The sequence below is a fragment of the Oncorhynchus nerka genome, linkage group LG15, assembly GCF_034236695.1.
Source record: "Oncorhynchus nerka isolate Pitt River linkage group LG15, Oner_Uvic_2.0, whole genome shotgun sequence".
NCBI lineage: Eukaryota > Metazoa > Chordata > Actinopteri > Salmoniformes > Salmonidae > Oncorhynchus > Oncorhynchus nerka.
In genome coordinates, this window is record NC_088410.1 from 32014702 (window position 1) to 32303059 (window position 288358).

The following is a 288358-nucleotide window of genomic DNA, read 5'->3' on the forward strand; positions in this document are numbered from 1 at the left end:
CAAATGTGCTATTATGTGGGGGGTTTTCCCGTTATTTGTAACTTATTTTGTACATAATGTTTCTGCAACCGTATCTTACGGCAAAAAAAAGAGCTTCTGGATATCAAGACAGCGATCACTCACCTCGGATTAGACAAAGATTTCTTCTTCAACAAGCAAGACGCACAGGACATTCTCCAAACACCCGACAGGGCCAACATCCCCATTATTTGCAAGAGGAAGTGACGCAGGTACAGAGGACAAAGAGCCGGATGCCTGGTCAGGACCCGGAAAAGGCAAGTGGGAAAGCTGCCGTTACCGTCAATACTACTCGCCAACATGCATTCATTGAACAATAAACCAGACGAGGTACGATCAAGAATATCCTACCAACGGGACATCAAAAACTGTAATATCCTATTTTTTACGGAATCGTGGCTGAATGACGACATGGATATTCAGCTAGCAGGATATATGCTGCACCAGCACTCTCCGGTAAGGCGAGGGGGGGGGGGGTCTGTGCATATTTGTAAACAACAGCTGGTGCACGAAATCTAAGGAAGTCTCTAGATTGTGCTCGCCTGAAGTAGGGAATATTGTGATAAATTGCAGGCCACACTACATGCCTAGAGAGTTTTCAGCTATATTTTTTCGTGGCTGTTTATTTACCACCACAGACAGATGCTGGCACTAAGACCACACTCAGTCAGCTGTATAAGGAAATAAGCAAACAGGAAACCACTCACCCAGAGGCGGCACTCCTAGTGGCTGGAGACTTTAATGCAGTGAAATTTAAATAAGTTCTACCAAATTTCTATCAACATGTTATTAAATGTGCAACCAGAGAGAAAAAAAATCTAGAACACCTGTACTACACACACAGAGACACATACAAAACTCTCCCTCGCCCTCCATTTGGTAAATCCACAGGACTGTTTTGCTATCACAGACTGACTGGAACGTGTTCTGGGATTCTTCCGATGGCATTGAGGAGGACACCAGATCAGTCGCTGGATTTATCAATAAGTGCATCGATGACGTCGTCCCCACAGTGACTGTACGTACAAACCATAACCAGAAGCCATGGATTAATGGCAACATTCACACTGACCTAAAGGGTACAGCTGCCGCTTTCAAGGTGTGGGACTCTAACCCGGAAGCTTACAAGAAATCCTGCTATGCCCTGCGACGAACCATCAAACAGGCAAAGTGTCAAAACTGGGCTAAGATTGAATCATACTACACCGGCTCTGACGCTCGTCGGATGTGGCAGGGCTTGCAAACTATTACAGACTACAAAGGGAAGCACAGCAGCGAGCTGCCCAGTGACACGAGCCTACCAGAGGAGCTAAATCACTTCTATGCTTGCCTCGAGGAAAGCAACACTGAGACATGCAGGGGGGGATCAGCTGTTCTGGATGACTGTGTGATCACACTCTCCGTAGCCGACGTGAGTAAGACCTTTAAACAGGTCAACATACACAAGGCTGCCAGACGGTTTTACCAGGACGTGTGCTCCAGACATGTACTGACCAACTGGCAGGTGACTTCACTGAAATGTTCAATGTCCCTGATTGAGTCTGTAATACCAACACATTTTAAGCAGACCACCATAGTCCCTGTGCCCAAGAACACAAAGGCAACCTGCTTAAATGACTACCGGCCCGTAGCACTCACGTCCGTAGCCATGAAGTGTTTTGAAAGGTTGGTAATGGCTCACATCCACACCATTATGCCAGAAACCCTAGATCCACTCCAATTTGCAAACCGCCCAAACAGATCCATAGATGATGCAATCTCTATTGCAGTACACACTGCCCTTTTCCCACCTGGACAAATGGAAAACTTACGTAAGAATGCAATTCATTGACTACAGCTCAGCGTTCAACAACATAGTACCCTCAAAGCTCATCACTAAGCTAAGGATCCTGGGTCTAAACACCTCCCTCTGCAACAGGATCCTAGACTTCCTGACGGGCCACCCCCAAGTGGTGAGGGCATGTAGCAACACATCTGCCACGCTGATCCTCAACACTGGAGCTCCCCAGGGGTACGTGCTCAGTCCCCTCCTGTCCTCCCACAACTCCATGGCCAGGCACAACTCTAACACCATCATTAAGCTTGCAAACGACACAACAGTGGTAGGCCTGATCACTGACAACGATGAGACAGCCTATAGGGAGGAGGTCAGAGACCTGGCCGGGTGGTGCCAGAATAACAACCTATCCCTCAACGTAACCAATACTAAGGAGATGATTATGGACAACAGGAAAAGGAGGACCAAGCATGCCCCCATTCTCATTGACGGGGCTGTAGTGGAGCAGGTTGAGAGCTTTAAGTTCCTTGGTTTCCACATCAACAACAAACTAGAATTGTCCAAACACACCAAGACAGTGTGGAAGAGGGCACGACAAAGCCTATTCCCCCTCAGGAAACGAAAAAGATTTGGCATGGGTCCTGAGATCTTCAAAAGGTTCTACATCTGCAACATCGAGAGCAGATGGTCACCGCCTGGTTCGGCATTTGCTCGGGTAGTGCGCATGGCCCAGTACATTACTGGGGCTAAGCTGCCTGCCATCCAGGACCTCTACACCAGGCGGTGTCAGAGGAAGGCCCTAAACATTTTCAAAGACCCCAGCCACCCCAGTCATAGACTGTTCTCTCTACTACCGCATGGCAAGCGGTACCGGAGTGCCAAGTCTAGGACAAAAAAGGCTTCCCAACAGTTTTTACCCCCAAGCCATAAGACCATCAAATTGCTAACCGGACTATTTGCATTGTAGGCCCCCCCAACCCCTCTTTTTACACTGCTGCTACTCTCTGTTTATCATATATGCATAGTCACTTTAACTATACATTCATGTACATACTACCTCAATTGGGCCGACCAACCAGTGCTCCCGCACATTGGCTAACCGGGCTATCTGCATTGTGTGCCTCCCCCCAACCCCTCTTTTTACACTGCTGCTACTCTCTGTTTATCATACATGCATAGTCACTTTAACTATACATTCATGTACATACTACCTCAATTGGGCCGACCAACCAGTGCTCCCGCAAATTGGTTATCCGGGCTATCTGCATTGTGTCCCACCCACCACCCGCCAACCCCTCTTTTACGCTACTGCTACTCTCTGTTCATGTATGCATAGTAACTTTAGCCATATCTACATGTTCATACTACCTCAATCAACCTGACTAACCAGTGTCTGTATGTAGCCTCGCTACATTTATTGCCTCGCTACTGTATATAGCCTATCTCTTTACCTACCTATTGTTCACCTAATACCTTTTTTTCAATATTGGTTAGAGCCTGTAAGTAAGCATTTCACTGTAAGGTGTAGCATTTCACACCTGTTGTATTCGGTGCACGTGACAAATAAACTTTGATTTGATTTGATTAGCACTAGTAGTACATTGGAATCGCTCTAAAAACAATATTTCCCAATTGGACAGATTACCCAGACCTGACCAATCCTGGAACATTAGTCTTGGACCCGGCAACCACGACAGTTGAGAGAGTGCATCTGGACACTCCCCTCAATCAAAGTGCATGTATTTTCACAAGAGACATGCAAGTGCATTTATGTTGCTATAAGAAGATGTATTAGTGTGGCATTCAGTGCTACTTCTCTTACGCTGTAGTTGATATGCTGTAAAATTAATTGAGATAGCTTAGGGTGACTAAGGTCAAACACAGCACCATTTCTGGTCACAGTCCAAAGATGATCACTAAATCATTTTGAAATTATTCATCTGCATACCAAAAGCTTCAACACACCATTTTTTTTACAGTTCTAAAAATCTTAAATGTTGAAGTAATCCCAGTATACGGTTGTTGTCTTAGTCCTAACTGGATCAAAGTAGGAACTGACAGCTGAGGGATTTATCTCCTAAATATAATATTTCCGGCTGACACTGAGCAAATAGATTTTTGCTGAAACGGCCTTATGGGCCCTCCTCGGGACATTTATAACCGTCCGTGTTATTCATCTCCTTTGAAATGCTCCGGACCTTCCAAATGGAGGGGGCAGAGTTCTACTCCACTCCAGGCCACTTCCCTTGGCGCTCACGACTTTCTGTTTTGATTGGTACCGTACAAAACCAAATGTGCCATATGTGTGACTGCCAGGGTTGTCTTTGTGTGAGAGTTGTGTAGGTTGTTTACAATAGCACTTATATAATAAAAGCTTGTTGTTGTGTGACCTGTATGACTACTTGTGATGACTGGTTTTCACTTTGTTACTCTGTTACAACACTGTTTCATTTGCATTATGAGACCAACTATTAACCTTGTAAATAATTCAATTACTTTGGATATTTACTGTGTAGCTAATATACATACTCTCCATTATGAAGCAAGGGGTTGAGAATCAAAAAGAGAACTCAACAAGGTCATCTCAAGGTAAAGCCATTCTCACAAGAACAGCACACCCCAGACTCCCTTTTATGTTGTATTACCACATAATTACCATTCATCATTTGTTAGATTTCACAGATGTGTACAGCAAACAAAAGTATCAAGCTATAAGGGGATTTTCATAAGGCCTTTTGTTTTTCTTATTTTTTCTTTCACCTTGAGCTCAGTGATCAGAGTCTGTGGCCCAACCCAGGGGAAATCATGGATTCAGTGTCTTAATTTTTTTTTTTATTAACTGTTTGAATAAAATTAATTGAAAATAAATTGAATAAATTGTTTGAATTTGAAAGCCAAAGTAATTAGGTTGTTGATGTATGGAGAGGCAGAGAAAAAATGAAATCCACAAATTCGCATAAGATGTTCTATACATTGAAACAAGAAATGTGGATGTGTTTGTAAACTATAACAGCTGGAGCGCGGTGGGAGAAGATTAATTATTGTCACCACGAACGAGTTGTGACTTCTCATAGTAATTTACATTGCATCCGAGCTGTCTATTTTAAAGACCATATATTTACTGTATATTTTCAGCGTCAACATCCATAAAGTGAAACGGAGCTCATTAGAAAGAACTAAAATACCTTGTTGGAACCCTCAGTCTAATTACAGGATAGATCCTGCATGACATGTTGCTCTTAGATGTCTCACCATGCTCTTTTGTCTTTAAATGAGATTATTTGTGTTAAGTAACACATCATGTCATTTGTGGGATTTAATGCCATTTAGATGTGAATACTAAACACGATCACAAGATTTGCCTGCAACTCATTCAAAGTGTTGTGTTTCTGTGATACCCAGAGGCTTAGAAATTGGCAATTGAGCTAATCTGACATATCCAGTAGTACCTAAAATGGCCACCAATATAGGCGATATGGGTGCCGGTGGTAAATATGTATTTAAATGTTTTAGTTTTTCTTTGGTTATAGTTGCTGCTACGCCCGAATTTAACTTTAGTTAGAGGATTTGCATTTAAAGATCATTTAATGTCAATTCAGTTGTTTATTTTCAGTAAAACAAACAGCTTTGTCCAAGGTATTAAAACAAATCTTAAAAGAAAGAGAATAGAAAGGAAAATTCGTAGTCTGCTGCCAGTACAAAATAACATTTTCCACTCTCACCTTTTTGCACTTTCTAGTTTCACACCCGGTGCCCAGAAGGTGTGAACAGGGAAGAGGACTGGGGCAGCGTCGGAACGAGTGGTGAGATGACTCAGAGACATGGACGTTACAGACAGAGAAAAAACACTATGGGTGAGTGTGCTGCCACATATATTGTGGGTTACAGCTTGATCTCTTATTAAGTGCATCCTAACAGGAATGAGTCCTGACCAACTGGTTTATCTATATGGATGGGAAGCTTAGAATCTTAGAATTCCAAATTCTGACTTGTACCTCCAGCTTTGCTTGTATTTCAACTTACCTGGTAAAGTAAGGGTTTAATGCCTTTATGGTACTTTGTCACCAGGTAGTTCAGCCTGAGTACCATACGTATGGGATGCCAATGTCTGTGAACGCACACTGTGCTCTACCTCTTATGTCAGAACATCCCATGTCAACAACCTGCTAAATACAGAAATTCATGACAATTCAAACCAAAACACACATTTGGCAAATAACACATTCTCTGAAATAAACAAAACAAAGCTGGAGTCGAAGGTCATAAATGGTAGAAATGACAACAAATGCCCCAAATGGAGCGAAAGCGTCAGTTGTTACTCTAATCAAACGGATTCCAAGCAGCTGCAGTGTCAAAGACCCACAGGGGGCGGCCATGTCTGGCCCAGCTTGTGAAATCACATCCATAGAAATATGATTACTAAAACTACAGTACAAGTCAATGTTCTGCGATGGATAGCCCGGCGGCCATGATGAGTGTACCCATGCCAGTAATTATATTTCTATGTTCATATTTGGATAACCAGTGGTTGAAACTCAACAAACACAGCATCTCTCAGAAGCTCTTCAGTGCCCTTTTCTCTCAGCTAATTATGTTTATCTCTAACAGATGCAGGACATATTGTATGCTAGAGGAAGTTTTGGTAATGCAAGACATTTGGAGAAAAAGTAATGGTTTGGTGACTTGATCTGTATTTGTGAATGGCTAGTACAGAACCTAGTACAACTGGACCGAGGGATTTTGTAATTCAATGTATTTTATTGGTATTAGGTTCAAATAGCTGTCTTTAGCTTACATTTACATTACATTTAAGTCATTTAGCAGACGCTCTTATCCAGAGCGACTTACAAATTGGTGCTTTCACCTTATGACATCCAGTGGAACAGCCACTTTACAATAGTGCATCTAGGTCTTTTAAGGGGGGGGGGGGGGGGGGAGAAGGATTACTTTATCCTATCCTAGGTATTCCTTAAAGAGGTGGGGTTTCAGGTGTCTCCGGAAGGTGGTGATTGACTCCGCTGTCCTGGCGTCGTGAGGGAGTTTGTTCCACCATTGGGGGGCCAGAGCAGCGAACAGTTTTGACTGGGCTGAGCGGGAACTGTACTTCCTCAGTGGTAGGGAGGCGAGCAGGCCAGAGGTTAGCTATTGATATAGATTTTATGGGAAATTGCCCAAAGGAAAAAGATGTGCTATGTCATCATAGTTGCATTAATGTTTTTGATGAAAATAAGAAGAAAGACAAGAGGAAATATGACCTGCAGTCACAGATATTCCCCCAATTTGATTAACTTTTTTAGCGGGTAGATCAGCTTTAAAATTGCAGATCGATTGTGGCTTCTATCAGTGTAATTGTCTGAATCATTTCAAATCTCCAATATACCTTTTCTAAATATATATATATATATATATATATATATATATATATATTATTTTAATTGTATGTATTTTTATATATTTTCCTTCTTTATTATTTTCCACTAATCCTATCACACCTCCAAATTGGAGTAAATCAATGGACAACAATACTTAGACTTCCACTTCCAGCTTATAAATACTACATATATATCATGGACAGTATATTGTACATTAGTTATCATTTGTTTGTTTTTAGTCCCAGCCTTCAGCTACTCGCAACCCCTCCCATCTATCTCAAACACCATCCAGTTTTGATTTCTACACTTTGCTGTGATGTTTAACACATGTTTTGAATCTTTATTTTCTCATAGTTTCTGCAGACTGGAAATTAAAGATAAACACATTTTCTAAGAGCATTATCATGTTGTTCATGTTTTTTGGAGTTAATTCCAATTAAATGTTGACATTTTTCTTCCGTTCCTGAAATTGCGACCAAAAACAAGCTACATATGGGCAGTAGCAAAACAAGTGATCTAATGATTCTGTCTCCTCGCAACAAAATCTGCAGAGCTGGGATGGTTGTATCCCCCATATATAAACTCAGCAAAAAAAAGAAACGTCCTCTAACTGTCAAGTGCGTTTATTTTCAGCAAACCTAACATGTGTAAATATTTCTATGAACATAACTAGATTCAACAACTGAGACATAAACTGAACAAGTTCCACAGACATGTGACTAACATAAATGGAATAATGCTTCCCTGAACAAAGGGGAGGTCAAAATCAAAAGTAACAGTCAGAATCTGGTGTGGCCACCAGCTGCGTTAAGTACTGCAGTGCATCTCCTCCTCTTGGACTGCACCAGATTTGCCAGTTCTTGCTGTGAGATGTTACCCCACTCTTCCACCAAGGCACCTGCAAGTTCCCAGACATTTCTGGGGGGAATGGCCCTAGCCCTCACCCTCCAATCCAACAGTTTCCACACGTGCTCAATGGGATTAAGTTGCGGGCTCTTCGCTGGCCATGGTAGAACACTGACATTCCTGTCTTGCAGGAAATCACGCACAGAACAAGCGGTATGGCTGGTGGCATTGTCATGCTGGAGGGTCATGTCAGGAAGAGCCTGCAGGGAGGGTACCACATGAGGGAGGAGGATGTTTTCCTTGTAACGCACAGCGTTGAGATTGCCTGGAATGACAACAAGCTCAGTCCGATGATGCTGTGACACAACGCAGCAAACCATGGCGGACCCTCCACCTCGATCTCACTCCAGAGTAGAGGCCTCAGTGTAACACTCATTCCTTCGATGATAAACGCAAATCCGATCATCGCCCCTTGGCGGACCCTCCACCTCCAAATCGATCTCACTCCAGAGTACAGGCCTCAGTGTAACGCTCATTCCTTCGATGATAAAGGCAAATCCGATCATCGCCCCTTGTGAGACAACAGCACTTTTTGACCGTCCAGTCTGGTCCAGTGATGGTGGGTTTGTGTCTATAGGCGTGACTCGTCAGTGAACAGCACTTTTTGCCAGTCCTGTCTGGTCCAGTGACGGTGGGTTTGTGTCTATAGGCGACGTTGTTGCTGGTGATGTCTGGTGAGGACCTGCCTTACAACAGGCCTATTGCGAACAGTCTGAGCACTGATGGAGGAATTGTGCGTTCCTGGTGTAACTCGGGCAGTTGTTGTTGCCATCCTGTATCTGTCCCCCAGGTGTGATGTTCGGATGTACCGTTCCTGTGCAGGTGTTGTTACAAGTGGTCTGCCACTGCGAGGACGATCAGCTGTCCGTCCTGTCTCTCTGTAGCGATGTCTTAGGCCTCTCACAGTACGGACATAGCAATTTATTGCCCTGGCTACATCTACAGTCCTCATGCCTCCTTGCAGCATGCCTAAGGCACGTTCACGCAGACGAGCAGGGACCCTGGGCATCTTTCTTTTGGTGTTTTTCAGAGTCAGTAGAAAGGCCTCTTTAGTGTCCTATGTTTTCATTACTGTGACCTTAATTGCCTACCGTCTGTAAGCTGTTAGTGTCTTTAACGACCGTTCAGGTGCATGTTCATTAATTGTTTAGTTTATTGAACAAGCATGGGAAACAGTGTTTAGGCCCTTTACAATGAAGATCTGTGAAGTTATTTGGATTTTTACGAATTATCTTTGAAAGACAGGGTCCTGAAAAAGGGACGTTTCTTTTCTTTGCTGAGTTTATAACATTCTATTGGTTGCAAGAATTTTCTATCAAAATGTAAATTGAAAAACTCTACATTTTGAATCCGGTGACATTTTGTATATCGGTACTTAAACCATGTGCCATGGAATCATTACATCAAAAATCTCCTCCCAGCTATTGTCCAACCTGTATGGCGCAGCAGTCAATTTTCAGAATTGGTGAAAATGGTGTTAGTTCCCACCCATTACAAACCCAATACCAAATTATACTACTGAATAGGCAACAAAATGGCTGCACTAACTATCTGAATGGATCCTTGTATTTTATTTAAATGTTTCTCTATGCACGCTCACAGGACTCTACACACTCACACACACTGACACTCCAACACACACACACACACACACACACACACACACACACACACACACACTTTTACTGACTCTACACACTCAAACTCACGTACAATAATCCTATATACACTGCTGGTTCTCTGTTAATCTAATACCCTGGTGCCTAGTCACCTTACCCCTATAAATATCTACATCTATCACTCCAGAATCCCTGCACATTGTAAATATGCTACTGGAATTGAACCTGGAGAGAGCTTCTCATATTTCTCATATTTCTATTTGTCATCTTTCTGTTCTACCTTATATTATTTTTAGTACTACATTGATATTTATTACTGAATTGTTGGATTTAAAGCTTGCAAGAAAGGCTTTTCACTGTAATTGTGCATATGACATTAAAACTTCAATCTTAAAACTAAGGCGTGCAAGCGCTCACTTTTGACAGATAATGTATAGTGTTTTTCCTCTTCGCAAGGAAACAACCCTGAGTCATCCACCTCCACCAAGAGAATCATTGGTGGAGAGGACCAGATAGTGCATTTTTAATTGCAGTGTCCCGAACATCAAGTCTCAGTGCATGTTTAAGTGTGCCATTCAGACTAATTTCAGACCCCATTTGGAAATCTGCTGTCGACTCGTTAGAAGTTGATTAATTACTCAATAACCCATTAGTCAGTCAGCAAAGGAGAGCAGAGGGCAAGACAAGAGTATTGAGATTTGTGAATGTTGCAAATATATGGAAATAATGTTATTTTGTACTTGTAACAAGGAATGACAGGGGTGAGGCACAAAATCCTACATCCACAGTTATCCAGGAGGAGGGTAGACCACCCCTGTGTTATGGTAAGTAGCATACTATTGAATGCTATTCCCCGTTCCCACAAATGTTACAGGTTGCATACATACACACCAAACACATGTTATGTAGTACTATCTGACAAACCTCTCAGAGCACCAGTGAGAAGACACTCACTGCAAACATGTTGCCTCTCATTTTCCCTCTCACACAAATGAAACATCCAAAGAAGAAGTATTATGTTTATCTCCCCTGCATATTAATACAAGTCACCTTTTGAACTAGGTACTTACCTTTAGAAGGCCCCGCTCATTCCCCAGATTAATGAAGGGATTACCATGTAAAATATGGGAGGCACACTATTGACGAAATGGAAATGGGAATGCTGACCCAGCAAGCATCACTCATTATCAATTTGAGCCCCCATGTCCCCCTTATCAGTCTTTCCTCGACGATAACTCAAAGAACAAATTCATTTTCATGAAATAACTTTTATTTTGACTCTCAATGACTGACAACAGTTTTTTTCTTTCTTTCTTTCTCTCTTTCTTTCTCACCAGTGAATAGTATTGGAGAAGTGGTTGTGGGTGGAAAATAACTGAATCTTCAAAACAGTATTTGGCGAAGTAGATGCTGAAATGCTTTACCATTTCAATGGACTGAATTACAACACCATGCATCTAAATTATGAAATACCTTCAAAAGATGAACATATTTATAGGATGAATATATTTATCAAGACATCATGCAGAAGGGAGATATTTTATATTACAGATGAAAAGTAAACATACTGTGCCTTGCAAAATATTCACCCCCCTTGGCATTTTTCCTATTTTGTTGTGTTACAACCTATAATTTAAATTGATTTTTATTTGGATTTCATGTTATGGACATACACAAAATAGTCCAAATTGGTGAAGTAAAATGAAAAAAAAAAACTGTTTCAAAAAAGTCTACAAACAGAAAAGTGGTGCATGCATGTGTGTTCACCCCCTTTGCTATGAAGCCCCTAAATAAGATCTGGTGAAACCAATTACCTTCAGAAGTCACATAATTAGTTAAATAAAGTCCACCTGTATGCAATCTAAGTGTCACATGATCTGTCAGATGATCTCAGTATATATACACCTGTTCTGAAAGGCCCCAGAGTCTGCAACACCACTAAGCAAGCGGCACCATGGAGACCAAGGAGATCTCCAAACAGGTCAGGGACAAAGTTGTGGAGAAGTACAGATCAGGATTGTGTTATAGAAAAATATCTGAAACTTTGAACATTCCACAGAGCACCATTAAATCTATTATTAAAAAAGGGAAATAATATGACACCACAACAAACCTGCCAAGAGAGGGCCGCCCACCAAAACTCATGGACCAGGCAAGAAGGGCAGTAATCAGAGACCAAAGATAACCCTGAAAGAGCTGCAAATAGCACATATTGGAGTATCTGTCTATAGGACCACTTTAAGCTGTACACTCCACAGAGCTGGGCTTTACAGAAGAGAGACCAGAAAAAAAGCCATTGCTTAAAGAAACAAATAAGCAAACACATTTGGTGTTCACCAAAAGGCATGTGGAAGACTTCTCAAACATATGGAAGAAGGTACTCTGGTCAGATGAGACTAAAATTGAGCTTTCAGTCTTCCAGGGATTTGAGACTGGGGTCGAGGTTCACCTTCCAGCAGGACAATTACCCTAAACATACTACTAAAGCAACACTCAAGTGGTTTAAGGGGAAACATTTAAGCGTCTTGGAATGGTCTAGTCAAAGCCCAGACCTCAATCCAATTGAGAATCTGTGGTATGACTTAAAGATTGCTCTACACCCATCCAACTTGAAGGAGCTGGAGCAGTTTTTCATTGAAGAATTGGCAAACATCCCAGTGGCTAGATGTGCCGAGACATATCCCAAGAGACATGCAGCTATAATTACTGCAAAAGGTGGCTCTACAAAGTATTTCTTGTTTGTTTCTTGTTTGTTTCACCCCAAAAATATTTTGCATCTTCAAAGTAGTAGGCATGTTGTGTAAATCAAATGATAGAAACACCCCAAAAATGTATTTTAATTCCAGGCTGTAAGGCAACAATATAGGAAAAATGCCAAGGGGAGTGAATTATTTTGCAAGGCACTGTAAGTATATTTAAAACCAAATACTTTAAAACTTTTACTCAAGTAGTATTTTACTGGGTGACTTTCCCTTTTACTTGAGTCATTTTCTGTTAAGTTATCTTTACTTTTACTCAAGTATCACAATTGAGAACTTTTTCCCCCACTTATAAAAGTAATACAAATAAAAGCTGGTTTGTTCATAGTGATCAAAGCAACGTCACGATGACAACATCTTGAGACCAAACTCTACTTAGCCTCCCAAGTACACAGGTGAACTGTGCTTGACAGATGACTTAAAATGCTCAGGGACTCAGGAAGTGAGACCTAAAAAATCCCCACTCATTGCTATGCCAACTGACTCTTCCCATTCTACAAGGCTCCTTTCTTACTAAATGTGTTTGTACCACTCTTCATACACATTCTGACATACAAAGCATCATGAATGTGTAGCTAACCATATGCAAAGCACAACCCTGTCAGGGAATCTTATATCAAAACAGTGTCATATCAATATGCATCAGTGAGGATCAGAATACCCACTCAGTTTTATGGATCTCCACGGTATTACTTTTGTCAATGTAGATATCCTGTTCATGAAAACAAAAACTAGGCTCCATTTTTCTTCTCTCACTTCACTGGTGTTGACACAGCTAAGCTTAAACTTTGTTGGTAACTAAACTTTAAGACAAGTCTTTGGTTGTCTATCTTCAACAGCACAGGTGGATGGGATTATAGTGTATTTCATATATATTCCTCCACTAAAAGTGTGTGTGAAGGACATATGTGGCGTTTAAGCCTACCGTGAATGTAGTCTCCGCGAACATGGGAAAATCGGCCTTAATTGTCAATCGTGCTTTAAAGAGTATCTTCAGCACTACGGATCCAATAGAGCCTTTTAAGAGTATATCTTCAGCGGCGTAGGTGGATTGGTTTATAATGTATTTCACATACAGGTAACTGCCAAAATAATGGAAACACATGAGTAGATGATGGATACAAAGTACATTGAAAGCAGGTGCTTGACTTAATTAAGCAATTTATATCCCATCATGCTTTGTGTCAAGTATAAAATTGCTGGGCAGGCCATTATTTTGGCTACCTAGGCTATGTCCCCACAGGATGGCATTGCCCCCATCTATAGGACACGAGGGGTCACTGAATGGTTGAGGATCACAAAAACTATGTTAACATATGCCATGGCCATCTCAGTCACCAGATCTCAACCCAATTGAACACCTGTGATAGATTCTGGATCGGCTCCTGAGATAGCGTTTTCTACCCCCAGAAATAACAAATTATGAAATTTCTTGTGAAAGAATGGTGTCACATCCCTCCAATAGAGTTTCAGACACTTGTAGGATCTATGCCAAGGTGCATTGAACCTGTTCTAGTTCGTGGTGACCCAACGCCCCTATTAAGACACTCCATGTTGGTGTTTCCCTTATTTTGTCAGTTACCTGTATCTTCCTCCACTAAAATTGCCTCCACCCCTGAGACTCACAGATACAAAACATAAACAAAAGCTGAAGTGATATTCATTTGTATTTATGAGCCTCACTGAATTGGGTTGTGTCTGGCACACTGAGAAGGTGCCATGCTAAAAATGCAGGTGAAACCTTGCAGCATTGTGTAAGGAGCTGGATGATCTGAATACACAATAGCTTCAGACACAATAGCTTCAGACACATTCCCCATGGTGTATGCTGCTCAGTGCAGTGGCGGGATGACAACCCCACTTACAAAAGGTATCAGTTATGTTTTCTCTCTAAGGTGAGTCAATTCCTATCATTGAGGGAAAGCAATAGAAAACAGGTTATATTATCTTGTCTCCACACACCAATATTAGACAGTGTAATGTGCAGCATTAGTGTGTGCTGGTTCTTTCACACAACTGTACAGGGATTTGTCCTTGAATATTGAACTATCTAGTTGGCCCAATAATGAAAAGCAGCTGTTCCAAATACGGTTAAAGCATCATATTATCTCTATTTGCACATTCACGTGCGCCTTCGCCATTTGTACAAGTATCCCAAAGCTCAGGGAGTGAAAATTATAGAGGGTGTATTCCGGGGCGGCAGGGTAGTCAAGTGGTTAGAGCATTGGACTAGTAACTGAAAGGTTGCAAGTTCAAATCCCTTAGCTGACAAGGTGCAAATCTGTTGTTCTGTCCCTGAACAGGCAGGAACCCACTGTTCCTAGGCCGTCATTGAAAATAAGAATTTGTTCTTAACTGACTTGCCTAGTTAAAGAAAGGTAATACTTAGACCCTCAGATAGCCACTGTGACAGAACCAGCAAGGCTTCAGAGCTAAGTGCTATCCTGCACTGTCATATGTTTGGAGCTTACAATGTCATAGTAAATAGTAGAGAGATCTGCCTAATTATATGTCTTGACATGTAACAGGTTAAATTTAATGAGGGGGATTTGTTCATTGGAATTTCGTGCTTGTTTTATCATTTAAAAGTGGAACACGAATTGCATCATCACGTCAGGAGTATGTCCCGAAGTTGTTGGTTTTATTGATCCAGTCACCACTCTCTGGATGTCACGGTCGTTGTATGGAGGAAGATATGAATACATACTTCTTTTAATGAAGAATAAACACTGAACAAACTATACAAACCGTGACGCTAGTATGGCTAGTGCAGACAGGCAACTAAACATAGAATACCAACCCACAAAATACCCAAGGAATATGGCTACCTAAATATGGTAAACGATAAACAGCTGCCTCTGATTGAGAACCAATCTAGGCAACCATAGACATATAAACACCTAGAATAGGACACTCCTGACATACAAAACCCCCTAGACAATACAAAAACTAAACAAACCACCTTTGTCACACCCTGACCTAACCAAAATAATAAAGAAAACAAAGACAACTAAGGTCAGGGCGTGACACTGAAAGTCACCCTCAGAGTGTCGCTAGGAACACGTGATAACGGAGGGCCCTCCGAGCGAGTTGATAGGTTCTCTCGCTCTCTCTCACTCTCAACTACATAAATGACAGAATATTACAAACTGGAGTGGTAGAAGTGAAAACCCAATAACAAGAGCATCAGTTGTTTCTCCAATCAAATGGCTTCCAAGCCGGAATCGTGCGTTCAGGTAGCACTGCCAACTGTCACGCTCCACAGCGTGTGCAGTGTTGAAGCCCTACAGGGGGGTGGCCATGTCTAGCCCAGCTTGTGAAATCACATTCATAGAAATATGATTACCAAAACTACAAGTCAATGTTCTGTGATGGATAGGCCGGCGGCCATATTTAGTTTTCCCATGCCAGTAATTATATTTCTATGTTCAGATGTGGATAACCTGTGGTTGAAACTCAACAAACACAGCATTTCTCAGCAGGTGATCTGTGCCCTTTTCTCTCAGCTAATGTTTTTCTCTCCAATTGATACAGGGCATACACTAGAGGAAGTTTTGGTAATTGTCACGAATATTACCGAAGGTGACTCCCCTTCTTGTTCGGGTGGCGCTCGGCGGTCGTCGTCGCCGGTCTACTAGCTATCGCCGATCCATTGTTCTGTGTTCCTTTAGTTCTGTCTAATTGGTAGCACCTGTTTCTTGTTTGGTTGTTAGGTAGGGTTATATATAGTCTGTTCAGCCCGCTTCTGTTTCGTGCGGGCTTGTTCGTCTGTTTTGTTGTTTGAGTGTATTTTTGTTGGCATTTGGGTTTCACACTGTCCGTTTATATTTCTGTTCATTTGTGTTTCCACTTTTGTACATGTTATGTTTCCGGGACATTAAAGCGTGTTGTTTTTCCCACATCTTTTGCTCTCTGCGCCTGACTCCACACCTCTTCACTCATTTACCGTAACAGTAGCCCGCACCTTATATGGAGTCAGCAGGAGCAGCGACCACTCCTCTTCCCACTATGGAAGAGAGAGTCCATCATCACACGTCCATCCTCCATCGCCTAGGATCAGCGATAGATCAGATGATGGAGAGGATGGATCGTTGGGAGAGGAATGGTTTCCCTACTACCCCACCGACCCTTCCACCATCAACTCTACCATCTCCCCCATCTGGATCCGGTTCCAGCGCTCTGCTCATGACGCCTCCGAGGAATTACGATGGAGCAGCGACGGGGTGCCAGGGATTCCTGCTTCAATTAGACCTCTACCTGGCCACCGTTCGGCCGGCTCCCTCGGAGGAGGAGAGAGTAGGGGTCCTCATCACATGCCTGACCGGTAGAGCCCTGGAGTGGGCTAATGCGGTCTGGAACGGGCCCGACTCGAGGGACAACTACCCGGAGTTCACCCGCCGTTTCAGGGCCGTGTTCGATCACCCTCCAGAAGGTCGAGCGGCGGGTGAGAGATTGTTCCATCTTAGACAGGGGACGAGGAGCGCACAGGACTTCGCGCTGGAGTTCCGGACCTTGGCCGCGAGAGCACTTAGCCTGGATGGACTGATAGACCTGTCGATCCGGTTGGACCATCTGCTAGCTGCTCGTGGACGTTCTGAAAGGGTCCTGTCAGTTCTACCTCCTGATCCTCCTGCCCCTATCCCAATGGAGCTAGGAGGGACCGCGTCAAGGGAGATCGGAGGAGGAAGCTCCTCCTGTACCAGTTGTGGCCGGAGAGGGCACACGTCTGGTCGGTGCTGGAGGAATTCATCTGGGAATCGAGAGGGCAGGCAGAACACTCATCGGTCACCCCAGGTGAGTAAGCACCACACTCTCCCAGAGTTTCCTGTTGGTCACATGTTCCTATTAATTTGTTTCCTTAATTATTCTCCTTCTCTCCAGCATAAGGCACTGGTAGATTCAGGCGCAGCTGGAAACTCTATAGATCGCGGACTCACTCAGAGGTTGAGGATTCCGTTAGTAAAAGTAGACCCCCCTTTTCCCGTGCACTCTTTAGATAGTCGACCATTAGGGTCAGGGCTGGTGAAGAAAGCCACAATTTCGTTGGAGATGATTACGCAGGGGAATCACAAGGAGCGAATTAAATTGTTCCTTATCGATTCACCTGCATTTCCAGTTGTACTGGGGATTCCCTAGCTAGCTATTCATAATCCTACGATTTCGTGGAAACAGGGAACTCTACAGGGGTGGTCTGATGAGTGTTCAGGCAGGTGTGTAGGGGTTTCCATCGGTGCGACAACGGTGGAGAGTCCAGACCAGGTTTCCACCGTGCGCATTCCAGCTGAGTATGACGATTTGGCTATCGTTTTCAGTAAAAAGAAGGCGACCCAATTACCACCCCATAGGCAGGGGGATTGCGTGATAAACCTCCAGGGTAACGCTGCACTCCCCAGGAGTCATGTGTATCCTTTGTCCCAGGAGGAGAAGGTGGCTATGGAGACTTATATCACCGAGGCTCTGGGACAGGGGTACATTCGGCCCTCCATTTCACCTGTCTCTTCGAGTTTCTTTTTTGTGAAGAAAAAAGATGGTGGTTTACGTCCGTGTATTGATTATAGAGGTCTAAATTCCATCACAGTGGGTTTTAGTTACCCACTACCTCTCATTGCTACAGGAGTGGAATCATTTCACGGAGCGCAGTTCTTCACTAAACTGGATCTCAGGAGTGCTTATAATCTGGTGCGTATTCGGGAGGGAGATGAGTGGAAAACTGCATTTAGCACTACTTCTGGCCATTATGAGTACCTCGTCATGCCATACGGTTTAAAGAATGCTCCAGCTATATTTCAATCCTTCGTAGATGAGATTCTTAGAGACCTGCACGGACAGGGTGTAGTGGTGTATATTGACAATATTTTGATCTACTCCGCTACACGCACTGCGCATGTATCTCTTGTGCGCAAGGTTCTTAGACGACGGCTGGAGCATGACCTGTATGTGAAGGCGGAGAAATGTGAGTTTTCCAAACAATCAGTTTCCTTCCTGGGTTATCGCATTTCCAGCTCTGGTTTGGTAATGGAGGGTGACCGCGTAAAGGCCGTGCGTAATTGGCCGACTCCGACCACGGTAAAGGAGGTGCAGCGGTTCTTGGGGTTTGCCAATTACTACCGGAGGTTTATCCGGGGTTTTGGTCAGGTAGCTGCCCCTATTACCTCACTGCTGAAGGGGGGGCCGGTGCGTTTGCAGTGGTCAGCAGAGGCGAACGGAGCTTTTCATAAGTTGAAGGCGATGTTTACTGAGGCGCCGGTGTTGGCACATCCGGACCCTTCTTTGGCGTTTATAGTAGAGGTGGACGCATCCGAGGCTGGGGTTGGAGCGGTGCTCTCACAGCGTTCGGGTGCGCCACCGAAGCTCCGCCCCTGTGCCTTTTTTTCGAAGAAACTCGGGCCAGCGGAGTGGAATTATGATGTGGGGGATAGGGAGTTGTTGGCTATGGTTAAGGCCCTGAAGGTGTGGAGACACTGGCTTGAGGGGGCTAAGCACCCTTTCCTTATCTGGACTGACCATCGTAACCTGGAGTATATCCGATCAGCTAGGAGACTGAATCCTCGTCAGGCAAGGTGGGCCATGTTTTTCACTAGATTTCGTTTCACTATCTCGTATAGACCAGGTTCCCTCAACACTAAGGCCGACGCGCTGTCAAGACTCTATGACACTGAGGACAGGTCCATCGATCCTACTCCCATCATTCCGGAAGCTAAGCTGGTGGCACCAGTAGTATGGGATGTGGACGCGGACATCGAGCGGGCGCTAAGGGAGGAACCTGTGCCTCCACAATGTCCGGAGGGTCGTAGGTACGTGCCGCTGGCTGTCCGTGATCAATTGATTCGATGGGCTCATTGTCTACCCTCGTCGGGTCACCCAGGTATTTTTAGGACAGTGAGAGGTCTTGAGAGGAAGTACTGGTGGCCCACTTTGAGGAGGGATGTGCGATTCTATGTTTCCTCCTGTTCGGTGTGCGCCCAGAGTAAGGCTCCTAGACACCTGCCAAGAGGTAAATTACAACCTCTTCCCGTTCCACAACGGCCGTGGACCCATCTATCGGTGGATTTTCTTACTGACCTTCCCCCCTCTCAGGGTAACACTACTATCCTGGTCGTTGTGGATCGGTTCTCTAAGTCCTGCCGTCTTATCCCATTGCCCGGTCTCCCTACGGCCCTACAAACTGCGGAAGCTCTTTTCACCCATGTCTTCCGGCACTACGGGGTGCCCGAGGATATAGTTTCTGATCGGGGCCCCCAATTTATCTCCCGTGTTTGGAGGGCATTTATGGAACGTCTGGGGGTCTCGGTCAGCCTGACCTCAGGGTATCACCCGGAGAGTAATGGGCAGGTGGAGAGAGTTAACCAGGAGGTGGGTAGGTTTCTGCGGTCGTATTGCCAGGACCGGCCAGGGGAGTGGGCGAGATATATTCCCTGGGCAGAAATAGCCCAGAACTCACTAAGCCACTCCTCTACCAACATGACACCATTTGAGTGCGTGTTGGGGTACCAGCCAGTCCTGGCACCGTGGCATCAGAGCCAGACTGAGGCTCCTGCGGTGGAGGAGTGGGTACAGCGCTCTAAGTAGACCTGGAGGGCGGTCCAAGAGTCATTACTCCAAGCGAGTATAAGGCAGAAGAAGAGCGCTGACCGTCACCGCAGTGAGGCCCCCGTGTTTGCACCTGGGGACAGGGTCTGGCTCTCGACCCGAAACCTGCCCCTCCGCTTGCCCTGCCGGAAGCTGGGGCCGCAGTGTATAGGGCCATTTAAAGTCCTGAGGAGAATAAACGAGGTTTGTTATCGATTATTACTTCCTTCGTATTATCGTATTAACCCCTCGTTTCATGTGTCTCTTCTCAGGCCGGTGGTAGCTGGTCCCATGCAGGAAGATGAGGTTCCGGAGGTTCCTCCGCCTCCTCTGGACATCGAGGGGTCCCCGGCGTACAAGATACGAGCTATTCTGGACTCGAGACGCCGGGTGAGGGGCTTGCAGTACCTCGTTGACTGGGAGGGGTACGGTCCGGAGGAGAGGTGCTGGGTTCCGGTGAGGGATATTCTAGACCCATCTATGTTGAGTGAATTCCATCGATTCCATCCAATTCCATCCACCATTCCATTGTTTGGTTGTTAGGTAGGGTTATATATAGTCTGTTCAGCCCGCTTCTGTTTCGTGCGGGCTTGTTCGTCTGTTTTGTTGTTTGAGTGTATTTTTGTTGGCATTTGGGTTTCACACTGTCCGTTTATATTTCTGTTCATTTGTGTTTCCACTTTTGTACATGTTATGTTTCCGGGACATTAAAGCGTGTTGTTTTTCCCACATCTTTTGCTCTCTGCGCCTGACTCCACACCTCTTCACTCATTTACCGTAACAGTAATGCAAGACATTTGGAGAAAAAGTAGTGGTTTGGTGACTTGATCTCTAATTATGCATGGCTAGTGCAGAACCTAGTACAACAGGACCGAGGGATTTTGTAATTCAATGTCTTTTATTGGTATTTTGTTGGTATTAGGTCTAATGGGTTTCTTGACCCATAGAAATACATTTTATGTAACATTACCCAAAGGAAAAAGATTATCTATGTCATCATTGTAAGGTTCTGCTTTTCTTTTCTTGGTCAACCTTGTGTCCTTTTTCTTTGTGTTCTGGAACGTAGCCTGTCTTTCATTTTTGTTCATTGATTTCACCTGTGTTTGTTTCTCACCTGGTCTCATCAGCTCCCTATTTAATGCAGTTCTTTCTGTTTGTATGGTTGTGAGGTATTGTTTGTTTTAAATGCCTACATGTGTTTGACCATCACCTGCCTGTGACCACAATTCCTTCCTTCTGCGAAGGCTTAATAAACATCTGCCGTGCTCTGTGTGTGAATCTACACCCTTTTCTCCCTGAGTATTCATTACAATCATTGTTGCATTAATGTTTTTTTTGTTAATACGAGGAAAGACGAGGTGCATTTTGACCTGCTGTCACAGATCCTTTTATTGCTTTATATCCCAAAACACCAATGAGTCATCATGTAGGAGTATTCTACCAGGAGATCTACACCACCAGAGTTACATGAAATCACTGTGACATTTAAATGTTTTTTTACTTTTTTAGCGGGTAGATCAGCTTTAACTATGCAGCTAGATTATTGCTTCTATCAGTGGAATGGTCTCCATCACTTCCAATCACCCATATATATTTGTATTATTTTCCACTAACCTTGCCACCCCACATTCCTGAACCTGCAACCAAAAACAAGTTACGTATGGGCAGTACCAAAACAAGTGATCTTATGATTCTGTCTCCTCACAGCAAAATCTGCAGAGCTGGGATGGTTGTATCTCCCCATACATATAACATTATATTGGTTGGAAGAATTTTGTATAATAATTTAAATTGAAAATCTCCTCCCAACTATTTTGCAACCTGTATGGCGCAGCTATTAATATTTTGAATTAGTGAAATGGTGTTAGTTACCACCCATTAGAAACCCAATACCAAAACATACTGCTAAATAGCCAACAAAATGACTACACTAACTATCTGAGTGGATCCTTGTATTTTAAATGTTTCGATATGCATGCCCACAGGACTCTACACACTCTGACACTCCAATTTTTATTTTTTTATTTCACCTTTATTTAACCAGGTAGGCCAGTTGAGAACAAGTTCTCATTTACAACTGCGACCTGGCCAAGATAAAGCAAAGCAGTGCGACACAAACAACACAGAATTACACATGGAATAAACAAACATACAGTAAATAATACAATAGAAAAGTCTATATACATTGTGTGCAAATTAGGTAAGATAAGGGAGGTAGGGCAATAAATAGGCCATAGTGGTGAGATAATTACAATTTAGCAATTAAACACTGGAGTGATAGATGTGCAAAAGATTAATGTGCTAAGGAGCAAAGGAGCAAAAAAAAATAGTATGGGGATGAGGTAGTTGGATGGACTATGTACAGATGGGCTATGTACAGGTGCAGTGATCTGTGAGCTTCTCTGACAACTGGTGCTTAAAGTTAGATAGGGAGATATGAGTCTCCAGCTTCAGTGATTTTTACAATTCGTTCCAGTCATTGGCAGCAGAGAACTGGAAGGAAAGGCTTTGGAGGTGACCCGTGAGATATACCTGCTGGAGCACGTGCTACGGGTGGGTGCTGCTACGGTGACCAGTGAGCTGAGATAAGGCGGGGCTTTACCTAGCAAAGACTTAGATGACCTGGAGCCAGTGGGTTTGGCGACGAATATGAAGCGAGGGCCAGCCAACGAGAGCATACAGGTTGCAGTGGTGGCTAGTTTTGGTGACAAAACAGACGGCACTGTGATAGACTGCATCCAATTTGCTGAGTAGAGTGTTGGAGACTATTTTGTAAATTACATCGCCAAAGTCAAGGATCGGTAGGATAGTCAGTTTTACGAGTGTATGTTTGGCAGCATGAGTGAAGGATGCTTTTTTTGCGAAATAGGAAGCCGATTCTAGATTTAATTTTTGATTGGAGATGCTTAATGTGAGTCTGGAAGGAGAGTTTACAATCTAACCAGACACCTAGGTATTTGTAGTTGTCCACATATTCTAAGTCAGAACTGTCCAGAGTAGTGATGCTGGACGTGAGGACGAGTGCGGGCAGCGATCGGTTGAAGAGCATGCATTTTGTTTTACTAGCATTTAATAGCAGTTGGAGGCCACGGAAGGAGAGATGTATGGCATTGAAGCTCGTCTGGAGGTTAGTTAACGCAGTGTCCAAAGAAGGGCCAGAAGTATACAGAATGGTGTCATCTGCATTGAGGTTAATCAGAGATTCACCAGCAGCAAGAGCGACACCATTGATATATACAGAGAAAAGAGTTGGCCCGAGAATTGAACACTGTGGCACCCCCATAGAGAATGCCAGAGGTCCGGACAATAGGCCCTCTGATTTGACACAATGAACTCTGTCTGAGAAGTAGTTGGTGAACAAGGCGAGGCAGTCATTTGCGAAACCGAGTCTGCTGAATAGAATGTGGTGATTGACAGAGTCGAAAGCCTTGGCCAGGTCGATGAATACAGCTGCACAGTATTGTCTCTTACCGATGGCGGTTATGATATAATTTAGGACCTTGAGCGTGGCTGATGTACACCCATGACCAGACCGGAAACCAGATTGCATAGCGGAGAAGGTACGGTGGGATTCGAAATGGTCGGTAATCTGTTGTTGGTTTTGAAGACCTTAGAAAGGCAGGGTAGGATAGATAATCGTCTGTAACTAGAGTGTCTCCCCCTTTGAAGAGGGGAATGACCGCAGCAGCTTTCCAATCTTTGGGGATCTCAGACGATACGAAAGAGATGTTGAACAGGCTAGTAATAGGGGTTGCAACAATTGTGGCGGATCATTTTAGAAAGAGAGGATCCAGATTGTCTACCCAGCTGATTTGTAGGGGTCCAGATTTGGGTGTCCGACTATCTGGATTTGGGTGAAGGAGAAATGGGGGAGGCTTGGGCAAGTTGCTGTGGGGGGTGCCGGGCTGTTGACCGGGGTAGCCAGCCATTGAAAAACGCTTATTGAAATTCAACATTATCGTGGATTTTTCAGTGGACAGTGTTTCCAAGCCTAAGTGCAGTGGGCAGCTGGGAGGAGGTGCTCTTATTCTCCATGGACTTTACAGTGTCCCAGAACGTTTTGGAGTTTGTGCTACAGGATGCAAATTTCTGTTTGAAAAAGCTAGGCTTTGCTTTCCTAACTGCCTGTGTATATTGGTTCCTAACTTCCCAGATAAGTTGCATATCGCGGGAGCTATTCAATGCTAATGCAGTACACCACAGGATGTTTTTGTGCTGGTCAAGAGCAGTCAGGTCTGGAGTAAACCAAGGGCTATATCTGTTCCTGGTTAAAAAAAAATTGAATGGGGCATGCTTATTAAAGATGGTGAGGAAAGCAGTTTTAAAGAATAACCAGGTATCTTCTACTGGCGGAATGAGGTCAATGTCCTTCCAGGATACCAGGGCCAGGTCGATTAGAAAGGCCTGCTAGCTGAAGTGTTTTAGGGAGCGTTTGACAGTAATGAGGGGTGGTCGTTTGACTGCAGATCCATTACGGACGCAGGCAATGAGGCCGTGGTTGCTGAGATCCTGGTTGAAGACAGCAGAGGTGTATTTGGAGGGCAGGTTGGTTAGGATGATATCTATGAGGTTGCCCGTGTTTACGTATTTGGGGTTGTGCCTGCTAGGTTCATTAATCCTTTGTGTGAGATTGAGGGCATCTAGCTTAGATTGTAGGACGGCCGGGGTGTTAATCATGTCCCAGTTTAGGTCACCTAACAGTACGAGCTCTGACGATAGTTGGGGGCAATCAATTCACATATGGTGTACAGGACACAGCTTGGGGCAGAAGGTGGTCTATAGCAAGCGGCAACATTGAGAGACTTGTTTCTGGAAAGGTGGATTTTTAAAAGTAGATGCTCAAATTGATTGGGCACAGACCTGGATAGTATGACAGAACTCTGCAGGCTATCTCTGCAGTAGATTACAACTCCGACCCCTTTGGCAGTTTTATCTTGTAGAAAAATGTTATAGTTAGGGATGGAAATTTCAGGGTTTTTGGTGGCCTTCCTAAGCCAGGATTCAGACACGGCTAGGACATCTGGGTTGGTAGAGTGTGCTACCTGGGGCGACAGGTAGCCTAGTGGTAAAAATATATATTGTTCTGCCCCTGAACAAGGCAGTTAACCCACTGTTCCTAGGCTGTCATTGAAAATAAGAATTTGTTCTTAACTGACTTGACTAGTTAAATAAAAATAAAAAAAACAACTAAGGGAGAAGGCTTCTAATGTTAACATGCATGAAACCAAGGCTTTTGCGGTTACAGAAGTCAACAAATGAGTGCGCCTGGGGAATGGGAGTGGAGCTAGGCACTGCAGGGCCTGGATTAACCTCTACATCATCAGAGGAACAGAGGAGGAGTAGGATAATGGTACGGTTAAAGGCTATAAGAACTAGTCGTTTAGTGCCTTTGAAACAGAGAGTAAAAGTAGTAGGTTTCTGGGCACGGAAGAATAGATTCAAGGCATAATGTACAGACAAAGGTATGGTAGGATGTGAAAACAGTGGAGGTAAACCTACGCATTGAGTGACGATGAGAGAGGTATTGCCTCTAGAGACACCATTTAAACCAGGTGAGGTCACCACATGTATGGGAAGTGGAACAAACGGGTATATTGAGCAGGGCTGGAGGCTCTATAGTGAAATAAAACAATAATCACTAACGGGCCAGGGTTAGCATGCTAGCAGAAGTCAGAAGTCAGTTGTAGCCCCCTCGGGCAGTTACGTGGGCAAACAGACTAGTCGTGATGGATCGGCAGGGCTCTGTGTAGTAAAAGGGTCCAGGCCAATTGGCAAAATAGGTATTGTAGCCCAAGAAAATTGTCTGATTGACCTCTTCAGCAAACAGTCCGATATGCTCTAGACAGCTAGCGGGCTGCGGCTAGCAGGCTAGCAGATGGGCATTCAGGGGACGTAGCGATGGAGGAGCCTGTTGAGAACCCCCTCGGGCGGATCGGTGGGGCTCCGTATCGATAGTAAAAAGGGTCCAGGCCAATTGACAAAATAGGTATTGTAGCCCAAGGAGTGGCTGATGGACCGCTTCAGCTAGCCGGGAGAAGGGCCTAGCATTGGCTAGCTCCAGGCTAATTGGTGCTTGCTTCGGGACAGAGACGTTAGCCAGGAGTAGCCACTCGGATAGCAGCTAGCTAGCTGCGATGATCCAGGTGAAAGGTTCAGAGCTTGCGGTAGGAATCCAGAGAAGTGGGGGAAAAGAGTCCTGTAAGCTCTGAGTTGAATCGCGCTGTGCAGACTGGCAGGAGTTGTCCGGGCTAAATTAATAAATACACACACACTTCATTTGCTCTCACACACAAAACATGCAGACATATTTATAATGACTCTAAACACTCAAACTCAAGTATGATCATCATACAATCAAACTCAAGTACAATCACGCTGCTGCTACTCTGTTTATCATATATCCTGATGCCTAGTCACCTTACCCTTATACCTATCTACCTATATCACTCCAGTATCCCTGGACAATGTTAATATGGCACTGGAACTGACCCTGTGTATTGCTTACTTCTCTTTTTTTATTTCTAGTTTTTTTTGTTCTACCTTATGTTATTTTAATATTACATTGATATTGATTACTGCATTATTGGGTTTTTGAGCTTGCAAGAAAGGCTTTTCACTGTAATTGTGCAAATGACATTAACACTTTAATCTTAAAGCTAAGGCTTGTAAACATTCACTTTTGACAAATAAAGTCAAGTGTTTTTCCTCTTCACAAGGAAAAAAGCCAGTCATCCACCTCCACCAAGAGAATCATTGGAGGAGAAGACTAGATAGTGCATTTTTAATTGTAGTGTCCCGAACATCGAGTCATAGTGCATGTTTAAGTGTGCCGTTCAGACTCATTTTGGCCTCCATTTTGAATTCTGTGGCCGACTCGTTAGAAGTTGATTAATTACTCAATAACCCATTAGTCAGTCAGTAGAGGAGAGCAGAGGGCAAGATGAGAGTTTCAAGATTTGTGAATGTAGCAAACATATAGAAATAATGTGCTTTTGATGTTGGACAATGTAGACAAAGTTGCTGACAATTTGTCTGGCAAGTACGTACTTGTATCAAGGAATGGCAAGGGTGTGGCGCAAATTCCTACTGTACATCCCCAGTTATCCAGGAGGAGCGTAGACCATCCCTGTGTTATGGTAAGTAGCATACCATTTAATGCTATTCCCCGTTCCCACAAATGGTATAGGTTGCATACATACATACCAAACACATATTATGTAGTACTATCTGACAAACCTCTCAGAGCACCAGTGAGAAGACCCTACCACTCACTGCAAAATGTTGCCTCATTTTCCCTCTCACACAAATAAAACATCCATAGAAGAAGTGTATGTTAATCTCCCCTTCATCTTAATACAAGTCTTCTGTCTTCTTTTGAAGTAGGTACTTACCTTTAGAAGGCCCGGTCTCTCTTTCTCCAACTTAATGAATGCACCACCTTGTAAAATTTGGGAAGCACACTATTGACGAAATGGAAATGGCAATGCTGACCCAGCAAGCATCACTCATTATCAATTTGAGCCCCCTTGTCTCCCTTATCAGTCTTTCCTCAACGATAACTCAAAGGACTAATTCATTTTTATTAAAGGACTTTTTATTTTGACTCTTAATAATAGGATAGCCGCCTTTTTTCAATTTTCGCCTAAATGACATACCCAAATCTAATTGCCTGTAGCTCAGGCCCTGAAGCAAGGATATGCATATTATTGGTACCATTTGAAAGGAAACACTTTGCAGTTTGTGGAAATGTGAATTTAATGTAGGAGAATATAACACAATCGATCTGGTAGGAGAAAATACAAAGAAAAAAACAACTTGTCTTTTTCTATCACCATCTTTGAAATGCAAGAGAAAGGTCATAGTTCTAGCCATCATTCTGGTTGAAATTCCGATAGTGTCCACAAAATGGCAGCAGTGTATGTGCAAAGTTGGAAAACAAAGATGGATAACTTGAAGTATGACTGAACAAAAATACTTTTACTGTGAAGTCCACAGGTACATTTGGGCAAATCGTGAAAGAGACATTCGCATTCATATTCCATTTTTCTGCAAGAATATTGTCAAATCTGTATACTTGGACTTTGATTTAGCATTCCAAGTATTAGTAGCCATATTATAAGTTCAACATTTGCAAAACAACCAGTTTTCATAACTTCGTAACTCCGAATATCCTTAATATTTGTGTCCAAAATGAAAAGGCATGCAGACTTAGAAGGTTAGTTGCTACATTTTAAGGCATATACATAGTTTCCTGATACTCCCGTAAAGCCCATCTCATTGTCTATCAAGTTAGCTTTGTTTGACCCCGATTGGTGCTTATTTGACAAAGATACAATCGTTCAAGTGATGGCCACCGGCGTCATGGGCGTGCCGTGACGGCGTCGCTCTCTCACCAAATATGGTGTCCTATAGGATATTCTACACCCCTAATGAAATAGTGAAGTCTTGTTACCTTCTAGGATCTCTGAGGAATAGATATGAATGTGATTTGACTTGTTGAAACAACGTTTAGGGTGAGATTTTCACAGATTCCTTTCTTGCATATTGAACGAGTGGAAATACAAAATAGATTGTGCATGCTATATGGACCTTTTTAGGATATTATCTAACAAAACGACACTTCATGTTATCTCTGGGACCCTTTGGATGATAAATCAGAGCAAGATTTCAGATTGTAAGTACACATTTCACCTTCAGAGGTGAATTTATCAAACCTATCGCGGTGAAAAAGTGTTTTGTTGTTAGGAGCTCTCCTCAAAAAATAGCATGGCATTTTTTCGCAGTAATAGCTACTGTAAATTGGACAGTGGAGTTATATTAACAGGAATATAAGCTTTCAGCCAATATAAGACACTTATATGTACTGACAGTTGTTGTTTCTCTAAAATCTGCGATCTTGACATGATTCGCTGCATGATTTACAACTGTCCAGTTGCCGAAACGCCAATCCTTAAATTAATCACACGGAATTATCACTGACATCAGTTAATAACTTAATCTTCACAACAATGTGTTGCGAAGTAGATGGTGAAATGCTTTACAACTTTTAATGGACGGAGTTCCTTTTTAAGTTCCTCGGCATACACATCACAGACAAACTGAATTGGTCCACTCACACTGACAGCGTCGTGAAGAAGGCGCAGCAGCGCCTCTTCAACCTCAGGAGGCTGAAGAAATTCGGCTTGTCACCAAAAGCACTCACAAACTTCTACAGATGCACAATCGAGAGCATCCTGGCGGGCTGTATCACCGCCTGGTACGGCAACTGCTCCGCCCTCAACCGTAAGGCTCTCCAGAGGGTAGTGAGGTCTGCACAACACATCACCGGGGGCAAACTACCTGCCCTCCAGGACACCTACACCACCCGATGTTACAGGAAGGCCATAAAGATCATCAAGGACATCAACCACCCGAACCACTGCCTGTTCACCCCGCTATCATCCAGAAGGCGAGGTCAGTACAGGTGCATCAAAGCTGGGACCGAGAGACTGAAAAACAGCTTCTATCTCAAGGCCATCAGACTGTTAAACAGCCACCACTAACATTGAGTGGCTGCTGCCAACACACTGTCATTGACACTGACCCAACTCCAGCCACTTTAATAATGGGAATTGATGGGAAATGATGTAAATATATCACTAGCCACTTTAAACAATGCTACCTTATATAATGTTACTTACCCTACATTATTCATCTCATATGCATATGTATATACTGTACTCTAGATCATCGACTGCATTCTTATGTCACTAGCCACTTTAACTATGCCACTTTGTTTACTTTGTCTACATACTCATCTCATATGTATATACTGTACTCGATACCATCTACTGTATGCTGCTCTGTACCATCACTCATTCATATATCCTTATGTACATATTCCTTATCCCCTTACACTGTGTATAAGACAATAGTTTTGGAATTGTTAGTTAGATTACTTGTTGGTTATCACTGCATTGTCGGAACTAGAAGCACAAGCATTTCGCTACACTCGCATTAACATCTGCTAACCATGTGTATGTGACAAATAAAATTTGATTTGATTTGATTTATAACACCATGCATCTAAATTATGAAACACCTTCAAAAGTAAAATATATTTATAGGATGAATATATTTATCAAGACATCACGTAGCAGTGGGATATTTTATATTTTAGATGAAAAGTATAGATACAGTGCCTTCAGAAAGTATTCACACCCCATCTCTTATTCCACATTTTGTTGTGTCACAAAGTGTGATTAAAATGGATTTAAGTGTCCTTTTTTGTCAACGATCTACACAAGGTACTCTGTAGTGTCAAAGTGGAATACAAATTCTAACATTTGTAAAATCTAAAAATAAAAACACAACACTAATATATCTTGATTAGATAAGAATTCAACCCTCTGAGTCAATACATGTTAGAATCACCTTTGGGAGCAATTATATCTGTGAGTCTTTTTGGGTAAGTCTATAAGAACTTTCCACATCTGGATTGTGCAACATTTGCCCATTATTCTTTTCAAAACTCTATCAAATTGGATGTTGATCATTACAAGACTACCCTTTTCAGGTATTGCCATAGAAAAAACAGTAACTAAGCCACTCAAGGACATTCACTATCTTCTTGGTAAGCAACTCCAGTGTAGATTTGGCCTTGTGTTTTAGGTTATTGTCCTGCTGAAATGTGAATTCATCTCCCAGAGTCGGTTGGAAAACAGAATGAACTCGGTTTTCCTTTAGGATTTTGCCTGTGCTTAGCTCCTTTATGCTTATTTTTATCCTGAAAAACATCCCAGTCCTTAACAATTACAAGCATACCGATAACAGCCACCACCATGCTTGAAAATATGGAGAGTACTGTATTTTTCACGATCGTTCTGAGAGACGGACCAAGGCGCAGCGTGTGTAGAGTTCCACATCTTTATTTCGGTGAAACTTCAAAACAATAAACCAACAACGAAACGTGAAAGTAGTGGTGCACATGCACAAACACAAAACAATATCCCACAAACACAGGTGGGAAAAATGGCTACCTAAATAGGATCCACAATTAGAGGCACCCAGCACCAACATAGAAATATTGAACTAGAACACCCCCTAGTCACGCCCTGACCTACTACACCATAGAGAACCAAGGGCTCTCTATGGTCAGGGTGTGACAGTATTTGCCCCAGACATAACACTTTGTATTCAGGACAAAAAGTGAATTGCTTTGGCACATTATTTGCACTACTACATTAGTGCCTTGTTGCAAACAGGATTCATTTTTTTGAATATTTTAGCTTTGAACAGGCCTCCTTTTTTAAAATCACTCTCTCAATTAGGTTAGTATAGTGGAGTAACTACAATGTTGTTCATCCATCCTCAATTTTCTCCTATCACAGCCATTATACTCTGTAACTGTTTTAAAGTCACCATTGACTTCATGGTGAAATCCCTGAGTTGTTTTCTTCCTCTCCGGCAAATGAGTTAGGAAGGACGCCTGTATCTATGTAGTGACTGGGTGTATTGATAGACTATACTTGCTCAAATGGATATTCAATGTCTGCTTTTTTTCTACCAATAGGTGCCCTTCTTTGCGAGGCATTTAAAAACCTTCCCAGTCTTTGTGGTTGAATCTGTATTTGAAAGGCACTGCTCGAGAACAAGTATTTGATACACTGCCGATTTTACAGGTTTTCCTACTTACAAAGCATGTAGAGGTCTGTAATTTTAATCATAGGTACACTTCAACTGTGAGAGACGGAATCTAAAACAAAAATCCAGAAAATCACATTGTATGATTTTAAAGTAATTCATTTGCATTAAGAATTCCGACTACAGTACCGAGATAAGGTACTGTAGTCATTCAAAAATAATGTTAAACCCTACTATTCCATGCAACTTTTAAGTGACTTGTTAAGCTAATTTGTACTGCTTAACTGATTTAGGCATGCCATAGCAAAGAGGCTGAATACTTATTTGTAAAAAATTGGAAAAACATAATTCAATTTTTGTAATGATCGATGCTGGAGACAGGAAGCAGGTACAGGGAGAACATTTAATGAACAAGGGGCATGAAACAGGACAGGCACAGCGTCTGGACAGGGGAAAAATATGCAGGGAATAACATGAGGAGCAGACAGATAAAGAGGGGGGTAATCAACAAAGTAATGGAGTCCAGATGAGTCCAATATTGTGCAGTGATGCGTAATGATGGTGACAGGTGTGCGTAATGAAGGGCAGCCTGGTGCCCTCGGGGCCAGAGAGGGGAAGCGGGAGCAGGCATGGCAATTTTGACATTATGGGGTATTTTGTGTAGGCCAGTGACAAAAAATTCTACATTTAATTCATTTAAATTCAGGCTGTAACGTAACAAAATGTGGAAAAAGTCAAGGGGTGTGAATACTTTCCGAATGCACTGTATTCACTGAATACATTGGTTTAGTAATTCAACCAAATATGATGTTAATAACACAATAGGGCAAACATTTGTTTGATAGTGGTTCAACAAAATCAATAGTGACTTCACTAAATTGATAGTGGTCAATAACGTCTCAAATGTCCACAAATATGCCCAACTGTGCACAAGTTACTGTGTTCTTTTCACAAATCGATTGACAAAAATACCTGACGGGATAACGATGGCACATAAATGTAGAAGGAAAAAAACAGTACTTCTCGGCTGAGTTATTATTCATACACAGAAGACAAGCAGAAGCAAATGAGCTGTGAACGAGGGGGCAGCTGTCCCTGCTGTTGCATGGAGAACTCTGGACTTGGAGGATACAAGAGGTAGTATTAGTACACAGACAAAGGCTAATGCTAACTATTAAATACTTCTCATTGGAGGATTGTGTGTCAAGGTAGGTGAGGGTGAAGTGGCGGTGAGGGGGACTCATTATTTTTTCTCAGATTTGACAGTTGGCGTATCGGCAATAGCGCCTCTCGTCTAGCTAAGAGAGACTTGATAGAGAAATTAAAATGGTTTGTGGCGTATCCATTCCAGAGATTCTGATTGAGCCTGACAATGTTTTTCTTATAGCTATTCATGTGATTGTAAACAATGGAGGGCCCTGCAATACTGTAGCGACTAAACAAACAATATGGAACAGAACAGGCTGTCGCGCTGGTATAAATTATTCAGGAGACAGGCGCAGGAATGCGTAATAGTTTTTTTTATTAACCTCAAATTACGGTGTGCTGTGTAAAGGCATGGGGACTAAGACCACCAAATACGTAACAAAACACAGGGTTGAAACCCAAACAAAAGAGTGAGGAGTACCTCGTAGAAATAACACACGCGCACAATGATTAACACACAGGATGAGACCCGTAATCATCTGCGCAATCCACAATGGTCGAAAACCAAAATGCACAGCACAGGTACACACACCACCAACAGACATAGTAGGAATAAATCAACCGCACCATGGTGAACAAAGGGCACATATATACAAATACTAATCAAATGGGAATAGGGACCAGGTGTGCGTAATGACAGTTCCGGAGGGATCCGTGACACACGCTTTCATTTGATCAGATATCATGAATGTAGTTTTTCTGAGCCAGGAGGTTGGTAATTCAGGCTATTCATGTTCAGGCACTTCCACAACTCTGAAAATGGAACTGTGAGACTGTGGCTAATGAAATATGTAGCTCTTGTCCTATCCTTCTGTAAAACACACATTCCCTGGTATCTGACATTTGAATCTGGCTCACATCAGTGTTTTATACCAGAACCCATGATGCTCCTTGGTCCTGTCAAAAAGTGCTTAAAATGTTCACTCCCAGCTATACACAAAGGGAGTGCTCTTAGACTGTTTTTAATAACAGGGATGACTAGATAACTGGAACGACTTTAAGCAGCAAAGTAACCGAAAGTCTCCTTTCACACAGTTGACCAGAATTTGGGGGCTATTAGAGAGGTCTCAGCTCAGCAAGGCCATTCCCCAAGTGTTTCTCAAACCTGGTGCTCAAGTACCCCCAACAGTACACATTTGTATTGTAACCCTGGACAAGCACACCTGATTCAACTTGTCAACTAAGTGTAACGGATGTGGTTCGCTGGGACGGTCTAAAGTTATACAGTTACATAAGCTTCAAACCCTCAATGAGATGAATGAGATGAGTTTGTCAAGAGCTACAACAAAACAGTGTACTGTTGGGGGTACTTGAGGACCAGGGTTAAGAAACACTGCCATCCTCAATAGAACTGTTTAATAAGTAAATATCCCAAAACCCAGTGTCAGTGTGAACACTTAGTTCAATTAGGCTTCAACTCAGCCACTTTAGCCATTCAAGAAATTGACCATTTACGTTACTCATGAATACCTCTGCATTTACTATCATTCCAGTTATCGCCATTCTGAGGTGAAATATTAAACGAACAAAACCAACCTCCAGGCTTCTGAAAAATAATCATCATCACTGACTCACACCATTCATCTGTCAAAATTATTTTTTTTTGCCCAATATAATAGTATTTGATCCAATGAACTCCAAAGTGCCCATAAGTGGCCAAAGTTTTATAGTCTGTTTCTGGTCAATCCCAAGAACAGTTCTGTCTGTGAACCCTTTTTTGTCATTAATTCAACTGACCCAGTAGAGAGGAAATCAAAGTTAATTGCCATTTAAAATGATATTTGAACACAGACATGCCCCCCCCACCTCTACGAACAAGACACCATTTTCTATACTTCTGGCCCTTCTTTGGGACACCGTGTTAACAACCCTCCAGACGAACTTCAATGCCATACAACTCTCCTTCCTTGGCCTCCAACTGCTCTTAAATACAAGGAAAACTAAATGTATGCTCTTCAACCGATCGCTGCCTGCACCTGCCTGCCCGTCAAGCATCACTACTCTGGACGGTTCTGACTTAGAATATGTGGACAACTACAAATACCTAGGTGTCTGGTTATACTGTAAACTCTCCTTCCAGACTCACATCAAACATCTCCAATCCAAAGTAAAATCTAGAATTGGCTTCCTATTTCGCAACAAAGCATCATTCACTGCTGCCAAACATACCCTCGTAAAACTGACCATCCTACCGATCCTCGACTTTGGCGGTGTCATTTACAAAATAGCCTCCAATACCCTACTCAATAAATTGGATGCAGTCTATCACAGTGCCATCCGTTTTGTCACCAAAGCCCCATATACTACCCACCACTGCGACCTGTACGCTCTCGTTGGATGGCCCTCGCTTCAAACTCGTCGCCAAACCCACTGGCTCCAGGTCATCTACAAGACCCTGCTAGGTAAAGTCCCCCCTTATCTCTTCTTGCTGGTCACCATAGCAGCACCCACCTGTAGCACGCACTCCAGCAGGTATATCTCTCTGGTCATCCCCAAAACTACTTCTTCCTTTGGCCGCCTCTCCTTCCAGTTCTCTGCTGCCAATGACTGGAACAAACTACAAAAATCACTGAAACTGGAAACACTTATCTCCCTCACTAGCTTTAAGCACCAGCTGTCAGAGCAGCTCACAGATTACTGCACCTGTAGATAGCCCATCTATAATTTAGCCCAAACAACTACCGCTTCCCCTACTGTATTCATTTATTTTGCTCCTTTGCATCCCATTATTTCTATTTCTACTTTGCACATTCTTTCACTGCAAATCTTCCATTCCAGTGTTTTACTTGCTATATTGTATTTACTTCGCCACCATGGCCTTTTTTGCTTATCTCACCTCATTTGCTCACATTGTATATAGACTTTTTTTCTACTGTATTATTGACTGTATGTTTGTTTTACTCCATGTGTAACTCTGTGTTGTTGTATGTGTCAAACTGCTTTGCTTTATCTTGGCCAGGTCGCAATTGTAAATGAGAACTTGTTCTCAACTTGCCTACCTGGTTAAATAAAGGTGAAATAAAAATAAAAAATTTAAGAAATGTTTCAGACAAACTCATAGAAAATTGGAAACTCATAGTTTTCCAACCCCCTTACCCATATTGGTAACTCCCACGGCATCCACCTTGTTTTTTGTTGTTGTTGTTCTTTTACAAGTCGCTAAGAATCCAGGACAAGCATCCATTCCACCAGGTAGGGAGGGAGGGAAGGAAGGAAGGAATACACCAGTTTGTCATATTATTTGATAATTCCAGATGCTTCATTAGGACTTAGCGCTCGGCATTTGCACTCCACTCAGGTTGCACTGTTTGTTTTTATGGGAATCGATTTATCAAAAATCATAAAAATAGGCTTTGAAAAATGACTAGAATATTTCAGAATCTTCCAGCAATTGCTGAAATCATGAGGGGAAAGATACTGTATAACGTTAATGTAACGTTGGCCCAATCATCTGGAGTTGGATACAATTCACAGCTGAGATGTGAATGTGAAGAATTGGCTTTTGTCACGCCCTGACCTTAGAGAGACGTTTTATGTGGGCATTCTGTGTGATGTGGGCATTATATTTATTGTTTTCTAGGTTTCTTTATTTCTATGTTTTAGCAGGGTATGGTTCTCAATCAGGGACAGCTGTCTATCATTGTCTCTGATTGAGAATCATACTTAGGTAGCCCTTTTTCCCTCCTTTCAGTGTGGGTATTTAACTTTGTTTGTGGCACTTAGCCCTGTAAGCTTCACGGTTGTTTCTTGCGTTTGTTGTTTTGTTGGCGACACTATATAAATAAAAGAAAATGTACGCTCACCACGCTGCACTTTGGTCTACTTCCAACGACACCCGTGACAGCTTTCTTTTTCCATTGACCGAGTACAACGGCAGGCAGATGCACATTGCATTCCATTTTGGGTTTGAAATTACAAAAAAAATTATGTGTGCAACACACTTTTTTACCCTTTGATATACAGTACCAGTCAAAAGTTTGGACACAGCTACTCATTCAAGGGTTTTTCTTTATTTTTACTATTTTCTACATTGTAGGCATCAAAACTATGAAATAACACATATGGAATCATGTAGTAACCAAAAAAGTGTTAACCTCACTAGGGTACGCTAGCGTCCCACCTGTCCAACATCCAGTGAGATTGCAGAGCGCCAAATTCAAATACATAAATACTCATTATAAAGATTCAGAAAACAAAACATATTTTACATAGGTTTAAAGATGAACTTCTTGTGAATCCAACCACGGTGTCAGATTTAAAAAATGCTTTATGGCGAAAGCATACATTACAATTATTTGAGAACATAGCACAGTAGACAAATCATTACAACCAGTAACCAGCCAAGCAGAAGAGTTACAAAACTCAGAGATAGAGATAAAATGAATCCCTTACCTTTGATGATCTTCATATGGTTGCACTCAGAAGACATTCATTTGTTCGATAAAGTCTCTTTATATCCAAAAACCTCAGTTTTGTTCGCGCGTTTTCTTCAGTAATCCACAGGCTCAAACGCAGTCAAAACAGGCAGACAGCCTCCCGGGTAGCGCAGTGGTTAAGGGCGCTGTACTGCAGGTTGCCAGGTGCACGGTGTACCCTCCGACACATTGGTGTAGCTGGCTTCCGGGTTGGATGCGAGCTGTGTTAAGAAGCAGTACGGCTGGTTGGGTTGTGTATCGGAGGGCGCATGACTTTCAACATTCGTCTCTCCCGAGCCCGTACGGGAGTTGTAGCGATGAGACAAGATAGTAGCTACTACAACAATTGGATATCACGAAATTGGGGAGAAAAAAGGCGGTAAAATTCAAAAAAAATATTTTTAAAAATTTAAAAACAGGCAGACAAAAAAATCTAAATTGTATCTGTAAAGTTCATAGAAACATGTCAAAAGATGTTTATATTCAATCCCCAGGTTGTTTTTAGCCTAAATGATCTATAATATTTCAACCGGACAATAACTTTGTCAATATAAAATGTAAACAAGAAATGCACTCTCTCGGGATTGCGCATGAAAAAGCTATGTGACACGTCAGGGTCCACTCATTCAGACTGGTCTTACTCCCTCATTTATCAGAATACAAGCCTGAAACAATTTCTAAATATGGTTGACATCTAGTGGAAGGCATAGGAACTGCAATTTGAGTCCTAAGTCAATGGGATACTGTAATGGCATTGAATAGAAAACTACAAAACCCCCCAAAAAAATCCTGAATGGGTTTTTCTCAGGTCTTCGCCTGCCAAATCACATACTCACAGACACTATTTTAACAGTTTTGGAAACTTTAGAGTGTTTTCCATCCACATCTACCAGTTATATGCATATCATATCTTCTGGGCCCGAGTAGCAGACCGTTTAATTTGGGCATGCTTTTCATCCAAAATTCCGAATCCCTACCCTAGAGAAGTGAAATAAAACAAAATATATTTTATATTTCAGATTATTCCTTGTACAGTAAGCACCCTTTGCCTTGATGACATGCTAAAACTCAGAGGTGAAACTTTGCAGCATTGTGTAAGGAGCTGGATGATCTGAATACACAATAGCTTCAGACACAATAGCTTTAGACACATTCCCCATGGTCCTTCGGAGACGGAGAAATTGAAAACGAAAGCACAGATGCTGTCTTAATATGTTTGGGGATCACACTTCACCAAAGAGTTTTTAAAAGTGTCATGAAATTCCAATACAATGACAACCCCAATTACATAAGTTATCAGTTACATTTTCTCTCTAAGATGAGTTGAATCTTATCATTGAGGGAAAGCAATTGAAAATAGGTTATGTTATCTTGTCTCCACAGACCAATGTTAGACAGTGTCATGTGCAGCATTAGTGTGTGCTGGTTCTTTCACACAAATGTACAGTGATTTATCTGTGAACTAGCTATGAGCCAACTATCTAGTTGGCCCAATAATGAAAAGCAGAGATTCCATAAACTGTTAAAGCACCATGTTCTCTCTGACTGCATCCCACTCGGACCTCCATTTGCGCATTCACGTGAGCATCTGCAATTTGCAGAAGTGTCCCAAAGCTGAGGGAAGGTTCTAGAGGGTGTAGGGGATAAATAGACCCTCAGATAGCCACTTCAGACGAGCCAGCAAGTCTGTAGGCTTCAGAGCAATGTGCTATCCCAACACCCTGTGATATGTTTGGGGTTTGCACAATGTCATACAAAATACAAAATAGTGGAGAGGTGTGCCTAATTATGTCACGTTATGTCACGTGCATTTGTTTATGTCTGATTTCGAGACTTGACATGTAACAGATGAAATACCTCCCAAATTAAATGTTTAACTGAGGTTACTGAGGTCATATCTTGAAACACAACAGGGGGCTTTATCAATTTGAATTTCATGCTCGTTCTATTATTTAAAAGTGTAACATGAATTGCGTCATTCAAGTCAGGAGGAGTGTGTCCTGAAGTTGATGGGTTTATTGATCCCATCCCATGGAAGCAACACGTGACAACCGAGGGCCCTCTGAGCTAGTTGGTAGGGTCTCTCTCACTCAAAGACATACATTACAGAATATTACAAATTTAACAAGTTTACCTCCGTTTCCTTATATTCTTAAATGATCAAATTTTGCATATGCCTCAATATACAGTACTTATTTACATATGCTTATCTTTTAATGGATATTACTAATCTAAATATCTACATTACGATCAATATAATCACATTGACAATAAGCTTAATATCTCCCTAATGGACCCTCCGTATCTCCCTTATTTATCTATTTTCTAAATCTCTGCAGTGAAGCTGGACCTTCTGCTCACCCATGCTCCTCCATGAACCTGTAGAGTTGATATCATGCTTAGCTGTCACATCCTGACCTTAGTTCCTTTTTTATGTCTCTATTTTAGTTTGGTCAGGGCGTGAGTTTGGGGTGGGCGTTCTGTTTTGTTCTGTGTGTTAGATTTCTATGTGTTTGGCCTGGTATGGTTCCCAATCAGAGGCAGCTGTCAATCATTGTCTCTGATGGAGAACCATACTTAGGCAGCCTGTTTTCCCACTATGGGTTGTGGGTAGTTGTTTTCTGTTTTATGTGTATTGCACCTTGCAGAACTGTTCGTTTGTCGTGTTGTTGTTTTTTTGTTCAAGTATTCGTATTTATTAAAAGTATTATGAATACTTACTACGCTGCACCCTGGTCCTCATCTCCTTCTCCCGACGACAATCATTACAGAACTACCCATCAAGAAAGGACCAAGCAGCGTGGTAACGAGAGGCAGCAATACCTGGAGAAATGGACATGGGAGGAGATATTGGACGGCAAGGGACCCTGGGCACAGACTGGGGAATATCGCCGCCCAAAAAGAACTGGAGGCAGCTAATGCTGAGCGGCGGTGATATGAGGTAAGGCTGTGCAACAGGCACGAGAGGCTGCCCCAAAAAAAATTTTTGGGGGGGGACACGGGGAGAGTGGCGGAGTCAGGCGATAGACCTGAGCTAACTCCCCGTGCTTACCAGGAGAGGCGTAGTACTGGTCAGGCACCGTGTTATGCGGTGAAGCGCATGGTGTCACCAGTGCGCACTCATAGCCTGGAGCGCTATAGGCCAGCCCCCGGAAAGTGGCATGCGAGAGTGGGCATCCAGCCAGGACGTGTTGTGCCAGCTCAGCGTGTTTGGTCTCCGGTACGCCGTTTCAGCCCAGGGTATCCTGCGCCGGCTCTGCGTGCTGTGTCTCCGGGGCGCTGGGAGGGTGCAGTTCGCCCTATGCCTGTGCTCCGCCCATGCCGGGCGAATGTGGGCATTGAGCCTAAGTGAGAGGTGCGAGTGGTATGCACCAGATCTCCAGTGCTCCCCCACAGCTCGGTTCAACCTGTGCCTGCTCTCTGGAGGGTCCGGGCTAAAGTGGTCATCCAGCCTGGAGGAGTGGTGCCAAGGCTGCGCACCAGAGCTCCAGTGCTCCCCCACAGCCTGGTCCATCCGGTGCCTCCTCCATGCACCAGGCCTCCTGTAGGTCTCCCCAGCCTGGTGGGTCCTGTGGCAGCCTCACGCACCAGGCTGTCTCTCCGTCTCCTCCCTCCAGGTTCTCCCGCCTGTCCGGCGCTTCCGGAGTCTCCCTCCTGTCCGGAGCCGCCCGTCAGTCAGGAGCTGCCAGAGCCACCCATCAGTCAGGTGGTGCCAGAGCCGCCGTCAGTCAGGAGCTGGCAGAGCCGCCCGTCAGTCAGGATCTGCCAGAGCCGCCATTCACTCCGGAGCTGCCAGAGCCGCCCTTCACTCCGGAGCTGCCAGTCGCCCTTCACTCCAGCGCTGCCAGAGTCTCCCGCCTGTCCGGCGCTGCCAGAGTCTCCCGCCTGTCCGGCGCTGCCAGAGTCTCCCGTCTATTCAGGGCCCGCTGTAAGGGTTCCCAGTCCGGGGTCGGCGGTGAGGGTCGCCACTCCAAAGGCACCAATTAAGTGGGCCAAGACTAAGGTGGAGTGGGGTCCACGTCCTCCGCCAGAGCCGCCACCACGGACAGATGCCCACCCAGACCCTCCCCTATGGGTTTAGCTTTTGCGGCCGGAGTTCACACTTTTGGGGGGCTACTGTCACGTCCTGACCTTAGTTCCTTTTTTATGTCTCTATTTTAGTTTGGTCAGGGTGTGAGTTGGGGTGGGCCTGGTGTGGTTCCCAATCAGAGGCAGCTGTCAATCGTTGTCTCTGATTCAGAACCATACTTAGGCAGCCTGTTTTCCCACTATGGGTTGTGGGTAGTTTTCTGTTTTGTGTGTATTGCACCTTGCAGAACTGTTCGTTTGTCGTGTTGTTGTTTTTTGTTCAAATATTCGTATTTATTAAAATTATTATGAATACTTACCACGCTGCACCTTGGTCCTCTTCTCCTTCTCCCGACAACAACCGTTACATTAGCCAATTATATTAGCCAATTATACATTAACCAATTATATTAGCCAATTATACATTAGCCAATTATATTACCTTCAAATTGAAGTTAAATTAGAATAAAATGTATTTTACCGCTCGCTCATTCTAGGCCGCGGCCACCCTAATCTGGTGGTCCCAGCGCGCACGACCCACGTGGAGTTCCAGGTCTCCGGTAGCCTCTGGAACTGCCGATCTGCGGCCAACAAGGCAGAGTTCCTCTCAGCCTATGCCTCCCTCCAGTCCCTCGACTTCTTGGCACTGACGGAAACATGGATCACCACAGATAACACTGCTACTCCTACTGCTCTCTCTTCGTCCGCCCACGTGTTCTCGCACACCCCGAGAGCTTCTGGTCAGCGGGGTGGTGGCACCGGGATCCTCATCTCTCCCAAGTGGTCATTCTCTCTTTCTCCCCTTACCCATCTGTCTATCGCCTCCTTTGAATTCCATGCTGTCACAGTTACCAGCCCTTTCAAGCTTAACATCCTTATCATTTATCGCCCTCCAGGTTCCCTCGGAGAGTTCATCAATGAGCTTGATGCCTTGATAAGCTCCTTTCCTGAGGACGGCTCACCTCTCACAGTTCTGGGCGACTTTAACCTCCCCACGTCTACCTTTGACTCATTCCTCTCTGCCTCCTTCTTTCCACTCCTCTCCTCTTTTGACCTCACCCTCTCACCTTCCCCCCCTACTCACAAGGCAGGCAATACGCTCGACCTCGTCTTTACTAGATGCTGTTCTTCCACTAACCTCATTGCAACCCCTCCAAGTCTCCGACCACTACCTTGTATCCTTTTCCCTCTCGCTCTCATCCAACACTTCCCACACTGCCCCTACTCGGATGGTATCGCGCCGTCCCAACCTTCGCTCTCTCTCCCCCGCTACTCTCTCCTCTTCCATCCTATCATCTCTTCCCTCTGCTCAAACCTTCTCCAACCTATCTCCTGATTCTGCCTCCTCAACCCTCCTCTCCTCCCTTTCTGCATCCTTTGACTCTCTATGTCCCCTATCCTCCAGGCCGGCTCGGTCCTCCCCTCCCGCTCCGTGGCTCGACGACTCATTGCGAGCTCACAGAACAGGGCTCCGGGCAGCCGAGCGGAAATGGAGGAAAACTCGCCTCCCTGCGGACCTGGCATCCTTTCACTCCCTCCTCTCTACATTTTCCTCTTCTGTCTCTGCTGCTAAAGCCACTTTCTACCACTCTAAATTCCAAGCATCTGCCTCTAACCCTAGGAAGCTCTTTGCCACCTTCTCCTCCCTCCTGAATCCTCCTCCCCCCTCCCCCTCCTCCCTCTCTGCAGATGACTTCGTCAACCATTTTGAAAAGAAGGTCGACGACATCCGATCCTCGTTTGCTAAGTCAAACGACACCGCTGGTTCTGCTCACACTGCCCTACCATGTGCTCTGACCTCTTTCTCCCATCTCTCTCCAGATGAAATCTCGCGTCTTGTGACGGCCGGCCGCCCAACAACCTGCCCGCTTGACCCTATCCCCTCCTCTCTTCTCCAGAACATTTCCGGAGACCTTCTCCCTTACCTCACCTCGCTCATCAACTCATCCCTGACCGCTGGCTATGTCCCTTCCGTCTTCAAGAGAGCGAGAGTTGCACCCCTTCTGAAAAAACCTACACTCGATCCCTCCGATGTCAACAACTACAGACCAGTATCCCTTCTTTCTTTTCTCTCCAAAACTCTTGAACGTGCCGTCCTTGGCCAGCTCTCCCGCTATCTCTCTCAGAATGACCTTCTTGATCCAAATCAGTCAGGTTTCAAGACTAGTCATTCAACTGAGACTGCTCTTCTCTGTATCACGGAGGCGCTCCGCACTGCTAAAGCTAACTCTCTCTCCTCTGCTCTCATCCTTCTAGACCTATCGGCTGCCTTCGATACTGTGAACCATCAGATCCTCCTCTCCACCCTCTCCGAGTTGGGCATCTCCGGCGCGGCCCACGCTTGGATTGCGTCCTACCTGACAGGTCGCTCCTACCAGGTGGCGTGGCGAGAATCTGTCTCCTCACCACGCGCTCTCACCACTGGCGTCCCCCAGGACTCTGTTCTAGGCCCTCTCCTATTCTCGCTATACACCAAGTCACTTGGCTCTGTCATAACCTCACATGGTCTCTCCTATCATTGCTATGCAGACGACACACAATTAATCTTCTCCTTTCCCCCTTCTGATGACCAGGTGGCGAATCGCATCTCTGCATGTCTGGCAGACATATCAGTGTGGATGACGGATCACCACCTCAAGCTGAACCTCGGCAAGACGGAGCTGCTCTTCCTCCCGGGAAGGACTGCCCGTTCCATGATCTCGCCATCACGGTTGACAACTCCATTGTGTCCTCCTCCCAGAGCGCTAAGAACCTTGGCGTGATCCTGGACAACACCCTGTCGTTCTCAACTAACATCAAGGCGGTGGCCCGTTCCTGTAGGTTCATGCTCTACAACATCCGCAGAGTACGACCCTGCCTCACACAGGAAGCGGCGCAGGTCCTAATCCAGGCACTTGTCATCTCCCGTCTGGATTACTGCAACTCGCTGTTGGCTGGGCTCCCTGCCTGTGCCATTAAACCCCTACAACTCATCCAGAACGCCGCAGCCCGTCTGGTGTTCAACCTTCCCAAGTTCTCTCACGTCACCCCGCTCCTCCGCTCCCTCTACTGGCTTCCAGTTGAAGCTCGCATCCGCTACAAGACCATGGTGCTTGCCTACGGAGCTGTGAGGGGAACAGCACCTCAGTACCTCCAGGCTCTGATCAGGCCCTACACCCAAACAAGGGCACTGCATTCATCCACCTCTGGCCTGCTCGCCTCCCTACCACTGAGGAAGTACAGTTCCCGCTCAGCCCAGTCAAAACTGTTCGCTGCTCTGGCCCCCCAATGGTGGAACAAACTCCCTCACGACGCCAGGACAGCGGAGTCAATCACCACCTTCCGGAGACACCTGAAACCCCACCTCTTTAAGGAATACCTAGGATAGGATAAAGTAATCCTTCTCACCCCCCCCCCTTAAAAGATTTAGATGCACTATTGTAAAGTGGCTGTTCCACTGGATGTCATAAGGTGAACGCACCAATTTGTAAGTCGCTCTGGATAAGAGCGTCTGCTAAATGACTTAAATGTAAATGTAAATGTAGTTGGAGCCCATGTCCAAATGTGTTAGTGCAGATCATTTTTCATACATCATACCATGATTCAGTTCTAGTATTGAATTTTTTTTTTTGTTCTGGCCAATGGATTGCTGTTACAACACAGGAGAAGTCGTGCTTTAGATAAGACCAAGAAGAAACATGCCTGAATGATGAGTAGAGTTAATGTGATTAAAATAAAATGGGAGTTTTAATTTGATTGACAGTGTGATTGACAACTGTATTTTGTATCTAAGTTATATAAATCAACACACAACACAGGAAAGATGTCAACAAGTGACTGTAGATGCAGTGGTTTCCCAAACGTATCCCCTTGGGTAACAAAAGTCCTCACCAGAACGGATGATGACAGATTTGTTACCTGGGTACAATGAATGGGTACAATGATATATATTCAGCCTTTGAATTACGACAAATAACCTTCGGTGTTGTTGTGCTAACTGATAAAAAATGACTGGATATCTGAAAGCTCCATTTTGACGAGAGGTAGATAATTCATATTTATAATATAATCTGCTGAGCGTATGAAATCATGAATAAATATATCCTTGCTTTTAAAAGCGAGACAAAATAACTGATTTAATGTTGTTTTGAGAATTGATTTATGCTGAACTGGGAGAGATATTGTTCAAATATTGTGGACAGCAGCACATCTCCTCAGATACTTCAGTCTGTAGTAGGACCCCAGAAGGAATACTAAATATATTGTTGTTATAGCCTGGCACTTTTTTATGTTAAATGTATAAGATTACTCCCACTTGCAGAGTCAAAATGTTGCTGAGCTCATTTAAGGGGATTTGATATCAAACCGATTCTCTTATGATAGTCGACAAAGGTTGATGTCTATCCCCTCTCTTCAGGATAAGTGTTTGCTGAACTCTTGAGTGACTAGAAGGGCTTTTCTAAGTGCCTCCGTTTATGTAATCGGCTTCTTTGTGAATGTTATTGGGTGGTAGACTTAATAAAATTAAGATTATTATTACAATATGCATGGCTTCCTGTCCTCTTCCGGTCCCTGTGGGATGTAAGACAATGGAAAGCTGTCCTCTGACCTGGCTGCTGTTAGTAGAGGAAAATAACTCCAAGTCAGAGACAATTACAGATGCTTATGAAGGTTGTTTTGCTCAAAAACATATTTTTGTCATCTCTATGTGAAACTCAATGGGAGACACAAGATTATGATCGTGCAGTTTTCAAGCAAGACCACCTCACTTGACATCACATGTCATCACTGTTTGTGCAATACCACAGTGGACCTATAGGTCCTATAGATGTCAAGTGAGGTGGTCTTGCTTGAAAACTGCACGATAAGTATTTTGATAAAGGGGGTTACCTACTCAGGTGTACAACTGAATGCCTTCAACTGAAATGTGCCTTCCACATTTAACTCAACCCCTCTGAATCAGAGAGGTGTGGGGGTCTGCCTTAATCAACATCCACGGTGCCCGGGGAACAGTGGGTTAACTGCCTACTCAGGTGCAGAACGACAGAGTTTACCTTGTCAGCTCAGGGTATATATTATTTCGTGGTGCCCGACTCTCTAGTTAAGTACATTTACATGATTAGCTCAATCAAGTAATGTTAATTATGGAGATATTATTTTATAGAATAGCATGTCATATCACTTAATCCGGCATAGCCAAAGACACGACACTTGTTACTGTAGATACTATACTGTATCTCATGCTTGTAGATACTATACTGTATCTTGATATTTTAGAGAAATTATATTCCTTTGGAATATTTTCTCCACTTCCTGAATGGGTGCAAAGTCGCTGTGTTTCTCCTTCCTGAACCCAAACAAGTAAGAGTTATTCCCATGAGGCACTGGTTTAATTATCACCAGGGCGACAGGATGACTTCACGGTATCATGGGATGCCACATCCCCTTATGATCTATTCCCTCACCATTCTTTGCACACTGACAGCTAAATAGTCTCTAATTTGACATCTGCGCCGTGTGACACCCACTACCACTCGAACATCAACAATGAGCGTTGTCTAAGTGGCCACGTTGTTTTTGTTCAGCCCGTAGACGGTAAGAGCTGAAGAAGCGGGGAAGAATTGATTGGAGGCAGAATATTTGCACTTGATAAAATACCCTTTGCCAAGAAAGATGGCAGCATTGTCATCTGGAAAACCAAACTATAAAAGTACTCTGTCACTTATATATGAATAAACGCTCTCCTTCGATTACAGTTTATTTCACTTTCGCAGTTTTCAGGCGTATTTGGCAGATGGTCCGACTTGGACATGAAATGCATACTGCTGGACGGCAAAGCCTGGCATAAACAAGGGCCATTTGTCTTGACTTCTTCAGGGTCTGTCTCTCCCTTTCACCTTGGGACCCCATCACAATGTATTACAGGTCTCTTAGGCTGCGTTTACACAGGCAGACCAATTCTGATCTTGCTTCCACTAATTGATATTTTGACTAACCAGATCTGTTCTAAAAAAGATCTGATGTGATCCAAATAAAAGTCCATTTAAATTACAGGTTGTAATGCAACAAAATAGGGAAAACGTGAATACTTTTGCAAGGCACTGTAGGTCCTCATGAGCAAGCAGCTTCAAGTTAAGTGAAAAACAGTAGGGTAAACCTTTTTATTACAATCTAGGGAAAATACACTTCAATTTACAATAACTGTTGTTACAGCGTCTATAAGTGTAATTACAATGTGACTTCAATGCAATTACATATTTCACAGAATATATCAAAATGTCAGTTATTACAATGTTGGTAAAAAGAAAAGCATAGTAACTACAATGTCTATACAGGAACAAGCACATTAATGTATAGTGAAACAAATTGTGAAGTCACTATGTAGTTACTATATGACAATGATGGCAGACACCCAGTATTGTACTTGTAGTTGTGATCAATTGGAATCCATCTCAAATCAAGGAAAATCGTTGTAAATTCACCTTAAAAGTGTAATTGCTATTTACTTTCAATATTGTTAAATATTTTGCAGGGTATATGAAAAGTTTAAATATTACAATGTTGTTATAAAGAAAATTGTTTTAGATACAATGTTTTTACGCAGGAACAAGCAACTTAATGTCAATTCAGTGATTCTCTTCCACTGAACGTGTACAGACTGCTCTCTCCACTGCTCATCTGGAGCAAGCGGCAACCACTCACAATATTGTTTTTGTTGTTGTTGTTTATAATTTACAGCCAGAACATGCTGTATCCTTAACAGTTCAACATACACTACCAGTCAAAAGTTTTTGAAAAACTTCCCATTCAAGGGTTTTTCTTAATTTTTACTGTTTTCTACATTATAGAATAATAGTGAAGACATCAAAACTATTAAATTACACATATGGAATCATGTAGTAACCTAAAAAGTGTTAAACACATTTTATATTTGAGATTCTTCAAATAGCCACACTTTGCCTTGATAACAGCTTTGCACACTCTTGGCATTCTCTCAACCAGCTTCATGAGGGAGTCACTTGTAATGCACCTGTAATGTGTCTTCTTAAAAGTTAATTTGTGGAATTTCTTTCCTTCTTACTTTCTTTCCAACTGAGCCAATCAGTTGTGTTGTGACAAGATTGGGGGGGGAAGAAGAAGACAGAAGATAGCCCTCTTTGGTAAAAGACCAAGTACATATTATGGCAAGTACAGCTCAAATAAGCAAAGAGAAATTACAGTCCATCATTACTTTAAGACATGAAGGTCAGTGAAAAAGGACATTTTGAAGAACTTTGAAAGTTTCTTCAAGTGCAGTCACAAAAACATCAAGTGCTATGATGGAACTGGCTCTCATGAGGACCGCAACAGGAATAGAAGACCCAGAGTTTCCTCTGCTGCAGAGGAATTGCAGCCAAAATAAATGCTTCACAGAGTTCAAGTAACAAACACATTTCAACACCACTGTTCAGAGGAGACTGTGTGAATCAGGCCTTCATGGTTGAATTGCTGCAAAGAATCCACTACTAAAGGACACCAATAATAAGAAGAGACTTACTTGGGCCAAGAAACAAGAGCAATGGACATTAGACCGGTGGAGATCTGTCTTTTGGTCTGGAGTCCAAATTGGAGATTTTTAGTTCCAACCGCTGTGTCTTTGTAAGACGTGGTGTGGGTGAACGGAGGATGTCCGCATATGTATTTCCCACCATAAATCATGGAGGAGGAGGTGTTATGGTGTGGGGGTGCTTTGCTGGTGACACTGTTTGTGATTTATTTAGAATTCAAGGCACATTTAACCAGCATGGCTACCACAGCATTCTGCAGCGATACTCCACCCCATCTGGTTTGGGCTATCATTTGTTTTTCAACAGGACAATGACTAAACACACCTCCAGGCTGTGTAAGGGTTATTTGACCAAGAAGGAGAGTGATGGAGTGCTGCATCAGATGACCTGGCCTCTACAATCCCCCAACCCCAACCAAATTGAGATGGTTTGGGATGAGTCGGACCGCAGAGTGAAGGAAAAGCAGCCAACAAGTGCTCAGCATATGTGGGAACTCCATCAAGACTGTTGGAAAAGCATTCCAGGTGAAGCTGGTTGAGAGAATGCAATGCTTTGTGGGCAAAGCTGCCAACAAGGCAAATGATGGCTATTTGAAGACTCTCAAGTATAAAATATATTTTGATTTGTTTAACACTTGGTTAGTACAGTGAGGGAGCAAAGTATTTGATTCCCTGCTGATTTTGTACATTTGCCCACTGACAAAGAAATGATCAGTCCATAATTTTAATGGTAGGTTTATTTGAACAGCGACTGGTAGTTTATATATAAATGCCTAGAATATTTCAATTTTGGGGAATCTCTTATAAAATGTTATGTATAGTAATTCTAGGTGTAAAATAGTAAATAATGGCTACATCTCAGAAAGTTTTAAACTCTCAAGAGGAGTAAAACAAGGTTGTCCACTATCAGCATATCTATTTATTATTGCCATCGAAAAGTTAGCTGGTAAAATTAGATTAAAGAATAATAATAGGGGATGAAAAATCTGTGGCTTAAAAACTAAGGTGTCATTGTACGCTGATGATTCATGTTTTCTTTTAAAACCACAATTAGAGTCTCTCCACGGCCTCATATATGATCTAGATACTTTTGCTATTCTCTCTGGATTAAAACCAAATTATAATAAGTAATATACGTAATATTACGTATTGGATCACTAAAAAATGCAAATTTTACATTACCATGTAGTTTACCAATAAAATGGTCTGATGGAGATGTGGACATACTCGGTATACAAATCCCAAAAGAAAGAAATGATCTCACTCCAATAAATATTTATAGAAAGTTAGCAAAAATAGATAAGATCTTGCTACCATGGAAAGGAAAATATCTGTCTATTTGTGGAAATATCACCCTGATTAACTCTTTAGTCATATCACAGTTGACCTATTTGCTTATGGTTTTGCCTACACCTAGTGACCTGCTTTTTAAATTATATGAACGGCAAGTCAGATAAAATTGAAAGGGCCTATTTACATAACTAATATGAATTCGGAGGGCAGAAATGATTAAATATTAAATCATTAGACCTCTCACTAAAGGCATCAGTCATACAAAAGTTATACTTAAATCCAGACTGGTTCTCTAGTAAATTGGTACGAATGTCTCATCATATGTTCAAGAAGGGCCTTTTTCCCTTTATTCAGATTACACAGGCCCACTTTCGATTGTTTGAAAAGGAAATAATCTCCAACATATCTTTATTTTTTAAACAAGCCTTAGAAAGTTGGTTGCAATTTCAGTTTAATCCATCTGAAAAGACAGAACAAATAATACAACAAATATTGTGGTAAAATTTTTAAAAATGTATCTGACCTCTGTGATTACCATCAAGGGTTTTGCCACCAAGTACTAAGTCATGTTTTGCAGAGGGGTCAAATACATTTTTCCCTCATTAAGATACAAATCAATTTATAACATTTTTGACATGTATTCTTCTGGATTTTGGTTGTTGTTATTCTGTCTCTCGCTGTTCAAATAAACCTACCATTAAAATTATAGACTGATGATTTCTTTTTCAGTGGGCAAACGTACAAAATCAGCAGGGGATCAAATACTTTTTTCCCCTCAATGTACATGATTCCATATATGTTATTTCATAATTGTGATGTCTTCACTATTATTCTACAACATAGAAAATAGTAAAAATAAAGAGAACCCTTGAATGAGTAGGTGTTCTAAAACTTTTGACTGGTAGTGTACGTTTCTGCAAAATGATGGAGCAGTTCCATGTGCCTCATTTTAAAAAACAGACTAACAACAGACTAATACACTGTATCTTACTCTTACGTTCTCTCACATTGTCTCGACCTAGAGTGTGTGTGTTTATATAATCAGTGTTTATTTGAACTTAAGTGATAGGGAGCAGTTGATTACGCCTCTTCTCTTTTACAGTGTCGATCTCCTCTGCTGTTGCGTTTTTGGTGATCCTTCTTGCATATTGGTTGAGCGTCTCTTTAGAGCTGTCAAGCGCAGGCTGTGAACGACCACTGGCATGAATCACATCGTAGTGTAAAATACTGTGAGTTTACATGCCAAGCCTGATAATGATGAGGTTTATGGATAGGGCTATTACAGTACAAGCTGGATTGTCTTAGCTCTTAGCTCAATTCCAAATTGACAGGTGTAATACAAGAGTGTGTGTGTGTGTGTTGTGTGTGGTGGTAGGGCTGTTGGGTGTGTGAGTGTCTGTCTGTGTGTGTGCTTATGTGAGTCCACGCATGTATTTGTGTCTGTACGTGTGCATGTGTGCTTGTGTGTGTATCCATTAGACCTGCATTTGTGTGTAAGAACTGCATTTAATCCTCTGTGTTGTTCCTGCGAAAGCTAAAATAGCTAAGATTTGGTTTGGAACAGCTTTCTTTTTTTCTGCTGATGTAAAACAGGTCTTTGCTGGCTTACCTCCTACAACATTATTTAATAGTCTAGTCTATGATTGATGACCTCAGCTTTAGCTGCCTTGCTCGCATTCATCACCAGCAGTGTAGGAGGATGGGACGCCCAATATTAAAATGTTCTTTCTTTTATGTGCAACAGCTTTGTGAGGTAGTCACTAAAAAACGTGTTGATGCTCTTGTTGATTTGATTGAGTCGGGCTTGTTGGTAAACATACTGTTGTTGTCCTACATTGGCAATGTACAGTGGAGAGAACAACTATTTGATACACTGCCGATTTTACAGGTTTTCCTACTTACAAAGCATGTAGAGGTCTGTTTTCTCTTGGCTGAGGTCTTGGCTGATTTATTTTGATTTTCCCTTGATGTCAAGCAGAGGCACTGAGTTTGAAGGTAGGCCTTGAAATACATTCAGAAATACACCTGCAATTGACTTAAATGATGTCAATTAGCCTATCAGAAGCTTCTAAAGCCATGACATCATTTTCTGGAATTTTTCAAGCTGTTAACTTAGTGTATGTAAACTTCTGACCCACTGGAATTGTGATACAGTGAATTATAAGTGAAATAATCTATCTGTACACAATTGTTGGAATAATTGCTTGTGTCATCCACAAAGTAGATGTCCTAACCAACTTGCCAAAACTATAGTTTGTTAACAAGAAATGTGTGGAGTGGTTGTAAAATGAGTTTTAATGACTCCAACCTAAGCGTATGTAAACTTCCGACTTCAACTGTACAAAGCCTTTATCTAGCTCAGTCTCTGATGTCTGTGATGGACCCTGTACCATCAACTTCCAATACCCTCAAAGACAGATGAGGGAAAAGGGAAGAATAATGATACATATCTCAAACTTGGTCACATTTGTAACGCAATGTTGCCATTATAGTGCTCAGCGTTTGACTCCCGGAGAGAGAGATAATTACTCTAGGCTACACGGTGCAAGGACATGTGCAAATAGCCTGTTAGTCGCATCTCCCGTGGCAGCGTTTCACCTCGATTTTGTTCTCTGTCATCGTAGCCTCGCTAATGCAAATAAGCCAGGAAACGTTTGAAGTTATCACAGCTTCTCGAAGTTAGAGTGAATAGCTAATGTCCAATCTCAGAAGACACAGGAAGAATACCTATCGAAAGTATGAGAGAGAGGGGAAGAGACAGAAAGTGTGTGATGAATATAGAGGGTAAAGGAAGGGACGGGGAGTGAAGAGACAGAGATAGAGAGGGGGGCAGAAAGAGATAGAGGGGGGGCAGAAAGAGAGAGAGAGGGGGGGCAGAAAGAGAGCAAGAGAGAGACAGAGTACACAGTGGCAGAATACCTGACCACTGTGACAAACCCAAAATTAAGGAAAGCTTTGACTATGTACAGACTCTGTGAGCATAGCGTTGATACTGAGAGACGCTGCCTTAGGCAGACATGGCTCTCAAGGGAAGACAGGCTAGATGCACACTTGCTAACCTCCTTGTTAACCTCCTGCCAAATGTATGACCATATTAGAGGCACATATTTTCCTCAGATTACACAGACAAAGAATTCTAAAACAAATCCAATTTTGATAAACTCCCATATTGTTAGGCGGAGAGGAACAGGTGAACCCAAGGGCAGACTTGGACAAGGGGACGTGGATGAAGTAACCAAGGTATTTATTGGAACACGGGGAAGATGGAGTGCAGGCCAGGGGAAGCTCGGTGGGTTGCTGGAGACCAAGTCCGGAGGCTGGAGCAAGATGGGTTGAGATAGAGTAAGCAGATCTGGGGAGGAACCCAGGGGAGTAGTGGAGTGAGGAATCCAGGACAGAGTAGCAGGATGACGAGATGTGGGACAGGAATCGGGGACCAGAGTCAGAGCTGGTAGAACTGTAGTGGAGACGAAAACAGCGTCAGGCAGGGAAACATGCTCAGCAGGGTAACAAGATCTGAGTAGTAGCAAATAGCTAGAACTGTAGTTTGACTGTCAGCTTTAATTTGAGGGTATTTTCATACATAGTGGATGAACCATTTATAAATTATAGAAGCTTTTATACATAGTCCCCACCATTTTCGGGCATCAAAAAACATTGGACAGTTTAACATAATGTAGAATAAATTAATCATTGTTAATATTTGGTCGCATATCCTTTGCATACAATGACTGCTTGAAGTCTGCGATGCATCGACATCACCAGATTCTGGGTGACTTCCCTGGTGATGCTCTGCCAGGCCTCTACTGCAGCCATCTTCAGTTCCTGCTTGTTTCTGGGACTTATTGCCTCCAGTCTCCTCTTCAGCATGTAAAATGCATGTTCAACTGGATTCAGATCCGGTGACTTTATTTATTTATTTATTTCACCTTTATTTAACCAGGAAGGCAAGTTGAAAGCAAGTTCTCATTTACAATTGTGACCTGGCCAAGATAAAGCAAAGCAGTTTGACACATACAACACAGAGTTACACATGGAGTAAAACAAACATACAGTCAATAATACAATAGAAAAATATGTCTATATACAATGTGAGCAAATGAGGCGAGATAAGGGAGGTAAAGGCAAAAAAAGGCCATGGTGGCGAAGTAAAACACTGGAATGGTAGATTTGCAGTGGAAGAATGTGCAAAGTAGAAATAGAAATAATGGGGTGCAAAGGAGCAAAATAAATAAATAAATACAGTAGGCGGGCGGGCGGGCAGGTGCAGGCAGCGGCTAGGGATGCAGTCTGGGCCGGCAGCCTTGAATGTTTTACTCACGTTGGCTGCGGTGAAGGAGAGCCCGCAGGTTGTGGTAGCAGGCAGTGTCAGTGGTACTGTATTGTCCTCAAAGCGAGCAAAGAAGTTGTTTAGTTTGTCTGGGAGCAAGACATCGGTGTCTGTGACTGGGCTGGTTTTCTTTTTGTAGTCCGTGATTGACTGTAGACCCTGCCATATACATCTCGTGTCTGAGCCATTGAATTGTGACTCTACTTTGTCTCTATACTGACTCTTAGCTTGTTTGATTGCCTTGTGGAGGGAATAGCTACACTGTTTGTATTCGGTCATGTTTCCGGTCGCCTTGCCATGATTAAAAGCAGTGGTTCGTGCTTTCAGTTTTGCACGAATGCTGCCATCAATCCACGGTTTCTGATTGGGGAAGGATTTAATAGTGACCGTGGGTACCACATGGGCATCACATCACCCAATAAACTCACTCACCGAATCAGCGTCAATGTTGTTGTCCAACGTTATCGGGAACAAATCCCAGACACGGGTATGGTAGGATGTGAGTACAGTGGAGGTAAACCTAGGCATTGAGTGACGATGAGAGATATTGTATCTCTGGAGGTACCAGTTATGCCAGGTGAGGTCTTTGCATGTGTGGGGGTGGGACAAAAGAGCTGTCTAAGGCATGTTGAGCGGGACTGGGGGCTCTACAGTGAAATAAAACACTAAGTACTAACCAAGACAGCAGTAGACAAGGCATATTGACATTAGAGGGAGGCGTAAAGCAATTAAGGGTGTTGATCGGGAGAGCTAAAACAACAACGGGTAAATGGCGATGAATGGGCAGAGACGGTCATTTAGGTACGCACATGACCTGAGTTCGAGGCTGGGGCGAACAGAAAAAAAAGAGGTACCGCATTAGTGAACAGTCCAGCAGGCATCAGCTGTGGAGCCGATAGCAATAGGTGAGTCAAGGAGCTGTTCGGTAGTTGCTACTATGCTAGGTGAGTGGGAGACAACAGCGTTCAGAAAGCTAGCGGGCCGGGGCTATCGGATGGTTCTTCAACGACATCACAACGGTACAGCCTGTTGAAACCACATTGGACGATTACGTCGGTAGACCAGTCGTGATTGATTGGCGGGGCTCCGTGTCGACAATAAAGGGTCCAGGCCAATTGGCAAAAGAGGTATTGTAGCCCAAGAAGTTAGCTGGTATATGGGCCTAGCTCGAGGCTAGCTCAAGGCTAACTGGTGCTTGCTTCAGGACAGAGGTGTTTAGCTAACAGTAGCCACTTGATTGCAGCTAGCTAGCTGCGGTGAATTGGTGTAATGGTCCAGAGCCTGCGGCAGGAATCTGGTTATGTGGTAGAGAGAAGCAGTCTGATATGCTCTGGATTGATATCGCACTGTGCAGACTGGCTGGTATTGTCCGAGCTACAGCTGGCTGGTGTCCGAGCTAAAGGTTAAGACCGCTAGCCGTGGCTAACAAAGACTGATAGCTAGTAGCTAGTTAGCTGACTAGCTCCTGATGGAAGTTCCAGTTATAAGGAATAAAAACAGCAGATCCGTACCACATTGGGTGAAAAAAACGATTATTTACACGGGAGAAGACACGGGATAAGACAAAGACACATCCGACTGCTACGCCATCTTGTGTACTCATGTGTGGGTGTACACATTAAAAATGCTATCTAATTAGGGGAAACCCCTAAATTGTAGCTATTGCTGAGTCAACATTTAGTTTTGTGTCTATGTGTAGAATGAATTTGATATGTTCTCTGAGCTTTTGATAAGTCTTAAGGAAAAATCAAGCCTGAAATGTCAAACCTCAAATACACTACAATTTTACATTTCCTGCATTATAGTTAAGTTATCCTGCAACAGGGTGATCAAATTAAGATCCTACATCTGTAGACAAATTGAATATTAAGAACTCAATGGGATTCTTTTTGGAGCTGCCAGCTAGTCTTAGGCTGTTGAATACATACATAACCCAGATGGGGAATGGTGATACAGTATTGCGGATGAACACTCATTTTGAAAACATGAAATCAGGGGCAATATCACAAGATGTATTTACCGCGAGTCAGTCGCAGCTTTCAGTGGCATCCATTGAACCTGCACCACCTGTTTTCAAATCCTTTGAAATGTATCTTTTTTTATATTCTGGAAGGGCTACATAATGTCAAGAAGACCTGCATAGTTTCCAACAAACACACATGTTTATTTATGAGAGTTTTGTCTATCGCCAGTGGCCAAGGGGCTATAACAGCCATTCTTTCTCAAAAACACCCACTGTGCGACATTCAATCCAATTGCAGTGCCAATCGTAGAAATATATATACATTACTTTCACAGGAGGCTGCTGAGGGGAGGATGGCTCATAATAACGACCAGAACGGAGAATGTTTGATGTATTTGATACCATACCACTGATTCCGCTCCAGTCATTAACACGAGCCCGTCCTCCCCAATTAAGGTACCAACACTATAATATTTTATAAGTGAGAGTTGGCATTTTTGAGAATTCTAAGACATACATGTGGGCCAATAAGATGCCTTGGCTCATTCGAGACAAGACGGCACCACCAATTCTGCACCATAGAAATGCACGAGAAGAATATCTAAGCCCACAATGAGCCCCAATTCCTATTGGATGAACACCTACCGGTTGCATCCAATCGGACGATAGACAAAGCAGTCATATAGTTAGTGCCAAACATTGACAGTGCACATCCAGCTAATCACTTTTAGCATACAAGTACTGCACCAACTGTTGACAGTCTGGCATGAGCTGATGTAGTATTTGGCTTCAAACAAAAAGAGGCAAAATACTCAGCACCTGAAGTGATGGAGAGGTCCCTATCTAATGCACTGTGTGTCACTAAACATGGTATAAGCCAATTCTCTTTTGCTGACTCAAGTCTGCATTGTGTAAGAGTGTCGACTGGGCTACTTCGGTAAGATGGGGGTTTATTTCAGTAATTATGAAATTATTATAACTGCAGCGGCCATAAAATGTTAAGTGGATAATAAAGTGATTTTACTGATGTGAATTGAGAAAACAGACACACTGATAAGTCAATAATGGCTTTTAGTTCAACTTTGAAGATGGAGAAGTCATCCGACTATTCATTACACTTCTGCTCAAGACTGTGTGCACAGTGCCACCTAATGGGAGTCAAGTAAAATGCATAGATGGAATATATGGGAAATGTAACTACGTGTACTATAGGTGGGTATGAGAATACGCCAGTCTTGGTGGTGGCTATGATTACTAATTCTTTTTTTAAAAATTGTACATTTACCATATGTGGTAAAAACACCTCAAGTAGAGGTACTGTACAAATGTATTGAGTATTTTGGAAATACTCTGAGGATGAAGGAAAGAACAGACATAAGGCTTAGCATACACGTTGGCTTCTCAGAGACTGCAGTGTTCAATGTCATTTATTTCCCTGTTGAGGTATTATAACAACAATAGCAGTATAATTCGGTTCAAAGTTAAATCGGTGCTAAGATGGTCAATATTGAGAATTGGGAAATAAATGTCATACCTACAGAAAGCCGAGACCCTCCTCTTTCCAACTGTCACAACAGCGAAATGGGAGTAATGAGACAAAATGGTCATGGAATTGTAGGCTCAGTCTGGTCCTGCATGTCAAATTGTGCATGCTGTACATCCACGCTCGGAGAGGGAGTGTAATTTATACCTTTCTGGGGTTACTAATCTAACAGCTCACATTTGTTTTGGACCTAGTGCTTATTTGACTCAGGTATCTGGCTTTATTTGACAACATTATTTGAAAGAATTTAGGGTTAGTTTGGTGGGAAAATCCCCTCAGAAACATATATTTTGATATTTACAGTGGCTTCAGAAAGTATTCACACCCTTGACTTCTTCCACATTTTGTTTTGTTACAGCTTGAATTTAAAATGGATTCAATTGAGATTTGGTGTCACTGGCCTACACAAACTACCCCATAATGTCAAAGTGGAATTATGTTTTCTAATTATTTTATTTTTTTAAATGATAAGCTGAAATGTCTTGTGTCAGTAAGTATTCCACCACTTTGTAATGGCAAGCCTAAATAGGTTCAGGAGTGAAAATGACCTTAAGTCAAATAAGTTGCATGGACTTAAAAGTTGCAATAAAAGTGTTTTAAGAAACATGATTTTTGAATGACTACCTCATCTCTGCACCCCACAAATATAATTATCTGTAAGGTCCCCCAGTCAAGCAGTGAATTTCAAATACAGATTCAATCACAAAGACCAGGAAGATTTTCAAATGCCTCGCAAAGAAGGGTACCTATTGGTAGTTGGATAAAAATAAATCAGACATTGAGTATCCCTTTGAGCATGGTGAAGTTATTAATTACACTTTGGTTGGTCTATCAATGTACCCAGACACTACAAAGATACAGGGGTCCTTCCTAACTCTGTTGCCAGAGAGAAAGGAAACCACTCAGGGATTTCACCATGTGGCCAATGGTGACTTTTAAACAGTTACAGGCTGTGATAGGGGAAACCAAGGATGAATCAACAACAGTGTAGTTCACAGAGTGAAAAAAAGGAAGTCTTTAAAGAATACAAATATTCCAAAATATTAATCTTGCTTGTAAGGCACTAAAATAATACTAAAATAATGCTGCAAAAAAAGTGGCAAAGCTATTCATTTTTTGTCCTGAATACAAAGTGTTGTGTTTTTGGCAAATCCAATTCAACATAATACTTAGTACCACTCTCCATATTTTCAAGCATAGTGGTGGATGCATCATGTCATGGGTTTGCTTGTAATCGTTAAGGACTGCAGACTTTTTCAGGATAAAAAATCAATAGAATGGCACTAAGCATAGTCAAAATCCTACAGGAAAACCTGGTTCAGTCTGCTTTCCACCAGAAACTGGGAGATAAATGTACATTTCAGCATGACAATAACCTAAAACACAATGCCAAGTCTACATCTAAGTTGCTTACCAAGAAAACGGTAATGTTCCTGAGTGGCCAAGTTACAGTTTTGACTTAAATCTACTTGTAAAATCTATGGCATGACCTGAAAATGGTTGTTTAGCAATGATCAACAACCACTTTGACAGAGCTTGAAGAATTAAAAAAAAGCGCTTAAAGACAGACCCAGAAAGACGCACAGCTGTAATTGCTGCCAAAGGTGCTTCTACAAAGTATTGACTCAGGGGTGTGAACACTTGCGTAAATGAGATATTTCTAAAAACATATTTTCACTTTGTCAATATGGGGTATTGTGTGTATATGGGTGACATTTAAACAAATATTTAATACATTTTGAATTCAGGCTGTAAAACAACATAATGTGGAATAAGTCAAGGGGTATTAATGCAATCATCATGACGTGGCAGGTGATATTTTGCTTCTTGGAAGCTTGACTGCTGACAAACAAACAAAAAATGGGTCTGTATCAACAGTCGTCTTATGCAACAACAAAAAAAGTGGATTTACCAATTTAAGACTGGGAAAAACAGGACAGCAAGGCATCACTCAATCTTCAAGTATGTAGGCCTAGTTGACCTTGGCCAAAGGTTATAAGTGCAGCAGTGCAGTTGATGGGATACCTTACTGACGGTAAGAAAAGTATTTCATTCTGTTTAATGTAGTTTGTCTTTGAGGACAATGAAGCACCAATTTTAAATCTGAGCTGTGAACCTAAAACAATGCTAGCCTGTTGACTTGTTCAGTCATGGAAATTCAAACATAGCAATGAGTGAGTGTGGAGTGGAGTGGAGAGGATCCTGGAAGTTAGACTATTGAAATCTAAAATAATCCAGGCCTACATGTAGCTAACTGTATATCAAATCACAGCTTGTAGACTTGTTTATGTGCTGCTGTGCGGTTTGTTGCTAACCTTTTTTTTTTTTTTTTTTCCCTCGCTCAACTTTTTTCATTCAACTTTTTCCCCCCGGATGCTTTATCTGGACATGGTTCGTCAGGACCTCCACCAGCAGAAGCTAAGTAGTAACATTAACATTATGCCTTCTAATTGCAGTCGCTGTACTCATAATATACAGGAGAACGATCTCCTTATGGCAAGGATAGCTGTGCTGCAAGCCCAGCTTCAGATGCACTCGTTAGGCAAGGGTAATTTAAGTGTAGGATAGGATGAAAGAGCGTCTGTACCACCAATAAGTACAGATAGTAGTATAAATCCCCTCGCACAGTCCCTGCAGCCTGACAATTTTCTCATGGCTTCTGGAAGGAAATGCTCTAGGAATGTTCAACCGGTGTTGCTCATTCAGCCAACAGAAACGTTCAACCGGTTCTCCCCATTAAGCAATGGGTCGGAGTCAGAGGCCGATCCTTCTCTGGTCTCTCCCCCTCCCGTTACGGGGTCTGAGATGCCGAAGGCTCCCACCATTAGCTCTGACAAATTGAAAACCCTAGTCATTGGCGACTTCATTACCCCCAGTATTAGACTTAAAACAAATCATCCAGCGATCATACACTTTTTACCAGGGGGCAGGGCTACCGACATTAAGGCTAATCTGAAGATGGTGCTGGCTAAGGCCAAAACTGGCGAGTGTAGAGAGTATAGGGATATTGTTATCCACATCGGCACCAACAATGTTAGGATGAAACAGGTCAACAAGCGCAACATAGCTTCAGCGTGTAAATCAGCTAGAAAGATGTGTCGGCATCGAGTAATTGTCTCTAGTCCCCTCCCAGTTAGGGGGAGTGATAACCTCTACAGCAGAGTCTCACAACTCAATCGCTGGTTGAAAACTGTTTTCTGCCTCTCCCAAAAGATAATTGGCCCTCTTTCTGGGACTCGCCCACAATCAGGACTAAGCCTGGCCTGCTGAGGAGTGATGGACTCCATACTAGCTGGAGGGGTGCTCTCATCTTATCTATGAACATAAACAGGGCTCCAACTCCCCAAGCTCTACAATGAGATAGGGTGCAGGCCACGCAGCAGGCTGTTAGCCAGCCTGCCAGCTTCGTGGAGTCTGCCACTAACACAGTCAGTGTAGTCAGCTCAGCTATTCCCATTGAGACCGTGTCTGTGCCTCGATCTAGGTTGGGCCAAGCTAAACATGCGGTGTTCACCTAAGCAATCTCACTGGAATAAAAACCTCTTCCATTCCTGTTATTATTGAAAGAGATTGTGATATCTTACATCTCAAAATAGGGCTACTTCATGTTAGATCCCTCACTTCCAAGGCAGTTATAGTCAATGAACTAATCTCTGATCATAATCTTGATGTGATTGGCCTGACTAAAACATGGCTTAAGCCTGATGAATTTACTGTGTTAATTGAGGCCTCACCTCCTGGTTACACTAGTGATCATATGGTGTATAAAGTGGACAATACTATGTGGGAAGATGACACACTTCTTTTGAGTATAATGTTACGATAAATGAGTGAAGAGGTGTGGAGTCAGGCGCAGAGAGCAAAAGATGTGGGAAAAACACACTTTAATGTCCAGGAAAAATAACCTGAACAAAAAACAAATGATCAGAAATAATAACGGACAGCGCGAAACCTGAAAATGCAAACAAAATACACTCAAACACAGAACAGAGGAACAAGCCCGCACGAAACAGAAGCGGGCTGAACAAACTTATATAACCCCACCCTAACAAACAAACAAGAAACAGGTGATACCAATCAGACAAAACCAAAGGAACACAGAACAACGGATCGGTGATAGCTAGTAGACCGGCGACAACGACCGCCGAGCGCCACCCGAACAAGAAGGGGAGTCACCTTCGGTAATATTCGTGACATATAAATGGCATGGGTGTCGTAAGAAGCGGACCAAAGCGCAGCGTTGTGAGCGTACATATTCCTTTTTATTAGAATGTCGCCAACAAAAACAATAAACAATACAAAACGACCGTGAAGCTTAACAGGGCTATGATGCCTATAACAAAAGTCAACTACCCACACTGAAAGGAGAGAAAAAGGGCTACCTAAGTATGATTCCCAATGAGAGACAACGATAGACAGCTGTCCCTGATTGAGAACCATACCCGGCCAAAACATAGAACTAAAGAAACATAGAAAACAAAACATAGAATGCCCACCCCACATCACACCCTGACCTAACCAAATAGAGAAATAAAACGTCTCTCTATGGTCTGGCCATGACAATAAAAGGACGAAAAGCGTCCCAACATTGTAGGAGGAGATCCTCCCTCAACTTAAAATCCTTAGTGTATTATAATACAGATATATACATTCGTCTTGTCCTATATCTATGTGCCAATATCTTGTCACGTACAGCATACTTGGATATAACAACAGATGTGTCTATTTAATTTCTCTCCAACTTCCATGGAGCCTTAGATCAATAGCCTGTATGACAGATGAGGTCTTTTACTCAGCTATGCGCCAATATCGTATGACACACACCGCGCCTGGATATAACCCCAGTTGTGTGCTGTTCCTATTCTGTGTATAAGTCTAAATTTAACTCCCATTCTTCCAAAGCCTTTATGACAGAGGCATGAGGTTTTGAGAAGAAGATGATGATTCACCTCCTAGTCGGTGATCTTTCAGTCAGACAGCCTCCTGCTAGATTGTTTTCTGATGGCTAATAATATGATCATTACAACATGACCGAACAGCTCCTCTTCTCACAACTCTCCCTCCCTCCCTCCTTTATTCACTCATTCCCTCTATCCTCGCCTCTTCTCTTCCCACATCTCCCTCTCCCTCCCTACTCCCCTTGCTTATACCCCCTCTATCCAGCTCTCTTCTCCACTCATCCCTCTATCCTTGCAGGGGTAAATGTGGCCCCGTCAGAAGAAGCATATGCACAAAGCAGGAGAATCTGCAATTACTGCAGATGTAAGATGTCTCTGAACCCAGGCATGGGATCTCAGTGTGAGCTCTAGTCGCTGTGCCCATCAGTGACGTCACTCTCGGTGCTACGATGCGGTACACACTAACCCGGCGCCCAGCAGTGGGTGTCGACCCGTTTCCTCTCTGGTTCTGTTTTGATGTTTTGTTGTTCCGTATCAACCTTCATACAACAATAAGCTACTGATATTGTACCACAGACGTGTTCCTGTATGGAACATATAGTACAGTCATCTCTAAAGAACTTGTACCATAATGAATATAAATATATGCTCAATGTATAGACCTAACCTTTCTATGGAGGTGAACTGCCACTGTTTTGATACGCCATACCGTACTCTTTACTATGGTCTGTTCTCTCAGTATGTTGCAGATCTACTCAGTGTAAGGTACTTTAACCTAACAGAGCCACACCTCCCCCTGTTGAGGGAAAAGCGTACTGCTGCAGACCGTTTCCACAAGCATAACCACTGTTACTGTTAACTTTAAAACCCCTCATAACTAGGGCCAGGAGATTTTCCTGACCATGTGACAGGGATGTGAACAGGAAAAACGCCAGGCCCTACACCATCAAACTGAAACATGACCATTTTCATATCGTCAGAGTATTGGATAAATAATGTTACTCCAATGACTGTTGCTCAACAAATATACACAATAAACTCTCTATGATGTTCTACTAAAGTGTCTTGAAGTCCAAGCAAGGTACTGTACCCCTTACCAAGGGTTCTTCAACTTTTTAGCTCGTGACCCAAAAGAGAAATTGACCGTTCTCCCAGGACCCAAATCGTCATCCAATGACCCAAATTATGATGAAATAGTGGGTAATTATATTCTCATAACTCACGGCCCACCTCTCACATGCCCAGGGCGCAGTTTGGGTCCCGACTCATAGTTTAAGAAACCCTACATTAGACAAATGTTTTGCCAACATGTTGCGGCATGTTGAGCACTTCTGATCATTTACGCTCTGTTTCAATTCCGGCTGCCTAATGGAAGAATTCTCTGGGCTGGTATAGTTCACAGAAATAGCATTTTAGTCCCATGAATGATGAAAACGTTTAGTTCGACTAAAAGCTTACGATAGCTCCTGGTTTCTGCACTCACAAGTGCCAAAGGAAAGGAAAAATGTAATGCATTTAATTGGCAATCATCAAGAGATATGGCTCTCAGGGATATTATCAGATAATATGACTGTCTGTGCGCCAATTAGTTTGATTCAGGTTTTATGAGAATTTCATTTTTCCTCAATTAATTATGAATCCATTTTAATCTCTTCGATTTCCTTTCAATTGAATCACAGAAAAAATGAACAGGAAGTTAATAAGAAGCTTTTTGGGAAGAATTCTGTTGATGATCAGCTGGATCATCTTTTTCTATTCAGAATACGTGCTTTATTATCTATTCATTACCAATTATTAAGACATTTTACAAAACAAAACTAGATTTGACTTCATTATTCAACTTAAAGGAAGACTTCTACTCTACAGCATTCATAACACAATGCAAATGAGTTTTAAACAGAGCTATCACAGAAACAGAGATAAGCGAGGAATATGAGGCACCCAAGTGGATTCCAATGAAAACCTGTCAGTCTCACTGCATCTTGGGTTCATATTTGTTGGAGTTGCTAGTAACGTTTAAATAACAAAAGCAAACAGTGGCACAATAAACGGCTTCATAATGACTACTGCCTTTATTTCTCTGAATGTTGTCTGTCTTTTCTTTTTACCGTTGTACTTATTGTAAAAGTATCTGAAGCTATTATGAGTTCACCAATCATTATGCAAGAAAGTGAGTGTGTGTGTGTTGTGTGTTTGTGTATTCAGTATTCAGTACCATGGCCCAATAACTAAAGAGTCCAACCTCATTGAACTCAGTTTTAACTACCTGGCTGTAAGCTCCCCTTCCAAGGAGAGAACATTAATGTGTAAGACCATTAAACTCCCGGGTACTGTATGTTAATGATCTTGAGAAGGCGGTGAGGAGTGTGTGTGTGTGTGTGTGTGTGTGAGTGTTTGAGTGTGTATGAGTGTGCACGACCATGTGTGTGGGAGGGTGTGCATGTATGCATGCGTGTGCGCCTGTTTACGTACAGCTGGCCTACTGTATGTGTGTGTGTGTGTCTGTCTGTTGTATTGTCAAATCCTTTCGAGACTCCTGTAGGGACATCATCGTCAAATCACATTAATTGCAAGCTCAATGGATAAACACACCCTCTGTAGTCAAAACAAAAGGCCTATTGTAGAAGCCTGGTCTTCATTCAAAATATTGCATACACAGAACGCCCCTAGAATGAATTGAAGGAGTAATCAGTAGAACTATAAAATGAATTCCTTGTATGTGTTGGTGTGTTTGTGTTGTCTTTCTGCGAACGTTTCCCTTTCATGTACAGCCCTCCTCCCAAGAAAATTGCCATTGTGTTGTAAATGTGTGTGTGTGTATGTATGTGTGCATGCTTCTGTCTGCACACTTCTTACCAGTCCCTCTCCACTCTGCTGCTTTAGAAGGTTACCAGCAAAGGCATTTCTCCCTCTAACTCTCTGCTCTGAAGCCTCTCTGTAGACCTGTCCCCTCAGGGAACCCCCTTTACTGAAATAAAGCATTTCCAATGGCAATTAATATTAGAGCATGAAAATCACTGAGGAGGGGACCAAAGTGACATTCCCTCACCAGTGTCCTCACTCACTCTCCCTCCTCCTCCCTACTTCCTTCCTTCTTTCCTCGAGGGACAGACAGCTCCCTCTCTAAAGTACACGACACAGGCTCCATCATGTGGAGTTAATAGAGAGAGGACGGCTGGTTTGTTACTGCTACACTGCATGCTGGCGTCCCTGTATTAGAGGTCCCGTTTCTAACCTCCATGGTTCACTGTGTGATGTACTTCTACAGTTCCTGGGTGGTGTGTGTTTGCTAGACTTTGAGGTGTCGGCTCAAAGTGAAGAGAAGACATGTCCTACTATTGCTTTTTATCAGACGCATCTTCGGGTGTAAATGTTGTTACGGGATGAATAAGCCTTCTGAGAAGTCTACTGATGTGGAACAACCACTACCGGGAATACAGGTTGTTGTCTGTAAAGTCATTAATTTTACTGCAGTGGGCTAAATCAGGGTCACACAGAGTGTTTCTTGGTAGTCCTAAACAAACCAACTTTGAAACAAAAGTATACGCCGCCTCACATGGTGTCACGTCGTTCGTAAGAATGATGGTCGGACCAAGGCGCAGCGTAAGTATAGTTCCACATCTTTTAATGAATAAGTGAAACTGAAAACAAAATATCAAAACTTACAATGACCCGTGACTACGTAGTGCTCAAACACACACATAAACAATATCCCATAACCCACAGGTGGAAAAAATGCTACTTAAGTATGATCCCCAATTAGAGACAACGATAACCAGCTGCCTCTAATTGGGAATCATACGAATCACAAACCTAGAACCCCACACAGAAAATATAAACTAGAACAAAAACCCCTAGTCATGCCCTGACCTACTCTACCATAGAAAATACAGGTTTTCTATAGTCAGAACATGACACATGGGCTTAAAACAATGAGGACACCTGTGCCATGTCAGAAGCATACCACTCTGCATCCTCCTGCTGGCTTGCCTCTGAAGTTAAGCTGGGTTGGTCCTGCTTGGTCCCTTGATGGGAGACCAGATGCTGCTGGAAGTGGTGTTGGAGGGCCAGTAGAGGCACTCTTTCCTCTGATTAAATAAAATATCTCAGGGCAGTGACTGGTGACATTTCCCTGTATAGGGTGCAGTTGTGTCTCTGACTGATTAAATGAGATGACAGGATATTTTATCAAATCGATTACCTAACGTTTAATTGATTACATGATTGAATTAAACCATGCAACAATTAACTTATTAATAACCTGGGGCACCATGGAATAGTGTTTATGGAGCTTGCTGTCTTCCAAATACACTCTCTTAAAGATCTGAAGACCTTTTGTATCAATAGTAGTCAATTATTAATCGTCACCTTATTCAGTCTCATTCTGATTGTCGTAAAGTACTTGGTTATCTGCACAACCCCTGGCTAACAAGTTGAATCAGCAATACACAAATTGGCTTAATTATTTATTTACTAATCACACAGAATTACATGTATATACACAGGATAGATCATACATTGATTACTAATCATGTCATGAAGTCTCTAGTGGACTAACCCAATATGATAGCTGGTTACACAAGGGGGTTGGGTTTGAACGAAAGAGCAGGAAGACTGAGGGACAAAGAATTTGGGTCTCTATCGGACCTTGAGAAGCTATGCTTCTGTAATTGCAGAATTGTATGCATTCTAATAACCACTCATTCGGAAATGGAAAATACAAGATATATATTTACTCTGAGCTGCGCTTCGATAGAAGGGTCGAAGATGAATTACTGGTTTGCCCAGCAGAGATCGCCATTGTCCTTTGAAGAATCTTTCTGGTCGTAGCATTCTAGAGCGAATACGTTGAAGTACCCTGTCGTTCTTAGGAGATTGGCTGTCCTTTCCTAGGCCACATATGTTTACAGATGCAGCTGATAACTCGACATCTAGGATGTATTACTTCTTCTTTAGTGAATAATAGTTCAAAGTTCATACCGAGATTCCATAATCAGCTCGTGCTGTATTCTGTCTGGTCTAGTCGAAATTCACCGTTCCAGCTTGGTGATCGTCACCTCCACGTTGAAATTCTCCCTTTTTAACGTTTGGGCGGCAGTCCTCACATTTCTGGAACTAAATGTTAATTATCGTTACGGAGGCTTTTGTACTGGGGAGGAGAAGGGAGGTGTTTCATACTTCTAACCAATGTCTGTGCTCCAATGGGTGGGGTTACTGATTGAACATAAGTTTACTTATGAAACAATTCTCTCATTTAGAAGCTAAAATCACATTTTATCTTCTCACAAATAGTTTCGCAATATTTTGATGTAAATCTGATAACTAGAATGTGTAGACTTTCAAAGATACAATTATGTCGTCCTATCATCAGTAACAATCTACCAAAACAATGACTGATCTGACATCATATTCTGTCATTCTTCCATTACAGAAATATGGTCTCATTGTTTAACTTTCTGATGTTACCGTCCTGTAGAGTCTTCAAATCAAAGGGCTTTCCAAAAGGTAACAAAGGGCTTTCCAAAAGTCCATTCTGTAGAGTGCAGAGAGAGAGTTTCGGAATTTATGGGGGGTTCATAAACTGGTGGGGGGGAGAGTGCGAAGGGGGGGGGTGTATGACCCTCACCCAACAGGACAAAGTCATGACAGTACTGTCTTTTGGATGGGACTTTAAACGGATATCCTGACTCTCTGTGGTCACTAAAGATCACATGGCACTGTGCCCTGGCTAAATTCCCAATATGACCATCATGGCCACCTAATCATTCCCAGCTTCCAATTGTCTCATTGAACCCCTGTAACTATTCCCCAGGTCGTTGCTGTAAATTAGAATATGTTCTCGGTCTACTTACCTGGTAAAATAAAATAAAAATAGTTTGCATCCCAATATTACACTTTATATAAATCACTGATGACAGAAATATAACAAAACTGTTTGACATAAACACCAGATTTTTGGTGAAATTTGAGTTTTGAGTTTTGTGAAATTCTGAAAGACATGAATAACATTCCATCCATGGGACCACTAGGTAATTTGACTGCAGGAAAAGGGCTACTTCTTGAGTTGCCTTCAGAGCAATATCAAATCAAATCAAATGTTATTAGTCACATGCGCCGAATACAACAGGTGTTGACCTTACAGTGAAATGTTTACTTACGAGCCCCTAACCAACAATGCACTTAAAAAGAATAAGGATACGAATAAGAAATAAAAGTAACAAGTAATTAAAGAGCAGCAGTAAAATAACAATAGCGAGACTATATTCAGGGGGGTATAAAGTGACAGGAGTTATTAAAGTGACTATGTATAGATGATAACAACAGAGAGTAGCAGCAGTGTAAATGGGGGGGGGTGCAAACAGTCTGGATAGCCATTTTATTAGGTGTTCAGAGGTCTTATGGCTTGGGGGTAGAAGCTGTTTAGAAGCCTCTAGGACCTAGACTTGGCGCTCCAGTACCGCTCGCCATGTGGTAGCAGAGAGAACAGTCTATGACTAGGGTGGCTGGAGTCTTTGACAATTTGTAGGGCCTTCCTCTGACACCGCCTGGTATAGAGGTCCTGGATGGCAGGAAGCTTGGCCCCAGGGATGTACTGGGCCGTTCGCACTACCCTCTGTAGTGCCTTGTGCTTGGTGTGCTTGGACCAAGTTAGTTTGTTGGTGATGTGGATACCGAGGAACTTGAAGCTCTCAACCTGCTCCACTGCAGACCTGTCGATGAGAATGGGGGTGTGCTCCTGGACTGTGTTATAACTATGCTGTTCCTTGCTCTGGTTGTATCACTGCCTGGTATGGCACAAGGCACTACAGAGGGTACAGTGCCTTGTGGTCGAAGGCCGAGCAGTTGCCATACCAGGCAGTGATACAAGGATGCTCTCGATGGTGCAGCTGTAAAACCTTTTGAGCATCTGAGGACCCATGCCAAATATTTTCAGTCTCCTGAGAGGTGATAGGTTTTGTCGTGCTCTCTTCTCGACTGTATTGGTGTGCTTGGACCAAGTTAGTTTGTTGGTGATGTGGATACCGAGGAACTTGAAGCTCTCAACCTGCTCCACTGCAGACCTGACGATGAGAATGGGGGTGTGCTCCTGGACTGTGTTATAACTATGCTGTTCCTTGACTTCGATTGATGTAAAGGCTAAGAAGGGGCTTTAATTACCCAGGGCGCTGTTCCACCAGAAACACACACACTCTCCTGTCCTCCTCCTGTCCTTCATTTTAAACCCACTCTCTTTTCAAGCAATTACGTCTTCTTTTCTTCAGCGCTAGACTCCCTGACTTTAAGTTTGGGCTTTAACTCAACATGACATCATGGACTATTGAAGTTGACATTATCAGGGGTGGCGCTAACTCTATAAGGGGCCAGGATTACAGTCATTGCTAAAACCGATGTATTACTGATCATTAATGATCAAACGCTATGTGTACAGTGCCTTGCAAAAGTATTCACCCACCTTGGCGTTTTTCCTATTTTGTTGCATTACAACCTGTAATTTAAATGTATTTTTATTTGGATTTCATGTAATGGACATACACAAAATAGTCCAAATTTGTGAAGTGAAATGAAAAAATAACCTCTTTCAAAATGTTTTTAAAAATTACAAATTAAAAGAAAGTGCATATGTATTAACCCCCCTTGCTATGAAGCCACTAAATAAGATCCGGTGCAACCAATTACCTTCAGAAGTTACATAATTAATTAAATAAAGTCCACCTGTGTGCAATCTACGTGTCACATGAGTTTATATACACCTGTTCTGCACGGTCCCAGAGTCTGCAACACCACTAAGCAAGGGGCACCACCAAGCAAGCGGCACCATGAAGACCAAGGAGATCTCCAAACAGGTCAGGGACAAAGTTGTGGAGAATTACAGATCAGGGTTGGGTTATAGAAAAATATCAGAAACTTTGAACATCCCACGGAGCACCATTAAATCCATTATTAAACAACTTAAAGAATATGGCACCAACAAACCTGCCAAGAGAGAGCCGCCCACCAAACCTCACGGACCAGGCAAGGAGGACATTAATCAGAGAGGCAACAAAGAGAGATTTGAGACTGGGATAGAGGTTCACCTTCCAGCAAGACAATGACCCTAAACATACTGCTAAAGCAACACTTGAGTGGTTTAAGGGGAAACATTTAAATGTCTTTGAATGGCCTAGTCAAAGCCCAGACCTCAATCCAATTGAGAATTTGTGGTATGACCTAAAGATTTCTGTACACCAGCAGGAACCTATCCAACTTGAAGGAGCTGGAGCAGTTTTGCCTTGAAGAATGGGCAAAAATCCCAGTGGCTAGATGTGCCAAGCTTATAGAGACATATCCCAAGAGACTTGCAGCTGTAATTGCTGCAAAATGTGGCCCTACAACATATTGACTTTGGGTGGGATGAATAGTTATGCACGCTCAAGTTTTCTGTTTGTTGGTCTTATTTCACAATAAAAGTGGTAGGCATGTTGTGTAAATCAAATGATACAAACCCCCAGAAAATCTATAATAATTCCAGGTTGTAAGGCAACAAAATAGGAAAAATGCCAAAGGGGTGAATACTTTCACAAGGCACTGTAGGTATCATGTTCCTTGGGTGAAGAACCATTGAAATCAAAGCACACTAGAAATGCAATCACATGATTAACTTAAAAGTGTTTGATGCCATTCTCTCCCTCTCTTCGCTGGCTAATATTGGCATTGCAAGTTGAACGTCATCATCGCATGTTTTTCTTCAACAGTGTTAAACGCCTTTCTCTGTGTCTGTGTGTCTCTGCTTTAGTCTAATAATACCAGCCCTATATAGGCAGTAGGGCTACACTGTGCTGTGTTGTGTGCTCTAGCTGCTGGTTCTCTGGGGACACTTGCAGTCCATTTCCTTGAGATGTCAGGATCAGCAGTAGGGAGCGCTGGGCTTAGCCCCCTGTTGGCATTGATCTTTGGTTAATCTCCCCTCTGTCTCCCAGGGCACCGGCCCTGGTCTGACTTTGAACGATTAAAGAGTCCCTCAAGTCAGTCTGATGCAGCATTACCATGCATCACTAATGGCCCCGGACGTTGGTCTCCGTCTCTCTTTCCATTGTTCTTTCTCCATTCTGCTCTCTCTCTCTCCCTCCCTCCATATCTCTATCCCAGTCTCTTCTCCATCGGTCTCTTCTAATGCTCAATCATCTCCTTTCGGCTTCTTTCACTCCCTCTCTCTGTCACCCTCTCCATCGCTCACTCTCTTTCTCCATCTCTCTCCCATTAACCCTTTGTTGGGGACACAGGGTTCTGTATTACTGTCAGAATTATCACCACTCTTGCGTTATGTTGCCTCAGATCCCCTACAGGACAGGAAGCGTGATGAGGATTTCATAGCGAAGTCATTGTGATAAAAGATAGGCTATATTGAGTGCTTTATGCATGGCAAGGTTGGTGCTATTACTTAAAGTTGACATATTATCAAGTATACCATTACTGGAATCACTTATCTACTACACCTACTGTATGCATATGAGAAAATACATTTGTCATTGTATTTACCAAGTATGGATGTAAAGGTAAATGCAACATTTGTCAATGTATTTGTCATGCATGCCTGGATAAGAATATACCAACACATTTGATTCGATTTTCTTTATAGGTTGAATATAACTTCCTCAAATACATAGTATTTTTTTAAACAAATATTGTAAGAAAATGAAAACACTGTTAACATCAACTTTTTAATTTAATAAATATGATTGTAAATGCATAAAACAATTACACACAGCACATTTAAAGGTCAAAACAAAAAATATTGTACACCTAAACTTTTGTATTTTTATATAAAAGCTTTACAGTAATAAAACTCTGTCTACAAAAATAATCTCACGAACTCTATGGGGGAAGAGAGCGAAGTTATAGCTTAGGGATGAACAAAATCAAGTCCTCAGGAAGTGTCTCTGCTGGCTTCCTTTTAATGCCTTCTCACAGCTGGATAATGTCCTAAAATGGACACCATACTGCTGGTTTCACTGGTAGATATCAGACCTTGTTTGAGATGTTAAACAAGGTTTTACGGTGTCCATATTAGAACTGCTTTAGAAACAAGACATTCAGGCTGTTGAGAACTGGACATGCCCGTTTCTTAGTCTAGCTAGTCTGTCATTCGTATACAGCCCAGCCCACACCTTGGGTTCCTGTCCTGTGACATCATAGTATGTTATAACATCACAAAATGTCTGAACATCCCGACCCAGAGTTTCCCTATCACTTGCCAGCAGAGCTTCCAGGAAGTTCCACCTGTCCGCCTCCATTTGTGAACCTGAAGGATTCAAAGGCAGAAGGTGCTTAACTTGAGCCAGTGTGGGCCGGTGGATTCGTTCTCAGCTAAATATTGCCTAAGGGGTGGTTCTGAGAGCTCCGCCATTGTTCTGTTGGTCAAAATACTTATATGGAGCACGAAAGCTTGTTATTTGAAGACTTATGTTAAAGAGACCATTCACTCAGAAAAGTCTCTTAAATCCTTTAATGTGATAATCAGGAGTAAATATAGGGTCATATTGCTAGAGTTTCCTGCTGCTCTGATGGAGTTCTATATTCTGTAGTTCAACCAGACATTTGTTAAAACATTAGCCAAAAGCTGTTACAATGTCATAGTTTTTGATACACATAAAATAGCAACTTTATAGTATTCTTTGAGAGGAAATACCTATGTTCTTGTCGATTTGAAAGTAAAAAATAAAAACAGAAGATGAAATTAGGTTTGTTATTTAAAAAAGTACTAGCATGCAGCCTCAAATATACATGTTTAAACCAGAGGATGGGCCCTTTTTCATAATGAAAAAAGAAGCTTTGCCATGAACTAACTCATTGTTACATTGCTATGTGAAAAGACCTCTTATTTAAGATCAAAGACATGAACATTGTCCTGTTTCTTTCTCGATTTACACTACCAGTCAAAAGTTTGGACACCCCTACACATTCAAGGGTTTTTCTTTATTTTTACTATTTTCTACATTGTAGAATAATAGTGTAGACATCAAAGCTTTGAAATAACACATGGAATCATGTGGTAACCAAAAAAAAGTGTTACTCAAAATATATTATATATTTGAGATTCTTCAAAGTAGCCACCCTTTGCCTTGATGGCAGCTTTGAACACTCTTGGCATTCTCTCAACCAGATTCATGAGGTAGTCACCTGGAATTAATTTCAATTAACAGGTGTGCCTTGTTAAAAGTTTATTTGTAGAATTTGATTTCCTTTTTTATTTTCCGAGTTTGAGCCAATCAGTTGTGTTGTGACAAGGTAGGGGTGGTATACAGAAGATAGCCTATTTGGTAAAAGACAAAGTCCATATTATGGCAAGAACAACTCAAATAAGCAAAGAGAAACAACAGTCCATTATTTCTGTAAGACATGAAAGTCAGTCAAGGTGGAACAGTTCCAGAACTTTGAAAGTTTCTTCCAAGTGCAGTCGCAAAAACCATCAAGCACTATGATGAAACTGGCTCTCATGAGGACCGCCACAGGAAAGGAAGACCCAGAGTTACTTCTGCTGCAGAGGATAAGTTTGTTAGAGTTACCAGTCTCAGAAATTGCAGCCCAAATAAATGCTTCAGAGTTCAAGTAGCAGACACATCTCAACATCGACTGTTCAGAGGAGACTGTGTGAATCAGGCCTTCATGGTTGAATTGCTGCAAAGAAACCACTGCTAAAGAACACCAATAAGAAGAAGAGACTTGCTTGAGCGAAGAGATATGAGCAATGGACATTAGACTGGTGGAAATCAGTTCTTTGGTCTGATTAATCCAAATTTGAGATGTTTTGTTCCAACCGTCATGTCTTTCTGAGACGCAGAGTAGGTGAACGGATGATCTCCGCATGTGTGGTTCCCACCGTGAAGCATGGAGGAGGTGGTGTGATGGTGCTTTGCTGGTGACACTCTGTCTGTGATTTATTTAGAATTCAAGGCATACTTAACCAACATGGCTACCACAGCATTCTGCAGCGATACACCATCCAATCTGGTTTGTGCTTAGTGGGACTATCATTTGTTTTTCAACAGGACAATGACCCAAAACACAACTCCAGGCTGTGTAAGGGCTATTTGACCAAGAAAGAGAGTGATTCAGTGCCTCATCAGATGACCTGGCCTCCATAATCACTCAACCTCAACCCAATTGAGATGGTTTGGAATGACTTGGACCGCAGACTGAAGGAAAAACATTCCAGGTGAAGCTGGTTGAGAGAATGCCAAGAGAGTACAAAGCTGTCATCAAGGCAGAGGATGGCTACTTTGAAGAATCTTAATTATAAAATACATTTTGATTCGTTTAACACTTTTTTGGTTACTACATGATTCCATGTGTTATTTCATTGTATAATAATATTGAAGACATTAATACTATGTAGAAAATAGTAAAAAATTAAGAAAAACCCTTGAATGAGTAGGTGTGTCCAAACTTGACTGGTACTGTACATTCTAGGTTGTGTGTTGGTGGGTGGGTGTTCATGTGTGTGTATACAATATGTATGCAACATAGTTCAAGTCACTTGCGATATTTTAGCATCACTGTCCAGCTACAGTAGAATAATGGTTATGTGAAGATTCCAGAAATATAACCATTTCCCCTCCATAATTGTCTTTATGGAATGACAAGGACAGTAAGGGTCTTCTGAAATGCCATAACCATCAACCAAACAATCACGTCTGTCAGAACAACACTTCGGGGTTCGACTGCGTCTAACCCTGCTTCTCAAAACAAGTTAACCATCCATGTACCCTACCATCTGCGCTCTACTTCCTTTGGTTCTTGAAAGCGGGTATAATACGCTACAGAGATGGAGAACACAGGGCCGAGACTGGGGGACATTAGCCTAAATGTGTCACCAACCTTAACCAGCATTGAGCTTGACTGGCTGCATTAACTAAATTCCTGACTAGACTTGCAGTTCTGTTCTTCCTATTTCAATGCCCTGGTGTGTCTTGCCCTAAAAGGCAGTCCACTCTTTTTTTCGCTCTGAATGCTCCACTTGATATTTCATTTTAAAGCAGCTGTTTTTCATTTTAACTTTCGCAACCTCCAAATTGGGACGTCAGTTAACTTCGGGAAAAAAAGTTACTTTGAGAGGATATTGACCGATTTTGATGCCCCCCAAATAACTGCCCTTTGCCCAGTTCTCCTCTATGAAATCAAGTGTAACTAATGCATGGTGTCAGAGGGAACTGAAAACATAATGCATCTACATTGGCTTCTCTTGAAGTCCCTATCATGGTAGCAGGCTAGCACCACGGTTCTCAGGCCAAGCTAATACATTGGGGGAAAAAACAAAGTGTCCTACAGCTAGTGTTTCTCGTTAAATATAGCTCGTAGTGTAGAGATTAACAGCAAAGTTCAATAAAATCACCAAATCAAGAGTGACTACCAAACCCTGTATCTGTCTTCGAATTATTACATTGTAAGCAAAAACAAAACATTTTAGTACAAAAGAGTATTGTGCCATAATCAGCTTTTCGTGAGACAGTGAACAGAACGGAAACAAAATGGTTGTATTAATAATTGATATAGTTTTTCAGTTTGCAATTTGTTATTAAAATACACATATATCACAGACATTCATGATTTACAAAATAAATGTGATATACTTTAAAGGATATTCTTATGAATAAATAGTGTACCACCTCTGTTAGCAACACACAGTAGCGAAAAAGGATGTAAGACACTTACAGTAAGCTAACCGAAAGAGTTGTTTTTTAGGCTTTTTTTTCTTTAGATCATGCTGGCTTTCCATTTGTAGTTATGTACTTGACTTTGTATAAATACATTTCATCAAAAAAGATTTTTTTATTGGATAGACTTATATTACGTATAAAAAAAACAACAACCTGTATACAGTTTCTTCTGGTTTTCACAGAGCACAGTAAGTGTCAGCAAAGTCAGTAAAGTCCAACATGCACAGGTATAAAGCTCAAAACCATTGTGTCCGCTCAAATGATTCAAAAAGTCCATGACACTGAATGGAGTTGCTGTTTTCGGAGTTGTCCAGAGTTCTTAAATGTTGATGTACGTGGGGAGTTCCGTTGAGAACTTGACATGTGCGTGAGGTTTGATGCATCCTTTAAATGAGAAGATGATGGGAGACAGAGACACGAGGAGAGACGTCAGAAGACATTCCAGTCAGTATGAGTTAAGTCACATTTCTCCACAATGAATGAGGCTCTTGCTTACTTATTTTCCACTATAATTTTCTGGAATTTTTTTCTCATTTTGTCTGTCATAGTTGAAGTGTACCTATGATGAAAATTACAGGCCTCTCTCAACTTTTTAAGTGGGAGAACTTGCACAATTGGTGGCTGACTAAATACTTTTTTGCCCCACTGTACATGTTTTAAAAAAAAAAAAAAGTGGCGTATTCATTTACCGATGGGCCTTGTGTTCAACTCTGTGTCCATAAGCTCCGGAGAAGTCACCAGCTCCATCGGAGTGTTCGGGGACACCAGGGTGCTTTCCGTCGGACTTACTGGACTCGGGATCATTTCTTGTTCTTTTTCGTTCTGCATCTGCGCATAGACGTTGAGGCCTGGGATCTTCCTTGAGGAAAGATTTACAATGAGACGGGGGATAAAGAAATTTGCCAAACTAATAAAATGGGAGAGGGATTGCCTGCCTCGGGGACCAAATAATTCTGATGCTCCTCTTTTGCAACCCAATAGTGTGTAGCCGCACCCAGGAGATATACCCAGTTGACTTAAATGCTTTGTTTCGATGCCTTCCGGCATGTCTAATTTTGTATATATTTGTATGTAAAATAGGATTATACTGTATGCTTGTGGAAGGCAGAGGAGTTGTAGTCGTTGTTTGTGTGTGTCTGTAAGTTGCTGTTCGTATGTGTATGTTTGTATTTGATGCAAAAAAAAGGGAACACAAAAATACAATATTATAAAAAAAGGCAATTAGACATTCTACTGTATAAACACATTTATGCGTTGTTTCGCTTTCGCTCTTTCTCTCCCTCTTCTGTTTCCCTCTATAGATCTCGTCTCATTGACCCCTACTGCCCTTTCACACAGAACTGTACCATGGTGGACGGAAATAATTTCACATTTCAGAAAGGTCAACTAGCAAAGCTCAAAGGGCTAAATATTGATAATGCCTGAAGGCTGACTGGCATTTCATTTGCGGACAGAGAAAATGCCTCGACAAAAGGATTCTAAGAAAGTTGAAAGAGATAAGCCATTTCTCCCTTGAAACTGAAAGTTTTCACACAGACGTTTGATAGACAGTATTTTTGTTAAATGCCAAAATGTCTAGACACTCAGTAACTCCCATTTGGTTAGTAATTTTCCCCAATTTCCTATCTGATGTATAACCATAAATATACTGTAGCTCACAATTGGGGTCAGAAGTGGGATTAGACCCTAGTCGAACAATGATATCAGAGATCACTCCTCAGTGTCCTAGCCAATTCAAAATGTTTCGTCAACACTCAGGAACTTTCCCACTTGGTTAGCAACATTCTCCCAATGTCCTAGCAACTTACAACCAGATATGGGTTATAGAGATCATCTCTACAGTATATCATGAGCACTGTACCTTTTGAATTTGTAGACGACAAATATCGCCAAACCCAGAACCACAACCGACAGCAGCATCAGCATGGCCGAGCCGCTGTGGTTCTCACTCGTGTCCACTAGGGGCGCTGTAGAGGTGGGAGACAAGAGTCACACAGTACAGTATACATTGAATTCCAAACAGTTTCCATAGAGAAGAAGTCAACATGAAAAGTGACACCTACTAATTAATAAAATACAAAAAATAACAATAAAATAACAATAAAAAAATATAAAATTGTATTGTGATTATGTTTTTGATACGGTAGGTATTTATTGACTTCTCTTACTCTTTATCTTATAAGCCCCTAGGACAGTAGCAGCATCCCCAAAAGGAAGAGGCACACATACTTGTAACGATGCTCACTCTCTGAATGTCTCTGTGTAGCTACATGATGGGAGCCAATCAGACAACAGGGTTGGGGTGGTGTTAGTCGCTGGGCAGGAAATAGACCTCCTGGGCCTGTATTCACAAAGCGTCTTAGTGTAGGAGTGCTGATCTAGAATCAGGTCCTTCCTTTCCATATAATCTTATTTGTTATGATCTAAAATGCAAAACGGATCCTAGATCAGAAGTTCTACTCTGAGACGCTTTTTGAATACGGGGCCCTGGCTCTTCTATCTAGAACTATCTCTATCCATCTATATAGTCATTTAAAAGACCCAGTTATCCACAATACCCGAGCAAACACAAACAAAATGTAGGTATTTGTATTAGAAGAGATGCAGACACTTACCTGCTGACAAATGTGCAGTGTATACTGTGACCTGGACCCCAGGCCGAAGGGTGAACTGGACCAGGTTTTGGTTGAGGGCGCTAAGCAAGATTTCAGAGAGCTAGAGAGGGAGAGACAAACAACAACAAAAACATTCCTTTAAAATATATGGCGCATCGATTTACATAATAATTAGAATATTAAGATTTCTAAATCAACTTATTGGAGCTTTTTATATCAAAGATCCGTGAGAGTAAATGTACATTTAGCGTCATATCCAGAGCGATTTACAGGAGCAATTAGGGTTAATTGCCTTGCTCACGGGTCCTGTCACCGACAACGATGAGACAGCCTATAGGGAGGAGGTCAGAGACCTGGCAGTGGGGTGCCAGGACAACTACCAATCCCTCAATGTTTTAAAAATGGTTTATTTAACCAGGTAGGCTAGTTGAGAACAAGTTCTCATTTACAACTGCGACCTGGCCAAGATAAAGCAAAGCAGTGCGACCCTTACAACAGAGTTACACATGAAACAAGCGTACAGTCAATAACACAATAGAAAAAAAGAAAGTCTATCTACAGTGTGTGCAAATGGCATGCGGAGGTAAGGCAATAAATAAGCCATTGTAGCAAAGTAATTACAATTTAGCAGAATTAACACTGGAGTGACAGATGTGCAGATGATGAATGTGCAAGTAGAAATACTGCAGTGCAAAAGAGCAGAAAAGTAAATAAAAATATGGGGATGAGGTAGGTAGATTGGATGGGCTATTTACAGATGGGCTATGTACAGCTGCAGCGATCGGTTAGCTGCTCAGATAGCTGATGTTTAAAGTTAGTGAGGGAAATATATTGCTCATATATTTGTGAGCAAGACAAAGGAGCTGATCATGGACAACAGGAAAAGGCCAGGCCGAACAGGCCCCCGTTAACATCGACGGGGCTGTAGTGGAGCAGGTCGAGAGTTTCAAGTTCCTTGGTGTCCACATCACCAGCGAACTATCATGGTCCAAACACACCAAGACAGGGCACGACAAAACCTTTTCCCCCTCAGGAGACTGAAAAGATCCTCAAAAAGTTCTATAGCTGCTATATAGCTAATTGTCGCAGTAGAGGACCTTGTGCATTTCAGGTAAAATAACAACTCAATGTTTATATCCCAGGACAAATTAGCTAGCAACAGCAAGCTAGCTAAATAGGACAAATTAGCTAGCAAGTGCAAGCAACTAGCTAAATTGCCATACATGTTTAATGCTTTTCGACCTGTCCCCAAATTAATGTCATTGGTTCAGAGTTTGTTTCAATATTTTAACCTGCGTGTCGTGGTTGCATTTGGTGTAGGGGGACAAAAAAGATTTATGCACGATGGCGCACGCGCGCAGCCGGTTTGGGTTCCGTGTAAGACCAAAAGGCTCCTTAACAGCTCCACCCCCAAGCCATAAGACCGCTGAACAATTAATCAAATGGCCACCCAGACTATTTACATTGACCCCCCCCCCCCCAATTTGTTTTTACATGTACAAATTACCTTAGACTAACCCACTCATTATTGTTATTTTGTGTTACTTTTAGTATTTTTTACTTTAGTTTATTTGGTAAATACTTTCTTAACTCTTTCTTGAACTACATTCACTGTTGGTTAAGGGCTTGTAAGTAAGGATTTCACGGTAAGGTCTACACTTTTTGTATTCGGCGCACATGACTGATTAACAGATGTTCACTTAGTCGGATCGGGGATTCAAACCAGCAACCTTTCGGTTACTGTCCCAACGCTCTTGACCGCTAGTCAATAGATCAACACTAAATCAAATCCAACTGTATCTAAACTGCATAAAATCATCTCAATACACTTCACCGTACAGTATAAAAGAGACAGAATATAAGACATCATTAAATAGTACGCCTACTCTAGTCATATTATTGGTTAGTTTCAGAATGAGTTTCTTCTCATGCATACCATGCTGAGGCAGAACTTTCCACCACATACTTACTGATACCCACAACCAATGACTCGCTGATACTATCCCCCCCCCCCCGGTTCACCGCACGCTCCCTCCACCCAGAAACCCATTTAAAGAGAAATATCTATGGATGAATCCGTGCCGGTTCTCACCACTTCAATACATAATGCAGGGCCTATTTGATGAAAAACCTTGCTTTTACACCGGGTATTTTAGAGCGACAAGTAACCTTCTGCACATAGAACGTGCAGTTTGGACATAAATCAGACATATCACCCTGACCTTGAGGCTACAGCTGGAATACGGTGTTCCATTTCATGATGCTTCCAATTTAGCCCGGACATAGTCCCCTGAACTGTACCGTCCATATGATATCAAATCGCACAAACGATGAGTTGTACTATTATACATCTAAACTGTAACACATTATGTCAGATATGTCATTTAACAAAGTTGTATCCTTTTCACGTTGCATTCAGGCCAAAGACTAAAAACAGAGAATCTGTACGCAGGTCATGCATAGAACGACCCTGGCCAAACAAATTCCCTTTTCCCTGCGGAATCCATCTTATTTCTTTGCTAGGCTTCATTAAATTTTATCTGCCTCATTTACCAAATGAATTGTGATACGAGTAGTTTCTCCCAGTCCTTCACATTGCTTCCAGCTTTTAGATTTCCTACCAAGTTTAAAATTAGACTCCAGCTATGAATAATTACTTTTTCCTCACTCTGTATCGGGCTCACTAAATCTATTATACAATCTAATAAGCACAACCGCACATTACACTTTCAAGATGCAAACCTTGAATAAAGATGTATTGCTGCGGCCTGAGTGGTTCTATTCTACTCACATCTTTTTAATGATCATCCATGATCTATTATATGGGCCGTGGAGCTAATTCAGTCCATCTTGATACCTGCTGCTGATTCAGAATCAGCAGAGACACCATCTTTGTCAGGATTTATTCCTGTGAAAGACTGCAACCCCCGCCCTCTCACATAGAGATGACTCGGGGAATTCTACAGTAAAGTTGTCCGCAGAGATGGCTTTTAAAAGCTTGTCACACTTATTGATGAGGCTAGTTGATTTCTGCAGAGTGTGTGTGTGTGTGTGTGTGTGTGTGTGTGTGTGTGTGTGTGTGTGTGTGTGTGTGTGTGTGTGTGTGTGTGTGTGTGTGTGTGTGTGTGTGTGTGTGTGTGTGTGTGTAAGCCCATGTGGACAATGGCATGTTGGCATCTACTGGCATCTACAAATTGGCATCTACTGGAGAAAATATGAAGCCTTATAAGCCATACAAATACGTTGCAATTCTGTTTTCAGACCATGTAGCAGTATAGACCAACACAGCTATGTATTAGTGAGGAATGTTAGAAAAATGAATATTTCTAAGCCTACTCATGTTTAGTTCAGTGGAGACGTCTAAATTATGCCAAATGGAATAACAAGGAAATCAACAGATGGCGAACATGTTGGTGCAAGAAAACAAGTGCTTAGCCGTCAAACCCAAACATCCAACAAGCAGAGTAATATCCCCCTAAAATATAGCTCCAAATGCCATTCAGTGATAAGTGTTTGTCAAATGAACGCATAAAAAGTATGCTACTACTCCCACTCAAACATCTGGCATGAATCAATACAGGAACGTAATGTATTCAATTTTATGATTTACTTTTATGGTAGTTGTCAGATACCCATTTTGCTAATAGTTAACTGACAGGTAACACTGACCGATATGTTTTTTGAACCTGTCACAAGCATTGAATAAACCTTTATATCATGCATTTTGAATAAGGCTAAGGCCTATAATATGTTATGTCTATGTTTCAACTCACACAAAATGCCTGTTCTTTAATCAATTATACCTGGTCTAAATGAGCTGAGTTCTTCTCTGGCTTGCCCTCTGTTAACTCTTTGTCTGGCAGGAGGAAAAACTCTGCAGCCGTGGGCAACCCTGGTAGGACGGTGACAAGGAGCAGCTCCGGGCTCACCCCTGTGGCCTAGAGAAAGATGAGGAGGAGGGAGAGAAAGAAGAGAGAGATGAGAAGGGGTAGAGGGGTAGGATGAGGAGTTGGGAGAGGAAGTGGAAAAGAGGAAGCGGGAGATGGAGGGGGAGACGAGGATGATGGAAGAAAAGGGAGATGGAGAGCAGGAAGATGAAGAGGGAGGAAGGAGATGGAGAAGAGGGAGATGGAGAGGAGGAAGAAGAGGGAGATGGAGAGGAGGAAGAAGAGGGAGATGGAGAGGAGGAAGAAGAGGGAGATGGAGAGGAGGAAGAAGAGGGAGATGGAAAGGAGGAAGAAGAGGGAGATGGAGAGGAGGAAGATGAAGAGGAAGATGGAGAGGAGGAAAGGGAAAAAGAACAAAGAGGACCAGAATGGATTGCTTTTCATGTCACTAAGCACATCAATGTGGAAAGCAGTGGTATCGAAAAATAGGAATTGTCTGTATGATCATAATTAGTGTGACTGTGATACTCACTGTGATGCATTATTACTAACATCAATGAGACTTAGATCTGAAATGATCATACTACTCAGGTCCTGAGCTGTTTGTATCAAATATGGTATGATTTCCGTTCTCAAATATACCGAATAGTATGAGCAATTCAATACATTTTGTGAATACGACAATGTCTATCCAACATGTCATATGTGGATTTGAAGTACATTATACAGTTGAAGTCAGAAGTTTACATACACTTAGGTTGGAGTCATTAAAACTCATTTTTCAACCACTCCACATGTTTCTTGTTAATTAGCAAACTATCGTTTTGGCAAGTCAGTAAGGACATCTACTTTGTGCATGACAAGTGATTTTTCCAACAATTGTTTACAGACAGATTATTTCACTTATAATTCACATTCTTAAAATCAAATGGTGATCCTAACTGACATAAGACAGGGCATTTTTACTATGATTAAATGTCAGGAATTGTGAAAAACTGAGTGGCTAAGGTGTATGTAAACTTCCGACTTCAACTGTATATACAAAAGTATGTGGGCACCCCTTCAAATGAGTGGATTAGGCTATTTCAGCCACACTTGTTGCTGACAGGTGTATAAAATTAAGCACACAGCCATGCAATCTCCATAAACAAGGGCCTTTCTGAAGAACTCAGTGAATTTCAACGTGGCACCATCATAGGATCCCACCTTTCCTACAAGATGTATTTGTATTTATATGGCCTCCACAAACACGACCCTGAACTCACAGGCGACCAGCAATTCCATAGTTCAATGTGACAGGGAAGGCAGTGCAACAGCAATTTACAACGTACTTGAAGTCATTTCCCCTTGCCAGTTATCATAAAACGTGGATTCATCTCAGTCACAACCTGAGGTCACAGGGAATGTATTGTAAAGTGGGCCACAGACTAAATACACTGAACCAAAATATAAACGCCAAAGTGTTGATAAACAAAGCGTTTCATGAGCTGAAAAAAAATTAATAAAATAAAAAATATATATATTTTTTTTTCTCCATATGCACAAAAAGCTTATTTCTCTCAAATGTTGTGCACAAATTTGTTTACATCCCCATCAGTGCTCCTTTCCAGAATAACCCATCCACCTGACAGGTGTGCAACTGGCATGCTGACTGCAGGAAAGTCCACCAGAGCTGTTGCCAGATCATTTTCATATCTCTACCACAAGCTGCCTCCATTAGAGATTTTGGCAGTACGTCCAACTGGCCTCACCTAGACCGCATGTAACCACTCCAGCCCAGGACCTCCACATCTGGCTTCTTTACCTGCACCTGCGGGATCGTTTGAGGGGGGGTTGTGATTGGCTGGGCCTGGCTCCTAAGTGGGTGGGCCTATGCCCTCCCAGCCCCACCATTGGCTGTGCCGCTGCCCAGTCGTGTGAAATCCATAGAATAGGGTGTAATGAATTTATTTAAATTGACTGATATCCTTATATGAACTGTAACTCAGTAAAATCATTGAAATTGTTGCATTTATATTTCTGCTTGGTATATACTCTCTGTGTGTGTGTGTGTGTGTGTGTGTGTGTGTGTGTGTGTGTGTGTGTGTGTGTGTGTGTACACATGTAATATACAGTTAGATTCAAGGACCACTCACTTTGACCATGGAGTTCTTGATGACTCTGCTGACGTCCAGTCTCCATTCGGCCACATCGGGGTTGTGGTCATCCAGGTTAGATGAGAAGGCTAGTAGATGTGACCTGAAATATTCTGCACAGAGAAACAACTACGATGATCAGCTGATGGCGATGCTTTTCTATTTCTGTCCTACTGTCTGAATTAATGAGTGGTAAACAATTACTTTTAACTACTTCTTTTAGCTACTTTAAAATCATATTTACTAGCCAACCTCCAGTACATTAAAATCTACAAAGTCAACTAGAAACCAACCTCTGGAAGTATACATGGCTGTCTGGCTGTTTACAATACAAAACTAACAACAAAAAAACCAGCTCATTGCTCACCGTGGACAGCGATGGTTTTCCGGTCCTGCAGGATGGAATTCCCAGCGGACACCTGCACAGTGACAGTGTTGACGCCTTCCCGGGAGAACGTGCACGCCACGCTCCCTTCCAGGGTGATTATCGGCTGCAAAGAGAAAGAGAGAGAGAAAAAGAGAGAGAAAGAGAGAGAGAAAGAGAGCGAGCGAGAAAAGGGAAGAGAGGGAAAGAAGAGCGAGAGAGCAAGGGAGTTCCCATGGGAGGCCCTTATCAACCTTGTTAACATCTCACACAGGCACTATTTACACTACAGAGGTGTCAGCCGGGAGGCAGGCAGGCAGCCACAGACATAAACACAACCCACATCGCCCCCCAAGGAACCATGATCGCAGCTGTGCTACATAGAACTGTCCGGGGAGAGTTCCATGAGACACCAGCAGTTCTCTCTGTCGTTACTTGGATCTCCATTTGTTCTTGAAATGGCTCCGACATGCTAATTCTGGATCATTTCCTCACGTACTAGAATAGCTAGCAGCTGCATTAGTAGCTAAACTCATTGCCCAACCAAACAAAACAAATTCTGAATTAAGTCAGACAAATACTGCTCTAATTTGTAAATCTGGCACAAATCTTTCTTCACGTCACTTTATCTTACAGTGTGAAGGATGAGCACACACTAAAACTACAAGCCCCAGCAGTATTGAAGTATATCATCTTACCTCAGTGTTATTTCCGAACCACCAGATGTAGGTGACTGTTCCCACTTGGCTAGGCCACAGCACAGCAGTGAGGTTGACTTCCTTACTCTTCACCGCCACAAAGGGAGCGGAGAGATGGATATACTCCAGCTGACCTACTCAGTCACAAAAAATACACGACAGTGAACCCACTGAGACTGACTCCACAATGTTTTGGGGCCTCTTATGAAATGGATGAAATTGCATTCAAAATGATCTGCCCTAAAAATTCATCACAGTGAACTGACTGAATCGACAAAGTAAGTTTGTAGCCCCTTATGATATGAAATGAAGGCACAAAAATGACATATTACAGTGAACCAATTGACCAACCAGTTTTGTGGCCTCTAATTAAATGAAGGTAAGCAGAAAACTTCAGAGTATCCGTCTATGGGCCCCTTGTGAACTGAAGGCACATAACAACAACAACAACAACAACAAGTGAGCTGCATTCAGAGGATCTGGTCCATTCTGGGACGTTGTGGACGCCATCTGTGTGTTATTTTTTATCCCTGGCACTCCTGAGGCCTGGTCGTTCCCATTTGCAACGGCTGGCACATCAAGACGGACAGACTGCAAGGTCCCACAGCTCCCTGATCAATACGTCAACTACGTTACATCTGCCACCCACGAAACCACCAGGGGTGGTCAGCCCCATCATCACAGAGAAGACGGGAATGACTTGCATGTTAGAGTTAGAGTGGGGGTACCCTGAAGGGGCATTATATAGAGAAAATGGCTTCGGTTTGACTGGAATTGTAATGGATTTAGGCTCCCTTAATCTCCACTGATGTCGGACCATGACATGCATATGACACAAACAGAAAACAAACATAACGTTCTATGCCAGTGTTTCCTAACCCTGGTCCTCCAGTACCCCGCCAACAGTACACATTTTTATTGTAACCTTGAACAAGCACACCTGATTCAACTTGTCAACTAATCACTAAGCCCTCAATGAGTTGAATGAGGTGTGCTTGTTCAAGACTACAATACAAATGTGTACTGTTGGCGGGGTACTCGAGGACCAGGGCTGGGAAACACTGTTCTACGCAAGTAAAAGTCTGCAAAGGAACAATTTTGTGTGTCAGAATTGCATGACTACCTCACTCATATGTCTGTACATTACGGGCTACACTGACTTGAGGTAAGATACGGTAAGAGAAAAACTACACTCACATGTTAAAGGTCGAAGACCAAACATGAAGTATGGCGGTTGAAGACCATGACTTGGTGAACCCACAGTGAGAGAGACAGACTCACATGTGACGTGGAGGTACAGCACCACGCTCTCCGACCCCAGCCTGTTCTCTCCTGTAGCGGACACACGGTAGATCCCCACAGCCTTGTAGACGTGCTTGACCCCATCCTCTATGGAGCTCACGTTGGAGTAGGTCAGAGCGTGACCGTCCCGAAGTCCACCATGATGCTCGTCCTGGCTCCGTCGCCCTATACAGGAGGTGACGGTCATCAGATTGAAGAAAGAAAACGGTATTCTTACACTAGCTACTGTAGGTATGTTTGAAATAACATTTCCACGAACATGTCATTTTCTAACACTTTATATGAAGATGTAAAGGCATAGTAATATAATAGAGAGTATTGTGTTGCTATTACAGAAGTGGAGAGTTGACATACATTTTACAATAATGAGTTAAAGTCAGCGCCCGGTCTGAATGAACAGGAAGCCAGTTACTGTATTGCTCCTTAGGGGGAAAAAACCACTCACCTCTTCAAGAAACACCAGGAAGGTGACATTGGTGCCCAGCGTAGCTGTCAGCTTTCCCTCACTGGTGACGAGGTGCAGGCCTTTGGGGGCCTGGGTAGGACAGTGCTGCCTCCTGGCCGTGTACTCTGCTATGACTCCCGCTGTGCAGTTATTGGACACCACCTTCCTGTAGCTGAATGCACACAGGTCACAACCGCGGTTAGAAGCTTTGCTGATGGATACATGAGCATCGAGAAGGACGACCTTAGCAGGTTAGCAGGTTGGCTATTGAGAATACATTCTCTTACAAAAATGTCCTGTCATTTGAAATACCCTTATTCCAAGTGTACCTTTGCAGTCAGTTTGAATTAAATAGTGAATGAGTGTACATACAGATGTAGGAACTTAATTTGAGCCAGAAAACAACCTTTTACTGCAGTGGGTTAAATCAGGGTCACACTGTGTGATTCTTGGTAGTCTTAAACAAATCTACTTTGAAAAAAAAGAGTAAACAACTCACACATATGGTTATGGGGAAAATCTGCTTACCCAGTGCTGTTGATGAAAGTAGTCCCTGTGGTACAGCTTCTAGACATGGACGATGGGAGGAACCAAAAGGCGGGGGTGCACTTGCCATCACTCCGCCTCTCGTAGCCATAGTCACTGTAATATTTGGATCATACCAAAATAAAAACAGTCGAGTGAAATGATACACAGTCAACTGTTATAAGTGATTCAATTCCTGACTCATGCTGGTGACCCTGGAGTGAAAATAATTGAAGAATTTCACAGGCACTTATTGATTTTACAGAAATTCTGTAATAATATTATTGTATTTTTAGTTTTTCAAACCCAGCCAAAGTAGTTTATGCTACAATAATAGCATTAACACAGTCAAGTGAAATTCTACAAAGTTTGTTTTGATACATTTGATTTATGTGACAGAGGAATTGTCTTTGAGGGTTTGGGGTGGGACTCTGCACTGGGGCCTGAAAACACATCTGAAACAAAACTAATTTGACAAAAACCCTATTTTATTTTTAAAAACATCTTGTTTGTTTGTCCTATCATTAAAAGGCAACGTTGACAGCACGCGCGTCCTCAAAATGATAGGAACAAATTGGCCCAATTAGGCAGACATGCACAGAGATGCAGAAGTGTTGTGATAGTTAATGAACACTATTAAGCCCGGTGATTAATCGTCTCTTATTAAAACTCATTCCAAGTTCACCGCCTCACTCAAGGGGCCCACGGATTTGGGAATTAACAAAAGCAACATTAATAATACTGATAGATAATTAAAAGAAATGGATTGTGAAGTTTGTAGCAAATAATGCTTTGGAAATGCGTCGTTGATGAACAGAGTCACTGGCAAAAGCTGAAAACCACAAAAGCAGTGACAGTTGGTTTCTTAAAAGTATGGTGACATTCAAGGAGAAACACACACACACACACACACACTTCCCTATCCCACTCCCTATCCCCCATGCAAACTTGGATCCTGTCAAACCCTCTCTCTCTCTCTCTCTCTCTCTCTCTCTCTCTCTCTCTCTCTCTCTCTCTCTCTCTCTCTCTCTCTCTCTCTCTCTCTCTCTCTCTCTCTCTCTCTCTGCGCTTTTTCCTTCATTCTTCGACACACACACAGCTTGGAGTGGTGCAGTTGACTGCATTCCACTTAGCCGGAGCAGCCTCCAAGAGAATCCAGAAGCTGTGTTTCCTCTGCAATTCTAATCTGGAGTGAGCTTCACCATGACGGTGATCCCTTATCTTTTCATCCTTCACTTCCAGGCTTCTTTTTTTCCCTCCTCCACTCCATATGCCAGTGGTATATTGATAGGGCGGCTTAGGCAGAAGTTGTAACGCTAGACGTGTTTGTGGTCGAGTAGTGTGTTGCAGTCTCTCCTCAAGTACCATCGGCCAGTTCCGGTTAGTTGATCTATTGCAGTACAATTCCATTCAAGTAAACCGTTAACTTGTGTGATGTTTACTATGTGTATTGTGTGCCAGTTTACTTACATTGTATTTACACTGTACCTACTTATGCGTAATTTAGGGGTACTTAATGTGAAGCGGGACCCATCTGTCTACTCACCACTCAAAGTCGGCCTCTGTGCAGTCGCAGGGCGCCGAGGTCATCGTGACCGAGTATGTCTTACCCATAACGCACCTGGCTATGGGCTTCAACTTCCTGTAGATTCTTTTCACTCCCATGATGCACGGCTCGCCCTGTGGATATATTTTCAGAATTTAACATTTATTTTTCAGAATTTAACATTTATTTTGGAGAAAAGGGGTTGCTTTTCTTACATTTCACCCCGTCGCCATACATATTTTACTGCAGTGCGGTGAACCATGCCTGTGTCATACTGTGTGTACTGGTTTTCCCTTTACATGGGCTTATTTTGCATCGCTGCCAGCTGAGGCTCATGTTGTGTGGTGTGCTAGCGGTAAGCGATGCTAAACTTAAAACACTTCTCTCTCTCATGTATCCTAGACCCAAGATGTTACAGCTCGCTTGACTTAGTTTCGGAAAAACATGTAGATTTTTCGTTTTGGTATGTAGGGCTGTGCTGGATGAATCAAAATGTTTTTGTTTTTTTAAGGGTAAAACAGTAGTTCTGCCATTGTCTCTCGTAGAGTCAGGTAGTTTAACAGGAGGCTAGAGGAGTGTACCCTTCAGAAGCAGAGTTGGTGTCTCTCTTTCCCTCTCTCTCTCTCTCTCTCGTTTCAAATAGGGATACCTACGTAGATTACATACATATGAATTTGGACTATGACAGCAAATACACTGAATGTGGAGTCAGGTGGTTTAATAGGAGGCTAGAGGAGTCTACCCCTCAGAAGCAGAGTTGGTGTCTCTCTCTTTCCCTCTCGCTCTCTCGTTTCAAATAGGGATACCTACGTAGATTACATACATATGAATTTGGACTATGACAGCAAATACACTGAATGTGGAGTCAGGTGGTTTAACAGGAGGCTAGAGGAGTGTACCCCTCAAAAGCAGAGTTAGTTCTCTCTCTCAACGTGATAACACAAATGGCCTGATTGTGGCTTTAAGAACCAATCTGCTATTTCAACACCTTACCCTGACACAGACTGTTGCTTTAAAAAATAAAAAACTGTTCCCAATCTGTTCTTCAGTGTTTACCTCTATAATTGAATTGGACTGTTGTCCACTTCCATGGCTATATGTTTTGATCGTTAGGGCCAGCCCAATCATATTGCTGTCTGAGTCAATTACGGTAGTTCGGTCAGAATAAAGAAGCACTCTTCGTCTCATCCTTATGTTTGGCTCTGGGTCTGTCTAGGCTTGAGGTAGAGCATTCGCTCTGGCTCAAACCCATGCAGTGTTTTATAAGGAGAGTTGTAGGGACACACATACATCAGCAAGAATTAGAGGGACTATGCCTAAGTGCTTTTGGGCCTGAGGGAGCTGTCCAGCGCACAGCCCGGCAGCTGTCCAGCGCACACTCAAGAGCTCAACGCAAAGCAGAGGGTGGAGGTAAGGGAGTGATCAAGCAAGTACACTGCATGCCAAAACTGTTTTTCATTCTATCAAGGGTTTCGGGCTATCTAGACCTCTGTCAAGTAAATGATAAGAGATGGAGGTTTGTGGGAATGGCCCCAGAACACACATAGTAGCAGTAGGGGCAGCATGTAGCCTAGCGGTTAAGAGCGCTGAGCCAGTAACCGAGAGGTCGAAAAAAAATCTACCTGGATAAGAGTCAAAGGTTAAAGATGCATTATGCAGAAATCGCTCCGCTGTTTCCTGGTTGCTAAAATTCAAATAGTTTGCCTAATTTCAGTTTGTGACAAGTATAGTGTAGAGAATCATTGTAATATCTAAACCACTGTGAAATGTATTTTCTGTAAACTAGAACTACGTTTGAAGCTGGTGTACAAAATTGTAAGTGAGACTCAAAAACAAAACTTATGAACAGGAAGCATAGAACATAGAACAGATCTACCACTTCTTAGACTTGCTTTCAATGAGAATGACAGATCTTGAACTGAATTTGGGCGGGTCGCCCAAAAAGTTACACATTGCAGCTCGAACTTGCTAACATTTTCCTGACGTTTTGAAGACGTCAGACTGTAAGTTACACGTTTTATCCCCATCTTAAAAAGGTTGGGTGACACTTCAAAATAGAGAAAAGCGCAAGATATAAAGTGCTCACAACTTCTTGCAATGGGAGTTGTTTGGTCATAAAGCACAGAGTTGGGTTGTTCTACATGTCAGGAGCTATCCAGGGCTGAAATGACCAGGCTGAGGTCGGCCTGTGCAGACAAAGTTATGTAGGTGCCATTACCCGGTTGTGTAGGTGCCATGTCTGGTAATCCCCCTCTGTACATCTCCGGTTGAAGATGGACCTGAAGTCAATCTTGACTAGCTGCCACTCGGACCGGTGACTGACGTGGCCAAAGATCCTGCAAACAGCAAGGAACCTTACAGCTTGCAGCAGACAAGGCACACTGGTATCTGGTTGTCAGTTAGCAAAGCCACAGCAGCTGTGAACACTGATAGGTGCACTACACTGAAACACAGCAGTCTGGTTAGAAGGACAGAAGGTGGCAGAGGGAAACACACTAGTCAAACTAAGGAGTGTCAGGTACGGCACCCATATTAGGAAGTCCCTCAGTTGTCAGACCGAGGCGTCAGTCAAGACAGGACACTTCTGAGCTGAAGAGAATATTCTTAGGAGTAGTTGGCTAGAGGAATGTATAAGTGTGGAGTCAACTTATTTTCTTTCTTTGACGAACAGGACAGTTGTTACGAAAAGCTTCAGAGAAGTGGCATTTGGCAACGAATGGAATATTTACTAGGAAATCTAAATGAATCCCTTTACAAAACGAGGTATGCCTTACAGGGTGTGTATTTCCCCCAGATTCAACAAAAATGTCAACCGAAATTCAAGGTTATAACACCACAACATTCACAAGTCTCAGAAGACATTCCTTCTCAAAATTGGGTGGGAGTTTAACTGGAATTGACCTCCTCTCTCTGCTAACCAAACAACAAATGTATCAATCAATCCATCAACTAATGGACTGAGGCGCTGGTCCATAACTCTCGCTAACTGTAAAATCATTATTAATTGATAAGAAAATGATAAATAATGAGGTGTCCATACGCAGAGATGCAGAACAGCTGTAATAGGCTGTCAACAATCTCCTAACAGTATCATATCCCACAGTCCTGTCTGTCTCAGCTGGTTCAGAGAAGTGTATAGCACTCTGAGCCTACAGGGAGAAAGTCACTCATCCCATCTTTTCCTTCCATCTTCCCCGCTCTCTCTTTCCCTCCCTCCCATCATCTGCCTGTCTCTCCCCTCATCTCTCTCTCTCTCGCCCCACTTCGGTCCTTCCCTCTCCCAGTCTCAGCAGCTGTGGCCTATCCTTCTGTTGCCGTGCCGACTACAAAGTCAACTGTCTGTCCGTCACTCAGTTACGGTGATGACAGGTGTACGGAGAAAAAAAAACTGATATTAAGGGCTACGGGAAGAACTTATGCAGCAGCCGTCAAAGTTTTCACACCAGAAAAGTGCAATGAGAGCCGTATCATCTCACGTAGTATAGCTAAGTGGGTCATTCTAGAACCAAAGAAGTTGTCGAAAAGACGGGAAACTTCCCGCGTCGTGTTTCTTAAAACTATTGAGTCAATGTTGCTCCATAATGCAGAGAGAAGTTGTAGAGTCGTACTTTCCTCGTCGGTCCTTCAGACAGAGTCTATTTTTTATTGTTGATGATGTTCCTCGTGTTCTTCAAAACGGAGTGCTCTGCTGTCGCCGGGCTCCCAACACCACTGATGTCTCTGTGATCATCATCCCGAGACAGATGGTTTTGATGTGAGGCTAAACCTTTGAGAGGGATCTATTCCCTTCAAGTTAGGGGAAATGGGCGGTCAGCTCTGCCGTTACTACCAGGGGTTTGGATACGAGCAAAATCCCCCCTCCCCCCTCGCACATAATGTTAACACATCTAACATGGTTACGGTTCATTCAATCTCAATTCACTATGTTAACATATCAAACATGCTGTTTATCTGCAATCAGATGGTGTAGTGGCAGCGCGGCAGTCTATACGGACAACATACAGGGCCAACGTCTGAATCACGCATCCACCCCCTTTCGGCTCGGAGGTTCCCCTTATCGGTCTCCCTCTCATTCAAAATTGGGTAAACAAAGTCGACTTACGTCATGATGAGAGTCTCCTCCCCCGGCTCCCCTAGCAACCCGTCCACAAACAGAGGCGACATGGTGAAACTGTATTTATTCCACTGTCTCCCCTCGTCGAAACTCATCCTGTGTGAGGAACCATATAAATATAAATAGTATTTTGTAGTATTTATAGTATTTTGTTCTGTATCTCTATGGGAGATACCATAGCAATAGAATGAGAACTCCATTAGTATATTTAACAGTATTATAGTATTTTCTGCTGTATCTTTCTGGTAGAAACCATAGCAATATAATAACACATACCATAACTGATGGACAGATTTAGAACATATTACAGTGTATAATATTACAGTATTATATGGATCTCTATGGAAGAAAACACAAATCTTCTCCAGTGTCTCATCAAACTAATAAAAACTGCATTTAAATTATTCCACCATGACACAGGATATGAGCATTGCATTCTAAAGGCACTGAGAGGCAAGGCTTACATCGCGTAACGAACAGGGAAAGGTGAAATTGAATGGCAATCGTCAAAGGAGGAGAATATCTCACGGCCTACTGGTTTGGAATTACACTAATAACTTCCTTAGTTCTTAGACATACTCATTACACTATCAGGCTTGTGGGAACGTGAGGATTGAGTCTTCCTGAGAGAGGAAAAGAGAGGAAAAGAGGAAAAGAGAGGAAAAGAGGAAAAGAGAGGAAAAGAGAGAGGAAAAGAGAGAGGAAAAGAGAGGAAAAGAGGAAAAGAGAGGAAAAGAGGAAAAGAGGAAAAGAGAGGAAAAGAGGAAAAGAGGAAAAGAGAGGAAAAGAGAGGAAAAGAGGAAAAGAGAGGAAAAGAGGAAAAGAGGAAAAGAGAGGAAAAGAGAGAGGAAAAGAGGAAAAGAGAGGAAAAGAGGAAAAGAGAGGAAAAGAGGAAAAGAGAGGAAAAGAGAGGAAAAGAGGAAAAGAGGAAAAGAGAGGAAAAGAGAGGAAAAGAGGAAAAGAGGAAAAGAGAGGAAAAGAGGAAAAGAGAGGAAAAGAGAGGAAAAGAGAGGAAAAGAGAGGAAAAGAGAGAGGAAAAGAGAGAGAGGGGAAAAGAGATTGAAAGAGGAGAGAGGGAGACAGAAATGAAAGAGAGCAAGAGAGAGCGAGCGAGCCGATGCAAACCATGCCAAATTTTATTTCTCTAATAGAGATTCACCATAGGTGTCGGATGGGGAGTGGAGTGTGTCTTATAGCCACCAGGGCCCCTCCTTGGTCCAGGTAGAGAACACTGTACTCCTCATCAAAGATCTGAAAGACAAAAGGTATAAAGTATAAACTCATTAAATTACTAGCGTTATTGATTACCAAGACGTTTTTGTTTTAGTAGTGGACTTTAATGTTGATGAAAGAGCAACCTAATGAATGAAAGTACACACACATAGGCATGCACACACATACACACACAAACCTGAAATGAGTTATGGCTCAAATCAGCATGATGATAATACATCAGATACCACTCCCCCTCTCACCCACTGTCCCTCCCTCCACCAACCCCTCTCGCTCTCTCCCTCTCTACATTCACCCCTCTCCCTCCCTTCACTCCTCTCTCTCCCTCTCTAGTCACCCCTCTCCCCCTTCCACCCCTCTCACTCAGTTCACCTCTCCCTCCCTCCACCCCTCTCTGTCCCCCTCTCCTTCTCCCCCTACCCCCACCGTCTCCCCCTCACAATCCACAGTCTGTCCCTCCACCCCCACCCCCTCTGTCCCTCTTTCCCTTCACTCCTCTCTCCCTCTCCTACCCACACTCCCTCCACCTCTCCCACCACCCCTCCCTCTCCCTCCATCTCTGCCTCCCTCTCCACCCCTCCCTCTACCCCTCTCCCTCCACCTCTCTCCCACCTTCCTCCACCTCCCTCTTCATCTCTGTCCCTCACCCACCCCACACCCTCCACCCCACCCCTTACCCTCCACCCCACCCCTTTACCTCCCTCCACCCCTCTCTCCCTCCACCCCTCTTCATCTCTGTCCCTCTCACCCACCCCACACCCTCCACCCACCCCTCCCACCTTCTCCCCCTCTCCACATCCATCCACCCCTCCAACCCTACACCCCTCTCTCCCTACACCCCTCCACTCACCCCCTCCCTCCCCCACCTTCTCCCCCTCTCTCCACGTCCCTCTCCCTCCACCTTTCCCTCCCTGCCTTCACCCCCTCCCACCCTACACCCCTCTCCCTCCCTCCACCCCTCTCTCCCTCCCTCCACCCCTCTCTCCCTCCCTCTCACTAACCCTCTCCATCTCACTCCACCCCCTCCCTCCACCTCTCACTCTACCCATCTCCCTCACTCCACCCCTCTAACTCAGTCCCTCTCTGTCCAACTCTCCCTCCCTCAACCCATCTCTGTCCCCCTCTACCCCTATTAATCCACCCTCTCCCTCCACCCCCCATCCCTCTTTCCCTCTCCCCTACCCGCACTCCCTCCACCCCTCTCCCATCCCTCCCTCTCCCACCTTCTCCCCCTCTCTCCACCCATCTCCCTCCACCCCCTCACTCTCCCTCCACCCCTCCCGCTCACTCCCTCCACCCTCCAGCTCACTCTCCCTCCAACCCTCTCTCCCATGACCCCTCTCCTACCCGTACTCCCTCCACCCCTCCATCCACCCCTCTCCCTCCGTCACTCTCGCTCCCTCCATCCCCTCCTCCCTCCACCCCTCTTTATCTCTGTCTCTCCCTCCCTCCCTCACTCACTCACTCCCCCTCCCTCCATGCCACTCTTCCCCCACCCCTCCCGGCTCCCTCCACACCACTCGCTCCCTCCATCCCACTCATTTTTATTTATTTATTTAACCTTTATTTAACCAGGTAGGCAAGTTGAGAACAAGTTCTCATTTACAATTGCAACCTGGCCAAGATAAAGCAGTTCGACACGTAAAACAACAGAGTTACACATGGAGTAAAACAAACATACAGTAGAAAAATGAGTCTATATACAATGTGAGCAAATGAGGTGAGATAAGGGAGGTAAAGGCAAAAAAAGGCCATGGTGGCGAAGTAAATACAATGTAGCTAGTAAACCCCCCCCATCCCATCTCTCTACCCCCTCCCCACCCCTCCCTCCCTCCCTCCATCTTCAACCCTCTACCTCCACTTCACTCTCCCCCTCCCTCCACCCCTCTCCCTCCCTCCCTCCATTTTCATTCACATACTCTCTCCTTCCTTCCATCTTCACCCATCTCCCTCCCTCCCTCCATCTTCACCCCCTCCCTCCATCTTCACCCCTCTCCCTCCCATCCATCTTCACCCCTCTCCCCCTCTCCCTCCCTCCCTCCTTCCATCTTCGCCCCTCTCCCTCCCTCCATCTTCACCCCTCTCCCATCCATCTTCACCCCCTCCCTCCCATCTTCACCCCTCTCCCTCCATCCATCTTCACCCCTCTCCCTCCATCCATCTTCACCCCTCTCCCTCCATCCATCTTCACCCCTCTCCCTCCATCCATCTTCACCCCTCTCCCTCCCTCCCTCCTTCCATCTTCGCCCCTCTCCCTCCCATCCATCTTCACCCCTCTCCCTCCCTCCCTCCCTCCCATCCATCTTACATTTACATTTACATTTAAGTCATTTAGCAGACGCTCTTATCCAGAGCGACTTACAAATTGGTGCGTTCACCTTATGACATCCAGTGGAACAGTCACTTTACAATAGTGCATCTAAATCTTTTAAGGGGGGGTGAGAAGGATTACTTTATCCTATCCTAGGTATTCCTTAAAGAGGTGGGGTTTCAGGTGTCTCCGGAAGGTGGTGATTGACTCCGCTGTCCTGGCGTCGTGAGGGAGTTTGTTCCACCATTGGGGGGCCAGAGCAGCGAACAGTTTTGACTGGGCTGAGCGGGAACTGTACTTCCTCAGTGGTAGGGAGGCGAGCAGGCCAGAGGTGGATGAACGCAGTGCCCTTGTTTGGGTGTAGGGCCTGATCAGAGCCTGGAGGTACTGAGGTGCCGTTCCCCTCACAGCTCCGTAGGCAAGCACCATGGTCTTGTAGCGGATGCGAGCTTCAACTGGAAGCCAGTGGAGAGAGCGGAGGAGCGGGGTGACGTGAGAGAACTTGGGAAGGTTGAACACCAGACGGGCTGCGGCGTTCTGGATGAGTTGTAGGGGTTTAATGGCACAGGCAGGGAGCCCAGCCAACAGCGAGTTGCAGTAATCCAGACGGGAGATGACAAGTGCCTGGATTAGGACCTGCACCGCTTCCTGTGTGAGGCAGGGTCGTACTCTGCGGATGTTGTAGAGCATGAACCTACAGGAACGGGCCACCGCCTTGATGTTATTTGAGAACGACAGGGTGTTGTCCAGGATCACGCCAAGGTTCTTAGCGCTCTGGGACGAGGACACAATGGAGTTGTCAACCGTGATGGCGAGATCATGGAACGGGCAGTCCTTCCCGGGAGGAAGAGCAGCTCCGTCTTGCCGAGGTTCAGCTTGAGGTGATGATCCGTCATCCACACTGATATGTCTGCCAGACATGCAGAGATGCGATTCGCCACCTGGTCGTCAGAAGGGGGAAAGGAGAAGATTAATTGTGTGTCGTCTGCATAGCAATGATAGGAGAGACCATGTGAGGTTATGACAGAGCCAAGTGACTTGGTGTATAGCGAGAATAGGAGAGGGCCTAGAACAGAGCCCTGGGGACACCAGTGGTGAGAGCACGTGGTGAGGAGACGGATTCTCGCCACGCCACCTGGTAGGAGCGACCTGTCAGGTAGGACGCAATCCAAGCGTGGGCCGCGCCGAGATGCCCAACTCGGAGAGGGTGGAGAGGAGGATCTGATGGTTCACAGTATCGAAGGCAGCCGATAAGTCTAGAAGGATGAGAGCAGAGGAGAGAGAGTTAGCTTTAGCAGTGCGGAGCGCCTCCGTGATACAGAGAAGAGCAGTCTCAGTTGAATGACTAGTCTTGAAACCTGACTGATTTGGATCAAGAAGGTCATTCTGAGAGAGATAGCGGGAGAGCTGGCCAAGGACGGCACGTTCAAGAGTTTTGGAGAGAAAAGAAAGAAGGGATACTGGTCTGTAGTTGTTGACATCGGAGGGATCGAGTGTAGGTTTTTTCAGAAGGGGTGCAACTCTCGCTCTCTTGAAGACAGGAGGGACGTAGCCAGCGGTCAGGGATGAGTTGATGAGCGAGGTGAGGTAAGGGAGAAGGTCACCGGAGATGGTCTGGAGAAGAGAGGAGGGGATAGGGTCAAGCGGGCAGGTTGTTGGGCGGCCGGCCGTCACAAGACGCGAGATGTCATCTGGAGAGAGAGGGAGAAAGAGGTCAGAGCACAGGGTAGGGCAGTGTAAGCAGAACCAGCGGTGTCGTTTGACTTAGCAAACGAGGATCGGATGTCGTCGACCTTCTTTTCAAAATGGTTGACGAAGTCATCTGCAGAGAGGGAGGAGGGGGAGGGGAGGAGGATTCAAGAGGGAGGAGAAGGTGGCAAAGAGCTTCCTAGGGTTAGAGGCAGATGCTTGGAATTTAGAGTGGTAGAAAGTGGCTTTAGCAGCAGAGACAGAGGAGGAAAATGTAGAGAGGAGGGAGTGAAAGGATGCCAGGTCCGCAGGGAGGCGAGTTTTCCTCCATTTCCGCTCGGCTGCCCGGAGCCCTGTTCTGTGAGCTCGCAATGAGTCGTCGAGCCACGGAGCGGGGAGGGAGGACCGAGCCGGCCTGGAGGATAGGGGACATAGAGAGTCAAAGGATGCAGAAAGGGAGGAGAGGAGGGTTGAGGAGGCAGAATCAGGAGATAGGTTGGAGAAGGTTTGAGCAGAGGGAAGAGATGATAGGATGGAAGAGGAGAGAGTAGCGGGGGGAGAGAGAGCGAAGGTTGGGACGGCGCGATACCATCCGAGTAGGGGCAGTGTGGGAAGTGTTGGATGAGAGCGAGAGGGAAAAGGATACAAGGTAGTGGTCGGAGACTTGGAGGGGAGTTGCAATGAGGTTAGTGGAGGAACAGCATCTAGTAAAGATGAGGTCGAGCGTATTGCCTGCCTTGTGAGTAGGGGGAAGGTGAGAGGGTGAGGTCAAAAGAGGAGAGGAGTGGAAAGAAGGAGGCAGAGAGGAATGAGTCAAAGGTAGACGTGGGGAGGTTAAAGTCGCCCAGAACTGTGAGAGGTGAGCCGTCCTCAGGAAAGGAGCTTATCAAGGCATCAAGCTCATTGATGAACTCTCCGAGGGAACCTGGAGGGCGATAAATGATAAGGATGTTAAGCTTGAAAGGGCTAGTAACTGTGACAGCATGGAATTCAAAGGAGGCGATAGACAGATGGGTAAGGGGAGAAAGAGAGAATGACCACTTGGGAGAGATGAGGATCCCGGTGCCACCACCCCGCTGACCAGAAGCTCTCGGGGTGTGCGAGAGCACGTGGGCGGACGAAGAGAGAGCAGTAGGAGTAGCGGTGTTGTCTGTGGTGATCCATGTTTCCGTCAGAGCCAAGAAGTCGAGGGACTGGAGGGAGGCATAGGCTGAGATGAACTCTGCCTCTTCACCCCTCTCCCTCCATCCATCTTCACCCCTCTCCCTCCATCCATCCATCTTCACCCCTCTCCCTCCATCCATCCATCTTCACCCCTCTCCCTCCTTCCATCTTCACCCCTCTCCCTCCTTCCACCTTCACCCCTCTCCCTCCTTCCACCTTCACCCCTCTCCCTCCTTCCACCTTCACCCCTCTCCCTCCTTCCACCTTCACCCCTCTCCCTCCCTCCATCTTCACCCCTCTCCCTCCCTCCATCTTCACCCCTCTCCCTCCCTCCATCTTCACCCCTCTCCCTCCCTCCATCTTCACCCCTCTCCCTCCCTCCATCTTCACCCCTCTCCCTCCATCCATCTTCACCCCTCTCCCTCCATCCATCTTCACCCCTCTCCCTCCCTCCTTCTTCCCTCTCCCTCCCTCACTACCCCTCCCTCCACCCCTCTCTCCTCCTTCCCTCTCCCTCCCTCACTACCCCTCCCTCCACCCCTCACTCTCCTCCTTCCACCCCTCTCCCTCCCTCACCACCCCTCTCCCTCCCTCACCACCCCTCTCCCTCCCTCTTCACACCACCCTCTCCCTCCCTACCTCCATCTTTACCCCTCTCCCTACCCTTCCCTCCATCTTCAACTCGCTCCCTCTTCACCCCTCTCCCTCCACCCTCTTCACCCCTCTCCCTCCACCCTCTTCACCCCTCTCCTCCACCCTCTTCACCCCTCTCCCTCTTCACCCCTCCACCCTCTTCACCCCTCTCCTCTTCACCCCTCTCCCTCTTCACCCCTCTCCCTCTTTACCCCTCTCCCTCTTTACCCCTCTCCCTCTTCACCCTCTCCCTCCACCCTCTTCACCCCTCTCCCTCCACCCTCTTCACCCCTCTCCCTCCACCCTCTTCACCCCTCTCCCTCTTCACCCCTCTCCCTCCACCCTCTTCACCCCTCTCCCTCCACCCTCTTCACCCCTCTCCCTCCACCCTCTTCACCCCTCTCCCTCTTCACCCCCTCTCTCCACCCTCTTCACCCCTCTCCCTCCACCCTCTTCACCCCTCTCCTCCACCCTCTTCACCCCTCTCCCTCCACCCTCTTCACCCCTCTCCTCTTCACCCCTCTCCCTCCACCCTCTTCACCCCTCTCCCTCCACCCTCTTCACCCCTCTCCCTCTTCACCCCTCTCCCTCCACCCTCTTCACCCCTCTCCCTCCACCCTCTTCACCCCTCTCCCTCCACCCTCTTCACCCCTCTCCCTCTTCACCCCTCTCTCTCCACCCTCTTCACCCCTCTCCCTCCACCCTCTTCACCCCTCTCCCTCCACCCTCTTCACCCCTCTCCCTCCACCCTCTTCACCCCTCTCCCTCTTCACCCCTCTCCCTCCACCCTCTTCACCCCTCTCCCTCTTCACCTCTCCCTCCACCCTCTTCACCCCTCTCCCTCTTCACCCCTCTCCCTCTTCACCCCTCTCCCTCCACCCTCTTCACCCCTCTCCCTCCATCCTCTTCACCCCTCTCCCTCCACCCTCTTCACCCCTCTCCCTCCACCCTCTGCCTACACGCCTCTCTATTCATCATCTTGGGCTTTTAATTAGACACGAGGCCCCTTACATTTAAATCGCAGCCGTCAAATAAGGGAGGTAGAGGAGAGGTGGCACAAACACCCCCCCACAGGCATCGTTGTACGGGCAAAGGCAGGGGGGCTACCGAATAACATTAGTCTCGGGATCTCATTTGATTATCTGCACTAAATCACAGCGGCGGGTGGCAAGGTGGTGGATTAAACACCATCCTGGGGATGATGATGTAGTTATTGAGATGGTGAGGATCTCCTTCCCTCCCTCTCGCTCACCTGTCTCCACGTGTTGCCGGCGTCCGAGGTGATGAACATGCTCACGTTGCTGGTGGTCAACTCCGCTCCGATGGAGCCTGATGAGAGGAGTGGGGGGTGAAGTGTTCGGGATGAGAGAGTCCCGTATAACTTTAGCTAAGTGCTAAACTATTGATATCCTTGAGGGTGTGGGGCTGATTTAAATACAATCCAAACTTCCACATCTGCCTGATGTACTGTACTGTACAAATTACAGAAGTGATTTAAGTCATTTCTCCCTGAAGGATGCAGATTGTACACCAGAGTCAAAGTCAGCTGTATGAACCATCCAGTCTCCTCTATCATAAAGACCTCTGCTATCAGAGTGAGGCTGTTGAGTCTTCTACTAGAATTATTCCCCATTTAGTGGCTAATTAGAGTCAGGTGGTTTAAAACATGAGGCTAGAGAAGTCGTCTCCCTCTCTCTCCCCTTCGTGTACATATCTACCTCAGATACCTCGTACTACTTGCACATTGATCGGATACTGATACATTCTTGTATATTATATTCCTCGTGTTACTATTTTTCTTTTTATTCGAATTTCTTAAACTCTGCATTGTTGGGAAGGGCTCGTAAAGTAAGCATTTCGCGGTAAAGACCACACCTGTTGCATTCGGCGCATGTGACAAATGAAACGTGATTTAATTGGATTTGTACCGTAGGATTAAGGGCTTTTTATCCAGTGACGAGGTGAAACCGTGCTCTGCTCAACTTCCCTATAGCTGTTGCTTTAGAAATCTAAATCGCCCAGCAAAACACTGTCGGTTGCAGTAGCCTACTTTGAATGGATACAGGAGATGTGAAAACACTATTGGTGTGTTTGTATGTGAATGACTGGTCCCACAGCTGTTGTCCCAGAGCCATGACTCAACTAAACAGTCAGTCAGTTACATTATGGATAGAATATTCTATATAATGGATACAGAGATGTTCTGTAATAACAGTTCTACTTGTACTAGCGATAGACCTTCTGTCATACCATGCCAGTTATACTCCCACGTGAAGTCATCCAGAGTTCTCCAGAGACCGCATGGCGCGGTCTAGTAGTAGACTAGACCCACTCCTGACTCCTAAGGAGTGTGGAGACATGTCATAGACTAGTCTAGCCCAGCAGGAATTAAAATCCCTACAGCTAAAATGGGAAGCCATTCTGAGACTGATGCTGATAGTGAGTTCAAAAATAGCACCCGATTCCCTATTTAGTGCATAGGCTCTGGTCAAAAGTAGTGCACTATATTGGGAACAGGGTGATATTTGGGACACAACATAGTCACTGACCCTCCTGTGATGTTTGTTTTACTCCACTAACGGTGGGGAGATGATGAGTGCATCGAGCGGATATGCACTCCTGTGCCTGGATGCCCTGTCGGAGGCCATAAAGGGCTAAACCATGATGGGTATAGTTTTGGGCACCACTGTGGGTTTCTGTAATATGGTTTCCTGTGTTTGGTAACACATTTGAGCTGACACAGACATGCTGCCATCTAGGTTCCCGTGGGAGAGAAAAACTCACTGTGGATGGTAGGGCTGGGTGTTTTGTTTTACGGAAGAAAAAAACGAGTGTACCTTTTTATACAACAGGTGGGTCTAATCCCGAGTGCTGATTGGTTAAAAGCGCTTTCCAGCCAGTGTCTGTTCCACAAGTTACCACCGGCAATAGCTAGACGTTACACTACCTATTTACTCTGTTCCATCTGACTGCACAATCCACCGTCTCATCAGCCCAGGCACTTTATAAACTTCATCTCCACCATAAAAAGCTTCTAGACATGATCTCACATTTCTTTTAGACTGATATTTAGTTTTCAACAGCAGAGATTTTTATAAACCTTGCTGTCTGTCTCTCATTGATTCAATCTCCAGCTGTCCCATAGTAATGAACGTGTCGGAAGGCGGGACGAGACAGATTCTCAGCCAGTTTAAAATCATCAGCTGGCATCATTTTTATTGATGTACACAAAGAAATGTCAATTGAAAAAAAAAGGTCAAACGAAACAAAGTGCAGCTAGTTTGCAGTCTTTCCAGCTTCAATTTGAAGTGATTGACTTCATCTCGGGCCTAACAACACCCGTGCCAAAATATCCTCCAAACATCGGCTTCTCCGCATTACCACCTAAATAGAAACATGTTCAGTTGGGTGGCAAAGGTGGCATTTTAACATTGTGAAACCATATATTTTAGTCTCTGTTCATGTGCAAGAATGGGAGAATGTCATATCTGACTGCAAGGGCCATGTAAAGCCAGTGATGAGCAGTGTGTCACTAAGAGTCAACAGTTACATACAGCACAATATAAAAGACAATAGAAGGGCGCTAGTCAGGCAGTGACTGGAGGAGAATAGGAAAAGGGCACTTAAGAGGAACAGCAGGCACTCAGAAGATTCTGTCCCACCCCAGAATTCCCAAGTGTAGCACTTAGCTAGTACATCTATCGGTACACAATGCACAGTGGTGACAGCGCGGGGACGTCAGTATGGGCCAACAACAAATATTATGCATGGCCGTCCTAAAGTACGCGGGATCAGAAACTTTTCAGGAAGTGCTTTGGGCTGAGTACATCATTGAAATCCAGATATATTTGCAACGTGAATGAAGTCCCTGAGTTGTATAACTGGGTTTGAAAACTTTAACACAGGCCTATGTGTTCTTCCCAGAACAATAAGGTATGTAAACTGTCTCAACTCAACTCAAAGTAAAAAGAAACACCTCAAGTATCTGAGCTTCACAAGATTTTAACTTTAAAAACCCACACTGTCATTTTAAAGAAAATCCCATGTTCACCTACCTGAGGCCACAATGATCCCCGGGGCAGAGTCCTTGCTCTCGATATTCCCCGACGTGTAGGGGTTGGCCGACACATGCAGGTGGAGGTGTAGGGAACAGTATGGCTGGGGAGGAAGGACAAACAGAACAGTAAGCCTGACTCATTAAAAAACGAGGGGGAAGATCTGTCAACAGAATAGACTTAACTGTGTGTCAACACAAACACTCATTAGAGAAGACCCCCAAGCAAATCGAGGTGGGATTTATTGACACACACAGGAACACCCCCCCCCCCCCATCATAAATCCTCACACAAACACTACTCCCCATTGGCTCCTTCCACCATTAGTTTTGATTGGAATAACCTTTAGCTACACAATTCTCATTAGGACACTGCAAATGCCAGTAGTGCGAGCGTGTGTTGTGTGTGTTTAGAGGTTTATTAAAAGGCTGACATTTTCTGACAAATGACTGCATCATACTGGGTGAAGGCGAGGTGCGCTATTGAATCACTAATTACTTTATCAAAGGGTAATTATTTTGGGGTGTATTAAGGAAGCTAAAAAGCTACCCCTTGGCTGACTGGGACCTGTATCTATAATATACACTGTAATAAGGCTGACCATTAGAGCACATCTGTGTTACTTTTAGACGACCAGCACACTTAACTATTAGAAAGACCCCGAATAGAGTTGATATCCACAAACAACACAGCAAAGGTCTCAACTATGGCCACTGAAAGTAGCTACTAGCTAGCAGGAACAATCAACACCCAAGTTTGTGGAGAAACAAAGAAAAGAAGAGCAGAGTCTGTCTCTCTCTTTATCCCTCTCTCTCTTTCTGACATCTCCAGCTCTAAACGTGAGATCAGTTTATTGGACTGGATCAAAACCAAAATGGCTGACCTTTCAGCTCCGCTAGCTTCCCCCGTTGCACAACCTCCGGAGCGCTCAGCTTTGACGAGCAGTGCTCTTTCAGAGCTCTATCCCCCTCCCCCCTCCTTTAACACCGCGGCAACGGCCCGGCTCAGTCAGCTTCTGACAAGGCCCCGTTGACAAGTCCAACAGTGTTATGACGTGTGTGTGTGTGTGTGTATCCATGTGTGTTTGGTACGTGCGTGCATCTGTTTGTGTGATGTGTGTGTCCTCACTAGTTCACAGTGGATGCTGTTGCCCCTCAAGTCAGTAGTGGGAGCCTGCAGGAGCCTCCAGTCTCTCCCTCTGTTGTAGGTGATGTAAGTCTTCACCACGCTGTCCGTCTTCTTGTTGGCGAGGAACATCCCTTTTATTCCCGCCACCTAGGAGAGAGAGGTCAGGGAAAACACGTCTGGAAGAGGTCATTCTTCTATTAGATCCTGCTATCGGCGGCAAATTGTAGCTCGTCTAATAATGAGCGGTTACTTCAAGGAAGGTTCTGGACCTATTTCTAGGGAAATGGTCAGACACATTGTTCTCAACTGAAAGTGGTCTTATGTTGTTGTTTTTTTGTGTCTTTTCTTAAGGTAAAAAGTGCAAAATGTACATTTGTTATGAACAAAATACGAGACCAGGCTGTCTCACCAAGATAATGGATGAGGGTTAAAAATACCTGACTAATATTACGCATTTTCATAGAGTCCAGACGATAAATCACGTCTCGCTTATCTTGTAATACAAACATATATTATATGGTGTTTAGCGAGATGTTATCACGCTTTTAATGGTTGTAGGATGTTTGTGTGCAACGCCAGAGGGGATCTACTGTAATGTGCATCATAATATATTGTGCTCTGCTTAATGCAGGAGATATTGTGATACAGATGTCGGACCTTAATTAGACCTATAAAGTCGCAGCAAAATAACCCAGCAGGAAGAGGATTTGAATGTTTAGTCCATGATGTTGCTTGATCGGTGGTTAGGCTGTTGGCTGGCGAAAAGTAAGCTACATAACCCTGTTTTAGTCCTGGTTTTCAGTTCATTTATGTCAATCACAAAGCTCATCTGCATTTTCTGCAGTGCAGGAATATTCTCAGCAACAAGAGAGAGATCAAATTAAGATCCGACATCTGTAACACAATCATATCTCCCTTATTAAGCAGAGCACAATATATTATGATGCACATTACAGTAGATCCCCCTCTGGCATTGCACACAAACATCCTATAGCCATAAAAGCGTGATAACATCTCCTTAAAAGCCATTTATCGTCTAGACTCTAGAGACTGTAGTAAGATACGGGTGTCCTACGTTAATCTGACTTTGGGGCTTGGGAAATAACTCTGAATATGAAATTGAGTTGAAGTCCACACGTGCATCTGCCAAGCACTCCCTTCTCGTCAATAATTGACAGATACTTCAATCTCGCCTGGAGCTCAGATTTTAGCATATGCTGTGTTTCGGGTCCCCGACCCCAATCAAGGGACTGGATTTGATTCTATCGCCGATCGCAAGGCCAAATGAGGGGTTTAGACACGGCTGGTATATCATCAACAGCCTAATTATTGGATTTTCCATGGAGCTGATATCCATTCAGAGCTGCTATTTTCTTCCCTGGCAATCTGGTGTACAGCGGGCCCCTCGTTTGTATCAGGTATGTAAGCTAATGTCTGCAGTTACTCATCAAAGAAAAGAATGTGCGCGTCAGCAGTTTGAAACTGCTTCTGTGTTCATTCCAAAGCGCCTTTGAAAATGGAACAGCAACTCGGTTTACTTCCAAAAGTGACAGGAGATTACTTGATTCTCTACACCTCCTGGTTCTTAAACTCTCCCACATTGGTTGCTAGTCAATATAATCTAATATTACTGGAGTAGGTAATAGAGAGAATAGAATAGGTCTATTTGGGAAGATTGCATTGAAACGAGGCTGTTCGATGGTTATTATCAGTGATATATTCATTCCATCTGTCAACTGTGTGATTGGAAATAATTCAATACACCTTGTACTTGGGGGTCGAACACCTTGAAATTGTGTAGTTTGTACTTCTTGCCAACATTCGATATCATGGCCCCACAGGGACGCCACACTTCAAAGCCTACTATAGGCCTGGGCCTATATACTGTACCACTAGAGTATACTAGTGTATAGTATATACATACTCTAGTGGTATAGGTGTTCCAGAGCATAGCTCCAGAGGCAACATTTCACTTCCGGTCTCAGGAACGATGAAGGCAATTGGTATCTCAAGGCTACACTCTCGTGCAAACCACCGCTGTTTCTAACATTACATGCCACCCTGTCGACCTGCATGTGTATTAACCTTTTCTCCAGTGTATTTACAGATCAATCATGACATTAAGCTCCTTCACCACACTCCTGCCTTGTTTACAGTATATTCACTGTATACATATACAAATATTTTATTTTTCATACATACATACATACCATACATACATATTCACAGTATTCTTATTTTATTGAGACCGAGATCGGTAGAGATGAGGAGACTGAAAGGGAGTAAGATTCAGAGAAGCAGCAGAGCCAGGATGACGTATTGGTGCTGCAGGCATCAGTGTTACCCACACAAACAGGTACATCTACCTGATCTCCAGTATATTTACTTTGTACATGTACAGGAGGTCTATCATGACGTTGTGTATTTACCTCACGCAGGTCAATTATGATGTTGTACATTTACCTCAAAGGTCTATCATGGAGTTGTATATTATACCTCATACAGGTTTATCATGACATTGTAAATGTACCTCAAAGGTCTATCATGGAGTTGTATATTATACCTCATACAGGTTTATCATGACGTTGTATATTTACCTCGTACAGGTCTATCATGACGTTGTATATTCACCTCGTACAGGTCTATCATGAAGTTGTATATTTACCTCATACAGGTCTATCATGACGTTGTATATTTACCTCGTACAGGTCTATCATGACGTTGTATATTCACCTCGTACAGGTCTATCATGACGTTGTATATTTACCTCGTACAGGTCTATCATGACGTTGTATATTTACCTCGTACAGGTCTATCATGACGTTGTATATTCACCTCGTACAGGTCTATCATGACGTTGTATATTTACCTCGTACAGGTCTATCATGACGTTGTATATTTACCTCGTACAGGTCTATCATGACGTTGTATATTTACCTCATACAGGTCTATCATGACGTTGTATATTTACCTCATACAGGTCTATCATGACGTTGTATATTTACCTCGTACAGGTCTATCATGACGTTGTATATTTACCTCATACAGGTCTATCATGACGTTGTATATTCACCTCGTACACGTTGATCATGACGTTGTATATTATACCTCGTACATGTTGATCATGACGTTGTATATTATACCTCGTACAGGTCTATCATGACGTTGTATATTCACCTCGTACATGTTGATCATGACGTTGTATATTCACCTCGTACATGTTGATCATGACGTTGTATATTTACCTCGTACAGGTCTATCATGACGTTGTATATTTACCTCATACAGGTCTATCATGACGTTGTATATTTACCTCATACAGGTCTATCATGACGTTGTATATTTCACAGGTCTATCATGACGTTGTATATTTACCTCATACAGGTCTATCATGACGTTGTATATTTACCTCGTACAGGTCTATCATGACGTTGTATATTTACCTCGTACAGGTCTATCATGAAGTTGTATATTTACCTCATACAGGTCTATCATGACGTTGTATATTTACCTCGTACAGGTCTATCATGACGTTGTATATTCACCTCGTACAGGTCTATCATGACGTTGTATATTTACCTCGTACAGGTCTATCATGACGTTGTATATTTACCTCGTACAGGTCTATCATGACGTTGTATATTTACCTCGTACAGGTCTATCATGACGTTGTATATTCACCTCGTACAGGTCTATCATGACGTTGTATATTTACCTCGTACAGGTCTATCATGACGTTGTATATTTACCTCGTACAGGTCTATCATGACGTTGTATATTCACCTCGTACAGGTCTATCATGACGTTGTATATTTACCTTGTACAGGTCTATCATGACGTTGTATATTTACCTCATACAGGTCTATCATGACGTTGTATATTTACCTCGTACATGTTGATCATGACGTTGTATATTATACCTCGTACAGGTCTATCATGACGTTGTATATTCACCTCGTACATGTTGATCATGACGTTGTATATTCACCTCGTACAGGTCTATCATGACGTTGTATATTCACCTCGTACACGTTGATCATGACGTTGTATATTATACCTCGTACATGTTGATCATGACGTTGTATATTATACCTCGTACAGGTCTATCATGACGTTGTATATTCACCTCGTACATGTTGATCATGACGTTGTATATTCACCTCGTGCATGTTGATCATGACGTTGTATATTATACCTCGTACAGGTCTATCATGACGTTGTATATTCACCTCGTACATGTTGATCATGACGTTGTATATTATACCTCGTACAGGTCTATCATGACGTTGTATATTCACCTCGTACATGTTGATCATGACGTTGTATATTTACCTCATACAGGTCTATCATGACGTTGTATATTTACCTCGTACAGGTCTATCATGACATTGTATATTTACCTCATACAGGTCTATCATGACGTTGTATATTTACCTCATACAGGTCTATCATGACGTTGTATATTTACCTCGTACATGTTGATCATGACGTTGTATATTATACCTCGTACAGGTCTATCATGACGTTGTATATTCACCTCGTACATGTTGATCATGACGTTGTATATTTACCTCGTACATGTTGATCATGACGTTGTATATTTACCTCGTACAGGTCTATCATGACGTTGTATATTCACCTCGTACATGTTGATCATGACGTTGTATATTTACCTCATACAGGTCTATCATGACGTTGTATATTTACCTCATACAGGTCTATCATGACATTGTATATTTACCTCGTACAGGTCTATCATGACATTGTATATTTACCTCGTACAGGTCTATCATGACGTTGTATATTATACCTCGTACAGGTCTATCATGATGTTGTATATTCACCTCGTACATGTTGATCATGACGTTGTATATTTACCTCGTACAGGTCTATCATGATGTTTTATATTTACCTCATACAGGTCTATCATGACGTTGCCCTCGTGCCCCATGCTGCTGACTACGTTCTCCAGGGCCAGGGTGTAGAAGACGCCTCCAGTCTCTGACACGTACAGGTTGTAGGTGTCGTTCTGGTTCCACTCCTGCACCGCCGCAACCACCCGGTTCTCATCCGTACTGATCACATGCAGATCCTAGCAGAGAAAGAACGTCAGTGGGTTACATTTGACATGAAGTTGCATATATACTGTATCATGTAATTAATTACAGACTAATATACACAGAGTGTTCAAAACATTAGGAACACCTGCTCTTTCCATGACAGACTGACCAGGTGAAAACTATTATCCCTTATTGATGTCACTTGTTAAATCCACTTCAAATCAGTGTATATGAAGGGGAGGAGACAGGTTCAAGAGGGTTTATAAGCCTTGAGAAAATGGAGACAAGGATTGTGAATGTGTGATATTGAGGGTGAATAGGAAATAGAAAAGATGTGTGCCTTTGAACAGGGTATGGTAGTAGATGCCAGCCGCACCGGTTTGTGTCAAGAGTTTTTCACGCTCAACAGTTTCCTTTGTGTATCAAGAATGGTCCACCGCCCAAAAGATATCAAGCCAACTTGACACAACGGTGGGAACCATTGGCGTCAACATGGGCCAGTATCCCTTGGAAATGCTTTCGACACCTTGTGGAGTCCATGCCATGGCGAATTGAGGCTGTTCTGAGAGCAACTCAATATTAGGAAGCTGTTCTTAATGTTTGGTACACTGAGTTAAATGAACATTTAAATGAATCATTTTTACAGCGATTTTGTTTCATTACAATTCAATAATTAGCTGGTCGCATTTCAATTAGATTGCATTGGTGAAACAATCAGGTTTAATTAATGTCATGCAGGCCAACTGTAATTTCAGTTACACAATAAAATAATTACACAATAGTAATTACAGTGAAATTACACTGGAATGAACAACTTAATGAAGAGAGTATCAAGCAACACAGACTCAAACGTCCAATTTGAAAATCCCCCATGTAATAATCAAATTACAGAGGTGATGCGGTCTGTAACTCTCAAAATGTACAACTTGCCCCTCCTTTTCACCAGTAAGGTAACAGAAAAACAATCTACTGCTTCAGAAGTATAGTACAGTGGAAGTGACCCGATAGCATCTCTAACTACTGTAGCTCCCCCATGGAGATGATCGTCCAAACCTGACAACTTTTGCATGCATCTACCCATTTAGAATGCATTCTATTAAACCCAGCACATAATCACAAGAAAATAACAAATTATAATCGAATCTAACCTCTCCCTTGATTAACCTGAAACATTGACACTTTGAATCGGTTTTGATTTCCATGTACCCACAATCAACGCCTGTTAATAGTCATATGTCAACGGGTGTATTACAGTGGCCTTTCGAGAACCTCCGTCTACCCAATTTACTCATCCCACCCCCACTGGGTTTAATAATCATAAGAATAAATCAGTATCAGACCTCATTCTCACAAACGTAACTCCAGCGAGGAGGATATTACACTTATTAACTTGAATTGTGTGCTTGTCGGCCCGCACTAACAGAGAGGGACACAAGCTGTTCTCGCTAGTGAATTTCATCTACCTCTGGCTACGCCTGCAACACCTTAGTGTGGAGAGAGAAAGAGAGAGAGAGAGAGAGAGAGAGAGAGAGCGAGAGCGATTAGGATGGCCCATGGCTTGATTGAATAAAACATGTTTAATTGTCAACGGAGAGGCGGGAAGGCCACAAGAGAGGCCACAGGCATATAGCTGCATTGAATAACAATGCCAGAAACAATGGCAGTTGTTTTTGGCCTCAGTTCACTCATAAATAACAAAGAGATGCTGGATAGAAAGCTACCTGTGTTGTTTCCAGTATTGGTCTCATGATGGCTTAGGTTTGAATTCCCATAGAGGTTATTCTTTTGATGCAAAGGTAGGTTGAATCATAGATATATATCCACTGGACCGGAGTCTGGTCGAGTGGGTAACACTCTCCCTTCCGGAACCATATACTTCCTCCTACAGCAGGGATCCCGGGTTGTTCCCAGCATGAGCCCTAGACACTTCTGCACCCTCTACTCTGTCTTCCTGCTTCTGTTCCCTCTACTCTGTCTTCCCGCTTCTGTTCTCCCGACTCGGTCTCCCTGCTTCTGTTCTCCCGACTCGGTCTCCCTGCTTCTGTTCTCCCGACTCGGTCTCCCTGCTTCTGTTCTCCCTACTCGGTCTCCCTGCTTCTGTTCCCTCTACTCTGTCTTCCCGCTTCTGTTCTCCCGACTCGGTCTCCCTGCTTCTGTTCTCCCGACTCGGTCTCCCTGCTTCTGTTCTCCCGACTCGGTCTCCCTGCTTCTGTTCTCCCGACTCGGTCTCCCTGCTTCTGTTCTCCCGACTCGGTCTCCCTGCTTCTGTTCTCCCGACTCGGTCTCCCTGCTTCTGTTCTCCCTACTCTGTCTTCCTGCTTCTGTTCCCTCTACTCTGTCTTCCTGCTTCTGTTCTCCCTACTCTGTCTTCCTGCTTCTGTTCTCCCTACTCTGTCTTCCTGCTTCTGTTCCCACTACTCTGTCTTCCTGCTTCTGTTCCCTCTACTCTGTCTTCCTGCTTCTGCTCCCTCTACTCTGTCTCCCTGCTTCTGTTCTCCCTACTCTGTCTCCCTGCTTCTGTTCTCCCTACTCGGTCTCCCTGCTTCTGTTCTCCCTACTCTGTCTTCCCGCTTCTGTTCTCCCTACTCGGTCTCCCTGCTTCTGTTCTCCCTACTCGGTCTCCCTGCTTCTGTTCTCCCTACTCGGTCTCCCTGCTTCTGTTCTCCCTACTCGGTCTTCCTGCTTCTGTTCTCCCGACTCGGTCTCCCTGCTTCTGTTCTCCCGACTCGGTCTCCCTGCTTCTGTTCTCCCGACTCGGTCTCCCTGCTTCTGTTCTCCCGACTCGGTCTCCCTGCTTCTGTTCTCCCGACTCGGTCTCCCCTGCTTCTGTTCTCCCGACTCGGTCTCCCTGCTTCTGTTCTCCCGACTCGGTCTCCCTGCTTCTGTTCCCTCTTCTATCCTGGAATAATGATCGACCTTTGCGTGACCATGTGTGTCTGTGGGTTATACCTTAGGCAAGGTGTATTTGGGTAGCTTCATGGGTGTGAAGACTTCCCGCTTGGCTGACACGTAGTAGATTGGACGCCCACCAGTTGACACCTGCAGGTCATGAAACCATTGAATGAAAAAAAATGCATTCAAGACATACGACCCATCAAGCATACTACATACTAAAGCCCTGATTAATATATATCTGTTATAATACATTTCCAATAAATGTATTACATGTTCTCTTACACCTTTGGATTACATCAATAAAACACATTCATCAGTAAAACGCACCAATCCCAAAAATACATAATAGCCTTAAAATAAACACTTAAGAGTAATATGATCTTCAACATTTCTGATAATCCTACTACACGTTCTCTTACACACACCTCTGTTCTGGTTCACGTCAGATATGGGCAATTACCTACCTGGACAAACACATACTCGTCTTGCACCACAAGGGAATTGGGGTCAATGTAGCCAGGGAACGGCTTGCCCTTATTGGCCTCGGTGCAGTTCTGCAGCTTGCAGGTGACGTACAGCGCCTCTGCACACACGGAGAGAAGAAACCGTAGCCATTGAACCAATGATCATATTAGCCAATGGGGGACAGGCAGCCTTCACCGCGAGCTCGTCTTCCATCAGGTGTCTCACATTAATTGCATCAATAAAGTGGCGAGCAAAAAGCGAGGGGAAAGTGGATGGTGGACCAGGGAGGCCAATTGCTTTCTTTCCCCTCAACAGCAGTGTGAGGTGGGGAGCGAGGTGTGGGACTGGCTGTCCCTGTGTGTTAGGCTTCAGCTAACTATGTTGTCTGGTTTACACAGTGAGCCGCGTGATCAATGGTGATGGCCATACAGGGGCAAGGCTTGCGCTGTCACAAGGGTGTCTGTATCTGTGGCGGCTGATAACTGGGGGTGATTCTGCCACTTCAGCCAAAAGGATGTTTTTTTTTTGCTTTCTGTCAGGGATTAAGAGGGGAGTTTCTATTTTTGTCTATTGAGTTAGTTGAGGACCGGGGAGAATACCCCTTGAGTTTTGAGAGATGTATCCCCAGTACAATGGCGTAGATTAACTAGGAGCTGTGTATGTCATGTGTTACCTCCATATCGGCCTCAACCTTTTGACGTTGGGATACATGGTAACTATAACATATTCACGAGAGTAGAAAAACATCAACTGTGAATTGGTATTGTATCATGCACATTGAGTCACTGTATCAGGTAGATCCATTCTAATGAATTATGTTCTGCCAAACCATGGACATGTGGCCATTGGGTTTCCATCCATTCCATTGACATTCAGAATGTTGAGTATCGGGATCACTCTGGTTTTAAAGGCATTCTAATATATGCATTACTTTTCTCAATTGTCATTGTGTGTCCCCCACGCCTTTAAATTGTGTGGCCCATTGCCCTTCATATCCTCTCAATCCCTTTCCACTTTAGTTCAAGGCCCATGGTACAGTAGAGACACCAGAAAACTGAGGAACAGAGCAGGAACTCTGAAAATTGAATTACTCACGTCCTTCAGAGATGATGGTTTCCAGGTGAATTAAGCCCGGTTCTTTGTCTAAACCCGTTTTTGACCTGCGAGGGAAAATACACATTTCTTTCAGGTACATCACTATTCTTTAGACAGAAGGATATCATTTGATGCTACTGAGCCTATACTTACCTTCTTATAACCGGACATTGCTTGTCAGATAAATTCAGAACACTTAGGGGAAATGACAATTGCCAGAAATTTCAAGGGCCCCAGGCTATACCCCTGTGGAACACCTCAAAAGGTTGTATATTGAGGTAAAAAGGAAAAACTACCTCAGGTGTTGTGTGTGATGTTTCCGTGTTCAAGGCAAAACCTTACGAAACTGCCCTTACTTTCCTGACAGATTGATGGGGAACACATCCTGACATCATTAGTAAGAGGGAAAGTAATTGATTTGCTTGCTCAGAACGCCTGCAGACACGATGCAGCTACACAAAATCATTACAGGCCTTAAATATTTACTAAAAGGAAATCAGAGGGATATCGTCATAGAGCAAAAGAGACAGCAAACAAAAGGAAAGGATATCACTCACAGAGCCCACCCCCGATCTTAATTATGGCAGTTTATCGGTATTGGCAATAAAACGCATCATCTCTAGTTCTTCCTCTCCTTCTCCCTCATTCGCTCTTCAGTTTAAAAACTAAGGATGAAAAACCATTATTTAATTAAGCTCACCTATTTCAAGTCTCAGACTGTACTAGAGGGTGACTTTGAACCTACAGCATCTACAATGTGAGAAGATGTAAGGGGGCAGTAATAATGATTTTACGTTTCATTAGCTGTGATGTTGTCTCCCTTGAGACTAGTGGTAAAAATTAGGAGAAGGATTGTCATGAGATGGAGCTCTTGCCTCACATAAAAAAAACTCAGAGGATGTGATCTATACATGTGACCCAGATTCTAGATGAAAATCAGCACACGACTGGCAGGTTAACGTTTTTTGGGACGAGTCCTGTCCTCGAGTCAGAACTGAGCGATTTCCACTTGATGGGTCAGCTGCAAAGTCAAAATTGGCTATATTGTAAAAATGCATTAGCTCTTTGGTCTAATTTAATGTTAGGGTTAGGCATCAGGGTTAGTAGTGTGGTAAAGGTTAGGTTTAAAATCTGATTTTATGAATTTGTGGCTGTGCTAGCGGACACTCTACAAAGCTGCCTCTAGAACAAGATTCATGACGAAACATGTTAACCTACTCACGACTGTGCCTTTTCTTTTCAACTACAATGGTCTGATTCAGAAAGGAAGTTTCCCAAAACCTTATTAACAGGGTTCACACAGTTCTAAAAATACATCTCACTCACTCAAGGAGTGCAGAAGCGAACCCTCTAGGCATCCTCCTCCCAGAACTGCTGAGCTTGTTACCCCCGATAGTTTCGCACGGATTTACTCAACAAAAGCTTTTTTATATACATCCGACTTAAGCCAGTTGTGTTAAAAATGACTGGATTTGACAGTTCGTGTCTGGCAGACGTGGGACCAGCTACGAAGTAGAACAGATGGAGAACAGAGGAGAACAAGAAACGAAACAGTAGAAGGAAGATCAAATCCCGGCAGAATATAGATAGAAGACGAGAGCATTCTCATGGGGTGGATTTGACTGACACGGTTAAGTAAGGTCATGCTTTCGAAAGACTTAGGGCTTTATGGTTCAAACAGAAGATCTAAATCAAACTACAATGCTCTTTTATCAAGTATTATCAAGGACTGCTGTATCCCATGACGGAGAAGTTCATAAAAAAGAATAATAAATATATTTTTGCAGCATTAAATTGTACAAGGTAATTCATGCATATCCAAATCCAAATTAACATTCCAAACGTAACTCCAAAACCTTGGATATAACCTTGCTTTAGGAATAACATTGAACAGGACCCTCCAGAGCTCCAACAGGTCTGACTGAAATCCAACACGTGTGTCGACTACTCTGTCTGTTCACATTCCCTTGTTCACTAGCCACGCTCGACCAAACGAAGACCGCGTCGTTAGCCGCATTCCAAACGCTCAACCATTCAGCACAGTGAGTTCACTAACAAGCCCTAATGGGCCGCCGCATTCGTTAGAAGTCTGAACCTCTTTGGATTGTCAGTACCTTACTATCGCATGTTGAGAGAGAACAGGCGCAGACACATCAATAAATGTAATGCAAAGAAGAGGATTCACTCTGGCATATCTCCTTCCATTTAGAATGTGGAAAGACCAAAAAAAGGATTTCAATGTATAGTTAGTCTCCACATTAAGACGGGAAGAAGGTTATAGGTTGCTGTGCTTACCAGTAGAATCGATTGGGGGCCACCCTCTCATGGACAAGTTGCCACCTCCTTCCAAACTCCACCGAGCTGTACAGCTGTGGGGAGAAAGCCGGTGGGACTTACATACTGTATTGAGTCAGACAAGACAGATTACATGAATACTGTAAAATAAACATTCAACACAAACCCTAAAAGTCCAGATAGTTGACTTTAATTCAAATAGTTTAGCATTTTCCCATTACAGTCAATGTGATACAATATGAGCACAACTCGTTATATAATTTGTCCTGTTCACTTCACAAATAATGTTCACTTATACCTCCGTAGGAAAAATTGCTCTCGAGTTCATTTACATTCTTGAGAAGCTATGTTACCTACATGGCACAAGGGGGCAACAAAAATGTGCCTCAGAAGAATCACCAGAACAGGGCTGAAGCTGAGGACACGATCTGTCAATTCTCCACACATTCCTTCCATGTGAAAACCACACACACATTCCCAGGTTAAATATGAAGCTGTAAAATGGATTGTGGTATGGTGAGGGTGTCATCGTGCTGGAGATATGGCTACATACTCCTAACAAGGCTAGAGATCAGCGGGGGGGGCTGATGGATGTGTGTGTGTGTGTGTGGTGGGGAGCCTAGCAGGGGAGCCGTGGCACAGCCGGTGGTCTCAATGTGAGCATTGTTTCGCTAGTCAGCACTTCGGTAGGTTGCTGAGATATCCCAATCACTACTGAGAGCTGCTACACAGAGATGGTTCTCACACACACACACACAAACATACACACACACACACACACACACACACACACACACACCACAGTCTATCAGTAGTTGGTATGAGCCGAGGGGGGATTATTTCAAGAAACAGGGAAGCTTATTTGGGGAAGGAAGCATGGCACAATTGAATATCCTGAATAAGCATGGAATAAATGCCTTTTGTTTGCTTATTTTTTCACTATCAGTATTTGTTTCTTACTAACTGGTTACTGTGAAGTATCCAAAGTAATTACATGAATAATGTCAATATCGGGCTGTGTTTTGTTTGTTGTTTTTTTAGCTTAATTTGTTTACTGCTGTCCAGCCAATGAGGCGCAAACCTTGTGAGAATGGTCAAGTTTCCACTGGATGTCATAAGGTGAATGCACCAATTTGTAAGTCGCTCTGGATAAGAGCGTCTGCTAAATGACTTAAATGTAAATGTTAAATGTAAGTTGTGAAAGTTTGGATGTGGTACTTTTTTATGTCTTTTTCTTTTTACAAAAACAGCTGCGACAGCTAAGCCAAATGATGTATTAGTTTACTGATTACAGCGGAGAAGTCAATGAGGCGTAAGACTTTATTTAATTGTTTTAGTTTGTGGACTATTTCCATTTTAAATGTGAGCGATCAAGCATAACATGCAAACAGTAATTTATTAACGGCCGACTGAATGGTGATACTGTTTGTTTGTATTTTTTAATTTTTTAAAATTGTAGTTATTTACTCTTTCCTGAAGGGTGAAGTCAAGGCCTCAGTTAACAGACCTCAATATCAGCACATTTTCATTCAAATAATCCCCTTGACAATTCTTGTTATTCAATTGATAATCATATTTAATTAAACTAATCCGAAACCACTATTAAAGCCAAAGTGAATTGCAGGCATTTGAACTGTACTGAAATGATGTTCCATTACTTAAGGTTTGTAAACAAGGTCTTTACACAATGGTCTTCAAAGAACAACAGTGAAGGCCAACCACTACGGTCTTCAGTCCACAACACATACTAACACCATTTGTAACATCATTAACCATTCCATAACATTAGATCACGTTGACCACGTTACTATGCTTGTACTGTACTGCATGTACTATACAGTCTGTTCCTTCCATACCATATGTGCCATATCAAATATCTGCCTATGAGGCATATGCTATTCTGGCCACAGAACATGGCCAATATATTTCTATGTCAATACATGGCAGTGGAAAATGTGAATAGTGCTATTTGAACTGAGCTATGACTTTCATAAGGAACAGAGTTGAATTAAACAGATGCAAGAAGAAGGGGTAGAGAGGCAGGAAATCACTCTGGCTAATTAGCTAACCCCCACAGTGAGGTTGTCTCAATTGCACCCTATTCCCTAGTTAGTGCAATCATTTTAACCAGGGCCCATATGGATCTGGTCAAACGTAGTGCATCATATAGGGAATAGGGTGCCATTTGAGACACGAGTGTGTTAGCACTTAGTCAGGCAAGTCGGAGAGGAGGGAGAGTGAGAGGGATTTGTACATTGAAATACGGACTGGCTAGAGAGCCAGTTCCTCAATCTAGGAAATGCCAAGGAGGAATAGCTCCAAGGCACCGTAGAGTAAATAAAGAGAAGGGGAAAGACGGGAGCAGGAGAGAAAGGGAGGGAGGGAGACAAGGGGAGAGTGTGAGAGATTGAGATTTAGAGGGCGAGAAGGAGAGAGAGTGAGATTAAAATAGACAGAGAGAGAAAGGCAGAGATAAAGAGAAAAGTCAAGAAAGTAGTTAGGGTGTATAGAGCCTAGCATATATATATACACACACACACACAACACATACACACACGACCAGGTGCATCCTATAACAGCAGCAAAAAACCTCCCAAAGTACAATAAGCATCTCCCCTGGAAAAAGTATTCTTATTATTTATCAGATGGGAAATATTAGGCCCAAATGGCTCTGGCTGCAAGCAAGGCATTTTATTAATGGTAATGTTCATTCTCAAAATGGCTATATATCGCAGGTCTGGAATATATATTTTGTATAATTACCTTCTCTCTTGTCCTAGTAGTTCACCGACAGTTACCATCACAAGACACGTGTCTCATATATTAGATTATTATTCATTCGATAAAAATATACACTTCATTCCCTTAGACTCAATTAATATCAATCAATTATAAGCACAATGTTTATATGTTTGTCTGATTCATCAGGCTTAAATGGGGATATCAAATCCCTGAGTCATGGAGAAAAGGTATTAGTCAAACCATTGGTCTAAGGGTACACAATGCACGTTTAACCTTTGTAAAGGTGCTTATGGCTGTTTATCGGGGTTCACCGCTGTTGGTTTTGCTTTCTCAGCAAGTTATTGGAAGGAATGCCGGGCCTACATTTCACGGACGAGGAGTTTAAAGGGAAATCTACTTCCTATCCATCACCTCCAACACCACCCCAACATTAACATGTGTGAAAATGGCACGTTCCTTTCTTTTGTAGTAAAAACAATAGAGAAAGATTAGTCTTTCCAAGGACATCAACCAATTAGTAGATAATTAGTAGGCAATTAGTTGGCAATGCCTTCTCACAATTGGTCACACGATGCACATCTTCCTTTTATATATATTTTTTTTACTACAAAACATTTGTCAAACATGTTGATGTTGGGGGTGGTGCTGGAGATGATGAATTTGAAGTTTAAAAATTGTGAAGTTTCCTTTTAAGGGAATTTGGTATTGGTCCTCAAAAGTCCCCATACAGCAAAATAAAGTCCTCATGTAGGGCCATCTGTAGGACTCTGTGAAATATATGAAGTATGTTGAGTGCATGGCACTATACAGTGCATTTGGAAAGTATTCAGACCCTTTCCCCTTTTCCACATTTTGTCATGTTACAACGTTATTCTAAAATGGATACAAACATTTTTTCCCCTCAATCAATCTACACACAATACCCCATAATGACAAAGCTGAAAAAAACGATTTAATCCATTTTAGAATAAGGCTGTAACGTAACAAAATGTGGAAATAGTCAAGGAGCCTGAATACATTCTGAATGCACTGTATATGGAGTACATATACGGCTTTGGTCTCAGCCACAAGAACTGAATTTATTCAAGTATGAGCAAATCAGTTTGAGCAAGTTATGACTAATTGACTTCGCCACTCAGTTGAACTTAAACATATTACACAGTCTAGTGTCGTTATGTCAACAATCAACCCACTTCGTGTGAATGCTACTCGCTTTCAGGAAAGTTCAGGGCTACATTCAGGCCTACTTTTAGCTTACATCCATAGACACCAAGTCTCTTAACTCGTCTAATCTCTCTCTCTCTCTTTGTCATATCTGAATATGAGTAATGAGTCAGACAATAGCCTCTCACCATGGTTACGCCACTCAATCACCGGCAGAGGAAATAGTCCAACTGATGCTGCCTCACCCCTCACTCTCACCCTCCACCTGACTCATAACAGCTCACCTTGTTTTGATGTCTGACAGAGGGCAAAACCGACAGAAGACAGGAAAGCCTCTGATGACAAAAGAGAAAGTAGCTAGCTACCAAATACAGTAGTTAAGTGATCTCTCTCTGTGTGTGTGTGTGTTCTAGAAGTCCCTCAATCTAGGACATGCAAATCATGAGGAGGAATAGCTCTAAGGGACCACTGCAAGAGAAATGAAGGAAAGGGGAAAGACAGGAGTAGGGGAGAGGGAGTGAGGAAGGAATGGAGGGCAGTAGAGAGGTTGCCTGACGACTCAAACAGAATTATTCCGCTGCTCGTCTAAGACTGCCATCATTGAAGCCATTTGCCGTGATGTCAAAATGAGGGGTGTTGTACATAACAATGTCATCAGTGATTGGATCTTTTCTAACCAATCAGGTTATCAAAGCCAGTATTCAAACCCACTGCTTTACCCACGTGTGTTCTGGCTCTGGCCCAACCCATAGGTTTCTGGGACCAATCAAAATGGTTAGTATTCGTTTGCATTCAAGAAATCGTTGGGGGAGGTGCTCGTATTCAGACTTATTGCGGAGAATGAACTAACGCTCGTGGGCGTGGCGTAGCATTTATCTGGAGCAAGGAGTCTGGGTAATCAGGTAAGTAGAGAGGGGGGGGGTAGGTAAGGAGAGCGTGAGCGATTGAGTTTAAAAGAAAGGAAGAGGAAAAGATTGAGAGAGAACGAGAGGGCTCACATATATTAAACCTGTATGCTGTATACACAGTGTACAAAACATTATGAACACCTGCTCTTTCCATGACATACTGACCAGGTGAATCCAGGTGAAAGCTATGATCCCTTATTGATGTCACTTGTTAAATCCACTTCAATCAGAGTAGATGAAGCAGAGGAGACAGGTTAAAAAAGGATTTAAAGCTATGAGGCAATTGAGACATGGATCTTGTATATGTGCCATTCAGAGGGTGAATGGGCAAGACACAAGAGTTGAGCCCTTTTTAACCTTTATTTAACTAGGCAAGTCAGTTAAGAACAAATTCTTATTTTCAATGATGGCCTAGGAACAGTGGGTTAACTGCCTGTTCAGGTACAGAACGACAGATTTGTACCTTGTCAGCTCAGGGATTTGAACTTGCAACCCTCCGGTTACTAGTCTAACGCTCTAACCACTAGGCTACCCTGCCACACCTTGAACGGGGTATGGTCATAGCTGCCAGGCGCACCGGTTTGTGTCAAGAACGGCAATGCTGCTGGGTTTTTCATGCTCAACAGTTTCCGGTGTGTATCAAGAATGGTCCACCACCCAAAGGACATCCAGCCAACTTGACAACCATGGGAAACATTGGCGTCAACATGGGCCAGCATCCCTGTGGAATGATTTCGACACCTTGTAGAGTCCATGCCCTGACAAATTGAGGCTGTTCTGAGGACCAAAGTGGGAGGGGGCGGGGGTTTGCTTCCACTCAATATTAGGAAGATGTTCTTAATGTTTTGTAGCCTCTTGTGTAGCCTGTCAACTATGTGTCTGTCTATCCCTGTTCTCTCCTCTCTGCACAGACCATACAAACGCTCCACACCGCGTGGCCGCGGCCACCCTAATCTGGTGGTCCCAGCGCGCAGGACCCACGTGGAGTTCCAGGTCTCCGGTAGCCTCTGGAACTGCCGATCTGCGGCCAACAAGGCAAGGTTCATCTCAGCCTATGCCTCCCTCCAGTCCCTCGACTTCTTGGCACTGACGGAAACATGGATCACCACAGACAACACTGCTACTCCTACTGCTCTCTCTTCGTCTGCCCGCGTGTTCTCGCACACCCCGAGAGCTTCTGGTCAGCGGGGTGGTGGCACCGGGATCCTCATCTCTCCCAAGTGGTCATTCTCTCTTTCTCCCCTTACCCATCTGTCTATCGCCTCCTTTGAATTCCATGCTGTCACAGTTACCAGCCCTTTCAAGCTTAACATCCTTATCATTTATCGCCCTCCAGGTTCCCTCGGAGAGTTCATCAATGAGCTTGATGCCTTGATAAGCTCCTTTCCTGAGGACGGCTCACCTCTCACAGTTCTGGGCGACTTTAACCTCCCCCGTCTACCTTTGACTCATTCCTCTCTGCCTCCTTCTTTCCACTCCTCTCCTTTTGACCTCACCCTCTCACCTTCCCCCTACTCACAAGGCAGGAAATACGCTCGACCTCATCTTTACTAGATGCTGTTCTTCCACTAACCTCATTGCAACTCCCCTCCAAGTCTCCGACCACTACCTTGTATCCTTTTCCCTCTCGCTCTCATCCAACACTTCCCACACTGCCCCTACTCGGATGGTATCGCGCCGTCCCAACCTTCGCTCTCTCTCCCCGCTACTCTCTCCTCTTCCATCCTATCATCTCTTCCCTCTGCTCAAACCTTCTCCAACCTATCTCCTGATTCTGCCTCCTCAACCCTCCTCTCCTCCCTTTCTGCATCCTTTGACTCTCTATGTCCCCTATCCTCCAGGCCGGCTCGGTCCTCCCTCCCGCTCCGTGGCTCGACGACTCATTGCGAGCTCACAGAACAGGGCTCCGGGCAGCCGAGCGGAAATGGAGGAAAATCCTCGCCCCCTGCGGACCTGACATCCTTTCACTCCCTCCTCTCTACATTTTTCCTCCTCTCTCTCTGCTGCTAAAGCCACTTTCTACCACTCTAAATTCCAAGCATCTGCCTCTAACCCTAGGAAGCTCTTTGCAACCTTCTCCTCCCTCCTGAATCCTCCTCCCCCCTCCTCCCTCTCTGCAGATGACTTCGTCAACCATTTTGAAAAGAAGGTTGACGACATCCGATCCTCGTTTGCTAAGTCAAACGACACCGCTGGTTCTGCTCACACTGCCCTACCCTGTGCTCTGACCTCTTTCTCCCCTCTCTCTCCAGATGAAATCTCGCGTCTTGTGACGGCCGGCCGCCCAACAACCTGCCCGCTTGACCCTATCCCCTCCTCTCTTCTCCAGACCATTTCCGGAGACCTTCTCCCTTACCTCACCTCGCTCATCAACTCATCCCTGACCGCTGGCTACGTCCCTTCCGTCTTCAAGAGAGCGAGAGTTGCACCCCTTCTGAAAAAACCTACACTCGATCCCTCCGATGTCAACAACTACAGACCAGTATCCCTTCTTTCTTTTCTCTCCAAAACTCTTGAACGTGCCGTCCTTGGCCAGCTCTCCCGCTATCTCTCTCAGAATGACCTTCTTGATCCAAATCAGTCAGGTTTCAAGACTAGTCATTCAACTGAGACTGCTCTTCTCTGTATCACGGAGGCGCTCCGCACTGCTAAAGCTAACTCTCTCTCCTCTGCTCTCATCCTTCTAGACCTATCGGCTGCCTTCGATACTGTGAACCATCAGATCCTCCTCTCCACCCTCTCCGAGTTGGGCATCTCCGGCGCGGCCCACGCTTGGATTGCGTCCTACCTGACAGGTCGCTCCTACCAGGTGGCGTGGCGAGAATCCGTCTCCACACCACGTGCTCTCACCACTGGTGTCCCCCAGGGCTCTGTTCTAGGCCCTCTCCTATTCTAGCTATACACCAAGTCACTTGGCTCTGTCATGGTCTCTCCTATCATTGCTATGCAGACGACACACAATTAATCTTCTCCTTTCCCCCTTCTGATGACCAGGTGGCGAATCGCATCTCTGCATGTCTGGCAGACATATCAGTGTGGATGACGGATCACCACCTCAAGCTGAACCTCGGCAAGACGGAGCTGCTCTTCCTCCCGGGGAAGGACTGCCCGTTCCATGATCTCGCCATCACGGTTGACAACTCCATTGTGTCCTCCTCCCAGAGCGCTAAGAACCTTGGCGTGATCCTGGACAACACCCTGTCGTTCTCAACTAATATCAAGGCGGTGGCCCGTTCCTGTAGGTTCATGCTCTACAACATCTGCAGAGTACGACCCTGCCTCACACAGGAAGCGGCGCAGGTCCTAATCCAGGCACTTGTCATCTCCCGTCTGGATTACTGCAACTCGCTGTTGGCTGGGCTCCCTGCCTGTGCCATTAAACCCCTACAACTCATCCAGAACGCCGCAGCCCGTCTGGTGTTCAACCTTCCCAAGTTCTCTCACGTCACCCCGCTCCTCCGCTCTCTCCACTGGCTTCCAGTTGAAGCTCGCATCCGCTACAAGACCATGGTGCTTTCCTACGGAGCTGTGAGGGGAACGGCACCTCAGTACCTCCAGGCTCTGATCAGGCCCTACACCCAAACAAGGGCACTGCGTTCATCCACCTCTGGCCTGCTCGCCTCCCTACCACTGAGGAAGTACAGTTCCGCTCAGCCCAGTCAAAACTGTTCGCTGCTCTGGCCCCCAATGGTGGAACAAACTCCCTCACGACGCCAGGACAGCGGAGTCAATCACCACCTTCCGGAGACACCTGAAACCCCACCTCTTTAAGGAATACCTAGGATAGGATAAAGTAATCCTTCTCACCCCCCTTAAAAGATTTAGATGCACTACTGTTCCACTGGATGTCATAAGGTGAATGCACCAATTTGTAAGTTGCTCTGGATAAGAGCGTCTGCTAAATGACTTAAATGTAAATGTAAATGTACACTCAGTGTATATGCATGGCCAGGTGCATCTTATAACTACAGCCAAACACCTCCCAAGATACACGAAGTACCTCCTCGGGAAAAAGAAGAGAAACACTAATTATTTATCAGATGTAAAACATCAGGCCCAAATTACTCTGGCTGCAAGCAAGGCATTTCATTAATGGTTTTGGTCATTCTCAAAATCGCTATAAATCGCAGGTCTGGAATATATATTTGACATATTACCATATTACCAGTAGTTCATCGGTAATTACCATCATCAGACAGCATCTCATATATTAGACTTTTTTTTATTTATTCTTAAAACATATGCATTTCATTCCCTTGGACTAGAATGTTGATGATTAATCGCCACTTTTTTTTTATACCTTTGATGCCTTGCCCAAAAATACTGTAGGGGATATCAAATCCCTGAGTCATGGAGAAAAGGAATTAGTCAAACCCTCGTCTAAGGGTATCTAATACACGTTTAACCTTTGTGAAGGTGCTTATGACTGTTTATCGGGGTTCACCTCTGTTGGTTTTGCTTTCCCCTAAAGTTATTGGAAGGGATGCCGGGCCTACATTTAACGGATGAGGAGCTTAAGGGACTTAGGGATTTGTCCTCTAAAGTCCCCAAACTGCACCGGAAAATCCTCATGTAGGGCCACCTGAGCCACATATACAGTAGGACTCTATGAAGAATGTAGAGTATATTGAGTGTATGGTACTATATATGGGGAATATTGAGTGTACGGTATGGCACTATATTTGGAGTATGGCTCCATATACAGCAATATGTAGTAGATTGAGAATATGGCCCTACAGTTGAAGTCGGAAGTTTACATACACCTTAGCCAAATACATTTAAACTGAGTTTTTCACAATTCCTGACATTTAAATCCTAGTAAAAATTCCCCTTTGCCACAACTTTGGAAGTATAATTGGGGTCATTGTCCATTTGGAAGACCCATTTGCGACCAAGCTTTAACTTCCAGACTGATGTCTTGCGATGTTGCTTCAATATATCCACTTACTTATCCTTTCTCATGATGCCATCTATTTTTGTCATCTATTTTGTGAAGTGCACTAGTCCCTCCTGCAGCAAAGCACCCCCACAACATGATACTGCCACCCCTGTGCTTCACGGTTGGGATGGTTTCTTCGACTTACAGGCATCCCCCTTCTTCCTCCAAACATAGCGATGGTCATTATGACCAAACAGTTCTATTTTTATTTCATCAGACCAGAGGACATTTCTCCAAAAAGTATGATTTTTGTCCCCATGTGCAGTTGCAAACCGTAGTCTGGCAGTTTTGGAGCAGTGGCTTCTTCCTTGCTGAGGGGCCTTTCAGGTCATGTCGATATAGGACTCGTTTTTACTGTGGATATAGATATTTCTGTACCAGTTTCCTCCAGCATCTTTACCAGGTCCTTTGCTGTTGTTCTGGGATTGATATGCACTTTTTGCACCAAAGTATGTTCATCTCTGGGAGACATAACGTGTCTCCTTCCTGAGAGGTATGGCGGCTGCGTGGTCCCATGGTGTTATTACTCACGTACTATTGTTTGTACAGATGAACGTGGTACCTTCAGGCGTTTGGAAATTGCTCCCAAGGATGAACCAGACTTATGGAGGTCTACAATTTATTTTCTGAGGTCTAGGCTGATTTCTTTTGATATTCCCATGATGTCAAGCAAAGAGGCACTGAGTTTGAAGGTAGGCCTTGAAATACATCCACAGGTGATACTGACATCAAATGATGTAAATTAGCCTCTCAGAAGCTTCTAATGCCATGACATAATTTCCTTGAAATGTCCAAGCTGTTTAAAGGCACAGTCAACTTAGTGTATGTAAACTTCTGACCCACTGGAATTGTGATACAGTGAATTATAAGTGAAATAATCTGTCTGTAAACAATTGTTCGGAAAAGTACTTGTGTCATGCACAATGTAGATGTTCTAACCGACTTGTTAAAACTATAGTTTGTTAACAAGAAATTTGTGGAATGGTTGAAAAACGAGTTTTAATGACTCCAACTGTATGTATGGAGTATATGTCTCTAGTCTCAGCCACAGAAACTGAATTTATTTTAAAAAAGCAAATTGTCGAGTAAGTTATGAACACGATTCAATATATTGGAGTTTAGACGGTCAACCTAAAAAAAACTCAGTTTCTAAATTGAGGGCTATCATAAGTTTAAATCCACTGCATGCTAATCACGTCTCCTCCCCCATGGTAACACACCTCACTCAACTGCAGAGTAAATAGTCCCTAAATGACTATTCAATCACCCCACCGCCTGACTCAGAAGAATGGTAATTTAATTACCATAGTGAATTATTATAATGTCTGTTTGTTTGTCAATTAATCCCATAAGGGATGGGTTGCCAATTGTCGATTTGACACAAAGAAAAAAAGGGGGGAAAAAAATCATAACAGCTCGTCTTGTTTTGATGTCTGACAGAGGGCAAAACAGACGAAAGACAGAAAGCCTGTGTGTGCGTGTGTGTCAGTCAGTTCTCTCTCCTCCCTCTCCTCTTACCTTCTGGTCATGGCTGTAGGCAAGGATCCAGTCCTCCTGCTCGGGGTGGAAGAGAAGGCTGAGGATGTAGAAGCTGAGGCGGTACTTCTGATAGGTGGCTCCCTCATCGGAGCTGATCAGCAGGCTGCTTTCCACCTCGGGGTCAGTCAGAAGCATGATCTGAATGAGAGCAGACAGAAATATAAATCAGAGCTAGCCATGGGAGGGAGCTGGTCCTGGAAGACTGGGAAATATTATTGTTGGCTTGGAAGTGAGGCTTAGTTTGAATCAGTGTTGGATAAAGATAACTAATTTAAATGGTATATATTTTGGTAATCCATGCTGTGAAGGCTCCTCAGAGGAGGAAGGGGAGGACCATCCTACTCAGTAAATATAATTTAAAATAGTGAAACATTAAAACAGTTATCCTTTTTAGAAAAAAATATATCAAATATATTCACGTCAACAAATAATTTATTAAAACTGTTTTGCAATGAAGGTCTACAGCAGCCTCAACAGCAACCCTCTGTAGGGTAGCTCCATGATGGACTCGGTGGACAGCTAGTTTCCGTCCTCCTCTGGGTACAACGACTTCCATAGACTTATACGTTAACTATGACAACTTCCGGAGGACGTCCGCCAACCTATCAGAGCTCTTGCAGCATGAACCGACATGGTGTCCACCCAATCAATCAAAGGATCAGAGAATGAATCTGGAATTGAAAGCATAAGCTACAGCTAGCACTGCAGTGCATAAAATGTGGTGAGTAGTTGACTCAAAGAAAAGGACAATAGTTGAACAGTTTAACAAATTCATTTCTTTAAAAATGAAGCAGCAAGAGAGAGAGAGCTATATTTTGTTGTATTTTTTTCCACTTTCACTTAGCTAGCGAATGCAGCTAGCTAAACTATAAAAAAATAAAATGTTACACCGAGTTACACCTCTGGAGCGGGATCGATTTGGAGGTGGAGGGCTTGTCATGGTCTGGGGCGGTGTGTCACAGCATCATCGGACTGAGCTTGTGGTCATTGCAGGCAATCTCAACACTGTGCGTTACAGGGAAGACATCCTCCTCCCTCATGTGGTACCCTTCCTGCAGGCTCATCCTGACATGACCCTCCAGCATGACAATGCCACCAGCCATACTGCTTGTTCTGTGCGTGATTTCCTGCAAGACAGGAATGTTAGTGTTCTGCCATGGCCAGCGAAGAGCTGGGATCTCAATCCCATTGAGCATGTCTGGGACCTGTTGGATCAGAGGGTGAGGGCTAGGGCCATTCCCCACAGAAATGTCTGGAAACTTGCAGGTGCCTTGGTGGAAGAGTGGGGTAACATCTCATCTCATCTCATCAACATCTCAGTCCATGAGGGGAAGATGCACTGCAGTACTTAATGCAGCTGGTGGCCACACCAGATACTGGCTGTTACTTTTGATTTTGACCCCCACTTTGTTCAGGGACACATTCCATTTCTGTTAGTCACATGTCTGTGGAACTTGTTCAGTTTATATGTCTCCGTTGTTGAATCTTGTGTTGTTCATACAAATATTTCCACATTAAGTTTACTGAACATAAACGCAGTTGACAGTGAGAGGACATTTCTTTTTTTGTTGAGTTTAGTTTAGTCTACTAAAACACCTGGCTCAAACAGAGAGGGATAGTATGTTAGCTAGCTGGCTATGGCTATCCAACACTGGAACTCTTCCAAGTTCGGTTTTATTAATGTTGTAACGGTTTTCTTCTGTGGATGAAGGATCGGACCAAAGCGCAGCGTGGTCAGAGTTCAACATGTTTAATAAAGACCATAAACGTGAACAGTACGAAATACCAAAACAACACATGTGAAAAACCCAAACAGTCCTATCTGGTGCATAGACACAAAGACAACAACCCACAAAACCCAACACAAAACAGGCTACCTAAATATGGTTCCCAATCAGAGACAATGACTAACACCTGCCTCTGATTGAGAACCATATCAGGCCAAACATAGAAAAGGGAAAACTAGACACACAACATAGAATGCCCACTCAGCTCACGTCCTGACCAACACTAAAACAAAGAAAACACAAAAGAACTATGGTCAGAACGTGACCCTCGCCGCCGACCTGGGATTGGCAACCCTACTAAAGGGCCCCACTGGACTAAACAAACTCCTCCGGACCGAGGGGCAGCTCAGGACCGAGGGGCAGCTCAGGACCGAGGGGCAGCTCAGGACCGAGAGGTAGCTCAGGACCGAGAGGTAGCTCAGGCTGACTGGCGTCACTGGCGAATCCTGGCGGATCCTGGTGGCTCTGGCGGATCCTGGCTGATTGGCGGCTCTGGCGGATCCTGGCGGCTCTGGTGGATCCTGGCTGAATGGCGGCTCTGGCGGATCCTGGCAGACTGGCGGCTCTGGCTGGATCCTGGCAGACTGACGGATCCTGGCTGAATGGCGGCTCTGGCGGATCCTGGCTGAATGGCGGCTCTGGCGGATCCTGGCTGAATGGCGGCTTTGGCGGATCCTGGCGGCTCTGGCGGATCCTGGCTGAATGGCGGCTCTGGCGGATCCTGGCGGCTCTGGTGGATCCTGGCTGAATGGCAGCTCTGGCGGATCCTGGCTGAATGGCGGCTCTGGCGGATCCTGTCGGCTCTGGCGGATCCTGGCTGAATGGCGGCTCTGGCGGATCCTGGCAGACTGGCGGCTCTGGCAGGATCCTGGCAGACTGGCGGATCCTGGCAGACTGGCGGCTTTGGCGGATCCTGGCAGACTGGCGGATCCTGGCAGACTGGCGGCTCTGGCGGATCCTGGCAGACTGGTGGCTCTGGCGGCTCCTGGCAGACTGGCGGCTCCTGGCAGACTGGCGGCTCTGGCGGGATCCTGGCAAACTGGCATCACCTGGCAGACTGGCGCCTCCTGGCAGACTGGCGGCTCCTGGCAGACTGGCGGCTCTGGCGGCTCCTGGCAGACTGGCGGCTCCTGGCAGACTGGCGGCTCTGGCAGACTGGCGGCTCTGGCGGTTCCTGGTAGACTGGCGGCTCCTGGCAGACTGGCGGCTCCTGGCAGACTGGCGGCTCCTGGCGCTCTGGCGGCTCCTGGCAGAATGGCGGCTCTGGCGGCTCCTGGCAGACGGACGGTCCTGGCTGAATGGCGGCTCTGGCGGATCCTTGCTGAATGGCGGCTCTGGCGGATCCTGGCGGCTCTGGCGGATCCTGGCAGACTGGCGGCTCTGGCTGGATCCTGGCAGACTGGCGGCTCTGGCTGGATCCTGGCAGACTGGCGGCTCTGGCTGGATCCTGGCAGACTGGCGGCTCTGGCTGGATCCTGGCAGACTGGCGGCTCTGGCTGGATCCTGGCAGACTGGCGGCTCTGGCTGGATCCTGGCAGACTGGCGGCTCTGGCTGGATCCTGGCAGACTGGCAGATCCTGGCGGCTCTGGCGGATCCTGGCAGCTTTGGCGGATCCTGGCAGACTGGCGGATCCTGGCAGACTGGCGGATCCTGGCAGACTGGCGGCTCTGGCGGATCCTGGCAGACTGGCAGTTCTTGGCAGACTGGTGGATCCTGGCTGAATGGCGGCTCTGGCGGATCCTGGCTGAATGGCGGCTCTGGCGGATCCTGGCAGGATCCTGGCAGACTGGTGGCTCTGGCTGGATCCTGGCAGACTGGCGGATCCTGGCAGACTGGCGGATCCTGGCGGCTCTGGCAGATCCTGGCTGAATGGCGGCTCTGGCGGATCCTGGCCGAATGGCGGCTCTGGCGTATCCTGGCGGCTCTGGTGGATCCTGGCTGACTGGCGGATCCTGGCGGCTCTGGCGGATCCTGGCAGCTTTGGCGGATCCTGGCAGACTGGCGGATCCTGGCAGACTGGCGGCTCTGGCGGATCCTGGCAGACTTGCGGTTCTTGGCAGACTGGCGGATCCTGGCTGAATGGCGGCTGTGGCGGATCCTGGCTGAATGGCGGCTCTGGCGGTTCCTGGCGGCTCTGGTGGATCCTGACTGAATGGCGGCTCTGGCGGATCCTGGCAGACTGGCGGCTCTGGCTGGATCCTGGCAGACTGGCGGCTCTGGCTGGATCCTGGCAGACTGGCGGCTCTGGATGGATCCTGGCAGACTGGCAGATCCTGGCAGACTGGCGGATCCTGGCTGAATGGCGGCTCTGCCGGAACCTGGCTGAATGGCGGCTCTGGCGGATCCTGGCCGAATGGCGGCTCTGGCGGATCCTGGCTGCTCTGGTGGATCCTGGCTGAATGCCGGCTCTGGCTGGATCCTGGCAGGCTGGCAGATCCTGGCGGCTCTGGCGGATCCTGGCAGACTGGCGGCTTTGGCGGATCCTGGCGGCTCTGGCGGATCCTGGCTGAATGGCGGCTCTGGCGGATCCTGGCAGACTGGCGGCTCTGGCGGATCCTGGCAGACTGGCGGATCCTGGCAGACTGGCGGATCCTGGCAGACTGGCGGATCCTGGCAGACTGGCGGCTCTGGCGGCTCTGGCGGATCCTGGCGGCTCTGGTGGATCCTGGCTGAATGGCGGCTCTGGCTGGATCCTGGCAGACTGGGGGCTCTGGCTGGATCCTGGCAGACTGGCGGATCCTGGTGGCTCTGGCAGATCCTGGCAGCTCTGGCTGGATCCTGGCAGACTGGCGGCTCTGGCTGGATCCTGGCAGACTGGCGGATCCTGGCGGCTACTGGCTGAAAAGCGGCTCTGGCGGATCCTGGCTGAATGGCGGCTCTGGCGGATCCTGGCTGAATGGCGGCTCTGGCGGATCCTGGCTGAATGGCGGCTCTGGCGGATCCTGGCTGAATGGCGGCTCTGGCGGATCCTGGCGGCTCTGGCGGATCCTGGCTGAATGGCGGATCCTGGCGGCTCTGGCTGGATCCTGGCAGACTGGCGGCTCTGGCGGATCCTGGCAGACTGGCGGTTCTTGGCAGACTGGCGGATCCTGGCTGAATCGCGGCTCTGGCGGATCCTTGCGGCTCTGGCGGATCCTGGCAGACTGGCGGCTCTGGCTGGATCCTGGCAGCTCTGGCGGCTCCTGGCAGACTGGCGGCTCCTGGCAGACTGGCGGCTCCTGGCAGACTGGCGGATCCTGGCAGACTGGCGGCTCTGGCGGATCCTGGCAGACTGGCGGCTCTGGCGGATCCTGGCGGCTCTGGTGGATCCTGGCTGGATCCTGGCAGACTGGGGGCTCTGGCTGGATCCTGGCAGACTGGCGGATCCTGGCGGCTCTGGCAGATCCTGGCAGCTCTGGCTGGATCCGGGGAAACTGGCGGATCCTGGCGGCTCCTGGCTGAAAGGCGGCTCTGGCGGATCCTGGCTGAATGGCGGCTCTGGCGGATCCTGGCTGAATGGCGGCTCTGGCGGATCCTGGCGGCTCTGGCGGCTCCTGGCAAACTGGCGGCTCCTGGCAGACTGGCGGCTCCTGGCAGACTGGCGGCTCCTGGCAGACTGGCGGCTCTGGCGGATCCTGGCAGACTGGCGGATCCTGGCAGACTGGCGGCTCTGGCGGATCCTGGCAGACTGGCGGCTCTGGCGGATCCTGGCGGCTCTGGTGGATCCTGGCTGAATGGCGGCTCTGGCTGGATCCTGGCAGACTGGGGGCTCTGGCTGGATCCTGGCAGACTGGCGGATCCTGGCAGCTCTGGCAGATCCTGGCAGCTCTGGCTGGATCCTGGCAGACTGGCGGCTCTGGCTGGATCCTGGCAGACTGGCGGATCCTGGCGGCTCCTGGCTGAAAGGCGGCTCTGGCGGATCCTGGCTGAATGGCGGCTCTGGCGGATCCTGGCTGAATGGCGGCTCTGGCGGATCCTGGCGGCTCTGGCGGATCCTGGCTGAATGGCGGCTCTGGCGGATCCTGGCGGCTCTGGCGGATCCTGGCAGACTGGCGGTTCTTGGCAGACTGGCGGATCCTGGCTGAATGGCGGCTCTGGCGGATCCTGGCTGAATCTGGCGGATCCTTGCGGCTCTGGCGGATCCTGGCAGACTGGCGGCTCTGGCTGGATCCTGGCAGACAGGCGGCTCTGGCTGGATCCTGGCAGATCCTGGCAGACTGGCGGATCCTGGCTGAATGGCGGCTCTGGCGGATCCTGGCTGAATGGCGGCTCTGGCGGATCCTGGCTGAATGGCGGCTCTGGCGGATCCTGGCGGCTCTGGCGGCTCCTGGCTGAAAGGCGGCTCTGGCGGATCCTGGCTGAATGGCGGCTCTGGCGGATCTTGGCTGAATGGCGGCTCTGGCGGATCCTGGCTGAATGGCGGCTCTGGCGGATCCTGGCGGCTCTGGCTGGACTGGCGGCTCTGGCAGACTGGCGGCTCTGGCAGACTGGTGGATCCTGGCTGAATGGCGGCTCTGGCGGATCCTGGCTGAATGGCGGCTCTGGCGGATCCTGGCGGCACTGGCGGCTCCTGGCTGAAAGGCGGCTCTGGCGGATCCTGGCTGAATGGCGGCTCTGGCGGATCTTGGCTGAATGGCGGCTCTGGCGGATCCTGGCAGACTGGCGGCTCTGGCTGGATCCTGGCAGACTGGCGGCTCTGGCTGGATCCTGGCAGACTGGCGGCTCTGGTTGGATCCTGGCAGACTGGCGGCTCTGGCTGGATCCTGGCAGACTGGCGGCTCTGGCTGGATCCTGGCAGACTGGCGGCTCTGGCTGGATCCTGGCAGACTGGCGGCTCTGGCTGGATCCTGGCAGACTGGCGGCTCTGGCTGGATCCTGGCAGACTGGCGGCTCTGGCTGGATCCTGGCAGACTGGCGGCTCTGGCTGGATCCTGGCAGACTGGCGGCTCTGGCTGGATCCTGGCAGACTGGCGGCTCTGGCTGGATCCTGGCAGACTGGCGGCTCTGGCGGATCCTGGCTGAATGGCGGCTCTGGCGGATCCTGGCGGCTCTGGCGGCTCCTGGCTGAAAGGCGGCTCTGGCGGATCCTGGCTGAATGGCGGCTCTGGCGGATCTTGGCTGAATGGCGGCTCTGGCGGATCCTGGCTGAATGGCGGCTCTGGCGGATCCTGGCGGCTCTGGCTGGATCCTGGCAGACTGGCGGCTCTGGCAGACTGGTGGATCCTGGCTGAATGGCGGCTCTGGCGGATCCTGGCTGAATGGCGGCTCTGGCGGATCCTGGCTGAATGGCGGCTCTGGCGGATCCTGGCTGAATGGCGGCTCCTGGCTGAAAGGCGGCTCTGGCGGATCCTGGCTGAATGGCGGCTCTGGCGGATCTTGGCTGAATGGCGGCTCTGGCGGATCCTGGCAGACTGGCGGCTCTGGCTGGATCCTGGCAGACTGGCGGCTCTGGCTGGATCCTGGCAGACTGGCGGCTCTGGCTGGATCCTGGCAGACTGGCGGCTCTGGCTGGATCCTGGCAGACTGGCGGCTCTGGTTGGATCCTGGCAGACTGGCGGCTCTGGCTGGATCCTGGCAGACTGGCGGCTCTGGCTGGATCCTGGCAGACTGGCGGCTCTGGCTGGATCCTGGCAGACTGGCGGCTCTGGCTGGCTGGACTGGCGGCTCTGGCTGGATCCTGGCAGACTGGCGGCTCTGGCTGGATCCTGGCAGACTGGCGGCTCTGGCTGGATCCTGGCAGACTGGCGGCTCTGGCTGGATCCTGGCAGACTGGCGGCTCTGGCTGGATCCTGGCAGACTGGCGGCTCTGGCAGCTCCTGGCAGACTAGCGGCTCTGGCAGACTGACATCGCTGCTGCTGCCCATTACCACGCCATTTGGTCCTTTTGTGGTGGGTGGTTCTCTAAAGGTTTTCTTCTGTGGACGAAGGATCGGTCCAAAGCGCAGCGTGGTCAGAGTTCAACACCATAAACATGAACACTACGAAATACCAAAACAACACGTGAAAAACCAAAACAGTCCTATCTGGTGCATAGACACAAAGACAACAACCCACAAAACCCAACACAAAACAGGCTACCTAAATATGGTTCCCAATCAGAGACAATGACTAACACCTGCCTCTGATTGAGAACCATATCAGGCCAAACATAGAAATGGGAAAACTAGACACACAACATAGAATGCCCACTCAGCTCACGTCCTGACCAACACTAAAACAAAGAAAACACAAAAGAACTATGGTCAGAACATGACAAATGTATTGCTACCAGGGCCCATCATTGTAACTGCTAAACTGCTTGCTGCCTGTACTGCATGATTGTAGCAGGTTTACTAACGTGTTAGTTCTAGTAACCATGTTGACTATGACCTTAGCTAATATGGTGACAATGATGTAGGCTGTGTGTTGCGGTTATGATGATATGAAGGTTTAGCTTGGAAAGTTTTTTTCACCTGGTCACAGACAGCTGATGTGTTGTGTACTGAAGTCCACAAGTGAAGGGAAAATGTGAGCGGAGGAGAGCGTGTAGATGTGAGAAGGAATTATACATTGAGCAAAATAATCATGCTGTTTGTATGTGGCTGCTATGAAAGTGAACTGTGTTTACGTGGGATTAGGGTGTATACATTCCGCCAATTATGTTGAAAAACATGTCTTAAACAGAAGCAAATGTAATGAAACAGGGATAAACATACCTGAATTTGTCCAATAAAAACTCGTTTGAAACTGTTGGACTAATGATTACACCCTAGATCAGCTCGATGCAGCCAAGAGTGTGCAAAGTATTGAATGTGTCACTGTCTATCACCTTGATTACTCAAATGTCTCTCTCGACCTTTGCAACCAAGTTGTAAACTTTTCATAGGTTAGATTGTAGCAACCTCGTGACGGGAATAGGGAAAATTATAGTATCATTTAGTAACCTAAACCTACATTGAGCTGGTAACAGAAATAAGGCCATGCTCATCCTCCCTCATCTTAAACGTCACCAACCGCCACTGAATCCACGTGATGGGCAGCTTGAGAGTTTGAATTTGACTGAAAAAAATTGATCTTATTATTAGATTATATGATTTGATTATAAAGTCTACATTTAATAACAGATATAAATGTCAGTAATTTGTGGTTCTAAATTGGCGTCTTTAGACACACTGTCATCTCCTGCTTGTTAGATATCTCATTTGTAAACCTGTGTTCCGCTTTGCTAGATCCTAATTATTGTTGTACAGACAGTCTTTTAACACAACCTTTGCCTATCTTGTAGCGAGTGTGTATGGGTAACGCATTCAGATTTCTCTCCTGCTGTCTGTTCAGTCAGGCTTTGAAAGCTCTAATTTCCCACAAGCTTTGTTCTTTTCTTGGAGGTTCACAATTTTTTTCTCCTGTGATTGTGCCAAGTGAGAAAAAAACACATATATCAAAATATATAATCAGCAGCAAATGTAATTGAATCAGTCATCCTGAACGCTTACATAACACCTTATCAGTAGCACAGTGGGAAGGAAGTAGAGAGAGTGTGTGTGTGTGTGTGTGTGTTTCTCGAGTCACTATGTTAATAAAACCATGAACTGATTGGCACTTATTATCCCAACTCATCCATCCCAGTAGTGCCCACAATTTCAGTGTCAGACAACGACTCTATAAACCTCCACAGTTTCAGTGTCGAGACCTTGTGGAACAGTCAAACCGTCGATGTCTGGGAGTCTAGGAGTCTAGGAGTCTCCTCACACCACCATATTTCTATAGTTCACCAACCCCAGCAAAACCACTGTTCACATTACGCTAGCAAATTGTCATTAATGACATCAGTCATGCAGAGATCACACCGCTATGGAACCATGCTGACTGGGTTATAGAGGATAGCCTTTTTTCTAACAGAGTAGGGAGACACAACCTTCAACGAACAACCCAAGGTGATTTTAACAGGTTTCCCCATTTGACAAATCTCCCAAGTTTCCCTGATTACCATCAATAGGGGTGGATTTGGGAATGGGGCATGAGGTAAAACGTCTAACACACTTCCAGCAGGGACCATTGGCTATATAACCTAGCAAGCTTGAGCAGGCGCGGCCGAGACTAAGTCATTTGTCAAACTATGCATGGTAATGGTAGCTATAGTGGGCCGACCCCAAACACAAGTTCATCAATCACAGTGAGCTAGCGTAGCACCATACGTGATCCACATGCTGACCAATCCAATCAAATATCAAAATGCCGCACCCAACACAGTTTATTTTTTACATTCCATTCACAATTATAAGAGCGTCTGCTAAATGACTTAAATGTAATGTAAATGTAACACTTTGTAAGAGACAGTGTTTTAACTCTGGGCACTAATTAAACTTTGTCTGCTCCTATAAATATGGAAACAACACCCTATTGCGATACAGCCTAGCTTATGTAGGCAAATGCTGCTATTGTGAAGGGGGGATTATAAGCGGTTTCATGAATTCGGGAACACTCACATGACGACTTATTTCAATAATTTGTTGCTAGAATATGGAAATCGATATATCCTAGTGCGACGTGAAAATGGGTTAGGAAGATTCTGGTGAGCTTCTCGGGGATGTGGTCGTGTATCCGATTAGTTCCACTTATAACCTTCAGATGAGAGAGAAATGAGGGGAAGAGTTAGACAGATGTGGCAGCGAGGGAATGAATCCTGTAGGAGTTGTGTTGAATACTATATTCCGCTTCATAAGATGACATTAACCATGAGCGGAAAACAGGGCAATGACCGTTGCCAAGCATTCAGCTGTTACATTTTTATCTAAAAACTCATCTTCACTTTAACATAGATAATATACGCTCAGCTTCAAGCCTTTAGACTTATGTTATGACAGAGCTTCACCTTGTCATTTGACACATTTCTATAAAAAACTGTAAAAATGTCAACAACATCCTCATCATGCAACATTACATGACTGTTTGTTTAGACATAGCTGTATCTTTAGATACGCCATCTTGGAGCTTCACCTTGTAATTTAACAGATTCATATTGAAAACTGCATGGAAAGGTCAACATCCTCATCACACGACATGACATTACAGTGTCATGTTTAGACAGGAAATGACAGACGGGACATGTTGACTCAATCAACGTTTCCGAGGGTAATTTCAAGAAACCATCTCACACCGGTCAAAACAACTCTGAGAATGCATATCCAGATGTTGCGTAATGTTATGCCGCCAAATTAAGTCCTACACTTCTTGCTTTACCGGAGTTTAATAAATAAAAGGAGAAAAACTAAAGGAATCATGCTGACTGAAACTTTCTCCAGAGTTCCATGCTCTGTAATCCACACAAAACGCTGGCATTTTGTTCATTTCTACACTTCACACTTTCCCCTGATGGAGCACGGGGAAAAGAGAGGGCATGCCTGGAATTGCTACCATTGTGTGTGTGTGTGTGTGTGTGTGTGTGTGTGTGTGTGTGTGTGTGTGTGTGTGTGTGTGTGTGTGTGTGTGTGTGTGTGTGTGTACGCTCCAGTGTGTGTATACGTATGTGTGTGTGCATGTATTTAGTTTATGAGGCCAAAGAGGTTCAAAATGACCAAAGGATAATGAAGCAGCCACCAACTGCAAGACATTTAAGAAGTGTGCGATGAATAACACAGTGAGTTAATAGCCGTGCAGCAGTAAATACTCAGTGATAGAATATTAATGAAATTATGCCCATATTTTCCATTTCACCCCAGTCACAGTAATTGGATTGTGAAGCATCTCTCTAAATTCAAGCGTAACACAGTTGGTGCCCAAGCGACAAATATACTCTGTCTGCACTATAGGAAGTTTAAATGGCAAGATTTCAAGGAAATTCATGGAGGAGTAGAGGGAAAGTAGAATTCACTAACAGTGTAGCTCCTAACAACAGACACCCACTTTTAGGCTGACATGTTGCTACTAGTTTGACTACCCAGACATGATTATGAGAGTTTGAATGGGCAACCTGGCAGACGTTACTTCCTGTAAACCAGCAGCAGGTGCGTTTGTTGTTGAATGGAAAACAATAGGAGTTGCTTGTTCGCTCATGTCATCGGTGACCAGTAAGTGAACTCCTCAGACAAAAAGGTCAGTCTTGACTGTCTTTTTAGCCCAGTAGAGACATCTGAAGAGCAGCAGAGTAGTGTAGAAGCCATGAATCAGCCACCATCTAGTGGCCCAAGTCAAAATTACAGAACACCCAACCTAACTAGACCAAGGGACTTCAACCTTTTCTTGCCAAGGGACCCCCCTCCCTCCCAGGCAAACCAGCGACCACCATCATACGTTAGCAAAAACGTTTTTCTTTCACATGTCTCGTCTTATCAGGTGAATGATAATGGCAAGGAGAAGCAACTAACATTTTAGAATTCATATATTTGGTATAGTTTTTCTATATTTTGACTTCCCCACATTATACTTGGAAGAGGAAGTTTAACTCCAAACACATTTTGGCTAAGAGCACTGGTGTTGCGCAGTTTCTCTGGTCCCCAGCAAAGTACTGCGTCAGCCCCTCAGTATAGACTTCCGATCGCTGTCGGTGGTTCTGAAATTGGTGGTTCTGAAATTGCTACGTCTGTGTGTCTGCCTATCGATAGGCTATCAGATTGGTGCTAGTGCTTGTAGTAGCCTATAGCTTTGCTTTACCGGATACATGTTTTTGTGGGGGGGGGTCGTCCTTTTCTCATGTTAAGCCTAATATTTATGTTTCACTAAGCTATAGGCCTACAGTGTTGCAATGCTGCTATTTAGAATGCTGACTGGTTGCAATTATGCATTTAATTGCTCAGTAATTAAAGTAGGACATTCTAACATTGCGGTTTGTAAAATGCATGTTCTATGCCACAACATACTAATCAGTAACCAATTTATGTTTTTAATAGGATACAACTGTACTGTAGACCTATAGCCTACCTTGGCCATCCACACGCTCTCGCGCAGCTTGGGTAGAACACGTTCGTGCTGCGTAAAACCAGTCTATTAATGCCAATGATCAAAGCAATAGCTTACTAGGGATTGTTTCATTATGCAGACAATGCAGTCTGGCCTACTAGGCTATCCGTCTCATCACTTGTAGGCTTACCAATGTTCACAGAAGGGGGGGGGGGGGGGGGTCTCTGGCAGTATCTGTCAGGTTGGTTTCCTGGGAGAGGAGGAGGCTCGATACTCTCACTAGAGGAACGGTCACTATTCGCAAGAAGTGTGTGAGTGAGGCCACTCTCATAGCAGGGCCCGGGCAGTGAGGTGTCAGTCTGGACTGGCAGGCTGCTGCATAACATACTAGCTTCCACCTGGTGTTTCGTTTCGCTGCGTTTTTGTGCACCACTTAGTCTTGCCTTTTGTTCATCCATCTTGAACAATGCACTCACTCTCCATCCGAGTCCGACCTGATTCACCTAACTTTTTTGAACTATTGATAGCCAATAAGGTGAGGAGTCCGAGGCGGGATGCCGCCGACGCTGCTGAGAAATAGGCTAATTAGACACATGACAACTATATTGTCTGACTTTTTTAAATTTATTTTTTACCTTTATTTAACCAGGCAAGTCAGTTAAGAACAAATTCTTATTTTCAATGACGGCCTAGGAACAGTGGGTTAACTGCCTGTTCAGGGGCAGAACGACAGATTTGTACCTTGTCAGCTCGGGGGTTTGAACTTGCAACCTTCCGGTCACTAGTCCAACGCTCTAACCACTAGGCTACCCTGCCGTGTAGATTAGACAAACACTTTGCTTGCTAGATGTGAAAATTTAAAAAAATGAGGGTTACTGTCAAAACAATTTATTATTAAAAACATTAAATTTAGACGTAGGTGTGAGTTGACGAGCTTATCAGCCCCCAGAGCTTGTGCCCCCCAGCGTGGGTTTCCGCTACGCCAGTGGCTAAGAGCAGCTGTTCAGCTGGTTAAATAAAGGTTAGCCATGTGTTGGTAAAACTGTATGTCCGAGTTAAGAAAGCTTACCAGCAGCCAGTGGCACTTGGTGCACTGGCTTTTTCAAAGCCTATGTCAGATACTCCAGTGAGTGTAATTAGCTCCAATGAGTGTAACTTGCTCAATATGAGCAGTTGAGAAATAAAGTTGAGATCATTAGAAATAAGGCGATATCCAATTTTCTACTGTAGGTATGTCATTTTAAATGTGTTTATTCTGTTGTTGCTAGCGATATTCATAAAATAAAAAAACATCTATTTTTCGAAGACCCCCCAGAGTTTTAAAATAACAACTACCTCTGTTTTAAACTTAACAATTTGGCCACTGGACAGAGTTCTGCATCAGCTGGTCAGATAGTCCAATTTATATTTTTGTTAGGGCGATTCCAAAATGTGTCCAAAAACAGAAGAAACCTCCCCAGCAAATAAGTTAGAGTTTGATGGATAGGAAGTTTACGGGTTTTTCCATGGGGAAAATCATGAATTGAAACCATCCACCTTGGCAGGAGAAAAGGCAGCAAGATCATATTACGTAAATCTTATAAGACATACTGCTCTTGAACTACAGTAAATCAGAATGTACATCTATCTACTGTGAGTAAATGTTCCAATATTCACATGGACATTCTATATTAATGTCTTAAGAATGTATCTTAATAATGCTATTACAACTGAGTTAATTGTCCACGGTGCATTTTAATTACTGACAGAATTGATTCATTTCCTTTGTATGCCTATCTGGGATTAATAAAAATGGCCTCTTTCCTTTGTAAAAAATCTCAGTCTAACACACTCACTAAGAGCTAGGAAAGATAATACATTGTTAATGAAAAGCCCTGCAATGCCTTGGAGAGATCATTTCTGCCTAATGGACTTCACTCATCTTCATCTGCTAATACAACGTACTGTACTTGCGCTTACTAAAGATCTACCTAAGGCGCTATTTAGCGGTTGCTGCTTTGAACCCAGGGCATAACCTACTTATGGAGAACATGTCAGCAATAGAAAGCGATTGAATGGGTTTAACTACAGGGCTATGTTCATTTAGGGCAGGTTTTAAAATGTTTTACAAAGGAAAACTAAAATGAGCGTTTCTTAGTGGACAGGTCCAGGTAGTCTCTTCCTCGGTTTCAGACAGCTTTTGTCCATTTGAACACAATCCAGGTCTTGCTTTGGATGGGAGACAGAGTAGATGCCTAATTGAGCCTATGGGCAAGAAGGGCAATCAAGCCGGGACAAGGTCTGGCATGGGAAAAGAAGTGAAGTCTTCATAAGAGGGTAATAAAAATGTCAGCCGGGAGACTTGGGATGCTCGGGCAAAGGTCTCACCAAAGAGAAATAGGGGCCAAGCGGGAGGAAGAGAAAGAGGGACATTGAACAAGTGAGAACACACTGCGGCAAATGGTGCATGGATCATCTTTTTGGATTTCTATTCAGACAGAGAGACCGTATCATTATTACCTGTCATTAGTTCACCTCTTCATTTCACCCGTATTTGATCACTCCCTTAACTTTGTCTTGTCTTTTGCATGCACTATTACAGCGCTCTATTCTGGACTACATAATGAGGTCTTCTCTTTCTTTCCCTCCCCTGATGGAGTCCACCAACCAACCAGGAGCTGCAACACTTTGAACTCTCCTTATTAAACACAAGTACTGTCTCTTGAGCCCAGGCATTTGAAGTCTAGACTAATTGACTATCTCCTTGACATTTCCACTGCACTCCAGCCCAGACCTCACCAACACTAACATTGCATCTTCACACTGACGGTAATTGGGGCTTTATGACTCCCATCCTAGCCCCTACCACCCAACACACACACACACAAACAAATTGGAAGACTTGGTGGAGTGTTGTGTACAACAAGCACATCTAATCGGGGATTGATGCATAATATTAAGCATATTAATGATAATAGTGTTTGCGTTGCCTCTAGAATTAAAAAAAAGATGTAAATGATATTTTTTGGAGTGCAGACCCTCTACACTGCATCACATAATGAGGTCATACAAGGAAAGGCACGCAACAAAGTTTGATGTAGGTCTACTTGAAGGGCAAGGAAGCATGCCATTTTGCCACACCCTTGATTTTGCTTTGTCACAAACAATCACGATACGTGGAACATTAATTAAATCAGAAGGGAATGTAAGAATAATCACACGTGGCGTCATGCGATCTGTTTGAGATTGTGGAAGCACTCCAAGGGGTTCTCTCTCTCTCTCTCTCCATTGGCTTCTCCCTCTCTCCCTCTTTCTTTCGCTGCCTCTCTAAGCCTGCTCATGGGCCTTAGTGTTCTTGCCTCGCTCTCATTTGTAGATTGTGCCTTAGGGCTGACATATGTTCTATATTTTTTTCCCAGCGTTAGGTTGTTCGCTTCCATCACGTTTACCACCACATGCACATCTACTCCCTTCATCCAGAGCACGGCTAACTCGCCTCGACTCAGAAACACGCCTGTATCGACTCCCATAAAGAACAGTGAGATGAGGAACCACTCCCGTGCTATTGTTTACCTCCACCAGCTGAAGGAAGGATGGTGAGGAACAAGTAAATTGCGCCGTGCTAGCACGCTAAACTATCATGCTAGAGCCAGTTGGGTCCCATGGCAGTTCCACATCCCTGTTTTACTTTTGGAGTGTTCCTGTTTTAGGGATGTATCCTGCATACAGAAGGTATCACACCATGTGTTGCAGCTAGCTAATCATCCACTATAGCTATTAAGACAGATGTTTGCAGTTAATGATATCCTTGCATACTGTGTTTAGCATTCATATTACATGTGTTGTAACCTTGGCGTGTTATCTTACAGTCAAGGCTGAAAGTAAGACTAAGTGATGGGTGTGGACCTGCTTTTTAATCATTTTACTGATGTACGAGGTTACAAATGACAAATGGAATTGTTTAAAGATGCTCATATGATGGACCATTTAGCTATTTGATTTAACATTTTTTGGGGGTTAAAATATTGAATTGTGTTTACTACTATAGCCCATAGAAAAACATTCATAAATGTCCAAAAAACATAGTCCAAAAATAAATCATAAGGAAAAAGGCTTCAAAGTGTCTGTCCTATATCTAGGTAATATAAGAAAGCGCAGGAAATATTAGACTTTTTTTGGACACATACACCTTATGTATTTGGCACAAAGCTACCTCCACTCAATTACATGGGTTACCTTCAGATGAGTCCTGTGACACTTGTGGGGGTTGTAGAGAAAAACAAAGAACATCATCGTGTTTGTGAGATTCTCCCCTTTCCAGAGGTTTTTGGCCAAACTGTTTGGAGGCAACAGACGTTTTTGTGAGAAGACCGATTTTCGGGATGTTTCGTGGTCTGACAAATTCCTGCTGTAGCTCGGTCACCTTCCACCGCAGATGCAGAAGGCCGACATAAGCGGATGTGGTGGATTGAGATGCAGCCAATGTCTCCAGCTGACAGATTTTAATGGGGATTTTTTTATTATGTTACTTAGATTGACGCATTGGTACGCCAATAGACACTTAAAGATTTGAACCAGTGTGCTACAGCAGGAAAATAATCCTGCATCAACATGAAATGTGGATTATGTGGATTATAATGAATGGGCATTTTTTGTGGGGGTCGATACATTTTTTGTTAGGGCAAATCAAGTCTGGCATTTTAAAGTGGAAATTACTCATTTTAGAAGCCTTTTTAAACATGGATTAACCTAGAAGTTTGCATTTCCTGCCGTGCAGGAAAATTCTCAGCAACAAATGAGTGATCAAATGAAGATCCTACATCTGTACGTACCCTCATTTGCACTTCTTTGAGAAGTGATGGGAACATTTCTAAAGAGTTTGCCTTTACTACTTTGAGGACAGTTCGAGGACATTAAATATGAATTTGCACTTATAAATGTGTGCTTGTTCCAAAAAGAGTGGCAATGAATGGAAGTATTTGAACTCTGTAGTGGGAGAGATCTCATCTGAAGCAAATTCATATTCCACCCACCTGCCTGTTGATGCTGTCTGATCTGGACAGAGGCTGTCATTGTTTTGGAGCACAACACACACACACACATAAATAATTAAGGCCTTCGCCTGAAACATTTGTGCCGATGACTGCTGCTTTAGTCAATATGTTCATGAGAAAAAGCATTCTTCAGTATTTTCCATAAGCGCCGGCCGTCGGCTAAATAGCCGATAACACTCATTGTAACACTCACTTTTTCCACTTCATAAATTACCTAGCCATTTTTTCATTTAAAAGTTTCAATTAGGTAGTCAGAGAAGTCCATATAGCCTTCTGCCACTAAAAGGAATGATATGCATCTTCTAGTCATCTATCGATAGGACAGACGCCGGTCAGTCTTTCGCATGTTTTATCGGCCTACACAGCCACGGAGTCGGGGGCGCATATTTACTGTGCTTTGATTGATTACTGAACAGTAAGCGTTGACTAGTTTACAAAAGGTGTGAAATGACTGAATAAAGTCAATCTCCTATTTCCGTTTGCTATTCATAAATCATACAATGTAGTTATGTCCATGGTATTGCATCGGGACATGTAAACCAAAAGAGTTTGTTTTTTTCCTAGGATTCGAAGTCCATGAAAAAAACTTGCCAGTGACCGTAAAGTGGCTCGTCAGTGTAGCCTAGTGATGGGTTGTTCGTGAACTGACATCTATTTTTTTTTTTTTCAATGGATCTGCTAGGTGAACGGAACCGAATCGGTAAGAGACTGGTTTTGGCTCCCTAATTTGCATTCTGGTAGGCTACTCCTGCTTTTTAGTCGATTATCTGCAGATAAATTATGAAAGCATTCAATGAAGATGTCGAATTCTCACTACCGGAACAATAAGAAGAAGTGGAGAGAGCACCTCATTCTGGTCCAAAATATGATACAGATTGAAGGTTACAAAAGTTCATGTACATGATACTTATACGCTAGTATTAAAGATATTGATACTAGTATTAAAGATATTGATATAGGCCTACTGATTTAAAGTTAATAGACAACTGCTGCTTTCTGTTTAGCAAAGCCCATGTTTAACACCTGCTTCATTCATACCTGTTAAAGTAAGACTGTAAATGTGACCTGAATCTCAAGATTGGTTTAATGTTAAAAAGGTTTTCCTACTTAGAAAATAGTTGTGATCAGGACAAGGCCTAGACAATGTCCAAAACGACTAACACCACATTTCAATCATTTTCAGTCATATTACTGTAAAGAAATATCTTTCAACAACAACACATTTTACAAAAATGCGAGGAGAAGTCATTCAACTATTCTACATTAGAATGTACCGGAGGCCACCAAAATGGAGCTTGTTCTGCAATTTTCACAGAAAACACAGCTATTACTTCCAACAACAGCAGCAAAAAATCTGCTTCCGAGAAAGAACCAGAGGTTTTTGTCTGAATCTGTCCGTCGCTCAGCCAGCCTCCCCTCAAATTCCTTTCATTTTCTGGAAGCATTAGCCGCCCTACCAAACATTTATACAAGATAATGATCTGCAAGTATGTCAGATGGGTTCTCGATATTTACCGTCATTACGCGTTATTTCTTACACATTTCTCTGTATTAAAACCTGTTCATCCACTATTTGCTTGTGGTTACTCTTCAACTGGACTGCTCTGATTCTCTGCACCTTAGCACACATGCACTCACCCACACAGACATATACACATCACAACGGCTGCTACAAGACTATTTATACAGCTCAATTTATACACTGCCCCCCCCCCCCCAAAAAAAAAAAACGTGTTAATATTGGACTATAAATTGTGCCTTCCTGTATTATACTTATGCTAAAATGCTTATTCTATTCTACTGAACCATTAACTTCATGTTTCTATTATCTTTTATTGTTTTTATTGTGGTTGCACTGTCCAGAAGGAACCTGCCAGTAAGTGGTTTGTTGGCCGATGGTATACCATGCGTATCCCATACATACAAGTAATAAAACTAGAAACTACTGATAGCACCGTTATTCGCAAGCGTTTCCCTTATAAGCGTTCTCATACTCAGAATGAGTCAGAATGCATGCAGTGTTCTCAATGATAAAATAATGGTCCATTGTTTCTGACTGGTCTCCACTGGTCCTTGTACACCAGTGACCCAATGCATCCCTCTTCCACTTCTCCATTCCCTGCAGCAACAGAAGGTTGACTTACCCCAACAGTGTGGGTGACAGCTAGCCAGAGTGATGATAACAAAGGTAACCTGGATCCAACAGGCTCTCTCTTTCTCTGTGTGTCTGTGTGTGTGTCATTAGCACCCAGTTACTCATTTTAACACGTCATATCACTAGAGTTCTGTGTTAAAGGGGTGGCTCTGCAGTACTATGCTGTTGCCATTTTAGAAACCCACTAGCTGTGTTTTGTTTAGAGCGACATACACTGAGTGTACAAAACATTATGAACATCCTTTTTGAACACTTTCAACACCTTGTAGAGTCCATTGCCGCAACGAATAGAGTCTGTCTTGAGGGCAAACCAATATTACAAAAGGTCTTCCTACTGTTTTGTACAGTCAGTGTACAAGCTAGACTGTTTGCTGCAGAGACGGGTTGAATTACTAGGTATGGCCAAGTAAGGTCTTTGTAAACAGGCTTTTTGACCCTTAGTAGTTTGTTCGTTTTTATTTTGTAGCAACATCAAGGCCTATACCTTCCACTTCGTCAGTAAAACTTTTCAAAACAGCGCAGGCTAATGTTCCACAGGCTAACAGTCCACACTATTCCACAGGCTAACAGTCCACACTTTTCTACAGGCTAACAGTCCACACTTTTCCACAGGCTAACAGTCCACACTATTCCACAGGTTAACAGTCCACACTATTCCACGGGCTAACAGTCCACACTATTCCACAGGCTAACGTTCCACAGGCTAGCAGTCCACACTACTCCACAGGCTAGCAGTCCACACTACTCCACAGGCTAGCAGTCCACACTATTCCACAGGCTAACAGTCCACACTATTCCACAAGCTAACAGTCCACACTATTCCACAGGCTAACGTTCCACAGGCTAACAGTCCACACTATTCCACAGGCTAACAGTCCACACTTTTCTACAGGCTAACAGTCCACACTTTTCCACAGGCTAACAGTCCACACTATTCCACGGGCTAACAGTCCACACTATTCCACAGGCTAACGTTCCACAGGCTAGCAGTCCACACTACTCCACAGGCTAGCAGTCCACACTATTCCACAGGCTAACAGTCCACACTATTCCACAAGCTAACAGTCCACACTATTCCACAGGCTAACAGTAACAGCCCACACTATTCCACAGGCTAACAGTCCACACTATTCCACAGGCTAACAGTCCACACTATTCCACAGGCTAACAGTCCACACTATTCCACAGGCTAACAGTCCACACTATTCCACAGGCTAACAGTCCACACTATTCCACAGGCTAACAGTCCACACTATTCCACAGGCTAACAGTCCACACTATTCCACAGGCTAACAGTCCACACTATTCCACAGGCTAGCAGTCCACACTATTCCAAAGGCTAGCAGTCCACACTATTCCACAGGCTAACAGTCCACACTATTCCACAGGTTAACAGTCCACACTATTCCACGGGCTAACAGTCCACACTATTCCACAGGCTAACGTTCCACAGGCTAGCAGTCCACACTACTCCACAGGCTAGCAGTCCACACTACTCCACAGGCTAGCAGTCCACACTATTCCACAGGCTAACAGTCCACACTATTCCACAAGCTAACAGTCCACACTATTCCACAGGCTAACGTTCCACAGGCTAACAGTCCACACTATTCCACAGGCTAACAGTCCACACTTTTCTACAGGCTAACAGTCCACACTTTTCCACAGGCTAACAGTCCACACTATTCCACAGGTTAACAGTCCACACTATTCCACGGGCTAACAGTCCACACTATTCCACAGGCTAACGTTCCACAGGCTAGCAGTCCACACTATTCCACAGGCTAACAGTCCACACTATTCCACAGGCTAACAGTCCACACTATTCCACAAGCTAACAGTCCACACTATTCCACAGGCTAACGTTCCACAGGCTAACAGCCCACACTATTCCACAGGCTAACAGTCCACACTATTCCACAGGCTAACAGTCCACACTATTCCACAGGCTAACAGTCCACACTATTCCACAGGCTAACAGTCCACACTATTCCACAGGCTAACAGTCCACACTATTCCACAGGCTAACAGTCCACACTATTCCACAGGCTAACAGTCCACACTATTCCACAGGCTAACAGTCCACACTATTCCACAGGCTAGCAGTCCACACTATTCCACAGGCTAGCAGTCCACACTATTCCACAGGCTAACAGTCCACACTATTCCACAGGCTAACAGTCCACACTATTCCACAGGCTAACGTTCCACAGGCTAACAGCCCACACTATTCCACAGGCTATCAGCCCACACTATTCCACAGGCTAACAGTCCACACTATTCCACAGGCTAACAGCCCACACTATTCCACAGGCTAACAGCCCACACTATTCCACAGGCTAACAGTCCACACTATTCCACAGGCTAACGTTCCACAGGCTAACAGTCCACACTATTCCACAGGCTAACAGTCCACACTATTCCACAGGCTAGCAGTCCACACTATTCCACAGGCTAGCAGTCCACACTATTCCACAGGCTAACAGTCCACACTATTCCACAGGCTAACAGTCCACACTATTCCACAGGCTAACGTTCCACAGGCTAACAGTCCACACTATTCCACAGGCTAGCAGTCCACACTATTCCACAGGCTAACGTTCCACAGGCTAGCAGTCCACACTATTCCACAGGCTAGCAGTCCACACTATTCCACAGGCTAACAGTCCACACTATTCCACAGGCTAACAGTCCACACTATTCCACAGGCTAGCAGTCCACACTATTCCACAGGCTAACAGTCCACATTATTCCACAGGCTAACAGTCCACACTATTCCACAGGCTAACAGTCCACACTATTCCACAGGCTAACAGTCCACACTATTCCACAGGCTAACAGTCCACACTATTCCACAGGCTAACAGTCCACACTATTCCACAGGCTAACAGTCACACTATTCCACAGGCTAACAGTCCACACTATTCCACAGGCTAACAGTCCACACTATTCCACAGGCTAGAAGTCCACACTATTCCACAGGCTAACAGTCCACACTATTCCACAGGCTAACAGTCCACACTATTCCACAGGCTAACAGTCCACACTATTCCACAGGCTAACAGTCCACACTATTCCACAGGCTAGCAGTCCACACTATTCCACAGGCTAGCAGTCCACACTATTCCACAGGCTAACAGTCCACACTATTCCACAGGCTAACAGTCCACACTATTCCACACTAAGCCCACACTATTCCACAGGCTAACAGTCCACACTATTCCACAGGCTAACAGTCCACACTATTCCACAGGCTAATTCCACAGGCTAACAGTCCACACTATTCCACAGGCTAACAGTCCACACTATTCCACAGGGCTAACAGTCCACACTATTCCACAGGCTAACAGTCCACACTATTCCACAGGCTAGCAGTCCACACTATTCCACAGGCTAACAGTCCACACTATTCCACACAGGCTAACAGTCCACACTATTCCACAGGCTAACAGTCCACACTATTCCACAGGCTAACAGTCCACACTATTCCACAGGCTAGCAGTCCACACTATTCCACAGGCTAACAGTCCACACTATTCCACAGGTCCACACTATTCCACAGGCTAACAGTCCACACTATTCCACAGGCTACACAGTCCACACTATTCCACAGGCTAACAGCTATTCCACAGGCTAGCAGTCCACACTATTCCACAGGCTAACAGTCCACACTATTCCACAGGCTAACAGTCCACACTATTATTCCACAGGCTAACAGTCCACACTATTCCACAGGCTAACAGTCCACACTATTCCACAGGCTAACAGTCCACACTATTCCACAGGCTAACAGTCCACACTATTCCACAGGCTAACAGTCCACACTATTCCACAGGCTAACAGTCCACACTATTCCACAGGCTAACAGTCCACACTATTCCACAGGCTAACAGTCCACACTATTCCACAGGCTAACAGTCCACACTATTCCACAGGCTAACAGTCCACACTATTCCACAGGCTAACAGTCCACACTATTCCACAGGCTAACAGTCCACACTATTCCACAGGCTAACAGTCCACACTATTCCACAGGCTAACAGTCCACACTATTCCACAGGCTAACAGTCCACACTATTCCACAGGCTACAGTCCACACTATTCCACAGGCTAACAGTCCACACTATTCCACAGGCTAACAGTCCACACTATTCCACAGGCTAACAGTCCACACTATTCCACAGGCTAGCCACACTATTCCACAGGCTAACAGTCCACACTATTCCACAGGCTAACAGTCCACACTATTCCACAGGCTAACAGTCCACACTATTCCACAGGCTAACAGTCCACACTATTCCACAGGCTAACAGTCCACACTATTCCACAGGCTAACAGTCCACACTATTCCACAGGCTAACAGTCCACACTATTCCACATTAACAGTCCACACTATTCCACAGGCTAACAGTCCACACTATTCCACAGGCTAACAGTCCACACTATTCCACAGGCTAACAGTCCACACTATTCCACAGGCTAACAGTCCACACTATTCCACAGGCTAACAGCCCACACTATTCCACAGGCTAACAGTCCACACTATTCCACAGGCTAACAGTCCACACTATTCCACAGGCTAACAGTCCACACTATTCCACAGGCTAACAGTCCACACTATTCCACAGGCTAACAGTCCACACTATTCCACAGGCTAACAGTCCACACTATTCCCACAGTCCACACTATTCCACAGGCTAACAGTCCACACTATTCCACAGGCTAACAGTCCACACTATTCCACAGGCTAACAGTCCACACTATTCCACAGGCTAGCAGTCCACACTATTCCACAGGCTAACAGTCCACACTATTCCACAGGCTAACGTTCCACAGGCTAACAGTCCACACTATTCCACAGGCTAGCAGTCCACACTATTCCACAGGCTAACAGTCCACACTATTCCACAGGCTAGCAGTCCACACTATTCCACAGGCTAACAGTCCACACTATTCCACAGGCTAGCAGTCCACACTATTCCACAGGCTAACAGTCCACACTATTCCACAGGCTAACAGTCCACACTATTCCACAGGCTAACAGTCCACACTATTCCACAGGCTAGCAGTCCACACTATTCCACAGGCTAACAGTCCACACTATTCCACAGGCTAGCAGTACACTATTCCACAGGCTAGCAGTCCACACTATTCCACAGGCTAACAGTCCACACTATTCCACAGGCTAGCAGTCCACACTATTCCACAGGCTAACAGTCCACACTATTCCACAGGCTAACAGTCCACACTATTCCACAGGCTAACAGTCCACACTATTCCACAGGCTAGCAGTCCACACTATTCCACAGGCTAACAGTCCACACTATTCCACAGGCTAGCAGTCCACACTATTCCACAGGCTAGCAGTCCACACTATTCCACAGGCTAACAGTCCACACTATTCCACAGGCTAACAGTCCACACTATTCCACAACAGTCCACACTATTCCACAGGCTAACAGTCCACACTATTCCACAGGCCAGTCCACACTATTCCACAGGCTAACAGTCCACACTATTCCACAGGCAGTCCACACTATTCCACAGGCTAGCAGTCCACACTATTCCACAGGCTAACGTTCCACAGGCTAACAGTCCACACTATTCCACAGGCTAACAGTCCACACTATTCCACAGGCTAGCAGTCCACACTATTCCACAGGCTAGCAGTCCACACTATTCCACAGGCTAACAGTCCACACTATTCCACAGGCTAGCAGTCCACACTATTCCACAGGCTAACAGTCCACACTATTCCACAGGCTAACAGTCCACACTATTCCACAGGCTAACGTTCCACAGGCTAACAGCCCACACTATTCCACAGGCTAACAGTCCACACTATTCCACAGGCTAACAGTCCACACTATTCCACAGGCTAACGTTCCACAGGCTAACAGCCCACACTATTCCACAGGCTAACAGTCCACACTATTCCACAGGCTAGCAGTCCACACTATTCCACAGGCTAACAGTCCACACTATTCCACAGGCTAACAGTCCACACTATTCCACATGCTAACAGTCCACACTATTCCACAGGCTAACAGTCCACACTATATTTAAAAGGAAATGGTAATGCTCACTATTCTGTATTCCCTGTATGTCTACTATCAACATCTGTTACATCTTAACCAGTTTTTCCTGGTCTTTGATGTTTTTTTTTATTTTGCACGATTATCTAGGCTTCCTCTTGTTAATACAAAGTGTTCATGTTCCAAACAAAACAGGCTAGCATTCCACATGACAGTCCACAGAAATTATAAAGCTCACTGCTGTTTTTCCTGCCCTCTCACCATTAACGTGACACCTCTTTCCTGGTCTATGACCGAAGCTTTCTCATTGGACTGTACACGGGGGTGAGGAGAGGTGGAGGTTAGGGGGCGCATTTCATCTTCATTATTAGACAAGAATTGACCAGGAGAAAAATGACCTGTTCCGATTAGAGTCTTGTTAAAAAGGGAGGAATGTGAGAACGGAAGGATGAAGGGAGATGGAAGTAATGATGCGAATTGTCAGGATGGCTCCTCTTGAGGGTTGTGGGAGAAGGGGTTGGATGGGGTTGGGGGTGCAGGGGTTGGAGGGGGGAGGGGGGGTGAGCTAACGGTCGCAAATATGAAGAGCTTGTCTATCCTTTGATCAAAACACTAGAATTGATTAAATCCTTCTTCTTCCTTCCTTTTTTTTGGTCTGGTCTATAATTCATTAGTTCCGGAAAGAGAGAATTTATAGGGTCGGTATAAATATTAACGATTGGAAGTATTTTCTTAGAAGATCACTGCTAACTCTCTGGGTGGAGATTAGCATGGCTCAATGGATGTGCCGGATATTGTTGAAGATGACAGAGGCACCAAACAGACATGGCAGTACTAACTTCAAAAATGTATGTTTGTTTTATATTGGCAGTTGACATCAGCATTGCAAGTCCATTGACGTGCCTTCGTAAGTGTATCCACCTGCACTGCAATGAGTAGATCAACTTTTTCTACTACAAAATTACTTAGAAGTAATACTGATAGATCGTTCGAATTTGAGTCAAGTGGGCTGTTTTATATGAGTTAGGACATTTGTCAGCATTTACAGTGTAAGAAACAACCCCACACAGAGAGACATTTAGAAAGCAGATGGAAAACTAGAATGTTAACTATGAGATAAGACAAAATAACAACACAACTTAAAACACATAAATGCACCTTACCTTTCTCTTGTTGTTGGGACTGACGTATAAGTAGCTGAGGATTGTTTTCGCCCCCACTTTCTCATTGAGCTTCTGGTAAGTGGTTCCGTAGTCGGTTGACCTGGAATTTAATCAGAGTGTTTGATGAAGACTTGATGAATCTCTTGTTGTAATTAAAAATCCCCTGGAGAATGTTTAGTTGGATTTTAAAAAAGCATGCACAATTATGTCCCACCTCCTTGTGGTTCGCTGTTCTACGACAACACACTCATCCCTTGTAATCTAAACAACCATAACCTAGCCAGGGTGTATGTCTCCAACTATCTGACCAATGTCCAGCTCTTCTTTTAAAAACAGCACAGAATTCAAAACAGCATCACCAGGAACAATAGCAATTTTTCTGGAAAAGTTTCTCTGTTATGGTCCAGGAAAAGATTTGAAGTCAAATCATGTCATTCACTCCTTCAGTCCAAACTGTTAGGAGAAAAAAGGCACAACAAAGTGCAAAACTTCACGTAAAGCTGAAAGACTGGCTGCATAGTCTCAAGTGGACTGTTCTATAGCTGGTCAAAGATGAAGCCATTTGAACCATGAGTTAGACTAGTTTTATGCAAAGTTTTCACGTGGCCTCCTGCATTGTCATTCACACAAAGCTTCCTGTTTTAAAGGAAGTAACAGCAATGTTTGAGTGGATTTTGAAAAGAATAATGAAAAGGCAAAAATAATGTGTGAAGTTTTTTGGAGGTCGTGTCTAGGTAGCACAACTCTGTTGTTTCAAAGTATCACCATATCTGTCAGCATAAAACTACTAACCCAATATGGATCCCAACAGTTGAGTCAAAGCTAACAGTGGATGAAAGGGGATTGTGCTGAAATATTTAAGCGATGGTCAGAGTGCTAATGTGAAATTTGTGTTCTGTCTGGGATGTGACATTCCAGAACGTCTCGAAGTTTGAACAACTTATCTCCCCTGCCAGGATCATTTTATTCATATAGAAGCGAGGCTCAATCAAGGAGCTATTTCATGTTCAGCTAAAAACACACACATCAACACACACACAGACATGCAAAGCAGGCAAAGCTTCAAAAATACACCATGCATGCATCACCCTTCAACGCTTGTTACTACTACAAACAATGCAATCACTGACTTCGATAGAGGGTTTTCATTCATCCTGTGCTTATAGAAATGTTAAATCCTGATTTTGGAAACTCAATTGAAATGGAAGCGTTACAACTTTGAAGTCATAATTTTTTTGTAGTGAAGTTGACAAAGAACAAACACAAATAGCCCAGCCCCGTGACACCAGCCTGGTGACTTTCATCTTCCCCTTTTCAGATTTATTATGGGATGGTTTCCATGTCGATTCAATAAGGGCGAACTCCTGAATACCGGCGGTAGCATCTATCAACGGGTGGATCCATCGACACTTTGGACCACAGGACAATGACATCATCTGGCTATTGATCTGCTCTTCATAGAACTCCCATCATACGGCTGCTGTGATTTAAGGCCCAATGACATACTTTTAGTGGTGCATCAACTCTCGACATGAACCAATGAAACTAATACAAAATCGGCCACCCCCCCTCACATCATAAACCTAGCTACTGCTCACATCATCATATCCCTAGTTGTTTTAGTTGAGGGTTCAATTTCAAGCTCTATTCATACCGGACTAACGTGATACTGCCTTGTTGGGTTCTTTTCAAGGACAACAACAACTTTATTTTGGGAGGAGACTTAGAGTACCCCCAGTGCACGCCCAATTAGACTTCCCCCATATATATATAGCTACTGTACTATGACAGCAGCAGCCCAAAGCCCTGTTGTCTTCCCTATTGGAGTTTGATTAATCAATGAGCGGGGGGTATCTGGAGATGGTTAGCTAGAGGTCGCTAATCGCATTAGCGGGGTGCAAAGTAAACAATAAACAGCTTGAACCGTCCAACGGATGGCAGCTTTGCTGAGTATTCCAAATTAATTCATGAATGCCTCGGCGCACTCCAGATAGCATTTCTCTCTCACCACTCCGCTTTGAGAGCAGCAGGTTGGGCTTGTACCCCCCTCCCATTTCTGCCCCAGGTTTGATGGCTGTCTTCCATTCTCAAAACTACCAGCGTCTCCGTCTCTCCCCCTCATGAAGTGAGGGAACAGTCAATGTTAGACACACCATTAACAGGGTAATGAGGTGTCACGCCCGTTCACGTTTGAGCCATCCACGACTTAAGCTACTAAAGGCTAGTGGTTAGGACTTCAGTGGAGACAGCCATATAACGCTACATTTCCCACTGCTGTGGTTGGGAGATAGGCCTTGGGGTGGACCCACGGATCGGTTGTGGACAAGGCCGCTGAAATCACTGGAAAGTCCTGAGGTCCATTTTCTGTTTTCCTCTTTCTCATATGAGGGCCGCAACGTTCCAGCAGACCCGCACCGCTGGGATTTGTAAAGATTTGACAGGCCTACTGTTACATAGTCTCTTAAATGCCAAAACCGCAGTCTATCAACTTAATGAACGCCAAGTGGAACACATAAGAGCATTTAAATTTGTCCCTCTTTTAGCGAAAGCCTGGGGTAAAATAAGGTGAGACGTCATAAGACGTGTTCCGGTGGAAAGGAGTCGATAGAAGAACAACTCAAATCCTCTAACTGCGGAGTTTACAACGGACAGTCAAACACTTTCTATTTTCAGCCAAGTCTCAAACATACAGTGGGGCAAAAAAGTATTTAGTCAGCCACCAATTGTGCAAGTTCTCCCACTTAAAAAGATGAGAGGCCTGTAATTTTCATCATAGGTACACTTCAACTATGACAGACAAAATTAGGAAATAAATCCAGAAAATCACATTGTAGGATTTTTAATGAATATATTTGCAAATTATGGTGGAAAATGAGGCTCCTCTGTCCTCCACTCGTTACCTGTATTAATGGCACCTGTTTGAAGTTGTTATCAGTATAAAAGACACGTGTCCACAACCTCAAACAGTCACACTCCAAACTCCACTATGGCCAAGACCAAAGAGCTGTCAAAGGACACCAGAAACAAAATTGTAGAACTGCACCAGGCTGGGAAGACTGAATCTGCAATAGGTAAGCAGCTTGGTTTGAAGAAATCAACTGTGGGAGCAATTATTAGGAAATGGAAGACATACAAGACCACTGATAATCTCCCTCGATCTGGGGCTCCACGCAAGATCCCACCCCGTGGGGTCAAAATGATCACAAGAACGGTGAGCAAAAATCCCAGAACAACTCGGGGGGACCTAGTGAATGACCCGCAGAGAGCTGGGACCAAAGTAACAAAGCCTACCATAAGTAACACACCAGACGTGTTCCCCTGCTTAAGCCTGTACATGTCAAGGCCCGTCTGAAGTTTGCTAGAGAGCATTTGGATGATCCAGAAGAAGATTGGGAGAATGTCATATGGTCAGATGAAACCAAAATATAACTTTTTGGTAAAAACTCAACTCGTCGTGTTTGGAGGACAAAGAATGCTGAGTTGCATCCAAAGAACACCATACCTACTGTGAAGCATGGGGGTGGAAACATCATGCTTTGGGGCTATTTTTCTGCAAAGGGACCAGGTCGACTGATCCGTGTAAAGGAAAGAATGAATGGGGCCATGTATCGTGAGATTTTGAGTGAAAACCTCCTTCCATCAGCAAGGGCATTGAAGATGAAACGTGGCTGGGTCTTTCAGCATGACAATGATCCCAAACATACTGCCCGGGCAACGAAGGAGTGGCTTCGTAAGAAGCATTTCAAGGTCCTGGAGTGGCCTAGCCAGTCTCCAGATCTCAACCCCATAGAAAGTCTTTGGAGGGAGTTGAAAGTTTGTGTTGCCCAGCAACAGCCCCATCACATTACATTTAAGTCATTTAGCAGACGCTCTTATCCAGAGCGACTTACAAATTGGTGCGTTCACCTTATGACACCACTTTAGAAATATGCAACAACACATTGCCAAACATAGACCATTGTATATTAAAGTGATTTCTTTTAACATTAACATTTTAGTCCTGTTACAACTGATTGTAGTCAACAGGTTAACAGTATGACAAGACAGACATGCCCTTTGCCACTCTAGAGCAGATCTGCATGGAAGAATGGGCCAAAATACCAGCAAAAGTGTGTGAAAACCTTGTGAAGACTTACAGAAAACATTTGACCTCTGTCATTGCCAACAAAGTGTATATAACAAATTATTGAGATAAACTTTTGTTATTGACCAAATACTTATTTTCCACCATAATTTGCAAATAAATTCATAAATAATCCTACAATGGGATTTTCTGGATTTTTTTTCTCACTTTGCCTGTCATAGTTGAAGTGTACCTATGATGAAAATTGCAGGCCTCTCATCTTTTTAAGTGGGAGAACTTGCACAATTGGTGGCTGACTAAATACTTTTTTGCCCCACTGTACTTCTGAGTCACAAATAACCTAATCGGGCACCGAATCTCAAGGTAGCAAGAACGCAACCTGTAGATCTACAAACACAAGATATTACAACTATAGCCAAGGGAGTGGATTATGTTTGAATTCAGTTTTCAGTCATGTGGAGAAGCCCCTTGAGCTGAAAGTGCAGCGAGACTCGCTTGAACTGCACTCAAGGCCAGTCAAAGTAAGTGCACTTGGACTACACTGGAGAACACATTGGCTGTCTGTGAGTAGCTGTGACTCACATTCACACTAATGCCTGTTTGCTTTGGGCTGAATTAAACATCTGGTCGGTTGGCTGGAAGGTTCTGGCGACAGGTGCACGTTTTTCTGGCGAAAAGTCTCCTCAATGAGGAGAGGGCAAGTTGCACCGTTTAAATATTCAAGGTGATTTTGTGTAAGCCTTTGATTTGTCAACCTCTTATTGGTGATGCACTTATGTATTTATAATGTGGTATACAAAAGGAGACACAACATGAATCACAACCTTGTTGCTGCTAAAAATACGGTATAACAGGCAGTCACACTGAAGACTTCACACAGAAATGTACACAGAAGACTTGCAATGACAAAGCATGATGTGCTTACCTCCACAACGAGCTCTCCGTGACACTGTTCAGGTTGAAGTCAAACAGCTTGGTCAGCATTAGAATCACCTGCAAGACATGAAGATAAATCCTTATTTACACACTTTAATACAGAGCCTACACCAAAACGCACCTTTCAACACACAATTCATCATAAACATAAAGCGTAATCACATTTCACATAGCATTTCAAAACATTCGATGATTCGTCCTGAGTTACATTTGTCAGCAGTCAAGGAAATCGTGTTTCTTCTACAGTACGCGAAATCCAAGGAAATTATCCGTTATTGGAGTTACGAGCCACAGGTCATCAACAATTTGCCCCCTAACATCCCCAAAAGGTTGCTGAATCAAATCCCCGAAGCTGAGAAGGTACAAATCTGTCATTCTGCCCCCGAGCAAGGCAGTTAACCCACTGTTCCCGTGGCGCTTACGACTTGGATGTTGATTAGGGCAGCCCCCGCACCTCTCTGATTGAGGGGTTGGGTTAAATGTGGAAGACATATTTCCGTAGAATGCATTCAGTTGTACAACTGACTACGTGTCCCTCTTTCCTTTCCCACGTTGAAGTGGTGTCCCTTGATTTCACGATCACTTGTGTAATACAAGATGCTTCTTCCATACTTTCTAAAATCACTCATCACATCCTTTCAAAATAGAAAACAGAAAGGACAGATAGAAAGATATTAAACGTTGGATATGTAGCCTCTGTAGCCACACATGAAAAAGGCATAGTTCCGTCTTTGAGAAACTCACAGTCTACCTGATAGAGAATACATTATACAAAATGTGTCCTCCACCTAGCTTGTTCAGGGGATCTGACTACTGACTAGCAAGCTCAGCTGAACTGTCAGCGAAAGGAACTAAAAGATACATCAGACGAACAGCGTGTGACGACTAATTATTAAGAGCTCATTACTTAACCATATCCTATCCAATCTAAACGCGGCACTGTAAATATTCTTTATAACTGTAACACCCTTAAAGTGCATGGGATTTTTAGAAGGAAAATCTGGGTCGATCCAAGTCTTCGGGGAAAATGAAAAGACAGATAAATCACATTCTGCCCGAAGCAGAATGAGAACTACAGAAGCACGGAACTACAGAAGCACGGAACTACAGAAGCACGGAACTACAGAAGCACGGAACTACAGAAGCACGGAACTACGGAACTACAGAAGCACGGAACTACAGAAGCACTGAACTACAGAAGCACGGAACTATGGAACTACAGAAGCACGGAACTACGGAAGCACGGAACTACGGAACTACAGAAGCACGGAACTACAGAAGCACTCGCAATCTATTTACTTTATGACTAGAGGTATATTTCAAATTCATTGAAATTTGTGGCGGTGGAGCTATTCACCAAGCACACCTGTAGTTTACCAGTCTACTTTGACATGGTACTATAGACCCCTGACATTTCACGCAATGTTTGCTGTCTGTTAGCATGTTGCTAACTGTGTGGAATCGCCTGGAGAATGACGTCATGGATTTGACAGTTTTGGGATTGTTCAAAATGCTGTAGATGTCATACAACACAGAGGTCAGTAACGACATGGACAAGTCGAACAGATCCAGCAGTCTTATGTCCATCTTTATCAGCCTTGTGTCATCCAGATGACCTTAGCATAATCTACATAGCTTATTTTCCTCCCTCCAAACACCCATAGGCGGACTGAAACTTCAAGAGAAACTGCACTGTATGCATATTCAGGAAAAAAGTCCATAGTGTACACCAAAAACAAAACAACAGGAGCCTATAAACAATTTGTACATGCCGTCTCCAAGACCAGCTACACAATGTTCCTTGGCTGCACGCTGCGTCATGGCAACATCCAACTGTTTCCCTGTCCCTCGGATACCTTTGAGTCGACCTCCCGCTGCATGTTGTGGAGGCAGGCGTGGCAGAGGAGGAGTCACTGTGGGAGTTGTGTGACTTTGTGAAGTGTGTTCCGCCAGCGTGGGGGCCCCGCGAGTGAGTTACAACGCCAGAACAGATGCACCTCTGCAGCGGGGAATTACATTGTGAGGCCCCTTTGATCACCCTGCATTATGTATGAGGCAACATCTGCGGCCTCGGAACGCACCAAACCAATACCGCCCCCACACACACACACACACACACACACACTGCTGCTTTGGGTCGACCTGTGGAGGAGTTTAGGTTAGCGAGAAGAACCCATCAACACAAAACTCCTATAAATTAAGGGTTTGTTCACAATGTAGCCCGGTGTCTCCTCTAAGCGTCTGAGTGGTAGATACTCCAGTGAGGAGAGAACTACCCCAGGGGATGAATAACCTTACATGTGCAGATGAGACCAATGCATGCTAATGACCCAGTCCATTTCGCTGGCCAGCTGGAGGGGGAATTTGCACACAGGCGCGTACCCACACCCACAAAGGCGCGCACACACCCACCCACACACAACCACCTCCACAAGGCTTCTCTCTCTCTCTCTCTCTATCCCTCCTCGCTATCTCCTAAATTCTACCAAACCTCTAAATTCAGTTGTTCTATGTCTGTTTGACAGAGCAGGTGCCCTTGTACCAATGTATCTCTGTACTCCATGCCTATGCCTCCACCTCCGCCTGTTTCTGTGTACTAGAGCCAGGTTCTCTATCACCTCGCCCAAACAACCAATAACCTGGGCAGATAAAGTCCTTTAAAAGCAAAGTAAGCAGAGCTGTAAAAGCGGAGCAGGCCAGGCGGGGCTGGCTGTGTAGCTGGCATCATTAGCTGAAGGACAGTGTGCATGCGGACCCTTCTGTCTGCCACATATGGAGCCTAATGTGGGTGGCCATCAGCGTGCGTCCGTGTCAGATGGTCTCCCCGCTGGAAAGTGCATATGCTACATTACCGAGCTTGCCAATTAGGCCCGTGGGTAGACTCCTACTGTAAATATTACCTTGCCGAGCAATAGAAGGAAAAGACAGACTTTTAAAAAATGAAGATATCTGAGAAGGACTAACGATGGGGAGAGTGCTGTGTGAGGGAGTGAAGAAGAACAAGAAGGTCATTCCACCAGAAGCAGTTAGGAGTTGTTTGAGGGAGAGAAGATGGAGGACTGTGACTTTCAGTAGCTTGGGAGGTGTCTGGGTTTACGTGGCTGTGGCAGGTTGAGGCGACAGCTCTGTTTATGGGATGCATTATGCTGAAAACCCCACATTGAAGTAAGTCACTGGGGTTCAGAAAATGTTTGAGGTGGTAGGCCTGGTGAGGTTTCTATTAAGATAAGTGTCCCCTTTCTAATAAGTAAAACTTTCAAAGTGCATTGGAGGCCAGTTGGAGGGAGTTTGCAAATGTTATGCTAAGTCTCTGGTTGGCAGAATTTTAGGGGGTATTAGAAATGCAAAGAGAGGTTTGAGCTCAGGATGCGGATCAATAACAGCTGTGTTTCTGCAAAGACTTAAGTGCTTAGAGTTTCTCTTTCACACGCAAATACACACACAGAGAGACAGAAACACACACACAGAAAACGCACACACACTGGGTGCCTTTGTTGCCAGAAAACGGCTCGTTGTGTTTCCTGCTATCTGGCGATTGTCCTTGACAAGGGGAGAAAGAAAGAGAGAGCGCAGAACTGTAAAAAAAATAGAAAACATAAGGATCCTAGCCACAGCTTTGTCTGACTGTGAAACTCCCAGAAATGAGACATGTTAAGCACACACTTCAGGGCATTCACATAAAAAAAAAACTTCTGAAATCCCCTTTTTCTTCTGTATGTCTTTCACGAAATTGTAATCACGAGAGAGAGAGAGAGTTGTCGTGTTTCTTTCTGACTGCATGCTAAAGTACAATCCCGTATTCCACACTCTCGTTAATCTTTCAGGTATCGTCTCAGATATTCAGATACTGTAGTAGGTGGATGCACTCTAGAGTCTAGAGTGTTCAAGATGCAATTTCGTAACCATGTGGTGAACACCACACGCACTCAATACTTCTGTGTTTTACATCTAGAAGGAATGCATTACACCTCTGCACACTACGTATCTATTATGTTCTTGAGAAAAAAACAAGTCAAATATATAAATATCATATCTTAACATGATTCATCTTCCTAGATGTTCAAAAACCTGAATCTGTCAAACTCCGGAGGGATCATCGTGACAACATGCCTTCTCTCTGTAGGATTAGCCGTTGTCATCTCATATTTTGGAAATATTTCACAATCCATGCCTATTCCAGATATGAAAGTAAAATGTAGCTGCGAAACCTTGATTTTCAAGTCATCTGTCAAATTCTTGGATATCCCACCAAAAATCTGTCTCCATTGAGGATCAAAATGTGTCATTTGAGAGCAATGTCCCAGGGTAGGAAATGTTAGTATCAATACCAAACATTTATAGTAATGTTCTGGGTTTTGGGATGCCTATTTCTGGGGCCTAATTAGCTAGTCTTGTGTTAAAATGTTTTTTTCTTTTTTTTTCTGACAATATTACCCAGAAACCACAGTGATATCGTTCTCTGTATACTTTAAGACCAACATATTCAGTGTTGTAAACCCACTTGTTGACATACCCCCAGGGTTTTAGTCAAAATGCATGGCTGGACATGGTATGTTGATATGTGTATTCCAGGTTGGATACTATGTTAATAAGAAGTTATATTGTACTGATGTACTTAGCTGTTATCTGCCATGCTTGTATGTGTTTAGCTCCATCAGCAGAAGAACAGAAACAAAGACACACCATGGTGGGAAGAAGACTAAAGTTACTAATACACATCCAAAGTGAAAAGGCAGATTTTCATTGCCGTAGTTTGACTGCCACCTACAATGCTAATGACCTGATTAGATGGCAGGATTCACTTTCTTCACAGCGTGATAACTGTTGCAGGGGAAGACATGGAGCTACTGTGTGTGTGTGTGTATATATATATATATATATATATATATATATATATATATGTTGTGCTTAGTGGGACTATCATTTGTTTTTCAACAGGACAATGACCCAAAACACACCAAGCTGTGAAAGTGCTATTTGACCAAGAAGGAGAGTGATGAAGTGCTGCTTCAGATGACCTGGCCTCCACAATCACCCAACTGAGATGGTTTGGGATGAGTTGGACCGCAGAGTGAAGGAAAAGCAGCCAACAAGTGCTCAGCATATGTGGGAACTCCTTCAAGACTGTTGGAAAAGCATTCCAGGTGACTACCTCATGAAGTTGGTAGAGAGAGAGCCAAGAGTGTGCAAAGCTGTCATCAAGGCAAAGGGTGGCTATTTGAAAAATCTTAAATATATTGTGATTTGTTTGACACTTTTTTGGTTACTACATTATTTCACAGTTTTGATGTCTTCACTATGATTCTACAATGTTGAAAAAAGTAAAAATAAAGAAAAACCCTTGAATGAGAAGGTGTCCAAACTTTTGACTGGTACTGTATACAGCCATGAATTATGCATATAGACTGCAGAGATTGTAAACAATCTATTGTTTTTGGTGTGTGTGCGTGTGTGTGCGTACGAATGAGCGTGTGTGTGTGTGTGTGTGTCTGCACATTGAATGTGCGCACGTGGGTCTTCAAATGAACGATGTGTCTGTAAGCAATGTTGATTCAGGTAATAAATCACTGTTCAGTACTTTGCCATAAGGGGAAGATAACACTTGACACAATTATTGAAATTGAATTCATGGACACTCTCGCTCCAGACAAAAGATAACGGGACTATTCACATTATCCCAAGTAGGTAAGGTTCCTGCCTGCGTAGAATGAAAAGCCAGAGCTCCAACAATTGAGTTAACTTCCAAAGTAGGTTACAATCCACCCACTGGTTAAATATAGTACATCACTTCCGTGCCATGAGAGAGGAATATGGTTGTTCACTCCTGATCATTTGACAAATAAAACTGAATATATGAATGTTAATCCAATGAACCCGCTCACATATCCCCGGGGGATATTGCAATAACCCATAAAACCTTGAACTGTCAACGTGGAAAATCAAGTTTTATGTTAGCGGTGACAGAAAGGTGGAAATGAAAGCACTATGAAACTCAAGACACTCTCAAAGTTTCTAGTGGTATTGAATGGGAATGACACGTCTGTGGGTATATGATTCTCGACGAGTTGAATATCAAGTTTTATGTTTAACGGTGACAGAAAGGTGTGGATATGAAAGCATTACACAACAGAGACATACTCAACGATGAGACTGGATGCGAAACCGTGTCTATGAGTAAAATGCTGTGGCTGACTTGGATTTTGGTACTAGACTGCAGAGGCCCAAGAGGCTAGTCTAGCGGCTGTTTTCCCCGTGTGTTAACAACACAACCTACGTGAGATTATTAACTACAGTCGCTACACTACTTGACAGATGGAGCGTGATGAAGCTAAAGAAGAATCTCGCTCATTGCAGATTAATTATTCAGATGGTCATCCTCAGAAGTAGCATCAGCTCACAAATTGGATAATAAAAGGTATTTACAAAGCTACATCTATCTATCCATCCATCAATCTGGCAAAGGCATTCTTCTCCCTCTGAGGCAAAATAATCGGTCCACTTTTTGTCTCATTGAGATCACTTGATTTGCCTCCAGTTTGGGGCCGGGTAGTTTGAGTAGTAGGAGCCGAAGGCAGATGAACAGTCCCTCCAGGCATTGCTGCCAGAGCGAGAAGTAGGAAGAGGGAGAGAGAAGAAGGGAGAGACCGAAGGGGGAAGAGGGAGAGAGAGCGAAGGAGGAAAAGAGCGAGAGAGAGAGAGAGAGAGAGAGAGGGGGGAGAGAGATGGTGGTAGTAGCTAACAAGCTCTTCTCTGTCAATCTCTCGCTTTGTTCCCATTATTCAGAATCAAAGACTCCTGATTCCCAGCATTTGCATGTGATTAGCAGTACAGCTCCACAGTCTAAACCAACACTTCCCTCCCTTGGAATCATCACAGACCACCCACCTACTATTGGCGTTGCAATCACCACCGCCATGACAGACCACCTTTTTGTTGTTGTTCGGCTCTGTTGTGTAAGCATTGTGTGAGGCACCTCAATATCAACATCATTCACGAGCTTAATTTGCGTCAAAGAAACATGTTGGGGAAAAAGACAAACCAAAGTAGATCTGTTGAGGGATAAAAACGATACAAATGAGAAACAAGCTTTTCAAGTGTGCTTGAGTTTGACGCGGTGGCTAAAGACATAGCCGTTGGCAACGAGAACACAGAGGAATGAGAATTGCAATCAACGGGGGTCTTAACCTTGTCTCGCACGTCACTGTAATGAGATGATAAAACGGATCCCCGGGGGGTTGGAACAAGCCGTATTCTAGCGTGTACACAGAAAGCTGTATCAATACGGGAGCAATTGCTGCTGAGCTTCATACTCTGGTAATAGAATAGGAGACACGTGCTGCACACCAATAGGCACACTCAATTTCAGCACAAGGGAGCATTGTATAAGCTACAGTAAGAAAATGTATGGCATTCAGAAGTCAAAAATGTCATCAATGTCAGAGATATAGCAGTATTCAGCATAGTCAACAATGTCGTCAATGTTAGAGATATAGCCGTATTCAGAATACTCTATATTTCCTGTATAAAACAAAACAAATAAAAACAAGAGGAAGGAGAAGACAGAACTCTTGTTTCAATCACAGTCCAATGGAGTTTGATCAATCTCCCCATGACGTCAGATCTGACCAAGACTTCAACCCAGTCCACACAGGGAATCACTCAAGGCCAGGCCGTTAGCACCAGCCTTGGCTGAGGAGGCCACACACAAACAAACAAGGACAGAAGGGAAGCCGCCATGCTCGGGCCAGAAACACCAAAAGATTGATAGGACCAGACGAGACCAACACTGTAGCCAGCAAGGGCGAAAACGCAACCGGTTGTCGAGTCAATGGCACCCATTTCTAAAGTGTCATCTGGAGACGATCTCATTGGCTACCATCCACCGAATCCATTTACAGGGGGTGCAATCAGATTCATTGATCTGAACAGTGTCATTAACTAGGGGTTAATACAGGGGACATGATGCGAACACGATCAATGTCCGTCTCCCCAAGGCCTCTCCTTTCAACACAGCGCTAAATAAATAGCCTCACCTTCCCTGTAATGTAAACTCCATTCAAGTACAATTTATAGGCCTCTATCACCTCCTTGATTACTTATGGTATATCATCATATGGGGGCGCATTCCACGCCACAAACAGTAGTACTCTAAACTCGGAATTGCCCCGACACCTTTAGCGTTGACCTTTGCATAGATGTCCCAGTAAATCATGTAAATAGTGGGGTTAGTGAGCCGTTGTGTATTTGTTTACTACAGAGGGACATGCCTGGGCAAGTCCAGGGGGAACCATACGGCTATTTAAAATCTCAACAATAATGAGTTGTTGTGTAGCGGTCAGGCGGGAGGTCCCTATTGGTTAGTGGTTCGGGATCGGGAGTGATTGATTGGTTGGTTGACCCGCGTCCGCCGGCCCCCCTTTACTGTTTTTAATGGCGTTCTTGACACTATATCCAATTACTTAGAATAATTATTTGGGCTTGGAGAGCTGATGACTGGCTGCATTTTGGAAATGTGAGACTGGATTGCGTCCAAGTTAATGCATAAATTAATAGGCCAGGCCACTGGGAGGGGAGTTGTTCAATCTCTCATGGAGAGAGGAGGCTACCGTATACAAGGAACTCCTCAGTGACGAGTCATTTGAAAGCAATAAACCCTGGAGGTTATTGGTAGGACATAAACCTCCACTCCCCTTATCCTCTTGTCTATTTATTGTTTATTGTGACTTCACATATACAAACGGCAGCACACACAGATCCACTCACCTCTATAGGCCCGAGAAAGGGAAAAAGGGAAAGGGATTCTCTTTGGTCAGCTAAAATGGAGGAGAGCGCATGAGTCCTTAGGGATAGCAGGGAGATTATGGGAAGGGGAATTAACAATTGAGAGACGCATAACTTGTTTAAAGTCTTATCTATTGACTAATGGACAAAGACTGAGGCAGGATCCATAGAAAGCCAAGGGAAGCTGACCTTTTTGTTGCAGATCGTTCCACATGTTCTTGTAATGCAGGGGAGAAAAGTCCGGTTTGAAAGGCACGGCTAAAATAAGCTGCTCTGCAGAATACAGTGTACAAGATAGCGGATAGGGACATTCTGCTTACTTTTCAGGGACAAAAGTTCAGCCCAGTCTGTGGAGAAAAGTGTCAGTGGAAGAGATTGAGCATACTAATTAATAAACTCTAAAAACATTCTGTTGTTCAGTATGTACTAATACCATTCTAAATTGATGCATTTAAACCCAAAAACTTGAAACAAAACCTTCATGAAGTTGTCCTTTTTGACACTGACTGTGAAATTAAACTCCCTCTCCCTAGACAGTTGTTACCTGATGATTAAATCTTCAATCTCAAATCTATGCTAACTGTAAAAAGGTCGCCGGCTAATTTGATTTGTGGGCCCCCAAAGAAATTCATTATAAATCTGAAAAACACGTGCAGGGAATTCTTATTTGAAATGTGTTTTATGATTACAGAAATGTAGAGAGCGGCTTTATTGTACAATATGTACTATACAACTACGCAAAGTTCAGTTAAATGTAATTAATTGTGTGTATCCCGGGGATATGGTTATTATTAGCAAAGGGGTGTTAAGAGAATACCTGAAATGAAGAAAAAAAGCCTGATCCACTCATTGAAATTCATTTCCAGCATTCCAAATTCTGCCAATTCAGCACTTAGCTTACCAATCGTACTGTCCACCGTATTTACCAGATGGAATTAGTAATAAGTGGATGTATTGACTTGGCGAGGTCACAGAAGTTCATTGTTACCCATGTATGAGACGGAATCCACTGTACTACAAACTAGCCACTTCTCTTGATTTCAAGTGAGATGAAGGGCAAATGAGAATTGTCTGAAATAATAATAATACTTTTTTATTTTTCTCAAGTGTTTGGCAAATGTCCACAGTGGTTTGCCATCTATCATTATTTGGGTTCCTCGGGAATAGTTGTAATGATTCTGTATAAATGTTACTGAAACTATTCAACACTATTATTTTGTACGAGTGCAGATACAGTACTTACACAAAAAGGAGGACTCATCAGAACCACAGCTAGTTTGTTCCCCGACTGACTTTATATATAAATACAGTATACATCCAGTCTCTGTGCATACCCAAACAAGCTTTCCAGCCTTCCTCTCATCCCTACTTCCATTCCACAATCCAATCATTTCCATCTCTTTGTACCGGCATTCGATGGTGATGGCAGGCACAGCTCTTTTTTTTCATATTGATGTGCAGAAATAGACAGACGAGACAGATTTCCACGGCTAGGCTAGAGGCAGGGAGCTAACTGGAGCAAGCAGACGTCAGGGCCCATCAGCATGCTATGGGATGATTGCTATAAGGATCCCATCCGCCATTTTAGCGCTAGGCACTAGATTATGGGGTGGCGGCTAACATGCGACGAGGCTAAAACGGCATGAAAATCCTGGTGTTCATCGAATGAGTGAATCTGGGTGGTGGATTTGAGTTCTGCAGTGAGCAATGTTTGTGTCTTTGGGTAGATTCTGGATAGTTGTTGATGCTGTCATTTTTCCACTCACAAATTATCCCCTTACAGTATATTTTGATACAGATGTAGGATCTTAATTTGACCTATAATGTGACAGGAAAATAATCCTGCAACAACAGAGTTTGAACTTCTAGTACATTTTTGTTGCTTGATCAGTGGTTAAGCTATTAGCTGGCCAAAAGTAGGCTACGTGAAAAGTGCAATACTGTTTATAATACAACCACGTGTTAGCGCGGGCACAGGAAAATTGTCAGAAACAAAAGAGTGATCAAATTAAGATCTTAGATCTGTATATCTTTAGTGTATTACTGCAGACAGGATTAAGTGGAGAAACACTGTTGAGGCTCTTTGCTCCACTGGGAGCTAAAATTAATAAGTCAAGTAAATAAGTCAGTCATAGTGTATAACTATTTTAGCGTTATAGTTGTAGCAATGTGTTAAAAAGAGGGGGTAATACTTAAGTAACGCAGACCAATCCCAGCTCTTTCGAGCCAGAAGAGAAAACGTGAAGTGTTTAACATGCTAGGCATTCTGCCGCTGCCGTTACAGTTTCCAGTCGACGTTTGCCAAAGCTGCCAGATGTGTGTTGAGTATAAACAAACACAAGATCATATATCTTTGCATAGGTAAACAACGACTGAGCCAACAGAATCTATGCAGACGGCTGCATAATCAGTGGTAAGACAAGGATGTCCTGTCTCACCACAAACTGATTGGAAGTTTTAAAACAGTGGGCGTGTTACAGTTGGCTAACATGAAACATTTCTTCTGTCGTCACACAGTCTGTCATACAGGTAGATGTTCGGGATATTTACACAAACATTAGTAAATTACATCAAATTACTTCCCTCGACATCTGGTCTGATCCCCTTTGCAAATATTCCCCTGAGATAATACAATTGATGCCTTATTACTGCCCAGTAATACACAGTCAATATATCTCGCTGAACTTTAAGAGCAAAACAAATGATGATTTGAGTAACCCTCTAAATGGAATTGACACTTATTGACCTGTTCTATGGTCATATACATGTAAATGCATGGTACACCTTTGTAGGAGAGCGATGGGGAATTCAGAGCGATGGGGAATTCAGAGTGATGGGGAATTTACAGTGAGAATCAGACTTTCAATGGTGATGGAGAAAGAAGTTATTTGACAGAGTAGCGTCGACATGCGACATCATAGGATCTGACACCAGGGCTGGTGATGAGTGCTAAAGGACAGACAGCATGACTTTTTAAACAGATACACACACTCTCTCTCACACACACACACACAAAGTCATGCAGACACACCACCCACATCACATTAAACTGCGTGTTAATGTCAAGCAGATCTGACACTAAAATATGCCTCCAACCAGCTAAAACTCCCACATTCAGTTGAAAAGAAGAAATTATATAAATTAGACCAATTAACAGGATGCATGGTCCTGATTTTTAGTCTAATTAGATGAATGGAATAATGCTACCGCTGGCAGCGTTTTTTGACACTGTGTGTGCGAGTATAATTCCCCATTTTGAGCTGTCTGACCTTCTTGAAGAGTTTGAAAAAAAAAAAAAAATCCCCTTAATTTGGATGACGGAGACAGCAGGATTTTATTAATGAGCTTTCACATCTTTCCACGCTGCTATGAAAAAGACTGCCTCTTTTTAACTATCAGATCATTTATAAGCTGAAATAACATGCAGGGGCCAATTAGGTACTGCCTGGAAAGGGAAAGAGGAGAGATGGTCTAATGGGATGGTTGGAGGATTAGAGGAGACTTGTGAAGCATCGCCCCGTTCACTTTCTGACCTTGTTATTGTACCTTGAGATGCTAGAGATGATGTCTTAGAAAACAAGAATGCTAACATGAACAGTTCATTGGATTGACTGTTGATACATTAATGAGCTAAGGCTTAAGTAGTTTAGTTAATATCTTTGAGATATAGTGGAACGTGGGTACATTAAGGGATAGTGAGATTCTATGAGACATCTCAATTTATTCGCTGACTATCTGTATTTTAGCACCTTTACCAAAAAGGATGTGGTTTCATCACTTTATCGATGTCATTTGTGTGTGTGTGTGTGTGTGTGTGTGTGTTTACTTGTCCATTTAGGTTCCTAAATGAGTGTGGGAAACGATAGGTCCTTATCAATAAAACTTGACAATATGTTACAGAGTGTTCGATATGGCTGCTAGCCAATTAGACCTGGTCCATCAATCAATGTAGCCTATCATGTCAATCAGCAGCAATTGTGATTAAACACACTGAAAAACAATTTGAAAATGGGCTGTTAGCCAACTTCGCTCGGTAGGCCTACATTAGTTGGAGAAAAAAAGCACATTAGATCTACTACTACTATCCAACTGAAAAGTTTCTACTGGTAGTTTGCAAAGTAAACATTATCAATTAATTAACAGTACATCAGCAAATGTGCCCTTCTGCTGCTTGACAGGCAGAGCCCACAAAAGGATGGGAAATTAAACTAAACCACTCATACTCGTCTGGTATAGCTCACCCTTATTTTGTAACACTCAAATATACAATTTATGTTAGCAAATATTGAGAGATATCGTGAGGCTACCCTCCGTATCTGAAATTACCTGATCAATTGATGTTTACTGATTATGAAAAACAAAGTTACTTGCTGTATAACTGATGATAGAGCTAAATGTGTGCAATTGTTTTGCATGGAATAAATGGGAAATTTGATGTTCTGCCTACACTCGTAGAACCTTTTTTTCTATCAATAACCTAAAAGGGTTCTTCGGCTGTCCCCATAGAAGAACCCTTTTGGGTTCCAGGTAGAACCTCTGAATTCAATATAGAACCATTTCCACAGAGGGCTCTACATGGAACCCAAAAGGGTTCTACCTGGACCCAAAAGGGGTTCTCCCATGGAGACATCCAAAGAGCCCTTCTGGAGCCCTTTTTTCTAAGAGTGTATGCTCTTAAAGAGGTGATGATATTACAACCAAATAATTAACAGTCCCTTTAACTGGGGATCCTTGCCCCCCTGCAGGGAAATCGAACACTCTGCACCTTATTGTGACGTTGTATTGATAACGACCTATAGACCGGTTGTGCTGAGAGGGTTAAAGCCACATTCAGCATTCTGGGGGAGAGCACAAACACAGTTGTCTCTTCAGCAGAACTAAGTGTTGTGTTTCTATTGTTCCCCCACTGTCCATAATATATCAGAATCTAATCTCATGGATTTGTTAAACCAGCTGATTTTTCCAATAAGGGGTAATTTGCAAAGGAGGGGAGAAAGCTTTCCACATTAAATATCATGGCAAATCCATCTGATCCCCATCTCTGAAGCCATCATACCTGGTTGGACCGTCTATTTCCTGCTGACAAAATGTGCATTTTCCCCTCTTCTGCCCTAGAACCTTAGCGTCGTCGCTGGCATGGCGCATTTCTACATTTGGGGAAATTAACGTGACGTGCTTAGAATCGCACCTTATGGTGGAGCCTAGAGTCTGTCTGTATTAGTCTGCGATATAGCCGTTTCATCAGGATCAAATCGAATTGTATTTGTCACATGCTTCGTAGACAACAGGTGTAGACTAACAGTGAAATGCTTACTTAGGGGTCCTTTTCCAACAACGCAGAGTTAAAGTTTTTTTTTAAAATAATTTGTGACTGAGGAATACATACACAGTGCAAATAAAAATAGAGTAAAAATAACTTGCTATATATAGGGAGTAGAAAATATCAGGGTTGTATACAGGGAGTACCAGTACCAAGTCTATGTGCAAGGGTACGTGGTAATTGAGGTAGCAATGTACATATACTCTAGGTAGGGGTAAAGGGACTAGGCAACAGGATAGAGAAGACAGTAGCAGCAGTGTATGGGGTGAGAAAGTGTGTGTGAAAGTGTGTGAGTAAGTGTGTGTGTAAGTGTGTCTGTGTTGGGATGTCAGTGTCAGTATGTGTGGCTAGAGTCCAGTGTGTGTGCATTGAGGCAGTGCAAAGAGTTAGTGCAAAAAAGGGTCAATGCAGGTAGTCTAGGTAGCCATTTATCAGTCTTGTTTAGAATTCTTATGGCTTGGGGGTAGAAGCTGTATCATAGCATGTATCTCATGACTTAAAAATCCTTAGCCTTTAAAACAGAAGGTCGGGGATCAGCGAATCCTCACCGCCGGTCAAGGAGCGTATGAGTCCATTGAGATGGAATCACATCTTCTCCGATTACCTTCCCACCGTGAACATGAAGCCTATTGATATCTAATCTGTCTGCAATTTCATCCGTCCATGTTCTGACCGATTACCTTCTCTATAGCCTGATCCCTCCTGTGATTCACCTGAACACTAAAATGTCCATGTTCTGACCGATTCCCTTCTCTAAAGCCTGATCCCTCCTGTGATTCACCTGAACACTAAAATGTCCATGTTCTGACCGATTCCCTTCTCTAAAGCCTGATCCCTCCTGTGATTCACCTGAACACTAAAAATGTCATCCTTAACTTATTCCATTGTCGATATGTGAATGCATGACAGCCTTTAGAATGCCGGTCGACATCTACTTCTCACATACAAATGACATCCGTGGTAGAATCTATTTGGACTATAAGTAGGCCTACGTGTTAGCATAAAATCTTTACATTAACATCTAAATGACATGTGTAAATATATATGGAAGGTAACTCCAGCGCAATATCTGAAGAGGAAATGTACAATTAGATTATTTGGTCAGTAGCCTTACAACGACATAACCTTAGTTGTAGCAATAAACCCTGAAGAGAATATGAACGTAATGGGGATAAAATGAAATGGAATGTCTTACGTCACATAGTGAAGTGCTAGGGCAATTTGTGCATAAATGAGTCTGAACAGATGGCTTGGTTTGTGCGGACATCTCTGGAGAATACTGCAACTGTTGCGCAGTGGCTTAATAATTTTTTCTTTTTTTTTTAAACATGATTGCTTTAAATGTATTCCGAATCCCTCCTTACCAGACCAACTAATCTGGAGAGTTTAAAGAGAAGACACTTTCAAAAAAATCTCAACCTTCACAAAAATAACAACCCTCAAAGACAACAGTGTCTCGGTAAAACACCAACGGAGGTATAAAGCAAAAAATGTGAAGCGGCTAAGCTTGGAGACCTTTGGGATAACTGCATTACGTCGCTGTGAAAATGGCATCAAATGATGCATAATTCGATTTCTGGGAGGTGAAACAGCGTACCTACAGCTATACGAACAGGTGGTAAACCTGATTACCATGGTAGAGTTGTACAGGGAGTCTTGGCTTTACCCAGGAACCACTCTGGAAGGTATTGCATAGATGATTTATGGGTTAGAAGTGTCAAGATGCAGCTGACACTCAAGTATTCGCTGATGCCATTTCATCACATAAACTACAGTAAAAGGCCTAAAGTTTTTGGTTATTAGAAGGACAATATCAGTCTAAGTTTTCAGCAGTCTGAGTTTCATATGTGACTCACCACCTGGATTTGGTCTTATGGAGCAACTTTTGAAATGGTGTTTTTTACATTATACAAAAGTAGAGACTCAGAGCTACAAAATGGTATTTCATACACTGCACTCCCAGAATTTGTGTGATCACTGTTAAAGCTTAAGTCCTTAAATTGAAACAGTTTACTGAGGGATGGGGCTGGAGGAATGTAACCACTCAAAATCATACACAGAGATTTAGATGCAAGGACATGATAACAATTATAGTTTTAAGCATGTTTTGAGGCTATACAGTGCTTGGTAACATTTACATTGTTTACAAACAATGGAGTAAAACAGGCTTGTATTTTGGTTTCAGAAGGGGTGCAACAGAACTAAGCTCTTGAGGCATGTATAAGTTATATTCTTCAAGAACCAATAGGTACATAGCAATAATCTAAAAGTCCAGAAATGGATGTAGCACCTAAGAATTCTAGCTTTAAATCAGGGCGAGTCGACGAGTTCCACCTTATGTCATCATCATTGACTGTGAACCCATCCACTACACCATAACAGTTGGATATTATATAGCAACTTTAATATTGCATGGCATCATCATTCTGTATGTCTTCGTTTATTATAAGTGGCCATTCAAACACTGAGTGTGTTTTCCTTAGTATCCAACAAAGAGGTCTTTATGGTCCTCAAGCTCCGCTCGACAAAGACATAAAGACTGCTAAATAAACAAGGAGGAATAGTCAATTGTTGGAGGAACACTGGCTGAAGGTTTGTCTTAGAGATGTTCAGCATTGTTGTATTCAGGGTATGTACTGTTGTTCATTGAAAAGTTCTGTATATTATTAGTAGAATACATAATGAAAAGATTAATGTCTGTCATTATTGCACAGCCTTATTTACTTTGATCAAGACTTCCTTTGGAACTTTCAAACGCTAGCGCTTAGCGAGAACCATAAAGATTCAAGGGTGAATTATGTCTCAAGTTTCCCTTATCAGTGGCTGACACACTAGCTTACCCCTAACAAGCTGCGCCGTGCATTTTGACGACTAAGTGGGGAAAATCACTGGCGTCAGCGAAATAAACTGTGTCGGAGTATGAAAACATACCCGATCAGGAGACAAAAAAGGGGGGAAAGGAAGAATTTGTTATACCGAAACAGCAGCTTTTGAAATTACATTCATTATGTATTCGATGCTAAGAGGGTACCTCTAACACTCCAGCTACAAAAAGACCTTGTCACACTATTTGGCTTCCAGACTTGGGAATAGTCACCTGGGCAATGTAAAATTAATTCAGCAGGAAAAGTATTTTAATACCTCCTGTTATGAGATTACATTTTAAATCACGGCCATAATTGGTGCACGTGCCCATCGATTCCACTTCTTCTACTGCTTTCCATCCACCCTTGTTGTCTCCATCTCCCAGCTCCTCAATATAAAGGGAACCTTTTTAACAGTATGTGTGTCGGCTACTCGGCTCGGAACATGACTAGGAGTTGTGCCAGGGGCTTGCAAATGGATTCTGAGCCCCTTCAATAAATGGTGCTTTGAGCTGGTATCAGCACAAATAGAATAAAAGGGGGCCTTGCTTTACATTTTCATTGATTGGGACTTTTTTTGGTGATAAATTACTCTTTCACAGAGGCACTGCACGCATGCCTGTCTTCCTGCCACGGGTAGCCTGCTCCATTAGACTAACGTGCATTTCGCCTCCCGGTCCCTGCCAGATTGTTGTCAGCAGTCTATAATATCCACGAGCAGTCTTCCACAGCATGATGCTTGATTCTGAAGACGCACTTACAGTATACCTTGGGCCAAAAATAGACAGGTGGTTTTTCCTTTCTTTTAAAACAGTCACCTGACCTGGGAGGCGTCTTTATAGTTTTGAGAATGATGTCATCCTAATTGTTATATAATACATAGCTGTGGTATTCCTTAGGTCGTGTGTAAGGTTGTGTGTAAATGTGATGTTCGGTTATGGATTCTGACACATACTCACTCTAATATATCTACCCCTGGATAGTTACATTGGACTCGTTCTGTCATTTCTTGATTTCTTGTTTTGATTTTTCATTATTTGCATTTTGTATTTGAGCTAGTAACATAAGCATAACTATCACACCTGCAAATCTGTTTGCGCGACCATTCAACTTTGATTTCAGATCTTTTTAAGTCAACACACTACCTAGTAATCTATAACTACTTGGTTGTATAAGTATACAGGGGAAACTGCAGTCATGTTGCATGCCGTTAATGTCAATATAGCTAATTGGCCAAATCTGGATTCATGACAGGAAATGTTCATTATCTCTGAAAGTGGACTAGCAGTATAGTCTCAGATTAGCCTATTATGACTCCACTATGTATAAATAGAGTGAATTGGTATCCCCACGGAGAGACTGCATTTCCTGAGTACAGCAGCAAGGATGCAGAATTTAATATAGAAGTAATTTATGCAGATCATTTTAGAGTAAGCTGGGCCTGTTGGGCTTTGTATTGGAAATTGCAGGTGTAAGCAGCTCTGCCAACTTGGATGCAAACATGCCAAACTGGTCTTTACCAACATGTTAATGAGCACTTAGATTATTCTAATGTTCAAGGTCCCAAAATTGGACGCAAACTTAAATAACCGTACCTCAAGCCTAATGAGCATACCTTTTTTTATATATAAATACATGGAAAAATTCAAGGCCACATTTTCTGCTGTGATGAATAAAACATGGTTTCAAGGTAACTGGGGTGCCGTGGAACTCTAATATGTCTGGGGCTTGGGACACGGTAAAGTCAATAATCTGGCTATTTGGGACAACCTTTTTTACATTATTTTTTAACTGCTATTGTCACATTGAAACCAAAATATTCACTTATTTATGTTAGCTTCACAATTAATTAAGTTTTCTGGGACAGGCCATACTACGACTGTAATATGTGGTTGTCTCACCAAGCCATCGTAAGATGAATGCACTAAGGTCACTTTGAATACTGCTAAATGACTAAAATGTCAAACATAAAATGTCAAGAAAATAACTCCTAGCCCCAACTTCTATGTACATGTGTGAGCTGGAAGAACTCCTGGCACCAAACTTGATAGACATAAGGAGGATTGACAGCTAGCTAGAGCATTTAACAGGCCTATATTCATCCACCTAGCTAGGGCATTCAACAGGCCTATATTCAACCAGCTAGCTAGGGCATTCAACAGGCCTATATTCATCCAGCTAGCTAGGGCATTCAACAGGCCTATATTCATCCAGCTAGCTAGGGCATTCAACAGGCCTATATTCATCCAGCTAGCTAGGGCATTCAACAGGCCTATATTCATCCAGCTAGCTAGGGCATTCAACAGGCCTATATTCATCCAGCTAGCTAGGGCATTCAACAGGCCTATATTCATCCAGCTAGCTAGGGCATTCAACAGGCCTATATTCATCCAGCTAGCTAGGGCATTCAACAGGCCTATATTCATACAGCTAGCTAGGGCATTCAACAGGCCTATATTCATCCAGCTAGCTAAAGCATTCAACAGGCCTATATTCATCCACTGGAAGAAACTGTAGATACAGCCAAGCCTTTTACATAAAAGTAAGTGAAGCAAAGAGTGGTACCACCTATACTGTAAGACAACGCAGTGTAACTGGTGCAGATGCCTAATGAATAGGGTTTGGGTTGGCTTTTCTCGCTCCCAGATTTATTACCTGCATATTACCACTTCATGAATTAAACATAAAAAGTATTTGAAAGCAATTTTAAAACATTTGGGATTATGGCTTATAGTTCTGCAACTGATCCCATAAAACAACCACTTTAGATGCATACTGTTACAGGGAGAGAGAGAAGCACATGGGCATTTTACTTTTTGCAAGTCTTCAGCTTCCGTGTAAAATAAAGAGTAATGGCTCGCATAAAATAAAAGCATGGGAGCTAAATAGTGTGTTGTAGAATAGCCACATATTACAATGACAGCATGGGTTCCCTACTCTGCAGTATATCGTTGACAATGAGGCACCGTTACAAAAGCGAGAGACACTATGGAGGTATTACCGGGGACCCTGAAACACCCCCTCATGTGGACTGTGGACAATCAAAACTCTAATCAAACAAGTGATTAGTCAGCAGAAGTTCATTGATTCTCCCTCCTAACACATCCAGTGGGATTGTAAGATAAAAACGTAATGCGAAACGGAACACGGAGGGTCCATCCCACTTGCTCTTAACTACGGCATTACGGCAATTACCAATGAGCAAAGGAAGCTCCAGAGGCTCGAGTGGGAATTTGGAAAATTGTTAACCTCAAAAAAACTAAACTACTTAGCATAATACAGCAGAACATAATCCCTCCCCAATGTAATCAATTTAAAGAGAAATGTGTAGTAAGGGGTTACAACTAAGCCAACCGCCACTTCCTCCATGTAACAGCTGGGAAGGGCTTCCATAACAGGGAGTCGGGGGACTGGCCACAGCTGATGCTTCCCATTAACTTTCAACTTATGGATAGTGTGGCTCTCCTCCAAAGATATCTTGAACCCGGCTCCATTGTGATTGCCAAGGTCGGATCTGATGAAAACCTGATGAACCAGCAGTTTATCTTTCAACGCTTTTATTTTTTTCTGCCTTTCCTTCTGTCCTGGCGAGGGCTTCTTATTGAACAGTAGGGGACCGGGAGTTTTTAATTACAACAAGAACCGCAGAGTTAATTGAACATAACAGAGGCACTAATTTCGTGTTACAGCAACTGAAGATGTTACTTATGTAAATTGGGTCCTCGTCCCACTAGGGGGTTGGGGACTTTGCTTTAGATGCCAATGTCACACTCTTCTCTGGTGCCAAGTGAAATCCGCAATCTCAGAAGTGACTTTTCGTATAAAGATTTTCTCTGAAAGTAAATAGACTATCGAATTACATAATTTTTTCATCAAGACATCTCATAGGTCACACATCAATCATTCCTCTTCTACGTCTGCTCACCACTTTTCCTTTGAGGGCTGACAACCTGAAAAACAAAAAAAACGAATATGTTTATTCTTCCCCTTGAGAGCAGAACACAACCAGGACTAAAAAAGATCCTCCCTTCCAGAGTGAGCTTAACAAATGGTTTGGGGGAGGCTAACTTCAATGTTTTTCTCCTCCAAAAACGATTGCTGTTGAGATGCCCATGTTAAAGCCCTTATGCCGGGGGGGGGGGGCGCAGGGCCGAGTTTGGGAAACCAGAAGCTCACCAGAAGATGCAGGACTAAAACAGCCTGTTTACATGGTGGACCATCCTGGCCTATACTCTGTCTGCCATCTAATAACTGCAGAATGCCATGATTATCTACAGGGCAGCCTATAGGTCACCGCGTCTCAGAGGCCTGACACACTAAGTACTACTTGCTGAGTACTACTTCCCATGATATAATCTGCAGTATCAAAGTCTATTTCATAATTTTGCAAAATAGACTTTGGTGATGATACTGGAGATTATAAATTGTTTCAAAATGTTTCAATTGAGTAAACATTCTTGAATTAGACATTTCAGAATGTTTTCTGCTGTTGAAAGTAGTAATTACTCGTTAGTTATTTGGATAACATAGTAAACAGATGGTAAAAACAAGGTTGTAACGAAAGTCAAAATTGTGGCATTTAAGAATCTTTTCAAGTTCTTGTTCTACAACTCAAGCTCTAGAAGGTTAAACTCACAGTAAAAAAGTATCTCTATTCTGACCCTGACAAAATAAGGCAGACCTTTCTTAGTATCTGATTCTGCGTTTGTGTCTGATTCTGCGTTTGTGTCTGATTCTGCGTTTGTGTCTGATTCTGCGTTTGTGTCTGATTCTGCGTTTGTGTCTGATTCGATGGAAATCTTTCATGATCAGACACTTTCTTATCCTGATAGTAAATTAAATAGATGTCTGCACCAAGACATTTTACAAAACGTATTGAGTCTTACATATGATAAGGAAAGACACACTATACTTGTTAATAAAACAAGAACTTTATTGAAAGAATAAGGTTAGGGGACGACATTGTCTCATTCAAACCTGAAAACAAAGTTACATAATAGAGACTTGGTCTTTTACCAAATAGGGCTATATTCTGTATACCACAACACAACTGATTGGCTCAAAAGCACTAAGGAAAGAAATCAATTACACAAGTTATTTTTGAAGCTAGTTGAGTGAATGCCAAGAGTGTGCAAAGCTGTCAAAGGCAAAGGGCGGCTACTTTGAAGAATTTCAAATATATTTTGATTAAATTTTAAAAATATGGGTTAATACATGATTCCATGTATGTTATTTCATATTTTGTCTTCACTATTATTCTACAATGTAGAAAATAGTACAAATAAAGAAAAACAGTTGAATGAGTAGGTGTATCCAAACTTTTGACTGGTACTGTATTTTATTTATAATATATACCTATATATTACACACACCAAAAAAATGAACGTCCACTCACTGTCAATTGCGTTTATTTTCAGCAAACCTAACGTGTAAATATTTGTATTAACATAAGATTCAACAACAGACAAACTGAACAAGTTCCACAGGCATGTGACTAACAGAAATGGAATAATGTGCCCCTGAACAAAGGGGGGAGGGTCAAAATCAAAAGTAACAGTCAGTATCTGGTGGCCACCATCTGCAACTTCTTAGGGCTGCAATATTCTTAGGGATCGATATGACAACAGCCAGTGAAAGTGCAGGGCGCCAAATTCAAAACAACCGAAATCTCATAATTAAAATTCCTCAAGCAAGTGTCTTGTACCATTTTAAAGGTAATCTTGTTGTTAATCCCACCAAAGTGTCCGATTTCAAATAGGCTTTATAGCGAAAGCACCACAAACGATTATGTTAGGTCAGAGCCAAGCCACAGAAAAACACAGCCATTTTTCCAGCCAAAGAGAGGAGTCACAAAAAGCACAAATAGAGATAAAATTAATCACTAACCTTTGATGATCTTCACCAGATGACACTCATAGGACTTCATGTTACACAAAACATGTATGTTTTTTTTCATTAAAGTTCATATTTATATAAAAAAATCTCAGTATACATTGGGCGCATTGTTCAGTAGTTCCAAAAACATCCGGTGAATTTGCAGAGAGCCACAACAATTTACAGAAAACACAAGTGTTGTACATGGAATTAAAGATATACTTCTCCTTAATGCAACCGCTGTGTGAGATTTAAAAATAAGATTTATTGAAAAATCAAAACCTGCTATAATCTGAGAACAGCGCTCAGAGAACAAATACATATATCCGCCATGTTGGAGTCAACAGAAGTCAGAAATAACATTATAAATATTCACTTACATTTGATGATCTTCATCAGAATGCACTCCCAGGAATCCCAGGTCCACAATAAATGTTTGATTTGTTCGATAATGTCCATAATTTATGTCCAAATAGCTACTTTTGCTAACGTGTTTGGTAAACAAATCAAAACTCACGAAGCGTGTTCACTAGTTGCAGACAAAATGTCAAAAAGTTCCGTTACAGACCGTAGAAACTTGTCAAACGATGTATGGAATCAATCTTTAGGATGTTTTTAACATAAATCTTCAATAATGTTCCAACCGGAGAATTCCTTTGTCTTCAGAAAAGAAAGGGAGATACCTCTCATGTGAAATGCACGTGACCAGCGCGTGACTGATGGCAGACCTCTGACTCAATCCACACTCATTCGGCCCCACTTCACAGTAGAAGCTTCAAACAAGTTTATAAAGACGGTTGACATCTAGTGGAAGCCTTAGGAAGAGCAAGATGACCAATTACCCACTGTAACTTCAATAGGGGCCGAGTTGAAAATCGACCAACCTCAGATTTCCCACTTCCTGGTTGGATTTTTTCTCAGGTTTTTGCCTGCAAACAGTTTTAGAAACTTCAGAGTGTTTCCTATCCAATGCTAATAATAATATGCATATATTAGCAACTGGGACTGAGGAGCAGGCAGTTTACTCTGGGCACGCTTTTCATCCAAAATACTCAATACTGCCCCTGCAGCCATTAGAAAGTTCTGCAGGGCATCTTCTCCTCACGGACTGCACCAGATTTGCCAGGTCTTGCTGTGAGATATTACCCCACTCTTCCACCAAGGCACCTGCAAGTTCCTGGACATTTCTGGAGATATGGCCCTCGCCCTCATCCTCCGATCCAACAGGTCCCAGATGTGCTCAATGGGATTGAGATCCGGGCTCTTCGCTGGCCTTGGCAGAATACTGACATTTCTGTCTTGGAGGAAATCACGCACAGAACGAGCAGTATGGCTGGTGGCATTGTCATGCTGGAGGGTCATGTCAGGATGAGCCTGCAGGAAGGGTACCACGAGGGAGGAGGAGGTCTTCCCTGTAACGCACAGCGTTGAGATTGCCTGCAATGACAAGAAGCTCAGTCCAATGATGCTGTGACACCCCGCCCCAGACCATGACGGACCTCCAAACCAATCCCGCTCCAGAGTACAGGTCTCGGTGTAACGCTCATTCCTTCAACGATAAACGCGAATCCAACCATCACCCCTGGTGAGACAACACCGTGACTCATCAGAGAACAGCACCTTTTGACAGTCCTGTCTGGTCCAGCGGCGGTGGGTTTGTGCCCATAGGCGACGTTGTTGCTGGTGATGTCTGGTGAGGACCTGCCTTACAACAGGCCTACAAGCCCTCAGTCCAGCCTATTGCGGACAGTCTGAGTACTGATGGATGGATTGAGCGTTCCTGGTGTAACTCGGGCAGTTGTTGTTGCCATAATGTACCTGTCCCGCAGGTGAGGTGTAGGTGTAGTTACACGTAGTATGCCACTGCGAGGACAATCTCCCTGTAGCGCTGTCTTAGGCGTCTCACAGTACGGACATTGCAATTTATTGCCCTGGCCACATCTGCAGTCCTCATAACGCCTTGCAGCCACATTCACGCAGATTAGCAGGGACCCTGGGCATCTTTCTTTTGGTGTTTTTCAGAGTCAGTAGAAAGGCCTCTTTAGTGTCCTAAGTTTTTCTTAACTGTGACCTTAACTGCCTACCGTCTATAAGCTGTTAGTGTCTTAACAACCGTTCCACAGGTGGATGTTCATTAATTGTTTATGGGTCATTGAATAAGCATGGGGAACAGTGTTTAAACCCTTTACAATGAAGATCTGTGAAGTTATTTGGATTTTTACAAATTATCTTTGAAAGACAGGGTCCTGAAAAGGGGACTTGGCTTTTTTTGCCAGTCTGTTGTCCAGACCTCTGACAGTCCATGGGTGTGCCACAGGGTTAAATTTTCGGGCCGACACTCTTTTCTGTATACATCAATGATGTTGCTGCTGGTGATTCTCTGATCCACCTCTATGCAGACGACACCATTCTGTATACTTCTGGCCCCACCTTGGACACTTTGTTAACTAACCTCCAGACGAGCTTCAATGCCATACAACTCTCCTTCCGTGGCCTCCAACTTCTCTTAAACGCAAGTAAAACTGAATGCATGCTTTTCAATCGATCACTGCCCGCACCTGCTCGCCCGTCCAGCATCACTACTCTGGACGGCTCTGACTTAGAATACGTGGACAACTACAAATACCTGGGTGTCTGGTTAGACTGTAAACTCTCCTTCCAGACTCACATTAAGCATCTCCAATCCAAAATTAAATCTAGAATCGGCTTCCTATATCGCAAGAAAGCATCCTTCACTCATGATGCCAAACATACCCTCGTAAAACTGACCATCCTACCGATCCTCAACTTTCTGTGATGTCATCTATAAAATAGCCTCCAACACTCTACTCAACAAACTGGATGCAGTCTGTCACAGTGCTATCCATTTTGTCACCAAAGCCCCATACACTACCCACCATTGCGACGTGTACGCTCTCGTTGGTTGGCCCTCGCTTCATACTCGTCGCCAAACCCACTGGCTTCAGGTTATCTACAAGTCTCTGCTAGGTAAAGCCCCGCCTTATCTCAGCTCACTGGTCACCAGAGCAGCACCCACTCGTAGCACACGCTCCAGCAGGTATATCTCACTGCAGGTCACCCACAAAGCCAATTCCTCCTTTGGTCATCTTTCCTTCCAGTTCTCTGCTGCCCATGACTGGAACGATTTTCAAAAATCTCTGAAGCTGGAGACTCACATCTCCCTCACTAGCTTTAAGAACCAGTTGTCAGAGCAGTTTACAGATCACTGCACCTGTACATAGATGGGCTGTTTACAGATAGGCTATCTACCTACCTCATCCCCATACTGGTATGTATTTATTTTGTTCCTTTGCACCCCAGTATCTCTACCTGCACATTCATCTTCTGCCGATCTACCATTCCAGTGTCTAATTGCTATATTGTAATTACTTCGCCACCATGGCCTATTTATTTCCTTAACTTACCTCATTTGCACTCACTGTATATAGACTTTGTTTTCTTTTGTTCTACTGTATTATTGACTGTATGTTTTGTTTATTCCATGTGTAACTCTGTTTTTGTATGTGTCGAATTGCTACGCTTGATCTTGGCCAGGTCGCAGTTGCAAATGAGAACTTGTTCTTAACTAGCCTACCTGGTTAAATAAAAGGTGAAATAAAAAATAAATAAATATGAACTGGGTAAAAGAGTATGTAAACATTATTAATGAAAAAGTGACCAGCGTTCAATGACTATGTACATAGGGCAGCAGTTTCTAAGATGCAGGTTTGAGTACAGGGTGGTAGCCGGCTAGTAACAGTGACTGAGGTTCAGACAAGGTACTGGGCGGAGGCCGGCTAGTGGTGACAATTTAACAGCCTGGTGGCCTGGAGATTTTTTCAGTCTCTGTGTCATATGATCCGTCATAAGGGTTATACAGTGGGGCAAAAAAGTATTTAGTCAGCCACCAATTGTGCAAGTTCTCCCACTTAAAAAGATGAGAGGCCTGTCATTTTCATCATAGGTACGACTACCGCCCCGTAGCACTCACTTCCGTCCTCATGAAGTGCTTTGAGAGACTAGTCAAGGACCATATCACCTCCACCCGACCTGACACCCAAGACCCACTCCAATTTGCTTACCGCCCAAATAGGTCCACAGACGATGCAATCTCAACCACACTGCACACTGTCCTAACCCATCTGGACAAGAGGAATACCTATGTGAGAATGCTGTTCATCGACTACAGCTCGGCATTCAACACCATAGTACCCTCCAAGCTCGTCATCAAGCTCAAGACCCTGGGTCTCGACCCCGCCCTGTGCAACTGGGTACTGGACTTCCTGACGGGCCGCCCCCAGGTGGTGATGGTAGGCAACAACATCTCCACCCCGCTGATCCTCAACACTGGGGCCCCACAAGGGTGCGTTCTGAGCACTCTCCTGTACTCCCTGTTCACCTACGACTGCGTGGCCACGCACGCCTCCAACTCAATCATCTAGTTTGCGGAAGGACAACAGTGGTAGGCTTGATTACCAACAACGACGAGACGGCCTACAGGGAGGAGGTGAGGGCCCTCGGTGTGTGGTGTCAGGAAAATAACCTCACACTCAACGTCAACAAAACTAAGGAGATGATTGTGGACTTCAGGAAACAGCAGAGGGAACACCCCCCTATCCACATCGATGGAACAGTAGTGGAGAGGGTAGTAAGTTTTAAGTTCCTCGGCATACACATCACAGACAAACTGAATTGGTCCACTCACACAGACAGCATCGTGAAGAAGGGGCAGCAGCGCCTCTTCAACCTCAGGAGGCTGAAGAAATTCGGCTTGTCACCAAAAGCACTCACAAACTTCTACAGATGCACAATCGAGAGCATCCTGGCGGGCTGTATCACCGCCTGGTACGGCAACTGCTCCGCCCACAACCGTAAGGATCTCCAGAGGGTAGTGAGGTCTGCACAACGCATCACCGGGGGCAAACTACCTGCCCTCCAGGACACCTACACCACCCGATGTTACAGGAAGGCCATAAAGATCATCAAGGACAACAACCACCCGAGCCACTGCCTGTTCACCCCGCTATCATCCAGAAGGCGAGGTCAGTACAGGTGCATCAAAGCTGGGACCGAGAGACTGAAAAACAGCTTCTATCTCAAGGCCATCAGACTGTTAAACAGCCACCACTAACATTGAGTGGCTGCTGCCAACACACTGACACTGACTCAACTCCAGCCACTTTAATAATGGGAATTGATGGGAAATGTAAAATATATCACTAGCCACTTTAAACAATGGTACCTAATATAATGTTTACATACCCTACATTATTCATCTCATATGCATACGTATATACTGTACTCTATATCATCTACTGCATCCTTATGTAATACATGTATCACTAGCCACTTTAACTATGCCACTTTGTTTACATACTCTCATATGTATATACTGTACTCGATACCATCTACTGTATCTTGCCTATGCTGCTCTGTACCATCACTCATTCATATATCTTTATGTACATATTCTTTATCCCCTTACACTGTGTATAAGACAGTAGTTTTGGAATTGTTAGTTAGATTACTTGTTGGTTATTACTGCATTGTTGGAACTAGAAGCACAAGCATTTCGTTACACTACATAGGGCCAAGTCATCCACACTGCATTGTATTACTATTCACATTCTGGGTCAACTTTGTCCAGATTCTTTGATTTCAAAAGGGAGGTTATCATTTGGGAGGGAGGGTGTTAAAATGTACAGTGGCAATTCAAATCTGGGGAGATGTAAGTAAAGAAGGCACCCAAAATGTGTTGACTAAATTTCGCCCAAATTCAGCTGGATTTGCTTCATTAAAGTTTTTCTACTAAATTCCCGAACGTTAAGCCCCAATGGTTTACGGAGAAGCAGGTGGAGAAGTTAGGAGAGCACTCAACTCCGCATACAGTCTGTTTGCACTCAGTCCCATGGGAAATCCCATGCAGCTGCCAGCACGGTTGATAACAAAATTAAATTCTCATACTCCCTTTTTGTCTAGCTCTTTCCTTTTCTCGCTCTCCCTCCCTACTTTTCTGTGACTACCCCTCTCGCTCTCCGAATACCCGTCTACCTCTCACTCTTTCGTTCTGTCCATCTCCCTCGCTTTCTATCCTCCCTCTGCCAGCCTTTCCTCTTGGACCTTATTTTAAATACCTGGAAGTGGAGGCTCTTGGGGAACAGTGTAGGAGCTGTCCGCTGGGGTCCAATGAAAAGGCCTCAGCGGGGTTGATGGGTAGTGGGTAGTTCAGTTAACTCTCTACCTCTCCTCTGCCCTGTTGCATCGAGGTCAGTGAACCACACACCTACAGTCCACACCTCATACTCTTTAAAAGGGGTAGCACTGGAGTTTTAAAAAGTTTATTACAGGTACACGAGGAGAAAGCTAGGAGGCTATTCAAGCGACCAGTCTGGTGGAGATTCATCAGATTTGTAGAAACTCTTCATGCTAAGGTGTAAGTACTGAAAACCAGACTGGGAAGTGTTGGGAAGATATCTACCAAAGATGGAAGAGGAAGTGAGACACCCCACTCACAGTTTAATTTCTGGTTCAATGAAAGTCAATGAAGTATGTAGATCAGATCCAGCTGCCATTGCACTGGTGTCTATGGGAGACACACCCAATTAAGTAGACCATAACTACAATTTCAATGGTAAACAGCCTCAGTGAACCATCTTCATTTATCCAACATCTTTGATATCTACTGCTTTTAGGCTACCCATGTGAGGCTGACCCCCTACTGTTGTCCATTGAGGTTCATGAATAGATCCTGTAATATCTGGGGGCTTTTCACCTTTGTGAACATGGTTCACTCAGCCACAAGTGGTAACCATAGATTGGCCTTAACCACAGTCCGCCCAGAGTAAGTCTTCTACAATGAACTCTACATGGAGTCTAACATGATTTTCTCAAAACCTATCTTTGCCATTCCCACTACAAAAGCCAGGCAATGGACAATGCATCTCTCATACTGTTCCGGATTGCCTGTTCCTTTAGCACAGTGCCTTCCGAATAAAAGACTGACACAGAGTCTCTCTCCATCCCTCCTTCAGGGAATCCAATACCGAAGCCTTCGCACCGCTTGCATCAGCTTTCAAGATGAGACAGGGGTTAGAGGCTGGAGGGAGAGCTGAAGTCAAAGGAAAAGGCATGGTGCTTACTTAAATGTCATGCTGTCTCCTCAATTTGCATTTGGACCATTGTCGGGGCCCCGGCGACTGCCAAATTGCATAGACGCCAGCAGTGTCGATATCGGTCGCTAAATCAAGAGAGGAAAGTATCGCCTAGATCCTTCTATTATACTAGACCCAGGAAATAAACTACAGGGAATTGCTTTTCGACAGTTGGGCTTTTTTTTTTTTTCTTGGTTGTGATTCTAATAGTGATGGCCCTATTAGATCATATTAGACATTTTCAGTTTGGGGCTGTTGTTCATAGAAAAATGAGAACTTTGCAGCGGTTCCTCCTGCGTTGATTAAGCTATAATTTTCACTTACAAGCTCCTCCACAAAGCATTATGTATCTAATAATCATTGGTCGATAAATGGCGTCCCATGCCGAGGCCAGTCTGTTATTCTGCACTGCTCTGTTTTTCAGGTGTCATTTAGAGGAACAGCAACTAAATCAACAGCGGTATCATCTGTCCAATTAGCTCTCGAAGGAGAGACTGCGGCAAAAATTATTTCCTCCACAGTTTTCCTGCCTGTCTGTGTTTGTTGTTTAATTACCTCAGATGCTCACGTCTGAGCAAATAGAGGCAAACATCACAGGTAGGAAGAACAGAACGGTAACTCTGTTCTTGGGGATTGATGGAAAATAAAGTCCTGTACAAAAAAAAAAGGCCAAGGGATGGAAAGAAATGAGACTCTCTCTCCTCTCCCTCTATGGAGACTAATTATTTTTCTGAAGCCTTCTCCGTTCCTTGACACTGTCCTCTATATTTAACATAAGATTGGGTAGAAAATTGATTCTGCAGAGATGTTTTTTTGTTCTTAGTTCTTTTTTCCCCACATATTTCCTTCTCATAGGATCTTGGTTAGCTGCTTACACCTCAGGTTATATATATTTAGAATGAGTCGACAATAGGTCGACGTGTCATGAAATCATGCCGGCAGGTTGTTTGTTCTGTATCATTAGCATTGCCCTATCATACACATAAAATGATAAGTTGACGTAATATAACATACCTCCGGATATGCATCATAACAGGTTCACAGACTTGAGTCAATATTCATCTAATAATATTCTAAATGAGATAGGATTTCTCTTATGAGCATTGAGTGACAAAACCAAAATGAACAGTGACAGAAGATAGGACAGCCAGCCATTCCACAAAGTAAGTCACGTTCCCATTAATCCTCACTTACATACGATAAGCACAACAATCCTCATACATAACAGCAGCAACCATTTTGGCTTGTTTAACATTGTCAGGCATGGGTGGACCGTAAGTGACAAGACGTATATGTTTAGGTCTGCCGGGTGGCATGTCTCCCGAAGAAACAGGGGAGACAAATTTGTGCCGAGGCTCACACGATCCCTCTCAGTTCCATACTAATGACTGATAATGATTTATTAATGCTCAGATATTCTCTGCAGAGAGATCTAAACAAATTGTGGCAATTTAGTCCATCCAATGGCTGGTATCAATCATTTCCACCAGCAAATGATCATGCATCAATGCCATATTTTCCCCCTCTAAAACAGGTTTGGAGAAGCCGGGAGCAGCTGCATATTTAGAACCTGTGTGAATTAAAAGGTCGGTTTTTGGAGCTTTCGTTTCTAAAGTTGCATATGAGCATTTTTGGAAATTGTTTTCTATATAAATCACTTGTCCTTATGGGTGTGACTGAACTTCTACAAACGCAATGATGCACAATGTGTCCCTGCATACCACTTAGTCATTTTATAATGGAAATATACACTGTGTACAAGACAATAAAAGACACCTTCCTAATATTGAATTGCACCCCCATTTTGCCCTCAGAACAGCCTCAATTCGTTGGGGCACTGACTCTACAAGGTGTCGAAAGCGTTCCACAGGGATGCTGGCTCATGTTACCTCCAGTTGTGTCAAGTTGGGGGGGGGAGGATGTCCTTTGGATCGTGGACCATTCTTGATATACCCAGGAAACTTTTGAGCGTGAAAAACCCAGCAGCGTTGCCGTTCTTGACACAAACTGGTGCGCCTGGCACCTACGACCATACCCCATTCAAAAAGGTACTTCAATCTTTTGCCTTGCCCATTCACCCTCTGAATGGCACACATGCACAACCTATGTCTCAATTGTCTCATAACTTAAAACATATATATAATCTTTAACATGTCTCCTCCCCTTCATCTACACAGATTTAAGTGTATTTAACAAGTGGCATCAATAAGGGATCATAGATTTCACCTGGATTCACCTGGTCACTGTCATGGAAAGAGCAGGTTTCTTAATGTTTTGTACACTCAGTGTAAACAATGAGTAGAGGGTGTAAAAAGATCAAGCGTGAGTTAGATGATCAGTTCCCCCTCAATAATGCAACTGGATTGACGTATGTTGTATACACTTACAACAGCCTTTCAAACGTTTACATACTATTGATCGGCTCTAGAAAGACTGATGTATCTTAGTTATAAACTCAGCCAACTTCTCTCAAGTATATGTTAACAGTAAACAACACAAAGCACAGCAAAGGATCAACACAGAGTATGCTAAGGACGTGCCAACTCAAGGTAGTTTCTGCATAACTGACAATACACCATAGAAATCAAGTGTTTTTTCCTGTTTTTGGTTCTGACAGAATGGGTGTCAAGTGTCCTTCTGCTGACGTTGAACCACAGGCAGTTAACCCACTGTTCCTAGGCCGTAATTGAAAATAAGAATTTGTTCTTTAACTGACTTGCCTGGTTAAATAAAGGTAAAATAAAAAAAATAAAAAACATATGAAGTGGTATCTATCCACAGCTGTAAACCAAAACATTGGCCACGTTCCAATGTCTATACTGCAGTAGCATACCACTATCTCGGGACATTGCTTCATACTAAGTGGCATGCTAGAGTTTATATTGGAACAAAGCCATCATGTTGGGCTGCTACAAGTCTCTTACTAACTATGAAGGACACAAAATATGATCATATCCAAAATATGACCATATAAACCTGTATGACAAAGTGAAGTACTTCAAGTAGTCAACATCTGTTGGAACTATTTTGGGATCATTTAGAATTTCTAGATGAAAATAAATGACCAATCAAAAAAATTACTATCTTACAAACACACTAGAAAAGCACCATTGAATCACTAAGTTCACGTACTACTTCCATCACCGTTACAACCCTCGAACAAGTGTCAAACCAGCAGTCATATATTCTGAGTGATGCCCGTCTGCCTACCTGCCTTGCCCGTGACCTTCGTCTGTGCCACCCCCCTGACGTACAGTTCTCCATCCCACCTCCTCCTTCCTAGGTACGAAATGTGTTCCTCCGCCGACGTTTCACATGCTGGAGAGCTCAATCACTTCAGACAGGTCATCGTTCTCAGAGGTGATGAGAACAAAAGGTCTCCCCCTGAAAGGGAGGCTGAGAGGTGACCGTGTGGTGGTGCCTTGGGCCGGAGCCATGGCCGAGCCTCGCTGGGGAACCAGGATCAATCACCTAGAGCCTGGCAGGGCCGGGAAGGGTCTACAGCTATAATTGACTACATCTCCCAGCAGGGGAGGGAAGGGAGGATAGAGAAGGATGGGTTTGGAGGGAATCCGAAAGAAACGTTAGGAATGTTTATGACAATGGTGCCCGACCTTGCTTTCTGATGTGAACTTGGGACTTTAGGTGGCTGGCGAGAAAAGTTGATTGGTTCGGGAATGACAGGAGTGTTACTGTACTGCTTATTTGTGCTGTTGGTAATAAGGAATAGTGACTGCATAGAGTAAAGGGAAACATGGAAGACGTTTGCATGACATATGATCAATATGGCAGACTATTGAAGAAATATGAAGTGATGACCCATGAGAGTGAGAGGAAAAAAGGAAGCTAACAAGTGCTAATGATTCATTCTGACTTTCTGGTCAAATTCTCCCTTCTGTGCCATAAGTTAAACATGTACATCAATACCCGATTATAGAGCAGCCGCTTCACATCAGTACCTAATTGCAACACTAGCACAAATAATTACCACTTACGACATTGATCACTAATGGTTCAACTTTTCAAAAATAATTAGTATGTAAGCATTTTATCAAGAGGTAGTTTGGGGGAAATATGATAGTTGGCCAGCAATCCAGCATACGATGAGAGATCAATATGGACTGAATTAATGGGCAACTTAACAAGGCGCTTAAAACCCTCTTAACAGAAAATATAAAAACCCATTGAACTTTGAAAAGGTAATGAACATTTCTTATCCCCTGACAAGATTTCCAGCTTTATTAGCAGTGAGAAATGGAGTGAGCACTTAAATAAGACACTCAAATTGACTACTAAATAAATTAGATACCCGTAAACATATCAGCCGGACCGTTAGTGGTCAGGCTTTGCAGTGAACAAATGAACAGCTGTGGACTGGGCAGACGCTCAACCAACCATGATTTGTTGAAACTTCCTCAAACTCTTCTCAAATACATGAGTGATGAAAGCCCATCTGTGGGATAAGAACGGGGCGTGTCACTTTAATAATAGTTTTATAATTAATCATTAATCTCTGTTGATTCAATAACAGCAATAAACAAAAGTGTGTGATCTCCATCATGTCTGTTGAATGTTTTAACAGTAATCCAAAAAATAGCAGAGAAATCCACCACATCAAATCAATTCACTCCCACCTCTTCTGTCAAAAGTACAAAAGGTACCTAGTTTTTCATAAACGTTTTAAGAGACACGGTAAAAGTAGACCTCCAGCTTTCTTCATCTAGTGGTTGCACTCTTCGTCTTGCTAGTGATTCATTGTTATGATTATCTTATTTACTCCGTTAAAGGTTACCATCATCTATAATCAACAGTGCGTCAACTCCCCTGCTATCAATTCCAGCAAAAGCAAGCATAACACATAAATTTAGGCGAAAACGATCATTATCCTAAATATCACCCTATCTCAACAGCATTGTGTCATCCACAGCAGTCAAAGCCTGTGAATAGGAACCAAAGTTAAATGGTGTCAGTGTGTCTAGAGTGGGGGGGGGCAACACCCTGAGATATTACCCCCTGATGAGGCACCGTGACTCAATTTAAATCAGCCAAACCAATTGTGTGGAACTGATTAATGAGAGAGACTTCATTAATAAATGTTTGGCCGATAGGATAGCTACAAAAGCGTCGGGAAGGGAAGACATCAAAGGAACAGCCACATACTACTGTTGATTCAATCACAAGATACACCTGCTCCTGTAGCGCGCAGAGCAACAGAAGAATTGGCTATTCCCCTCAGGGCGGCCATCTTGGATGGAGAGGCAAACTTTGTTTGGTTGAATTACATAGGGCTGTTAGGGGAGCACTGGTCCCTCAAGCAGATGGCTCCTCTTTCCATAATCAGCGTGCTAAACACTGGATAATATAAACTTTAATGAGTTCAATGCCAACTTTCGACTCGCTCACTCCCAGACAGTTTGCCTGGGAGTCATAAATCAATCCACTATTATAGATAAAACAACACCCGATCGGATGGGAGGGACGCTGGTCGTTAGCCACTGACAAAGGCTAGGTGTCTAGGGAACGCTGCCAACTCATCTGAGACAAGTCTGGTTTCGCAAGCATTGAGAAGGATTGTGGGTCACATTTTATTTGGAGAGTTCTGATAGCCTATCTGTAGATGCTCTATAGATGGGCATATGATCAACAAACTAAGGTGCCTGTAACATACTTTGTTTCACGGAAACATGGTTCTCTCAGGATACTCTGTTGAGTCGGTAAAGCCAGCAGGATTCGCAGTACATCGCACAGACAGGAATAAATCTCTCTCTGGGAAGCAGAAGGGCAGAGGGGTGCGTTTTATGATTAACGACTCATGGTGTAATTCTAGGAACATACAGGATCTCAAGTTCTTTTTTTCACCCAACCTAGAATACCTCACAATTAAATGCCGACCATATTGTCTCCCAAGAGAATTCTTCTCAGTCATCCCCATGGCTGTTTACATCCCACCTCAAGCCGAAACGTAGACGACCCTCAAAGAACTTCACTGGACTTCAGTGGCAGGGTAGCCTAGTGGTTAGAGCGTTGGACTAGTAACCAGAAGGTTGTGAGTTCAAACCCCCAAGCTGACAAGGTACAAATCTGTCATTCTGCCCCTGAACAGGCAGTTAACCCACTGTTCCCAGGCCGTCATTGAAAATAAGAATGTGTTCTTAACTGACTTGCCTGGTTAAATAAAGGTAAAATAAAAAAATAAAAAAAAAAAAATGCAAACTGGAAACCACCTATCCTGAGGCAGCATTTATTGTAGCTGGGTATTTTAACAAAGAAAATCTGAGGACCAGGCTGCCGAAGTTCAATCAACATAGACTGTACTACTCGCGCTGCTAAGACTCTCGACCATTGCCATTCAATCTTCTGGATTGCTTACAAGGCCCTCCACCACCCGCAAATCTGACCACGACTCCATCTTGCTCCTCCAGTCCTATAGGCAGAAACTCGAACAGTAAGTGCCAGTGCTTCGTACTATTCAACGCTGGTCTGACCAATCGGAATCCACGCTTCAGGATTGTTTTGATCACGTGGACTGGGATATGTTCCGGGTAGCTTGTGAAAATAATCTAGATGCATACACGGATACGGTGACTGAGTTTTTATAAGGAAGTGTATAGGAGAGGTAGTACCCACCGACTACAAAAAAACATAACATAACCTGAAAGCATATAAGATATATGGTAGCATTCGCAGGAAACTGAAAGCACAAACCAGCACATTTAACCATGGCAAGGTGACTGATAATATGGCAGAAAATAAACAGTGAGGTAATTCACTCCGCAAGGCAATCGAACATGGTAAACGTCAGTATCGAGAAAGTGGAGTCGCAATTCAACGGCTCAGACACGAGGCGCATGTGGCAGAGACTACCGACAATCACGGACTACAAAAGGAAAACAAGCCACGTCGCCGAGACCGACGTCTTGCTTCAGGACAGGCTAAACACATTCTTTCTTCGCACAGTTTGAGGATTACAGTGCCACCAATGCAGCCCGCTACCAAGGACTGTGGGCTTCTTCTTCTCTGTTGCCGACGTGAGTAAAACCCACACAAGGCTGCCGGCCCAGACGGCATCCCTAGCCGTGTCCTCAGAGAACGCGCAGACCAGCTGGCTGGGGTGTTTACGGGCATATTCAATCTCTCCCTATCCCAGTCTGCTGTCCCCACATGCTTCAAGATGGCCACCATTGCCTTCTTGGGTACAGAACAAAAGTAACTGAACTTAATGACTATCACCAGGTAGCACTCATCATGAAGTGCTTTTATAGACTTGTCAAGGATTATAACACCTCTACCTTACCTGCCACCCAAGGCCCACTTCCGTAAAGCCCAACTCTGTGGAGTGTACGGCTTCAAGTGGTCCTATGGACAGATACTCCAAATCTCCGCTGTGGAGCTTTGCAGCTCCTTCAGGGTTATCTTTGGTTTCTTTGATGCCTCTCTGATTAATGCCCTCCTTGTCTGGTCCGTGAGTTTTGGTGGGCGGCCCTCTCTTGGCAGGTTTGTTGTGGTGCCATATTCATTAATAATGGATTTAATGGTTACTGATATTTTTCTATAACCCAAACATGATCTGTAGTTCTCCACAACTTTGTCCCTGACCTGGTTGGAGAGCTCCTTGGTCTCCTTGCCACTTACTTGGTGGTGCCCATTGCTTAGCGGTGTTGCAGACTCTGGGGCCTTTCAGAACAGGTGTATATATACCGAGATCATGTGACCCTTAAATAAAGTCCACCTGTGTGGAATCAAATTAATTATGTGACTTCTGAAGGTAATTGGTTACGCAACATTTTATTTTAGGGGATGAATACATATGCACACACGACTTTTCCGTAAAAAACAAAACAAGTGACCATTGTTTTTATTCACTTCAATTTAGACATACAAATAAAGGTATTTTTAAATTACAGGTTATAATGCAACAAAATATGAAAAATGCCAAAGGGGTGAATACTTTTGCAAGGCACTGTATTCTATAATACCTTAGTCCATTCCACTCTTACATCGCTCGTCCAAATGTACAGTTGTCGGAAGTTTAGATACACCTAAGCCAAATACATTGAAACTCAGTTTCACAATTTCTGATATTTTATCCTAGTAAAAACTCATGGTCTTAGGTCAGTTAGGATCACCACTTTATTTTAAGACTGAAATGTCAGAATAATAGAGAGAATGATATATTTCAGCTTTTATTTCTTTCATCACATTCCCAGTGGGTCAGAAGTTAACACACTCAATAATTATTTGGTAGCATTGCCTTTAACTTGGGTCTAACATTTCGAGTAGCCTTCCACAAGCTTCCCACAATAAGTTGAGTGAATTTTGGCTCATTCCTCCTGACAGAGCTCATGTATCTGAGTCAGGTGTGCAGACCTCCTTGCTCACACACACTTTTTCAGTTCTGCCCACAAATATTCTATAGGGTTGAGGTCAGGGCTTTCTGATGGCCACTCCCAATACCTTGACTTTGTTGTCCTTAAGCCATTTTGCCACAACTTTGGAAGTATGCTTGGGGTCATTGTCTATTTGGACTGATGTCTTGAGAGCTTGCTTCAATATATCATTTTTTTTTCTTTTCGTTATGATACGATATATTTTGTGAAGTGCACCAGTCCCTCCTGCAGCAAAGCACACACACAACATGATGCTGCCACCCCCGTGCTTCACGGTTGGGATGGTGATCTTGGGCTTGCAAGCCTTCCCATTTTTCCTCCAAACATAACGATGGTCATTATGGTCAAACAGTTATATATTTATGTTTCCTCAGACCAGAGGACATTTCTCCAAAAAGTATGATTTCGTCCCCATGTGCAGTTGCAAACCGTAGTCCGGCTTTTTTATGGTGGTTTTGGAGCAGCGGCTTCTTCCTTGCTGAGCAGCCTTTCAGGTTATGTTGATATAGGACTCGTTTTACTGTGGATACAGATACTTTTGTAATCGTTTCCTCCAGCATCTTCACAAGGTCTTTGGCGGTTGTTCTGAGATTGATTTGCGGACCGAAGTACGTTGATCTCTAGGAGACAGAACGAGTCTCCTTCCTAGGTGGTATGATGGCTGTGTGGTCCCATGGTGTTTATACTTGCGTACTATTGTTTGTAAAGATGAACGTGGTACCTTCAGGCATTTGGAAATTGCTCCAAAAGGATGAACCAGACTTGTGGAGGTCTACAATTTTTTTTCTGAGGTCTTGGTTGATTTCTTTTGATTTTCCCATGATGTCAAGCAAAGAGGCAAAGACTGTTTGTTTTGTTTGGTGTTTTTTTCTAATAAAGAGAACACGTACGCTAACCACGCTGCACCTCGGTCCACTTCATTCAACGGCCGTGACAATGCTGTAGGTCATGTAATGAAATGTTTTGTGGACTTCACCAGACAAATGTTACAAATGTTACGCTTCTTATGGTCTCGGCCTTAGGCCTACATATCATGATGTCAAGGCATATGAACTAACAGGTTATAGAGCTAACAACGCAAATATCACAACACAGGTTGAAATCTGACTTTTTCCCCCTGGCTTGACTTTCCCTAGCGATTTTACCCACGCACCACTAATGGACGAAGTTGGCTCTTTTCCACTGGGTGTCAATGGGAGAGAATGTTTGTTTTCCCCAATTTGTGTGCGCGGTTGAGGGGATTTCCTTATTATTACGTGAAAATCGACTCGGACTATGGCTCACTTGTATTGTGATGACAATTTTCATGGTAATGTAGAATGTTAATTCAAATGATGTGGCTCATGTAATGGAATGTTCTTTTTGTGAGTTGAATTAGCAAATATTGATGGGTGCACCTCTTGCTTTTACTTCCTGCTTTGCTCTTATGGGTTAACTTGCAACCATTATGCCATCACTGAATTGAATGACGCAGTTCTACTCATTCTATTACTATGGCTGTAAGGAGTGTGTACTGGTGGCAGAGAAGTCAGGCGCAGGAGAGCAAAAACTGTTACAACTGCGCAGTTTAATAATTAAAAAAATCACTAAACAAAACAATGAATACAATGGGTAAAAAACCCGTCGCACACCAGACATAACGTGCACAAGCACTTACAACAAACAATTCCGGACAAGGACATGGGGGGGAACAGAGGGTAAAATTCACAACATGTAATGATGAAATTGAAACCAGGTGTGTGGGAAGACAAAACAAATGGAAAATGAAAAGTGGATCAATGATGGCTAGAAGACCGGCGATGCCTGAACAAGGAGAGGAACCAACTTCGGCGGAAATCGTGACAATGGCAGCATATGCCACAGTAATATAATGCTATTTGAACGGATACTTGGAGGCCCAATTACCATCATCCAACATTAATTAACGGTCACAGCCCTAACTTTAAATCTTGTAAGTCAATGCTTGTTTTCTTGAGTTGCAACTGTAGGTTACATTGCATTGTGGTATAAAATAACCTAAGGGATCTAACAACCTCTATGCATTTATTGATCAATGCTTTTATTCTTTTTTTCCCTCCCTGTTCTTTGGCACAGATCATGGAATTCAAAATGAAAGACCTACGTAAAGAATGCCTTTTTCTGTGAACACATGTTATTAAATTATGACTGTAGGTTTATGACACCACAGTGATTTCTGCCAACAAATACACTACATGGTGTGGGCTGCCATCTTATTTAAAAAGGAACAGTTTATTATGTATGCCTATAAATGACTTAGGAGTCTCATTGCTGGGTTAAGTACAAGCTTCTGTCTGTAGCATTTTCTTTCTCGCATTGCATTGGTGTTGTTCTGAAATGTCTGACAACATTGCACAAAAGGTCATCATTCTGCAATGGATTTAAAATAAATTAAATAAAAATGTCTGCTTAATGCAATATGAATTGGGATTTATATCTTGGCCAATATTGTTTTTACATTTCTGAGGAAACAGAAGCACATTATTGGCAAGGTTAGATGAATGTGAATCACTTCAATTGGAGTATGATACAATCCAGATCCCCTTTGAATAATAGAAATTTGTTAACTTAGCTACATTATTCCCACCAAGCCCTGAGCCAAGTAAATTAAACCCTAAATAACACTAGCTTTTGCAGCCAGTCTTAAATCTGTCACTTGGTGCCTCTAGAGATCCAGAGCTATAGACCGGAGCTAAATTTGATGTCTATAGTAAGTTGGCTTCGAGAATATAGACACTACTCAATTCAGGGCATTCCAGACATACAGCACATGATTTATGTGGATTTTCACCAAAATCCCTATTCAGTGAAGAAAATCCAAGAACAGTGTCTGAGGGGCAGAACAACCGGTCATGGAATGAAACCTAACGCTCTCCTCCTAGCAACCGCTCTCTGCCGTGCTATGATATTGTCATGGTTGGCTCTGGATAATCTGAGTCTTCACATATTTGAAATCAGTACACGTTGCTTATTATTTGGCTAAATATCATCTTGAAACCAGACCTGGGTTCAAATAGAATATAGAATCTTTTTAAATAGTTAACCGTGCTAAACTGAGTTTGTCTGACAACGGAATTGACCCAAAATTGCTAACTCTACCCATCTGGCACTCGTCTAGTTCAATCAAACAAACTATTCAAAAAAAGTATTTGAACCCAGGTCTGCATGAAACACACCATCAATTAGGCATAGTAATGACCCATAATTCAAGAACACTTTATTTGGACAGTCCATCTGAAGATGCTCTACAGACTATCAGTAACATTTCAACTAACTATCTACTTAACCCTAGCCCTAACATTGCCCCCGGTAATGCCTAGTTCTCAGATTTGCTTTGTTAAAATCCCCAACTATAATAAATGCTGCCTCAGGATATGTGATTCCAGTTTGCATTAAGTCCAGTCAAGTTCTTTGAGGGCCGTCAAGGTTTCGGCTTAAGGTGGGATGTAAACGGCCGTGGCGATGGAGGAGAATTCTCTTGGGAGATAAGACGGTCGGCATTTAATTGAGGTATTCTAGGTCAGGTGAAACAAAGGACTTGAGTTCCTGTATGTTCCTAAATTTACACCATGAGTCGTTAATCATGAAACACACCCCTCCGCCCTTCTGCTTCCCAGAGAGATATATATTCCGGTCTGCGCGATGTACTGTGAATCCTGCTGGCTTTACCAAATCCGACAGAGTATCCCGAGAGAGCCATGTTTCCATGAAACAAAGTATGTAACAGGCTTGGTCTCTCTGAAAATAAATCATTGCTCTTAGCTCATCAACTTTGTTATCCGAAGACTGAACATTAGCAAGTAATCTACCTGGAAGCGGTGGGTGGTGTGCGCACCTCCTAAGTCGAACCAGCAGGCCACCTCGAGTGCCTCTCTTCCGCCGGCGTTGTTTTGGGGCGACCTCTGGAATAAGTTAAATTGCTCTGGGGAGAATGAACAAAGGATCTGCTCCAGGGAAGTGGTATTCCTGGTCGTCATGCTGGTAGTTCTGGTGAGTTACCACCGCTATAATATCCAATAGTTCTTCCTGAGCTAATAATGTAAAAAAAATTTTAAAAAGAAATAGTACATAAAAAACTAAAATGCTCTTAGTTTCCTAAGAGCTAGTCGCGATGCTGCAATCTCTGTCAGCGCCATCTTGAACGTCCATCCTCTCAGGCCAGGAGCACAATGAATGAATTTATGGTTGGATCAGAACAGCCGTTATAATCATTGGCCAGTACGGAGAATTAAAGTCAAATGAAAGTAAAAACAAGTCCAAATCCTTATCTCCAGCCATGGCTAAAATGGCCGATTTTAGCTAGCTAGCCACCGGAAGACAACGACACAATGACACTCAACAATTCAAGTTTTTCCTGTCAATGAAGTTTGGCTTCTGATGTGAAGTGATTGGTGTGAAGAGAAATCCAAACTGGCTTCCCTTTCCTACGTAAAGCCCTAATCCTCCAACTGTCTTTGATAGAGGAAACAACTCCAAACACAAAGCGATCAAATTCAACAGCAAGCCAGGTTGCCTTGGCGCATGCTGTGTGTTTAAAGAAAACTAATCAATGCTAGCACTTTTCAATCAAACTGGTTTCCTACGTGTCCAGGAAAAGTTATACCACAAAAAAATAAATGTTTAACTATCTGGTAACACCTTTACTTACAGCAAAATAAGCACTTAAAATCTTGTATAATAAATCCATAAACGCATATGACTGTTTAAATGGTCAAATAATGATCTCAACTTGTGAAAACTTTTAAAACTTATATTTAGATGTTTTGAGATAATATACTGCCTTCAGCAATACCTAGCAAAAAACGTATCATAAAATCTAAACAGTCTCCAGATGTCAAATTAAAAATCATTAGTACGTCTGTTTCGCACTATTACTTAGTATCTTCGCAACTCTCCTGGTATATTTCTATGAATCCAAAATTATCCATATAAATATATTAATTTGAATCCAAGTGAAGTGAAGAGTAACTAGTGACTTAATTATTTATTTTCTGTAACTTGGTGTTGTAATTTTGTCAAAGAACTCAGCAGGGTTGTGGCATCTTCACCAGCGAAGGATAAATTAAGTCATTTATGTTTCATTTTCGCTACACTTGGGGCTTTCTGCCTAAACTTATAGATTCAATTAAATTGGCTATTGGCTTTCCTGTATAACCACTTTAACTTAAGAAATGATGCACTTGTATGTGATGTCGAAGCATGTTCAAGAAGTTAAGGAACTAGCAATGCACTTTATACGTAGGCATATCCAGAAAACCATTAACAGACACTGGAGAAAATATATGCAAGACACATTTTGTCACCTCGTATCACACTGTGTCCACTTGGCAGAAAAAGAGTGGAATCACTTAATAAAAAGCTCTGAAAGTTATTTATATATAGTTGGTATAACTAACTAATATATATATATATATATACTGCTCAAAAAAATAAAGGGAACACTAAAATAACATATCCTAGATCTGACTGAATTAAATATTCTTATTAAATACTTTTTTCTTTAAATAGCTGAATGTGCTGACAACAAAATCACACAAAAATGATAAATGGAAATCAAATGTATCAACCCATGGAGGTCTGGATTTGGAGTCACACTCAAAATTAAAGTGGAAAACCACACTACAGGCTGATCCAACTTTGATGTAATGTCCTTAAAACAAGTCAAAATTAGGCTCAGTAGTGTGTGTGGCCTCCACGTGCCTGTATGACCTCCCTACAACGCCTGGGCATACTCCTGGGGAGGTGGCGGATGGTCTCCTGAGGGATCTCCTCCCAGACCTGGCCTAAAGCATCCGCCAACTCCTGAACAGCCTGTGGTGCAACATGGCGTTGGTGGATGGAGCGAGACATGATGTCCCAGATGTGCTCAATTGGATTCAGATCTGGGGAACGGGCGGGCCAGTCCATAGCATCAATGCCTTCCTCTTGCAGGAACTGCTGACACATGAGGTCTAGCATTGTCTTGCATTAGGAGGAACCCAGGGCCAACCGCACCAGCATATGGTCTCACAAGGAGTCTCGTTACCTAATGGCAGTCAGGCTACCGCTGGCGAGCACATGGAGGGCTGTGCGGCCCCCCAAAAAAATGTCTGACCCACCGCCAAACCGGTCATGCTGGAGGATGTTGCAGGAAGCAGAACGTTCTCCACGGCGTCTCCAGACTGTCACATGTGCTCAGTGTGAACCTGCTTTCATCTGTGAAGAGCACTGGGCGCCAGTGGCGAATTTGCCAATCTTGGTGTTCTCTGGCAAATGCCAAACGTCCTGCACGGTGTTGGGCTGTAAGCACAACCCCCACCTGTGGACGTCGGTCCCTCATACCACCCTCATGGAGTCTGTTTCTGACCGTTTGAGCAGACACCTGCACATTTGTGGCCTGCTGGAGGTCATTTTTCAGGGCTCTGGCAGTGCTCCTCCTTGCACAAAGGCGGAGGTAGTGGTCCTGCTGCTGGGTTGTTGCCCTCCTACAGCCTCCTCCACGTCTCCTGATGTACTGGCCTGTCTCCTGGTAGCGCCTCTATGCTCTGGACACTACGCAGACAGACACAGCAAACCTTCTTGCCACAGCTCGCATTGATGTTCCATCCTGGATGAGCTGCACTACCTGAGGCACTTGTGTGGGTTGTAGACTCCGTCTCATGCAACCACTAGAGTGAAAGCACCGCCAGCATTCAAAAGTGACCAAAACATCAGCCAGGAAGCATAGGAACTGAGAAGTGGTCTGTGGTCACCACCTGCAGAACCACTCCTTTATTGGGAGTGTCTTGCTAATTGCCTATAATTTCCACCTGTTGTCTATTCCATTTGCACAACAGCATGTGAAATTTATTGTCAATCAGTGTTGCTTCCTAAGTGGACAGTTTGATTTCACAGAAGTGTGATTGACTTGGAGTTACATTGTGTTGTTTAAGTGTTCCCTTTATTTTTTGGCGCAGTGTATATAGTTGAAGTCGGAAATTTACATACACATAGGTTGGAGTCAAACTCGTTTTCCAACCACTTCACAAATTTCTTGTTAATAAACTATAGTTTTGGCAAGTCGGTTAGGACTACTTTGTGCACAACACAAGTCATTTTTCCAACAATTGTTTACAGACATTATTTCACTGTATCACAATTCCAGTGGGTCAGACGTTTACATACACTAAGTTGACTGTGCCTTTAAACAGCTTGGAAAATTCCAGGAGATTATTATAGTTTTAGAATTTTCTGATAGGCTAATTGACATCACCTTCAAACTCTGTGCCTCCTTGCTTGACATCATGCTGAAAATCAAAAGAAATCAAAGACCTCAGAAAAAGTCTGGTTTATCATTGGGAGCAATTTTCAAACGCCTAAAAAAGGTACCACTTTCATCTGTACAAACAATAGTATGCAAGTATAAACACCATGGGACCACGCAGCTGTCATACAGTTCAGGAAGGAAACATGGTCTGTCTCCTAGAGATGAACGTCCTTTGGTGCGAAAAGTGCAAATCAATCCCAAGACAGCAAAGGACCTTATGAAGATGCTGGAGGAAACAGGTACAAAAGTATATATATCCACAGTAAAACGAGTCCTATAGCAATATAACCTGAAAGGAAGGCCGCTCAGCAAGGAAGAAGCCACTGCTCCAAAACCACCATAAAAAAGCCCGACTACGGTTTGCAACTGCAAATGGGGACAAAGATTGTACTTTTTGGAGAAATGTCATCTGGTCTGATGAAACAAAAATAGAACAGTTTGGCCATAATGACCATCGCTATGTTTGGAGGAAAAAGGGGGATGCTTGCAAGCTGAAGAACACCTTCCCAACCGTGAAGCACGGGGGTGGCAGCATGTTGTGGGGGTGATTTGCTGCAGGAGGGCCTGGTGCACTTCACAAAATAGATGGCTTCATGAGGGAGGAAAATAATGTGGATATATTGAAGAAACATCTCAAGACATCAGTCAGGAAGTTAAAGCTTGGTCGCAAATGGGTCTTCCAAATGGATAATGACCCCAAGCATACTTCCAAAGTTGTGGCAAAATGGCTTAAGGACAACAAAGTCAAGGTATTGGAGTGGCCATCACAAAACCCTGACCTCAATCCTATAGAAAATGTGTGGGCAGAACTGAAAAAGCGTGTGTGAGCAAGGAGGCCTACAAACCTGATTCAGTTACACCAGCACTGTCAGGAGGAATGGGCCAAAACTCACCCAACTTATTGTGGGAAGGTTGTGGAAGGCTACCCAAAACATTTGACCCTGGTTAAACAATTTAAAGACAATGCTACCAAATACTAAATTGTGTGTGTATGTATGTATGTATGTATGTAGTGGCAAAGAAGGGGTTCGAGTGATAAATGGCAGATATGTGAGAGCAGAACTAATAAACGGGCTCTGCCTGATCTCTAAAATGGCCACCCCGATCAGAACTACAGATCACAAAATGGCCGACCGCCAAAACTACCGTGTAAACAAAATTGACCGTGTATGAGCTGGACTGTTTGGACTTACCTGTTGGCGTTTAGAACTGGACCTACCGAGAACCTGATGCGTGTACCGAACCCTGCTATCCTTGACCTTGCCCTGGGTGGACCAGGACAGAGAAACAAACACACAGGTACTGTCCTGTTTGAAGGAACTCTCATTCTGGGGTGATTTGGTGACAGTTTCCCACTTAATTTGTGACAAACGCTCATAACCTTGAAGGAGGTTTGCCACAGTATGCATGTATGTAAACTTCTGACCCACTGGGAATGTGATGAAATACAAGCTGAAATAAATAAATTCTCTATTATTCTGACATTTCACATTCTTAAAATAAAGTGGTGATCCTATTTGAGCTAAAATAAGGAATTTTTACTCTGATTAAATGTCAGGAATTGTGAAAAAAAAATTCATTTAAAAGATAAACTAATATAGTCTGTACTAGTCCACTGATTGCAAGAACATGTGAATAACGACACCAAAATAAGAACACTGTTAAGTGTACCCGGAAACTACAATAAAGTTCCCGGTTAAAAGTCAATTGCTGACATTGCTCAACCATATATTTATATATTCTTATTCCATTCCTTACTTAGATTTGTGTGTATTAGGTATTTGTTAGATATTACCGCACTGTCAGAACTAGAAGCACAAGCATTTCGCTATACTCGCAATAACATCTGCTAACCATGTGTATGTGCCCAATCAAATTAGATAAAAGCAATGCTTACCGATGTAAATGTGCATAGAACATAGCGTATATCAAAGCGATACGAACCCCCTACCTGCTTGATGCTGGAGCTAGGTGTAATAACACCCTACACACAGTGACTTATGGTGATAAACAGCCTCTTGCCTTCCTTGGCTGCTGACAGGTCGGAGTCAAAATAAAAGACGACACCGACATTAAAAAGAGTTAAAGCCCTGTGGGGGAAAAGACCATAGAAAACACTCAACAAGCCTACACTATTCAAATCATTGTCCAAAAACACTTGCCAAATGACAATATTGAGCTTGACGATCACATCTACTTAGAGAAATGGGTAAATCAACTGAAATGTTTCAACAATCAGGCAAGGGGAGCAGATGTCCATCCAATTTGTGGCTAATTGGCGTTTGATTGCGATTCATTCACTCAATTTCCCCACCATCTTTGGATGTGTCATGCCTAACAAAACTTAGTCATACAGTAAAGAAACAAATGTGTTGTTGCTACTGGTTTTACCACCACTTGCTTTATGTACAATCATTCTTATATATCCTTTATTTAACTAGGCAAGTCAGTTAAAAACAAATTCTTATTTACAATGACGACCTAGGAACAGTGGGTCAACTGCCTTATTCAGGGGCAAAAACTAGTTTTTTTTAACCTTGTCAGGTCAGGGATTCAACCCACCAACCTTTCGGTTAGTGGCCTAATGCGCTAACCACTAGGCTACCTGCCGCCCCCATAATGAATACGCATTTATACATCGTTCAATGTTTTCATATAATGTTGATGTTTTACCACCAACAACATAAACATAGTTGGAAATGGTGATGTTAGACAATATGAAATAAACAGACAGTTGTCATGACTATCTTGTGACAATTAATAGTACGGTTCGGGTAGAGTGTTCCTAAGTATAATTCAGTGAGCAAATCATTCCATACGAGTTGGCCTTTCCACTCCTTTCACACATTTGACATGGTTTACCGTATGTCAAATTAGAGTAGTTCCATTTGCACACCTGATGAGCTTTGCAAGTGACAGTGAAAGAAGCTATAAAATCTTTCAAGACACTTGTTAGATAAGAGCGTGTGTACTATTTATAGTTCAAATGATGAAGAAATCAAAAGATATCATAACTATATTACCAAAAGTATGTGGACACTTCTGGGAAGGCTTTCCACCAGATGTTGTAACATTGGGAGCAAGCCCCCGCAGCAGTCAGCCACAAGAACATTAGTGAGGTCGGGCACTGATGTTTGGTGATTAGGCCTGGCTCGTAGTCTGCATTCCAATTCATCACAAAGGTGATCGATGGAGCTGAGGGTCAGGGATTTGTGCAGGCCAGTCAAGTTCTTCCACACTGATCTCGGCAAACCATTTCTGTATGGACCTCGCTTTGTGCACGTGGGCATTGTCATCCTGAAACGGGAAAAGGCCTTCCGCAAACTGTTGCCACAAAGTTGAAAGCACAGAATCATGTAGAATGTCAATGTACAGTGCCTTGCAAAAGTATTCACCCCCTTGGTATTTTTCCTATTTTGCTGCATTACAATCTGTCATTTAAATAGATTTTTATTTGGATTTCATGTAATGGACATACACAAAATAGTACAAATTGGTGAAATGAAAAAAATTACTTTACAAAAATTCTGAAAAATAAAAATGGAAAAGTGGAGCATGCATATGTATTCACCCCCTTTGCTATGAAACCCCTAAATAAGATATAGTGTTACAAATTACACACCAAATCTGTACAGCACTTTGAGATATCAGCTGATGTACGAAGGGCTATATAAATACATTCGATTTGATTTTGAAAGGCCCCAGAGTCTGCAGCACCACTAAGAAACGGGCACCACCAAGAAAATGGCACCATTAATACCAAGGAGCTCTCCAAACAGGTCAGGGACAAAGTTGTGGAGAAGAACAGATCAGGGTTGGGTTATAAAATAAATATCCAAAATTTGAACATCCCACAGAGCACCAGTAAATCCATTATTAAAAAATGGAAAGAATATGGCACCACAACAAACCTGCCAAGAGAGGGCCGCCCACAAAACACTCACAGACCTGGCAAGGAGGGCATTAATCAGAGGCAACAAAGACACCCAAGATAACCCTAGAGGAGCTACAAAGCGCCACAGCAGAGATTGGATTATCTGTCCATTGGACCACTTTAAGCCGTACACTCCACGGAGTTGGGCTTTAAGGAAGAGTGGCCAGAAAAAAAGCCATTGCTTAAAAGAAAAAAATATGGAAGAAGGTACTCTGGATAGATAAGACTAAAATGTAGCTTTTTGGCCATCAAGGAAAATGCTGTCTGGCACAAACCCAACACCTCTCATCACCCCAAGAACAACATCCCCACAGTGAAGCATGGTGGTGGCAACATCATGCTGTGGGGATGTTGATCGTCGGCAGGGACTGGGAAACTGGTCAGAATTGAAGGAATGGTGGATGGCGCTAAATACAGGGAAATTCTTGAGGGAAACCGGTTTCAGTCTTTCAGAGATTTGAGACTGGGATGGAGGTTCAACTTCCAGCAGGACAATGACCCTAAGCATACTGCTAAAGCAACATGTGGTTTAAGGGGAAATATTTAAAATGTCTTGGTTTGGCCTAGTCAAAGCCCAGACCTCAATCCAATTGACAATCTGGTGTATAGCAATCCTTAAGTCATAACACAGCAGGAACCCATCCAACTTGAAGAAGCTGGAACAGTTTTGCCTTGAAGAATGGGCAAAAATATCCCAGTGGCTAGATGTGCCAAGCTTTTAGAGATGTACCGCAAGAGACTTGCAGCTATAATTGCTGCTAAAGGTGTCTCGTTGGTGGCTAGTTATGCATGCTCAATTGAAGTGTCTTATTGGACTTCGGCGATGTCATCTACAAAATTGCTTCCAACACTCTACTCAGCAAACTGGATGCAGTTTATCACAGTGCCATCCGTTTTGTCACTAAAGCACCTTATACCACCCACCACTGCGACCTGTACGCTCTAGTCGGCTGGCCCTCGCTACATATTCGTCGCCAGACCCACTGGCTCCAGGTCATCTACAAGTCCATGCTAGGTAATGCACCGTCTTCTCAGTTCACTGGTCACGATGGCAACACCCACCCGTAGCACGCGCTCCAGCAGGTGTATCTCACTGATCATCCCTAAAGCCAACACCTCATTTGGCCGCCTTTCGTTCCAGTTCTCTGCTGCCTGTGACTGGAACGAATTGCAAAAATCGCTGAAGTTGGAGACTTTTATCTCCCTCACCAACTTCAAACATCTGCTATCTGAGCAGCTAACCTATCGCTGCAGCTGTACGGTCTATCGGTAAATAGCCCACCCATTTTTACCTACCTCATCCCCATACTGTTTTTATTTATTTACTTTTCTGCTCTTTTGCACACCAATATCTCTACCTGTACATGACCATCTGATCATTTATCACTCGTGTTAATCTGCAAAATTGTAATTATTCGCCTACCTCCTCATGCCTTTTGCACACAATGTATATAGACTCTTTTTTTCTACTGTGTTATTGACTTGTTAATTGTTTACTCCATGTATAACTCTGTGTTGTCTGTTCACACTGCTATGATTTATCTTGGCCAGGTCGCAGTAGCAAATGAGAACTTGTTCTCAACTAGCCTACCTGGTTAAATAAAGGTGAAATAAAAAATATAAAAAATACAAATTTGTTTGTTTCACAAAAAAATATTGTGCATCTTCAAAGGTAGTAGGCATGGTGTGTAAATGAAATTATACAAACCCCCCAAAAACACACATTTTAATTCCAGGTTGTAAGGCAACAAATAGGAAAAATGCCAAGGGGGTGAATACTTTTGCAAGGCACTGTGTGCTGTAGCGTTAAGATTTCCCCTCACTGGAACTAAGGGGCCTGAACAATGAAAAACAGCCCCAGACCATTATTCCTCATCCAAACTTTACAGTTGGCACAATGCAGTCGGGCACGTAGCGTTCTCCTGGCATCCTCCAAACCCATATTCGTCTGTAGGACTGCCAGATGGTGAAGCGTGATTCGTCACTCCAGAGAACGCATTTCCACTGCTCCAGAGTCCAATGGCTGCGAGCTTTACACCACTTCTGCCGACGCTTGGTATGGCATATGGTGATCTTAGGCTTGTGTGCGGCTGCTTGGTCATACAAACCCATATCATGAAGCTCCCGACGAACAGTTATTGTGCAGATGTTGCTTCCAGTGGCAGTTTTGAACTCGGTAGTAAGTGTCGCTTCAGCACTCTGTGGTCCCGTTCTGTGTGTTTGTGAGGCCTAGCACTTCGCGGCTGAGCCATTGTTGCTCCTAGACGTTTTCACTTCACAATTACAGCGCTTATAGTTGACCGGGCCAGATTTAGCAGGGCAACAAAATTACAAAGTGACTTGTTGGAAAGGTGGCGTCCTATGATGCTGTCACATTGAATGTCACTGAGCTCTTCAGTGAGGCCATTCTACAGCCTGGCTGTGTGATCGACTGTCAGCAACGGGTGTGGCTGAAATAGCCGAATCCACTAATTTGAAGTGATTTCCACATACTTTTGTATATATAGCGTTATTACTAAGTTGGTTCTTGTCTTGTAGCTGCATCAATAAATTCATGAGTTTTCAATATCATGTTTAATAAATCCAGTTAAATTGAACTTTTAGTACATGGAAAATCTAATCCCTCTTTAGTCGACATTGGTCATAAGTTCATATTCATTCCACCACTGTGTAACTCCATGTACTGTACCACCAAACACATAGCACTGCATTGGAGTGCGATCTGTGGATCCCTTCCAAGTTACACAGGCTTTGAAATCATCCTACGAACAGAATATGTGCAGCAACAGACAGGCAACTCTGGATGAAACTGAAGCCAACATTAATCATTGAAATTAACAATTAAATGATTGATGGTCATGAAAAGACTGCCCTCACTCTATTCATCAGCAGATTCCATTAGCAGAGACTTCACTCTCTCTCTCTCTCTCTCCTATGAATCCTAACGTTGTCTCTAATACTACTGCCATAACAACATCATGTATAACTAAGGAATACCAAAGACTTATCAGAGAATTCCCCAATATGTTAAGTCATCTGTTTGGCAATCCCGACTTCCCCGATTTCCTCTGGATGGGAAAAAGAATCCAAACCTTGAGCAGAAAATCCATCCTTTGAGCATTGGGGTTGAAGTCTATGTCAAAGTATTGTACAGTACAAAAGATCCGACAGGTGCTATCCAATGGCAAAGACCTCACCATTTGATAGGCGCCTATTATAAAAGTGCTCAATTGAAGAATTCCATGATATTAATGGATGGAAAACTGACCTAACTCAATCCAACCATAACTTCTTATTATCTTGAAGGTGTCAGTTTATCAATCAGTGCTATCCCAATGCCTGCAATATATGTAGACTTTTTAGCTTGTGATGAAAAAGTATCAAACTATTCTACTGTAATTACCCTACAGACAGGGACTTGATGCCCCCAAAAATGACAAAGTCATATGGACTACTGTCTAACGAGCCAACGTCTTCGTTAGATCTGACCAAAACGTAACCGTTAATCTAGATTTTTTTTTTCTAATTAATTTTAAAAAGCTTGGAAAGCCTAAGTAGAAGACCTGTGGTGCGCAGCGTGTCTCCTCCCTTTCATCCTGCTGGAGTACAGCACCTTTGATTTACCTCAGATCAATTCAGCCGGGGCTGACGGATCAAACACGATGGGAATTTCCTTGAGGTGTGAATCTGAAGGAGTCCTTCGACTGAGGAATACGCTAATAAAGGTAGCTACCCGTTTGAACTAAGCAGACTTTCGTTTCGTAGACCCCCGGGCAAGGGGGAAAAGATAGAGGAAATCTCATTAGGTAGCATACCTGTTCTCTATCTACATGGCCCTGCCATAGGAGTTGGGGGAAGCTGAGGTACTCAGGTTTTAAGGAGTTATTCAGATGAAGAGTTGTAGCGAGAGGAGAGAGAAACCTAAGACACACAGCGCGAGGGAACGAGTGCTTCGTAAGACCTCAGCAGCAGTGGAAACCGAGGCATAAAAAAAGCTGCAGCATCTGCAAATTTGCTTGTTAAAAAGTAAAAATGCTCAAACCAGCAATATTTAAGAGTCCCAGGTGGAGGAAGCTCTTGCATACGAGGCACACATAAACAAAAATTTCCCTCCAATAAAAATAGAGCACTTCAAACAAGTCCAGATTTTGTGAATGCTCAAGGATCGCAAAGGGAAGATATCCCACCAACACAAAAAAAACACACCCATACACACACCCTTGTTGGAGACATCTAACATAATATTTCAATTAATCTCCAGTAGTGAGAAGTAAATCCGATGCAATAACTTAGTCTCACATGAAAATGCTGGCTGAATGTATTGCCTGTTTACAAACAAATATCTGGATGGTGAAATTTGCTAAATCAGTAAATTACGCTGTACAGCAGACTGTATTATGATGCAATCTAATCAGCTCTTTGGCATGAGTCATAAAACACAAATTCAAGATGGAGCCCAGACGTCTGAAGCATATTAGCTCAAAATTGAAACAAATGCACCATTTATTTGTATTTCCTCACATCTACCTTTCTGTCAGAAGATTCAGAGCATCGGTGTGTTTCAGACGTTAACAACATCAGTGTTTAACAGTTGAACATGTTCAGCAGTATATCTTAGGCATCTTACACATTGACACAATGTCGTTTCTAGCTGTCACATTTATTCTGGGAGGTGGGAAGCATGTGGCAAAGATAAACCAGGAAGGAGGAGAAGGAGTAGGCAGGGAAACAAGAGACAACATGGAGGAGGATTCAGGCCCTGTCAACTCACCAGCACACACAAGGAGATATACAAGACAGGTGTGCACTACACCACGATCCATGGAATTTGAACACTGAATACAGATGCCACACCACCACTCCAAACAGAATATACTTTGAATATATTAGTCTGCAGCACACTATCAGGCATTGTTATCCATAGGGTTTAGTAAAAAAAAAAAAAAAAATGAATTTTGTTTTTGTTAATTAGTCTGATACAGTCCCAAACTGTTATGCATTTCATTTTCTAGATAGTTTGTGGATTTTCCCTTTTAGTGCCAAATAGTTTATCATAGCCATTCCATATTTGAATATTATAAGCGATCTTAACTTTTTTCACAATGTATATTCAGTATTATATGTATGCATGTCAGCAACACAACTGTCCCAGAAGTTTGTGGTTAGCCAGGGTTACATAAGTTGCTGTTGCTTGCTTTTTTTTTTTACATCTCAATATAACAACACGACAGATGCATTGTCATTTTCATCAGTGATGCTTCTGTTTTTGTGCCTCACATGTCTAACCCAATTCAGTCAAAATCTGACAGGGAGAGAGAGAGAGAGAGAGAGAAAGGACAGCGAGAGAGAGAGAGAGATCTGGCATTGAGGTGGCAACACACAAAGCAAATATTGTTCATTCGCCGATCAACAGAGGAATACAAGAGCTACCATACAATCTTAGGGGAAAAAAGGCTTATCTAGAACCTAAAACGGTTCTTCGGCGGTCCCCATAGGAGAACCCTTTTTGGTTCCAGGTACACCCTATTTGGTTCCATGTAGAACCCTTTCCTCAGAGGGTTCTACATGGAGCCAAAAAGAGTTCTCCTATGGGGACAGCCGAAGAACCCTTTTGGAAACCTTTTTTGTATATACACATAGTAGTACCTTTACTTACTATATTGTAGTAGTACCTTTACTGGTCTCTAATATTACCGTTAATCCCCATAGACAACGCCGTTGAGTTGATGGCACTATTCCCTGGTAAGATGCCATCCACCTCTGTACATAGCTTATCCAGCTAAATTAAAAAATGAAATGACAAAATGGAAAAGTGCAAACAATATCCTACAAACTACACTGAACAAAAATATAAAAAGCAACATGTAAAGTGTTGGTCCTATGTTTCATGAAACATTCCATACGAGCTTATTTCTCACAAATGTTGTGCACAAATTTGTTTACATCCCTGTTATCAAGCAGCTGATTATACAGCATGATCATTACACAGGTGCACCTTGTGCTGGGGACAATAAAAGGCCACTCTAAAATGTGCAATTTTGTCACACAACACAATTACAACGGATGTCTCAAGTTGAGGGAGTGTGGAATTGGCATGCTGTGACTGAAGGAATGTCCACCAGAGCTGTTGCCAGAGAACTGTAATGTCAATTTCGCCAACGTCGTTTTAGAGAATTTGGCAGTACATCCAACCGGACTAAAAACCATGTGTAAGCCAGCCCAGGACCTCCACATCTGGCTTCTTCTCTGTGAGATTGTCTGAGACCAGCCACCCGGACAGCTGTAATAAAGCCCTTTAGAAGGGAAAATTTAAATTGTTGCAAGTTGCGTTTATATATTTATTCAGTATGTTTGTATGTCAGCATAATTGATTAAATTCAATTGAATCTTTTGTCTTTGTGCAAACGGTTTGGTAGTCAAACAATTATTCCGAATCACATTCAACATTCAAAGTGTGTTGTTTGTGGGATTGCGTCCAACCCCGTATTGTTTAAACACAACCCATATCGTCTCGGGGAATTATCCGCATTTGTATAAACATTATTTTAAAACTTGTTTTCTGCTTCCACAATCTCTTCATCCAAAGAGATGCCACTGTAGGCAACAGCTCTGCAGACCTTGGGTAATTTCGCATGAGACAACAAGTCGAGGTTTTTACAGATATGAAGTGAATAGATATGCTTGCAGTCAGTTCTGCCGGCCGACCTTGGACAAGGCTGGAGGGATGTGTGCGTTGTGGAAAGACTGGACAGTTTTGCTTTGAGCTCCTCTCGCCATCCTCTGCATACTATTGTATTTTTTCCATTTGATTGCAAGTAAATCAAGCCACGGACAATCAAAGCACTGCTGGTACAGTATGTTTAAAGCCTAGAGTCCTCTGCCTTGCCATCCTACATTGATAAGCTTTAAGGTTAATGGCAAAGTCATTTCGAGATGAAACCTGCATTGATTGCCCCTTCTGTGAGCTAAATCACAAAGGGCAGGGTATAAGACATAGAAAGCGCAGTGCTGGGAAAGTGACTACTCTGAGGCACCATCAGTTACCTAAGTTCACTAAAAGCTCAGTTTCTTGATTCTTTGACCTCTCTGATTTAAAATGGGATGGTTATGGGTTTTCTTGGCACCCCTGGTGGTGATGACCAGCGGACAGTGGCAGACGGCCCCAGGGGGAGGTCTCGGTGACGTAGCCCCAGGGTTTGGCCATCTGGCATGGGGAGGGCTACCTGCCTTGGGTCCTTGCATCGGGACCATGAGCACCTGGCAAACCTGGCATAGTAGGATCTGGCAGGGCGCCAGAGGAGGAAAGAGTCCACTTGATTTGGATGGCACATCCCAGTATGGCACCATCTGACTGGAGGGGTACCAAGTAGAGAGGAAAGGTCAAAGGTGACGTCCTACTGGTTGCCGGTGTACATATGCCTCTGTATTTCTCTGTAAAAAGGGGAATACCACATAAGTTGGATTTGTAAGCATTGAATGGACCATTGTACAGTGGGGCAAAAAAGTATTTAGTCAGCCACCAATTGTGCAAGTTCTCCCACTTAAAAAGATGAGAGGCCTGTAATTTTCATCATAGGTACACTTCAACTATGACAGAGAAAAAAATCCAGAAAATCACGTAGGATTTTTAATGAATTTATTTGCAAATTATGGTGGAAAATAAGTATTTGGTCACCTACAAACAAGCAAGATTTCTGGCTCTCACAGACCTGTAACGTCTTCTTTAAGAGGCTCCTCTGTCCTCCACTCGTTACCTGTATTAATGGCACCTGTTTTAACTTATCAGTATAATAGACACCTGTCCACAACCTCAAACAGTCACACTCCAAACTCCACTATGGCCAAGACCAAAGAGCTGTCAAAGGACACCAGAAACAAAATGTTAGACCTGCACCAGGCTGGGAAGACTGAATCTGCAATAGGTAAGCAGCTTGGTTTGAAGAAATCAACTGTGGGAATAATTATTAGGAAATGGACGACATACAAGACCACTGATAATCTCCCTCGATCTGGGGCTCCACGCAAGATCTCACCCAGTGGGGTCAAAATGCTCACAAGAACGGTGAGCAAAAATCCCAGAACCACACGGGGGGACCTAGTGAATGACCTGCAGAGAGCTGGGACCAAAGTAACAAAGCCTACCATAAGTAACACACTACGCCGCCAGTACATGTCCAGGCCCATCTGAAGTTTGCTAGAGAGCATTTGGATGGTCCAGAAGAAGATTGGGAGAATGTCATATGGTCAGATGAAAACAAAATATAACTTTTTGGTAAAAACTCAACTCGTGTTTGGAGGACAAAGAATGCTCAGTTGCATCCAAAGAACACCATACCTACTGTGAAGCATGGGGGTGGAAACATCTTGCTTTGGGGCTGTTTTTTGAAGCTGAAACGTGGCTGGATCTTTCAGCATGACAATGATCCCAAACACACCGCCCGGGCAACGAAGGAGTGGCTTCGTAAGAAGCATTTCAAGGTCCTGGAGTGGCCTAGCCAGTCTCCAGATCTCAACCCCATAGAAAATCTTTGGAGGGAGTTGAAAGTCCGTGTTGCCCAGCAACAGCCCCAAAACATCACTGCTCTAGAGGAGATCTGCATGGAGGAATGGGCCAAAATACCAGCAACAGTGTGTGAAAACCTTGTGAAGACTTACAGAAAACGTTTGACCTCTGTCATTGCCAACAAAGGGTATATAACAAAGTATTGAGATAAACTTTTGTTATTGACCAAATACTTATATTCCACCATAATTTGCAAATAAATTAATTTAAAATCCTACAATGTGATTTTCTGGATTTTTTTTCTAATTTTGTCTGTCATAGTTGAAGTGTACCTATGATTAAAATTACAGGCCTCTCATATTTTTAAGTGGGAGAACTTGCACAATTGATGGCTGACTAAATACTTTTTTGCCCCACTGTATGTGTAGGAGTGATTTCATTTCCAAAGACCTAAGTTATAATCATATTGTGTGTTAGAAGTAATCATTATGGTTTAATGTCTGCTAGCAAAGGCTTTTAACTTAGATTCAAAAGTTCCCTTAATTAGATAAGTACTTGATTAAAAAGTAGATGTTTTTCACACGCTGCTAATTAACATCTTAACCAGTTGTCAAATTGAAAATTACAAAATGACGTGCGATTAAGGTTCAGTAAGTCTGCTTTTATAGAATTAAATGAAAAGGGACGTAATCTTCTTTAACTGTTAAAATTACAAAAAAATGAAAATATTGTTCTGGTTTTGACTCTTAAACATCCTTCAATGACAGAGTCATTGAAGCACTCACCCAGAGTACCAAGCAAAGAAACACTCCAGATGTTTGGTCAAGCACATTATGTTGTTTTTCCTCAATCAAAATAAAGGCCGGATCCCATAAAAAAAAAAAAATTTAAACATCAAAAGGCCCACCTGCTTTAGAAAAAACCCACCTATGTATAATGAATAAATGACTAATTCATGAATAATGGAATGTACAAATAAACTCCTTTCGATCCTCCACCTCTGCGTTGGAGGCAGTTGGGAGGTAATACAGTGTCGCACCACCAGGGCTCCCATGAGCCCCCTTCTGGCAGGTTGAATTATGTGCCTTCTCTATCGCAACTCATGCTAAAATAATCTAATACAGTATCGCCTAATCTCTCAAGAGGACTCACTCAAGCTTCCTCCATGAAGGTCTTTGGGAAAGAGTGAAGGTAGATAACCCTATCCCGTCTCTCTCGTCTCTCCCATCTATCTGGAGCATCTTGGCATTACAAAGAAGTATGAAACTGGTAATACACAGAGACAGAACTAAATTGACCAAGACCGCCAGACGTTGTAGCTAGTCTTGGGTGATTTCTTTTGAACTCCACGTCAACGAAGAGGGCTGAGAATTCATCTCGGTCTGAATGGTAGAAGCCTTTATTTAGGCTCGGTGAACCCCAGGAGCATATCGCTGCTGAGTGGATGAACTAATTAAGCCCCTGTTTCCTGGTGCACCAATCGAATGCCCAGAAATACTAATGAGCTAAGCCCCGCTGTAGTCAGACACTATCAATCAACCGCCACCTGCACCCCCACTGCCCCCCCTCTACAAATCTACATTGAAACCAAAAAGCATCCCTTTTAATGCAACTATATTCTAGGCACATTCAGTATGTAACATTTATATGCAGGAAATCAGATTGGTGAGATGGAGATGACCGGGAGGTTGGTGAATGATGGTGATTAGCCCATGGTGATGGGATTCAAAGCCACTAAACACCTACGGTTCAATTACACACATGGGGACAACGACCAGGAAAAACAACAGGAGAAACGGACATCCACATCCGGTCTCTAGTGTATGAGAATAGAGATTAAAGCCGAAGTCCAGTCAGACTAGGCTACAGTAGAGGCATCCTATGTGTGGTGTCAAAACCGGAACTTTGGTGGCAGCTAATGGAGACTGATGGTTGACGGTTGGCTCCGGGAGCTGCGACATGGAGAGCGGCCCGATCAAAGCGTCATCTGAAGGCTACATGGTAATTCGGCAGTGATGAGGGCTGTTGAGGTAAACACATTTGGATGCGGGTGGTTGTGGCAGGCAGATGTGGCAGGTAGGATCTTCAGATGTCTTCATCAGTCTCCGACGTGTCTTTCAATGAGGTTTCACACAGATGGGAGCTGCCAAAAGCACCAGGCTTATCTCTGCCAGTTGCATCCAAACCATTCCTTACCTCAAAAGACAGAACCAAAATTGCCACCCGGTTTCCAGATCTACCAAATCCAATGGGAACTGGTCCAAGGCACATTTCAGAACCCTAAGAAAGCTTTACCAGCCCAGTATGTCTCAGATTTCTCACACCAAAAAAACATGCTAAACTAATTTACTTAACAAACATGATCTTACTGTGTAAACAATGAGATTAGATATCGGTTTGTTTTTGCGCCTCAAAGTTATGTATATTTTCATATGCACGTACCAGCTTAGAGATTCAAAGGAATTAACATTTTCTGGGCATGATTTATTTAACATATTAATTCACACCTGCCTTTGATATGTCTCTCACCTTATCAAGACAGGGGGCCCTTCCTCTCCACATTCACAGCTGTTTGATGTTGCATTCTAGGGAAGGTTTTTTTCTTCCATAAATCCTCATTTAATATTAATACCTCTATTCAATCTGCTAATAGGGCCACCACTCACCTGACTAGAATATCTAAAGCTACCAAGGGAAGAATTGAGTCCGTACAGGTTCACAAAAGGACAGCTGAATGTGTTACTTCTTCACAGTCCAATCTGCAATATTCTCAAGGGAATATTGTATACTGAAATTGTAAGTAGAGTTAGTCCAATATCTATGTTGCCAAGGGAATATGATGTGTGCCAGGTACAGCCGATGTGCTTTTTCATCTAACATCAGATAGGATGTAATTTACATACCATAAAAGATTGAACTGAATTTGTTCACTAAAAAAAGGTTACTTCTACAGATCGAGTCAACAAATGACCATGATTTTACCTATGCATATTCATCCTCTCTTCTTCACTTTAACAGCTGAGATCTGAATTAACAAGTTCATTCTTAGTTCATTTCCTCTTCCTTGTTTCAATCAGGCTTTATTTCGCTGACACAATCCAGTATTGTACTGTAACCAATAGCAGGTACTCAAGCCTTTTTGTGTGCAACCACACCACTGTGGTAAACCTTTTTCCCCAGTTTAATGTTGTCAGTGGGTAACTGCGGAAACGGGCAACTAGAATTCTCCGTTTGTTCTGGGCAAAAACCAGCTGCATGTGTTAATAACATTTAGGGGGAATTTCAATTACACATGTAAGATTGATTTGTCTCTCGCTCTCCCGTGCAGCTGGTGAAATAGTGTATGGACTTAATTAACCTGTGGAATATTTAAAAAAATTTTTTTCCGTTTAAATGGGTGACATAAATAAAAACTGTATATATGTTCTATATAATAGCATTGTCATTTCTCAGCCCACAATTAAAAAGCTCTGAGCAGAAGCTGATACAGAGCCAAGTCACGTACAGAGGGGAATGTATAGATATTAATGCACAGTAATCCTATCTGTCCTCATAGAAAGAGTCGTTGGCATCTATTAAAACTACCTCCAGTGGGTGTGGTAGAAAAGGAGACAACTTTGCCGATCGTGTTTTGGTTTTGAATCTAAAAGTCCCTTCTATTGTGAGATTTCGGTTTTCCAGAGCGTAAGTGGGGCAAAAACAAGGTCAATCTCGAGTTTGATTTTGTCGCAGTGCCCATAGACGGCGCTAGACATAACCAGCCACTTATTGAAAGGAGAAACATGTCAGCTGATGGTTCCTAAGGAGAGCAAATGCCATTCTATATATTTTTTTTGGGGGGGGGGGGTTACAATTCTCGGTCTCCTTGCTTTATCTGGGCCTGGTCAATTAACTGGAGCTAGTCATCCCATCCCACCTCATCTCTTTCACCCCATCTGCCTCCCCAGCGTTTCTTCATTGAAAAAAAAAATCATTTTTATCTTCGCTTTCAGCCATACTCCTCGGGGTTACAGATTGCCTGGCATTCAATTTGTGCCACATACAATTCTGCACCTGATCAGTGCGGAGATGGGCCTAGATGGGACTGTCTGGCTGCCTAAAGAGGACATCCGACTGTCTTTCAATAGCTGCCAACAATCATCCTTGTCAATCTGAATGGCGAAAGGGGACACGAGCTGCTATGAGCTCCGAGGAAACTACTAATGTGTACACACTCTGCACGGCGATTCATCCCAATTCCTTCCCATTTGCCTGAGATTAAGAGGAAAGAGAAGACGACTAGCTGAAAGCTGAACCCATTCTGGCATCTTGATGTAGGGCCTACTGTATGTGTCTGGAGGAGTGTGTTGCATCTCTGTGTGTTGCAACACAACCTATCCCATAAACGTTCATCTTGTTTCTTCTCCATCTGTCTCGATCTTTCTGTAGCTATTTACTGAAGGGACATAATCATCAGATCTGGAATCATGCAGCTGTTCCCGTGGATTGCTTTACAAAGCTGTCTTCAAATGCATTATCTCGCGACTGGGGGAAATGTTGCTGGATGGACGTATAAAACGTTCAATTTCTCGATGTGATTAGCAAGATGGACGTGGAAAAGTGGCTTGATGTATCAAAATGTTCCTCATGCTGTATCAAATGTCCAAAATGTCAATGGGATTAGCATGATGTGTGAGTATATGTACGGTCCAGATACTCAACCATCCTCCTACTGAGAGGTTGGGACCGCTACTATTTCTGTCCAGTTCTGGTTAAAAGGACAAACTCCACTTACTGGAGCTATGAACATGAGTGGTTCAACTCACCGCCAAAGTGGCTCGGCCTTGAATGTGAAACTCAACATTTACAATCAAATCTGAAAGGAGAAATAAATACATCTGACCAAACAAATCTAATATGAAAACTCTGCACTGGGCCCCGGTCTGTTCCATATGGAGAGCAGAGAAGTAAGCACACTGAAGATAATCAACTCAATAACATGGCAATCAAGGAAATATAACACTTGAGATATACAAAATGCATTCTCTTTTTTCTGCTCAAGTAATTGTAAGAATATTGAGTGAATGATGAACAATGATTCATATTTTCCGTGCCTTTTTGCAGTTTTGAAACAGGTGTGGACATCAACACTATCCGCATTATAGTAAACACAACTTTTCTACCAGAAGTCAACAGGGTTTTTGTTTTAAAGTAGTCTAACCTGATGCATGACACCAACCATTACAACAAAATATACATACTACCATTTCCCACTCATTGACAAGTAATTTAGTATTTTCCTGAAACACGTGCAGAAGGAAAAACCTGACTCATAATTCAGTCATTCTGATTAACCCCTTCCATATTTTACTCATCCTCAGAGATGTCTCCCTACTCTTCGGCACATACATAAATCATAGGCCGATATCCGAACAGTGATGAATTCTCACAGAGCCTGATCGTGTTCCACCTTGAAGCCAGGCCTTCGCAGAGCGCTTCAATGCACCTCTAATGGCATGGCCCTGCTAAGCACACCTCTCATCCCTCCCTCCCACACACACACACACACACACACACAGGCAGCCAGCTCCTCAATCACCATCACTCCCATCATCATGTCCATCGCCGTCTGCCTCAGTGTGTATGTGAGATGGCTTTAAATAAATGCCACCACTGAGCAGGAGAGGGGAACTAGAGAGGATGTGTGAGAACTAGCACTTGTATGACTGCACCGCTGTCTTATTTGTGATGTTATGAGAGGGAGAACTAGCACTTGTATGACTGCACCACTGTCTTATTTGTGATGTTATGGGAGGGAGAACTAGCACTTGTATGACTGCACCGCTGACTGTTATTTGTGATGTTATGAGAGGGAGAACTAGCACTTGTATGACTGCACCACTGACTGTTATTTGTGATGTTATGAGAGGGAGAACTAGCACTTGTATGACTGCACCACTGACTGTTATTTGTGATGTGCTGAGAGGGAGAACTAGCACTTGTATGACTGCACCACTGACTGTTATTTGTGATGTGCTGAGAGGGAGAACTAGCACTTGTATGACTGCACCACTGACTGTTATTTGTGATGTGCTGAGAGGGAGAACTAGCACTTGTATGACTGCACCACTGACTGTTATTTGTGATGTGCTGAGGGAGAACTAGCACTTGTATGACTGCACCACTGACTGTTATTTGTGATGTGCTGAGAGGGAGAACTAGCACTTGTATGACTGCACCACTGACTGTTATTTGTGATGTGCTGAGAGGGAGAACTAGCACTTGTATGACTGCACCGCTGTCTGTTATTTGTGATGTGCTGAGAGGGAGAACTAGCATTTGTATGACTGCACCGCTGACTGTTATTTGTGATGTTATGAGAGGGATAACTAGCACTTGTATGACTGCACCACTGACTGTTATTTGAGTGCGAGTTAGTTCCCTGAATGAACCGACATTTGTCAAAAAGGTAAACTAGGGGTACTTTCAAAAAGGAATATGACAAATGTTTTGTTGTTCATTTCAGAGGAATTGGCTGGTGAAAACGATCAAATCTGTAAACATATTCCAAATGAATGGGTTTGAATTAAATAAGTTGTATAGTTAATGACAGATAAGATAGATACGTATATTTATTAGCAGTAATGTGCTCCAATGGCTTCCCATCCCTGCTGTCCAACATCTTGACACCAAACCATGCATGTAAAACAATTATTTCACCTACAATCCCCTGGAAAGTACATAGCATTACACTGATAAACCTTGAAATTGAACTACCAGCCCCGCAATCTATTTACCCCCAAGCTCTCAGCAAGCACCATCTACCAGTTGGCTTTTACTTGATTCAATCTCGATTGGTAAATAACTAATCTACTTCACTTAACACTATAGGGACCTGAAATATTGTTCAGGGCAAGCAAACATGAAAGATGATGAAATCATCAAAATATGACTGCGACAGGATCCTACAGTGAGTGGAGGAGAGTGGAAGGCAGGGGAAAAGGGCACTTACTGAAATGAAGTGTGCACTCCTGAGGCCTCCTAGGGTGAGGATTAGAGTGCTACCCAGGTACATTACTTATAAACTCGGTTGTATTATTTGTCCATGCATGCAGAGTCTGGGGCTCTATAACAACAAGGAAAGCTGACTCTTTCAATATCGCTACTAGATTTTGTTAAGGTTTTCCAACTCAGGCCATCTTTATTATTTGTGAATAATCCTCTGGGAGTTGTCTGAGAAAGAAAAGTGAGAAGCGAAGAGCAAACCTGGGCCTGGTGGGTTTTGTTTACAGGCAAACGAGGGAGGGCTGTGTTAGCCAGACCGGTAAATAAACGCTGGCTAGCGGACCGTGACGGCCTCCGAGGGGCCCGCCGCCTGATCAGTGCCTGACCCAGCACATACCCTGCGGCTCAATTATCCCAGACAGACACAGACACCAGAGTTAACTATCCTGCCAGTGGGGGGTGGTGGAGGGGGGAACAGAGCTTGGGAAATGCTCTCCAGTAAGATAAGCCAATCGATTTTATTTGTATAGACAGACATACATATTAGTGTGTACAGTACCATAACCACCAACCAACTGTTGAATGTAGCACATTATGACAAATATTTGTATCTATTATAGAATATGACCAGATATTTACCAGTTGCTTAGTAGTATCATTAGCCCCTTTGCCACTGTAGCTCAGAGTGAATCCCATTGCAATGCAAGTAAATGTGTTTCTATTACAGGTCGACGGATTCATCGGAATTACCGATTAATTAGGGCCGATTTCAAGTTTTCATAATAAATCGGAAATCTGTATTTTTGGGCGCCGATTTTTTTTATACCTTTATTTAACTAGGCAAGTCAGTTAAGAACACTTATCTTATTTTCAATGACTGCCTATAAACGGTGGGTTACCTGCCTTGTTCACGGGCAGAATGACAGATTCTTATCTTGTCAGCTCGGAGGATCCAACCTTGCAGTTAACTAGTCCAACGCAATAACGACCTGCCTCTCTCTCGTTACACTCCACAAGGAGACTGCCTGTTACACGAATGCAGTAAGCCAAGGTAAGTTGCTAGCTAGCATTAAACTTATCTTATAAAAAACAATCAATCATAACCACTAGTTAACTACACATGGTTGTTGATATTACTAGATATTATCTAGCGTGCCCTGCGTTGCATATAACCTGACTGAGCATACAAGCATCGAAGTATCTGACTGAGCTGTGGTAGGCAGAAGCAGGCGCGTAAACATTCATTCAAACAGTTGTGCGTCAAGCATTGCGCTGTATGACTTCAAGCCTATCAATTCCCGAGACGAGGCTGGTGTAACCGAAGTGAAATGGTTAGCTAGTTAGCGCGAGCTAATAGCGTTTCAAACCTCACTCGCTCTGAGCCTTCTAGTAGTTGTTCCCCTTGCTCTGCATGGGTAACGCTGCTTCGATGGTGGCTGTTGTGTTGCTGGTTCGAGCCCAGGGAGGAGCGAGGAGAGGGACGGAAGCTATACTGTTACACTGGCAATACTAAAGTGCCTATAAGAACAGCCAATAGTCAAAGGTTAATGAAATACAAATGGTATAGAGGGAAATAGTCCTATAATTCCTATAACCTAATACTTCTTACCTGGGAATATTGAAGACTCATGTTAAAAGGAACCACCAGCTTTCATATGTTCTCATGTTCTGAGCAAGGAACTTAAACATTAGCTTTCTTACATGGCACATATTGCACTTTTACTTTCTTCTCCAACACTTTGTTTTTGCATTATTTAAAACAAATTGAACATGTTTCATTATTTATTTGAGACTAAATTGATTTTATTGATGTATTATATTAAGTTAAAATAAGTGTTCATTCAGTATTGTTGTAATTGTCATTACTACAAATGTATTTATTATTATTTAACTCTGCCAATTAATCGGTAACGGCTTTTTTGGTCTTCCAATAAATCGGTATCGACAAATCAGAATCGGTCGACCTCTAGTTTCTATCAATACTCTATCAATGTAGGCCATCATTGAAAATAAGAATTTGTTCTTAACTGACTTGCCTAGTAAAATAAAGGTTAAATAAAAAATAAAAAATACAATTTTAAAAAACTTCCTTTTGGAGATGGTGGATAATTGAAAGAGTGGATTGCACTGCACCTTTGTTAGGCTGGTGTTATTGTTGTTCGTATTCAAGTGATATCACTCTGTGACTCACTGTTTTGTACATGGGAGTTAGGGTGTGAGGAGTGGGAATACAGGAACAGCACAGTTGGTGGTGCAGGATAATAAAGTGCCAAATGACTGGAAAGAAATAGCAACAGAAAACTCAAACTACTCTCTGGCCATTTCTGCCAGGGCCAATGAATATGTAATAGTACATTTCAATGGTTGTGTTCTCTTGTTTAACTGCTGTGGCCCTGATTGTGTGGGTCTGTCAGTTTAGCATACGGCACATTTAAATTGTTTGATTTTCAGACATCTTGGATAACAGGTTGTAAATGTGCTTGGATAAACACTACTGGCTACGCTGTGGCCACTACTGCAAGCGGAACGCGTTGACACCATCAAATTGTTGGAAAACGAGCAAATTATAGAACATTTGATGTGGTAGAAAAACAGATCTTAGTTTGAAAGAGTACTTCTTTTTTTGCTGTAAATGTGCCTTCACTGCTGTATAAGACAACTGCTGTATAGAACCATAAATAGATTCCCTCAACACATAGGAACAGCCAGAGTGAGACCATCGTCAAACCGAGACAGCTGGTGTGAGCTGGTTTCTCACAACACACTTCTCCACCAACTTTGTGATCAACTCACTCACTAATTGGCTACTAAAACGTTTGATTTTCTTCTGTTCGGCTCAAAAAGAAACGTCTCTGACAAATGCTTTTGTTTCGAAGTACGTTTGATCATTGTATGGCTAAAAACTAATTTCATTTTCAGTATGGGTTTTGTCTGAAGAAAGAACTGCTGGGAAGTTCAACTGGGAAAATGGAATCAGAGTATGGCTCCTAGCTTGGTTCAAGTCTGGCTTTGGTTCTGGTTCATTGATTCTGATTATATGACTCAGACATGGGAATCCCAGATGGGCGGGGTTGGCACTTTTGGGACTATTCCATTGGTTCCATTGCACCAGGCAAGCTCAGTCAAGCATACACAGAAAACAAATACTATTTAAACCCAGATCTGCCCTGACTAAAGTGAAGAAGTTTGAGCAATACCGATACTGAGGAATAGTGTGGCAACATGAATTGAAGGATGAGGCTTCAAAGCGATGTTGGCCCAATCTCAAATGGACCCCTAAGCCCTACACACTTGTGGAGATCCGAGAGAATTTGATTGGTGTAAGCAATGTAGTTTAAACTTCTACCTAACCTATCAGATCTCCACACGTGCTTAAGGCGAAGGTAGGGGTCGATTCGGCCGTTGACTTCCATACCACTCAATCCATATTAATACCCATGATGCATGTGGGCACATTCTATATCTTCTGAGGCAGTCCAAAGATGCGGAGTAAACTTGTTACATGAATTGACTGTGTCAGGCTGCATCTTGTTATCTTGAGTGACAAGCAAAGTATTTAATGCCCTGACATTTCAATAATGTAAATATGCAGTCTCCTGACACACTTTTATGTGCATGCAAGGAATATGCCAGTGCCACATATCCCCCGTTGGGACTCTGGCGTGTTTGCTGTAACCTTTCAGTGAGATTTAAAATCCCAAGCCTGTCCCAAAGTCTCTCCAAACAATGATCAGAATGTACAAATGATCTCAGCTCCTTTTTGAGGCAAACATTTGAATCATCCATCATCTACATGTAAAATCATACAGTATTTAACACACACACACACACACACACACACACACCTCCCATCTCTTCTACTGCATGACTCCATCACTGTCTCCTGGGCTATGAGAAGGCATATTCCAATCTGGCACAAACACACAGACAGCATATGGGATCATTAATACCCTTAACTATGTAAATGCCCAATAGATTAGACATACAGCAGCAGCACACATCCCATAAAAAGACAGACAGACACTTCCATTTCTGCTCCACAAAGCATTGTCAACTCATCTGTTTATTTGCACTAGTGCTCAGATGGGAAAAATCTAAGAGTCTCTATTTATTTCTGCATACAGCAACAACTCTACATATTTAATGCAGGAGATCTATTCTTGCTCATTACAAAGTTACTTGCGTCACAGGCGAGAAGAGAGGTGGGAATTGTTTCACAGTTGCACACAATTAGAACCCAATCTATTCATATCACAAAACAGCACAAGTTCCATATGGCTATATGGTGGTGATGCTGCTAAGCAATTCCATGGTAACAGAATTATCGTTGTTCTATTCAAATGCATGTCAAACAAAAAACATTGATTTCAAAGTTCAACAAACCAACACATTTACTGGAATAACTGTGCAGATGCAAAGTTTGGTAACATAATTTGTCAAATCTCCCTTCATTTTTTATGGGTACACGTTTTCCCCAAACATCGTACATATCTGCTCCGAATTAAGATTCAACGATGTCTGCAGAAAGAATGGGGTGTCAGCTATGACATGACATATTGGCTGTGTTCGAATACCCATACCAACATACTGTATACTATTAGTTAATTTTAGTATACTGTAAACTAAAGGAATCCTTTCAGTTGAGCATACTAGACCTAAGCCTGTCTACCGGAAGTTGATTCTGTTGCTACGCAACCTCTTGCTAGCTTGTTGGCATAAATTACTAGCTAGACATTTTTGATCATTCGTAAATTCTGTTTCCCCTCTCTGAGCGTTCAGAGCGCACACTGGCCAAGGGGTAGGGTTGATCCAAGCATTCTGACCATCACAACGGAACTCCAGTCAAGCACACAAGCTAACTGGCAAGCTACTTCCAGAGACAAATGAGAACACCTCACTCTGATCATTTTACTCCTCGCCACAGCATAGCTGGTTGGGCTGTTGTCATGTTATCCAGAGCGTTGGTGGCTAACTGTCCTGCTGGCAACAACTTAATATAGCTTTTTTGCTGATGTTTACTGACACCGGCCATATTCAACAGGTGTTGAGCGGTCGTAAATTCATCAGTTATTCTCGCTCTGGTACACTCAGATGAGAGTGCTCTGAAATCAGAGTAGATAGCCAGAGTAAATTTATGTCCACTGAGAACTCACAACGACTCTACCGCATAGCTAAGAATGACGTGAATAATCAAGTCAATAAACGTTGGGTAGTTAGTTAGCTAGCATATAGTTCATATACTGGCAAGTTCAATGTATTAGTAGACCATTAATGAGGTAGCCATCCAACATACCGGTAGTACCTACTAGAGGTCCACCGATTATGATTTTAACGCCGATACCGATTATTGGAGGACCAAAAAAAAAACAGATACCGATTAAATCGGCCGTTTTTTTTTTTACATGTATTTGTAATGACAATTACAACAATACTGAATGAACACTTATTTTAACTTAATATAATACATAAATAAAATAAATTTAGCCTCAAATAAATAATGAAACTGTCACACCCTGACCGGAGATATCTCGGTTTTCTTTATAATTTGGTTAGGTCAGGGTGACACTAGGGTGGATACGCTAGTTTTTGTCTAGGGGTTTTGTATGTTTATGGTGGCCTGATATGGTTCCCAATCAGATGCAGCGGTTTATGGTTGTCTCTGATTGGGGATCATATTTTGGTGGCCATTTCCCTTTGGTGTTTGTGGGTTCTTGTCTATGTGTAGTTACCTGTCAGCACTCGTGTCGTTTTGTTCAGTGTTCATTCTTATAATAAAGAATGTTACACATACCATGCGCCTTGGTCCGATTCATATGACGAACGTGACTGAACATGTTTCTATTTGGTTTAAATAATGCAAAAACAAAGTGTTGGAGAAGTAAAAGTGCAATATGTGCCATGTAAGAAAGCTAATTTTTAAGTAGTTCCTTGCTCAGAACACATGAAAGCTGGTGGTTCCTTTTAACACGAGTTCAATATTCCTAGGTAAGAAGTTTTAGGTTGTAGTTGTTATAGGACTATTTCTCTCTATACGATTTGTATTTCATATACCTTTGACTATTGGATGTTCTTATAGGCACTTTAGTATTGCCAGTGTAACAGTATAGCTTCCATCCCTCTCCTCGCCCCTACCTGGGCTCGAACCAGTAACACATCGACAACAGCCTCCCTCGAAGCAGCGTTACCCATGCAGAGCAAGGGGAACAACCACTCCAAGTCTCAGAGCGAGTGACGTTTGAAACGCTATTAGCGCGCACCCCGCTAACTAGCTAGCCATTTCACATTGGTTACACCAGCCTAATCCAGGGAGTTGATAGGCTAGAAGTCATAAACAGCTCAATGCTTGAAGCACAGCGAAGAGCTGCAGGCAAAATGCACGAAAGTGCTGTTTGAATGAATGCTTACGAGCCTTCTGGTGCCTACCACCGCTCAGACTACGCTATCAAATCATAGACTTAATTATAACATAACACAGAAATACGAGCCTTAAGTCATTAATATGGTCGAATCCGGAAACTAGTATCTCGAAAACAAGACGTTTATTCTTTCAGTGAAATACTGAACCGTTCCGTGTTTCATCTAACGGGTGGCATCCCTAAGTCGAAATATTCCTGTTACATTGCACAACCTTCAATGTTATGTCATAATTACGTAAAATTCTGGCAAATTAGGCGGCCCAAACTGTTGCATATACACAGACTGCGTGCAATGAATGCAAGAGAAGTGACAATTTCACCTGGTTAATATTGCCTGCTAACCTGGATTTCTTTTAGCTAAATATGCAGGTTTAAAAAATATATACTTCTGTGTATTGATTTTAAGAAAGTCATGCAACGATTGTGCTTTTTTTCGCAAATGCGCTTTTGTTAAATCGTCCCCCTTTTGGCGAAATTGGCTGTCTTTGTTAGGAAGAAATTCTTCACAGTTCGAAATGAGTCATGTTAGCAGGCAATATTAACTAAATATGCAGGTTTAAAAATATATACTTGTGTATTGATTTTAAGGCATTGATGTTTATGGTTAGGTACACATTGGAGCAACGAGAGTCCTTTTTTTCCAAATATGCACCGCATCGATTATATGCAATGCAGGACACGCTAGATAAACTAGTAATATCATCAACCATGTGTAGTTAACTAGTGATTATGATTGATTGATTTTTATAAGATAAGTTTAATGCTAGCTAGCAACTTACCTTGGCTTCTTACTGCATTCGCGTAACAGGCAGTCTCCTCGTGGTGTGCAATGTAATCAGGTGGTTAGAGCGTTGGACAAGTTAACTGTAAGGTTGCAAGATAGAATCCCAGAGCTGACAAGATAAAAATCTGTCATTCTGCCCCTGAAAAAGGCAGTTAACCCACCGTTCCTAGGCCGTCATTGAAAATAGGAATGTGTTCTTAACTGACTTGCCTAGTTAAAAGGTGTAAAAAAAAATGTTTTAAACAAATTAAAAATACATTTTTTAAATTAAAAAAAATATATCGGCCAAATCATTGTCCAAAACTTGAAATCGGCCCTAATTAAATTGGTCGACCTCTAGTACCTACTGGTGTAATGATGTGGTTCGAAAGGATAGCGTAGCTAACACATTGTCAGCCAACATAACGTGTTACTCAACCAACATTTGTCGTAATTAGTTAAAGCAATTCATTTTTATCTGCTCTCGTTGGACTTCAGCTGCATATTTTCCACCATTTTCTTCAAATCTGAAAATGGTTGTAAAGCCATGCCCATTTCCTGAAAAATTGCATTAAGGGCCCTAAAAGTACAGAAAAAGTGTCCACTGTGTGTATACTTCATATTTTGATTAATGTAGTACGACATCTGGGAACTTTTGGCATACTAACTCTATCCATACTATGACCACTAAGCATACTACATTCATGGGTCATGGGTCCCTGGGTATAACTCCACACACTGGCTATTATTTTTATGAGCTCTGCCCCCAAATAAGACCAAAACTGGTTGCTCCAGACTCAACAAAATCTGAACCAACCATAGATGTCTAAGTTTCATAAGTTTAGCACAGAGTACAGCACAGAACAGTTCAGTACACTACAGTTCAGTGTACAGTTCAGTAGAGTAGAGTAGAGTGTGTTAGCGCTGGGTAAAAACAAAAAATGTGCACCACTGTGTATTAGGAAACCCTTGACAAGAGACTAGGATGACCATTTATCTACTGCTTCAGAAGAAATAGGTCATACTGTTGGTGTATTTGATATCCCCCCACCTCAAATGCATAAGGTCACACTTTGGAAGTCGGTTGTTCAAGCCCCCTCAGAAACACTGGGGGCATGAGAGCTGGTGATGTGTTGAAATTAAATCAGTTTCGTTACAGACAGGACTAAGTGTGGGTAATGAGGAATGGGGAGAAAGGTCAGAGATTCTCGGAAAAGCATGGGGAAACTGTCTCATAAGCAAAAGCTGAGGTGATTGTGTTATGTCTTGAGTGTCTCTGCCATGATTTGTTCAGATGATTGTTCAGTCATTTGATGATATCACTTAACAAAAGAGATGCATGTCGAATAGGCTTTGGCAATTATACTGGGGATGACCACACACACACTGTTGCCTCGGAATGAATCCTGTGAATCTCACACTATGCGCGCGCGCACACACACACACACACACACACACACACACACACCTTTCGTAGGCCTAATTTATTGGCAATTTCACGAAAGTCAAACTGATGGCTACATTTTCTCTCCATTGATGCGCTGCGTGAATGCGCACATACACCAAATATTATTTTAAAGACAACTGTACAAGTATTCACTTACACTGCTATTTTGCCCAGACCAGTGCACCATGGCTTGGTTGTGAGCGGAATCTCCGGTCAAAGCGAAGGTTGAACTGGTGAGTTTGAGTTCGTCCTGCCTCGAACTGGCCGCTCTCCTGTCCTCGTTGCTCCATCGCAATTCGGACCGTGTCACTCTGCTGCGCCCAGCCGGTGAGGTGATGCCCTCTCGAGAGTAACTCTGAGGCAGCGTCTCCCTTCTCTTGGGTGAGCCGGAGGACTTCACTTTATCGTCCCCAATATTAGCTCTCGGGCTGTTCCTACGAACTCGGTGCTTGTGTGTGATGCCGGGAATTAAATCTGCGCGAGCCTTCCCGACATCTGTATTTCCTGCATGAAGGTTCATTTTCAGGTTGGAAACTTTGTACTCACCGCGCGGGGTGAATTTTTTCTGTTTACCACCACCGTAGTGCATTCCTCCATCGAGTAGTGCGTTCTTGGAACGGAACAGCATGTCAGTATTCCGATTTCGCCTTGAGTAGATGTATTTCCCCTGGATGCATGCATCGGACCCAGCTGCGCAATCAAGCTGTTGAGTTTCGGCACTTGCAGAATTTAAACTCCGTGAAGCAGTTGCCCCGTCTCCATTTCCAATAACTGCCTCTCCGTACCCTGTTGCGAATTCTCGTGTGTCTGTTTTAAGCAGTAATTCCTTAATACGCCCCTTATCTCCTGGCTGACATGATCTGCAAGTTAGCTCTGATTTAGCGGCTAGAAAGAAATATATGATTATCAAAAGCATAAACCCCAAAACGTTATTGTGCCAAATAGGGCATAATCTGACAACCCTCTCCATAGCTGGTGGCAAAGAAAGATGCTCAGTCTGGATACAATACTTTTTTTTTAAACTCTCTTTCCTTTGTGACTGTAATTGATGTTAAGCAACAGAACTCCTCGCAAATTGTGGCTCGTCCAATTTTTTCTGCAGTGTTAAAAAGTACGACTCGGCGAGTGGTCCCAGATGAAGGATTTGATCGAATGAAGCCCTGCGCGCGCGGGGGAGGAGCTGGCAGAATCCAGGGAAAAAAATAGGCGAGATTTCTTCTTGCGTCTGTGTTTTTTCCCCTCACCAAGAACGACGCATTAATAATTTCGCATTAAATCATTTGTAAGCATTTATCGTACGTATGTAATCTTAGTCGCTCTCTCTTTAAATGCTATTGCTTATATGATTCCTTTGTCAATGTTGTTGGCTATTACTATGGTCTTGTTAACAGTTATCCCTAACAGCTGTAGATTGTATCTACCAGTAGGCCTAGGTGCATAAGAGTCAACTGCTCAATCACATTTCTCAGAAGATGAAAAATAGTGGCTATATTCATTATGAATCTGTCTAATTGCTTTAAAGTTATAGTCGTGATATTGCTGGGGGGGGTGTTCTGAAATTAGAACATATTAAACTCCAATTATGCATAATGTCACGGATCACAGAGGTATGATGTATTAAGGAATCATTAAGATTTAAATACCCTCTATATGGGCATGACAATTATTATAGAATATATACTGTAATGACCTGACTAGATCATAAAGGAACAATTGTCCAGACAGAGGGTTGAGTTTACGAATTGACGGTTTATTAACCCAACTTTACACAGGCTACTGTTTTGCCATAGCCCACGCCAAATAAACGAAAGATACCCCACAAGCCAACCGTGACCTTCTCTTGTGAAGGCCAGACGTAAGAGAGAGAACAAAGGCTAAACCTGGTCTTAACTTCCAATGCTCCATCCCCCTGCCCAACCCCCCTCCACGCCACTCCGCCAACCGCCAGGATGCCCGGCATCAGAACATTCGAGGCATTCCCGTGATTGGCAGATAGCAGGTTGATTGGCATGTCGGACCCCGCGAACACTGGGTACTGGTAAGTACAACACAACCACCTTCTAGCCTAACACATAACACACAGCTGTCTGTGCGGGTCACTACACAGCCCCCCCACCACAAAGTCCCTCGTCCCCGAGGGAACAAACAAAGTCTCTGAAGCGACCCGGAGGTCTCCTTTACCTGCGTGGCCGTGATGGTCGCGGAGTGCCCCTCTGGGAACCAGGGGATGAAGGCAGGGATATGGGGGACAAGGAAGCAGGAACGGGTAATACAGTCCGTGGCTCTGGGGAACCACGCGGTGACACAGGGAGGGAGACAGGGGGAGTGGGCTGTCTGGAGCCTTGTCTGCGGCACCTGGGGGTGGGTGCCTGGAGAATGTCATTGCCAGAGAGGGGAATTGTGGGGGTCACTGGGGTTTGGGGAGAAGAGGACCCTCTGTATGGGTCTAACCTGTCCCGGTGCAGTGTCACCTTTCTCCCCCTGGGAGGAAGCTGCACCCGGTAAACAACCTCCCCTACCCTCTCCAGGACACTGCAGGGTCCCACCCAGTGACTGTCCAACTTGGGGCATCTGCTTTTTTTCCTTAGGGGGCTGTAGACCCAGACCAGCTCCCCAGCCACAAAGTGCCTTCCCCGGGTGTGCACGTCATAGTTCCTCTTCTGCCTCACACCTGCATTCACCAGCTGCTCTTTGGCAAAGGTGTGGGCTGTCTCCAGGCGGTCCTGGAGTCTCCGGGCATACTCCGGCCCCAGGGGAACATGAGGGCTATCCATACTCCGACGAAACGCCATCTCCGCAGGGGTGCGGATCTCTCTCCCCAGCATGAGGAGGGCAGGCGTGCAGGAGGTGGAGTCTTGGACAGAGGAGCGGCATGCCATGAGGACCATAGGCAGGTGCTTGTCCCAGTCATGCTGGTGTTTGGACGAGACGACGGCCAGCTGCTGTCCAAGCGTTTTGTTGAAGCGCTCCACAAGGCCATCACTTTGAGGATGGAGAGGAGTAGTGCGGGTCTTGTGCATACCAAGCCTCTCACACATGGTGGCGAACACACGGGACTCAAAGTTTCTGCCTTGTTCGCTGTGGATGAACTCTGCAGCTCCAAACCTGCTGAACATCCCCGCTGTCAGGGCATCGGCGATGGTCTCTGCCTCCTGGTCAGGCAGAGCATAGGCCTCGGGCCATTTTGTGAAATAGTCCATGGCCGTGAGCACCCAGCGGTTTCCACTGTCTGTGGTGGGGAACGGCCCAACTACATCCACTCCCACCCTCTCCATGGGAGTCCCCACTGGGAACTGTTGGAGCTGAGCATGAGAGCGGCCTGGGGGGTCCTTTCTCGCTGTGCAGTTGTCACAGCGGCGACAAAAGTCCTCACATCCCTCTTGTGCTGCCCCCAGTTAAAGCCCTGACGGAGGCGGCGGAGTGTTTTTCTGACCCCAAAGTATCCAGTCCCCACCCCCCCATGAGTACTCTGGAGGACAGCCTCCCACAATGCTTTTGGGACCACCACCTGCCACGTCTCCTCTCCCGTAGCTGACTCCTTCCCTTCCATGCCCGCTGTAGCACGCCATCAGCCAGCCGCAGTCTCTCAAACTTTGACCACAACCCTTTGGTCGCGAGTGAGAGCGCTGTCACCTCTTCCTATGGTGACCTCACCTGCACCTCTACCCACAGTAGCACTGGCTGTAGGTCTGTGTCCCGTCCCTGCTGCTGCCCCCATTCAGCCACGTTGACAGTCTGCAGCTCACAGCAGACAGGCCCGCTCGCCCAACACACTGTGGCACAGACCCCCTCCTCTGCACACAGCTCTCTCTCCCGTCCCTCTCTCCGCTCACAGTGGCGGCAGCCGTCTGCAGTACAAGGACGACGGGACATGGCGTCGGCGTTGGAGTGGTGTGCCCCTGCCCTGTGCACCACTGCGAAGTCATATGGCTGAAGCTCCTCCAACCAGCGTGCCACCTGCCCCTCTGGCTCTCTGAAAGACATGAGCCACTGGAGAGCAGAGTGGTCAGTCCTTAAAGTAAAGGGCAGGCCACCCAGGTAGTACTTGAAGTGTTTGATGGAAGCCACAACAGCCAAGAGCTCCCGGCGGGTGACACAGTAGCCACGCTCATGTTTGTCAAATGTTTTGCTGAAGTACGCCACCACTCTCTCCCCCTCTGACCCCACCTGGGCCAGCACCCCACCCATGCCCACATTGCTCGCGTCTGTGTCCAGGATAAAGGGCAAGGTGAGGTCAGGGGGGGCGAGCACGGGGGCCTCGATCAGTGCACGTTTGAGGGTGTTGAACGCCTCCTCACAGTCCACTGTCCAAGTGAAAGCCTTGTCCTTCGGCAGCAGGCGGTTCAGGGGAGCAGCGACCCTCCTGTAGTACGAGGCCAGGCCCAGGAAGCTCTTCAGCTGACTCTGGTCGGTGGGGGTGGGCCAGTCTCTGACAGCCCCCACCTTGTCCTCCATGTTGCTGATCCCCTCCTTCCCCACTTGGTGGCCCAAGAAGGACACCTAGCCAGCTAGCCCCGAATAGCAGCACAGTAGAAACTATTACACTCAACGGAATGACTTGATTAGTGTAGTGTCAACAACGCAGACACTGCCAGCTAGCCTACATAGTCAACAACGCAGCCTCTGCCAGCTAGCCTACTTCAGCAGTACTGTATCATTTGAATCATTTTAGTCAATAAGATTCTTGCTACGTAAGCTTAACTTTCTGAACACTCGAGACGTGTAGTCCACTTGTCATTCCAATCTCCTTTGCATTAGCGTAGCCTCTTGTGTAGCCTGTCAACTATGTGTCTGTCTATCCCTGTTCTCTCCTCTCTGCACAGACCATACAAACGCTCCACACCGCGTGGCCGCGGCCACCCTAATCTGGTGGTCCCAGCGCGCACGACCCACGTGGAGTTCCAGGTCTCCGGTAGCCTCTGGAACTGCCGATCTGCGGCCAACAAGGCAGAGTTCATCTCAGCCTATGCCTCCTCCAGTCCCTCGACTTCTTGGCACTGACGGAAACATGGATCACCACAGACAACACTGCTACTCCTACTGCTCTCTCTTCGTCTGCCCACGTGTTCTCGCACACCCCGAGAGCTTCTGGTCAGCGGGGTGGTGGCACCGGGATCCTCATCTCTCCCAAGTGGTCATTCTCTCTTTCTCCCCTTACCCATCTGTCTATCGCCTCCTTTGAATTCCATGCTGTCACAGTTACCAGCCCTTTCAAGCTTAACATCCTTATCATTTATCGCCCTCCAGGTTCCCTCTGAGAGTTCATCAATGAGCTTGATGCCTTGATAAGCTCCTTTCCTGAGGACGGCTCACCTCTCACAGTTCTGGGCGACTTTAACCTCCCCACGTCTACCTTTGACTCATTCCTCTCTGCCTCCTTCTTTCCACTCCTCTCCTCTTTTGACCTCACCCTCTCACCTTCCCCCTACTCACAAGGCAGGCAATACGCTCGACCTCATCTTTACTAGATGCTGTTCCTCCACTAACCTCATTGCAACTCCCCTCCAAGTCTCCGACCACTACCTTGTATCCTTTTCCCTCTCGCTCTCATCCAACACTTCCCACACTGCCCCTACTCGGATGGTATCGCGCCGTCCCAACCTTCGCTCTCTCTCCCCCGCTACTCTCTCCTCTTCCATCCTATCATCTCTTCCCTCTGCTCAAACCTTCTCCAACCTATCTCCTGATTCTGCCTCCTCAACCCTCCTCTCCTCCCTTTCTGCATCCTTTGACTCTCTATGTCCCCTATCCTCCAGGCCGGCTCGGTCCTCCCCTCCCGCTCCGTGGCTCGACGACTCATTGCGAGCTCACAGAACAGGGCTCCGGGCAGCCGAGCGGAAATGGAGGAAAACTCGCCTCCCTGCGGACCTGACATCCTTAACTCCCTCCTCTCTACATTTTCCTCTTCTCTCTCTGCTGCTAAAGCCACTTTCTACCACTCTAAATTCCAAGCATCTGCCTCTAACCCTAGGAAGCTCTTTGCAACCTTCTCCTCCCTCCTGAATCCTCCCCCCCTCCTCCCCTCTCTGCAGATGACTTCGTCAACCATTTTGAAAAGAAGGTTGACGACATCCGATCCTCGTTTGCTAAGTCAAACGACACCGCTGGTTCTGCTCACACTGCCCTACCCTGTGCTCTGACCTCTTTCTCCCCTCTCTCTCCAGATGAAATCTCGCGTCTTGTGACGGCCGGCCGCCCAACAACCTGCCCGCTTGACCCTATCCCCTCCTCTCTTCTCCAGACCATTTCCGGAGACCTTCTCCCTTACCTCACCTCGCTCATCAACTCATCCCTGACCGCTGGCTACGTCCCTTCCGTCTTCAAGAGAGCGAGAGTTGCACCCTTCTGAAAAAACCTACACTCGATCCCTCCGATGTCAACAACTACAGACCAGTATCCCTTCTTTCTTTTCTCTCCAAAACTCTTGAACGTGCCGTCCTTGGCCAGCTCTCCCGCTATCTCTCTCAGAATGACCTTCTTGATCCTAATCAGTCAGGTTTCAAGACTAGTCATTCAACTGAGACTGCTCTTCTCTGTATCACGGAGGCGCTCCGCACTGCTAAAGCTAACTCTCTCTCCTCTGCTCTCATCCTTCTAGACCTATCGGCTGCCTTCGATACTGTGAACCATCAGATCCTCCTCTCCACCCTCTCCGAGTTGGGCATCTCCGGCGCGGCCCACGCTTGGATTGCGTCCTACCTGACAGGTCGCTCCTACCAGGTGGCGTGGCGAGAATCCGTCTCCACACCACGTGCTCTCACCACTGGTGTCCCCCAGGGCTCTGTTCTAGGCCCTCTCCTATTCTCGCTATACACCAAGTCACTTGGCTCTGTCATAACCTCACATGGTCTCTCCTATCATTGCTATGCAGACGACACACAATTAATCTTCTCCTTTCCCCCTTCTGATGACCAGGTGGCGAATCGCATCTCTGCATGTCTGGCAGACATATCAGTGTGGATGACGGATCACCACCTCAAGCTGAACCTCGGCAAGACGGAGCTGCTCTTCCTCCCGGGAAGGACTGCCCGTTCCATGATCTCGCCATCACGGTTGACAACTCCATTGTGTCCTCCTCCCAGAGCGCTAAGAACCTTGGCGTGATCCTGGACAACACCCTGTCGTTCTCAACTAACATCAAGGCGGTGGCCCGTTCCTGTAGGTTCATGCTCTACAACATCCGCAGAGTACTGACCCTGCCTCACACAGGAAGCGGCGCAGGTCCTAATCCAGGCACTCGTCATCTCCCGTCTGGATTACTGCAACTCGCTGTTGGCTGGGCTCCCTGCCTGTGCCATTAAACCCTACAACTCATCCAGAACGCCGCAGCCCGTCTGGTGTTCAACCTTCCCAAGTTCTCTCCACGTCACCCCGCTCCTCCGCTCTCTCCACTGGCTTCCAGTTGAAGCTCGCATCCGCTACAAGACCATGGTGCTTGCCTACGGAGCTGTGAGGGGAACGGCACCTCAGTACCTCCAGGCTCTGATCAGGCCCTACACCCAAACAAGGGCACTGCGTTCATCCACCTCTGGCCTGCTCGCCTCCCTACCACTGAGGAAGTACAGTTCCCGCTCAGCCCAGTCAAAACTGTTCGCTGCTCTGGCCCCCCAATGGTGGAACAAACTCCCTCACGACGCCAGGACAGCGGAGTCAATCACCACCTTCCGGAGACACCTGAAACCCCACCTCTTTAAGGAATACCTAGGATAGGATAAAGTAATCCCTCTCACCCCCTAAAAGATTTAGATGCACTACTGTTCCACTGGATGTCATAAGGTGAATGCACCAATTTGTAAGTCGCTCTGGATAAGAGCGTCTGCTAAATGACTTAAATGTAAATGTAAATGTAATGAAGTGGCACTTCTCGGGGTGGAGCTTCAGACCTGCGGCAGCCACCCTCTCCAGCACACACCGTAGTGCCCCCAGGGCTGACTGGAAGGAGCTGCCATGGGCCAGGATGTCATCAAGGTATACCAGACACTGCTGTCGGGGGCTGCCATCCAGCACCCTGTCCATCAAACGCTCAAAGTAGCTGGAGCGTTGCACAGGCCGAAGCACAGGACCTTGAACTGTCAGTGTCCTCTGTTAGTGGAGAATGCAGTTTTGGCTCTGGCCTCTGGGGAGAGGGGTACCTGCCAGTAGCCACTGCGGAGGTCTAGTGAGGAGAACCAGGAGGACCCCCTAACCAGGTCCAGCGACTCATCGATACGTGGTATGGGTCCTTCCTGGTTACCTCATTCAGCTGCTTGTAGTCCGCACAGAACCTCAGCTTTCCCCCCTTCTTCGGAACCATGATGACTGGCGCCGCCCAGGGGCTGTCTGAGGGCTCGATGAAGTCTGACCGCTGCATCTCCAACAAAGCCTTGTCTGCCGCCTCCTGACATGCCAGCGGGATACGGCGGGGACGCATCTTGATGGGTCGAGCATCACCTGTGTCGATCTCATGCTGCACCAGATGAGTCTGACCCACCTCTTCCTCACTCAGCGCAAAGCTGCCTCTGAATTCAAACAGCAACTGCCACAACCGTTCCTGCTGCTCGGGGGTCAAGACCAACACCGTTCCTCCCCCATATCTCACTCATTGCAGACAGTGTCCTCTCCTCTCCCATCTGGGTTAGCTGAGCTGGGGGGGTGCGGCCCGGGCTTACAGAGGGCTGTGTCGTGAAGGTAGCTGGGGGAATGTAACACACAGCCGTAGGTGACAGGGGAGCTGGGGAAAAGTCATACACAGATGTGGGGGAGGGGGGGAAGCCATGAGTCTCTGCTGCTTTAACTGTTGGAGTAAAGGGTTTGTTGGGTTGTGTGAATGTGACATTAGGGGGGCGCCATGGTGACTGACGGCCCTCCCTGGAAGCTCAATGTGCCCCCATTTAGGTCTAACTGGCAGCCTGTGTTCCTAAGAAGGTCCAACCCCAGTATACAAGGGTCCTGCACCGCCACCAACCACACAGGATGACGCACAGACCTGCCCCCTACTGTCAGTCATTATTCCCTTCCCTTTCATGGGTGCCAGCTCACCTGTGACTGTGCGGAGCTGCACAGTTGTGGGCTCACACTGAGTCCAACCTGGCACAATATCTGGCCTCACCAGGGACCAGTGGACCCAGTGTCCACCGGGGCAGAGCAGGGCACCCCCTCCACAGTGACAGGGACATGACAAAAGTCCCCAACACAGGTCCGGCCCACCACAACAACAGGCTGCAACTTCTGGGGGAAGTGGAGCCTTGCTTCCCCTCTGTGCCGGTGGGCTCCTCCTGAAGAAGATGGTGGTTGGGATAGAAAGCCAGGGGTCCGCAATACCCGATCTATGCGGACCCCGAGCCGTTTCCCTGAGCTCTGGGGGACATGGGGCAATCTCAGCGCAGATGGCCTGGCTGGCCACAACTCCACCCCAGCAGACCCTGGGACCAGGGCATGTGTTTCGTGCAGCCTGTAGCGACACAGCACAAAGTTCTGTCATTGAGTTCTGTCATTTCAGCCACCCATGCAGGCTTTTCCGGCTCCGGACTGCTCTGCCCCCCAGCTCGCACAGAGGGTCTGTCTCCCTGCACCCCCACCAAAGCCCCAGCTGAAGCCCCAGCCCACACCAGCTCCCTCTCCAAAGCCATCTCCAAGGCTATCTGCAATGACTCAGGATGAGCCAGCTGGGTCTGTATGCGCAGCTCCGTAGGAGAGAGCGCCCGTATGAACTGGTGCCGTGATAGCTCGCTCTGCACGGAGGGGGGTATGTGAGCATATGCCCGCAGAGAGAAGCTCTCAATGTCATTAGCTAGCACCCGTAGAGGCTCTCCAGGCTGCCTGCGTCTATTACTCAGTTCGGAGCGCAGCAGCCCGGGCTGTACACACTGTCCATAGCGCCTCCTCAGTGCTTCCACTAAAGCACCATAATCCTGTCTGTCCTCTGGGCTAATCAATATCAAACAGGCCAGAGCATCATCCGTGAGGCATAAAGCCAACTGCAGTGCCCTTTCTTCATCCGACCGCCCCCTAAAATGAACTAACAGTTCAAACTGAGCATGAAAAGCTTCCCAATCCGCCTTACCGGAATACTTCGGGGTCTTAACAGATACGGACGCAGCCAGGAACTGGGCGCCACCATGTTTGTTTACATCCTGAGCCCCAGATTCCTCGTCCCGCCGCGTCGACGTCACACCTTCGGTCCGCCCACCAGAATCCTCAACGAAACACAGTCGACGAAGGACTCATGCCCACTTCAGCCGCCATCACTCTAACGTCCTCCCTCAAGCGGCCTCTGGGCTCCGACGCCCTGGCGGTCTCCTCAGTCAGATCCTCCGACGTCCATGCACACGCACCTCCTTGGCCATAATCGTCCCCTGACTCCCCCTTCACTTTCGGATTCCCTCGCAGTATTGTCAGCCCCCGTTCTCACCTACGGTAGCTAGCCACAGAAGTCAGCTAGCTAGCTGGCTAACTTTTATCAACGTTTTTACTTCTGACACCAATGTAATGACCTGACTAGATCATAAAGGAACACTTGTCCAGACAGAGGGTTGAGTTTAGGAATTGACGGTTTATTAACCCAACTTTACACAGACTACTGTTTGGCCGTAGCCCACACCAAATAAATGAAAGATACCCACCAAGCCAACCGTGACCTTCTCTTGTGAAGGCCAGACGTAAGAGAGAGAACAAAGGCTAAACCTGGTCTTAACTTCCAATGCTCCATCCCCCTGCCCAACCCCCCTCCACGCCACTCCGCCAACCGCCAGGATGCCCGGCATCAGAACATTCCAGGCATTCCCGTGATTGGCAGATAGCAGGTTGATTGGCATGTCGGACCCTGCGAACACTGGGTACTGGTAAGTACAACACAACCACCTACTAGCCTAACACATAACACAGCTGTCTGTGCGGGTCGCTACAATACTTTAGATCACATGTATTAAACTCATTCCATAGGGCCGAGGGTCTACGGGTTTTCGCTCCACCCTTGTACTTGACTGATGAATTAAGGTCACAAATTAGTAATGAACTCCCCTCACCTGGTTGTCTAGGTCTTAGTTGAAAGGAACAACCAAAGAAAAAGAAAAAAAGCATACACGCGGCCCTCCGTGGAATGAGTTTGAAACCACTGCTTTAGATTATCTCTCTACATGCGATGTGAGAACATCATAAACAATGTGAGGTCATTCACTAGCCTACATGATACAATGTCAGTAACTTGGGGGGGACACAAACACTCCAGAAATGTAGCTGTTTGTTTTTCTCTGCCTTTTAATGACGTGATACACTATGTATTATGTATGCAACAATTGTTGCGCTGACGAGCATTTAAATGCATAGAGGGAAATACAAATTAACACAAATCACTTTGATAGTTGTTTTTTTCTTAATATTCAGAACATGGAGTTGTTGATACAATAAATGGAGATATAAAAATATGTATTTTCTTGGCTTTCATCCAAATAGCCTATAACATCGGCCTCAGATTAAAAACAAATCTAATGGTATTTGTTAAGGTTTTAGATCAGTGGTAGGCTATCCAATTCCCAATGTGTATTTTTAACTTTTCATTCTCGTCATTGGTATAGAATTCCCATTGTACTGGGATGTTTCTCCTCTCTTGGTGGCCTAAAGGGTTAAATCCCCTGACGTCCTACCATAGACCTAAAATATATTAAGTATTGCCTCTCTCTGTGGAACACTGCATTAAGCAGACATTTTGGATTGGATTAATGGTCTTGCGATGGGCAGGCCCCACGTGGCTGGAAGACACTTATCACACCATTCTTCCCCCAGTGTGCACACAGGCACAAACACACACACACATACACACACACACACTGAGGCAGACCGCAATATACATGATGTTGGGAGTGATTGAGGAGATTGCTGCCTGGCTGAGTGTGTGTGTGTGTGTGTGTGTGTGTGTGTGTGTGTGTGTGTGTGTGTGTGTGTGTGTGTGTGTGTGTGTGTGGTACAGTCTCACATCCCATCATCTCGCAACCAAGTCCTGACACGCCATCCATTCACATAGAATCAATGCCCTGTCAATAGCAGAAATTGATTTGGAGGATGTTGCGGAATATGATATTCAGACCCTACCGTGTCTGATTTGTACCCAGTTGTAGTGTACTAGTATGCACTTGGACTATGAATGCACGACAAGGTCAATGAGTCACGCAGAAAGAGGGACTGGGAGAGAGGAGGTACAGTATCATGACGCATAAGGAGGGTGGTTAAGTATAAGATGCCATCTGACTGAAGGTGACTGTAGAGGTGTGTCAAGTGTGGGTGATTCAGTCTACCCTTTGAATATGTTGAGTAAGATTTATGAAGGACATACAAGAACCTTCACTGAAGGACTCTTTCAAAAACAAGCAAATGTATGTCTAATCCAAATTGTTCCTTGAAATGTAACTTAGTCACGGAACCCCCTTTTTAGGCTATAATTGTTATTTCTGGTTAGAAGTTTCTGTGACAGATGATCAACTGGGCCTCCATGCTACATAGATACAACTTTTACTCATACATTAGGGATTCAATTCGTTTTACTGCATCCCTGCATTTCCCTAGTGAAGCTCCCAGGGCCACATTTCAACACCACAGCCACAGATAGCCTATCATAAAAACCCTAGGCTCTATTAAACAGGCCTGCAACACCAACACAAACAAGTAATTGAAATCGCCAGACACAATCTAGAAAAGCCATGGCTTTTTATATAGTTACAGTATCTGCCAAAACATTCCCTTCATAAAAGTAGCTCTTGAAAAAGGAAGTTGTCCAATACATGATTTACATATAGGCTGCGTTTAGACAGGCAGCCTAATTTCGATATTTTTTCCACTTATTGGTCTTTTGACCAATCACATGAGATCCTTACACATCAGATATTTTGTTTAAAAGATCAGAATTGGACTGCCTGTCTAAACACAGCCAAATGGATCTTTTTCTAAAGGGGTAAGGGGAGTGGTGACTAGAATAAAGGGAAAAGGAAGAACTGAAGTCTTGGGAAAAAAATTGAAAGTCTCCAGCTCCAGGAAAAGCTAGAAAAGACAAGAGATCAAGTGAATGGTTCTTTTCTTTCCACTTTGTGGAGTCTCAAACAGAGAGTTCTATTGAATAGAGATGTTTCCCGTATTACAGCCTTTATTTGGTATTCACCCTCTGTGGGGCTCTGCCGGGTTCAATAATCAGGTCAGGAGCAATCAGTTGGCAGTGACTCATTGAGAAGAGTTCAACAGCTGAGTTCAACACTTTCAATTTCCACTGTTTTGGGATGTTTGTTTCTAGGAAAGATTAATTGCCCGACCGTCCAAATCCATAACAATATGAGGTTTCAAACCCAAAGTCAGACTTTGGGAGAATCAGAAGCCCAATTGCTATGAATGAAAAGTCACGAAAGTAGGCTTGACCGTGGGTGGTTCAGCTAACACCCCCCGTTCCAATTCATGATTCAAATTTCAATTCCTTTCTTCTAAATTGGCTCAGTTTGAATTGAATCGAACCCAATGCCTGGTGAATACAGTGAGACATTGGGACATGGATAATTGGATTATCCGTTTAAACAGAACTGAGAGACCCAGGTTTTATGGCAATGAGAGATCTCCCCTAATGAACCAAGCCAGAGCTTAGCAATGATGTCATCCAGCTAAAACCCAAAGCCTCAGTCATAAAAATTATATATGTACCGTAGCTTTTACAACAAGGACCCACTGAAGCCAGCCAATAGAATATAGAATATATCATCAGAGAGACTTTCTTGTTCAACACACTGAATGGTGTTAGAATACCAGATCGTTTAAAAAAAATAATTATTACCTTGTGGAAAGATACTTTTTTTTGTTGATGAAAGTTTTCACATTTGGGTGATCTTGAAGAAGGTTCGTTTTGCCACACTGTGCAGTTCAGGAGCAACCCACCTGTACATGATCAAGCCCTTATTGTACTCTCCTTAATCAACTTAGGCTTCCAAATGTATGTTTTCTTTTAGGGTGCTTAATTGGACTATAGAGCTGCCATTGTAAATGGTTGTTCATTTAGTTCAACTTATTACAGTTGTATTTATTTCAACTTCTTACATTTCAGTTTGATTTAGTTCAACTTAATTCAGTTCCGAAGTGCCCTGCTAACAAGAAAGAACAAAGGGACTGAAGATGAGCCATCCACCATCAGAAAAAAAAAGCAGTCTGTCAACACAGCTCAAGACTAAACTTCCTAGCACTCATCAACATCATCTGCTGCTGAAAAGTTTTTTTGGAGGAACCCAGGTAAGAGAGGGAAAAATATCACTCTTAATCCATTTGAGGGATTAGATGAGCGACTACTTTAAAAGCTTTCACTACCGGGGCTGAAATATTAATATTTTGCTGCAGACTGAACATTACCGGGAGTCTTCGGAGTGAAGCAATGATAATTATTAATGACTCTTACTTCAGAAGCCCACTGTACTGAAAGCGGAAAGCATAGCCTCAAATTTGGACTCACCAGACTAGAACAGAACAATCTGTTATGGGATCACAGTTTCAGATCTTGCAGTTGTGACTTTTTGGGAATTGTTTACCTCAACCCTGCTCCTCTGATGACTTTTTCACGAACCAAGTGTCTTTTAAAAATGATAGGACAGATGCCTGGCTTTTATTTCAATAGGCGCATCAGTCTCTCGCTCTGTTGCACTGATGCTGGGATGTCCTTTCAAAGATCGTAGAACTGGGCAGGGTTTATGACTTTGTGGCTGTGGTAACTAGTGACGTTCTGCCTTCGTACATTTGGGACAACGACTCCCCTTGTTAGAGTGGAGACATGAGCACCTCATCATTATATACAGATTGCTGGCTATAGACCTTTTTTTTTATTGTTTGCTACCAATGATTTATATTTACACTAGATGGCTAACTGGTGGCTCTGTTTTGAAGGCAATGTGCCTCCATCTTGGCACTTCCTCACCATAATAAAAAATATTTTGGAAGCTTAAGAAATGCATATATTTCTGTATGCATTTGTTTTTGCCACGTTTGTTTTGTTACAGACACCTTAATGCATACTTTTAAATCATATTATGTGAGCTAAACATATAAATATAAAAAAAATGATTTTTCCTTAGTGTAGTTTTTTGAAAGTTCTAAAGTTACTGTCCCAACTACAACAAAAAACGACTTAAACACATGAAATGTTGTCCTTGAAACATTCCTATGGAGGACTGTTTCTTCTGGGGAGTGCCAATATGGTCGACTGGTGGCTTCTAAGCCTCTCATTGGCCATTACTTGCCATCTGTAATCCAGGGTTTATTTACATTATTGTTTGCTACCAAGTTGATTTCACAGGTGTGGTGAGTTAGATAATTAGTGTGCTGCTCAGCCTTGCTTTCAGTGTGCCTAAGTAGTAGCTCTAATCATGTTCTATTTTATGCAGCTCTATGTCTATGTACAAAGTGTACTTGACTAAGTATGGTAATTTAAAGTAATGAATGCAATAAACTTAAATCAAGTTTTTGACAGTATTGCCTTGTCTAATTAACATTGTAAAGTTCAGCTAATTAAATGTACATTCTCGTTTGTTAATCGTTGTGTTGAGCTTTAGGAGCAAAGATAGAAATGCTCTCCTTTTCTCTCAGCTCAGGATTGAACTCTTTTACAACTGTCTCCATGTTGACCTTAGCTGTCCTGATTGACTCTTTAGTCCGAGTAAAGGTCAGAGTTACAGTAGGCTCTTTTTAGAGCTGGAAAAGTGGTAATTCCTGGTTATGCTGTTTAGTGTTTAGGCCTAGTCTTCACTGCAGTAGGAACCCTATTGAGTGGGAGCTATTAAATATTGCCCAGTCAGACGATTATTACTGTTTCAGCTGGTTGGAAGGCATTATTAGGTAGGTGATGTTGTCAAATTGCAGGGAAGTAGAATTGAGAAATTGCCCCGTTATTAAATAAAATAAATGTTTGGCTCCATGATATCGTCCAACAATGTGTACGACACCATCTTGTCTATGTCCAATCTTCTCTCATTGTTACGTTACAGCCTTATTCTAAAATATATATATATATTTTTAAATCCTTATCAATCTACACACAATACCCCATGATGACAAAGCAAAAACAAGTTTTAAGAAATGTTTGCAAATTTATTAAAAATCAAAAACAGAAAAAACGTATTGAAGTAAGTATTCAGACCCTTTGCCATGAGACTTGAAATTGAGCTCAGGTGCATCCAGTTTCCATTGATCATCCTTGAGATGTTTCTACAACTTGATTGAAGTCCACCTGTGGTAAATTCAATTGATTGGACACGACTTGGAAAGGCACACACCTGTCGATATAAGGTCCCACAGTTGACAATGCACGTCAGATCAAAACCAAGTCATGAGGTTGAAGGAATTGTCCGTAGACCTCTGAGACAGGATTGTGTCAAGGCACAGATCTAGGGAAGTGTACCAACAATTGTCTGAAGCATTGAAGTTCCCCAAGAACACAGTAGCCCCCATCATTATTAAATGGAAGAAGTTTGGAACCACCAAGACTTCCTAGAGCTGGCCGCCTGGCCAAACTGAGCAATCAGGGGAGAATGCCTTGGTCAGGTAGGTGACCAAGAACCCGATGGTCACTCTGACAGAGCTCCAGAGTTCCTCTGTGGAGATGGGATAACCTTCCAGAAGGACAATCATCTCTGCAGCACTCCCCCAATCAAGCCTTTGTGATAGAGTGGTCAGACGGAAGCCACTCTTCTGTAAAAGGCACATGACAACCCGCTTGGAGTTTGCCAAAAGCCACCTAAAGACTCCCGGACCATGAGAAACAAGATTCTCCAGTCTGATGAAACCGAGATTGAACTCTTTAGCCTGAATGCCAAGTGACACATTGCAGGAATCCTGGCACCATCCCTACGGTGAAGCATGGTGGTAGCAGCACGTGGCTTCGGGACAAGTCTCTGAATGTCCTCGAGTGTCCCAGCCAGAGCCCGGACTTGAATCTGATCAAACATCTCTGGAGAGACTTGAAAATACTGTAGCTGTGCAGCAACGCTCCCCATCCAATCTGACAGCACTTGAGAGGATCTAAGAATGGGAGAAACTCCCCAAATACTTGTGCCAAGCTTGTAGAATCATACCCAAGAACACTCAAGGCTGTAATCACTATCAATGCCAACGGTGCTTCAACAAAGTACTGAATGAGTCTGAATACTTATGTAAATAGCCTCAGCAGTACTGTATCATTTTAATCATTTTAGTCAATTAGATTCTTGCTACGTAAGCTTAACTTTCTGAACATTCGAGACGTGTAGTCCACTTGTCATTCCAATCTCCTCTGCATTAGCGTAGCCTCTTCTCTAGCCTGTCAACTATGTGTCTGTCTATCCCTGTTCTCTCCTCTCTGCACAGACCATACAAACGCTCCACACCGCATGGCCGCGGCCACCCTAATCTGGTGGTCCCAGCGCGCACGACCCACGTGGAGTTCCAGGTCTCCGGTAGCCTCTGGAAATGCCGATCTGCGGCCAACAAGGCAGAGTTCATCTCAGCCTATGCCTCCCTCCAGTCCCTCGACTTCTTGGCTCTGACGGAAACATGGATCACCACAGACAACACCGCTACTCCTACTGCTCTCTCTTCGTCCGCCCACGTGCTCTCGCACACCCGAGAGCTTCTGGTCAGCGGGGTGGTGGCACCGGGATCCTCATCTCTCCCAAGTGGTCATTCTCTCTTTCTCCCCTTACCCATCTGTCTATCGCCTCCTTTGAATTCCATGCTGTCACAGTTACCAGCCCTTTCAAGCTTAACATCCTTATCATTTATCGCCCTCCAGGTTCCCTCGGAGAGTTCATCAATGAGCTTGATGCCTTGATAAGCTCCTTTCCTGAGGACGGCTCACCTCTCACAGTTCTGGGCGACTTTAACCTCCCCACGTCTACCTTTGACTCATTCCTCTCTGCCTCCTTCTTTCCACTCCTCTCCTCTTTTGACCTCACCCTCTCACCTTCCCCCTACTCACAAGGCAGGCAATACGCTCGACCTCATCTTTACTAGATGCTGTTCTTCCACTAACCTCATTGCAACTCCCCTCCAAGTCTCCGACCACTACCTTGTATCCTTTTCCCTCTCGCTCTCATCCAACACTTCCCACACTGCCCCTACTCGGATGGTATCGCGCCGTCCCAACCTTCGCTCTCTCTCCCCGCTACTCTCTCCTCTTCCATCCTATCATCTCTTCCCTCTGCTCAAACCTTCTCCAACCTATCTCCTGATTCTGCCTCCTCAACCCTCCTCTCCTCCCTTTCTGCATCCTTTGACTCTCTATGTCCCCTATCCTCCAGGCCGGCTCGGTCCTCCCCTCCCGCTCCGTGGCTCGACGACTCATTGCGAGCTCACAGAACAGGGCTCCGGGCAGCCGAGCGGAAATGGAGGAAAACTCGCCTCCCTGCGGACCTGGCATCCTTTCACTCCCTCCTCTCTACATTTTCCTCCTCTGTCTCTGCTGCTAAAGCCACTTTCTACCACTCTAAATTCCAAGCATCTGCCTCTAACCCTAGGAAGCTCTTTGCCACCTTCTCCTCCCTCTTGAATCCTCCTCCCCCCTCCTCCCTCTCTGCAGATGACTTCGTCAACCATTTTGAAAAGAAGGTCGACGACATCCGATCCTCGTTTGCTAAGTCAAACGACACCGCTGGTTCTGCTCACACTGCCCTACCCTGTGCTCTGACCTCTTTCTCCCCTCTCTCTCCAGATGACATATCGCGTCTTGTGACGGCCGGCCGCCCAACAACCTGCCCGCTTGACCCTATCCCCTCCTCTCTTCTCCAGACCATCTCCGGTGACCTTCTCCCTTACCTCACCTCGCTCATCAACTCATCCCTGACCGCTGGCTACGTCCCTCCCGTCTTCAAGAGAGCGAGAGTTGCACCCCTTCTGAAAAAACCTACACTCGATCCCTCCGATGTCAACAACTACAGACCAGTATCCCTTCTTTCTTTTCTCTCCAAAACTCTTGAACGTGCCGTCCTTGGCCAGCTCTCCTGCTATCTCTCTCAGAATGACCTTCTTGATCCAAATCAGTCAGGTTTCAAGACTAGTCATTCAACTGAGACTGCTCTTCTCTGTATCACGGAGGCGCTCCGCACTGCTAAAGCTAACTCTCTCTCCTCTGCTCTCATCCTTCTAGACCTATCGGCTGCCTTCGATACTGTGAACCATCAGATCCTCCTCTCCACCCTCTCCGAGTTGGGCATCTCCGGCGCGGCCCACGCTTGGATTGCGTCCTACCTGACAGGTCGCTCCTACCAGGTGGCGTGGCGAGAATCCGTCTCCTCACCACGTGCTCTCACCACTGGTGTCCCCCAGGGCTCTGTTCTAGGCCCTCTCCTATTCTCGCTATACACCAAGTCACTTGGCTCTGTCATAACCTCACATGGTCTCTCCTATCATTGCTATGCAGACGACACACAATTAATCTTCTCCTTTCCCCCTTCTGACGACCAGGTGGCGAATCGCATCTCTGCATGTCTGGCAGACATATCAGTGTGGATGACGGATCATCACCTCAAGCTGAACCTCGGCAAGACGGAGCTGCTCTTCCTCCCGGGGAAGGACTGCCCGTTCCATGATCTCGCCATCACGGTTGACAACTCCATTGTGTCCTCGTCCCAGAGTGTTAAGAACCTTGGCGTGATCCTGGACAACACCCTGTCGTTCTCAAATAACATCAAGGCGGTGGCCCGTTCCTGTAGGTTCATGCTCTACAACATCCGCAGAGTACGACCCTGCCTCACACAGGAAGCGGTGCAGGTCCTAATCCAGGCACTTGTCATCTCCCGTCTGGATTACTGCAACTCGCTGTTGGCTGGGCTCCCTGCCTGTGCCATTAAACCCCTACAACTCATCCAGAACGCCGCAGCCCGTCTGGTGTTCAACCTTCCCAAGTTCTCTCACGTCACCCCGCTCCTCCGCTCTCTCCACTGGCTTCCAGTTGAAGCTCGCATCCGCTACAAGACCATGGTGCTTGCCTACGGAGCTGTGAGGGGAACGGCACCTCAGTACCTCCAGGCTCTGATCAGGCCCTACACCCAAACAAGGGCACTGCGTTCATCCACCTCTGGCCTGCTCGCCTCCCTACCACTGAGGAAGTACAGTTGCCGCTCAGCCCAGTCAAAACTGTTCGCTGCTCTGGCCCCCCAATGGTGGAACAAACTCCCTCACGACGCCAGGACAGCGGAGTCAATCACCACCTTCCGGAGACACCTGAAACCCCACCTCTTTAAGGAATACCTAGGATAGGATAAAGTAATCCTTCTCACCCCCCCCAGTGGCTGTTCCACTGGATGTCATAAGGTGAAAGCACCAATTTGTAAGTCGCTCTGGATAAGAGCGTCTGCTAAATGACTTAAATGTAAATGTAAATGAGATATTTCCATTTTTTATATTCAATAAATTTGCAAACATTTCTAAAAAACAGTTTTTGCTTTGTAAGTATGGGGTAATGTGTGTAGATTGATGGGGGAAAACTATATATTTAATTCATTTTAGAATAAGGCTGTAACGTAACAAAATGTGAAAAAAGTGAAGGGGTCTGAATACTTTTCAAATGCATTGTACTTCATGGAGCAAAAATAAATAACATTATTTCGTAAATTCAAACAAACTCCTTAACTAGCCATGGAAGTTTAGAATGACATGTATTCGAAGTTGGGAATTAAGGAAGTATCGCCAATTAAAGGTTGGTCGAAAATTCTCTGTGCTACTCTTAACAGTATGTCCATAATAAGGCCTATCAGCCAGGACACCTGTTTATTGTCTATGCATAGTCACCTTACCCCTACCTACATGTACAGATTACCTCGACTAACCTGTAATACCGCACATTGACTCGGTACCGGTAGTCCCTGGATATAGCCTCATTATTTTATTGTGTTATTCTTTTACTTTAGTTTATTTAGTAAATATGTTCTTAACTCTATTTCTTGAACTGCATTGTTGGTTAAGGGCTTGTAAAGTAAGCATTTCCCAGTAAGGTCTACCTGTTGTATTCGGTGCATGTGACAAATACAATTTGATTTGTTTTGAACAGATTAATGATGGTCTGACTAGGCAATATTTTTTTATAGCTAATTGAGAGGCTGAGCTTTAGACTCGCCATCTTCTGTCATTCTTGTGAGTTTCTTGTATCCTGAAAGCTGCTATGGACAACCGTTTTTCAAGCCAAGCCGTGCTTCCTGAAAATCCCAAATGTGCAATATATCGTATATATATAAAAAATTCTGCAACCACGGGTCCTCCTCATTCCCGCCTATCACCTCCATCGGGCTACTCTGGGTCTGCTAATCCTACACACTGTGACAGTGTTTCAGTGCCCTGTTGGAGCTGAAAGAGTGACGTCTTTATTTTTCACGACCACTGGCTGTTGTTAAACCAGCAGATCGATGGATCACGATCCAAGAGCGTCAACCTGCATGTGAATGGAGTGAGGATATCCAACGCTGGTAGGTAGTCTGATAGGAAGACCCTGCACGCGACAGGTCCTGGAAACGCCAGGGCCTGGAAGTTTATTTACAACAAGCGACGAGGAGGAGTCCATATTTACAGCGAGGCGATTGAAAACTCGTTTTCAAAAAAGCCTTTTAAACAGAAATGTTAAATGTATTGACTAAAAACAAAACTGAGCTAATATGCCAAGTTGGTCCATACACACACCACCTCCTATTACCATGTACCAAACGTGTTCAATGGAGGAATTTATGCAGCAGGGTAGCAATGTCGTCATTCGTCAGGTTGAATATGCATCCTCTACTGCACGCACCTCTATGCAGTATATTTGTGATTGACCTCACATCTGAACAGAGTCACCAGCCTGAGAGAATAATTATTAGTGGAACCGAGATAATGATGTCTTTAACTTTCTACCCCCTCGCCACCCTGACAACTTTGACCCGGGGAAGAGTTTGCAAATGATATAATTGTGAAAAGTTTCATTAAGCACTAATATGAGGCATGGGCCAGAATTTAATTGCAACACGGTTGGTGTTCTTGTTGTGCCAGTCTGAGAAAAACATGTAATAAGAGATGTGTCTTACTTCTCACAAACTGTTAGCAGTGATCCCCTGTTGTGGTGCGTTGGTGAATAATTGCACAGAGAAGCGAGTCGAATATTATTGTTGCCGTCACAGCATTCTCACCTTTAGTCCCTCTTTGACCACCAATGTGAGAAACTATCACAAAATTATCCCTCAATGTTTTGGACTGTGTAATTTCACATTAACTCAATTAATAGAACAAGTGGATGTATCAATATTAATGTCTAAGGGAGGAATTTCCAGAGTGTTAATGATGCTGACTTCGCCACCTGTTTACTATGCAAGGTTGTCAACATGTAACATTTAGGTTTAATGCGTCATGTCTTGTAATTAAGTGGTGAAAATGCTAGTAGCCTGTAGAGAGATCTCATGATTTGTTTTGCATCGCAGCACCCGGCTCCACAGCTCTGTGACCGTAAGCTATCTAGCTCAGACCCAGAGTCAGGCTGTTACCAATACACATAGATCCACTCACTTGGGGTTTCCTTTGGTTTCATCAAGGGGCAGTAGTACTGGGTCTCCTGGGCATCTTCATGGCCATGCTCCTCCTAATGAATTCACTCAGAGAGTTTGTGGTTCGGAATTTTCAATGTGTTGATAATGTGTTTATTCCCTAAAGCAGACGGAGCTCTGTACATATTAAATGCATTTTGGTTTTAGTTTACTACCAAATCGTCTGAAAACCCAACACGCTAGATACACATATTGCAGTGTGTACATGGTGGAAGAAACCATGTTCCTTAAAGAGAAACAACTAAGTGTTCTATTTCCAGTGGGGCCATAACTAGAACAGTTTCAACCATGGGAATATCTCGTACACACTTGCCATATTAACATGGCCCAAAATACACACAGTAGAAAAACAAATCACCTGAAAACAGCTGATCATAACATTTCACACTACAAACGTCTTCACACCCACACATGAACCTAAATAAATAACACATTTGTTAACGCAGAGGCTTAGATTGTTGGCCAGGGCTGTGGTGTATATATGACATGCTGAGTGATTGAGTCCACTATGCATATTTATGACTAAATAGTCGCTCTGTCGGTCGGCATTGGACGATTTATCGACGGGGATCGTTGTTTTGGGTAAGGCTGCTAAAACGGCGGCTTGGCAATCTATGGCTTTATAAAAGGGCTTTGGTGAGCAAAACAGTTAATCAATCATTCTGTTTGGCTGATATATCATCAGATTGGATGCATTTTCAAGAGATCATGTTCCTCTAGCCAGCTGTAGTATTTATTGGACAAAGGTGACTCATTCATTAGCCCGGCCTGGACAATGAGATTATATTTAATCAAATTGGTTGGAAGGGCAAGGTGCCAAATCTGTGTCAGTGCGTATTTCACTGTGGCAGCCTAAATAGGGTTTTGTCAGATCGAGGTTGTTGTTTTGTTTTGTTTTGTAATGTGTGGGTTGAGAAGGAGCTAAGGGAGCAAAGGATGATGGGTAATGAGGAGGTAGAAAATGCAGCGTTCTGTGGGTTTGACACCTTGACTAAACACAGGTGTCGACAGACTTGAATTTGAGAGAACTTGGAATGGAGCAAAAGATCTATTCCGTTATTTTAGTATTCTTAGAATCTGCAGTGTGCTACATGGTGCTGCAGCCAATATGTTGCAACAACTAGTAGAGGTTTGAGTTGATCATCTGTTTAAGACCAGAAGGATCTGCATCACAGAAAAGTCCGTTATGACTTAATAGTGTTTCCACGTCATTCACTATATGCCATTGAGTACCTAAAACGTCCTACTTTTAGACATTCAGAGGATAATGGTTTACGACCTAAATTTCAATTTTGTAATTTTCATTTCATTTTTGTATTTTACTCCCTTTTTTAAAATCCCCAATTTCGATCTTGTTTCATTGCTGCAACTCCCTAACAGTCAAGGTCGAGTCATGCGTTTTCCAAAACATGACACACCAAACCATTCACTTCAACCCGGATGCCAGCTGCACCAATTTGTTGGAGGAAACACCGTTCAACTGAAGACGACATCAGCCTGCAGGCGCCCAGCCCGCCACAAGGAGTCGCTAGAGCGTGATGAGTCGCTAGAACCCTCCCCTAACATAGATGACACTGGGCCAATTGTGCGCCGCCCTATGGGACTCTCGATCACAGCCGGTTGTGACACAGCCCGGGATCGAACCCGGGTCTGTAGGGATGCCTCTAGCACTACGATGCAGTGTCTTAGACCGCTGCTCCACTCGGGAGGCACAACCTACATTTAAAAGCAAATGGGGAAACAAAAGATTTGTTTTGAACAATCATCATTCTGCAAAACTTAACCGTCATGTAGTAGCCAAAATGAAACCTTAGGGAAAACAATGCAAAACAGGCATTCCAGTAGGCCTGTCACAGAAACTACTGTTTATACATCTTCAAGAAATAGGATTGCTTGCTTGTTGATTCCACTATTGATGTGCACGGCATGGCGACACCTCGGTATACAGCCATTAATATTTTGCAGGGTTGCCATGAAATATGAGCCATTATGCACAATTTATACCTCTTATTCATCCATTGCAGTATTAAAATATATTTGAGAATACAGCTGGGGAACTGGCTTTTTAAATGGGAATGAGATGGATGGTTATTCATAACACACAAACACACACCCTCAGATCGTATATTGCATGGAAAATGGCTCATCACAAAGACTTCCGAATGAGACATGCGTCACCATAGGGTCATTGTTTAAATGGATTATGTCACCGATAATATTTCAGGTGTCTTATTATCATAAAAAGCCTAATTAATTAAAGCATGCAAATGTGCATTTGGGCAGTGGGGGGTGACACTTTTTTTTTCACTAATGAAGCAGGGGAAAAGGTGGCAGAAGTTGACAAAGTTTGTCCATTTTATTAGGTAATTATGGAAAGTTCATTAAAGATTTCTGTAAGAAAAAATAGATACTCTGGAATTGGTGAAGGCTCCGTTTAAAACGCGCACTGCATTTGACATTAGGGGGGTTGGGAAATTGCCAAGGCACTGGTAGTGTTCGGTCTTCAAATGTTTAACAAGCAATCTGCATATAAATGCTGTGAAGGCTATGCCCATGAGTCAGTGATTATGCGAGGCCAGTTGCTACCCTGGGCGGAGTGACTAGATCTGAGGGGAAAGCAAATCACCGTAGCTGCAGTGAGTTGACTAGAATATCTTTTCGCCGGAAGAAAACAACAGATAAAATCACCAGACACCATAAAAAGGTCATTTCCTAATTACATATCTGTGTTGAAATATAATGTCATCACACTTATTCTCCTGGCCAAACCCCATAACTGTATTTAAAGACATCATTGTGAATGAACTAGGTCTTAATTGACTTATTTGGTTGTCGTTAGTCGTTAGTTGCATTGAAAAGACAGGAAAAGGTTGCTAAGGGAACCAAATCCAAGACCTAAGGTACTTCCCCTCTGCTGCGGTGGTCATGAATTTTAGCCTGTAGTGTACCTTCATTAAAATGCCAGATTCCCATTCCATCCTCTTCCCTGTCGTCGCAGACAGAAAGTGATTCATATTTCAGTGATTAATATGTATTTATAAGTACCTCATCAACCACCAGCATTATAAGGACCAACCTCATAAGCCACCAGAATTATGAGGACCTAAGCATGACTCAACAAGCACAAGAACCACTGGGTCAGATATGCACAGTTTTATGACCAATAATGCTTTATGAGCTCATTACAAATAAATATTGTTTGAATCAACCCATAGTTAATGCACGCCTGGCTTGGTTTGATAGCTGTTGCGATTACACAATATAGCCATGACCTTATATCATAAAACATTGCATCATTACTCTCGTAGTTAATAACCTATATATCTGCACTAACACAATATGAAACATAGTTTTAATTTACTCCTAGCTTGACTCCTACCTATTTATATTCTGACTGCAAAAGGTGGTTTAACAAAGAAGAGGTCAGAAACCTGAAGGATTACATTAAGATTGCAGTTAATCATCTCATATCAGCCCAGAACTCCCCTGGTGTTAAACACCAAACCATTTTCAATGTTTTCTCTCCTAATGACTGTGCCTCCTCTTTGGTCAGCGGAAAGAAAGCAAGAAACTCTTAGACTGTTAATGAATATGTTATAATGAGATAAAAACAACATATTTGTAGTGTATCGATGGTAAACAATCTTGGACACGAATAACCTTTAGGAAACATATAAGTATATAATACCCCTTTCTAGCAATGTTGAATATGCATATATGTTTTTATTCCGACTTCTTATTCCATTCCCTCTCCTTGTCCCATCTCTTCTCGAGTCCTACAGTATCCTGGCTCGGTTTAAGAAAGCCCCTTGAGTACCGATAAAGAAATATTGAGAACAGAAGAATACCAAATGTAAGCACTATAAATGAATGAGAAAGAAAAATCAGTTACAAAGATTTCTTTTTATCTACTCCCCTCGCTTCTTTGACTCCCACGTCTACTCTGGACCACCATAGATAGTTATGACACTGTGCAACACATCATTTTCAACGCTAGGCATTTTTAAATAATTCACCGCTCCCTTTGCAATTTTCATGAGCTAGGTGATTACGTATAGAAATGGTACTGCGGGCGAAACAGGAAACATTTTCTCAGCAGCCAGCTCAACATGCAAACCTTTTTCAAAGCTTTATTCTAATTCGGCTGCAGTATATTCAGCAATCTAAAAAAAAATAAAAGGTCCCTCTCCGGCTCCATCTTTTAATGAGGGTCGCGACCTCTTGGCTGGTCACATGCAAAAGCAGGAAAACGATTTCTACGGGGGGGTTGAGAGGGTGCGAGGTGGGGTGCACCCATGCATAATGGCGGAATATATTTCAAGTCATTTTAAGCTACAGAGCGGTTAACGCTTGCGGTCAATATCTTCAATTGTGGAAAAACTCTTTAACCCATTTAGTGGTTGAGCTTGAGACTCCAGGCACAGTGCTGTGTTAAGCACTATCTTAAAGCTGACTTTAAATTACAAAGCATAGCATCACACGTGTTGTTTCTGTACTGGTGTCAACCTGTCACAGCTATTCATGGTAACCTAAAGTTAGCAGAATGTAGTCCATGTTTGATGAGCTGCAATTTGCAGCTGTGTTACTACAGTAGGCTACAGGACATGCCTTTGATTTGTTCTAAGCACTTCACATTTCACAACACTAAAAACAAGCATTGTTGATCTCAAGCACTCCAGTCAACAGAGTTGAATATACAGCCATTTCACTTTTATCTCTCAAGTCATATGTGTCTGTGTGTGAGTGTGCTGGCAAAATGTGTGCCTGATATAAACAGTGGTTCGCATTTAGAATAGTTAGGAACGGTCAACCTTGCTCTGTAGGGCTAGGGTAGTCCTTTAATCCCCAGGCTCCTTGACCATCCATTTCTGTCTGCAGCTCCAGCAAGAGAAAGATAGATGCACTCAATAAATGTAGTCTTGAGAAATCTGCAGGAAATGATTTAGAGTGATAAATGGGGACGTGGTGAGTTTCACTTGACATCCATTACATCATTGTTGGCAGTGATGAGCTTTTCACAAGCACAAGTGGGAGGAGGCTTAGGTATTCTTTGAAAAAACTCAATGTAGCTCTCTGAGAGCTACATGCAAAAAGTGTCTTTCGACAAGTTAAGGACCAGACTGTGTTGTATTTAATGTTAATGGTTTTATGCATGCAATGAACTAATGGCGTTAACCTCTGCACATGTGAATTTCTCATTATTTGACACGTAACAGAGATGTCACACCAGATCACTGTGTCTAGACTCCAGGACTTCTTGTGGCTTCTTTCTGAGAAACTAGACCCGTATTCCACAACATACTTCTGAGAAATGTGCAAAGCTGCAGGGCTCCAACTAGCTTGTAAGGTTTAAAGGGACCTTTTTTTGCTGGAGAGATGGGATACAGTGAGTCCATCACACAGGCTTGGAATCACAGTGGTCCTTCAAGACAGGTCACTCTAACTCTCAGGAGATAGGTAGCTGGCAGCTCTGGGTTGTTAAATCAAAGCAAGAACACAAGACCAGTAACTGACATACTGGTACAAAGGCAGGGGAGCTGTTTGGAGGGACATTTTCAATGCAGTTGCAGTATGATGGATTTCATGTTCTTTATAAGTGGTCCAAAATAGAATGTGTTAGAAAGTTATTTTCATCAAGGTATTTGTATCTGGTGAAAATGTGCTTGAAGGCTAAACAGGCAACAGGAATCAACAAAACACAATGTTCTCGTCTTTTATCGACCAAGTCATACTCTTCTTTAATGATACTTAATCACAATTTGTGTAGGATATTGTGTTTTACATGTTTGATACTAGACACAGAAGTGAAGCAGAATAAGTTGTTGTTTTTTTTAAGTGATTGACTGCTAATATTTTAGAGATGATCTGTTTATCGACCATTTCATCATTTCTAAAGTAATCATCTTCCTCAGAAATGCCTCATTTGTTATTTCATTTGACATGGTTCACAAAAGTGAAGCTCTAGAAGTAGAAAAATGTTGGTCTTGTGACCGTGCTAATATTTCAACGATGTGCTGAGAAAATGCATGTCTGGCTCAGGCTGCAGACTTTGGGGGAAGGCGTTGCTTTCTAAGGGACATATTAATTCTGCCACCAGACAGCTGTGCTTGATTGATTCAAAGTCTATTCTTAGTTGCCATTTAGCTTTAAATGATTTTCAGCTCTCGCTCTCGCTCTCTCTCTCTCTCTCTCTCTCTCTCTCTCTACATTTTTCTTGTTCTCTCTTTAACTCTCTCGCTCTCTGGTGTTCTGTCTTGTTCTCTCTCTTTGTCATTCCTTCTCTTCTCATTCTTGCTCTCTCACTCATTCAGTCTCTCCATCTCTCACTCCCTTTCTCGTTCTCTGTGGCGAAAGGCAGCTGCCTTTCCCATTGCTCAAGCATTGGACAGAACTTGTTACAGAACGGGACAAACTACTTCACCCACCAGTCAGCAGCCAGAACTCTTTCATTCAACTCTGTTAGCAATGCAAGGTGGAAAAGCTGTCTCAACCAGTTTCACTTGATTGCCGGGCCTATGCTAGAGGACGGGGAAAATGATGCAAGTTTGCAGTTCAGCTGAATTTCCTGCAAATCCCAGACATCTTATCATGGGTTGAATGGGGAAGAAGGGTTTGATAGGAGTTTTGGCACATCCAAAAGGTTTTAACCGGTCGTCTTTGGGAAATGAGCCTTTCTGACTAAAAAACTGACATTTATTCTGGAGTAGGAAGCATTAAAGCCAAGGCTTCACTGCAACTACTGTCTGACTCCGTTCCATACTGCTGATGCAGGCTCTGGAGTAGGAAGCATTAAAGCCTAGGCTTCACTACAACTACTGTCTGACTCAGTTCCATACTGCTGATGTAGGCTCTGGAGTAGGAAGCATTAAAGCCTAGGCTTCACTACAACTACTGTCTGACTCAGTTCCATACTGCTGATGTAGGCTCTGGAGTAGGAAGCATTAAAGCCTAGGCTTCACTACAACTACTGTCTGACTCAGTTCCATACTGCTGATGTAGGCTCTAGTCATAAATAGGCCGGCTGGAGCATTCTTCATTACAGTAATAGTGATTGGGACAGTACAGTTGGAGCTTTTCAAGGGGTTGATGCTGATGAAAGATTCAAAGAACAGGGAAGTAATGCACTGTGAGATCAAACTGATCATGTAGAATTTCATCACAAATGGCATTCGTTCCATGTTTGGCTCCACAGTGAAGATTCAGACATCATTTTGTCTGGGGTTTGGAGTGGTGGCTTGAGGCAGGATGTGAAGTTTGATGTGCGAAGGCAGTGTACATGGTTCTCATTCTCATCTCCAACTCTATGTTATGTTGAAAGGTCATGTTCTTGTTAGATTGAAGAGAGGTGATAATATACCTCATATGTCAAATAGGTTGGAGCCTCAAAATGGAGTATCCCCCAGGGATTCAACTCTAAACCGCAAAGTCATTATCTTTGATCGAAATGTTCCTGATCCTCACGCATCAAACTGTTTTGGCTGATTAATCAAACAAATACAGCCACATGTAAACAACAGGGATTAGTTAGTTAGTTAGTTGGTTAGTTATAAATCCTTGTACAAAGGATATTTGGTATTTGGTAATCCAGACATATAGTTGTTCGAGGAAATTGCCCAGAGATAATGGTCATGCAAACACAGATATCTAACACCAAAAATGACAATTGTAGTGTTGATATTAATAGGACAAATCAATCAATCACTATAGCATAGGCCTCAATGTGCTGTAACCCGCAGCACTTACCCCGAATATTTAATATATTATATGTACTTAAGGTGTCCATGGCTCCTTGATAATTATAATAATAGTAATACTTCTTATAATACAGTATCCATTTGTAATTTATGTGCGCCTGTCACGGCCATTCACTTTTATATAGGTCATTCTGAGGTGGTGATTTATGGATGCTCCTGGCCAAACTTCTTATCTGTCCAGTTTTATACCTCCATTAGGAGCTCTTTGGGAGTTATTGATGGGCCCTGCGAGATACATTGTTTATGTCACCGTTTTTGACATAAGTCCTCCAGATCAAAATCTGGGGCCATGGCTTGCATATCTTCCTTCCGCTCTCTCTCTCCTTCCTCTCTCTCCTTCTGCTCTCTCTCCTTTCTCTCTCCCCCTCTCCTTCCTCTCTATCTCTCCAGTCTGTCTCTCCCTCTCTCTCATTCCTCTCTCTCTCCTTTCTCTCTCCTTCCTCTCTCTCTCCTTTCTCTCTCTCCTTCCTTTCTCTCTCTCCTTCCTCTTTCTCCTTCTGCTCTCTCTCCTTTCTCTCTCTCTCCTTCCGCTCTCTCTCCTTCCTCTCTCTCCTTCCGCTCTCTCTCCTTTCTCTCTCCCTCTCTCTCTCTCTCTCTCCTTTCTCTTTCTCTCTCTCTCTCCTTCCTCTCTATCTCTCCAGTCTGTCTCTCTCTCTCTCTCTCTCATTCTCATTCCTCTCTCTCTTATTCCTCTCTCTCCCTCCTTCCTCTCTCTCCTCTCTCTCTCTCTCTCTCTCTCTCCTTCCTCTTTCTCTCCTTCCTCTTTCTCTCTCTCTCCTTCCTCTCTCTCTCTTTCCTCTCAATCACTCTCTGGTTTAGTCTCTTAATAATGCATAGAGATGCATGGAGATTAGTTGTCACAGACAATAACACTCTCGAGAGACATTTTTTTTTCTTTAGTCTCAAAAGCGCTTTCACCTTCGTCTGCCAATATTAAGACAGCCACTAGACTAGTCGACATGCTTTACTGCTCGTGTGTGAAAGATACGATTTGGCACGTATTTCCTGCTCCTTGACGGACCACTTTGCTGATTAAGATTGAAGGCATTTAAATGGTTTTAAGTGACATAAGTTGAGAATCCATTGATGAAAAACACATTTTGGTCACACTTGTTTTGTATAGGCTTTTGAGTAACACACTTTTGGGTAACACATTGCAGGCAATGCTGGCATACAACTGAATTAAGCACCTTACATGACCTGGTGGTTGACATGGCAGTGGCTGTTTGAAGAAAACCAAACCATGGTTGAATGTTTCTCCAGACCAATAGATTGCTGTTAATGTGAGGAACCATCCAAACATTATGTTATAAAACACTGAACTTCCCTTTAAGACCCTTACATGACCTAGTACGGTTATCAGAGACCAAGTGATTCTGGTCATCACCAGTGACAAGTTACATGTCCTCTTCCTTGTATCTCAAGCCCGACAACTACCCTGACACTGCTGACTATTATCTTGTCGATGAGGAGATTCTTAACAACGAAATTGCCTTCAGGAAGAAAAAAACAGAGCTTTAGCTCAAAGCCCTCTTTGAAACAATCTATGTGGCCAACACATCAAGGTTCCACTGGCATATTATTCAGAAATTACATAGTCAGTATCTTGAAAAAAAGCGTTTATTTTCAGCATCAAAACCGAACGCAGGCTCTTTGAGGCTTTGACGTTTAGTGAAACATCAAGCTCTTTGTCAGCCTGTTCTGATTGGATTAGTTAATACCTTTGTAATATCCACTATCTTTAAAAAACACATAAATGAAATATGTTTTATGTCGTCCTTGGAAAAAGTACTCTCCCGGTTGTATCATCAGAGCTCTTATATTGTATTAATTTAATACTCTTCGGTATCTTGGTATCTTGTGAATGGTTACCATCCTGACTATATATGGGAGAGTTACCTTTTGTAGATGTGGAGGTGATGTGGCAAATCAAATATTCACCAATAGTTTACCACGTTATGCACATGATGTGAGCGGAACCTCATGTCAAAGTCACAGCTATTAACATGTTATTACTAGACTAATTACAGTGTAACTACACAGGCGTGGGACACCTTAATACAACGTGGAATATGCTAGGCTAAGGCTTGTCCCAGTCACATGAACTGAAATGAACGTTTGACCCTTAACAAATGAATGTATCTCGTTGAGAAGGTACCACGTAACAACTATTTTAATTTGTTTTTAAAAATGAACGCCCACTAATTGTCTTGTTCTGCTCACACAATTACAGAAATTAGCATGTGCCAGTAAGACAGAAGCACAGCAACCGTTACCAAGAGCCAATGGCATGCCTCTGCCCAACTAATTAGATAAAATCATAAATATTATAATGTGCCTTTTGTAGCTTAGATGCATTAGCACAATGCCCTTTTGTTAGAGAGTGACACTGTAGGCCTATACATCATTGTCATTTTTTTTTTGCACAACGTTGCAAGAAACCTCTTCAAAGACGGTTTTCAATTATTGCTTATATTCGGAGTGTCAGAAACATCATTTTGGTGAAAAGAAATACCAAACGGAGGCATAGAGACAGTAGCACCGTTTGTGAAGGATTTCTCTTCAAAAGGACCCGGTCCATTCAGCTGGGCCTGCAATGAACACTAAATATTCACTCGTCAAGATAATTGAATGCCTTTGTCTGCCATCCCTCGCGGACGTCCAGATCCCGACGATAATGAAAACACACATTTACTATAGCACAGGGAGTCAAAATTAATGTAAGGAAGGATGAGTAGGCTCTAGTAGCCAGTACATCAACAGAATATACCTCCACAGTAGGCCAGGCTGAGGGCATGTTAACACAACATCCCTTGCTCTTTCAGTTGGCGAAGCATGGCGCTTGCTATGCAAGGATTGTGGGTTCGATTCCCATGGGGGACCTGTATGAAAAAGTTTGCACTTACTACTACTGTACGTCGCTCTGGATAAGATTGTCTGCTCAATGACAAATGTGTCAAATAAACATTGTTAACGACACCCACTGATGATACACACTGACACTGTAGAAAGGTCTTGCTTTTCACTGCTAATAGTGTGGTCGGAGGCGCGTGCTATGGATAGTGATTTTTCTCACTGGTAGTGTTTAATAACCACCATTTTGTTTTTAAACGCCTGTCGCAGGGCGAAGCCGAGGTACCTGCGCACGAGACGTCTATATTTACTCTTCTCCGGGGCCGTCTTCTCCTTCAGGTCCCCACCCTCCTCCTCGGCGTGTGGTGGAGTAGAAGGAAATATGAACTCATTGTTACTGCAGTGGAGTTACTAAAACAGAACAAGAGCTAATTGTTAGATTTGTTTGCACGTCAGCGTTATTTTAAATAGGACCCATGAAGAAGAAATCTGCCAGCGCAGCCAAGAGCGTTAATGGAGGTGGAGGTTGGGGGGGGTGTCAGTTAAGATTGCTTACTGTATGTACTGCCTCTCTACTCTTAGCCTAGAAGTGCCGTGGTGTGTGTGTGTGCGTGCATGCGCTCGTCTCTGTGTGCGTGCATGAGTGCGTGTGAGGTAAGATACACACAACCGAGGCTACAGGGAAAAGTTTTGATATTTCTGTTGCCTCCCCGGAGGGATTGGATTCGTGAACATTGGCTGTCCTGAACTTGTTAAACCAACACGCTTTACTGAACCAGAAGGGTGTTATAGAAGGGTGGCTGCTGTGAGTCCATCAACCCTGTCTTCGTCTGTGGACCTCACAAATCACTGCTGCATTAAGAAGCCTCGAGACAGATCAAGAGAACAGAAGGAGAAAGTGGAAAGAAAATGCTCCAAAAATGTACATTTTTTGGATAGGAACGATAAGTCCCCAGTTCCGAATCTTGATATGAAACGTGAGCTGAGTATTTTGGATGACAGTTAGATTTCATTTTGGGGCCCAAGAGGTTAATAATGTGAAGGATAGATGGAGCAACTAGCCCAAGACATAATATGGCGTTTGATTTAACATTGACAGATCATGTGGCTGAAACAAATTACAAATTGTAATTGCATTTATCATCCCAAAAATCAAGTTGATGATTGAATCAATGACGATGTGCATAATATAACTGAAAGGAATGCCGTGTTTGTACGTTTGTTGTTATTTCAGTCAATTTACTGTGATAATTCATTAAACATTTCACATAACGAGTCCCATTAACATCTTCTAAGCCTTGTCGTATAATGCATCAGTAGTATATACCCTTAATGAACAACAGAGAGAGTTAAAAACACCTAACCTTTTACTGCAGTGGGCTAAATCATGGTCACACAAGAGTGTTTCTTGGTAGTCCTAAACAAATCAACTTTGAAACTAAAGTATACACCTCACACACATGGTTTACAAAAAAAGAAGACACCTGTACCATGTGAGATATAGAGTTGAAATGCATTCAGTTTTGGGTTTGCCTCCCAACATTACACTTTCTACATACTGTACAGAATGCTGAACTATAACTAAACTGTTTGACATAGAAACACCAGAAATGTTGGTGTTTATTTCATATATTGTTTTATGTTTATTAATTACGAAGTTATGAAAAATAGGAATAACCTTCCACCCAAGAGGCCACTAGGTCATTTGATTGCAGGTAAGGGCTGTGTATACAACCATTTATCCGTCTCCGTGTGGCTTGTGTTTGCACAAGATTCTAATAAAGGCCAGGTGAAAGGATTCGGGGGGAGCCTACCTGGCGCTTTCCCCTTTAATAAGACAAGAAGGAAGCCAGTCATGAGCCCTTTGCTGCTCACACAAATCCCAGGAGAAGGGGGTGAATTAAGATATTGCAGGGGATTTTGAAAGGAACGGCAGAATTGTTGTCATTTATTCATCCATGTGAAAAGCCTATGTAGGCTTCTTGCCAGTAAGATTGCAAGTGGAGAAGGCCATGGTTCCTAATTAGCATATGAAAACATGTCAAAACTATGATGCTATTGGGCAACATTTTACATTAAGTTTCTCTTATACTTTACGTTTCTCTCGTACCTTTACATTAAGTTTCTCTTCTACCTTTTCTTCTACCTTTTACATTAAGTTGATTTGATATTTTACATTAAGTTGATCATATACATCTGCAATAACTGTGTGACCACTCCAGTAATATGTTGTTACATAGTAATCCAGCAATCAAAAACTGTTCATCAGAATTAGATCGAATTGATGAATGCAGATACATGTTGGATTTATTTTTGCTCCAGTTTACAAGGCTGAAGGTTTACAGGGTGGTAGAGTTTATCATAAAGACATTAACACAACACGTGTGGACCTTCATAACGTCCAAGAGCATTGATAAAGAGGCTGAAGCTCTACCCGCAGCCTTAATGTACTGTACAACATGCTGGAAAATTGAATAAGGCTCATTACTGTCCTCTGTCATTGAGCAAATGAAACGGGGAACCCTACTGTTTATGCTGTTAGTGTGAGAGATAATCGTTCCTGTGACAAGCAGCAAGGCAAGAGCATTGTGTTATCATGTCCTACATGTGTAACATACTGTATCGTATGTTGACGGATCCAGACGCTCTGATATGAACATGGCTGTTAGAGGCTTGAGAAGTCTGCATGAAATGACTAATTGGAGTTAATAGTTAGGTGACAGTTATTCCCTGTTGTTTTGCAAGAGCTGCTGTTATGATAATGAGATGGGTATCGGAGCAAACTAAATCACAGTTGCTCCAGCTAGACCTCGCACAGGAAAACAACACCGCTTTTTCCCACCTTGTATTAGAATTACAAATCAGCATTTGGCGAGCACTTAGAGGGAGGGGAGGGTTGTGCAATGACATTTTCTGTGCAATGTGAATATATTATAGATGTATTTACAAGGGCAAATGTTGTCAAACTAAGTCACTTGTTGAACAAAATGTTTAGCCCTGTTGCCCTAATGCATACCGGTATTCAGAAAATCCTAAAAGAGTTGAATGGATAAGGAAATTATGTATGATTAAATAAATACAAATGCACACATTCAGACAGGTTAAGGCAATGTTTCCCAACCGTGGTCCTTGAGTACCCCCAGCAGTGTATAGTTTTGTTGTAGCCCTTGACAAACACACTTCATTCAACTCATTGAGGGCTTGATGATTAGCTGACCAGTTGAATCAGGTGTGCTTGTCCAGGGTTACAATAAAAATGTGTACTGTTGGGGGGGTACTCGGGGACCAGGTTTGGGAAACACTGCTTTAAGGCATAGCTAGGCAGGCCTAGGACCCTAAGACATGGCAAGAGTAGATGTATTCACAGGCTGGCTGGCTGGTTTGGGAAACACTGCTTTAAGGCATAGCTAGGCAGGCCTAGGACCCTAAGACATGGCAAGAGTAGATGTATTCACAGGCTGGCTGGCTGGTTTTGTAACATATGGGAGGGGGCTTTACCTGGATCAACAATAACAGACTGTATAGCGACAATGCTTCCGAGTTTGCTGATAATTGTATTGCTTAGGCCTATATCACAGACGTAGTATGTCTTAATTTCATCAGTTTCTCACAGCAGGAAAATAACTGCAAGAACAGGACATTTTCATTGTGTGGTGAATTATAATGTTTGAAGGTGTTGATACATTTTTTCTTTAGGGCAAATCAAATCTGGAATTTTAAATGAGAAACTCTAGAAGCCTTTTTTTAAACATGGAATACATGACACGTTTGCTTTTAGAATTCTCTGCGACAACAGAGAGAGTGATCCATTTTAGACAGCATACTGTATGTGTAACTATGATCTAACAATCCATCCTTCTTAAGCGTAGATCTCTCTGCCCATGTGTTTTCCATGCAGAGACCAAAGCCACTGCGCTGATTAGAAGTCTGAGAGGATTCTCATGTCATTTTTGTCCTACTGGGAAAAGAAAGTGCAGATCATTCAGAGCCGGTTATCTGCAGTGCCCCCACTTTGTTTTGTAATTTAGTAGACGCTCTTATCCAGAGCAACTTGCAGTAACGAATGCATGTGTTTTCATACTTTGTTTCATACATGAAATGGAATGGATGGGTCTATCAGTCTATCAGTATTCAGTATGAAGTTTGTGATGATGAAACTTGACCAGATTACGGTAAGGGGTACAGTAAGTAGGAGGGTTGAGACATGTTGGTGTTATTGTATTGTACTGTTGCATGAATTGTATTAGAATAATCCCCCCCAAACTGTAGTGCCTATACTGTACCTATACCTAGTCAAGAACAGCATGGGAATATATGGAATCGTGTATCAACAATAAATACCTGTTTAGCATGCTTGACTCTTATGAAGGCGATTATCGAGTAAAAAAATGCTAAGCATGTTTTCATAAAAAGGAGACAGAAACAATGACAAGAAACAAGAATCTTAATTCTTCCAACCCCTTTGTGGGTGATATCACATTCTCTAAGTTCTCCAATAACTGGCCATCTCAGCATCTCTTCCATACTCGCTCCCAAAGTCAATTTCACAGAAGTATGAGATATTGATTCCATACAGATGTAGTCATAGATGTAGTTATGTCTGAGCAGATGCCTTAGCTGTCGGCTAATCCTTCAGATCTACTGAAAAGGGCTGAACATTGGAACTGGCAAATTTATTCCATAAATCTGGCCTCTTTTACCTCCTAGTCCTAGAAATCCTCATCTGCATCCCAAATGGCATCATTTCCCCTATTTAGTACACTAGTTTTGACCAGGGCCCATTAGGCCCTTGCACTATATAGGGAATAGGATGCCATTTGGGAAGCAACCCTATAGCTGCTACAGCACTACAGATGTATTAAATCAACTAGGCGTAAATATCTCTTGATAGACTTTGGAGTTGCAAATCAAACATCCTTACTTGTGCAATTTGTAAAATCACAAGCTTATTACAGACACGGACAAATGTCCTAGACTTCCCTTGTCAATAAACGGGGGTGGGATCGAAAGGAGAGAACTCAAATGGATTTCTGGTTAAAACTCATGACTTCATATTGGCCTATAGGTAGGTAGGTACCTATGAAACAGACAATTCAATGGGATGTATCAAATTTGGACTCAAATATTTCAGCCCTGAAATATGATTTATGAAGCGATCTTCACTGCCTTTGATACTGCTATTGTTCATTCACCAGTTAAGACAACATAGAGAGCTGTTTTCATTTTAAAATAATTAATAATGTTAATTTAATCTTCAATCATATTAATATGATTTACAAGATCGAACAATAAGATTTTGATTTAAAAAAACTCCTATACTTTATTTTGAATATACTGTATAATCTGCTCTTCTGTTTACCCTTAAAAAAACATGGACTCAATTTATTGACTCAATTTATTGTAATTAACTATACTTAGTATTAATGCATTACCTAACAACAAGACAGAGCCAACCTAGACTTATTCAGATATTTAAAAAACGTGTTTCCCAAACTGGGCCGAAACTGGTCACAATGGGATAGGCTATACTTTGCCCATATTTGAAAATGTATATATTCTTCAACTCGTCTCTATTCTACTTCGTGTTTTAGCATTGCTTATATTTAAATCAGCCCAATGCTCTAGATCCTTTTATCTCCCACTGTGGCATCCCATCCCAACAACACTGTGTGCCTTTCAAGAGGCGAGATTATAGCCTTGTAATCTATCAATCGGAATACTAACCACTCTCCCGCCGCAGAGTTGAAGGGGTGAAGCACTCCCCCCAAGAGAGTTACAGAGAGGACTTTTAATATGGATGAGAAAAACATTCATATTTTTCCCCAGCGGGTGACCTGAATGGACGGGCACACTGAGAGAGACAGTCCTCTGGTGTAACAAGTCTGTGGCATCCTCCTCTGTCATGGAGGCTTTTCAAAGCAGAACCTTATTCATTGGATGTGTAAGACTTGGACTATATCTGGATTGTAGGCTACTGCTGTACTGTGTAACAATGCTGTTTGCCATTTTTGGGGCTTGGGTAAGGGTGATTAAGATGATGACATTTCTATGGTTACATAATTCCTCCTGTGTATAGCAGTACTGGAATGTCCTCTGTCCTCTATAACACCATGGCCTGTAGAGAATCAAATAAAAAAGATACATGTCAAAAATCCTGATTATCCCTCTCGATTTTAATTACCGTCCTCTTTATCTGTGCAAGGGACTGGTGGCTACTAAATGGTTTTGAGCTATGGAGGAGCTTTGAACTGTATCTTTGTGTTATGCCAGACCTCAGAAGAGAAAAGATACTGACCCACCATGGATTCCCAGGGATTCCAGGGATTCCAGACTAGCTCATTAGTCGTTTTCTTGTTCTTTAACAAGAGCGAAAGCTGAAAAAAATATCGCCATTGATTCATATTCTTCATGCCTCACCCCGACTTCTCTTGAGCTAATAATTAGATCAAATGAGAGCCCAGTGATCAGGCAGTAATGAGCGGCCTGGTAGGCAGATGGAATATTTTGTATGAAGTATTCCTTTTTATTTGTAACTCATGGGTCCTTAATAATGACGAATAAAGGAAAATGGGTATATTTTTATAGAATATTATTTTTTGATTGATTCTGTACAGTACAAACATGCATTTTCTTCTCTGAAAATCCACCTGGAATTTCAAAAAATGACTGGCCAATTAGCGACGTTCGAGCATTGATTTTGGGCAGCTAGAAAATGGGTGAAGGCTTGAACACTTGTAAGTGACAGTCATGCTTCCATTTTGGGGGAGTTTGTGGGGGTGGTCTGACAAAAGCATTCCTCTTCAGCTAAAGTGTTCTGACAATGTAAAAGGCCTTAATTAGTGATTCACTTGGTGCATGTAACACCGTGGTACAGATCACAGAGTAAAAACAAATTATTTCATGTACACTTATACAGATGTATTAAAACGATCGTTGACTTAGACAAGTAAATAATAATTACATTGTTATTCAATTAACCAATTTCTGCTGCAAAACAAAGTGAATAAAACACACCCAACATTTTCAAGAAAACACTTATTTCGATGAGAGAAAGGGTTTATAGGTCGAACAAAGAGGATCAATAAACTCATTTCAAAGTTTCAAGAAACTCCATAACTTCCAAGCGTCAGAATGGTAATGGGCATTTATACGACATTAATTGCCTGAAATGCGTTTAAATTAACCAAGCAGAGGGGTGATGACATTTGTAGAGCTGCAGCTATTTTGAGACTAAGCTCAGTTCCAATTGGAATGCCCTGTACTAGCATGGCTGCCACTGAGTATAGGCTATGGTGGAATAGGCTAAAATATTGATGTACTGTAGATCAGTGGGAGGGGGGGGGGGAATTAATTAACTTCAGTTTGTGTAAGAAAATAAATCAGTATATTTTCTCTCGTTGGAGAAATGATGAAATGTTTTACCCTTGCTCTTCAATAATATAACAAAATCTTTACATGAAATCAGAATTATCCGAGAAAGAAAAATTTAAACCAGAAACTGGGTTATCACTTTTACAACTATGTATTTCAACAAGCTACTGTCCTATTATAACACTGCTGTAAGACTATTTGTATTGTGTCCTTATTCTTATTCAGCCAGTGTATATAGTGTATTGACTGACCTGACTGTGCTGTTGGCAGTTACCCAGGCCTCTCTGTACCCAGTCCATAATGAGCCATTCCTAGCCTTTTTGTTCCCTTTACCACAGCCATAATATCTCTGTTTGACCTTTGGAATACCTATATGAAAGCAGTGCGTGGGCTAACCTTATTAGCAACCTTTATAAACCTTTATTCATGGATCTATCTAAAAAGGGGTGGTTTGAAATGTGGGGGAGCGAGAAAAGACGGTAATCAGGTTCTCAGAACTGACAGTGCCCCGGCAGCAATCAAACGTAATGGAACAAGCCTGGCGAATCAATACCTGAGCAGTGATCGCAGACAGACAAAGGTTGTTCAGTAGCAGGCAGCACTAATTGAAATCAATGGCTAATCTGATGACAGTTCTTAACCTTTACAACCTCCGATGATTCATAAACGAGTGAATATCATGGCGGGCAGGGGGCCGATTGGTTTTTCCCTCCCCACACCCAACACTTTTTTTTGCTGATTCACAAATTGGCCGCAGATCAATGCTGGTGATAATGTCCCGATTTAATGGCGATTTCTCCAAACATGTTGTTTTATCAAGTGCCTTCAGAAAGTCTTCACAGCCCTTGTCTTTTAACACATTTTGTTGTGTTACAGCCTGAATTTAAAATGAATTACTTTTAGATTTTTTTGTCACACAATACCCCATGATGTTTTTCAATTATTTTTCAAATTCATAAAAAATGAAAAGATCTTGAGTCAATAAGTATTCAAGCCCTTTGTTATGGCAAGACTAAATGAGTTTATGAGTAAACATTTGCTTAACAAGTCACATAATAAATTGCATGGACCATAGACCCACTCCAATTTGCATACCACCCAAACAGATCCACAGATGATGCAATCTCTATTGCACTCAACACTGCCCTTTCCCACCTGGACAAAAGGAACACTTATGTGAGAATGTTATTCATTGACTACAGCTCAGCGTTCAACACCATAGTACCCTCAAAGCTCACTCAATAAGCTGGGGATCCTGGGACTAAACACCTCCCTCTGCAACTTGATCCTGGACTTCCTGACGGGCCACCCCAAGGTGGTGAGGGTAGGTAGCAACACATCTGCCACGCTAATCCTCAACACTGGCGTTCCCCAGGGGTGCGTGCTCAGTCCCCTCCTGTACTCCCTGTTCTCCCACGACTGCATGGCCAGGCATGACTCCAACACCATCATTAAGTTTGCAGACGGCACAACACCGACAGCGACGAGACAGCCTATAGGGAGGATGTCAGAGACCTGGCCATGGGGTGTCAGAATAACACCCTATCCCTCAACGTAACCAAGACTAAGGAGATTATTGTGGACTACAGGAAAAGGAGGACCGAGCATGCCCCCATTCTCATCAACAGGGCTGTAGTGGAGCAGGTTGAGAGCTTCAAGTTCCTTGGTATCCACATCAACAACAAACTAGAATGGTCCAAACACACCAAGACAGTCGTGAAGAGGGCACGACAAAGCCTATTCCCCCTCAGGAAACTAAAAAGATTTGGCATGGGTCCTGAGATCCTCAACAGCTTCTACAGCTGCAACATCGAGAACATTCTGACTGGTTGCATCACTGCCTGGTACGGAAATTGCTCGGCCTCTGACCGCAAGGCACTTCAGAGGGTAGTGCGTACGGCCCAGTACATCACTGGGGCTAAGCTGCCTGCCATCCAGGACCTCTACACCAGGCGGTGTCAGAGGAAGGCCCTAAAAATGGTCAAAGACTCCAGCCACCCCGCATGGCAAGCGGTACCGGAGTGCCAAGTCTAGGACAAAAAGGCTTCTCAACAGTTTTTACCCCTAAGCCATAAGACTCCTGAACAGGTAATCAAATGGCTACCTGGACTGTTTGTGTGTGTGTGTGTGTGTGTGTGTGTGTGTCCCCCCCCCCACACACAACCCAATCATTTTACGCTGCTGCTACTCTCTGTTTATCATATATGCATGGTCACTTTAACTATACATTCATGCACATACAACCTCAATTGGCCTGACCAACCACACATTGGCTACCCGGGCTATCTGCATTGTGTCCCACCCACCACCCGCCAACCCCTCTTTGCCGCTACTGCTACTCTCTGTTCATATATGCATAGTCATATACATACTACATGTACATACTACATTAACCAGACTGACTAACCGGTGTCTGTATGTAGCCTCGCTACTTTTATAGCCTCGCTACTGTATATAGCCTGTCTTTTTACTGTTGTTTAATTTCTTTACCTACTTATTGTTCACCTAATACCTTTTTTGCACTATCGGTTAGAGCCTGTATGTAAGCATTTCACTGTAAGGTCTACACCTTTGTATTCTGCGCACGTGACAAATAAACTTAGATTTGATTTGAATAGTGGTTAACATGATTTTTGAATGACTACATCTCTGTACCCCACACATACAATTATCTGTAAGGTCCATCAGTCGAGCAGTGAAATTCAAACACAGATTCAACCACAAAGACCAGGCAAAAGAAAATGTAAAAAAAGAAAAGCTCCTATTGGTAGATGGAAGTGTGCATCCCACTTCCACCCTGCATCGCACTGCTGGCTTGCCTCTGAAGCTAAACAGGGTTGTCCTGGTCTGTCCCTGGAGTCCAGATGCTGCTGGAAGTGGTTTTGGCAGGCCAGAAGGAGACACTTTTTTGTCTGGTCTATAAAAAAATATCACAATGTCCCAGGGCAGTGATTGGGGACATTGCTCTGTGTGGGACACTGTCTTTTGGATGGTATGTTAAACCAGTGTCCTGGCTCTCTATGGTCGCTAAAGATCCCATGGCACTTATTGTAAGAGTAGGGGTGTTAACCCTGGTGTCCTGGCTAAATTCCCAATCTGGCCCTCATGCCATCATGGCCACCTAATCATCCCCAGCTTCCAATTGGCTCATCATCCCCTCTCCTCCCCCCTGTAACTATTCACCAGGTTGTTGCTGTAAATGAGAATGTGTCCTCAGTCAACCTGCCTGGTAAAATAAGGGTAAACAATGCCTTTGAGCATGAACATGAAAAAAAACCTTTGAGCATGTTGAGGTTATTAATTACACTTTTGATGGGGTATCAAAATACATCAATACAACACAATACTGAGCACCACTCTCAGTATTTTCAAGCATAGTTATGGGTGTGCTAGCAATTGTTAAGGACTGGGGAACGGAGCTAAGCAAAGGCAAAATCCTAGAGGACAACCTGGTTGTCTGCTTTCCACCAGACATAATAACCTAAAACACAAGGTCAAATCTACAATGGAGTTGCTTACCAAGAAGACAGTGAATGTTCCTGAGTGGCTGAGATACAGTTTTGACTTAAATCTACTTGGAAATCTATGGCTAGACCTGAAAGTGTTGGTGTTGCAATGATCAACAACCAATATGACAGACGTTGAAGATTTTGTTTTTAAGAATAATGGACAAATGCTGCAAAATCCAGATTTGGAAAGCTCTTAGAGACTTACCCAGAAAGACTCACAGCTGTAATGGCTGCCAACAGTGATTCTAACATTGATTTGGGGTGTTGAATACTTATCTTTTTAAGATACAGTGGGGCAAAAATGTATTTAGTCAGCCACCAATTCTGCAAGTTCTCCCACTTAAAAAGATGAGAGGCCTGTAATTTTCATCATAGGTACACTTCAACTATGACAGACAAAATGAGAAAAAAAATCCAGAAAATCACATTGTAGGATTTTTAATGAATTTATTTGCAAATTATGGTGGAAAATAAGTATTTGGTCAATAACAAAAGTTTATCTCCATACTTTGTTATATACCCTTTGTTGGCAATGACAGAGGTCAAACGTTTTCTGTAAGTCTTCACAAGGTTTTCACACACTGTTGCTGGTATTTTGGCCCATTCCTCCATATAGATCTCCTCTAGAGCAGTGATGTTTTGGGGCTGTTGCTGGGCAACACAGACGTTCAACTCCCTCCAAAGATTTTCAATGGGGTTGAGATCTGGAGACTGGCTAGGCCACTCCAGGACCTTGAAATGCTTCTTACGAAGCCACTCCTTCGTTGCCCGGGCGGTGTGTTTGGGATCATTGTCATGCTGAAAGACCCAGCCACGTTTCATCTTCAATGCCCTTGCTGATGGTCGGCTTTGTTACTTTGGTCCCAGCTCTCTGCAGGTCATTCACTAGGTCCCCCCGTGTGGTTCTGGGATTTTTGCTCACCGTTCTTGTGATCATTTTGACCCCACGGGGTGAGATCTTGTGTGGAGCCCCAGATCGATGGAGATTATCAGTGGTCTTGTATGTCTTCCATTTCCTAATAATTGCTCCCACAGTTGATTTCTTCAAACCAAGCTCCTTACCTATTGCAGATTCAGTCTTCCCAGCCTGGTGCAGGTCTAACATTTTGTTTCTGGTGTCCTTTGACAGCTCTTTGGTCTTGGCCATAGTGGAGTTTGGAGTGTGACTGTTTGAGGTTGTGGACAGGTGTATTTTATACTGATAACAAGTTCAAACAGGTGCCATTAATACAGGTAACGAGTGGAGGACAGAGGAGCCTCTTAAAGAAGAAGTTACAGGTCTGTGAGAGCCAGAAATCTTGCTTGTTTGTAGGTGACCAAATACTTATTTTCCACCATAATTTGCAAATAAATTCATTAAAAATCCTACAATGTGATTTTCTGGATTTTTTTTCTCATTTTGTCTGTTATAGTTGAAGTGTACTTATGATGAAAATTACAGGCCTCTCTCATCTTTTTAAGTGGGAGATCTTGCACAATTGGTGGCTGACTAAATACTTTTTTGCCCCACTGTATATTAGTATTTTATTACACATTTTTTAAATGTTCTTCCACTTTGACATTACAGAGTATTTTGTGTAAATTGTTGACAGAAAATGACATTTGAATCCCACTTTGTAACACAACAAAATGTAGAAAAAGGCAAGGGATGTGAATACTTTCTGAAGGCACTGTAGCTACATAGGTAACTGACATTTTTTAATTTAATTTTACTTAACCAGGCAAGTCAGTTAAGAACGAATTCTTACTTTCAATGACAGCCTAGGAACAGTGGGTTAGATGCCTGTTCAGGGGTAGAACGACAGATTTGTACCTTGTCGGCTCGGGGGTTTGAACTTGCAACCTTCCGGATACTAGTCTAGCGCTCTAACCACTAGGCTACCCTGCCGCCCCAAGCATGTTAACTGCACATAAATTAGAAGGGTTGTACATCTGGTAATGTATATGTGAGAAATACTAGTTTCAACTGGTCACTAATTGATTGATAGACAGAGGGATTGGTCATGTGGTCAGGGTGGATGAACCATGGTTGGGTGAATGGGTGTCCATCAATGCGGATCAACCCAATCAACATGCAATTGCATCTAATGTCCACTTGTGGATTATATTGATCCAGTAGCTATAGTCAATACTCTAATGGAATCGCAAGCGTCCTTACAGTCATTCATCAGCTAACATAACAGTTCCTACCCAGGATAGAGGGAAAGGACCGTAGACAGTAGATGAGACCTTCCAATGGGTCAATCAATCAACTAACCAATCATGTTGGGGTGAGCTGACTATATTAAATTGTCATAATAAGGCAAACTGTTCTAAAATTCCTAGTAGACTCTTAAAAGTGCATGATTTGAATCCAAACAGAATGGAAAATATCCAAATTTACTGGTAAGATATTGCCAGAGAAAATGACTCTTCAAGCTATTGTGTAATGACTCAGGTTGGTATATAAGAGAGAAATACCTATCATAGAATCTAGTGACTGCTGTCTTTTCTCAACCATACTGAGTCCCTGTGGTGTTTGTACAAGTGCTCCTCTCAACATGAAGCCTGAGTACAATACGTAGGAGTAGCTAGCGCTCCTGAAGTGTGCTTCAGCCAAGGTGATTATTAAAACGATTAGTGGAGATTGCTTTATTGGAATACATTTATCTCCTAGGAACAACATTATTGAACATTCAAAACCTCATTCATAATCATAAGCCAGCAAAATCTTTCATGTTCGTGTGAAGTCTGTTTTATATAGCCAAATGAAGAGGGTAATGTGTAAACTTCACTAAATAATGGTGATTTTCATGATTACACGCTTTGTGTAAGGTCTCTTCGAACAAAGGGATAACATATTGTAAGAGTGTGCTTGCTCTATGTGAAATGGGTTGCTAACTGCTGAGAGCTAGAAATTGAGAATATGGTTTAAAATCAGAATACAGTCATTTTTGCAGTTCATTTACACAGTTGCAGATGCGAAGCCATGGCAGGGCCCACCCAATCAAGATGGCATATACACACACACACACACACACACACACACACACACACACACACACACACACACACACACACACACACAGTTGAAGTTGGAAGTTTACATACACCATAACCAAATACATTTAAACTCAGTTTTTCACAATCCTGACATTTAATCCTTGTAAAAAATGCCCTGTTTTAGATCAGTTAGGATTCGGATCACCACTTTTTATTTTAAGAATGTGAAATGTCAGAAAAATAGGAGAGAGTGATTTGTTTCAGCTTTTATTTCTTTCATCACATTCCCAGTGGGTCAGAAGTTTACATACACTCAATTAGTATTTGGTAGCATTGCCTTTAAATTGTTTAACTTGGGTCAAACGTTTCGGGTAGCCTTCCACAAGCTTCCCACAATAAATTGGGTGAATTATGGCCTATTCCTCCTGACAGAGCTGGTGTAACTGAGTCAGGTTTGTAGGCCTCCTTGCTTGCACTCGCTTTTTCAGGTCTGCCCACAGATTTTCTATAGGATTGTGGTCAGGTCTTTGTGATGGACACTCCAATACCTTGACATTGTTGTCCTTAAGCCATTTTGCTACAACTTTGGAAGTATGCTTGGGGTCATTGTCCATTTGGAAGACCATTTGTGACTAAGCTTTAACTTCCTGACTGATGTCTTGAGATGTTGCTTCAATATATCCACATCATTTTCCTCCCTCATGATAACATCTATTTTGTGAAGTGCACCAGTCCATCCTGCAGCAAAGCACCCCCACAAACATGATGCTGCCACCCCCGTGCTCCACGTTTAGGATGGCGTTCTTCAGCTTGCAAGACTCCCCCTTTTCCTCCAAACATAACAATGGTCATTATGGCCAAACAGTTATATTTTTGTTTCATCAGACCAGAGGACATTTCTCCAAAAAGTATGATCTTTGTCCCCATGTGTAGTTGCAAACTGTAGTCTGGCTTTTTTATGGTGGTTTTGGAGCAGTGGCTTCTTCCTTGCTGAGCGTCCTTTCAGGTTATGTTGATGGGACTCTTTTTACTGTGGATATTGATACGTTTGTACCTGTTTCCTCCAGCATCTTCACAAGGTCCATTGTTGTTGTTCTCCCATTGATTTGCACTTTTCGCATCAAAGTTCGTTCATCTCTAGGAGACAGAACGCGTATCCTTCCTAAGCGGTATGATGGCTGCGTGGTCCTGTGGTGTTTATACTTGCGTACTATTGTTTGTACAGATGAACGTGGTACCTTCAGGCATTTGGAAATTGCTCCCAAGGATGAACCAGACTTTTGGAGGTCTACAATTATTTTTCTTAGGTCTTGGATTTCTTTTGATTTTCCCATGATGTCAAGCAAAGAGGCACTGAGTTTGAAGGTTGGCCTTGAAATACATCCACAGGTACACCGCCAATTGACCCAAATGATGTCAATTAGCCAATAAGAAGCTTCTAATGCCATGACTGTCAACTTAGTGTATGTAAACTTCTGACCCACTGGAATTGTGATACAGTGAATTACAAGTGAAATCATCGGTCTGTAAACAATTGTTGGAAAAATGACTTGTGTCATGCACAATGTCGATGTCCTAACCGACTTGCCAAAACTATAGTTTGTTAACAAGTAATTTGTGGAGGTTGAAAAAATAGTTTTAATGACTCCAACCTAAGTGTTTGTAAACTTCCAACTTTAACTATATATATATATATATATATATATATATATATATATATATATATATATATATATATACATATACTGTATACATATACACTACCAGTCAAACATTTGGACACACATCTAAGGATTTTTCTTCATTTTTACTCTGGTCTACATTGTAGAATAATAGTGAAGACATCAAACTATTAAATAACACATGTGGAATCATGTTGTAACCAAAAAAGTGTTTTAAACAGATTCTTCAAATAATCACCCTTTGCCTTGAGTACAGCTCTGCACATTCTTGGCATTCTCTCAACCACCTTCACCTGGAATGCTTTTCCAACAGTCTTGAAGGATTTCCCACATATGCTGAGCACTTTTCCTTCACTCTGGAGTCCAACTCATCCCAAACCATCTCAATTGGGTTGAGGTCGGGTGATTGTGGAGGCCAGGTCATCTGATGCAGCACTTCATCACTCTCCGTCTTGGTCAAATAGCCCTTACACAGCCTGGAGGTGTGTTGTGTCATTGTCTTGTTGAAAAACAAATGACAGTCCCACTAAGCGCAAACCATATGGGATGGCATATCGCTGCAGAATGCTGTGGTAGCCATGCTGGTTAAGTGTGCCTTGAATTATAAATAAATCACTGACAGTGTCACCAGGAGAGCACCCACACATGATCACACCTCCTCCTCCATGCTTCATGGTGGGAACCACACATGCAGAGATCCGTTCACCTACTCTGCGTCTCACCAAGAGATGGTGGTTGGAACCAGAAACCTCACATTTGGACTCATGAGACCAAAGGACAGATTTACACCAGTCTAATGTCCATTGCTCATGTTTCTTGGCCCAAGCAAGTCTCTTCTTCTTGTCCTCTTCTTATTATTTGTGTCCTTTAGTAGTGGTTTCTTTGTAGCAATTCGACCATGAAGGTATGATTCACACAGTCTCCTCTGAACAGTTCATTGTGTCTGTTACTTGAACTCTGTGAAGCATTTATTTGGGCTGCAATTTCTGAGGATAGTAGCAGAGGTAACTCTGGGTCTTTCATTCCTGTGGCGGTCCTCATGAGAGACAGTTTCATCATAGCGCTTGATGGGTTTTGCTACTGCACTTGAAGAAACTTTCAAAGTCCTTGAAATTTTCCGTATTGACTGACCTTCATTTCTTAAAGTAATGATGGACCGTCGTTTCTCTTTGTTTATTTGAGCTGTTCTTGCCATAATATGGACAAGGTCTTTTACTAAATAGGTCTATCTTCTGTATACTACCCCTACCTTGACACAACACAGCTGATTGGCTCAAACGCATTAAGAAGGAAAGAAATTCAACAAATTAACTTTTAACAGGGCACACCTGTTGAAATCAAATCAAATCATATTGTATTTGTCACATGCGCCGAATACAACAAGTGAAGACATTACCGTGAAATGCTTACTTCCAAGCCCATAACCAACAGTGCAAAATAAAGATATCGAGGCTATACACAGGGGGTACCGGTCCCGAGTCAGTGTGCGGAGGTACAGGTTAGTTGAGGTAATTTGTACATGTAGGTAGGGATGAAGTGACTATGCATAGCTATTAAACAGTGAACAGGGGGGGTGGGGGTGGCTAATTGATTAATTGTTCAGTCTTATGGCTTGGCGGTAGAAGCTGTTAATTAAGGAGCCTTTTGGTCCTAGACTTGGCGCTCCGGTATCGCTAGCCATGCGGTATCAGAGAAAACAATCTATGACTTCGGTGACTGGAGTCTCTGACAATTTTATTTGCTTTCCTCTGACACCACCTATTATATAGGTCCTGGATGGCAGGAAGCTTGGCCCCAGTGATGCACTGGGCCGTCACAGGTGGTGATGCAACCGGTCAGGATGCTCTCGATGGTGCAGCTGTAGAACTTTTTTAGGATCTGAGCACCCATGCCAAATCTTTTCAGCCTCCTGATGGGGAAAAGCTTTTGTCATGCCCCCTTCACAACTGTCTTTGTGTGTTTGGACCATGAACGTTTGTTGGTGATGTGGACACCAAGGAACTTGAAACTCTCGACCTGCTCCACTACAGCCCCGTCGATGTTAACCTTTTCCTGTAGTCCATGATCAGCTCCTTTGTCTTCCTCATATTAAGGAAGAGGTTGTTGTCCTGGCACCACACTACACGAATTGAAAGGCACTCCAGGTGACTACCTCATGAAGCAGGTTGAGAGAATGCCAAGAGTGTGCAAAGTATCATCATATTTTTTGATTTGTTGAAACCCTTTACCCTATGTTTTGATGTCTTTATTATTCTACAATGTAGAAAATAGTAATAATAAATAAAAGGCATTGAATGAGTAGGGTGTGTACAAACTTTTGACTGGTACAATACAATTCGACAAGAGACACCGTTTTCTCTCAAATGTGTAGACATTGCCCTGAGGTCACTATGGAAGGCTCATTTTGTTATGAAAGGATATAAGGATTGGAAGCATCTTCGTGTGTGTGGGGGGGTCAGGAATTCCCATCCCTTATTGATGATTTGATCAGCTGCAGCCCTGACATTTTCCCTAACAACAATAGACTACTAACGGCCATTGTCACCCTTCCTATGACTTCATGTACTGTTCAGACACTCTTCTCCAGTACACGCCATAAAATAAAATCGATCAGATCTTGCATGCTGACCACACGTCTCAACAATTTAGCCCTGTTGTCCTTTGATGACCTAAGGCTATGCCTGCGATGAAAGAGAGCAAGGAAAGAGTGACTCCAAGCTAGGTTTAAAAAGACGGGCTACACAGTTTTTGGGGAGTCATCTTGTTTTTTAACTGTAAAGGTAATACTTTTTTAAATTGCAGCTGCAGAGTTTTAAAACAGCCTATAACTCGAATATCGTTCCTTTAAATCAATGCACGAGCAAGAACTCTCTTTCAGTCTTTTTCTCTCTCCATCAACTCCATTACAAAATTGCACCCAAAACAGATAATCCTGTTCTAGATTGATATATAGCCCTAAGTGCAGTGTCTTGCGAAGGTATTCACCCCACTTGGCATTTTTCCTATTTTGTTGCCTTACAACCTGGAATTAAAATAGAGTTTTGGTGGGTTTGTATCATTTGATTTACACAACATGCCTATCACTTTGAAAATGAAAAATATTTTTTATTGTGAAACAAACAAGAAATAATACAAAAAAAGTGTGCATAACTATTCAACCCCCCAATGTTAATACTTTATAGGGCCACCTTTTGCAGTAATTACAGCTGCAAGTCTCTTGGGATATGTCTATATATGCTTGACACATATAGCCAGTGAGATTTTTGCCCATTCTTCAGGGCAAAACCGCTCCTGCTCCTTCAAGTTGGATGGGTTCCTGCTTGTGTACAGCAATCTTTACCACAAATTCTCAATTGGATTGAGGTCTGGGCTTTGACTAGGGCAATCCAAGACATTTAAATGTTTCCCCTTAAACCACTCGAGTGATGCTTTAGCAGTATGCTTAGGATCATTGTCCTGCTGGAAGTTGAACCTCCATCCCAGTCTCAAATCTCTGGAAGACTGAAACAGGTTTCCCTCAAGAATTTCCCTGTAATTAGCTCCATCCATCATTCCTTCAATTCTGACCAGTTTCCCAGTCCCTGCCAATGGAAAACATCCCCACAGCATGATGCTGCCACCACCATGTTTCACTATGGGGATGATTTTCTCGGGTGATGAGAGGTGTTGGGTTTGTGCCAGACATAGTTTGTGCCAGACATTTCCTTGATGGCCAAAAAGCTAAATTTGAGTCTCATTTGATCAGAGTACCTTCTTCCATATGTATGAGGAGTCTCCCACATGTGTTTTGTCGAACATCAAACATGTTTGCTTGTTTTTTTCTTCAAGCAATGGCTTTTTTCTGGCCCCTCTTCCGTAAAGCCCAGCTCTGTGGAGTGTACGGCTTAAAGTGGTCCAATGGACAGATACTCCAATCTCCGCTGTGGAGCTTTGCAGCGCCTTCAGGGTTATCTTTGGTCTCTTTGTTGCCTCTCTGATTAATGCCCCCCTCAAAGTTTCTGATAGTTTTAAAAAAAACAATCCTGATCTGTACTTCTCCACAAATTTGTCCCTGACCTGTTCGGAGAGCTCCTTGGTCTTCATGGTGCCGCTTGCTTGGTGTTGTTGCAGACTCTGTGGCCTTTCAGAACAGGTGTATATATACTGAGATCATGTGACAGATCATGTGACACTTAGATTGCACACAGGTGGACTTTATTTAATTAATTATGTCACTTCCGAAGGTAATTGGTTGTATCAGATCTTATTTAGGGGCTTAATAGGAAAGGATGTGAATAAAATGAAACTTTATCATTTTCATTTTTTCCATTTTTGAAACAAGGTATTTTTTTTATTTCACTTCACCAATTTGGACAAATTTGTGTTTGTCCATTACATGAAGTC

At 43.7% G+C, this 288358-nt stretch overlaps 1 pseudogene; it reads right to left on the reverse strand.

The window, feature by feature from the left end:
- Positions 1–72567: 72567 nt before the first annotated feature.
- On the reverse strand, positions 72568–236428 carry LOC115142430 (VPS10 domain-containing receptor SorCS1-like; annotated as a pseudogene).
- Between the last annotated feature and the right edge of the window lie 51930 nt (positions 236429–288358).